At 39.2% G+C, this 288,358-nt stretch overlaps 6 protein-coding genes across 25 annotated transcripts; 5 read left to right on the top strand and 1 right to left on the bottom strand.

The window, feature by feature from the left end:
• Window positions 1-23,877: 23,877 nt before the first annotated feature.
• NWD2 (NACHT and WD repeat domain containing 2) lies at window positions 23,878-49,239 on the top strand. Its single transcript, XM_018906979.3, has 5 exons — window positions 23,878-23,989; window positions 39,376-39,579; window positions 41,110-41,254; window positions 41,557-42,146; window positions 43,654-49,239. The coding sequence occupies exons 1-5, from the start codon at window positions 23,939-23,941 to the stop codon at window positions 47,584-47,586; spliced, it is 4,923 nt and encodes a 1,640-aa protein (XP_018762524.2). The 5' UTR covers window positions 23,878-23,938; the 3' UTR covers window positions 47,587-49,239.
• Window positions 49,240-54,426: 5,187 nt separating this feature from the next.
• Window positions 54,427-93,792, top strand: C4H4orf19 (chromosome 4 C4orf19 homolog). Of its 3 annotated transcripts, XM_009100003.4 has the most exons (6): window positions 54,427-54,563; window positions 72,482-72,531; window positions 74,842-74,928; window positions 77,560-77,614; window positions 90,018-90,065; window positions 91,136-93,791. In XM_009100003.4, exons 5-6 carry the CDS (start codon window positions 90,034-90,036, stop codon window positions 92,076-92,078), a joined length of 975 nt encoding a protein of 324 aa, XP_009098251.1. In that variant the 5' UTR covers window positions 54,427-54,563; window positions 72,482-72,531; window positions 74,842-74,928; window positions 77,560-77,614; window positions 90,018-90,033; the 3' UTR covers window positions 92,079-93,791. The 3 variants fall into 3 exon arrangements, with proteins under 3 accessions (XP_009098251.1, XP_030095500.1, XP_030095498.1); XM_030239640.2 differs by lacking the exon at window positions 72,482-72,531 and having other exon boundaries at window positions 54,429-54,563; XM_030239638.2 differs by lacking the exons at window positions 54,427-54,563; window positions 72,482-72,531; window positions 74,842-74,928; window positions 77,560-77,614 and having other exon boundaries at window positions 88,201-90,065; window positions 91,136-93,792.
• Window positions 93,793-102,821: 9,029 nt separating this feature from the next.
• Window positions 102,822-125,777, bottom strand: RELL1 (RELT like 1). 3 transcript variants are annotated; one of them, XR_001992498.3, is made up of 8 exons: window positions 125,625-125,777; window positions 115,362-115,595; window positions 113,549-113,620; window positions 112,224-112,281; window positions 109,427-109,666; window positions 108,603-108,776; window positions 105,021-105,290; window positions 102,822-104,474 (listed from the first exon to the last, which is right to left on the bottom strand). XR_001992498.3 is itself a non-coding variant. In XM_018925550.3 (8 exons), the coding sequence occupies exons 3-7, from the start codon at window positions 115,537-115,539 to the stop codon at window positions 108,605-108,607; spliced, it is 720 nt and encodes a 239-aa protein (XP_018781095.1). In that variant the 5' UTR covers window positions 115,540-115,595; window positions 119,923-120,043; window positions 125,625-125,771; the 3' UTR covers window positions 102,822-105,290; window positions 108,603-108,604. The 3 variants fall into 3 exon arrangements, 2 of the variants coding, with proteins under 2 accessions (XP_018781095.1, XP_018781088.1); XM_018925550.3 differs by adding an exon at window positions 119,923-120,043 and having other exon boundaries at window positions 102,822-105,290; window positions 125,625-125,771; XM_018925543.3 differs by having other exon boundaries at window positions 102,822-105,290.
• Window positions 125,778-142,405: 16,628 nt separating this feature from the next.
• Window positions 142,406-164,557, top strand: PGM2 (phosphoglucomutase 2). The gene is made up of 14 exons (XM_009100021.4): window positions 142,406-142,573; window positions 147,004-147,171; window positions 148,042-148,148; window positions 148,511-148,595; window positions 149,815-149,898; window positions 150,474-150,667; window positions 151,773-151,962; window positions 152,628-152,725; window positions 155,185-155,365; window positions 155,484-155,577; window positions 156,663-156,792; window positions 159,280-159,469; window positions 160,088-160,221; window positions 160,987-164,557. Exons 1-14 carry the CDS (start codon window positions 142,502-142,504, stop codon window positions 161,087-161,089), a joined length of 1,830 nt encoding a protein of 609 aa, XP_009098269.1. The 5' UTR covers window positions 142,406-142,501; the 3' UTR covers window positions 161,090-164,557.
• A 3,464-nt stretch (window positions 164,558-168,021) lies between these two features.
• Window positions 168,022-267,118, top strand: TBC1D1 (TBC1 domain family member 1). 16 transcript variants are annotated; one of them, XM_050973606.1, is made up of 24 exons: window positions 168,023-168,157; window positions 168,713-168,907; window positions 170,604-170,729; window positions 175,639-176,161; window positions 216,692-217,225; window positions 220,261-220,350; window positions 221,322-221,426; window positions 222,042-222,174; window positions 223,591-223,682; window positions 225,301-225,411; window positions 228,376-228,504; window positions 229,549-229,635; window positions 230,723-231,012; window positions 232,071-232,199; window positions 234,546-234,665; window positions 235,856-235,995; window positions 246,364-246,549; window positions 250,067-250,228; window positions 252,032-252,190; window positions 256,405-256,649; window positions 257,096-257,255; window positions 261,451-261,620; window positions 264,302-264,472; window positions 266,118-267,118. In XM_050973606.1, the coding sequence occupies exons 4-24, from the start codon at window positions 175,745-175,747 to the stop codon at window positions 266,313-266,315; spliced, it is 3,828 nt and encodes a 1,275-aa protein (XP_050829563.1). In that variant the 5' UTR covers window positions 168,023-168,157; window positions 168,713-168,907; window positions 170,604-170,729; window positions 175,639-175,744; the 3' UTR covers window positions 266,316-267,118. The 16 variants fall into 16 exon arrangements, with proteins under 16 accessions (XP_030095082.1, XP_050829563.1, XP_050829562.1 ...); XM_050973605.1 differs by having other exon boundaries at window positions 170,528-170,729; XM_050973604.1 differs by having other exon boundaries at window positions 170,510-170,729.
• Window positions 267,119-277,933: 10,815 nt separating this feature from the next.
• Window positions 277,934-278,726, top strand: LOC127059577 (uncharacterized). The gene is made up of 2 exons (XM_050974077.1): window positions 277,934-278,422; window positions 278,673-278,726. The coding sequence occupies exons 1-2, from the start codon at window positions 277,934-277,936 to the stop codon at window positions 278,724-278,726; spliced, it is 543 nt and encodes a 180-aa protein (XP_050830034.1).
• Window positions 278,727-288,358: the final 9,632 nt, after the last annotated feature.

Raw genomic sequence — 288,358 nt, 5'->3', positions numbered from 1 at the left:
GAAGTGAAAATTGTCTTGGCACAAATACTTACAAGAGTATGAGAAATAGTGCTCACAAGCAAAAAAAAAAAAAAAAAAAAATCTGGGCATAGTGCTGCTTTGAAGAACTCCCACACCTCCAGCACTTCTTACTTGCTTTGAATGCAAGGAAACTCTCTGGTCTCACATTCAACATCCCTGTTTGTTTAAAAAGATGACCTTCTTTAAGGAGGGCATGAAAATGTTTGCTGTTTATTGCTGTACTCCAAGCAAAGGGATATAAAAATAGTGATAATTGAAAAAAAATCTATTTGGCTCTGAAAGAAAATTACTGTGGATTTTTAGAAAAAGTGAAACTCTGAAAGAAAATTACTGTGGATCATTAGAAATGGATTTCTGCCAGCATTGCCTTAGCTGGGAAGCTGCTGATGCCTCTGCATTTGATGTGAATGGCATTTAGGGTAGCTTGATATGTTAGCTAGTTATTTGCTAAAATAGAAAACCCACTAAACTCTTTCTGAAAGTTGAGATTTAAAGCCATATATATCCATTTCCAAGATTTTACCCTGAAATTGTAATTTGAAAATATCAGCTTTAAAAAAAAATCCCAACACTGAAAGAAAACAATTCAAACATTTTAGGATTGTTTACATTATCTTTCTTGTAGTCTCACATGGTCACAATGAATAACACTCCTCGTGCCAAATATTTTATCTGTGACATTGCTCCTGCTTTTAAAAATTATTTTAAAATTTAAAAATTTCAGAGTGGCTACAGGTTTTGTTTTTGAACATTTAAGGACTCCCAATGACAAGAAACAACCATTACTAGTTATTGGTGACAGTACTGTTGTTGAAGTATTACTGACTAAATGTGACTTCTGAAGAAGGAAACATGGATAAACAAGAAATCAGCCTATAATGGGATTTAGACATAATCTAGTAAAGTACTTTGAAATAGAACTGTTGTTGGTAAAACATTTGAAAAATTCACTATGCAAAAATTCTGGATGAAAAGGCTGAAGTATTCCTACTCAGTAAACCTTTTAACACATTCAACTATAATTTATATTTGCATGACTAGGGCCTCTCTTGTTAATTTTCAGCCTATCACTACATTTTATGCCCATTCTTCTTGATGCAGAGCATTCCTGAAAAGGGCAGTGAGCCCCCAGACTCACTGAGGTGGGCTTGAACTGTGGTGTCAGAGAAGCATGTGGATTAATCCTGCTAGCAGCCACAGGAATAATTTATCTACCACTGAAAGTTTACAAACCTAAAAGAAGTTTTCTTGAATTATATTTAGTAAGTGTGTAGGGCAGCACTCTGGTAATCAGTATTTGGTCTGCTCTTTATAAGCATACTTCAGTATGACTGAAATGCATTTTGTTTTCATTATGCAACTAAGAAAGTGGTTATTTGAAAACTTTCTTAACTAGAAGTCCCTGAAAAGAACAACTGGAGATAGTGAGCATGGGTAGTAGAAGCAAGATTGCTTCATTTTGCAGTTTTGTTTCCTAGAGGAAATCTTGTAGATAAATGAAACTGTATTTTCCCCTACTAGTAAGCAGCATTGTCTTGCTCAAGTTGTTGATACCAATTCATCTATCTTCACATCACTGAAAATGACCAGATCTTTAGAAACATGGAAGTTGTTCTATTATTTGAATACAAATAAATCTGCTTTCACATTTCAGTAGATATAAGCAATCAGCTATATTTTGAATATGCATTTAAATAGGCATTTTGGCTAAGAGAGGCTGAAGATTTTTTTTGGTTTTGGTTTTCTCAAGATATTTTCATTACTTCAAAGTGATAAGAAAAGTAAGCCATTTTTTGCCTGATTGTAATGAGTGTTTTGCTGTTCCATGTAGCAATCTGTTAACAGCAAGTCAGTTAATGACAGTTTCTCTGCTACTCAGTAGTGCCTGTGTAGATGCCTGCCGTGAACATACAGTTCATGTGAAAAACAACAGTTATAAACTCCCATAGATGGTGCCTTTACATGGAACTGTGGTGTCAGCCCTATACAGGTTCAGAACAGTCCAATGATTCTTGTCACTACTTCAAACAGAAAATCATTTGCGTTGCAAAGTTGGCTGTTTCGAGAAGTTACGTGGTAGTGTAAGGAAATATAACCAGCTCTCATGGAAACTGGTGCCTAAAATGGAGCTAGGAATTTGTCTTGGAAAAAAAATCCAATGAATTGAAACAAGCAGACAAAACTCTGAACACTTTAAATCCTATTGGTTCTTCTGAAAGTAGGAAAATCAGCTCTTTGCTAGTTTGACTTAAAGTCTTGTTATTGTTTCAATTAGTTAAGACATGGATATTTTTTTTTTACTCTGATCATTTGGAGTTTTAGTTGTGAAGGTGCCTCAGTAGTCAGTAGAAACAAATGAATGCACTGACAAGGGATGTGTATAAAGCCAGATCTTACACACAGGTGGTTCCACTGCAGTCAGGATGGTAATACCTTCATATATAACTTGAGTGTGTCCTGACACAGGTGGTGTTAGCCAGCCTGATCTCAAAGTGTAAATAGGGTGGTACCTATCCCTTCACGCAACAAGGATGATCCCCTTCCCAGCCACTCTTTCAGCTACATGCTGCACTCTGCCTTGAGCAGCACCCTTGCATACTTCCTGAGTTCCAGCACTGGATTGCTGTTACTAGATTTTGATGGTTAGTGGTTTTTAGCCATTTTTAGCCTATTAATTCCCTCTACTGTGCAAACAACCAACTTTGATGAGATCATGAACAAGCTTTGTTTTAACAGCCCTGTTTAATTCCTCATGGTTTCTGTGTCACCAGTACCCATTTTTTAAAACCATTAAACCAATTACTAGTTCTGACATGACTGACAGTCTTAAGTATGAAGTCCTATGTATACATGGAGAAATATAAAATGGAGATCTTATCTATTAGAAGATACTACTGACATTACCACCACTTTAATGATTCCATTGTAATCATTATAAGCACAGTATAAAACTAACCTGTACAGCTGGAACTTCACCAGCTTCCCCATGAATTGCCAGACTGAGGTTTCCTTGTCTTACACTATTGAATGACTTTGAGTTTTCTTGATTTACTATTCAGTTTTTCACCTTAGTTCATTTCCATTGACATGCATCATCCAGAACATTGTATTAATTTAAAAAACACTCTGTTGTCGTGAAGTGTAAGTGTTCAATGCCAAATTTACTTGTATTTTGTGATACCTAAAGCAAAATTGCCACCAGCAGTTAGTTTTGTTACCTGGAGAAGAATTAAATAATGACTGCAGAAACAGGTCTTACCAGTGTTTTCATTTGGACCTGTTGTAGGCTGCTTTGCAGGAATTACATGTGTTTTTATCTATGTTATGTATGTGTGAAAGAAGAAGTCATGTGAATTTGTAGTTTAGAACATGATGGTAGGTAAAACAGATGAAGAATTATGATTGCTTTATTTACAAAGTTTTTGCCATATGTGATAAGAAAAAGGCATAATCTCACATTCTTAGCATGTTCAAGATCTGTTATATTATTTTTACCTGAAATATTATTTTCCTTAAGGAAAATATAATTGAGGAAATGTTAAAGTAAAAAGATATTCAAAAGCCAGAATAATGCTTTGTTAATGATGGTCCGTTGTGACCGGTCCCAAAATACCATATGGTGTCCCCACTTGGATACGTTACATGGAGATCTTTTTATAAAGACAATTTTATATAATCTGAGTGGAATTTATTCCTTAGCTAAAGAAAACCACAGATGTTCAAGTGTATGAAATTGCAAAGGAGGTGTTGCGGAGATGTGGAGACAAATAACTCCAGGACTTGTTTTGTGCTAAGTGTCAGTTCTGGTTACCTAATTTTGTACCTATTTCTGGTTTTGTGTGACGCACATCACTGCAGTGTTCAAGAGTCAAAAACCAAGCTACCACTTGGCGGGGGGCAGATAGGGGTTCAGTAGTTTTAAAGTATCCCAGAGTCTAGGGGAGAAAAATCATTAAAGTACCCAGGTTTGGTGTAAACCTTGACTTGAAATATGTCTTATTTCAGGAGGTCCAGAGGTTAGAGATACCAATAGTTTATTAAGTTGGAAAGATAAACTTGAAAAACTGTAATAATCTGACAATCTGTATGAAAAGAGCTGCTCTTCATGTCCTCCTGTTCTTCATGTGGGTTGTCTGCTTATGTAGCCTGTGGACTGGGCTAAGGATTTCCTCCAAATGTACCAAATATGCAAATGGAAGCACTGAGAACTTTTGTTTAATTTTCCACAAAATTTTAATTCATGTACTCAAAAGGTAGGATGTGCATTTGGCAACAGTACTATAATCAAGAGGTGTTGGTTGGGGGTATTTTAGTGAAAGAGCAAGCTATGTAATTTGTTGGGTTTGGGGCTTCTTCTTGCTATTTAGAAATAAGCAAAGTTACCTGAAACTCCTGGTCATCAGTCATCTTCCTGGCAGCAGCACCTGGAGTTATCAGCTTCAAATGAATTAGGTATTTACATTATCTACTTTAAAATTTTGACCACATGCCCATTATTTTTAAGATTAAAAAAATTAGAATTGTAATTTTATGTATCTACAGTTGTCTCTACACACATATGCATAAATTATGTAAAATACTCTAAACTGTATAGCATGGTATAAATGGATGTGTGACACTCTAGTCACACTGTCATAGACTATATTCAAACTTGCTGGTAGTGCTCAGCTCTCTTGTGAGAACTGAGTTTGCTCAAAGGGTATCACTCAAGGTTGTATTCCTAGCAGTACTGAAGAGCTGCCTAGACTCTGTTGAATGCTGTTGTAAAAGTTAAGGCTTTGCAGAGGAGGATGACTGTTTTTCATAGCATTGAAGAAATAATATTAAAACAAAGCAGAACCTACCTACAATTTTTTTTTTCTTTCTAACTTGGCAAATATTGCTTTATTTCTTCAGATGTATTTGCATGCTAGACTGTGCCTTGTTCTTAGGGGCAGTGGGTTTCTTTCAGTGTCTGGACCCTTGACAGAGTTTCTAAGTAGAGTGAGGGACAATGAAACAAGTGTGCAAATTTCATGTGATGGTAATTTCTCAAATAATGTATTAGAGGATGAACAGCAGTGGAGTTGAATCAGGTCTTTGTTGGGAATTGTTCCCTCAGCAAGGTATGAGACCTTTGAATGAGAGGCAGCACCAAGCAGGCAGAGCCTTCCCCAGTCAAGAGAGGGGAGCTTCTTTTCTGCCTGCCTGCTCAAGGGCACTGGGATGACCTCTCAGCTGAGCAACAGTCTGCTGAGCAGTGAGCTGAAGAGGATTTCCAAGGCTGTGCTTCAAGGAGGCCCCGTGTATTCTGTGGTGGGATTTGTGTAATCACATAAGAGCAGTGTAGTACAAAAGGTACAAAACTGCATAACTCTGCATCCTATCTCTAAGCTTATGCAGCAAAATAATTCCTCTTAAGAAACTTGCATACAATGACTGTGTGGGCATGTGTCCACAGATTTGTGAGCAGGCAAGAGAAAATCCTCCTTTAGACTTTAAGTTTTATTTGGACAATTTTAAAATATATGTCACATAAGTAAACTTGAAGAAGTTACTAAACTTCTAATTCAAGATATGAGGGCAGTGCCCAAGTGGTAATTTTTTCATCTAAAACAAATGAAATTTATTTGAATTTAGCAGCTGAAAGAGTATTTTGTGTGCATCCTTTCAGGCTGCAGTAATAATACATTAGTAGTATCTACCTACAGTAATTTAAGGTTTTAATATATTGAAGGTGGTAGATAAAAATAGAATATCATAAATAGTCATGTGCATGGATTACAAAGAAATCTGGCAGATTTTAATGTAGGCAGCACTGTTCAAGAAAACTGTTTTAGCCCCTTACTGGAATTTTAATTAAAGAAGGATAATAATAGATAGAATTAGAGAACACAGTTTAATAATGGTCGTGTCAGTGCTCCTCTAAAATAAGGCCTGACGCTACTCTTATTAATATGGGGTTTGTATCAGAGAGAAGTTTTTACTTACAAAACCTGTAGTCAGAAGGGGAGTAGGGCTAAATCACAGGTAGCTGAACACAAGCAGTGTAGCAGAGTAAATAGTAAGAAGGCCCAAATCAGTGCAGCCTGCCATGTGCATGGTGCTATGCTGAGTAAGGAGGACATGTGCCAAATGCAACTTTTGTAAGCCACCTCACCACCATCATAATTAAATGGTTCCATCTATCTTTGACCTGTCATCTAATCTCCATCTATCATCTATCTACCTGGCCTTTAGCTCCTTCTATCACCACCTGTTAGTGCCCTCTGTTGGAGATGGGACACTGGGCTGGACAGAGCTCAGGCCTGAGCAGCTACTGTCGTTCTTGTGCAGAATAGGGAAAAAGTCACCTTTAGAGACTAGATTTATCAGACTGTTCAAAATGCACTTCCTGCCAGAAACTGGAAAGACTAGAAAATGGTAGGACTTCCACACTGAACCTAATCCACAGTCATGGTGTTGTATGTATCCATCATTGGGAATGATCAAATAGCTAAACAGCTCAGATTTCAAATTGTCAGAGCCTGTCAGATACTCTTGTTCAGCCTGCTCCTAGCATTTCCTGGGGTAGCAGAGCTGTATTCTTTAGTATAGTAACACTCCTCTGTGGTATGATTAAACCCTTGAAAATATTTATTAATAGAGCCCATTTCACCCCGCTTGCAACTGAGTACCTTCACAGTCTCATCTAGGCTTTATGAATATCCAAACTGAAACAGGTGTTGAGATAGTTATTATAGTATATGGATGATACATAGCAATGTTATTTGTGAAATTCTTATTTAGTCTCTAACAAGTAATGTTTTACAAAACATTAAGATGAAAGGGGAATTAATGACTAAGAGCCCTATCTGGACAGCTTTAGTTTCAAAGTTTAAATTAAGTTTAAAATATTAGGTTAAGTTTACTTTTAAATGATTGAGAACCAATGAGTAACCATGTGGGTTAAATATTTTTAGATGAGAGGAGTTTTCCATACTTGTAGAGATATGCAAATCAGCTGTTACATACAAGATAAATGAGAAGCAAATGCAGTAAGATCGGGCTTAGTGAGTTGGAACAGAGGAACCCAAAACTCCTCTCTGACCCTGTAAATTTCAGCTGTATGATGAAAGAATAATAAATCACGACGGGGACAAAATGATGTCTTTGTGCTTAATAACCTGTGAGGCCCTTTGCTTCCATGAATTTGTCTAGTTGCTTTACTAATTAGTCAATAGTCTTGGTAGTTGTGACAACCTTTCCAAATCTTGAGATGGATTATTGCCCAGTAAAATGCCTACTCCTGCTAACTTTATTGGGAATTTTTTAATGAACAAGACCGCGCTCATTCACCCAAAGAGGAGAACTCAAAAAACAAATGGGAGAGTATCTGTGGAGAAGGGGTATCTAGAAACAGATCTCCCCAAAAGAGTAACTTTATCCAAAACCATCATTGTAGTGATCCATTTTTGTGTATATGTATATAGAAAGAGAGGTTATCTGTGGAGACCTAGGTATCCAAATGTCCCTATTCTTACAAAGTTATTACAATGGAGCCATAATAAGAAATAAATAAGGAAATGAGAGCATTCAACAGTCTAAATGGCATAAGGTGTGAAGTCTGATCCAAAGGAGTGTTATTGTTATGCAGCACTCTAAGGGTTACCTTATTATCAAGAATTTTCCACACCTGATTATGCCAACATGAGAAATCTAGAGGATCTTGCTTTATTGTCATAATTAAACATAAATCTTGCATGACCACTTTATAAGTGATTTTTTGAAATTCAGGAGTTAATTTTTTTTTCCCATACCTACTGCTGTGTAATAAAGGCCCTACAAATTCTAGAAAAGGAGATCAAAAGAAAAATATTTTCTTCCTTGATAATTGTCCTGGTGTCTAGATTCACAGCCTGTATTGTTCTGGCAAGACAAAGCAGTAAGTTCTGAAGAAAGTTTCTATTTTTCACTCTGTAATATTTCTGATAGCTCAGATATCAGTGAGCAGTAAGTGTTGATCTTTTTAGGAGTGGTTAGAAAATTATAGGATCATATTATTTGATAATGGTCTTGTTTTATCTATATATGTATTGTATTACATTTAAAAGTGATGAAGAATTATACAGTGCTCTTGAAACACAAGTTATTGAAGCATTTCTGTTTGTGTGATCTCTAATTTGGTACATGAAAACACTGGCAAAATTTGGATCATAATTTACTTTGAAATGCAGGTAATTTCTGACCTGGGATTATAAAGAACTGAGCCATCTGTGGTGTGCAAAGTTGGTGCCACTGAGTTTGTGACATGGCACCTAAAGCAGGTATGTGTGGCTGTAAGAGAGGTCCAAGGGACCTTAGATATTTCATTAGTCATTTTTTGTTGTGCAAATCACAGACTACAGCGGCTGCAAAGGACCTCTTGAGTCTTTCAGATCTGTCCTCCTGTCTGAGGCAGGAGCAAACTTACCTGTGCCATTCCTGGCAGATTCCATGAGCTGCCTCCAAACCAGTTAAGAAAATACACAGGAAAGCAGACTTTACAGCATACTGCAGTGGTGTGTCTTCAGTAGCACTGTGGTCATGCTTACAAGCAACATACAGGCACAAAATAACCTCATTAGTCAATAAAATTACCAAAAGTTTAAAAATTATTGAAAACTTCCTTGTTTAGAATGAGTTTCAGTAACTTTCAGTAACTGGTGTATGGAATTACTCACAAATTTCTCAAATCCAGTTTCTTCCTCCTCATCCTTTTAGCATGTCAGGAACTCAATCTGAGCATCTGTACAAAAGATAGATAATACAAATCAGTAAACTCCTGTAAGGATAACTTTATCATGGATGTATGTCCTGCAGTGGTCTGCTTGTTTCAGGTAAAGCTTTTTTGGAAATGAGGCATTTATGAAGTGTCTATAATGTTATGGCTGGTGTTACAGCTTTTGCTTTGGTGGGTTATTTATGAATGGGAGACTCATTTACAGGATTTCTCTTATTTACGTGGTGACTTGTTGGTCTGATTTGTTTAATGTCAGTTAATGTGTTAAGAATACTCTTGAAAAGAGAACAGAAGACATGTAGAAAATACGGCTCATCATTTATTCCTCCCTTTTTTTTTTTTTAGAAAACAGATATTAAAATGCAAATAATCTCTTTACACTCTACCTGTTTTAATTATAAATATTCTATTTTACACTTTCTATAATCAGCCATGTATAATATTATATAATTCTATTGAGCAATTCCACTGCTGGTATATTGTTCCAATGTTAATGCCACAGTCAGTTCCTCACAGTCATTATGTAAATTCAAAATAGTTTCAAACAAAATCTCCAGTTATAGATTCAGTTGCCTTTAACTGTGTGTAGGTGTGGCAGATAAAAGATTAATTTTTCTCTGTTCTGTGGTCAAGGGACAAATACCTTTGCAGACACTGAGAAAGACTGATACTGTCTGGCCGTGTAAGAAATGGAAATAAAGTCAAGTCCACCCTTTCAGCCAGGTTCTACACTGCCACTGAGACCACAGCAGCACAGAAGGTCTTTATCTTCCTTTAAAGGTAGTTATAACTCATTGGGTATTATAATCAGGAAAATAAGAGTAAAGAGTTGGGGAGGATGGTTAAAGCAATTCGAAAGTGCTAATCTGGGAAACATTCTGTAGTTCAGTCACCAGTTAATGAAATTGGGATGCCTTTTGGAAGTTTTCTTTAATTATTTTCTATTTCATACTTGTATAAGGTATTTGTGGGAAATTAGACTTACTTGTTTCAATTACATCTGCTTCTCGAAGTGACTAGAACTTGTGTTGTCCTTTTTCAATTGCTAACTCCTCAAGATTGTTAAACTGCAAATTTACTGTTACCTTTACACAGAATCATCAAAATGTGATTAGCAAGCAGAAGAAATTAATAAAATCTAGAGCAAGAAAGCAATAGCTAGGAAAATCAAGGCATCAGAAGAATAACTGATTGATAAAAACAGGTACATTTTAGAATTTATTAAAAATAGCCTTTTCAACTGGATTATATAATCTTCACTAAAAATAAGGCTTAGATGAATCATTAGAATTGGAAGGGTAAGGAAAACAAGGTCTGATAAATCACTCTTCCTTTGCATGTCAGTCACTGTTTGCCTCTCAGACATTACATAAACCATCAAAATGAGCTAGCTTTGTAAATTACTTGGCCATGTTCAATGAGTTTCAGTGCAGGCTCTACTTTGAATTCTCAGTCTAAGAACTGTTGTACCACAGGGCCTGTAAGTGGATGTTAATCCCTAGGTTGAAATTGTCTGTCAGTAAGTGAAGTAGTCCTTAAAAATCAACTGAGATCCTCTTCTTCAGACAAGCTGTAGTCGAGTATCTGGCATCCCTCCCTCATGTAATCCCATTGTCCTGGGCTTAATGCCCTCTTGCAGCTGCTCTCCTTTGCTGGGGTTGTCATTTCATTTATTCATCTTTGATAACAGTTTCTACAACCACCATGAGCTGTTCTGACTGTTCAGTGATGTTATTTAATCCTCTCCATTTAGCATCAAGAAAAAAAATCCATTGCAAAGAAAACTCCTACTGTATTGATGCAAACTTACTGCACTGATAGCAAGCAGCAACTTTTATCCTTATGTGGGAGCTTCTGCACACCCAAAAGTGTCAGGTTCGAGACATTTTCATCTTCTGGCATAGAAGCCTTCACATCTTTCACTTGAAACCCACACGTTTCTCAGTCGTGCTTTTCCAGTTGGCCCAACAGACCTCACCAGTTTTTAGTCATCCAAATTATGGCTGTATTGCACCAAATTTAAGGAAGAGTGCAAGCTGGATTGGAACTCCAGTGCACTTAAAGCAGAAAATTTAGATAAAGGAAGGGCAACTTTACTCAGGAGCCAACAGTGCTTGCAGAGCTCTTCCATTGTTTTGCAGTACTGCCAGGTGAAAAGTCAGATAGGAGTTTTTATTGGAATTTCTTCAGAATGAGGTGTATGTGATGGTCCTGTACCAGGCTGTACCATGAAATAAGTGTGTGCTTTTATGAGACAGACTTTCTTGTGGTTTTGTAGGGCTCTGCTGTGCTTTATGCTTTTTCAAAGCTTACAACATACTACTTCATTCTCTCCCAGCATTTGAACCTGCAGTTAGGATGAAGAATGTCTCTGACATCCTTTTGCTTTTTTGACTGCCACAGCCTCATTACCTTAAGTGCCATAGTAACACACCCTGATGGTTTTCTCTTTGGTCTAGTGAGGTGAGGAAAAAAGTAGCAAAGCTATTGCACTGCTCATAACTTAATTGTTAAAAGCATTTTCCGGTGTTGTAAGCCTTTTTTCTGCTTTCTGGGGAATTCTGTAATTTTTTAAGTGTGAGTTGACACCTCTCAATGAATCATGGGATATTTGCCCATAACTTTTGTACTGCACTGGTCTTTATTTCTGTCATCTGTTATTCATTTTTTCACAGCTCATTCAGAACTCCTCCTTTAGATTTCACAAGAATTTTTTCTTTCACATTCATTTCGATCATAGTAGCGAATTCTTGTCCTAACAGGCCTTGTTGTTTTCCAGTGCTTATTTTTCATAACCTTTGGTGTTCTGAAGAGAGAATTTTCAGACTTAATTTTGGTGTTCTAAATGTGCTGTGTCTTCAGTTTCTCCTGTCACATCATTTAATTGTACCACAACAATGGTTTGCAAATTGTCATGTTTTCAGGAGCTTTACCTGACTTGCTTTATTAAATGAAAGAATTAGACTTTTTTGAATTCTTCCACTTGTGCAGTTTGCAGAGTGCAATAATCTCTCCCCCTGCAGAGATGCTGCCTGCAGCCTGCGGTGGCGCTGGAGCTCCTGCAGTTTGTGGCGTTCCCCAGTGTGCCACAAAGCTCGGTCAGGGGACACCAGGACACCTCTGCACCCAGCAGCAGTCTGGGGGGAAGGAGCAGGTTTGCATATCTGTACCTATGCAGGTTTGGGGAAGGATTCCAGGTCAACCAAGCTCTTCTTGTTCTATTTAGGAGCATCTATCTATAAGGGTGCTCTGTTCCCAAGGGTAATGTGAGGTTCAGTTAATTAGGACACGTTGTGAGATAAAATTTTGCTTCAGAGTTTTCATCCATGTCATCACCACTGGAGTGACACAAGAGTATGTCCTCTTTATTTGCTGGTTGATTGATTGATTTATAGATTGAGAGATTTCATGCAGACTCTGTGGAAGTCCGTAAGGTATCAAAAGATATAAGCTTTCAATACATGCCAAATGTGGAACTTCATTTAAAATCTGCTGAGATTAGCAGATCTTTCCACTAACTTCACCAGCTTTTGCATCCAATTCCAAATTTGCTTCATGTAAGCATGCTGCACACTAAATAGAACTGTCAGAAACCAACATTTGTTTCAAACTGGGAAGAGTATCATGTGAAGACTGAAAATTTGAATCTTGATATTTGGATATAGGAAGCACTTTTTCCCTTCTGTAATATCAGTTTAATACTGATGTTTCCCCTAAATTCTGTGTTTTAACATGGGTCTGGACCCCTCTGATTTTACTAGCCAACCTTTTTTTTTTCTCCAGTTGTTTGGATGTTATTGTTAAACCAATAGGTGGCACTGGTTAAGCATATCAGCAGTCAAGATGCAGGGTATTTTATAAAATGACACTGTGAAATCTGGCCATTATAACTTCAAAAGCATAATTTAAAAAATAAATGTTGCATATCTTCACTTTATGTTATATGTGTTTTTTATACTTGTCATCTTACTGAACTGACAACATGGAACATTTCAGAGAAAACTATGCCTCATTTTAAATCAGGTATTGTTTGATTTGGGGCTAAAAAAGAAAAGGTAATTGCTGAAACTAGAAGTTTTAGGCTTATAATTACACCCTACATTTTTAATCCTGCCTAGTTAGGTCTTTTGTTTTGAAAGTGTGTTTGTTTGAGTGTTCTGGTGTAGATCACAAATTTGTAATCACATCCTGTCATTTCTTCCTGCTTGAGAGACACTTTTCAGAATTACTTACCATCTTAACGTTATTTTTTGTTATTTCTTCTGACTTTCATGACAAGCAGACGTTCCTTTGGGCTGAAATGCTTAGTCCAGTCTTGTATTTATGTCTTATAAGAGCTGAGAAGGTTGAGTCACACAGACTTTGTGCACTTTGGGCAGAGCTCCTGAGAGAGCTCTGACCATCAGGCAGAGTGAGGACACACAGCTCTGTTACATCGCAGTAATGTTGCAGTGGTTTGATAGTCAGGATTTATTTGGATGGTTAGTTATTTTGGGGGTTTAGTTGAATTAATGAATGGTCTTCAGACTGTACAATTTCTTATTTGCCTTCCAGAGAGCCAGTAGAGACCTCAAGGTTGCCATTGTTGTTTGGGGGAGCGACACTGGGAGAGTTGACTCAGACCAGCCTGTTCCCATTCCTGGTCTGCCTAATCTTGGGAAGCTTTGGATGCCTATTCTAATGCTCTCTCCTCACAGAAACTCCAAGGGGAAAAAATGACATCAGTGTCTATGGAGTTCATTTTCTAGGAAGGCAAGGGTAGTAGGGAGCTCAAGTTGTTTTTCCCCTCTCTTACCTGCTACATGATTCAAACTCACTGCTTGCATTTCTGAGATGAAAGGCACTGCAGAAATGAAGATTTCCTATTATTAAGGTATTATTTTCAGAGACAAGTTTTCCATAATATTTAGGAACATGTTACCTCCTAGTATTTGAAGTTTGTATTAGCATGGGTAATACCCAGAGCTGTTGTGTATTATCAGTGAAAAGGGCAGTTTAAAAGGAATAATTCAGTTGAACAGTCTTATGAGTCAAGAACATACTAGCATTAAGAGGCTTGGCAGCCACTTCTTACTTGGCACTGCTGCTAATTTTTAACCTTAGATAATTAAAGCTTAGAAATTCTCACTGCAGTTAACAGACAATGGTTATAAAATACACACATTTTTTTTTAATATTGCAATGCATTTTAAAAAATCCTGTGGTAGGAATCTGTTCTACCCTTCTATCTAATCTAAGCATTTAGAAAACTTAGAGAAAGAAAATAGCTGGGTATCCTAGTGGACATGCATTCAGGAGTAGATCAGAAGTTCATTGTTCATCCAGGGCTTCCACAGTTGCACAGGAGACTCCAACATTATGTGGTAACAAATGTGTGAATTGGGCAGGAGACTTTGGCAGCAGAGCAGTGGGCTGAAAGACATGAGGTGAAACCCTCCAGCAAGTGTCTGTCCTGACCTATGGCAAAGCACGAGATCACCAAGGATGGAGGAGGTGATGCAGGAATTGTTTCTTCTGCATGTACTGGGAGGAGCTGCTCTTTCTTGGGTGACTGCCTGGAGATGACACCTGTAGACAGCTCTGTGACCCCATAGGACATTTGTTTCTGTAGGGCCTTGAACAGCTGCAAGAGCAGCTTTTTTCTTTTTATATATTTTTTTTTTTCTGCCTGGGTTCTTCCAGGTTCAGCTGCCTGCCTCAGCTTGTTATGTCAGTCAGCAATTTTCCTGCTGGCTCTCTCAAGCTGGGTTTTGCAATGTTCATCCGTCAGTCAGAGTGGCAGGGCTAGCACCTTCCCTGCTTAGGATTTTCCTCGGCTTGAGGACCTTAGCTTGCACCATGCATGGGGAGTCACAGGTAACTTTTCCATGACCAGATTGTCAACTTGAATGTGCTGCTCCTGTGAGCGTGGTGAGTGGGGCTCACTGTGCCCACATTGATGCCTCCTTTAGAACACATGATAGGAGGATGGGGCTGAGCAATCTCCTTGTTCTGCTGCATCAAGCCTTGACTGAGTAGAGTCCATGAGTGGCTGCAACCCACGTACATGAAAACAGCCATTCACATCATTGTGGCTGAACTCAGACCAGTACACCACCAGCAAGAAGATAAACTGTTTGGTCTTGGGACAAAATAGCTGGTGCTTGAAAATAGGCAATTTCCATCAGGGCCATGTTAACTCTTTATCTTTACTTGCATGTACATTTTGAAATTTTCTTCAACAGGGCTGTGTTCCATGACTTATTTTATCCCAGAGATGAATGTTCAGCAACTGTTTGTAAATACACATCATCTGTTTACTAATACAAGAGTGAAAAATGTACTTGCTCTATTAAATAAAATAAGTGACTTCAACAGCAGAACAGCTTGTGTTTGAAGGTCAGACTTTGGCATGGGAATAGTTCACGCTGAGAAGCAGCACCTTGGCGTACTCTAATGAAAACTGGCAGTGATTTGACTGAGCTACAAGCCTTCAGAAACCACACTGCACACAAACACTTGTGTTTATTGGACAGGATGGATGTAGATGGATATGTGACTAATTCAGTTCAGTCCTCAGGATTACCCTGGGGAGCAGGAGGAGAAGGACATTCTCTGTCAGTTCACAGTGTAGGGGTGGGCAGGACAGTGTGGCTGTGGAATGGCTTAGGAGGCAGCCATCTGCAGGAGATGGCCCTTGTATGGAAGATGGGCACTCAGCAAGTCCCTGTCTTGTGGGTTTGGGTTTGTTTAAATACTGGAGACAAGTTTAGTGTTGGAGGGTTTTTTAAGTTTTCTCTTACGTTTCTTCAGATGTAGTTTCATTCCCACATTTTATTGTGAACTATTATTTGTATATCTGAGTATCAGAACTAACATTAAGAGGTGTGGTAAGCTCATCTCACAACTACTGTCTCATTTTCACTGCTAGAAGAGTGTAATTTAGTTAATCTGTTCATCTGCAGCAGCCGCCTGGAAGGTGGAATTTGCCTGTGTGACATTGCTAGGAGCTGCCAGCTTCACAGATTTGCCATCACTTTAAATCAAGTTTAGATTATATTTAATTAAACCAGTATATCTGCCATCCATACTAATTACCAGAGTTCTTCTTAACTATATACACTTCTGTTTCCTTAAAGTTTCAAAGCTGATTTCAAATGCAGGAATTCTTAAAATTAATTAATATAAGCACCAGACTCCAATTCCAATTAGATAAGCACACTCCATTAGATATGAAAGTAGGAATAAAAATACAGAATGGGTATGCCAAGTGTCTTATCCAGACCACAGTTCTAGTTGAAGAAAGTAGCACTACTCCTGCAGTGTGTTGTTTCATTTTCTGAACAAGACTCTGCATGTTAAGCTGCAGGGAGAAGCATCATGTTCCAAAACTAGCACCATCAGGCTCCTGCAGTATAAATCCTATGGACATAAGCAAAAACTAGGAGAACATGGAGAATATTTTGCCTGAGGTTTACAACATTTGTCTGTTGTAAACCTCAGGCAAAATATTTCCTATTTATAATTTAAAATTCTGCTTTTTTCCAGTACTTCCTTTTAGTTGTTGCTGTTCCTGCAACTTCGCCTATTTTATATCCCTAAGCCCATTGTGTCTGCTGTCACATTTACGTAACAGCAAACAATAACTGTGGATTGTTGCTTCCTTAATAACCAAGCTGTAGTCATTATTGATTTTCATTTAAAAATGCAAGAATCATTTTGGTTTATCTCAGTAACTGAGTAATAACTCAGTTTTCAACAGAGTTTATTCTACTTGATCATGAAGATATGATGCTATGTGTTTTCATAAACTTGCATGCCAAAATTAACCTGTGTTAATGCAAAACAAAATAGAATACAAATTCTTCTATCGCTGACTGATCTAAGGATTTCAGTTACTGTGAAGATAAAAAAATGAAGTATTTCAAATAAAGCAAACTACACATTTAGCTTTTATCACAAGGTACAGCAACATGTTTGCTTTGGAGCCAAAATAATATTGCTGTGTTGGCATTGTGCAACCCTCTGACTAATTAGCCTTGTTAGCTGTATACTACATTCTGCAAGGAAAAGGATGACTTAGACACTAAAGTATGAGAGAAAATTAATGACTGTGGATCCTAAGGAGGGAGCAGCTCATCCATCCCTTTTATGTACTGACACAGGCAGCTCTAAGCTGGGAGTGCTGGTTTTTTTTATTCCATTCCTAAATATTTGTAGGATGTGTCTGTATTCAGCCAGATCTGCAAGTGAAGTAAATTTCTTGGTCATCACTATCTAGTACACTTTGACTGATGTCATAGGGTGTGTCTTGGTGTGCATGGATTCCTTTTTGATAAAAAACAGGAAGATAACTTCAGGTTGTCACCAAATGCATTTCAAATGTTAGTGGGGTTTGAGCTCAATGTAAAGTAAAGTGCCCTGAAAAATATATGGCATTGACATTGGGTCCTTGGGACCAGCTGCTTTACTCTGCAGCTTTGCTCCCACTAGCCCAGACAGGAGCCAAAGTCTTCCCAGGCAGTGTACAAGCAGCCTGGATAACCAAGCCAAGCCTGCACATTCTCCTGAGGATCTCTGCAGGTTACTGCAAGGGGTCCTCAGGTCAGGTCGTAGGGCTAACCTCCCTCCTGAGGTGCTGTCAGCGGAAACTTGGCCAGCCGTGAACTTGTCTAGTTGAGTCTTGAAGAGCTCCAAGGATGGAGGAGCTTCTCCTGGTGCCCAACCTGAACTTCCAAGATGTAATATGTTATTGTTGTCTTCGTTGTACTCTCTGGCATGAAGAGCTTGGCTCCATCATCTTTGTTAATGCCTTGGAAGTAATTGTAGGCTGCACTGTCTCCCTCTTAGACTCTTCACTGGACTAAACATGCCCAGATCCCTCCATCTCTCTGTGTAAGCCATGTGCTTTTGGCCTCTGTCTCAGAAGCCTCTACTTTCCTCCCCATCCTCCTGATTTGGGGTGCCCAGAGCTGGGCACAGCATTGCTGGTGAAGCCAGGGAGTGCCAGGGAGAGGAGAGTAATGACTGCCCCAGAGAAACTGAGGCTACACTCATCCAAGTGTAGCCCAGAGCAGGGTTTCTTATTAACAGTGCTCAGATTGGATATATGAGATCTACACTCCAGAGATAGATTCTCACTTTGCATGGCATGTGGACTGTCAAATGGAAAGCTTGTGATGTAGCAAGGACTTTAATGCTTCTTGGACTATGGCTATGACACATAAGCATAGTATCTTTTAAAACATTGAAGCATAAATGCATTGTATTACATTATTCCACTTAAAGGGGATGTTTTCTGGTTTTCCCCACATCAAAAGTTTGTAAAGGAATAACTGTGGTAATTCAGATAAATTGAATTAAACCTGACTGTACTTTTGAACCTTTTGTTACAGACTTTTTTACCTTGATGAAGATTTCAGGAGAAATATTTCTCTGGATGTTTCTGGATTGCTTTCTGTTCATGAAAATAAGTGGGAATTATACCACACATTTGTGTAATATTTCAAGGATACACTTAAACAGTGAGAAGGATATTATTCTTTTGGTGTAATAAATTAAATTACAGATTTCACACTTTCCTAGATTTTTTAGATGAAAACCGTATAAGCCTGTGACCACGATTCTATGAACAGACATCTCAGCTGTGGCTCTGATTGTGCCTCTAAAGCTTTGTTAGATTTGCATATATGTCTCTTCTTTGCAACAATATGGGAAGCATGAAGTCAGTTGTAATCTATTGTTTTGTTTCAGGGCAGTTACACAAATAATGCGTTACCTGCAGTAGATGTTCCTCATCATTTATAAGTTAACACTTCATTTTTCATCACATGGCACTCAGAGCTAGTTGTTTACAACAGTTTTGTTCTGTTTTTGGAAATAACTTAGCAACAGTGGTCTCAACTCAGTTACAATGTAGCAAAATCCATCACATATCATAGTCTTGTGAAAGAGAATAAAATGTATTATCTATACAAAATTTCACTACTAACTGAATTTACTTCATATTTGACCATATGTGCAAGTGGTATGTTTTATAGAAATGTGTTGAGATTTACTTGGATGTAATGAACTTAATAATAATTTTGGTGTCATTGTCATGGTACTTCATTATCAAAACATGTCATTTTGCATGGTAAGAATTGCATGATACCAGAACTGGATATTTGGTATTATAGGAGGAATCGCCTGGGCAAAAGACAAATAATGCTAATAATGATGAATTATGGTTTTAATATACTGTTAGATTAAAGATTATGAAGAAAGTGATACATTTGAGACAATGTTGTTAGTTCATGTTATTGATTTGTTTCTAAGTATTGAGATCTCTTTCATCTTTGGAATATCTCTTTTTTCCATGGTGTTTCTTATTTGTAAAATTCAGCTTTTTGGAAACTAAATAGAAGTCAAAACAATAAGGAAATTCTGACTGCTGAATTACAAAATGAATTCAGCTCCACTGAATTGTAATATGCTGGCACATTAAAATGTGTATGAAGCATGATTTTGACACATACAAACACATTTATGTGATTTTACATATATTTACACATGCTAATACTTCCCTGTGTTTGTACAACATACAGTTTGGGGATTAGATCCCAGCACTTGATTTTCATTAGCACTCTGTGTGTGTTAAGGGTTCACTTTTAAGTGAAAAATCTGTATCCCTGACTAAAAGAAGAGTTTATATAAATATTGTTAATAGCATCTTTTTCCACAACACAGATACAATAGCAGAAAGGAGAGCCTTAAGAGAACATGTGTATCCTAAGCTGAGAGAATTCTGCAGAGAAAACTATGGCCTGGAATTTCAGGTGGGTTTTGTTGTGAATGCAAATGAATCTTGCATTCATTTGTCTTGAAATTAACTCTATTTAGAACAGATAACATTTTTAAATATCATTGGTAAAATAGAAAATTACAAAAACTTTTTTCACATAATCACATAATTTAACCAAAACTGATTAGCAAAATGAATGGAACATGGTGAATTTTTATTGTGATTATATACTATGGAACTTGCTTTCTTTACTGTCAACTCTAGCGTTCCCATTGCTTCGGTAAGTTTATGTTTTCTTCTCTTTTTATGACAGCAGTAGACTCATACACTCATCTTTGGCAAGAGGCAGTTGGTATGAAAAGAGTTGTATTTTATTTAAAACAGGTGTGTTAGGATCACTGTTAAAGTCACTGATACTTTAAATCAGGTGTGTCCTAATTCACAGTCCTTTATATGTCACCAGGCCTGGAACCAATTCTATGCTAAGAGAAACAAATATAGCTTGTGATGTTGCAAAAATGTTGTTCAGTCTTCCAAAAATTCTGGCTCTGCATCCACAAGTTTTCCTTGCATACTTAGTGACCCCAAAAATTCATCTCTCCAGAGTGTAGCTTGGAAACAGCTAATGCCTTCTATGCAACATCCTGTTCCTCCCAGTATATTATTCTTGATGCACATGCAGCTGGTTTTTAATCAAAATAACAAGTTCTCTAATTAGGATATTTGGTTTTAATTCCCTGAGTCACAGTGGAGTTGCTGAATCTGCATAATGGTAAATTCCAGAGATTTTTGATTATGGCTATAAAAGAATTTCATCTGAAGGTCCTAGCTCATCAGCTGATTGGGAAGTCCCAGCTGCAGTGGTACATGAAAAGAATAGCAAAAGATATTTAAATAATATTTTTCTTGTATTACTACCATGTGATATTCATTGAAAATATCAATCCCTTATTACTGTTATCTTTGAGGAGACTTCTTGGTGAAGGAAATGTCTCTTCCAAGTAGATCCTAATCCACTGAATTCTCTGTGAGAGGACACATATCTTTCTTCAAACAGATTGTAATGTAGTCTCTAGGGGAGGAACAATTAACTTTACTCTAGTAAAGTAAATTCATGGAAGAAAATTATTTTATTATATAGTTTTAACACCAGCATCTTTATGTGATATGAGGTCTGAAAGCCAGCTCTACTGACACAGTTGAGAAAACTGCTAGAAAGCTATCGCATTTCTGGGGAAGCCAAGTAGGAAGATGTACAAAAATAACCAAGGAAAAGTAGCAAAGCCTTTTGAAAGAGACTCTGAGGCAGACTTTAGTAAGACCTTTTTTGTTTCTTATTCCAATTCTGATACACTAAATTTCTTAGGTTAGCATGAAAAATCAAGACTGCAGTTTTTCTTACAGTGTTAAAATATTATGTCATTTTCAGATACAGGGGTAAATTTATATTTCCCTGTAGAGAGCAGAGCACATACTTTTCATCCTGGTATGTAATCTTCTGTTGACCAAACAAGAACTACCTTGCATGTGACTACCACAAATGCACTATTCAGGACAACCCTCTACCTAATAAATCATGACCCAGATGAAAAGCATTTGAGTACATGCATGACTGCAAGTTTCACTGAGTCACCTGGCTGCTCTCAAAACTGTTTCAGTTGCTGCTGATCTGCATGAGATCTGTGAGGTGTCATCGATCTGGTGGAAGCTCTTACTGAACATAATCACCAAATGAGTGGAAGCAGAACTGACTGTCTTCAATCACACTATGAATTTGTTAGCTTGATGGTCTTTCTTTCATTGTATCAGAAAATATTTCAGAAAAAGACACACTAATTGGCTGAGGCAAATAAGCTGAGGAAAAGACTTCCAGAACTCATGGTGGTTTTGACCTGAAATGCAGTACTTTTACAGGAGAGGATGGACAGGTTAAAGAAAGTAGTTGTAATTGAAAATTTTGGGAGGCTAACCAAACATAGTTCATTAGCAACATACACTTCTGCAAAACAATGAACTGTTTGAAATAATTTGCAACAGGATATATATATGCTAGAATGAAAGTAGAATCCTGTATGAATGGAAATTTTAATTCTTTTTTAAGCTCTTGGAAGCGATAAAAATAAATATTTTTATCTCCTAAGCAAAAGCTGTGAAACTGTAGAATTGGTAGGACAAAAGCTAAAGTAAGCAAAAGGAAACACTGAATTATGAATGAAGAGTGTCTTGTTAGAGGACTAGTGTAGAACTGAACCAGAGCAGTGTCAGTCCACTGTGGGCAAGGAACTCTTGCAGAGGACACTAGTTGTCATATGGCCTTGGCAGCCCTGCTGGAAGCTTGAGTATTTGTCGCACAGTTTTCCAATATAAGTAAAAACATGCTTCAGAATCAGATATAATTGTCTCCTTGTTCCATATCTTTAATTTTGTAAATCCAATTTATTTTAGTTAGCATAATGATCAACTGATGAGACATTTTCTTTGAAATTTTTGGTGTCTTCAGGGGTTTGTTTGGTAAAATATTTACTCTTGCAGGACCAAATTGCATCATGTTAAGATACTATGCACCAAAACTGGTACCCCATAAAATAACAAATAGCCACTGAGCCCCTGCGATTATCTGGTACTCCAGGGAGTTTCTTCTTCATATTTTCAGAATTAATGTGATTTCTGAACAGTTAATTAAAATAGAAATTGCTTTCACATTTTAGAAGAACCTCAGCAGCACAATAAATTCATTCAACAAGTAATTAAAACATTTTTTACTGTATGCTAAGATTGGTATCTGAAGGATTTTGCAATGAAAATATTTAAGTTTTACCATACATCATGCAAGTAATCACAGATTAATAAAGTTCGATAATGAAGTTGTACTAATAAATAACAGAAAGTAGAGAGGAAGAAGGGAACACTTCTTTTCCTAATGAGACTAAAGAGAAAGAAAATAGGAAGGCTATTTGAAATGCAGTTTTTTAGGGCAGAAAATGCATGTTCCTGCAAAATTTTTCAGCAGAGTTTCTGTAAAAAGTGAAGATATTGAGTGTATTTTCTTGGCAGTGTAAGCTACGCTTATGCATTCCATACCTGGGTTTTTTCACTCATCATGAGTCACACAGGACACTGCCTGTCATGTTTAGGAACAGTGTGCCTGCTGCAGCAAACACTGCTATGAGTCACAAACTTTTAAGGCAGAAATAATCAATGAAACTATCGATAGTGCAATTACACATCGGCATAAATAGCTATAAGATTTGGTCTTAAACCTTGGTATTGGTGGGAGAAATTTCCCAAGAAGATTAACCAACTGAAAAACTGCTGAAATTTAGTTTTACATCAACTCATTATTAGTTCTTATATTAAATCTTCAGACTAATTTTATAATCTGTTTGGACAACGGCTAATTCTGTTTCTTGCAGACTGCTTCCACAGAACAAACAACATTAAAATAAACTGTAATTTTGTACTATATTCATGGGTTAACACAATTTTGATTGGTTTTTTTAATCATGCATTTAGACTTTTTTTTTGTTAAAGTTGCATACAAGATGTCAAGAATCAGCAGTAAATGAGAGAGTTTTGCTCCGAAAGTAAATCATACATATGATCACTATCTTTTTTAATTTGATTTCCCACTGTAAGAATTCAGCCTTTAGTTAAAATGAAATCACAGGTCATCACTTAATTTGTTCAAATAAGTATAACATGAATAAGTTTCTTGCAGGAGCTTGTTTGCAACTAATTAGGGTCATAAAACTGAGTCTGTAGCTAAATATGAAAGGCTGGACAGCAAGCTCTCTGTCACTGCATATCTCTACAATCTCTGCTTCCAGAGCACAAGGATCAGCTAACAAAGAAGTATGATAATGTAAAACCATTGCTATTCTTTCTTTTGAGCCATGTGCACAGGATGAGTTTGTATCCACAGGATACAAGTGACACTGGGTGTTATCTCATGGTCTTGACTGTGATCTGCAGTGAGATTCCCATTAATTTTCATGGAGCCAGGACTTTTTTTCAATTCTTTTGTCATTATTCTTACCTACCCATTATATGCAATCTAGTAGCAAATAAAAGGCTACATCAAATCAAGATCTTGTCATGCTAATCTTCATGTGATTTTGAAATGAGAGACTGTCCCAGGAGGGACTGTCTGGGAGGGAAAGTAAGAGGCTGGAATTCTCATTTGTACGAGGAAACCCTGCCAGTCTATGTAAGGACTGGATGTAGAACTGATTGCATTCTACCACACTGAAGAACAAAGCTTAGTGCGCAGGATGTTGTCAAAGCTCATTTTCAATTTGATTGGTAGAAAGAGCATATGCTAAGCAACTATGTTGCATACTGTTTTCCAGGTGATAGACTTGTACTGGGGAGTTGAAGCAGATGAATGGGACAGTCCTGAGTTGCAGAAGACTCGCATGAAGCTGCTTGAAGATTGCTTGAAAAGTTCTGCAGGTCCATGTTTTGTTGTGGGTATAAAAATAATGTTTTACTTTACAAGAAAAATATAATGTTATAACATGCATGATTCAGTAACAAATGCATGAGTTTCTTCTTTCTAAAATACTTTATGCTCATTGCTGTGTATTTGCTATGCAAATATTTCCCTGTGCAGCTCTGTAGATTAGCAGTGATTACTCAGTATTAGCAGAGAGGAAAGAAGGATCTTTAATGATCAGTCCTCATGGCAAGGTGGGTATGACTGTATACTATCACAACAGAATTATTGACAACTTGTTTAAGGAGGCCACAGTTAATAAAATCTTGGTACTTCTCACACATGCATTATCATCTGGCCTTGAAAGACTTACAGAAAAGCAGCAGCAACAGCAAAGAACTATCTGCTCTGATCAGCATTTGCTGTTTCATGTCATAAACTCAGGGCAATATAGTATGGCAGGTATTAGAGACTGAAAAGACTGAAGGTCAGTGACAACCTGAGAAGGCTCTGAGTCTGTGATATCACAGAATCACTAGAATGGACATTCAAGATCATTGAGTCCAACCCATGCCCTAACACCTCAACTAAGCCATGACACCAAGTGCCACATCCAGTTTTTTACACACATCCATGAATGGTGACTCCATCACCTCCTCAGGCAGACCATTCCAGTACTTTATCTCTCTTTGCATAAAACACTTTTTTCCCATCTTCCAAGCCATATTTCCTTGGTGAAGCTTAGGACACAGCAGAACATGACTGTGTCCTCTTGTTCTGTCAGTTGCTGCCTGGAGAAAGAGACCAACCAACCCCACCCGCCTACAACCACCTTTCAGGAAGTTGTAGAGAGTGATAAGGTCTCTTCTGATACACTGATATGCAACTGATTGTTCTCTCCATGGTCTCTTGCTAGACTTCAATGCAAAACAGTCTTAAGACCATGCTTCCACTATCCCAAATTTTCTTTTATATACTATATTTGCCAAGAAAATACTTTACAAAAGGTACAAAGTTTTTCTCATTTGTGTCTAAACGTAGCTAAGTCAACTCGAAGTCTTAGTCTTGTCGTAATAAGGCAGAGAAAAAACTGCAAGTCCTTGATTATTTTTTTAAGTGAAGAATGTTGAAGAGTTTGTGAACTGAATCCAGTGGATGGAAAGGATACAAAACACTGCCTGCTGTGAAGGCTGGAGATCACGTCTCTCCATGCCAAAGATCAGACAAGGAACAACCTGTAGCATGTGTCATTCTGTGCTTCTGTCACACCCTTACAACCATATCCAGATCTTTTTCATTCCTTTTTTTGCCTCACTTCCTTATTTAACTTCAGAGCCCTGGAGAGCAAAGGCTTTACCATAAGAACCCAGCATCTGGAGTACAGAGTCTGGGCTGGGTTTGATGCTGTCATGGCACTGTTTTTCACAAGCACACACTGGCCCAGATCTCTGGAGAGTTGGGGTAGCTTTCATCTTGTGTGACTATATTTAGTTTTCTGGGTTTATTTTTCTACTTTCTATCTTCCCTTTGATGAAAAAACGGGAGTTGGAACAGAAAGGCATAGAGGTTTTCATGTAGCAACACCCAGTGTCCTCAGACATGATTTGTTAAATCTCTGATAGTGAAACAAACCTTGTCACATACTATTGCTGCATATTTTAGCAGCTCAGAGTCTTGAAGCTTTTAAAAACTGCCTGCCTGATATTGTTACTAAAGAAATCAAGCTGAATCAGAATTTTTAAATGGAATGAAACAGCTAGCAACAGTTAGCAACACTGCAAAGAGGTTGCAGTGAGCCAGTGACTTCAATGTTTATTTCAGGTTTTCCAAGTATGGGCCAAAGTAGTAGCACTCCCAGTGACTAGACTGGCAAAACCATAGAAATCTGTTTATGCACATTTATTTTTCTCTCTGTTGTACCATAGTGAGATGGAGTTTATTTCATTTACAACAAAAATTGATGATTCTACTCCAACAAGCATAATTATTTTCAATTTATAGTAGCATAATGAAAAATTGACTTTGGCACTGCAGGCTTTGGGCAGCTTGCCATTTCTTGAGTAAATTCTATAAAATGTGCCACTTCCTTTCAGCTGGTGGGTTTTTATGTTGGGGGTTTTTTGTTGTTGTTTTCTTGGGGGGTTTTTTAGTAGTTATCAATTACCACTTTTTGAATTGAGACACATATCTGGGATTAAATGGAGCTATTCAGAATTAGCTACTTGATATATACTGATTTTAGGAAGTGTTTTTTAATGGCAGTTTTTGCCTGCATTGTAATATCGAATGGAGAGAAAATGAAATTCAGTCCTTAAATTAGTGCAGTGAATAAGTTGGATGTCCAAGCTTTTCTCCAAATATGAAACAATATAATCAAAATTAACTCATACTCATAAGCACAAGGAGGAGAGTGTTCTGAAAAAAATGCAAAACTAATTTCCTGTGAACACTGGCTTTGGGAATGTACAGTTCTTCTCTTAACTGCTGCCTGACCTCTACTAATACTTGATTCAGTTAAGGGAGAGAGACCTTGTTTGGATTTTGGTTAGGCTGGGGTTATTTGTTAGGTTGTGGTTTTTGTTTGGGGTTTTTTCTGCTGTATAAAATCAGTGTCCAGTATATTATCATTTAAATAATTTAAATACTCATAGCTTTTACTCCATGTAACTACATACCATGCTCTTTTTGATCTACAGAATCATTTATGAAGACTAATTTATGAGGGGAAAATAACTTTTCATACAAATTTTATGCAGATATCTTGTTTTTGGAATCTACTTGGAAAGATTGAAATGTAGTGTATTTATTAAATTGTGAACTACTTAAACTCTACATTGTACAACAATACCAAAGAAAAAACAGATGTAGTGCATCACTGGAACATTTACATACATCCTGTAAATTATAACACAGAGGTGTTTCTCCACCTGCCTGAACTGCTGTCCTTGCATGACTATGTCCTGAAAGATTGTAAAATGAAGAAGAGAAATGGAAATTAAATGTCAGTCTGTTACCTGTAAAGGTTTGTTCAATTAATGCTTGGGATTGTACAAACCTTAAAGGTTATTTCCACCTCTCATTTAAAACACCTGGGCCAAAGAGTATTAAAACATTTTCAACTTACTCTGAAGAGCAACTGGAATTTACATTAGCCCTCTCAAATTACCAGCAGCTGTTCTTAATCTGAACCTGTCAATGGCATCCATAACCAGTTCTCTTCCTTGTTTGCTGATGGAGAACAGGTGACCACTCAGAGATACAAAAATCACCAAACATTTTGAACTGGGTCTCACCATGTCCTCAAGAGTTGCCACATCTGAACAATGGTAACCTGAGCTCTTGCTTTGTGTTTTGACTGGTCTGCTGAGGTACCCACAGAGTATTTCTGAAGCTTCTCGTTCCACAAACCTGTTGGGGATGTATAAAAGCTCTTTTCTGCACTTTCAGTTCAGGGCAAGGGCAGGAGGAAGTAACTGACAGGCCTGAATTCAGGAGCAACACATGAATCCCTTCCTGAAAAGTTCCTAGGGAAGCATAACACTCTTTCAACTTCCATAGACCTAAAGAATCTAGCATTACCATTTTGGAATTCCAGTAGTATTTTAAAAGAATATTAGCAATTTACAGTATTTGGCATGTCCTTAAATCATACTGAAATTGAAGAGGAAGTATGGTAAATTATGGACTGGAATGTTTCAACTGTTTGTGTCTTTGTGTTCTTCAGTATAATGCATGCTTTAATTGTTCCATGAAAGATATTGCTGCAGTCTCTCTTCTTAGTACAAATGGTTGATAATTAATTTTGAGTTCAATCCAGCTCAGAGAAAATTGTATTAATACTGTTCTGCTGGATCTCATCAACTCCAGTTTCAGTTCTGGTGTTACTTTAAGGTTTATTCCTAATGTAAAACCTAAATACACACGAGGCCTGGAATGCTTAAGTTATATTTTTCTTTTGCTTTCCTGGGAAATTCTCCACGCACTTTAAGTTAGGGAGGCAAAAGTCAGCCAAATGTATCTATACTAAAACATCCAGTTCAGGGGGAATGCTAAGGACCCAGTGCTTTTGGGGAATTCAGCAGAAATTATCTGTGCTTGGGCATTTCAGCATTTAATTTTCTCCAAGGACACAGCTCTGTTTATTTTTACATATTTGTTTTTAAGTGAATGAAGATAAATACATGGAGCCAGACATGGTAGAACAGTCCCCCTCCTCCAGTAAAGTAAATTTCAAGAAAGAAATATCAAATTATTACTTTTCTTCTCACTCTGCATCTGATTTAAAAACCATCCAAATAAGAATTCCCTCTAGTATAAGTGGGTTTGGGGTCATATCAGGAATGGCTCCATAGGACTTCTGGCATTGAATATGAAGTAAAGTACATGTCTGCAGATATTAATCCTGTTTTAGATAGACTTGGCCAACAGGAAGGATTCTTACGTAAATAATCAAAGTAGAGCTGTGTGTATTTTGAAACCCTTCAAAACAAAGTGATCAATTTTAAAGACAAAGTACACAGCTTTCCCCCTAGCAAACTTTGCTCTTCTTTCACAGCCTCCAGACCAAAAGGCAAAGGATGTCTATCCCTTTCCCTATAGTTTGGCTCTGAACAGCACATATACACAGAAAGTGAAATCAAGCATGAGGTGATATTACGTGATTAAGCTATTGTAAGTGAATTCCTTCATTTGCTTTAGGGATGGCAATGTATTTTCCTGTGAATCATCTCTGATTCTTTAAATCTTAAATACTTACCCTTTTTTTTATACTTACAAGATTGATCAGACAGCTTTTCCTTGTAACACAGAAACTGCATGGGTTTTTATCCAGTCTAAAAATAACTTGTATTTTTCAGTCAGAAGACTGCACATATTTTCTGCTAAGCCACTGTACTTCTTTTCCTTGACATAAATACAATTTCTGGTGCCGTGTTCCAGAAAGGTTAAGTATTATATTTAATATGAATGACCATATTAGCCAGAATACGATTAACATGAAGTCATACTTCCATCATTCTATGTAATGTGTAGAGGAAGAAATAGGCTGCATGAGATTTATGCAATTTATTTTCTCATGACCCTCAAGAACTTTACCAAACCATCTTCTGAGGTAGTACTGTAATCAGTTAACTGTAATGATCTGCCCTGCAAATGAATCTGTAGGTCAAAAAATCCAGCATCAGCTATTCTGCAGAAATGAGAGAGATGGGGGGGATTCTAAACCTTGCAATGCTATTTCTGTGTAAAGAAACTGCATACTTTATAATATTTAGCAGGCAGCTGGTAAGTTCAAAGAGAGATATTAATAGTGCTGCTAGCACCTAGCATATATACCTTCCTTTTTCTCAAATATGGGCATCCAGTTCAGAGAATCTTTGGTTCTCCAATGCAGACCCAGAAAGAAACACCTACCCAAAAAATAACTGGTTCGCTTTTCAGTCTGATTATTCTTAAATCCAGCTAGCAGTAGCTGGGTCTTTCTTTTTTTTTTTTTTTTTCTTTCTTTCTTTCTTTTTTTTTTCCTTTTTTTTTTTTTATTTGAATAATCAGCATGTATCATTTCACAGGATCCCTCCTTATTCAATGAAAGATGCTAATTTACAAAGTAAAATAAAAAAAAGGATCAGTGTGATACATAGTGACACTGTTATGCATCTTTAAGTTGTTGCCTCTTCTCTCTTAAAATATTTGCGTTCAATGCAATGCCCTTTCTTGGAGTTTGTGTCCTGTTAATATGCAATGTAATAAGCTTCTTTCTTTCATAACTGGAGAACCTCACAGAGTAACTTTTTATTTCATTCCACCTTGAAAAAAATGAAGCACAGAAAACTAGGGAGTTTTTGCTTAGAAAACTAGGGAGACTGCAATTATTGGGAGTAAATTACTTGTTAGCTCTTTTGCATAGTACAGAAATTACTTTAATGCTTGAAACCATTGTAAAACACTTTAGTACACCAGTGCTACTCATGGCTGGAAACACAGTTCACCAGCTGGCCACATGCTTTGGCAGACTGTATCCTCTGCCTCTCAGTCATACAAGTGCATGGCCCAGGCAAGACAGTGTTTTCATTCAGGTGAGTGGCATACTGTATTTTTGCTATGTTTTTTTCATTTCCATGGACATCTGCTGCAGAATTTTTCAACTCTTGCCTAATGATCTGACCCATTACCTGCAGGGCAGTACTTAACATTCACTGTTTGTATGCTTACCATTAATTGTAAGACAAATAACCTACTATGTAAAAATTAGTGTTAGAAAAGTCATAAAGATATCCCAAAAAGCACTATTTCACTTTTAGCTTGATCTAAACTCTTTGCCTCACTGTTTAACACATAAATACCATCCCAAAATGGGAACGCAGGAACTAAGCTGCCTTTCTGAGAAACACAAGAGCATATTTCATTGAAAATAAAGATATGGCCCCTTCTTGCATACAAAGTATACCAAAGAGGGCAGTAGGAATGTGGAAGAGTCCCAGCTTGTGATTCCAGGGTTTGGGGCCCAGAAGCCAGTGCCCTGTCCTCGTAGGGACTGCACTGATAGGCTCAGAGTATCTTCCTCCTTTCTGGCTCCATGATACCTGTGTCCCTGGGTACTCAGGAAGGCATCAAACAGCAGTAGGGGGAGAAGCTTTTCCATTTCCCCGTTAGCCACTCTTCGCCTGCGAGATGCAAGACAGGGTTTCAAATCACAATTCTTTCTGGCTTGGATGAGTGTTGTGATTATTTTACAAAGCAGGGAAGGTTACACCACCATGCCTTTCTCTAAAAGACAGTATTGATCTCCTTGCTGTTTCCAGCAAAGGTGCATTTCCCATTCTCTGTAAAGAAGGGCAGTGATTTCCACAGACAAGGTTATTGACTTCAGTCTGGGCTATGTGCTACAGTCTTTTAGTAAACCTAACCCTTTTGATTTGTTTTTCTACCCAGTTCCACTCTTGTCAAGTGTTACAGGACCTGTCAGAGAGTTGACAGAAATCTGAGCTGCGGTAGGAATTACCTGCAAGGTCCCAAACTTTATGTGAAAGGAAAATGTACATGCCTGTCAAGAAATCTCCCATGCAATTTCAAAAATAGAGCAAAGTGAGAATAACACATTTGTTTGAAGGAGAATCAGAGTGAGTGAGCACCTAAGATCTTTAGGCAGAGGTAGGCAAAATCTCCAGTTCTTCCTCTATGCTGTCTTTATTCACTGACCTCTTCCCTAGTTACAACCTTTTTGACTGATTTTCTCACCTGCATCTATGCTCAGGCTGATCAAAGACCCAGCAATAATAAGCAGTGGAAGGAAGCAGAAGGAAGAGGCAACAAAATTAATTTGGTGCTTCATGACCCTGTAGAAGACAGAGAGATTGTGGGGAAAGACCATTAATACTTTCTCAGCCAGAGAGTTCTGATGCAGCAAACTGTATCAAGGAAGTAGGTCATGAATTTCTTCTGAGGAAGCACGTTCATTCTGCATGATAGACTGGTAGCTCCTACACACTGTGTCCTGAGAAATTACTCATCCTTATTTTATACCCACCACTAGGGAAAGCTTTGAGATTTAAACATACTGCACTGTGGGTGAAGTTCAGAGTTGAAGGAATTGGCTCATTTACAGCCAGGTTTTGCCACTCTCTTTAATTTTCTGAAAGACAAGTCAAGCATCAAGAAACTTCACCGTTATTTTCTTCTTTTCTACACCTTTTACATCAGGAACTGTACACACAGCAAAACACTTCAGCACTTGCACCTCATCCTTCCAGTCCCAATTGCAGTCAGTTTTCTTCCAAGGCAGTTCAACAGTCCTTTTTGTTTCTCATGAAACAGAAACCAAGACCTGTCTCCAGTTTCTGAAGCTCATATAGTCCCCCCCAGGGTGCTCCTGCAGTGCCTCCAGGGAAAAAGGGAAAACAGAAATTAGGGCATGGTTCTGTGAAACAACACACTACAGTATTTCTCAAGCTGGGGAACATAAATATATATCTGGGCAGGTGCAAAAACAATTCTTAGTACAGAAACATCTTTATTATGCCTTCAGTTTCCTATTTGCTTCAGCAACTTCAATTAAAAATTGTATTTCTCATGTTTTCTACAGTGAGCTGAAGTTCTAAAATTAATTCTGTTTATTCACGACTTCAACCTATCCCCATAGGTTGAAGCAAATGAAATGAAAAAGCAAATGAAAATGTTTGTACTGCCTGTGGTATCATTTTTCCCTTAAAAACTAAAAAGGACAAACAGTGTAAAATAACAGTTTCATCACTGCTGATGCATAAATACACATATCAAAATAGAAATACTCAAAATAAAAGGCTTATTTTGCAAGCTATCATTAGTCTCATTTTATGGATAGGCAGTCTGAGTCAGTGGCAAAAGTATCAGGAACTTACAAGTTTCCGCACTGAGATGTAATAAAAGTAGGAAAGAGGATTTAAGAGATCTGCAGCTCTAATGTTCTGTCTGATTAGCTGCACTGCCTTACAGCTCTTGGCAGAGAAGAAAAATGCTGCTCTAAAAGACACTTTGACCTGTACATCCCAGAAATCACAGATTATGACATTTTTGTGGTTTTTTTCATATTTTTAATTTCTAGTGGTAGTATTTTTGGGAGATTTAATACCAGTGCAATATAACTTTTCTCCTTTGATAGGCAAGAAAAGCCATCAAATGTATTTATTTATTTGGAGGACTTTCTCCCTGTGTTTCTGTCATGAGGTCCTTACACTGTACCTCATTGCAGCTAGAAGTACAATAAAAAGGAATAGAGGCAGTAATTTTCAGGACTTCTCCTAGGCACCAGCTACTCTAGAACTGCAGCTTCCTAAAACTTGGCTTAGTTTAAGCATAGTATTACAGCTTTCTTCACCTTGGTTTCAGTTTCTGGTACAACAGCTTGGAGTTTGTCCTGACTAGCAATTAACAGGTATATTCCATTGAGATAAATTGAGGTAAACATACTTTTCTGGCTTTAAATCTGATGAGTCACTATTGTTTAGCTATTCACATTTCAACTTTGAATTTTAAATAAGTTGGCCATTGTTCCCTTAACTTATAAAAAAATAATAAAATAGTATATTCTTTTTTGTTTGTTTTTGGTGGTAAATTCTTGGTTTCAAGGCCTGGCCAACTAATCCTGTTATTTTAATTTTCTTTTTTTTTCCCAAAATATGTCTGGCTGGACCTGCACATTTTATGTCACATAAGTGATTTCTACAGGATACTGTTAGAAGAGAGTTATCATATACCTGCAAGAAACCAGAAAGGGCTATAGTTGTACTAAATTTCTTAGGATGGGATGTTAAATAAAAGACCCTTAAAAACTGGTATCCTGGCCATTTGTTTCAGATTTTCTAGATGTGGTTTACTGTATATTTAGTTTTATCAGCTGAGCCCACATTTCTGCAGACAAGGAGGGTAAACATGCCAAGATGTTTCAGTTCTGTGTGCCTTCCTCAGCTTGAATGGCTTCCTGGGCAGGTTGGCACATGCAAATATGCTGTCTGACCACCTCCAAATTCAATATGAAAGACAAGACATGGAATGTAGCCATGCATGTAAAAAGTATGCAAGTAAAAAGTAAGATTTGAAAACTATGAAGCATTTCTTGTAGTGATGCTCAAGTGATTCTGTCTCCATTCATACAAATATAGCAACTGAAAGAAATTGAATGGTTCTCTAAGCTGATTACAGTAAGTATGCTTTTTTAGAAAAAAAATATTTTTATTAAATCTGAGGCCTTTTAAGCCTGGTGTTAAATATAAATGTCAATATTTCATTTACTTTTTTCTTTGTGTGTCTCCTTTGTCTAAAGAAGTCAGATCCACTGCATAGTAATGTATGTTTTATCAACTAACACGTGTGTGAACATCCCAGTAAGTAGTAGAGAAAAAAAACATATTTGTCTGAGAAAAAATGGCTATCTGACTGAATTGTATGGCTTTAAAGAGGAAAAATATATTTTATTTCATAAGAAAGATTTTACTACAAAAGGGAGGAAGCCTGGAAGCAGAGGCTGAGGGAGTTAGGTCTCTAACCCCAGGATAAACAGAAGGCAATGAATGGTAAGTGACCACAGGGGAGAGAGGGATCCAGAGGACTTTGTAGCCCTTGTTAGTCATGCAAACCATGGCAAGATAACATTCATGTTTGTGTTGCAGTCAATATTCAGTTGCTAATATTCAGTGCTATGGGATTGCTTGCACAGAAAGGAGCTGCAGTAGTGTGTGACTGTGACCCCATCATTCAGGCTCTGAGTCCTGATGAGTGGGGTTTATACCTGGTGACCACGGACTTGTCCTTCTCCCAGTTCAGAGGAGGTTTTGAAGCTGGGCTTTTGCACCATGGATATGCTTTGATATTTCGTGCTTTGCCAGGTGGTTGCCCACAAGCTCCACCAGATTTCTGTGCAAGGCTTCCTACTGAGGAATGGCATGATCCAGACTGCAATCCACAGCTCTCCTGGGAATGGTAGAAGGACACCTCTGGGACATCAGTAAGACCAGCCTTTCCCAACCCCTGACAACAGATGAACTTAATAGCCCACAGTGTTTTAAAAGCACTTAAATCCCTCCTAATTTCAGCCCACAGAGTGAAGCAGTGAGCACCTCTTCAATAATGTGAGATACTCATTCTCCTAATGGAGCTGTTCCTCTTTGAATAAGTGATCTTAGTCTAAGCTTATATTAATTTAGCAGGCTGAAATGTGAGTCACTCAGGATGTCATCACAAGGGGTCAGGGCTTTCCTCCTTCAGTAGTGAGCAGTTTCTGTAAGATGGACACAGCTGAGAATTAGGAAAACACAGCTTCCACTATGTGGTTATGACTAACCATTACATACCTGTCCCAGCTCTGAGTCCTGGCCCAGGCTTAATTCCCTGCACTTAATTCCTGTGCTGCATGGGGACAGTAATACTTGTAATTTCTCATGGATCTCACAAAACCAAATTGTTTAAGGAGTGCTTAGGCCTGTACACAAGAAGTATATTAAGTCAAAAAATAAGCTGTGGTTGGATTTGATTCCTTCAAAGATGACTTCTTGAATGCTTATGCTTCAAAAAGCTGGCAATCCAGGACTGCTCTGAGAAGAGACAGAGAGGCCACTTCAGTGTCACATGCCTTCACAAAGACCAAGACAAAGGACTGATTCCAAGCAACTCAGCAAAAGATTGGATCAGATCTCTGTTGGCAAAATAGCAAAAAAAATTGTTGCTCCTAAGTTGACAAGTACCTGAAACCACTCCATAAAACATTACAAATCTGACTTCTCAAATGGCTTCTTTGCTGATGTCAATATATAATTTTGTAAAAAAAAGATTAAATAAACCAAGCAGCAATTAATATAATTTGCTGTTATTTGACAGCTGTTTTTTATTAAAATTACCACCAAATATCTTAGCTGGAATTAAACATATCTAAAATTTCAACTTGTTTTGCCATAAGATAATGCATGGCATCAGAATTCATGAATATTTTAGTGATGGTATCTGAACTAATCATACAACATGCCATGTAAATCCCTCATATCTCAGGATCAAATTTAAATCTTCTTTGTGTCCTCCTTTTGGTCATTATTGTGACTGCACCTATAATTTTAATATCTTTCCACACCAAGAATATTAGAATGAAAAATACTTCCCATCATGCAGACAGTAGTTTTTTAACCTTCATTTATTAGTGATTTCAGCCTCAACAAAGCACTCCTGATGGGAGCAACAATGGATGTGGCTCTAAGCAGCCTTGTCTGTTGGAAGGTGTCCCTGCCCAAGGTTGGGGACTTGGCAGTAGATCATCTTTGAGGTCCCTCCCAACCTAACCCCTTCTGTGATTCTGGCAAAGCTAACAAGGCTACTGCTGAGGCTGCTCTGTGCTAACTCTGTAAAGTTTTGTTAGACACAAATGGTTGCTGAGGGTTTTATACCTTTGTCAGCCTGGTTGTCTTACACAGTTCAATCACCTTCAATCCAACAAGTTTTTAATTTGTTGTTTTACTATTAGAGGAAAATGACTCATCAGGTGGGAGTTTTTGGTTCACGAGCCTGCATATAAAACTGTCTATTGATAGTGAACACAGCGTAAACATTACTGCTCCCTTTAAAAATAATTCCCTATAATAATCATCAAAATGCTGCAATGTTGTTATCACAAATTGAAGTTTTGGGTTCTTACTGTTGAGTACTATAATATATTTCAAAAGGATCTGAAATAGTGGTAATTCTTGTTTACAGACTAAGTATGAAACAACGTGAAGATTGTGAGAAATTATGTTTACTTTCAATCCTGTTGCTTCGTTTTTCTTTATTTTTCTAAGAAGAAATCTGCATTTACTTGAATGTATAGGGAAATGGAGATGGGGCAGATACTTCCAGAGGCTGCTGCAAGCCTCTGACACAGATACAGTTCAGACACTGAAACTCCTGGAGGATAAGTGCAGTTCAGAGCTTCTCATTGAGTTCTCTAAGGTTTGAGAGGTTTTGTGGTACCCTGATAGATTACATTTATACAAATAGATAGGAATTTATACAGAAAGATAGGAATTTAACCAGAATTACACCAAAAGAGTGAAGGGAAGGAGGTACTTCCAAGCCTCACCTCTAACATGGGAAGATGCAGTTTTCACAGCCTGTGCCTGCAAATGCATCCATCCTAAGGCTGTCATGCAGCCTTAGAAACAAATAGTAGATTAAAACTCTAGCAAAGACAAATTGTCTGTTTATACCCCTTAGTCTTTTTTTAAATTTACTAGTGCCACTGCTAATGGAAAACAAGCAGTGCATCTAGAGAAGGTGCATTTGGGAGAAGAACTGTTCCCCAGGAGCCTGGTGTGTTTATGTGGCATAACCCAGCATCTGAGCTTTTGTTCCTCAGTAGAAAACAGCTGCACTTACTCAGCATGCCTCCTGCTCCCAGTCTGGGCTGGGATACCACAGTTCTTCAGGAAACTAGAGCTAGTCACTTTTGTACTCTCCAGTAAAATGAAGAGTTTTGTTTCAGTGCCTCCATGAAAGGGCCAGTGAAGCTGGGCTGTAGGCTGAAGGTTGAAACTGGTCTGAAGTTACCAGAAAGCACAGGAGTGACTCCATTAAGAGTTTTCTACCTCATAAAATTTTCTACCAGAATATTCTTCAAATGATTACACTGAGTCAGGTATTAATACCAGAACCTCATGTAACTTCTGTGGAACACAGCTGCAGTGCAGTGCCTGGGATGACCCTGCTCTAAATGATACAGCTGCTCAGCACTGTATTTAGGGTCTGCTGGATCATGTCAAAGTTCTTTTTTATTGTGTGTTGCTCAAGTAGTCAGGAGGATAATCCCTAATACAGGCTTATTTACAAAATGTCTTTTGCAATGACAGATGAGAGGTATAAAAAAAGTCTTGTCTTTTCATTTTGAAATAAAACCAGTCATTATTCAACTATAGTACAGTGAAGAGAGAACAGCATAACCTGTACCAGAGAAGCAGAAAAGTACACAGAATAATTCCAAAACAAATTTAGTTGATTAAATGCAGTACATTAAAATCAGCCATAATAATGTTGACATTTTAGTATTGTTAATGAAGGGCCCAGTTACTGATCTTTGCTGAGAGAACTGTCTATTGAATCCATTGGACTTACATTTAGAAAAAGTGGAGCCTAATGAATTCTAAGCAATAATTTCTATACAAGGTAAAACCTCCTCTGAGAAAAATTTATGAGATTTCTACATCAACCTGAATGTGAAGAAGCTTTCCAATTCAGCATGATATAAGTTATTAACCTCACTTGAATGAGGAAGGCAAATAATACTATATTTTGTTTAACCTCTGCAGCTTCAGAATTCCAAAATTACAGGGCTCTATGAATAGATCAGACCAGTAAAAGCTTTGAAATTTTCCCCAGCTATCTCATTATGTGAAGCAACATAGCCCTCTCTGAAGGGAACTACTAGCTGGAATGATCACAAATCAAAAAAAAATTTAGATTATAGAAATACTGATCATTTTATTTCATTAAATTAATTGTTATATAATTCTCATTGCTGAACCCATTCATTCTGTTCTCATGACTTCTTGATATGTGCCCTGAATGGAGCTTTGGTGTGATCTGAATGGGCAGCCAAGCAAACTCAACTTTCCCCTAAAGCCTCTCTACTGGAGAAGCTTCCTGAAGGACTAGGGTGCTGTGACTTGTGAGAAAATGGATCCTGGGCTGTATGAACTATCACAATTCCTACATTCCTTTGCTCCTCCTGAGCAGTGGGCAGACACTGACTAGTTCCCGTCCACCAGCTCTTTGCCAGTGCCAGCTGCTTGCCATCAGAGCCAGCATGGTAGTTCATGAGTTCTCCCTAGTCTGCTCCAGGCAAAAATCAGCCAGGTTACTTTACACAATGTCAGGTGTGGTCTGAGCTGACTGGTCCTCCCTGGAAGGATTAGGAAGTGTTGGTGTACTGCTCTGATGCCTGCTCTGGGGCTGAAGCATCTGGCATGGTGAGCACTGGAGTGCTGTGTGCCAGCATGGCTGGGTTCAGCAAAGTGTCCTGCTGCTTCCTGCTTTTATAATTAGTGAAGCAGACTTCATCATCATCATAAGTTACTGATTTTCAGGCTGTTCTTCTGCTGGAAGAGTTTGAAACAGCTTCTCATTATGACAAGTGGTTTAAAAATAAGGAATATTTAGATATTATTTACAAACATGCTCACTTACATTTTTAGGGCACTACTATATTTGCATTAGCATTACTTTACCAAGAGATCTTTCTGGTTCAAATGAGGATTCTGATTTGAACAACCAGCATTTTAATCCTCATTTTTTTGAGGGAAATGTCTTCTGTGTCTTCTGTCTTCAGTTAAGAACTGACTTCCACAAACCTTTACATTTATTCAGCGGTACTGAAATTGGGTTTGATCAATTTCTACTCAGTATTTGCTTCTTCCTTGCCCCACTGTTCGTTCAGTGGACAGCTACTGGGGCAAAGACAACAAGAACAGAAGATAGCAAAGTAGCTTGTGGTTCTGCAACACTGATCCTTACTGGCATAAGCCACAATGTCAATTTGCTTTTGCTTGTGAGGATAATCTCAACCTGTGACTAATGGAACTCAATAATACATGAGTCAACACTGTGCTAAGAATATTGGGTATTTTTTAATTATTTCTTTTGAATGCCTTCTTTTTAGTAGTAAAAATACTAGTAGTATTTTTATTACTAGTTAGTCCTATGAGAGACAATGCATCTACTTGAAATAGTTTCTAAGTCATCCTAGTAAAATATAGCTCGGTACAGTACCCTTAACAGTAATTCCTGTCACACAGGATCTGTTTCCCTTCCTAGTAATTTTAAAGTCATTACACTACTACCAGACTTACTTTTAAGAAATTAAGATCCCGAGGATGCTTTTTGCATAATGAAAAAGAAAAATTTAATCCCTACTTTTCTGTAACTACATAGGGCCTATTGGGAGAGAAGTACGGGAACATCCGAATACCAGGGGAAGTTGAGTCAGCAGAATTTGAAATGATCCTGGATGCTGCTGTCGAGGCCAAGCTAGAGACAAGGGTTTTAGAAGAGTGGTACTGCAGGGATGAGAACGCAGTGCCACCAGCATATTACCTCAGACCAAAATCAGAAATGCTGAAGAACTACCAGAATACGGTAAGTCAAAGTCACCTGCTCACACAGTTTTTCTGTATCTGTTACAGTGGCAGGCAGTCCCCAAGGCCAGGCACTTGCTGTTGTCTTTGAGTTAGGTTCTACAGTCCTGTCCACACCTGAACAACTGCTGCTGTGGTGCTCCTTTCCTGTTCATGGGGAAGGACCTGCTGCAAAACACCAAGGAGCACCACTCCTGCATTGATGTGCTCTCTGATGGCTACAGCAAGTGAACTTGGGTCATCTGTGCCCTGTTAGGGCTAGTGGGACAGTTGTACAGATGTCCCTTTCCCTTCCCTGATGTTGTAACACGGAGAACTCAGGGTCTTCTGCTTGGACTTGCAGAGGAAATACACATTTTCCCTTCTATCCCCATAGAAGAAAACCTGTCAAACAAGTGCTTAGCACTGTCCTGAGTCAGGTATCATATTTTTAACTTATTAACTATTATAAGATTTTTTTCAACACTGTTAATTATCATTTTTTAATCAGGCATTTGTCTTTAATTGATGATGATAAAAACTGTATCTGTTTCTCAGGGCTCAGTTCTACCCTCCTACACATTCAGTATATACCTAAGGTCATATTTTAATGTAAAAAAAAATGAAATCCTTAAAAGAGTTTTCACTTCATTTTGAGTGCATATTATGTTATTGGGAATTTTTTTTCTTAAGCCTTTGTACTTTTCCTGAAGCTACTGACTAACACAGGACTAAATAAAAAGATGTTCATAACTTAGAGCTGTAACATAGATGTAACATTACTTAAAGGTGTAACACAGAGTTACATCTCATAAACTTATAGAAAGTAATAAAAGATAATCAGCTCTGTCAAGAAAGAGTTGCTAGGGAATTTATACTGGAGATTCCACACTCCAAGAAAACTGGAGACCCCTGAAATATTTCACCAGCAGTAAATGAAACCTAGCTGCTTTAGAGAAAGCACCAGCTTGGCATTTGCAAGATACCATCTGAAAGGATTAGTGAATTTATATTAGAGTTCCTCTCTGATGACAGTTAAGATTAGTGTTACTATAGCAATGAATGAGTGATCATAATGTCACATGTAATCCTGTATGTTTAAAATATGGTAGCTAAGAGAAGGCACTTAATTATAGGTACCAGGAACCCCATTTTCAGTTTTGAGATCCAAGTTAAAATTATTATCATTATTACATCTCATTAAAGGAGCAATAATTTTAGCAGTGTTGCTGCTGCTTTATTATTATTTCAGGCTTGGTTCTCAAAACCCTCTTTCTATAAAGGTGTTATTGGCCTTATTCTTGAAAAATATTGCATTAGCTGCCTACACTAGGGATTTGGAAAATACTCCAAGGAGCTAACTCTTAAAATTCTAAAATGGAATACAATATGACCATCTGCAGTATAAAATGTTTATCTTTTATTGATTTTTGTTAGTGTATATGTTTGTCTGTTACCGTGTTATTTTTGGCCTTGAATACTAGACTTCTGCTTTCTGAAGTTGTATGTGTATTCATTGCACCTACTTTTTAACAATGGATATTTTTAAAAGATGGAATCTTCTTCAAATTCAATGAATGAGAACAAATGGCAAGATATATCAGAAGAGATTAAGACGATTTTTAAGACTGCTGTGAAACTGCTGTATGAGAAAGGAAAAATGAAACACAGCCAGGCAAAGAGATATCTTTCCTCTGGTAAGGTTCACATTAACAATTTCTATGTATTCATTTATTGTCTCTTCTGTCAACCTTTGCACAAATATGAAAATATATTTCTGTTGGCATTTCTCATATAATTAAAGGGTGAAAAAAAGGTTTGTTGTGCTTGCTTGAGACTAAAACCCATACAAAAGCACTCTGCAAAATCTCTGTGTTTGTTTTTTCTGTTTTTACAGAGAACAAATGCAATCAAGTCTGCCTGATGTGGGTAGGGCATGTTCTTTAACTGTTTATAAAGAAAAGTTGACAGAGACTCTGTGTTCTCTTTTTATCCCCAGCTATTGAAGATGAACTTGATTTTGCCTTGGGTAAACAAACACCAGCTTTCCTAAAGAAGTGTGTTTGCTACATCCGGAAAATTGCCAACATTGAACGTTTCGTTAAAATTCCAGAGATGGGAAAATACATGGACGTGGTACATAAAGCTGGGAAGTTCCTACGAGATCCTGAAGCCCATGAGAAACTGATCAAGCTCAGGGATGAATTCATTCCTACCATTGTCGCATCGTCCAATCTGAGAGTGTACACCTCCGTCACCCACTGTGACATGAAACTGGGTTACTCCCAAGAAGTGGAGAGCCATTACATTGAAGGACTTGGGAAACAGTTCTATGAAGACATGATTGACATAATCCAAGCTACAGTGCAGCAGAATTTTGACACGGAGACAGACGTGCTGTACGATGAAGTTCTTCAACACTCATCGCTATGTAAAACGTACTCCACTTTTTATGAATATAGATGTGAGGCATTAAACATCGTTCACAAATATGTTTTACCTAGAAAAATAGGACACATTAACCCTCTTATCATATATGGAGGACCATGCACAGGGAAGACTCTTCTATTAGCTGAAGCAGCAAAGAAGGTAAATAAGTGTCTAACATCCTAAGGTCATGTTGAGAGCATTACTGTGTGTAAAGTCCAGCTTAGTTTAATTCTTTCTTTTCTCAACAGATCTATCAGCCTTGATACATAAAATAAAAATAATAACATGTATATTCAGCATATTATTGTACACATGTACAGAAAAAATTACCTTTCGATGATAACATATCTGTATCGTGCTTAGTCAAAACAAATATAGTTTATCAAAGCTCTTTAGAAATCTAATAGGAATCAATATATTTGGAATTAACAATGTATATTTTAGAATTATCTCTTTTCTTCTTGTTCCTCTGAGGCCCTATGAATCCACAACCATTTAAACATCTTATTCTGATTTTAGTCTTAAACACAAATGCAGTACATCTTTCCAAGTCATGCCAACTCATGTTCTCATAAGAAACTATGCCAGAATTATTCTAATACACTGGCTACACATCTATATGTAATAAGCTGCAAAAATACCCATACTTACTTATCTGGAGTATGCTGTTTAAGTCATTGAGCAGAGTACTACAGGGAAATTAATGAAACAATTTGTGCAAGGCCGGACAAGATCCAGAACAAGACAAAGCTGGCATCACCAGACCTAATTCTGCAGCTGACAGTCACAACTTTGAGATCCCGGCAGGGTGGTCAGAGAATTTAGCATAGTGAGCTGGGAAAAAGCCATATCAGCCAGAAGGAAATGAAGGAAGGAACAACACTGTTTAAAATCCCTGTCGCTACTTCCTGTGGAGTCACATTAGCTGCATATATGAAACTGGGAGTTGCAACTCAAGATCTCATTTCATATCTGAGTATGTAAGTCAGCCTAGAGACTCTGGTTCTGCTTTTCTTTTAAAATACTGTAAAATACCATAAAGTGAAGTGAAGAGATGCAGAAGCGAGTGTGTTAGCCTGCAAAGACTGGGAAGATTTAAAGAAGTTACATTCCTCACTGGCTTGGAGTGCTCTAATCAAGAAAACTTCAAGAGATAGACACTTTTTCTTTATTGTGGCAGTGTTTTAGAGTAAAAATCACAGGTACACCAGGACAAAGTGTAGTTCTATGGGCCAGGGATCTGTACTCTGATCCACTCTAGAGATGTGTCTTTATACTCTGTCAGAATCAATGCTAAACAGGTCTAGGTGGTAGGCTGGTGTGGCTGACCAAGGATGACATTGTGTAGTGTCTAAGGAAGTCTATTTATAAGAGACTCTATCTACACACTTTCAGAGGTGAGGCTCAGATTTTTTGATGAGTACCCTGAGATTTATGGAATACATTCTAGTCATGTCCCCTTTGATGTAAGCCTTTTTGTGCTAAACAAAGATGATACACAATTTGAATTTCATTCAGTGCACCTGCCTTGAACGCTGCCAGTGAAAGCATTTCTATTCAACCAGTAATATTTTAAAATCTTTATTCATATATAGACTATCACTATTAATAAACTCTGTTACTGTGCTTCATTGAGATATAAACTAAATTATGCTCTGTATTCTAGGCCTATTCCTGGTTGCAAGAAGAGATGGGACCAGATTCTGACCCCGTGGTAGTTATAAGATTTTTAGGATCTACTGAAACAAGTACAGATCTGAAGAATATACTTCAAAGCATTTGTGAACAACTAGCAGTCAACTATCGCTGCCTCGTACAAAGTTACCCAAAAAAGATTCACGACCTTCGGGACTTGTTCATAAATCTCTTGAATGAATCTTCATTTCATAGGCCACTGGTGATTATATTTGATGCTTTAGAACAGCTAACAGATAGTGATGATGGTAGAAAGCTCTGGTGGCTTCCCATTCACCTTCCACGTTCAGTACGGATAATTTTGTCAACACTGCCAAACAAGCATGGGATCCTGCAAAAACTGAGGTGCCTTATTCATGAAGAAAGCAACTACATTGAGCTGACTGCAAGGGACAGAAAGATGTGTAGTCAAGTCCTGAAACATCAGCTGCTGCGAGTTAAAAGGAAAGTAACATCAGGGCAACAAATCTATGTCAATGAGGCATTCTCCAAGTGCACACTGCCTATGTTTGTGAACTTAACCTTCAGAGAGGTCAGGCACTGGAGATCTCACAAGGATGTGGATGAGTCCTCCCTCTGTGTTACTGTCCATGAAAGCATAGAGCAGTTGTTTTGGTCACTGGAAAACAAGTGTGGGTCAAGACTATTGTCAAGAGCACTTGGCTACATCACCATGTCCAAATCTGGGCTGAGTGAAATGGAACTGGAGGATATTTTAGCCCTTGACAACAGTGTTATGTGTGAACTGAATGAGAGAGTCAGAGAGAGTAACCCATTGAGAATTCCATATATATACATTGCAAGACTTAAGGAGGGCTTACAGGGGTATTTAATAGAGCGACAGGTGAAAAATGTAACGCTGCTTCTTTGGGCAAATAGGCACTTGCAGCTAATTGCCCAGAAATTGTACCTGCACAATGAAGAAGATTTGCGTGAAATGCACACAGTCATGGCAGAGTATTTCCTTGGAGTTTGGTCAGGTGGACGAAGAAAACCGTTTTACAGCAATGACCAATATCTGAGTGGCTGTCCTGACCATGCCAGTAGAGGCCTGAACGAGGATGAAAAGCACTGCGTGGATCAGGCGGCTTTTGACAGGCAGGCTCCAGATCAGCCTTGGGTCTTTCAGTGTAACCCACTGGAACCTGATATCTTTTTTATTAATCACAGAAAAATGACAGAGCTTATTCATCACTTAACAAGATGTGGACGAACTGATGACCTTCTGTACGGAGTGATCATGAACTTCAGCTGGCTGTACACCATGATTAGAATAGGGCAGTTTGATAAAGCACTTTCTGACATAGAATTAGCTTACACTTACTCTCAAGAAAAGGAGCTGAAATTTCTGGCCAGTACCCTCCGCAGTATAAAGTTCAAAGTAGTAAAATACCCAGGTTCACTCTCCGCCGAATTGCAGCAGAGACTTCTCCCAGTGGTAAGTTCATTGCCCAAACTCAGACATCTCCTCCTAGAATGTGACAAGGATGGACCCAAGTACTGCTCGATCGTCCCTTTGCATTCCTCCATGGATGTGACTTACAGCCCCGAGCGTCTGCCGCTGTCATCCAGCTGCATGCATGTCACTGAGATTTTGCCTACGTTTAATCCCAGCACAATTATTGCTGCTTTAGAAAATGGCTCCATTAGCACTTGGGATGTAGAAACCCGCCAATTACTAAGGCAAATTACAACAGCTCCGTCTGTTATCTTAGGGATGAAGCTTACTCGTGATGAAAAGTACCTTGTAGTAGCTACAACAAACAACACTCTTTTGGTATATGATAACATAAATTCCTGTCTTCTTTCTGAGGTGGAAATTAAGGGGTCAAAACACTGTGGAATTGCAGGGGACTCCAGTTTTATAAATGGATTTACATTATCAGTCAACCATGCGCTTGCTTGGCTGGAGGCCAGTAAAGATGTTACTGTAATAGATCTGCTTTACGGTTGGCCTCTCTATCACTTCCACTGCTGGTACGAAGTGACCTGCGTGCAGTGTTCTCCAGATGGAGTTTATGCATTCTGCGGGCAGTATTTGAACACCACAACCATTTTCCACTTGGGCAGTGGAGAGAAGCTGACCACTGTGACCTCTGAATTTTCAAGTGGATTTGTGAAATTCCTTCTCATTTTAGACACAGCCCAAGAAATGGTGATGGTGGACAGCGAGGGCAGCCTCTCTGTTTGGAATACAGAGGAAATCGCAAAACCCCAGCTTACAGATGACTTTGACTGCAGGAGAGAAGACAGCGAAGTTGTCAGCATAGAGCTTTCTGAAGACCAAAGTGCAATTTTAATTTGTAAGGCTCTCAGCATTGAACTTCTTGACACTCGCGTGTGGAAGGTGGCTGAAAAGTTTAGAGCTAAACACAATGAGCGCTTTATATCTGCCGTGTTGTCCAAAAATGGCAACTGTATAATTGCTTCTATGGAAAATACCTCAGCCATTTTTGTTTGGAGAAGAGATACTGGACAGTGTATGGCAAGCTTACAGGAAATCTCAGGAACTATAGTCAGGCTAATTAAATCAAATCATCATAACATGCTGCTATCCTTATCCACCAGTGGTGTCCTTTCTATCTGGGATATAGACATCATAACTGCTATGTCCAATATTGACAAATCTGGCAAACCCATCCAAAGACTGGTGTTGCCAGCCAGAGGTGAATTAATATACACGTTGGATGGATCAGATTCTGTCCATAAGTGGAACTTCAGCACTGGATTTATTGAAGCTGTGTTCAAGCATGAAGGTATTGTTGAAAACTGTGTGCTGACCTCTTCTGGAGAGATAATGGTTACATCAGATGATAAATGCAGCCAGTATGTGTGGCACACGGTTAGCGGTGAAAATATCTTTCGCATTAATGGACAAAAAATCTCAGAGCTAATGATTACTCACAATGATCAGTTTGTAGTCTCTCTCTGCGAGCAAAATGCATCCAGAGTTTGGCGACTGGCTACAGGACACAGGGTTTGCAATATTTTAGTTGCCTTACAAAATGCATTTATAACAACTGCAAACACATTTGTAGTTGGAATGGCAAAGAACAAAGTTTTGGCAGTGAGTCTCTGGACAGGCAGTATAACAAAGAAGTTTTGCTGTGATGATGGTGCAAGCATTGTGGATATTAAGCTGATACCAGACTGCCCAGATATTATAGTATTTATAACATCTACTGAAAGTGTGAACATCTGGAGCCTTACAGAGGAAGTCATCTGCAGACGTGTACAATTGCCTACCAATTTCTTAAAAAAATTGGAAGACTTTGAAATATCTCCAAATGGGAAGCTAGGAATTATAACCCGTGGTGATGAGAACATCAACGTGCTTGACCTACACAGCGGAAAACTTCGTGTGGTTCACGCTCCGGGTGTCGTCTGGCGGCAGAGACTGTCTCGTGATGGCCGCTACCTGGTGTACATTTGCTGTCGTGGCGAAGAAGACGATGACAATGGTGCAGTCTCTAGTTTAATAGTTATGAGGCTAGCAGATGGCAAAAACATCGGTGCCTGTTCTCTTTATAAAACTCCCACTTTCCTTGCACTCTCACAGAGACATTTAAACATTATTATTGGATTTGATGATGGAAGTATAGGTACTTACACTGTAGTGGATCGAGTTGATGCTGCACTGAAAATCAAAATTGCTACTTCAAACAGCCGTCAGATTTTCAACAACGCAACACAAGTGATTAGGCCAAAGTGTCACAATTATAGTTTCAAAGTGACTGCAGACTGCATTTGGAGGGAATCAACAGAAGTGTTTGCAAGGGATAGCCCCATTACAGTTACAGAGGCTGAGGTGAGTGAAGCAACACCAACCAAAAGACACAGCTACTGCTATGAGAAAGTGTGCTCAGCCATAGATTGCAGACACAGTTTTGCCTCTGACAACTGAGTAACCATCTGGGCGAGCTTATCTGAGTAGTACCCGTGCTTAGGTATGTCTTCTGAATTTATGTAAAAATCAGTGCGTTTCTTGGAAGACAGATAGAAACAGCAGAGGGCAGACCAGCTGTTTTTTCCTGTCTTACATTTCTGTAAACATAAAAGCAAACATAAAGCAAATGGGCTGCAGGGTTTTTTTTAATTTCGGAATACAAGGTTTAGTCCAGAATTTCACCAGGGCCTTGATTAAAAATTTCTAGCAATACTATCAAAAATTGTTATGCTATTACAGAAGTTAGGTGATCGTATCTGTGGTTGACAGACTGTTTTAACTAGAGCTAAAGCTCTAAGTGATTGGTGAGAAGTCAGACCACTATTTTATATTCCAAGTCACTTAGATGGGTCTATAGCTAACAGTCAACTTTATACCCACTTGCAAAAATGTGTTTTTGTGCTTGATGGTGCAATGACAAGATGTCACCTGCCAACCTGGAACACTTGATACATTCCATCATCATTTTAAAAATATCTACTTTTAATTTTCTTTTTAATTGGGTTTAATCTTTGGGCTGAAAGGAGTAAGTGCCAGTCAGCTGCTAACATGTCAGCATGTGAGGCAACAAGTATTTGTTCACCTCAATGAACAGAATGAATGCTTTTTTTTTTTTAATTGCATGCAGGGATTTCAGGTTTCTGTATTGTGATAAAAATTATAAAAGTCCTGAGTACTAAGGGAAGTGTAGGGATTGGGGTTTTATTTTTGGTTTGGGGAAATGTTTTGTCTTCATAGTGTGTCGTAATTAGTACAGGTCGTAATGAAAACTTTTCAAAGAGAAGGGGCGTTACTGATGAACACTTAAAGACATTGATTTCTTTATGTTAAAAGGTTGCTGTCCATTTTGTTGTAAGAAAGTCTAAAGTATCTCCTATGTCTCCAAAGTAATCCTGGTAGTTTTCAGACATGCCATGTATTAGTCCTTATAACATTTGCCTTAGTATTGTTTCTCTTCTTTCCCATTATAAATACAGATCAAGTGACCAAACACTCTGAGACTGTTTGTGTACCTACTGAAATATTCTACTAAATGTAAAGGCTGTCAACAGGTCCCTTCTTAGACCAGTTTGTAATGGGTTTTTCTTACTCTCACATGCATACAAGCTTCACTTTCTGCTTTAGAAACTGTTCTGAGCCTTTTGTACAGTTTTACCAGTTTCAAGGCAGAAATTGTGAAATGCTGTAAAAAAAATTTACATTTTCCTAAGTAAAAAAATATACTGGACAACATCTGAAAGCATAAAAAAATTTTCCCCTACTTACATATCTTAAAGATGGCACACCTATGGAAATATTTTCAAATTATTTAAAAAGAATAATCTTATTTTTAAAATCAGAATTCCGTATCACAAATTTCCCAGAAATGAATGCTAAGCTAGAACTTAATGTAGTGTGTGAATGTTCAATGTACAAGCCAATATAGTATATTAAGTGACTTGAATGATTTTTCCTAACTGGTTTGCAACTAATAGATCATATTGAATGTTTTTATGTAAACTTTGTATTGTTGGGAGAACCTACCCAATCAGAGATTTATATTTTCATAAATGTCAAATTTAGTTAAATTTTGTTACAGAGTTGTTAAATTAGAAATATATTGCAGTCTTCAAACAAATATACAGTCTTGTGTATGCATTGTTTGTACTAATAAACTGTGGAAGCAGACTTGAGTGTGTCCCTTAATTTCATGAAAACTCCACTCTGGCAGAGGGACATGTGGCCTTCACAACTTCCTTTGTCCTGTACATAAATAATTTTTAAGGACAGTATTGATAAGGAAAAATTCCAGTATTTCCCCCATTGCAGCTAACCAAATCAAGCATTCGAAACACAATGAGATTTGCCAAAAAAACCCCACCCTTCTTAGATGATGTGTCTGACTGAATTGCATGCTGACAGTATGCAAATCAACAGACTTGAAGGCTTTTGTGACCAACCCACAAAAAAAAGGACCTAAAACCCCACTCCAGTTCAGACCTGTGAAGCTATGGGAAGAGGCACCATCTTTCCCAGGATCCTGTCCCAAAGGTAGGCAGCTTCCACCTCCTTTCAAACACGGTGCATGACTTGTGCATTTTGGCCATGAACTCCCTGTCCATAACCTCTGTAATATTGGAATGTTAGTTCTTTCATTATCTTGGAAGGGTAAAATACATCCTCTGTCTGCCAGGAGAGTGCCTGATTTGGGGTAGTAATGGAGTATAATGTAACCACAGAACCACAGGATATTCTGGGTTGGAAGGGACCCCCAGGGATCATCAAGTCCAACTCTTAGCCTTGCACAGGACACCCCCAAGAATCACACCCTGTGCCTAACCTATCTCATTCAGCTTGCTAGCTTTTTGAATCAATTTCTCAGGGGTCAGACTCCTCACATTGAGCCTATTCAGCAGACACAGGGTTCTGAATGGCTTCAGGCTGCTGATACTTGCTGCTGCAAGTGACTGCTCCACAGCCCTTCACAAATCTGTCCCCAGATTTGGTACTGAGACAAAGTACTTTCTCCAATAATGAGCCATCCAAAGACCAAGTGCTGTTCTACCCCTACATAGGAATAGTGCAAATTACTTTTTGTTAAGAAGTACTGTTTGCATCTCTAGAACAAAGCTTTCATTTACCTTTTAGATAAAGTGCGTCTATAAACAAGCTCAGGTGGAGTCTGTATTGTCTGACACAGAAGATTCTAGCAATAGAATCTGTAGCTGCAAGAAAGCTTTAACAGGGAATTAGCCGGAAATTCTTAGGCAGACAAAGGTAAGCCAGAGGTCAGCTAGAAGAAATATTTTTATCAGTCATTTCCTTTGCACCACAGCTGGGGAATGCATGGCTCGTGACTTCATTTCAAACAGCCTGTGGCCATTTGACTTTTTTTCACATTATTATCAGATAACATCAAAATGTTGGTTAACATGTAGCCTGGAAAAGTTAGCATTCAGAAGGCATTCAGGTTTCAGTGGCTCCCCAGCCCTTATTTTTCCATGATGCACACTCAAGCCCTTTACCTGCTGAAACGAAAGTATTGGCCATTTTGCAATGAGAATATAAAGCAAATATTGATTGCTGAAATGGTGTTTGTATGCAGAGGGGACTGTTTCAGCTTAAAACCCTGAGAGTTTGCTCTTAGTCAAAAACTATGAATGTGTCTGTATAATACGTCATAAAATGGGTCCTCTGGGGCACTTCCATAAAGCTGTTAACAACAATCTGCACTGTTTCATTTTGTTGATTAAAGGTTTAAAAATACCTCTTTCAGTATAAATATTAAGACTGCAAAAGGACAGACTTCTGAAATCTACTTTTATTTCTCCTATGTCTTTAATATAATCATATTTTTTAATATAATCATGAAATTGATCATGCAGTCATCCAAGTGTGGACTAGGGCCTCTGGATAGGTTTCATTAACAAGGGCTTGTTACTAAGAATCATTATAAAGTATTTATGCTACAAATATAACCTATTCTGGTTCTTGTTACCTGTTATGGACATTATTCTTCCTAGATCACCACATGGCTGCAGGGACAGCAGTGAGCTACATTTTTTCCTGTGGTTAACCTTTCCAGCCGGTTACAGAACACCATTCCTTGCACTTTGGGGGTAGTCTCCCGACTTTTATGACGTGAATTGATGCTCTCAGTGCACGCCCAATTCATAATCTCAATTCTCAGTTTCAACAGGAAGGTTAAAGGCTGCAAGAATAGTCATCACTATCCTTCCCTAGGCAGGATTAAGCCTTTTGTCAAGTGTTTCTCCAGAAGCAGCAGTTTGAACCATCACCTTTTGTGGAAAAGTGTCTTTCACTACCAAGGACAAGCTATACAGTGCTCAATCCACTTTAAAACAGAGGCCAATAAGCAGAAGAGTGTGAGGGAATGTTTCCAGAACAGTATAACATGCTCTTGAAATCCCACATTTCCCCAAGTAACTGTTAAAATCTGCCCCTGCCAAGCTCTTCTCCCTGCTTCTGCTGGCCTGTCATCCCAGACCTGTGCTGCCCTGCTGGCCAGCATGGGCGGTTGGGATGGGTGAAGCTCCCATCCCAACTCAGCAGAGCTCCTGATGTGTTCCCAGCCACGGTACACTCTCCATTTGCAGCACCTGCTCTTTTGGTGGTAGTTCACTGGTCTCTCCTCCAGCCTCAGCAGGGAATATACAAAAATGGATTTAAGGCGTGTTCACATGTTCCCACTGCCAGAGCTTTCACCACATAGTACTGTATAAATAAAATCATCTGCCTGCTCTCCTACTATATCTCTGATTACACATGCATTTCAGTGCATGTGAGAAAGCTTCTAGACTAAAATAGATCTAGTTAGCATATTTAAAGTGAAATACACAGAACTGCAAGGTGGGAGATGAAGCAAAAATCCAGATATGCTGTAGCACAGATGAAAACAGAACATCCCCAAAGCAACTGGATATTTTGCTGCCATTTGTCTGCATTTTCCCATTGCCTGCTAGTAAATTGCCCAGCACTTCCCACAGTAATATCACATTGACAATAGCATATGAAGTCATAAAGTTAGCCTTCTAGGCTGCAATTTTTCAAGGCTGCCTTCTATCTCAGCAGGAGCATTCTCCAGAAAACCACAGCCAAAACAGTGGACTAAGGTACAAATGAGATTAGAGGGAAAAGAGAATTTCTGAAGGCTGAACGTCTCAACTACTTTTCCTTTGAAAAAGTGTCACACCCGTGTTATTGAACAAGCACTATGGATTGGTGAGACAAGTCATCATTTCCTGCAGGACACATCCGTGAAAACCTGTCAGGCAATCAACCTCAAAAGATCCCGGCAGTTCTCACATACTCACCGAAAACGATAGGTTTCAGAAGCACAGCAGGGTTGGGATTGCTGGGGCTGGGGCAGAGCTGCTCTCCCACAGGAATACTGGGTGCTGGTTCGAGCAATCTCAAGAATGAACAGTCTGTGGAACAAAAAATACAGCAGCCATGGAAGGGGTCTGAAAAGGGTGCCAAGGAGAAGGGGGGAGGCAGCCTCACAGTGTTTGCTTCGAGTGGCCTCCTGGCTTAAAACGCAGCTTTTGGACTGGACATTTCTCGGCCTGTTAGCCCACCTCATTGGCCCAGCAGCCACAAGAACAATGTAAAATACCACGGAAGGGAAAATACCACGGAGCTGGCCATGGGGTGACCTCCGGCTGGGCAGGACCGTGAGGCCGGTCCGAGCACTCGCCGTGCTCGGGGCTGCTCACAGCTGCAGATCCGCGCTGAGCATCTCCCGCCTCCATCACCTTCCCTCACAACCTGGGGATGTGTTAGCCTGGCAATTCTTTATTCACTGACCAAAAAGCCTTCGGAGAGTTTAGTGAAAGTTTTGTACAAAGAAATTTCCTGGCTCCAGTCCATTTTCAGCTAAAACTAATCGTTTGCAGGAGAAAAATATTTAAAATGTGCCAAAGACCTGTTGCAGCACACTAGCTCCTAGCCTGCAAATGATGCTCGGTCTTCACGTTATGACATAGTTGTCTGCTTAAAATAAGACTGTCCAAAGCAGCTTTTATTGATTTCTTTGCTGGCACATGCCGTTTCGTTTCGGCCCTGTGTGTGCTGGCTCCTGCAGAGCCAGGCTGGGGCCAGGTGGCGCATCCGAGTCCCGGCTCCGGGCAGGGACCTGCGTGCCCCAGCCCGCTGCTGACGGCAGATCGACAGCCTCGGCTTCAGCTCTCTGCCGGGACACGAGGGGAAGCACGGCAGGGCAAACCGAGCCCTTGGTGATCTTCATCCAGCACCCTCCTTCCTCCGGGAAGGCGAGGATGCAATCCCTGCCAGGCAGGGAGGCAACTGTAAATCCGGCATTATTTAGAGGGAGAACAGCACGCCTACTCGATACAGCAAACTTCATTTCAGTGCCTCCATGAGGCTTAACACCAAAAAAAAAAAACAAACAAACAAAAAAAAACCAACAACAGAAAAAAAACCCCAAAAACCAAAAACAAACAAACAAACAAAAAAACCCCACAAAACCAAACAAACAAAAACCACAAAAAAAAAAAAAAAAAAACCCAAAAAAAACCACTACACCAACAACCACACCCTAAGGGATTTAGAGTGTACTAGCGAGAAGGCTTTGTTAGCCCTGCTTAGCACCCCCCAGCTCCAGCTGCGACACAGGCAATCTTAGCGCCAGTTCTTTCCAGGAGGTTGTTTCACAGTTTCCACGTACCTCGACATATGTTAAAGATCACACGCGACCCAGGTGCTTGCCTAACTTAAACCCCTCCTCCTGTACAGGGCAAACTCTCTCAACTGCTCGTGGCAACAGAACATCTTTCATATCACTTCTGGAAACACCACACTCAAAGCAAAATGATGTCAGGAAAGTCAGCATCTTTCAAAGGTAAATGTGACACTATGCCTGCAAATACACCTCAGAGCTGAATTTCTGTTTAGAGAATCATACAAAACAGTAGGGAATAAATGCCATTGCCAGGCAACATGCAACAGATTTCTGCCAAATCTCTCCAGCACTGTTTGTGATATAGAGAGATTTAATTTAAAGAATAAGCAAATGGCAGCCTGAGGACACTGACAGGCTCGGGCTTTGTTGTGGTCGTTGTGACTGTCCCGGAGGAAGGGAATTACGTGGCACGTGTTCTTCCGCTTCTCCTTCTTTGAACCCTGGCCAGAAAACGGTGAGTTCTATCAGGTTTTTATCCAGCTTGCAGGTAAAGGGTTACAGATTCTAGGAAGTATTTAATGCAAACTTTAAAGGATTTTATTTTCATCTACAGTCACATGATGCCTTAATACCCAATGACACTAACCACAGTGTCTCATTAAGAGGTCATGCAAACTCCCAAGCTAAACAAGGCATTCTTACATATTTAACATTCAAATGCAGAAGCCAAGCTAAGCCATGGAAGATTGTAATCAGGAAAAGCTACACTTCCTGATCCACACAAAAGCTACAGGTAGGAAAAATTCTTTTAAACTTTTAACATTGTGCTTTCTAGAGAAACTATTTACAGGGCATATTTTGTATTCTGTTTCTACCTTTCAAAACAGTCCAAGAACATTATACTGAAAATATCTGATCTCACTTGTTCCACCTGTTGTAGAGTCAGGATTGTTTTTACACTCAGAAATAGACTTGGCTCAGTGAATATCCAAAGAAAACAATTTTTAAGCCAAACCTATTTAAAAGCAATGTTTTTAGAGATCTCTTAGTCATTGAAATGGTTGAGTTGGAGTATGTGGGGTAAAGGAGGAGTTAATATGTCTTTGATGTCTGAAATGAAGGGAATTAGAACTCTTCTAACTTCCTTATATCAAGAATTGCACATTGTTTCACCCACACCAATCCTACTGTATTTTGACGGATTTTACTTCCTCAATGAACTTACAAGATTTCTAAATTACCCTCCTAGAATTTGGAATATTTAAAAATTAAATCTTACAAAAGCAAATGAAAGATAGATGGGGGGGAGTTCTACAGTGTTCCATAAAAGAAGAATAAAATAACAAAATGCAGAGTGAGAGGAAAGTCAGTTAAAACCAGTTTATTTTAAATTGAGAAGTTAAATTGCATTAAAGCATGCCAGTTTTCACATGGCATGATAAAGTTTCCCTGAAAATTACTGGCAATATTGCAGGGGTTCATTTTTTTTCAGTTGTAGTGAAGGAGTTTTCCAGGCTACAGTATTAGCATTTTTATCCCAAAGATCTTCTTCTCATCACAATTTTTGTTAAACTGTAATTGTTTTCAGAGTGTGTTCTAAATACTCAGTTTCTTAATACCTCTACAGGAATTTAAAGACTGCATTCTAGATGGTTACACAATCCAAATTTACTAAAGATCTCTAGTGCATCATAGGATTGCCACATCCTGAGGATTCCCACTGCTCAAAAGCAGCAAGTGTTGTTTATTGTTTTCCTCCTACAATGGTTGGGTGTTGATTGCCAGTAATGTCATTTTTCCACAGTTCCTTCTATAAAACACATCTCTTTTTCTAGTTTCCACATAATGATAGGACCTGCTTAAAGAAGTGGAGAATAATAATACCTGAAGCAACTTGTTTCAGATAAGCTCTCAAATTTTTTGGGAAAAGAAAGGGGGTTGTCTTTACCAGTATTTAAAATAAATTTGAGTCCAAACAAATTTACCAGTGGCACTTCAAAAAAGTGTCATTCACTTTCAGGGTGCCCATCTTGAAACATAGTAGGTCTCATGTTGAGGAGGGCTAAGAGGTGAGCACAGCTTAGATCAGCCCGAGCCATGAAGTATCTCTTTATCAAAATCATTGTACCAACATCCTGACAGAGCAGCTCCCAACTGCACCGATGGGAGTGTAGCAATAAACCACTGCACTTTAAAAGAACTGCTCAGAGTTTACTATAACTGACCTCTGAGCCTACATTATTTACAAAAATCTATTTAGAAACTGTTGTAGATAAGGGGCTTATTTGCTAAGCTACAGTTATATCTCAGGAGAGGAACACTGCAGCCCCCAAATCAACAGGCAGCCACAGGCTTTCACTGAGAAGAGCATTGCACCCACAGCATGAAAAGCAGCCTGTCAGCCATGGCCAGTCTCTTCTAAGAAATGTTTGTACAAGTGGCATGTGTCACGGTAAACCAGCTTAGTAGCTCAGCAGTTAAATGTGTTGAACATTAATTACACAAAGTGTCCTTGTAGTATGGAAGGTACAAGGCACACTAAAGTTACTCTGTGACTGAAAAGACAGAGTGGCCATTGAATGAGAGGGAGCCTTCCTTAACTCCTTTCCTAAAGAAAGGAATACAAAGCACCCTAGTAGTTCAGATATTTTTCCATGCCCACAACTTTACTCTTAGTGTGGAAATTCATACTGCTCTAATTATTACTTTTTATTCTTTTCTGAGGAAACAAACAAACCTATTTTCTTGCTTTGTCACATCAGTATAGATCCAAATGTAGTGTGGTTTCACAGGGAAGACACACAAATCAAATGCTTCCTGCTCTTAACCAAAAGAAGAGAGAGGTTCTTCTGTCAGAAAATTAGATAATTAGAAAACTAAGGGAGAATTTTTCTCTAGAATTTTGTGGAAAGCCAAGTAAATATAAAAATCAAAACACTATCAGAAGTTTAGAATAGTAGTCTCTTTACCCCAAAGCTAAGATAAGCATTGATCAAAAGGCCATCCAGATCTTCCAGTTTGCAGATCTCAGGGAGCTTTCACCACATTTAAGGCTAGTACTGAAAATCAACCTGATGATTTTTGCACAGCTCTAGGTAGGTGGGAAGACAGGGCAAATCTTCAAGTGAAGGGAATTGTGACTTCCTTCCTTGAAAATCCTGATTCAAAGTGGTTCACCATGCAAGGCAAACATTTGTGAGTGTTGAGGCCCGTCTCCAACCACACTGTTGTTTGTACCTGACCTCAAGGAAACAAACTTGCTAGAAGTATTTGCTCTCAGACTTAAATGAATGAAAGCTAAGGAAAGCTTTTCTTCACGTCTTTCAGGAAGGGATGGTCTTTTGCTGTGTTTGCACTGTATCCAGTTAAACATGGCCTCAGCATTGTCTACATCTTCCACTGATACTGCTTCACAAAGGACAGGGGAGGGGAAACACTCAATCCACTGAAACGGGATGAAATGTAGTCAGGCAACAAATATTTGTTTGGGACTTAAAATTTCTCCTTCAGACCCTGCCTTTCTGAGGATTATGTATGATCACCTTGCCTTCCACACAACAGTGATGGTGGGGAGGGCATGGCTGACCAGAGCAGGTGGCCAAATCCCACTGCTCCTTAACCAGGAGCTCCTCATTTAGCACCTGATCGTGCTGCAGTCCAAATCCAGCATGATGTCAAAACCTCGTGTCCAAGCAATGATGCACGAAAATTGTTGATTTTTGCTGACCTACAGAACAGGGCTGGCAAGCAGGAGGTATTGCTAAGGAGAACAGGTACAAAACACAATGTAATTTTGCTTATTGAAAGTTTGATATCAAAATGCTGAAAATAATTGAGTTACCGTAGAAAGGTCAAAAGGGATTGCTGGAAAGGGGGGAAAAAAAAGGGAAGTCATTTTCCTGTAAGTTCTCCTCTGGGTCACTTTCCCTTAGTCATATGGAGGAACTTTAAAATTTTATTAAGAACAGAGTACATTGCATGGAGACCAAACATTTAATCACTTACAGCAGGAGGCAGGGTTGGTTTTTTTTGTGTGACTTTTTTTCCTGTCTGCCATTTTTATACAAGTTTATTTAACTCCCTTTTTTTTCACTTTCATCACAGATGTTTGTTGCAAAGGCACAGATGCTTTCTGATTAGAAAAATATTTCTGGTTGAATATTCTATTATTAATTCACACAAGTTATTTTTCCATTTAGGACAGCAAGGAAGAGTAAGCCTTCTCCTTGGGGCTTACTCTTTTTAATGTTACCAGCTTGACCTTGCTCAACTTTGCATCACTTCTAGCTTTTTAATATAGTTATGTATTTCTATTAAAGAGCAGTTATTTGTATGAATTTGTGTAAACAAGGTCCAATGCCTTGCTGTTGCAGGCAATATTCTGAAGGAGCTGAATAACAAGTGTACCCCATATCAAGAATAACACACACCCAATGACTGAAACCTCTTTCAGTATGATGTCCACCCTGGGAACTCTTCTCACTGGTTCCTATAGGATCAGTATCAAATCCTCATGTTGCCAACAGAGGACAGGAGAAAAGAAATCACCTGATGCAGATGGGGCCAGTGCTACCCAGCACAGTGCTGCCAGCAGAAACAGCATGGCATCAGCACGGGTTTGCCTGCGCTGGACAGAAGCTCTCCAGACCATAACAAAACATATTATTTCACATCTGCCCAATCTGCCATGCTCAGAGCAGGTGCATCTGGATGTCAAGGCCCTTTTCCAGGCAGGTTAGCATTGATGTCCTCTTATGATACACTCTGATGCAGAGCATCTGCCAGCAGCCTTCAGGCAGGAGGGGCAGGGAGTGACCCAGATGAGCCATGTGCAGCCACATGTCCACAGTCCTGAGGGCTCACCCAACTGCAGGTCTGCTCCTCCCCTGCTACCTACCCTCCCCACTGAATTTATTGCAATGACTGTATGTGTAGACTGGACTATATTTCTCACAACCACTCTCCCCTTCAACCCACAGCCACTTTGAAACTCTGTTTTATCAGCAGTAGATTTGGGAGTGCCCAGTTTTATCTACTTATTAAGCACCCGAGCTTTGTGCAACAGCCTAGAATGCAGAAGCACCACCCTGGCACAGCCACCCAGCAATTTCCTCCTCTCCCTTCTGGCTGTGTGCTCCCTTCCACAGCTGAGTTGGTGCAGAAATCCCCCCACCAGGACCCAGGCCCACTGTGCAGGGGCAGCTCCCAGTCCTGGCACTGCAGCCCACAGCCAATCCAGGCTCCCTTACCAGCTGTTCCACTTGTCCAGCCAGTGAATCCACGCTGTCCCATTACAGTACAGGCATTTTATTACCTCCAAAAAAACTGTTAGCCACTCTTCCTCTCTCATAGCAAGCAAGCTTGATAAGCAATTGCACTAATATGACTTTAACACTACACATTTCCATGGAGCTATTCTTCTCATCTACTTCTGATCTACTCATAGTAAAAGAAGCCTAAACCTCAGGCTAATTCATGCTTTTGAAATTAGTTGGCAGTCTCATTCACCTATAGCTCAGTGGAAAACAAGCAGTTGCTGTCAGCTGTCAGGAACCTGAATCAAGCTTTGTTAAGGCCTCCTCTGTCTCTATTTCTGGTTTGGGTGGGGCATGGAAAAAACAATATTTACCATCTCAGTAGCTGTGCCCTTTGTGTATTTGTTTTTGTATTCCCTTTCCCCATGTGAATTTAGCAGATGTTGCATGGCTTGGGATCAGCCCTGAATTCTGTTGTCAGAGCACGTGCACGTCTCCACTGAACGTTAGCAGTGAAGAGACAATATCTGCACAGAAAAGATCATACAGATTCAGCTGCCAGGCACCATTTCAGGGGCAAATGTAGATAAAGGCATAAACACCAAGAATACCATAAGATTTCATTTTCAATGTAAATGAAACAAAAACTACAGCCATCAGCCCTGAATGGAAGGCTACCAGGGGCCCGAGGAGCTACCACCACATACCACATCCAATTTTTGTCTTTTTAACATCTCTTTTTAAATTAAAATCACTTGGGAGTGTTCTCCATTGCTTTGGATGAATGCACACAGATTGCTAAAAGGCTAATTTGTATTTACCAATATACTTTAAAAACTAATGCTCAGTGCAATTATCAATATAATTACCTTCTATAAAACATTTCCATTCACTTTTGTTTATATAGAGTAAGAACATAGGGATTTGCTAGAGTTCAGATGATAAAATAACCTCAAAGACAGTTTAAGAAAACAGAGGAAAGCCAAGGGCAAAAAGCTGGATGGCAGGGAAAGGTCAGCTTGCTGTTTTCACAGCCAATTACCAGTACCTGGTATCCATCAAACTACAGCCTCAGCTTTCCTTCATTTCCCTGACATCCTTCCACAATAAAGCTTTACAGTGGCACCACCAAAATCAGTGTGGCTGGACTTTTCTCCTGGAGAGTGAAACTATTTGTCCCAGAGCACATAGCTAGCCAGATTTTCCATGTGGGGGAAAGCCAGGTTTGAGAAGCAAGGAGGTAAATCAGCCCCCATCTCTGGGTAGGAGGCAGAATTGAACCCAAGTCCCCCAAATGCCCTAAGAGCCAAATCTGCCTCTAGAGACTCACACTCATTAAAAATCTAACCAAGTGACTTTCTTGTCACAAGGCAAGGTGTCAGATTGACCAATAAATAAAGTTCCAACACAGGCAGCAGATATTTGCTTTATGACAGTGTGACCTGAGACACACCATTTACAGTCCCTGGAGCAAGGAGTTCTGCTGGAAATGTCAGCCTGGTGTACAGCATCGTGAACAACTCCACAGGCAGAACCTACTCCAGCAAATTAGACCTGATTGTGCAATCTTCATTGATAGTTTTGGTGAATATAGCCCATTCTTTTCCATAGGATTAAAGGAAGAAAAAAAAAATTACTAAGCTGTCTTGATGCCAGACAAACTAAGTCTTTTAAGGCAACTTTCCTATAGTTTTCAAGTATTGTTTTACTGAGAGACTAAAAAATGTTGCAAATGCAATCAAGATCAGCAATTCAATAATACTACAGAAATGCAGCTGTATTTCACTGCTATCTCACCATTATCACATTTTAGCAACATTTGGACCTTTTTCCTGCAGTGGTCAATACTTAGGATCTGCCTTGTTCTGAGAAATAGTTATTGTAATTATAATGTAAGAGCTCTTTGCTCTTGTTCATGGAATTGTTGTGTGCAATCATTCCCTTAGCCACCCATCATCACTCAATGTCTGTGAAGGAAATTGGTTTAAAATAACCAAATGGAAAAGTTCACCTGCACTCTAAAGAGCTCTAGATTAAATTGTCTCCATGCCTTACACTTTAAGTGATGTATTTAAAAGCAAAGAAAAGCCCATTGAATCAAAAAGAATTCATGTAAGAGAAAAAGTCATAAAAAGACCTTTATTGAAGTACTGTATCAGAGTCACTGCTTGAAATTTTTTGAGTGTGAGTTATAATTGTTTTGAGTATTTTTCTGTTTTAAAAGGTTTGTTATCCATTTCCACAGTCTTCTGTAACTATGCTTTTCTACTCTCTGACCAATCTTTATGTCAAATGTTCAGGAACAACGAGGTTTAAAAAAGCATCCTGATATTTTTTCCACACTTGTTATGTAAAAGTAGCCTTGTGTGGGAGAGCATCTTGAGCAGTGAATCTGGGGGAAAAGACACACCCTACTCCACCACCACCACCCCTCCCCGCCAAAAAGGTGAAAGAAAAATAAATGCATAAGGTGTTTTAATATCTTTCAGGCTGTCTGAGAGAAGACACAGATAAAATCTGACAAGGAAGCTGAATTACATAGCTTATACTGTTTTAGAAGGACTGTTAATTTTAGTGCAGATACTTGATTCTTCACAAGCATCCCCACAGGTGTCTAGGTCTAAGCAGTTCTAGATTACAGGCTGCAAGATTGTCTGACAAATACCAGGCACACCCCAGCCTCACCATTCACTGAAACACCTGATCACAAACAATTGCTGCCTCTAACGTGCCAGGCATTTATGTGAACTCTGGACCACCGAGACCTGACATAATTAACAATATTATTATTTTGCTCACAGAATAAACTAAATTTGCTCCCATAACCTGTAAAATTCTTCTTATGAGGAAAGCATCTTCTCCAGGTGTCGCAATGAAAGCTGTATAACGTCTCTGGATTTCATGTTATGATCCAATTAAAAAGTAACAAGAATAAGGAATAATGAAGAAAGTGACAAAATTATTTTTATCACTGTTACCATACAGGACAACTTAGTGAGGTTTGTTTTTTGAAATGAGCAAAATCATTTTGTTCTTTCCAACCTGACTCCTCTGAACCAAGTATATTGTTCTCCAGGTTCTGCTTTCATTTCTCAAAATCCATTATTCTGTGTATGCCTTAGCCCAAACATTGTGCCCTGTGCATATCTGTCTGATTCTCAGACCTGCTAAGAACTATGAATTTGGGCAGGTGGCCAAGCTGTTAATTCTTCATCTTCTGTTTCAGTCTTGCCAGGAAAATATAGGTTTTGTCTGAACAATGAATTTATAGCCTGTGCTTTGTGGGTCATACCTACTCCTTTGTAGGACTCACTTTGGGCTAGCAGAGACAAATCAAGGGTGTAACTCTGCAAACTCGAGCTATTTATAAACAGGTTTTGGTACCTTTTCCTTCTGTGTCCATTCCAATTTGAAAATCCAGTTATAACTTGAACTCTTACAACCACAGAAAATGCAATTTTTTCATGTATCCTCTATTCCTCTATAAATTTTCTTTGAAATAGAGAAACCAACATTGTCTCTTTTCCCTGTGGATTGTATTTGCCATCTAAGAAGTTAAATGTTCATATTTCCCCCAAATATGTTGATTCTTTAGCCTGTTAAACTGCCACATATGTTAAAATTGCCTCTGTCAAACAATTATGATGTTTGTAAACCACTGATTCTTCTTATGTTCTGAAATTCTTTTCCATTCTCTATATCATTCTAGCTTGATGTAAAAAAAAAGAGAAATGTGAAAAAAAAAAAAAAGCTTTACAAGGCCAGTACTTGAGATGAGCCCCAGGAGCATGGCTTATTGCCAGCCTGAGCTTTGCACTGCTGTAACAGCTGCATTAAATGAGTATTTGCTAGCATAAACTTAACCTGACTGAATTTCTCCAAAGTGCATTTAGGACAAAAAAATCCAGCAGTGGTATGCTCTGTGCTGCAGGGCTTGTATCCTTCAGTATCATGCCATGAAAGAGCCTGGATTTGTATGTTCTGCTCTTGACATGAAATGAAGTTAATAACAGACTGAGATGTCTTTGTTCAGTACAACAGAATTTCTTCCTGGCCTGTCCAATTCTATTGCATCTCCCATTCCTGCAGCCTGCACTATTGCTCTGTGCACAGAACTCACTGTGCAGTGCAGGGCTGGCTTGGTTCTGCAGCTCACCCAGAGACTGGCACAAACTCTCTAACCCAAGGACTGAGGCTGTTAAGAGCCTCCTGTTTTCTAGATCTGACCTTCTGCTTCCCAACCTCTACAAGTCTACTGCTACACTGCAGGATTTGTTCTTTATTCAGGTTGGTTTGGTTTTCCTCATCTCCATGGCATTCCCAGTAAGGAGCATAATATTCAAAGATACATTTAAAAAGCCTTTTGTGCTCCATACGGAGTTTCCTGAGTAAGGCTCTGGAAAAAAAAAAGTTCATTGCAAAAGAAACTACATTAGTAAATATACAACTGCCCAGGAAAAGTCATTCTCCTTCTTCCAAACAAAATGGAAAGGTTAACTCCACCAAGGCCTGCAGGTACTGGAGTCCTTCATCCCCAAAGCATCCTCTTCACACAGCTTTTGCAGCTCCTCTGACAGAAGGAAAATCAAGTTTAAATTGGCAAAGACCCTAGGCATTTATGCCAGGAAAATCCCACACAATTTGAAATTAATCAATAGCACAGAAACCCCCTCCCACCTACCACATGGAGCCCAGTCTCCAAAAATCTGCAGCCTCTCTCTAGGGTGGTATTTGAAATAAGCCTGTTTGCAGAACTAGCTTCACCCTCCTCCCATGCCACCTTCCCACACAGAGAGATCTTTTGATACTTTCCTCCCAAGGGAAAAATAGCCCACCTATGTGGAAAACAAAGGCTAGAAATGCCTGATTTGAGAAAATCTTCTCCTTACCGAGCCAATTCACTTTTCCCCCACTGAGAAACAATGTATTTTTAGTCCAGCAAAACACAACACAAATATGATTTATCCTTCATGCCAATAAACCTTTTTGAAAGACCTGGTAAGAAAGGCTTGCCTGAAACAGAGCCTGAGCTCTACCCTGCTTTTTCCAGGCCCTTCCTTTGCTTTCCAGGAGGCCTGAAGGTCTCCTTAAGGAAGCAAGACAGCAACTGATTACCCCAAAGCTTTCCATGAATGGCCTTTTGGAGCATCTGGGTGAGACACCTGCAAGGTATCACCTCCGAGGTGTTTCTTACTCACGGTGTACAATTACCCAGCTCCCACCCTGTTTTGGGGTTTTCCCAAGCAAGGAGGCTCCAGGTGCCTTGTCCCTGAGCTGCCATCAGGGGCTTGCAGCATTTCCTTGTTTGTGTTACAGCAGCATCTACAAGCACCACAAGGAATTAAGGTCTCACTGCTTTCCTTGCCCCAGACACACCTAATAACACACACCATGTTTAAACCATATTTAAACATTTACAGATTACCAGACTGTTCCAGATTGGATCCAGCCTTCCAACACAGCCTTACTTTAGGGAGAATAAGGAGGCACAACCCAATCTCATCTTGCTTATTGCTAAAAAATACATTATCCCTGAGAAATAAATGCTCTGGGTTTTAATCCCTTTGGGTTTAGGAGGCACATAATTGCAGGTATCTGAAATCCCACATGATGGGTGTCATCAGGAGGTTATTGCACAACCTGCGGTGACCCCTGCCTCACGTGGCTTTGGCAGCAGTGGGTTCCAGTTTCTGCATGGGCATGAGGTGGCTCAGAGCTCACCCAGAACAGCAGGGACTCTCCAAAGTCAAGGAAACACCAGGTTTGTGAGCTTTAGGTTGCTTTGAATGATGTAGCTGTCAAACTGCCTTGCTCAGACAGAAGGGATCTGCCAGTGGCACGCTGCTGTCAAGCCCAGTAACAGGACATAAGACAACTAAACAGATTTTGCTAGGCAGTGTCTCATGCATAAAAAAACTAATATCCCATACAGCTAGGCAGGGAATTGTGAATTGTTCTGCCATGAAATGGCACTTGACTGCAGCTGGAGCTGGACCAGAGCTGTGTCCCATGGACCCCTCCTGCAGTGCACACACATCTAGAATAGCACAGGGGACAGGCAAGCAGTGCCAGCAGGAAGCACAACCAGACTGCTGGGAGTTAGTCAGGCCTGTTAATCACAAAGCTGTCCTCCCCAATCATTGCTCCACCCAAAACACACTGCTAATTGCCCTCATATTAATGTTTGCCACCTGTTTCCTTCTTCTTAGGCTTTGTCTATGGAATAATTTCTCAAGTTTCCACACTTCTTTCACATTTGAAAAACTTTCTACTATCTGAAAAGGTAATAAATGAAAAAAATAAAACCAAAACCAAAACCTACCAACCAAACAAAAAACCCCAAACAACAGATCTTTCATTACGGCTTGAACTAGCCAAGCTTTGCTCCTTTTGCACAGCATCACATGCAGAGCGTTCCTTTCTAGAGGTAACAATAGTGAAGGGTTTTCTCCCTCTTCTCCCAGTTCAGGCTTTAGCAGTGCTGGTGCTTTAACTCCCTGTCACAAGTATAGATTTAGCAGATAAAGCCACAGGCTTGTTTTGCAAACTCCCATGTTAGTTTTTGGCTATTAAGCACCACCTGAATAAGGAACTGACTAACAAACACAACCTTTGTTACAGGAAGAAAGAAGGAAATCAGCAGAGAGCTGGCTCTCTGTCTCACCTCTGGGGAAAACCACTCCTCCCTGTTGCCAGGGGCCACTTCAGTGCTGCAGCCAGAGCCAGGGGTCACCTTAGAGACACCCTCAGCTCCAGCTGTCTCAGGGCAATGCAATGGTTTCTGCAGGTGGCAATGCCTCTGACCACAAGCTCTCACCTTATGAACTCAGGTTAAACTCTAGCCACAGCAGACTGCTGTTGTTTTCAGCACTTTTGTTCATTGTGAAGCTTCAAATTCACTTTTTCCTGTTGAATAGGTACAGCACAAGGAATAGGTGAGAGGAGAGCCAACCCTTAGCAGCAGTTCAGCACCACAGACATTTAATTGTGACAAGAAACTTCACAGCAAGTCATTCATAAGTCAATTTTGCAAGAACATTTTGATACAGAGAAAATAAAAGCATACACTTTGATTAAATTAAAGGATTTCAGGAGGTAATATGCCAGATAGCACAGTGTGAAAAGGCCTTCTTTCCTGTAAAGTACAAAAATATCCTATTCCTTCAGACCTCCTTCTCCTCACCTCATCACAATGAGATGGGTTGACTGAAACTTGGTCCGATAGCAGAAGGGTTAGGAGAGCACTGACTACATTTTTGTGCAGGTTTGTCTGTCCATCCCAGATGAAATGAATTCTGATGTCTTTTTGACATGAACGAGGCAGGGTTTGATAAAATCTAGCAGCTATCTGGGTCTCCATTAGTAACTCAACCACTTTCCTGTCTCTTCACCATCTCATCTTCCCAGCACTGTGATCCAAACTGGGACAGCAGCCCAGTTCTTTGGATATCAGACTGGGAAGGAACACAAAAACTAAGCTCTGATATTTTTTCCAGGGGCCCAATCTATTTCTAGATTAAGCTGCTTTAAATGCATAACCAATTCTGCTAACGGTGGGATGCGATGCACACGACTGAGTTTATAGGTGTTTAGTGAGAGCTTGTGCCACTTAGTGTATCACTGTGAGCAGTCAACACAAGGAGAATGATATAAATATAGAAGAGTGGGCTTATAATAATCTCTACTTCTAGTTTAAAAACTACATTTGCCCTGGACAGCAACAATGCTACTTCCCTTCTAAAAACTTTCATCTGCACAAATCAAAAAAGTTCTTTTAAAGTTTTTTTAGCTCAAATGAGCATACAGACTAGGCAAGCTTTAGGGAACATTTCCTGTATTTAAACTCTGTCAATTAACACTGCTGTACCTAAATCCCTTCCAAGCCATAACATGATTTTAACAAAACTAAATTGTATCAGTGTGGAAACCTGTAGCAGAAAGAGAAGAAATAGAAATTAGGTCAATCTAATTGAATTGCAGTAGCTTGTCTGAAAAACACCTTTGCTACCCAGTTTGAAAAGGCATTAGAAACCACATTAGGGAACTGTTTTCATTTTGAAATCTTCTTCATTACTGCCTGCTTTGCTGAAATGACTTTCAAAATCTTCATCTTTGCTACTCCTGCTTTGCTTACAGGACTCACTGCTGATGCCTCCTCCTGAGCTTTAATTTGTCTGGAGGATGAAAATAATGCCAACATTAACGCTAGAAATTTCAAACTGATGAGGAGACTCTAGCTTCAGCAGGATTTTATGTGCTTTTTGGACCCTTATGTGGACATTACATTTTAACAAAAAACTCCTATATTTCTCACCTAGAGGAGGTGCCCCGCCACAGTCTGGTCTCTGCACACACAGAAAGCAGAAGGAGAAAAGGGTAGAGCTATTGACTGCTTTGGCCATGGGGTTTTCTGGCCTTTGGGTACAGATTTACACCTCCCACACATGAGTTGGGGAACTTCGGGAAAGGCAGTAAGCACTGAGTAAGCCTCATATTAACATTTCACCTCACTGACACCTGCTCCAGTCCTGGCTCTCCAGGACCAAGTGCTCCTGCTGCTCTGATGCAGACACCAGAAATTTGTCAGCCAAACTCCCCTGTATGACAAACCCCACCCCACAGATGGAGTGACAGGAGTGCTCACACTGTGGGTGCAAGTATTTCATAACAAATAGTAACCCAAATATATGTGTCACTTTTAGCAAGGGTTGATTACACAAATTACTGATGTAAGGTGAGATAAGTAAATGTATGTCAGCTATAGAATAAGGACCCATCCATTTATTCCACTCTTCATCAGTGGAACAGTATCAGGATCATAATTCTGCAGCAAGACAAAACCTGGTTCCATCCTCTCAAGCCAAACTCACTTGCAAAAGGAGGATGCACTCTCCCAAAAGCAGGAGGAAGAAGCAGCAGCCACTGCAGTTCACTTATCTTTCTAGAGGAAAAAGAACTATTAAACATAGTACATTATTAAAAACTAAATTTGGTAGTGCAGGACTTTCTATACTGTAACTACAGGGAGTACAGGGAGTAGGATTTTATATATATATATATATATATATATATATATATATATATATATGTGTGTGTGTGTGTGTGTGTGTGTGTGTGTTTATATTTACATATTTATATATGTATGAATTTAACAAAAATTATGAGGAGAACCTGCTCCCAAGTCTGTTTCCTAGCACTGAGGGTTCAAAATGTCATCTGAAGCACCTCTGTTTCATATTGGCTCATTCTTAAATTGTGTCAGTATAATATTCACACAATTACAAATTATCATGAACAAGCCCCACTCTGAAATCTGAGCCCTAAAGGCTACATATGTTATCCAAATATATAACCAAACAAATTGAGATTCTTTCAACCACAAATTTAAGTAATTACGATTATTCCTAATGTTGCAACAGAAACATCATGTTCAACTAATTATAGCTCAGAACACTTTTCTACTACATCTTCTGGAAAAGAAATACCATTTTTCAAAGTCACTCAATTCTTATAGCCTTAAGCAAAAGACTTCAGCTAAATTTCTTACCTCTATTAGCACAATCTTTACTATTAAGCCATTTGTGTAAGTTAGTTTCTGACTGACTCTCTAATCTTCTGACTGACAGAATTATAGACATAATGTGTTTCCTCAAGGGATTTTTCTACTTACAGAGTCAATGTGCAAACTTCTCACTGTCTGAATTATAGCCCATGATTTAATGTCATACATTTCCACATCCTTAGAAACACGAAGGAGACCCTTTTTCTAGAGGTGGCTCCCCATGGCTTTTTGCCAACAAAAGTGCTTTTGACGGGGAATGACATTTCAGAAACCTTCCTTATTTTTGTAGCCAAGTTAGACCTTGCTTTGTGACCACTGCCTGGAAACAGTCAGAGATGGGGAGAAGCCTGAGTGATCCTGTTTACAGAAACAGGCCCTAAGCAAGATACCTGCAACCCAGATAAAAGCTGGCAAGACTAGCTAATCATAGGGATATATTTACATCAGGTAGTACGTGCCACATCAGACAGTTTTAATGAAAAAGGCAGAGGAAAGAGGCATCCACAGCACACACATCTCCCCTTCCCCTCCACCAGTAAATACATGATTTGTTTTAAGAATACAGACAACACAAGTTCCTCAGTAAGGGCAAGCGAAGAGAAGATTCCCAGCAGGTCTACAGAGAGGGCCTGAAGGTAGCAGAGCATCAGGGAAACATCAGGTCAGGCTTACAACACACCCTCGGCTCTGCCTAGCTCTAGGTCACCTCTTACTGCTTTACCCCAAGCATTACAGGCAGGCACTGATCCTCAGTGGTTTCCCCTACAGCACAAAGGCTGGAAACAAGCCTTTCCCCCAGGGCATCCCCAGGAAGCTCCTGGCAGATGTAGACACAGGTGAGATTGGCTCAGCTGGATAGAGCATGGTGCTAATACTGCCAGGGCTCCGGCTTCAATCCCTCTATGGGCCAGTCACTTCAAAATTGGACTCAATGAACCTTGGGGATCCCTTTCAACTCAGAATATTCCATGATTCTGTGAACAGCTAAACTCAGGATATGATGGTGGATAAGGCCTTGCCTTTAATTTGTCAGAGGCTTCAGCAGTCAGGTAATAAAACAATACAGAGCCAAGTTTAACACTCAAGTACAAGCAATTCACAGTCCAACCTCACCAAGTTTAAGGACCAAACAAGTTTCTTCCCCTTGAAGGAAGACCCAGTGCCACAGAGAAGACACAGTAGAACGCACAGCAATGATGTCTAGAGAGTAGTAAATTACAGTTCATATTAATACATGCTGCAAACTAGGTAAGAAGGAGTAGAAGAAATGCAGCTTCTTCTATATTCCCTAGACTGAAAACAGCCTTATCCACTAATGCAGATGGGATGATTATTTCCTTTTTCAATCCTCCCTACATAAGACCTCAGGGTGCACAAAACAGCCTTTACACAAAGCTGTGTTTGATGAAATCAGGATGATTAACTCTTTCTGCACTATAAAATCCTGTCAGATATAGCTGTAGTAATAACTTCCAAAAATATCAAAGTCTTCAATTGACCATATTATATATAGAAGAGAAAGGTAAAATATTTGATGCAAAATTAGATGAAAAAGTGTTCTCTTATAACAAACACAAAGACTAGTTGCTCAGTGCCTGGCATTCTTTGCGAGTATTTCCTGGAATTTCTGGTGTCAGTGTCAGTGCAACTATAAATGTATTTCAGTATTTAAAGTAGAAAAGGAAAAGCATTTTTTAATTTAAATTGTTCTTGGATACTTTTGGCAGAAATTTTTAAAAAACAAGGATTGTGGAGGATATGTCACAGGATATGAGCAGCATAGGGAAAGGAAGAGAGATTTGAGGATTTTGCCAGATTGAAATGTTCAGTGTCTTGCACTCCTAAACTTACTCCAAATCTTAACTTCCATGTAAATATTCATAAATGCATTCACCACAGGTCTGGCAATGTTGTTATGAATTTTAGAGGCCCCAGAAACATCCTTGCCTAGAAGACTCTCTGAGCAACAATAAAAACAAGAAAATAGCAAGAACAGATACTTTTAGTACAACATCACATGGTTCCAGCAATCATAGGAGGGTGAATGCCATTCTGCACCTATAGTTTTCAGAATGCTTTCTCACTTGTAGGCAACACAGGGCATAGGGCATATAAACCAACATTCAACCATTTTTTTCAGTATTTTCAAGCTTATTTTTCAGTATTTGAATAAAGAACCACTATTTTCCAACTTACTTGGAGATTATCACCACATCTCAGACGTCCACAATAACCAAAAGTCCCATCCATTTAGAGGAGCTGCAATAATGTTTTTAATAACTCCCTCTTACAAAAAAAAGGCAACTTTTCTTAGTACACATTTTTCAGGTCCTCTAGATACCAATACAGAGAAATCCTACACGTTGCAGACTAAAAGGAAAGTGTTGCCATCTTGTTACATAAGGTCATAAATAAGGGGGAAACATTCAGCCAGGTCAAAAAGGGCACTAGCCCAGGAGCAAACAAAATTCCTCCTGCAGCATATCGAGTCTGGGCAGCTGCCATCCATAAATTTATTACCAAAGGAAAGAGTATAATGAGTTTCTATAGAAAAAACCTAAACACTGTCCAGCATCACAACAGTGAACATGACAAAATCAAATTTAACTTTTAACAAGTTAAATGTTCTAGGAGAATGTAAGTCTTCAGACACAAGAGACTTAAAGCCATGATTGATGTGATGTAAATGTTATGTTATTCCAGCTCCTCAGAATACCAGGGGGGTTTGCACAATTCCTTCTGAGGTACCTGGTGCTGACTACAGCACTGAACTGGGGTCTGATCCAGCCTCACAGTTTCTGTGTCTCTTTGCACTTAATAAGGAAGAACTAAAAATATAATAAAAACCAAACAATGCAGAGACATTCCTGGTGATCCATTGTAGAGACAGCTTTTTAAAGAAAGAGATTATCCTTTTATTTTTTTAACCAGAATGGCAGAATAAATCCACTTGGTACTTTTCTCATATAATAATTAAATTCCCAGCCATGGCAAACAGACAAACTCGCTCTTTCTGTTTTCCCCCGGAGTTTTCTGCAGCAGCCATTACTAATGCCTTTGTGAAGCAGAAGTCGGCTGGAACCAAGAAAACAGGAGCTAACCTGCTGATCCTCTGATCTGGGTGTCCAAAGAATGAGGATTTGTTGCAGTCATTGCTTTGCCACCTGCCTGAGGCATTCAACTGTATCCAGCACAATGATGCTGGAAAGCATTCAGGAGTAAATACACAAGAACATTTGTATGTTTACAGCATCTGTGAAAGGCGAGGGTAGGGTGATTTCTCTACTGTGTGTTTCCAGAGCAAGTCAAACCCATTAATTAAATTCATGCTCTTGTCCTGCTTCAAAAGTAAAAACAGAGATGATTAATGGGCACTGACAGCTGCAGGAACCAGTTTTGCTCACTCCCTCTCATTAATTAATTTTGAAGCATCTGGATAGGTCAATTTCTCAGATTCTAAACATACAAAAGGCTGCACATCCTCACTTTCTGCAAAGAAAGAAAAATACCTGTTCCATGCAGAGAGCTGTCTGTCATGTTTCTCAGGGCTGGCTGAATAGTGTCTACTGAAATTGTGTACCTCAGCATCCCTGTGCCTGCCCAATCAACTTGTAGGATAAAGCTGTAAGAGGTCCCAATCACAAAAAAACATTTCTTATCCAGTAATTATTTTACTTGTCCTAACAACAAAAACTCTAAAATGAGAAAGTAGCACCTGTAAAACAGTGTAATAATCTACAAAACAAAACAAAAAAATTATTTAATAACAGATCCAGGGAAAGTGCCACAAACACTCCCTTCTAGAGGGAATATCGATGTCTCTATATTGCACATAATGATACATGCAAATATAAAAATACAGCACTACACCAAGGTGTTTATTTTTTCTTCTAGGTTCTTTAAACAGGAGGCAGATTGCTAGCATTTGGGGCTGAAAGCTGGAGGTAAGCAATCAGAAGACATTTAACATACAAGCTAGGAACAGGAAATTGTTACAGAAGTGGAAAATTTTGGGTACCGAACTTTCACCCTCAGCTCCTGCAAGATTTTTACTAATAAAGAACTATATAAACATAGACAGATTATATTGGCATTGCATTACCTGCCCAGCAGAGCCATATGCTGCTTCTGCAGATATGGCCAAAAGGATCAAAGCTTCCCATGCATTAATGAGCTAAACCTGGGTGTTGCATGTCTCATATCATGCTGTAGACTTATATTGGCCTATATTGACAGAGTGAAGGGCTGGGCAGAACTCTGGATCTGTCTCTTTCCATCAATTATTTTATGATTCTGTACAACACTTTATAAAACATAAGGCAAATTTATTGTGTTGTGATTCATAGCCCAGACAGCAGAAAGCTGCCAGGAACAAGGATACTGCCCTCTAAAGCAGCTCATGATCACTAGTTACCAGGAAGAAATAAAAAGTATCCAGCATGGACTATAAAAGTGGTGGAGCAAAGAGAGCATAAAACTCTTTCTGCCAGTGACCCAAAGGGGCCTCACTAACAGATGACTGTGACTAAGAATCTCTATCTAGACATGAATGGGCACATGATACTGGGTTACAGAACCAACAGACATCACTACCCCAAGGTGCTTTAGCTAATAGAAAGATAGTAATTCTCCAGAAAACTCTTGTACAACTGGCAAGACCACAGAGCTCTTCCAAATAGCCTATTTTCAGCTGTGGATCAAGATCTCTCCTTTTGTCAGCTCGTTTTTACCACTCAGGAAACAACTTGTGACTTTTCAGTTACTCATGAGGTGCTTCAGGAATCAAGGAGATCTGTCAGATTTCAAAGAATTGTCAAACAGTGTTCACTAAATGTTAACTGGTGCATAGCATCTTACCTGCTTACATTCTTCATGTTGTTGGTGACAGTTTGATATTTACAAGGAGCAATGTGATGACTGAATTCAAGAGCTGACATACTGATATATATAAAAAAATTAAATTCAAGAAAGTTTGACAGAATAAATAACCTCAACATGATTATAATGTATATGTACTTTTTGTAAAGAAAACTGATTATTCACTTCTCTTCCTCCTCAATTCCTTCAGTGAACCAAGACCCAAGACAACTGTAGTTACCTACATTTCCTTCTTCTCATCCCTACAGAGTCCAAGAGAGAAGTGTGCAGTTTGACATAGTGGGAAGAATATTTCTTCACTCCATTCATAGAAACAATTCAGGATTTTCAAATTCAGCTTCAATTTCACAAAACTGCTCCTTTTCCTAAACTTAGAACAGAATCTTAAAGGCTTTGAATCCACTCCTAGCAAGGTTAATCAGAGTTGTACCATCAAAATGCAGTGAGAGCACATTAATACAACCATGCATAAACAATAATAGTGAAACACATGGGCACAATCACAGAGAATGCATGGAAAACAGAGGTTTGTTCCACTGAAAATTAAATTGCAATGAAGAATTGAACTCATCAAAAAGAACTCCCAGAAAAGCTACTGAGCAGACATTGCAGCAGAGAAAATATCTGAATGGTACAAAAAGCACAAGGGCCAAGGTTGTTAGAGAAGGGAAGGAAACTATGAGGGAAATGCAAACCTCAGGGCATTAGAATTAAATGAGCAATTAAAACCACTATAGATAGCTAAGCATTTGGTGAAACTCTTGGGGACAGCATAGAATTCTGACACTTTTTATGGACAAAGGAAAACACCTAGTGCCTACAACCAAGTCATCTTCAGCTCAGCTTGGAAGACCAAGTTATGATTTCCAGAAAGAGTTAAGCCCTGTGCTGTCTGAGTTAAACTATGTTAGTTCTCTTTGATCCTTAGGGTGAGGGAGACCTTTCTTACCAAAAGCACTCATCAACTTCCCACACTGAACGAAGAGAGGCTCTCTGTGGTGCTTGAAAGCTCCAAGGTGGGAGCTCCTAATGGAGCATGACCATAGGTGGATCATAGGACAACTGTCCAGCCTGCTCAGATAATGCAGCACCTCATGCACCTTTCCAGTGGAGGACAAACACAACTTTTAAAACCAAAAGCCTAGAAAGAGATTCAAGAGCAGCACAAGAAGGTGATCAAATAACCTGGGTCAAAAAGGTTAATTTTGTTCAGCATGAAACACACCCAGGATCTGAATTATACCTACGGTCTATGTCAAAGCAGGTTTAAATAATTTCATTTTCATTTTGGTCTTAGACTTTGAGATAGCAACTAAATGAAATGGAAAATAGTAATATGAGCTTCTGAGAGCCTAAAGATTTTGTTTCAATTCCAGGTTATTTTGGAATGTGAAAGCTCCTTGCTGCTTGGATCCATGACAACCATGTAGACACCCTTCACTTTAACAATCTACCCCAGCATGGTAAGCCATATTCCAAAGACTGAGTCTCACTGGTGATTGTGTTTGCAATAGCTGGAGTGACTGGGTGTAGAAGGTTCCATGCTCATGGAGAACCAGAAATATAAAAACTATTAAACAACATAAGCAAGAAGCAAGCAGGATATGGCAACATACCTTGATTTATGAACGCTGTTTTACACACCAGACAAGTATTAAGTTTCCCAGAATATCTCAGAAAGGATGTTGCTAAGCAAAGATGATGGTAAAAAGAGTACTTAAATAAGATGTCTGAATGCAATTTATAGGACTAACTCCAAACTATTACCAGCAAGCAGAAAAGGAAAAAGGTCCAAATACAATGAAAAAAAAAGATACTTCAGACTCAAGTTTAAGAACAAATATAGAACATTTTGTCTACTTTTTGGTCAAGAGCCAATTATACACACATCAGACAGAAGCTGACAACCAAACCAGTTATCAATGGATGTGATATAAGGAGTGTGCTGACAATTTATCAACAGCTGTGACTCCCAGCAGCTCTCCTTTTTGGCATTTTCATTTTACATTTCTACAGAATTATAGGAATTTCCTTGAGGATTCAAAATAAACAAACAAAATCCAATAATAAATTAAAGAAAAATCCTATAGCTAACCTACTACTTCAGAATTTGTTAAACAGACAAAAGGAATTTACAGCAGTTAAGAATGCACTTGAAAGTTTAGTTAAACAAGCTACCTGCATCCTTTCATAACTGGACCATGGATTTTATTTTTCATTTCTTTTCACTGTATGCATAAATGTTTAGGCCATGGCTTACACAAAACAAATAAGGACGTCAAGACAGAATTATACTGCAAGTAAGATTGTTAGAGATCTGAACAAAAATTAAAAGGAGGAATCTTGCAACTAATGAACTAATAATGATACCTATATTTAAAAATAAAATAGAATGCAAAAAGGACATAAAATGACCATAGTAAAAGGTTGCATAAAAACAGGAACACACCATGACTCATTCTTCATAAGCTTTATTATTCACTTCACATAAAGTACTGATCACACCTTCAACAGATGCACAAAAACATTCAACCCTTTGCAAGTGTATAGTAAGATTGAATAGGGCTATAAATCTTCAAAGTGCAGCAGAAACATTAAGCTGTGAGAAGGATATGAAATGGGGACATACAGGACAGCTTAAGTGACTTGCTCTGAGGGCAGCAGAGCAATGCAGTGAACCGAGGCTGAATGAATCCCAGGTTCTCCTTAGCAACGAGCCACATCAGATACCCAGGCTACTTAAATTTGCATTTGGGTTTCAATCATAGTTCAGGCTTTTAATAGAAAGTCTTCTAAATGTCACCTGTGGGTCAAACACCATGCAATGTTGTCCACTTGAATCTGTGGGCAAACAGCAGCCATGAAACCACACATACAGCCAGGGGTGCTTTCAAACCTGGAAGCTAGATATTGACATTTTATAAGAACTTGTAAGAGTTTACCCATAAATTATGAAAACTATAACTGCAAAGAGTATGTATGCAATGAGAGCATAGCAAAGAGGGCAGCAGCAGCAGCAATGACCATGTTGCTGGCACTGTCCTTGTTGCCTTGTACTTTCCCTCCCCAGCCCCATTGCACAGGGGTGCTGAATTCAGGAACAAACTACCCCAGCTTAGATCCTAGGAGTGTTCTGCTGAAAGGGTTCTCAAGGACAACAACAATTTCACTCTCTTACAAGAAAAGCCTTGCAGGTTTCAAGAATGGTGCAAGCATAACTCTGTGTGGATTTGTGGTTTGTAATGTAAGCTACACTGAGATTTTTCAAGTTATCACTCACGCAGGGAGATCCTGAGAATGAAAGAAAGCACATGGCCCTACTTCTAAAACCCACAGCAAAATATATTGCTGTTTCACAGGAATGAACTTGACTTGGTGATTCATGGTCATTATAGGCTTGCATGCAGGCACAAATCCTCATGGGCTTGCATTTGACTCGCTACAAGAAATACTGAAAATATTTGTATTTTTAAAGGAGGAAAAGCATCTGCATTGCAGTATTGTTATACTCTAATTCTACAATTATCCCATTAATTAATTTATCTTTTTAGAAATTCTTAATACAAAACACTATGCTGAGCTTTCCTTTTAGCTGGAGCACATCTGAAAGAACAGATTTACCAATATCTAGAATATTATTGCAATGCCAGAGGCATTTAAGTATCAAAGTTTGTGAAAATCTGAAGGGTGAAATTCTGACAAGCACACATGAAGTTTTAATGGATACTATAAATATCCTGGCTCCCAGAAAGAAAAAAAGAAAACACATAGGAAAGAAAGTTCCATATTACTGCATATTTGAAAGTTTTCTAATTTTACTGTTGTTGTTTAAACACTTCACATGAGTCCTAATCCACTGTAGCAAAGCTCATGCTCACTTTAAGCAGGTTAGCATTCCAGTTCAGCTCAAGGGGATGAGCATACTACTCAAGTGATTTATTTGATCACTGTCTAAATTTAAAATTCACAATGATACCAAGAGGAGGTTGTTCTATTTCCACATTGTTTGCAGTAGACAGTTAATGCCTCAGAGGTTCCTTCTTACTTTTGTGTGCACGTGAAGAAACCACTTGCAAAGTGTTTTACTCTTGCAGGACCAAGACATTTAAAACAAATCTTCCAAGCAGTCAATGGAGTACAATTGGAAAGGTAGGATTTTTTTTTTTTTCTCCTTGTGTATATTTAAAAATTACTGGCCATTCACTGTTGTAACTTCAGCATTCCACAAAATAAACCATCTCTCCCTACAATACCCCAAAGTATTTTCTAATGCCAACACTCAGCTGCTACAAGCACTAGTGACAGAACAGAACTGTGCTTCTTTCCAGCCCGTAAGTTTCCTGATGTAGCAAATAAAAGCTTGTCAATTTCCACTCTGAAGTTTATAAAAAAGACACTGTAAAGAAGAAATACAGGAATAAAAAACTGAACCAAAGACAGTTAACACAGGTGAAAAATGGCAAGAGAAAATGTGAAAATGCAGACAAATGGTATGGAAAGAACACAAAGAATGGAAGGCAAACAGAGGAAGGAGGGGGATTTGGGAAAATAGGACTAATTGGAGAACATAAGGATTAATTTGGTTTGAGAGGGCGAGCACACTGACTTCTAACAGCTTCCCTATAAAAAGCTGCAGGTTATGCCATCAAATGGTCAAAGACAAAAGCACAACTTCCTGACATTTTTAAGAAATCTACTTGGTCAATGTGCTGGATTTTGAGGGGATTTTGTTTTGTTTGGGGATTTTTGGTGCTGGTTTCTTTTTTATGGGGGCAAGAGCATAGTTTTTGCTGGCTTGGGTTTTTTTACTTTTGCTTTTACAAAAGAGAATCATTGACTCATTCTAACTACTTATGGTTTATCCAATTTTCTTGGTATTAAGAGAGGCTGATGTTCTGAGCACAACAACAATACCACCACAATACCTGCCACTAGCAATATTTCATATGATATAAACAAATCAGAAGCATCTGAAATATTCAGGACAAGATGATTTTTGGGCACACGAAGCTACAGCTGAATACCAGAGCTGAGATCACATATCCTGCCTGGCCTAAATCCTGCCCAAACACATATACACAGCACACTCCAATCCTGTATTTGAAGCAATCTCCATGGACATCCAAGTCTATTTTCAGAATATTGCTCCCTGAAGTAAAAATATATGGCACACTTAAAGGATAAAGGCCTGCTAAACTCCAGCAGAGTCTCTTCATACCCTCTTCCAAAGACTCAACCGAGAACAAAACAATCAAATAAAGAAGCACTGAGTCTTTCCATAGAACTGCTGTACAACCAAGAGTTTTTGATAAGATAGAATTGCAGGATTACAGGAGTTAACCTGCTTAGACTTCATTGCTGATTCCTAAGTTTTATTTTCTTATTTTAACCTTCAAGAATTTCACAGTATCTAAAACATATGAGATCTCCACCTCTCTCTCCTTTTCTGTCTTACTCTGTTCACCAAGGTCACCTAAAGATTCAAAGTCTTTCAACAGCGTATTTTAAAGGTTCTTTTATCTTTGGCCCCAAATTTCTGCAGAAGGCCATTAAATTATTTTTGCACAGAACTCACAGGAAAATACAAGAGGCAATAGCTTCCAGCAGATGGGCCAACAAAGAGCTTGGTTTCAGAGTGTACAGCGTGCTGCCATGCTGCTAGTGAGTGGCACTGTCTGGCAATGTCCATGGCACAACCACAGAATCACAGAATAAGCTGAGTAGGAAGGGCCCCACAAGGATCATCGAGGCCAACTCCTGGCCCTGCACAGCACCATCCCCAAGGGTCACACCATGTCCCTGAGAGCACTGTCCAAATGCTTCTTGAAAACTCAGATTGGTGTTGTGACCTCTTCCCCGGGGAGCCCATTCCAGGGCCCAAACACCCTCTGGGTGAAGAACCTTGCCCTAAAATATAACCTAAACCTCCCCTGAAACAACTTCAGACCATTCCCTTGGGTCCTGTCACCACAGATCAGTGTCTGCTCCTCTTCTTCCCCTCACAAGGAAGTTGTAGACTGCAATAAGAGCTCCCCTCAGTCTCCTCCAGGCTGAACAGAACAAATGACTAGAATATACTTAGGAAGCATTTTGACTTGTCAGTTTTTTCTCACAGACTAAATCCTACAGCCGTAATGCTGTAGCTTTCATGCTCACTGTCTGACATTTTCAATTTTTCTAATGTCCCAAGTAGGATTTCTCATTGATAACAGCACCCATAAAACTGCATGGAATTATTCCAGGAGGCTACATATATGTGCAGGTGAGAAGCCATCCGCCTCTAGAAAGTACCTCTGTATTTAAGCAGGCTTAAACCAACTGATTCTGTAAATAGAAATCTAAGAAAAAGTGACTTCCAGGCCAGAAGACAGAACCCACATCAAGTCCCAGTGAAAACCCAGGAGGCGGCAGTGATTGCTTTACACGGTATTCAAAGAGTTAGAGAATTCCATCATAAATTAGGACCCCCAGCTCAGTTTGACCCTCAGTCTCTAAAACACATTCACAGCTATCAAAATCATGTCTTTGGTGGCATGCTCTCAGGCAGGCTGCTCAAGCCTGCCATTGGGAAAAGAGCAAAGTATGAGCAAGGGAACTTTGGAATGGTAGACCCATGGCAGCACCATCTCAAGACCCAATTCTAGAGCTGCTTTTATGCTATGTGTTTTAAAAAGGCTGGATACAACTAAGGATTTTCAGGTGAAGGGCTGGAACCCAAGAATCCACCCTTCAAAGTGCACAGTTGTACAGAATCACATACCTCTCAAGAGAAATGACATTTCAGACACAGTCACTCTGTTGCATAAAAATTGGCTATCATTAATTTGAGCTCCACTTGTGCTGCCAAACACAGACCCCCCACTCAGGCCTAGCCTAACACAATTACTGATTCAAACATAGCTCCTCTGCTGATTGTTTCTCTCACATGTACATGACCATCTGCTTCCCATTTTTGCCCTGTCACACATTTAGACCATGAATCCCTTGGGAAGGAGCACATTTCTATGTCTGCCTCTATACAATATGGGACTAAACAGGACTCAGGGTTTTAGGCCCCACCATTAAACAAGCTATTATATTTTATGGGATTGATAATTTTAAAATACAGGAAACATAAACTTCAGTAATTTAAACACTAGACTATGTAAATTTGGAAAAACCAAATGTAAAAAACAAGCTTAGCTGAAGAGGAAATGAATGGGTTTATGCTACCAGCTATATTTGGTTTTCCTTTATGCAAACTGGCTAATGATTGTGAGAGCTGTACCCTTTTCCCCACTCTTCCTTCTACTCCTTAAAAATAAAACAATCATTTTCTATGGTAAATAATGGGGGTAGGGAAATGTTCCATGACCTAGTGCTGTGAACGATGAGGAACTAGTCAGAGAGAATGTATTTCCTTTTAAGTATCTTATAAATATTTTAAATGAATTGCAAAGAGCATTAGAGGAAAAGAATTATATGTTCAGATCACCTCCAAATTGTAGCCCTTGTATCCTCTAGGACACTTTGCTACAGCAACAACACCTCACAAAAAGGTCCACTTTCCACGTGAGCTGGCCTTACTCTTTCAACTGTTTATAAAAGAGTTGACAACTACCAGAGATAGTGGTCAGTGAACGAAATAATACAAGAATGTCTTCTTAAAAACAAAACAACTAACTAAAAACAGATAACTAACTAACTAACTAACTAAAAACAGAACAAAAACAACAACAAAAATAGCACAAACCCCAAAACTGTCACGGTAGAAATAAGAATCTACTATGAGAATAAAACACAGCACTTCATATGCTGGCCAACACAGTCAGGAAGCCACCAAGGATAGGTGGAAGATCTGGCTGACCTTGCTGGTTTGAAAAGAAGGACATTTTGAGGAGGAGCCTAGCAGGATTTAAGATAGCTATGCATATTACTATCAGCTTACACAATGACCAGCAGTTACAAATCAAAATAGAACACCTTTTGTATAACTGATAGCCTCTACTTGTCATTACCTTCCCCTTCAGCAAACACACCCAGAAACAAGTGCAGGTGTGCTCAAGCAGTACTGGTAACACCCAAACTTCCCTGCCTTGAGACCTGCCCACTGCTGCCTCTTAGTTTGGTGCAAAACAGCTGCATGGAAAAGCAAGAATGTGAAGGGGCAATGTGGGAGCAGGAAACCTCTCAGGATCTGATATAAACACAGCTAGATGCCTGGAGGTATGGGAAGAGAGCAGCTGTAAAGAAATGGAGCAGTTTCTAATGTTGCATTTGCATCAGTCCAGGTGCTCCCCATTCCAGCTGAAGTATTCACACTGGCACATAACAATTAGCAGGTACTGCCATTGCCAACTATACTGGTATAGTTTCATGGCAGTACAACTACACATATGTAAGATAATTAGCATGTATTTCCTTATTATAAACAGAGCAAACTAAATCTGACCTTTCCTCTGCATTTTGAGAAAACAAATGTAGCCAGACACTTCCATTACTCTGACCATCCTGACTGCCAAAGTAGCTTCTCATCAGATCACAGCCAGACATCACACTGGCAGGATGCTCTTCCCCTGTGCTGAGAAATGCCACAGCATGCACCCACAACTGGGGGACATGACTGACCCCTGCACAGTAGATACACCTCTCAGCTAGGAGACTCTCAGCTTGGATGCTGTTCTGAACAATCCAAAGATATAATACACAATTTATTCTGTTATAGTACTACTTCATGCACATGGCAATTAGAGTTGACTGCTGCTGTTGTAATCCTGGAACTGCATATTTTTGTCAACTATTACTATTGTAAATTTCCTGGATAAACAGTTAATACTTGCATACTTTTTCAGATGACACGACACAAATAAAGGTTAAAATCATGATAGCATACTGATTATTTGGTGAGTAGGCCATACTTTGGTGATTAGCTATGCCATATTGATGGTTCATCTGGCAAGTACAGTATATTTTATTTGGGTATTTGATATTGATAGAATCACAGAAAGGCTTGGTTTGGAAGGGACTTTAAGGACTATGTGGTTCCAGCCCCCCTGCCATGGGCAGGGATGCCACCCACTAGACCAGGCTGCTCAGGACTCCATCCAACCTGGCCTTGAACACTGAGGAATGGGGCATCCACAGCTTCTCTGGGCAACCTGTTCCAGTGCCTCAGTACCCTCTGGGTAAAGAATTTCTTCCCAAAATCTCATGTAAATTTCTCCTTTTTCAGTGTAAAACCATTCTGCCTTGTCTCACCACTATTTACGTGTATTAAAAGTTGCTCTCCTTCATTTTTATAAGCCCCCTTTAAGTACTGGAAGGTCACAATAAGGTGTCCCCAGAGCCTTTTCTTTTCCAGGCTGAACAACTCCAGCTTTTGTGGCATGTCTTCAGAGGAGAGGTCCTCCAACCCTTTGAACCTTTAAATCACTTTCTTTTTAATCTCCTGAAAAGTGTGGGATTCTGCTAATTAGAAACAATTCTGCTTAAGTGTCACTTAGCTTGCTTTGCCCCTTGCTATGACTGCTCACATACCTTTGTCATTTAAGGATTCAGTTATTCTGCTATGTGTCACCTTGATGAAGCAAAACCCTTTTGTGATATCAGACCTACTTCCTCCGTAATGAAAAAACTACTCTGTGTTGGAAGACAAAGCATCCAAATTTATGAGGCTGTAACTGCAAGACTTCCTTAATTTTCCAGATAACAAGCAACACATGCTTCTTATCAATGAGACCCTCCAGATTTTGATAACTGGATTGATTAAAGCCACTTTTCTCCTTTGAAAAAACTACAAGTCTAAATCGGTTTCATGGCTTTACTATGAAGCTTAAATTGTACCACTTAATCCCACACACAAAACTAACATCAACTTTCATGTCTTGTATAGCACACAGAACACATCAAATTCTTCCCTCACTGAAATAAATAGCCATTGCCTGTACACAGCATCTGTGGGCAGTATCACCCAGAAGTCTGACACTTTATTCATGAAAATGCAAAATATCAGACCACCTTGTACAATGTACAGTCCATGGGCTTAATTTGGGTCAGGGAGAAAGGGAAAAAATCACCTTAGAAAATACATTGTCAGTCTTAACATCTGATGACATTGTAAGAATTATTTGCATTCAAGCAATGATCATATTTATCTGTAAAAACCAGGAAGTTCACTTTGAAAAGGAACAAGCAAAGGGTGGCAATGGGAGCCAAACATCCAATACTGAGAGCCATAAGTCACCACTGAAGTTAGGTTGTGGCTCAAGAAGTTTTATACAAGTTTTTGAGGAGTCTCAATGTGTCATCTTCTCTTGCCCTCACTGGTAGCTACACTAGAAATACATGCAAGCTGTTCAGTAGGCAGATAATATTCTCAGTGGAGAATAAAAGTGGCTGACAGACCTGTGCAGCTTCTCAGCTCTGTAAAATAAAGAAAAATAGGACAATCAACAATAACCTTGGCAATAACCTTGTGCTGGCTGGATAGCATAAGGCTCTTTCTGTCAGACACTGACACTCCTTATTCCCAAATATAGAGCTTGCCTCCCTCTAAAGAGGAGAGTAAGGTGCACCAGAAAAAGCACTTGCACAGTTTTCTTTTTTGCAGAGCAGCTCAGATAGGAAGGACTGCAGAGTGACTCAAAGTCAATCCACAGGTCATACTCTGTCAGCAGGATGGCACAGCCAGGTGTCTCACTAGGGCTGGACTGCAAGATGGCTGAAGCACAGGAACAACACCTCAGTGCTGCATTTTAAGAAAGTGTGAACAAAAAGCTGGAAGTCAATTCAGCTAGCAAAAAATATACAGACTAAAATAGCCCATGAAGTGGGATCTGCTTCCTGTAAGGGACCATATCACAGTTCCTCAGTTTAGTTCATTTATTTTAAATTATATATGTCAATTGAGTTATTCCCTGAAGTGCATTTAAAATAAATTTCCAGATTAAGATTCAGTCCAAAAAAACTGAAATTAGATTTTGGTCCAGCTCTAAGTATTGGTCTCGGTGAAGATTTGAGCACAGACTGTGCTCTCCACAGACCATGGTATAATAATAGAACAGTTTAGGTCAGAAGAGGTCACCTAGCCCATTCCCTCTGCAATAAGCAGGGACATCTTCAAGTAGATCAGGTTGTTCAGATAATTCTGGGCCCAGGATGGTTTGGGTTCTCCTACTCCCCAAGCCTGCACCTGTTCTGATGCCCTCTGGTCTCAAAACAGGTCAGGAAAAAGCCCACAGGATATGAAGGGTTCTCTGTATTTTAAGTAAGACAGTTCTTAGAGATCATATTCATCCAACAGTAGTGATTAGCCTTCACAGTGTGTGGCTAAGTTATGTTCCTCATCTTTTTTCCTTTACATGGTTTTCCTGTTATTCTCTCTCCCCCTCTAGCACAGGCTGGTAATTTTTTCTACTGTATGTTTACTAGATTTCTAGATATAGTTCTGCTCAACTCTGCCACTCCTCCTTCAGTTTTTCTGTGCCTCTTTTATATTATCTGTCATCCAAATCAATTATTCCTCTGCCTCCACACCTCAGTAACACAGAGACTCATAGAAGGGTTTGGGTTCAAAGGGAGTTTAAAGGTCATCTCATCCACCTGCCCTGCGATGAGCATGGACACTGCACTTCCTTCCTCCAGCCTAGGCACATCTGAGCCTTTGTCAGACCTAGCACATGCTGAGAACAGTCTCTGAAATCTTCTGAGAGGTGTGAGGGCTTACTTAGCACAGAAGGCAAACTGCACCTCCTGTCAGAAGCTTGTCAAGTGCTAGAGCTCTCTCAGGTTATTCCTACCCCACATTCTCTATAGTTCCTCTGCACGTATTTCTATGCAAACACTTTGTCTTCCCACACTTGCTTCTGTGCATATGTCTCCTAGCTGGTTAGAATTTGGCATCTATGTTAGCAAAGAAATACCAACAAAGCCAATTGTGTGTGCATTACTAGTGAGGCCAACAGACTTAATTTTGATGAACAAGATTTCTGCCCGTGGCAAAAAGAGACTGCTACCTCAGGGCAGTATCCTCAGAATGGACAGGTTTTACTGAGGAGTGTGCAAAACACAGCAAACTGACAGGGAAGACACTGGCAGGCTCAAGTCTGAAAGATGCCTCTACTTGAAAAAGTCATCAGAAGGAGGTGTCTCAGGCCCCTGGGAGATTCATCACCCAGGCTCAGCCCAGATAATAACCATGTAGGAAAAATCTCCTTACTTGCTAAGGTAATCTGGAGTGGGAAAGGATGGAGGAGAGTTAAAGGCAAACAATAGAAGCACCAGGGTCTGTGGGATGAAAACTCCAAACAAACTAAAACAAACAAACAAAAAAAGAGACTGGATTAAAAATAATGATCCGAAATCAGAGTTTATCTGTTGAGATCTACTAGAGAAGCTATTTTAATATTGTCTCCCTCAGCTTTCTGCCTCTGGTCCTGGAGGCATCTAAAAGGAATTTAAAAGTAAAAAACAAGACACAAGAAAAAAATCACCATGACCAAAAGTAAGACTGACCTTTTTCTGTTTCCATGTAAACTTCCACAAATATTGAGAAAGGTGCCAAGCCATTTTTATGACTCAAAAATATTTCTTCTTCCCTTTTCATGACATTATCTCTTGTTTGCCTTTTATTTACTCATAACACAGCCACAGTTTAAATAGACAACATGAGTTTGTTATTATGTAATTTAGAGTCAGATACCTTGTGTTTCTCAAATCCGATGAAGAAAAGCAGACTTCTCTTAAAGCACACTGTGGCTTGAAACACAAGGCTGTGGGTTTGGAGTCAGACATTATTCTTGTTCTCTTCACCAAGGTCGCACACTTGAAAGAGAAGTCCCATCTCGTTCTCATAGCCGGCGCCACCATAAATGGTTTTAACCACCTTCCCTTTTTCAGCATTTGTTTTACTGATGGGATTTGTGTCTTGATCTCCTCAAACTAAGACTAATTACTCCCTCCTTCCATTGTTCGAATTTTTTCCAACTTTTTTTAAGAATTTTCTCCTGTGTATCATCTTGCTTTAAAGGAAGAAAGTCAGTCATTCACAACGAGGTCTTCCTTGTCTCTCTGGGAACACTTCTTTAATATATTGCAGCACATTATATCTAGACTATCTTTTGACATGGTCAGCTAAAGGTCTGCTAGGGTGGCTGGTGTAAACACACAAAGCTGGGCCTCTTCCCTCTCCTTCATTGAAGAAAAGAATCATAACTTTAAATGAAACAAGTACAGATGCTGAATATGCAAACCACAAGGCTATTCTACATTGTCACACAGCAAGAATCTGATTATTTTGTAGAACCTGGTACAAGCTCATCCACAGAGACACACTTCAGGACATCCAGCAGCTACTAAATCTGAAAAATTCAAGTTCAACATTTGGGAGAGTAAAGAAAATTAATTCTAGGCCTCCTTCATTCCTTTTACCTCAACAGCTCCATCTTATTCCTGCAAATGCTCCAAGTGGTCCAGTCCACATCAAAAAAACTTCTAAAAAAATCTCTACTTAACATTTTTGCAGAGCTTTAATGCCAGGTGATCTATTAGTGTTCAGGATTAAGTAACTGCATAATAACTAGTGACAGACATTTACAGGCCTTCAGAAATTTCATGGTCATGAAAGAGTAATATCCAGGATTAATGGCAGTTTGATCTCAATTCTGAGAATCTGAATGTTAAAGCCAAGGATTTTACTGCCACTTTAGACAGGCAGCCTTTTTCCACAGGGAAAATATCCCCCAAAGTGTTCTACAAGGCAGCATCCCCCATCATGTCATGTTTTTCTGAAATTCTCTCATCAATTTAGCAGCACAGCATATCTGACAGAGCGAACATTTAATAAGAATGCAATGTTTCTAAATTCAGTATCAGTTAACATCCACCAGTTAACATCATCCATTGTAGAAGTTTCTAACGCTCTTTTGTTTCAAGCCTGTAGCAATTGCTTGACTCAAACTGCTCCAGACAGCAGCTTATTGGTATTATTTATCCATTAGCACAACTATGAGCATCACACAGTACACAAGTCTTTAGAGCTTGGTATCTAAAACAAGATAAGTAGGATTAAAGCATGATTTTTCATGCTATAATAGCAATTTGCTCCCCAGAATTATTTCCAGCTTGACTTGAAAGATTATCATAAATTGAAGGAAAGGGCAAGGGAAAAAAAAAAAAGCCAGTGTTCAGACAGTGACATTGTAAAACTATATTCCTATTTCAGGGATGTGAAATAATTCATAACATAATACAACATACACTATTTTCCATATGCAATAGTTTATTCATGCCACAGGACAGATCCTGTTGTAACTAATCAGTGGAAAAGCATAATGCAGTAGCTGCAGAGATAATTCCAACAGCAGCTGTAATTAAAAAAACCAAACAAAACAAACACGCACCAAAAAACAGGAAAGTGCTTTCTCTGAAAACTTCAACAGTCATTTCAATTTATAATTGCCTTCCATGACGATCACAAACATCTTTACAACAAAATAAAGGCCAGCAATTATGACTTGCCAATGCTTAAAACCTATAAGCAATATTTTTTGCTTAAAAAAAATAAAATTCTAAATAAAATCCCTGAGTAGGAAATCTGTTAGATAAAACTCTAAGCAGAAGCACCCTGACTTCAAGTGCCCATTCTCAGGTAGAAGCAATATCTGTTGTTGGATCTGGTCTACATACAAATCAGAACAGGGTTCACCAAACCTATAAACTTTAAAGCCAAGCCAAAGGCTGTGTGGGCATTTCAGTGGGCAATCCCCTTCAGAGAAAAAGCCCTGTATCAGAATTCCTGCTGTGATATGGCTGAGGTATGTGTGGTGAGCATGCACAGTACACACTCTGCAGAGATGTGGAAGGGAGTCTGCAACCCAGGGAGAGAAGCAGCTGGCTAAAAAGCCATTCCAACAAGCAGTCAGCTCCATCAAGGTGGCTACTCCTGATAGAAATTTCTGTTTCAGAACAGTTCATGTGTATACAAAGACAAAAAGCATAGGTATGAGTAGCTATACCCTAGCATAAAACCAGCTGCTGAATGACTGTAGGCTGTTAGAGGCTCCAAGAATGAGATCTAACACCAGTACTCAGATTTTAGAGGGGAACTGGTTGGATTTACGTTTCTGCTAGCATAATTGCCAGTGTGCAGTTCAAGCTGTGCCTGAGAAGAATAAATCAATGCTACTTTCCTTGGATGTTTTGTAAATAAATTACTCCAGAAAATACCCTGACCTTGCTTCATCAATTTCTGTTTTATGGGAAGTGAGCCACTGTCCTTAGGCATTGGCAAAAGTATGTGAGTTTGTAGAGTATCTCAAGAGAAAAAGAAAGAGCCTGAATAACAATGGACAAAACATACTAAACAATCTGCCCTGACTTAATAACTGGAAACAAGATAGCCACCACCCACAAAGAATATTGGGTGTTTTAGGGGTTTTGGATGTTCAGATCTGGGACATCAGTTTAGGTTCAGATCAGGAATGTTCTCAAGGGTCCAAATTAGCAAACCATTTCTTCTCATCATAGAAGACTTTGGCATAAGAACCACATAATGGAAAGTTCTTAGCTTCTCACTGGGTCAAGCAATGGTATAGGAAAACAGAGACAGTCTGCTAGTTCTAGTGAAACTCTGGAATTTTACTGTAGTGAAATAGAGGTGCAACATATATAAAAAAATTATAACAAAATGCCCATTCCAGGAATTCGTCTGTGCCTCACGAAGAAAGTTCTACAAAAATGTCACCTCGGTGCTCAGTTGATGTCACAGGGTCAGGTGAATGGAAACAAGAAGATATTAGGAAAGAATAAATCTGCTTCTTTGAGGTGTCAAACACCTTGAGAACTCTGCATTTGTAGTTCCCACAGTTAATTTTAATAGGATGCTAAAATGCAAAAAGACTCAGAGAACATCACAAGGACAGTTTATAGGCAGAAAACAATGTCAGTATGAGTAACATTTAAATAGATAAGCTCTGAGGGGACAGTACAGGACCTCTCCTATGGTGACAATTTGACATGATGGTCACTACATCAAATACAAGAACTATGAGGCACCAAATACTGTTAGTAAAAAACAGGTTCAAGTCAAACATAAACAGGTGATTCCTCACACTGGCAAGGCTGGTCTGTGTTAGATGTGTTAGATGCTAGCAGTTTACTGTTTCAAAGAAAAAGCTGGGCAAATTCATGGTAGAGAACTTTACCAGCAGGTGTCAAGTGGGAAAAAATGGAAAAAAAAAGCCCAACCAAACAACAAACCAACAACCCACACCCAATACACTGACTTACAATTCTCCCAGTCATAAAATTGCTTAGGAAACTATTCTGAGAGAACATCACTGTTTAAAAATTGTTAAATTTTTCCCCAGATTTTTCCCCAATTAAAGACCATTGCCAATGCCGACAGCAATCTACAAAGACCTTGAACAGTACTCCATCCATTCTTGTGTAGACATCTTTGTTTATAGCTAACAAACCCTTCTAAACATGAGCATCATTTTCAATGCAATTGCTCATATTTTAATTTCATAATGCTTCACTCACTCTCCTTTGCCCTCCCTTTCTCTCTTTTCAGATTAAGGAAAATCCAGATGGGGTGCAGGTGCTGCAAAATGATACGAAGGTACAATAGAACAAGAGTTTCTTAGACTGAATAAAAGAAAAGCATTAAGCCATGTGTCTGTGCTCCCCCACACCTGTTGCTTTAATCAGCCACTGTAAATGATTGGAATTTTCTCAAAGCTTACAGCATCTTTAGGTATAGGCATACAGATTTCCTATGAAAGTCCTTTTAATTTACTGTAATTAAGATCCACTTCTATAATTCCTATCCCACAAAAGGAATTGTATTGCATTGAAAACTCTTCTTTAGTAAAGTTTTTTTCTAATTTAGGTAGCATGGGCTTCCTCTAATTCAGCAGAACAAGGAGCACACATTATGTCAGATCCTCCCTCTCTCCCAAGCAATAGAAATGACCAACAGTTCCTTGCTTCCATCATAGATGTTAAATGTAGTTGGCTGGGGGATGAATTCCCATATTAAAAGTCTCCCTAGAAAGGAGGACTAGCTAGTTTTACAAAGACCACATTTCAGCCCCACATGAGGAGAACTACTTCCCCTTGGCCACTTCTGTAGAACAGGTAAGGAACTGGGGAGAAAGTGGTGCTATGAGAGAAAAAAGAAAGATAAAGAAAACAGAGAGGCCTTGGAAGAGGTAAGTCAAGGAAACTATAGAGCAAAGGCAGATATTTATTCAGGAGGGGAAAAAAAAAAAAGGACAAAAGGCTTGAAAGAAGAATACCAGAAAAAAATGGAAGATATTTTAGCAACTATATGAACACAAATTAATTACCAATCCATGTCATGACTACTCATTGGCTAATCAGCTCCCCAGAGAAAATAAAAAATAGGGCTGGAAACAAGCAATGAGTAGCACGCAGCTCTCCAACATCCTTCTTATGATCCTGGCGAATCTCAGTACAGGAGTTAGTTATGATCAGTCCCAGGAGACAGCAGCCAACAGCACATTCAGCATTTCCATTTGGTTTAACTCATCCTCAGAACCCAAGGTAAAGTTCAGTGACACTCCTTCCTCAAGACCTTCAGCTTAAAAAGAAAGCTTAATCTTTTTTATCAATTATGTTGATTAACATCATAAGTAACATTTCCCTTACAAATTTTTCTTACTCCAGCTATATTTTTGAACCAGAAGAAGTACCATCATCTGGATGCATTCATGAAGTAAACAGCTATAAACACAATGAACAAGGCAGCAATAAATCAAAATTCAAAGAGAACAGTGAAAATGAAAAACCCAAAAATCAACTCCAGCAGGATGAGGTAAACAAAACAGAAAATAAAAACCCAGTCAACAGTAGAACAGAAACTCTCTGGAATCACAGAGGCAATAATTCTCAAGAGGATGGCCTTGTGAAGTGTGCTGCAAAGCTTGATGTTGCAGTCAATGGTGGCAACTCCTGTGCTCAGCACTCCATGCTCAACCCCAACACAAGCCCAGTGAAAGAAGCCAGTGAAAAGGGAACCTCCAGCCAGTCAGAGGCTTCTCCAGCCAGCAGTCGAGACTTTTACGCCAAGTCAAATAGGTCTGGACAAGAGCTTGACCTAGAGACAGGCAGTCAGAGTAAGGCAGCCAGCAATGTGCCTAACAGTATTCCAGACTCCCAGTCTGCAGGAGACAGCATCTTTCTCAAAGGAAACTCAATAGTGGAAACAGAAAACAACACCATAAGACTGCCAGATATTGATTATGCCCAAAATGGCAATCAAACTGGGAACTATGTTGAAAAAGACAGCTTTTCAGTTAACTGCACACATTCAGACCAAAACACTGGTGCTTCAGCAATACAGGACCAGGACCTTCATGCAATCCCACCTTGGCCTGTGAAAGAGAGCAGTACTGAACCTTTTAAAACTGACTCTGAAAGTTTGAGTGAGAGCCTTACTGGTGGCATCACTGCAGTGGCTGTCACCAAACTCACACAGGCACACACACACACCAACCATAAAGATGTCAATGGAGGAATTGAGGAGGAAGATGCAGAAGTTGCAGCAGCTCTGGCTGCACTGGAAGCTGCAACAGCAGGAGAAGACGTGGAAGATGATGATGAGTACTAGATGGTTTCTTTCTAACATACTGGGTAAGATCTAGATGTTATTTCTGGATCAATATGAACAGATATACAGCACACGTGGAGAGCTGTTATGAACAGCATATATAAAAGGAGTTGGGACTAAACCTGGGTCCCTTCAGCTGTTTTATACAGCCTTCTTATTTCTACTGCCTGAGGTGCAGAAGAGTCCCCTTGACTAATGGTAATACTCTTCTCTGTGGGCCCAAACAGGTGGGCAAAGCATCATTTCTTCCACACATAATATTCAGTTATACACACACCTCATCTGCACTCACGCAAGTGTTTCCTTTTTTTCCTCATGAGGGTCTGTGCACACTGCATGCTCCAGGTTCACAAAACTCCCATTATTTAAAATAGGACTATTGAAGCCATGGAGTTAGAAACCACATATTTTCATCATTAGCAGAAAAAAAACCACATAAATGAGCCAAAGTTCTATGATCTACTGAAACATGAAACAGGGAAGGCAGCTTGGACTGAACTTTACCATGGCTATGGTTCCATTATGGATTAAGCCTAAATCTGTACACGTGCACCTGGCATTGGAATGATAACATCATTTTTCCCCACAAACCTCTCTCTTGACTGTATTTGATACCCCAAGTGTTGCTGCTTCTGTTCCCTAAAACAGCAGAAGCCCAGACAAATCCAAGAGAGTGGGCAACTTTCTGTTGCTTTAATGTGCTAAAGCAGCTTATGTAAGAACTTCACACACACTATCAGGGAGGCCAGAGAGATCAAAACTCATTCCCTACTAGTTTGGATGGATTAAAACTGTTGTAAAATGACAGCCTGAAACCTCCGAACTCCACTAAATTTTCCAGGTGCATGTCACCTGTCTTCACAACACAGTTTTCAAACAGATTGTGTCTCAAACATCCCCAGCAAGTTGTGTTTTGTTTATATGAAAACAGCAAGAGCCAATGTGGACTCCTCCTCAGCTCTGCTGTAGTGCCTAAATTTACATCAGGAAAGGGATCGACCTTCCAAACTGGATTAAGCATAAGATTTGAAAGTAGTTGCATTCTTGGAGGGCTGCATTTCTAATGGCAGAAAAAAAAGGAGTTAGAGACCAATCTGGGGCTGCCAATTCAGCAAAAGTATGGCTGAAATAGAAAGTGCTTAATATTTTATACTGAAATTCTGTGGTTTCCAAGTTTTTTGTTATAAACTCCTAATAAATTTTTTAACCATATAAAAAATAATCTTGTGGTTTTTGTACTTCATGCATTTTCTGAATACGAAAGTTACATTTAAGAAATTCAATAAGATATAGCCCTCATTAGATACACGAAAAGCACCGACAAAGTATTTGCCTACTGTGTATGCTGATATTGATTTCTCAAAACATTAATGAGTAGGATGGGTACCTAGGAGCCCTTATGGTACCCAGGAGTACCTAGGAGCAATTAAAAACAACCTAGTCTCAACTTGTAGAGAACTATATCCAGCTACAGGCAAGAGTCACAACATTGTATCTGTAAAATAAAAAACTTTATATGGTTTTAAAGCATTGTAGTATTCTTGACTTCTCTACCACTTTCCTATTTTAATAGGCCCCTCTAAGCCTCCTCCTAAGTGCACACAAGTTTTACAGATCCGTTTGTCTTCTGAAGACGACTACAGTACCGAGAGTTGGTGAAAGTGGCGGCACATTGCCAATAACGAGTTAGGCTCAGTGTCACCAGTCCTGACTGTCCCTGCCCACCAGCCCAGGGCTCCCCCTGCCCTGCCTGGGCCCAGGACCCCATTCACCCCCCGGGGAGCAGACCTGCCAGCCCAGGCACGGGGCAGCAGGACAGATTCTGGCTGTGGGATCCAGCCCAGGGAACCCCTACTGCTCCCCACATCCCAGCCCCAGGGAGCCAGCAGCTCCTTGCTGCACCATGACATGAACCATGAAAAACAATTCAAGTAAAAAATATGTTAAAGAAAGAAATGCAACAAACATCCCAGAAAACTTACCTGATTTTTTCAATATCCACTCAATTCAATTTTTCTCAGCTCCAGCTCAAACTTCAAGTGCAAATCACAGCAAGTTTCTCACCTTGCTCCCTAAGCATTAAAACCTATTAGAGGAGAGCCCCTGGTCAGACACAGCCCAAACAACTCAAACCAATCAACTCTTCCATGGGAACTGCCTGCAACCCTGTGCCACCCTCGGCATGAGAGCAGCTGAGCCACACACAGTGCATGTCTTGCAGCCCAAGTTCTCATTGTCACAAATACAAGAGACAAATCCCAGCATAAAGCAAGTCTATTCACTGCATTGGAAATAACTGGTCAGGGTTCTCTCACAGAAAAAAATAGAAAAAAAAAAAAAACTTGGGCATCTGCATCTCTCAAACCTACATAATATGGAAAGCTTCCATAAAATAAACCTGGGAGGTAACACCAACATTCAGGCTTCTTTTATCTGCTAAGTTAAAAATCCCAGTTTTTAAATTTGAAAAAACAAAAAAATATTTGTGTGCATTTTATATTTACATAAATGTTTATATACCTTCAACCCTACCATGACACCACTGAGTGTCAGGAATTCTTAGTTTTTTTCAGATTACAGTACAATTTTCACAATAAATATGAAAGAATCACTTATTTAAGAAATCATTTTTAAATGCCACAAGCAATTTCCTCGACAAAAATTAGATTGTAAACAATTACGTGAGAACCAGATCTTACTCAGTCCATCAGATGTTGATTCCAATAAACAGAAACTGCCAGCTTGAAGAATCCATTTTGCTCAGGCAATTGTGAGAGAAAAAAATCAGTAACTTGAGAAAGCAGAAAATCACAGAGAAAAAAATGCTACTAGAAGCAAGAGGAAACTGTATTTTAAGACTTCTGTCAAAAACTACATATTATTTTAAGACACCCAGACACTGTAACTTCAGCTACCAATCAACTCTTTTTCCTACATTCAGAGGGGTCACTTATGAAGTATCATTTAAGTCTTTCAGTTTTACTTTAACACAAAATAAATTAATATGGGAGCTGGTTGGCCAATATCTATCATAATTTATGTTTCTGTACTTGATGTAATCCTTTATAGGTAAGTGTGAAGACATATGTAGCAATAAAGAACAGGTAACAGGATGGGGAACTATTTTAAGAGTTGGTATTTCTATGAAAGCTTTTGCATCTTGGAAGGTCCTGTTTTATTTGTTATTCTTCAAAGTCAGTAACAATTTAAGGGAATTTGCAGTCTTTCAAAAGCAAAGAGACATTGAGGAAGACTAAGTTTAGCACCTTCACATTTGGCAGTAGGTCAATCCTGGATTATTAAAAAAACTTAGATCACTGCAGAGATCTCACATACAACTACAGCAGTGGAAAACAGCCCAGTCCACCCTCAAGGAAGTTATTTCTAGAGAAAAACTTGACACTGCAGAATTCTTCAACTCAGCAAACAAAGTTCTAACAATTAAGCAGGAATCTGGAAATAGATAAATTCCACAAAGATGGAGGTGTTTCCTCCCCTTTTAAAGAACAAAGGTAATTGTTTGGGCAAGTGTTGCTATGGAGACTTCCCATTAAAAATTGAAATTCAGAAACAGAAAATCTTATTTTCTAAAAGATATTCCAGATTTGATTGTTTAAGTAAAATATCACTTTAGCCACCATTTGAAGGATGAAACAAGAAACACTGACTTGGAAATAAAAACTTCATCTTGACCTTTTGTTGTATTTGTAGTTTCAATTTCCTAAATGTGATTTAGTTTTCCAAAAGATTAATTCTTACCAATGTATCTCATTTTGCTAAATGAGAATACAATATCTCAGCATTCACTAAGGTCTGTGTATATGGTATTCCACATATTTATTCAAATGCCTATATTATACATTTTAATTACATTGAAACAATGAATCTTAATAGATTATTTCTCTAGAATTTTGGTATCTCTCCCTGCACACAGATGGAAATTGGAATCCACTACATTGCACAAGAGCACCACTTCAAAATTATATGTATTAAACTTCTTTAACATGCTGAATACACAAAGAAGTTAAATTATGAAAGTCATAGTACGTTAAAAACTAATTAATTTTAAACAATTCTGTTAATAAAACTTTCTTTTCAGACATTGTGTCCTACAGTTTAGAACAGAGATATGGCAAAATGTTAAACAATAATTGTTAGAAGCAGATCAAAATTTTTTCATTGGTTTTTTCAACATGAAACGCCCTTGGCAGAGACTTTTTTCCCTTGCCATCATGAAATCAAAACAGAAACTCCCCAGCTTATTCCCTTGAAAAAGCTTTTGAAATTTCATGCATTCACATGCACTGTTACAGACATTAGTCATAGGACTCCCTTCTCCATTACCAATTTTACTTGGCATCTCCAGGAGGTTTGTTTTTAAGATTTCCTTCACGATCCTAAACTTCAGCTCAGACAATCCTTGAACCAAACTTGTTGAATACACAGAAGGCAGAACCACAGCCTGCCCCTAAAATGGTACTACTGCTGACCACTTCTGCAAATTCTGTCCCACCTCCTTTGGGACTTTTTCTATTTCAAACTATGAAATGTTTAAAGTTTTGAAGAATCTAAATATGCATCTTGGACTCTGTAATAAAAATTGAAATAGATTATAGCAAATTATTGCCTTAACATAAGCAGAAATAACTTTTTAAGTGTTTTTTTTTTGTTAAATGCCATTTTAGCTTTTTAAAAATCATTTAGTCCAATTTCACAACAGAATTTTTACATGTAGCTACTCCCCCACTCCCTACCTATTTCTCCTTCAGTCAGAGAAAATAAATACTCCCTTGTACAACTTAGTCTGGAAAATAGGATTCTCTCAAAGAAGCAGGAAAAACATCATCTCTTTTTGATTTTGTTTCTAATCCCATTGCTGAAGTACACATCCCAAGCAGTTACCTCACAATGATTGTGATCAAAGCTATCAAGGTTACATCATTCTCTGCTCTGAATATTGACTGAAATTATCATAAACAGGATTTACCAGGTCTTTGCTTTAATTCATGGCTCAATTACTATACACTAATAACTCAGAAACATTTCATTCATTAACAAAAAAGCTCAGGAGTCTTTCAGGAAATGCAGCATCCCAATACTATGTCAGGTTGAAGACAAGTACTCAACCAGTGCCACAATAAAACCATGTCACACGAAGACAGCAGTTTAAGTAAATTATTTTTTCATTAAACTCCCTTCTGTTTACTCTGAGCTAGAGATTAGCTTGAATATTATGAGGGTGCAGAAGCAAAGAGGAGAAAGGCAGTGCCTCTCCAAACCTGTCCCACTGCATCACTCTCAGCTATTAATCTTAACCTCAAGCATGGCCAGATTTTCAATAATCTGTGATCACATATTCTATCCCCTCCCTGAGCTTAGTATCTGGAGCCAGTACCAAGTAATTCACCTAGACTTATGCAAAATGAAAGGAAGGTAAGTGACAAAGGCAAGATAACTACAGAACAAAATGAATGAGATTAAAACTCTGTTTAGGTATTTGAGGACAAACCATAGGGATCTGGCCAAGAATTAATAACTTAGGTTGTTTCCAACTCGTATCTCTTTAGTTCTTATTTGAGATCCTCTTCCAAAAATAATGCATTCAATAATTAGAGGCATTCCTCAGATTAGCTTTTTCATAAAATCCTCAGGGGGAAAAAAAAGATCCATGCAAATGTCGTTAATTTCAGTTGTCCTGGTTTCAGCTGGGATACAGTTAATTTCTTCTTAGTAGCTGTTAAGAGTGCTTGGATTCAAAATATAATGGTTTGGATTTAGAATAAGAATGGCATTGACAATACATTGATGTTTTGGTTTTTTGGGAAGTCATGTTTATCCTAAGTCAAGGATTTTTTTTCTTGTCTCATGCTCTGCCAGTTAGGAGGTACACAAAAGAAACTGGGAGGGAGCAGAGCTGGGACAGGTGGCCTGGACTGACCAAAGGGAGATTCCACACCATAGGATATCATTCCACCATAGGATATCTCCCACTGGGGAGACGTTTGGGGTGATGGTGTTTGTCTCCCCAAGTCACTGTTACACGTAATGGGGCCCTGCCCTCCTGGGGGTGGCTGAACACCTGCCTGCCCATGGGAAGCAGTGAATAATTCCCTGGTTTGTTTTGCTTGTGTGCACAGCTTCTGCTTTCCCTGCTAAACTGTCTTCATCTGTCTTCATCTCAACCCACGAGTTCTCCAGTGTTTACCCTTGCAACTCTTTCCACAATCCCACTGGTGCAGGAGTGAGCAAGTGGCTGCCTGGGGCTTGGCTGCTGCCTGGGGTTGAACCATGACGTCAATACACAATGCACTACAGAAAGAGATTTAGCTGTGGCCAGAAGTAGTACAAGTTTCTCTGGAAAAAGTCTCCAGAACAGATGAAATATTACAGATTTTTAATGGCACATTTCAGTTTGGTAGGTAAAAGTGACACGGGTTTATCTAACAAGCAGACATCATACTTAGCGAGAATAATGGTTACCTTTTACTCATTAATCTGCTGCTTAGGTAGACTTACATAAAAAACTCATCCAATTAGCATCTGCAAAATAAACAACCATACTAGAGACCCAGCATTAATCAAAATCAAGACAAATTATCAAAAGCCTTACAAAAGAGTATGCATACTCCACCCTGACTGGGAATTACTTTTCCAGATTCATGCACGAGTGTTAATTACCAGGCGATGCACGCTGCTATTGTTTTGACATACGACACACAGATCCTGTTCCTCCTCATTGCTTTGATTAAAAATTTGGCTCAGAGAGAAGTTTACATTGTTCCTTTTAATAACTGCAGCAGCTACTTCCACACCACTGCAGGGCAGGAGAGGGACTGAGTTGCTGGGTCCTGACTAGCCACAGCTCTGCCCCAGCCCCATGAAGCACTTCAGATCTCCCATTAAATCGGGACATTTTCAAATTTTTTGGCTTAATTCTTTTTTACACTGACCCACTCCGACCTTTTTGAACTATCAATAGAAGTTTCATAGCTCCCTCTGCTGCCAGCAAGTATGAAATTCAGTTATTCTACACAAAATCTGTTCTCACCGGACAGAAAAATTGCATTCCTATCTCTCTAAGCATGTATGTGTGGAGTCCTTTGAAAACAAGACTTGAGAAACTTTATGGGTATTTTATTTTAAGGCTCTCCTAAGATTGCTGATTTTATTGGATAATTATTCTTACTGTAAATCAATATTGAACACCTATAGTTAAATACTATTTTAATATGGTAATTTCAAAATACTATCTTATTTGATATGAAAATCAAACCATATTATCACCTGAGTATTTAGCTGGATATCTAATGACACCCACTAAACAAAAAACAATTATTCAGAACAGTTCAGAGACAAGAGTTCATCTCAACTGCTTCTGCCCTATCACTACTATTTTTTATTTTTCAGTCCATCTTCCCAAGTCTTTCACACTCCCATTGCTGCATCTTCTTGGAACCTGCTGCCCTCCCCAGCAGTGCCTCTCCACACCTGTCCCACTGCATCACGTATCAGCTAGGTTTGATAGTTGTTCTGCTGTTCTGCTCTCCATTCCCCAGGCCCATTTCAAGACCACCACCACAATGGTAGAGTACCAGCACAAGCACCTCCCATCTGCCTCTGCTGCACTTCTAACAACTCTGCAACCCAGAAGAGACAGGACAGGGATGACTGACTGAAAATAGACAAGGGAAGGGGGCATCAGAGGGTTTATACATCTAAGACTGAGGGGTTACACTGGTAGAAAAATGCATTTGCTAATACAACCTCCTTGGTGTTGTAGCTGCAGCTACACTCCACACCATTGCACCTCTACAGTGCTAGAGGCTGCCTAGATATAATTTAAGAGGTGTTTCAGTTTCAACAGGTGTACTGAGCTAAAGACTGACACAGACCCACACAAGGCCTGACATACAGAAACAGATGGCCAAGCACCACCCAGGTAACTGGATCTGCACAAAGTCCATGGACAGGGGACTTGGCTTCATTTATCTAAACTTAGTAGCAAAATACATCACCAACCCACTCCTTTCCTCCAGATAATTTGGGAGCCACAGATAATTTGGAAGCTGCTTACTCTAACAGCATGGAGCTTTCAGATCTTGACACTAATGTCTGTTTGAAGTCTTCTGCCACCTTCTTGCTTCCAGCACTAAAAGCCTGGCATCTCTCCTACCTTTTCTTTGAAAGTTAAAGGAACAGACTCCTACCTTACCAAACTGTTCACTTTCCTTTTCCTTATCCTGCTCCAGCCCTACATATCCCTTATTAGTTTTGCCTCAGCAGATGACAACCTGCCAGGAAGGAAGCTCCAAGGCTGACAGGGTGCTTTCCAGCTCTGCACAATGGTAGCTCCAGAATCAGCCAGCCCCCTCACAGAGAGAAAAGGGAGCATCCAGAACAAGATATAACATCCAATCATGGTTTGAGTAAAAAAACCAGCAGCATCTTAGTGCAGACTCCCTAACACTGGAAAAAAGTATTTAAAATTAAAAAAAAGAAATCAACAAGTGGAAATTTCAGATGCCAGTATTTTGAGCCTAGCCTCCCTTAAGCAAAATCCCAAAATACAGGATTTCACTAAACACTGAGAAAAAAACCGAAATCTAAATCAATTTTTATTTGTCCAAGTCTTACATGCTGTTCATTAATATTAGATAGCCAAGACTTAACCACTCTTTCTTTGTTTACCCATTAGCAGTAGCATTTGTCACTTAGCAGGAGAAAAAAAAGAAAGTGCCCAGAAACCCTAAATTAATAGATACAAATTGATTCACACTTCATACTACAGGTCACAGGTGGAAGTCCTCAATGACCACTAAACAGCCAGGAAACTTAATTTCTTAGGAGAGACAGTTTCACATTTCAACGCGGTCGGCACTTTCAGCATTACCAAGCCAGAACAGACCATATATCTTCCTTTCAGACAAGGAAAATTTCATAAAAAGATTTTTTTTAACCCTCATGATTTTTGTATGAGTATGCAGTTAAGTACAAGCTCAATTCATTTGTAGGGGGAAAAATAACCAAAAAGAAAACAACCAGACAACAAATCTATCTGGCACCTTTTTTCTTTCTGTAATTGCTTATCATGCTTTTAGTGCCTATTTCCCTCTTCTGTGTCTTTCAGTTCAGCTCTGCTCACTGAAAGTGGCAGCCCCATAACTCCAGCAGCCTCAAAAGAGCTCCCCACTTCAAGCTGTGACACACCCTCTGCAGGAATACTGGAGTCTGGGTTCATCTCTAGATAGTGCATAGCTGCAACATCTGCCGACTTAAGCAAACAGGAAAGCACTTGTGCTTCAGCATTCCCCCAGAATGAGACCAGCTGGCTGCAGTAACACTTTCACCAAGTGACACAAAACACATGTGGGAGTACAGGGAACATATAAGGTACCAAGCTTGTCAAAGTTTCTGTATATGTGAAGAACAGGGATATAGTTCAGAAAGAAAATGGCAATGAGAAACCAGGTACAATCTGGCATGCTTTCAACTGAGACTTTTATAAAGAGATTCAGAAGCAAAGGAAATGATTTAATCCTTACCATGTTTCAAAAATACATTGCACATGGGCTCTCTGTTCTTTACTAGTAAAATCAGATTTTATTAAACATAAAAGTAGGACTATTTTGTTACAGCAGCATAAGGTAAGATCCCGAATTTTGGAATAATTCTTTAGTAAAAATGAAGTGCCTGCACTGGGGAAAAGTAATACAAGAATTAATCCATGTGAAGAAAACAAAATCCATTTGAAATAAATTCTTTGTGTTTCTTTTGAGGACTTGTCTATGTTAGTCCAGTTATAACTGACTTTCTCAAATTTTAATAGAGCAATCCTCTTGTATTTCAATATATGTACATTTGTCTAATAAAAACTGTGTACCACACATAATACACAGAATTTTTACATAGAAGAAAAAAAGAACGAAACAAAAATTCCTGAAAATGAGACTCACAGTGTGTTGAATTTCCAGAAGCTTCAGCAGCAGCAGTGTCTCAGTTCTGTCTGAAGATTAAGGCCTGGAAGGACTTTTAAATTTTTTTTTCTTTTTTTAACATTCTCAATATAAAACACATCTGTATAATAACCTCTGAAATTCAAAAACAGAGCTCAAAACAGACCCTACATGACACTGCTAGGAGCACTGAAATAATAAACAACCCCAAACCTGTAAACAGGATCGTACACTGATAATCCCATCTCAGCCAGCCACAACTTGCTTCAAGGCTCCTTCACACTATTCATACAGCAAAACCCATTTCATTTTGAATGCCCTTTACAGATGACAGTCATCTGTGAGAACATAATGTTACAAATTAAGCATTGTAGTATCACAGACGGACACAGGCTCAGAGGAAACAACTGCAAAGAGCTTCCTGTCATTTGTGATTTTTTTCATTCCCTACCTTACAAAAAAATTAGGAATAATATTGAGTATTTTTAAAAGCTCTGTATCAAATATAATAAAAAGTTAAAAGTCTTGATATTTTAAATCAATGATACCAGCTTGGGTTAAAGCACAGATTTCTGTCTTTCTCATTTATATATGAAACTAAAGTAGTATTTGTAATTGTCCTTTCTGAAGAAAATAAAACTGCTCTGAAGTGTATCACACTATAAACTAACCTTCTCACTACCTCCATAAACAAAAACTTCAGAGGCAAAAAGATTGCATTTTACATTTAGATGGTACAAAAATTAAATTTCACTCAATGGGTGAAGGCTAAAGGAAGTCAGAAGCAAGCTTAAGAATCAGTATTTTTTATTTACTGCTTGGTAGTATAAAAGTTGTATATAAACTATTTTGTTAAAAATACATTTGATAAGCAAATTTAAGAAAAGCAGACTAATATGGCAATATGCATACCTCTACAATAGCAGTGTAGTGTTAAAGGCAATGAAACAGGCACAGTTTCTAAATCCTCTCTTACTTAGAAAGCAATGCATAAATTCATTTCTTGCACATATGAGGTCTCATAATACCTTACATAATTACTTTATACAGGTAAACAATATTTTACATACCCAACATCTTTCCATCCCTTTTATTCTATGTATTTTCAATGGAATCAAAATAGAAACTACTTTCAAAACAAGTAAAAAAATACATATTACTGTTTAAACTTTCCTCCATCCTTTTGCCATTTATTTGCCATACTAACCCATCATCCATCAAAATACAGTATCAAGACAAACTGCCCTTTTTTTTAGAAAAAGCTTTTGGGACAAAGTTTTGTAACTTTGTATCTTCTTTCTGAAAATTATTTGAAAACTGCTGTTTTCTCCAATGCTCCCATTTTCCAGTAACACTTTATACTCACAGCTATCAATCTCTTGGAAACTGAAAGCTCATTACTACAACCAATACTAATTAAATCTTCTAGAAATATTCTTCACACAAATAATCATGTGAAGCTTAATGTGTGCCTGTAAAAAGAGGTTGGTGTTTATGTTGTAATTAAATATTGAAGAGGTTTCACAAGCTGATTTTAAATTTATGGGAGCAGGGAGCAGCGCTAAACACTGAAGTTAGAGTCCCAGCCAAACAGTTATTTTGAATTCTCAAGGACAGACAATTATCTCTAAAAATATCCACTTTGAAAAGAACAAAAACACATTAATTATTTTCAAAGTTTGGGTGGGTAGTGGTGGGTTTTTTGGCAAATTCAGCATCACTGAAAAGTACATATTGATAGGACCAATCAGTCATACACACAGAAGGAAGACCATCAGCAGCACATACTTCCAACAAGAGTGAAAAAACTTGATGTTTCCTGACAAGACATGAGAGTAACTAATACACAAGCAAGAAGAGTAATTTTATAGACACTGATTGTTAGCACTGCATACATAAATCAATGAAAAAACACAATTCTCAGATATGAATAAAAAATACAATTTAGAGCTCTTGTTTAAAAAGATTGAAGGCATCAATTTAAAATCCATTTCAAAAACATACACTGATTTTCCTTGAGTTCATAAAGCAGATTAAGTTATAGTTCTCAGAATATAGTGCAATCTCTACTAAAAAGCATTATATTAGAGCTATATTCTTAGGCACTCAGAACAAATGATATAATTTTCTGTTACACAGAAAAGCTTGCTGAAGTATTACAGAGATTTCTCTCCCCAGAATAAGTAATAGGACAAAGATGAGATCATAAGTAGATGCAGAAAATTAATATGAGAATACCATGGTAATTTTAGCATTAAGTCATACATAAAATATGAAAGGAGTAACACTGGCTTAAGATTTTGTTGCCAATGAATACAACTACCCTCAGTCCAATAAAGCCACTCTGAAGCACTTTAGTATATATTCCATAAATTTTTTAATGCCCAATATTCCATATCCTTATCTAAGGCTTGAAATATGTTGCCTTAACTTGATAAGGAACCTGTGGGTAAGAACAAAAAAAGAAAAGCAAAACTATTAGGCACTCTTCAAATATGAGTGAGCAGTTACAAGAGAACAGGAGAACACAAGGCCTTGAGGAAAGTAACCTCACCAAGAGCTCATCTACCCGCACACAAAAAGATGCTCTTCAGCCTCTGTCAAGTAGAAAGGGAGAGATATGTGTCTGGGGAGCAACAATTTAATTTAACATCTGCATATAACTGAACCAGTCTCTACTGTGAGGTACCCTGCACAGAGTTTGAGGACTTATGTACTGAAGGCACACGTGCAGATTTGGCTGACAATTATTTCTTTGTATGTTTTACTTGGCTACAAGCAGCCAGATTGAAAGAATATTTTCATCTTTCAAAGGCTGGCTTTTATCTTCAGCAAACACTTGTCAATTTTGGAGTGGGCAGAACAGAAGAAAAATCCAGATGGACCACTGGGGTGAATGTAGTTTATCCATGAGGTAACTGTATTACTCTTTATATTGAGCTCATAAATGCTTGTCTAAAAAAAGTTTAAGACTTGATAAAGCTTTTACCTTTCCTGTCCAAAAACGTGTATGTATGCTTTCTTTCCAAGATGAAGCCATTTGTTATGATGTCCACACAGCTCAGCAGTATTTCAGTGTCTAAATCTCACTATTTTACTGGTCAAAAACCATTAAGTGTTTAAGCTTGCAGGAATGACATCACAGAACTTTTAAAATGCTACATTGCCATAAATACATTTCTTTAAATAGTATGCATCTCTTGGGAGTTTTCAGTTTTCTCCAAAGTGCTTGCAGACAACCTTCTTCTAAAAGTTCCACCTGTAAGAGAAGAAAACAGTTCTGAAAATAAACCTAAATAGCAAAATCAGTTTTAGGATGGACACACCAATTAAAAAGTTAGCAGGTACTCTGAAATGGAAAAAAAAAGCCACAATTGCATGACATAGTTGCCGTGCATTCCAAGTTTAGCATGTGAAATCATAAAGAGGAACTAAAAATTGAGCTAGTACTCTTGAAATGCATTGACAAACACATGGACCAACTGACAAATCACACCACAGTGTTAAGCACTACAAATGGAAAATGTTACATAGCTTCAGTGTACCAATACCAGTTTCTGTTTACCCAGTAGCTTAAAATGGATATCCAAGAGCTCAACTCAAAAGTTTTGACTTCAATTATCAGCTGTGTATCTACCATTTTTTATGTGCCATTAAACATATTTGAAATAAAATTAACTGATGAAATGGAGTCTGCTGAGAACGTGAACCTTGAAGACATAGAGAAGACATGCCACAACTTTCAATGATACAGCCAGCAAGACACTAGATAAGCTGAAACACTGTAGAGGGTGCTTCAGAACACATCAGTTTAGGGGGAAAAAAACCCTGGACTTGAGAGCAGCAGTGAATACAGGCAATCAGCAATGCTGTTTCATCCAGATACTGTCCAACTCAGGAATTCCACCTCATACAGGAACTCTCAGAAACTGTTTTTAAATTCAGCCACAAATCTGCTGTCTCTGAATGACAGAAAAACCTTTTCTGGAAGCAGTTAAACTCACATTTACGTCTGCCTTCTTCCTCTGCAGCTGAAGATCTGAGTCAAATTTCCCCAAAGTATAAGCTTTCATCAGAAATGTACTGACTGGAGGCACAAAAGTCTTACATGAAGTTTATCTATTCAGTTTCAGCAAACTGGGCAACAATAATTTATTAGAAGTCTGAAATAAGTACCTGAAGTAAAGGTCTAACTCCTACCTGTTTACATGTGAACAGCTTCTCATGACAGTAGACATAGTGATCTAGAACCACGCTAGGGAACAGCATCATACCCTTTTTCAAGCAAGATCTGTTTCTTTTTTGTAGTGCAAATCAAACAGACCTGGCTAGTTTCCCAGATGATTTAGAAAATAGCTCTGTTGGACTAGAGAGACCATTAAAATATTCTGCTGAACCATTTCTCTGCTATTAGAACATTTGTTTTCAGAAGGGGCAAAACTTTAATCCTAAGGGGAGGTTTTACAATAAAAAGCTGCCATAGATGGACAAATTTTTAAAGCTTTACTATCATCTCTCTCTAGAGAACAGCTTATTTTTAAATTTAAGTAGTAATGTTTTAAATTTATAGAACTTGTAGGTAATTACAGGGAACAGCTTTCCTGTTTAGGAGAGGAAAGAACAAATAATAGAGAAAACTGGATTGCAAAACATTTTGAGTGATTTCAAAATGATGTTTTTTTTTTTAATCAAAGTGCATTGGAATTTATTTTCATATATATCCTATTCTTTCTATTTCTCATGCTTAAAGAGAAAATAACTAGCTTGCCTTTAAGTAGAAAAAAAAATCGTATTATGAACGATCTGATGAGATTTCTGTGTCTCCCACTAGAGATACAGAAAAGAAATAAAAATAGTCACAGAACTAACAAAACAATTAGCTGGGCATGGAAATGCCAATCTAGTGAAGGAAGATGTTATCTCCTATTGCATTTAGCTGATATTGATTTTTAAAAAGGAAAGAAATAGAAAGCTCATCAACATAAAAAAACCTTGAGCACAAGGACATTATTCTGAATCAGAAAATAAGAGTACTGTTTCCCTTTCACTGACTTCTCTAGATCCTTCACAGATTTCAGTGCAACAGTGAAACAGCAGCCAGTAGGCACCTGTGATTTGCCAAAATGTGCTACAGATCAAAAAGCGAAACACTGGCATAGACAAGTCTGGTCTTATAAATGTCCAACAATAAAGATGCTTATTCCAATTTCTCAATTTTTGAAACCTGAGCTCCCCCTCCCTGCAATTTAGCCTATCACTGTCTTCTTATTTACTGGGTGGAAAAAAAAAAAACCTCTCCATAACCTTTTTATTATTGGTAAGCACACCACATCTCCAAGGCTGTTTTCCTCTACAGCAATGTTTCCAAAAACCTGGGTATAATTTAGTGATGAGGCATAGAGGCCAAACAAATACATTCTGCTTAGTTCAACAGTCAAACCTGTGCAGCCAGTAAGGGTTGGGAGGAAGTATCCCACTGCATACCAGCTCTCTACTTTAACCTCAAGATACTCAAGGGCATTTGAGTCTTATTGCTTTTCTAAACAGACCAAATTTTATCTTGTGCATTTCCCTCTTCCATTTGAGGTAACCAATAGTTTGATACAACATAATTTTATCTTCTCTCTCACCATACAGAGAGTTTGGCACTGTGCACTTTGCTAACTTTCTTCAAATCCAACACCTTTACTATGTCAGCTCAGAGCCTATCTTATTCAAGGGTCAAGTCTGAATCTTGAATCACATTTGTTTAAAATCACCTTTCCCTTTCATATTCTCCATCAGCATATCATCAAATAGAGGCAAACCATATTATCTGCCAGGGTTTTTTTTCCCCTAACATTCTAAACAGTGAGGGAAAAAAAAAAAAAAAAAAACACAGTGAGGATTGCATTTCAAAACCATGCTGGGCATGTTTTTCACATGCTCAATAGAGTAACTCAAGCAATTCACTGAAGTTTAATGACTCACAAGAAAACCCCAACTGCCAGGCTTAGTTAGATCCCTGTGAGATCAGCAGTTTCATGTGACTCCACTGCTATTAGTCAAAGCTCCACAGATCTATCAGAGAAATATCTAGTAAGCAATCATCTTGTACAAGCATGCAGTACAGAGCAGCAAGCATAAGGAAGCAGCTATAGTTATTGAATAACTGTAGTTATTCCAGTGATACAACTGTCAGCAGTACTTATTTGTTTTGGACAATAAGCACATTGCCACTAAATCTGAGCCATTGCCAAAATTTGTTTATTGCCAAAAAATTAATATGCAGACATTTTATCTGTTGGACTAGTGATGCCACACCCACAAAAGTTATTTCGACACCTACTCTAATTACAAAGTCTGAATAAACAATTAGATAAGAATTTGGTGGATAAAAAAGCGTTTCCTAACTTATCATTAACTGAGTGACCACATGTAATTTTTGCAGACTTGTGTAGAGAATTTTGAAACTGAAAGATGAGTTTTCACACAGAACTGACGCATTTTCAGCTGTACTGATTACCCTCACGTATTTCACAACATAACACCTTCAGTATGAGCTCCAAATGTTCCAATGTTTGACACCTGCCTTTACTGTGAGCTTCTCCTCTCTTGCATGTCCTGTTTGGCAGGCGTGGCGGGTGCTTCGCTCACGTCCTGTTTCGCAGGCATCTCCCCATTGACGCTCTCCACGCCAGTAACGGACATCAGGCTCTTCCGCTCTTTGGAGTTTGATTTGTGATCCACTTTTGTGACTCGAAATCTGAGGGGAGCAAAAGAAACTGCACTTGTATTCCCCCATAGATGAAGAATGAAATTTCCAGGTCCCCAGAACAAAATGACAGAGCAGACATCTACATGGACACTGCTTCACTTCAGAGCATCTTCCTTCCTATCACCTACAGGTCTTTCTCGTACTCACTACTGCTGAATCACACTTTCTCAGGGAACTGTGTTTTGAAGCACAATCCACAGATTGCATATCGCTTCTTAGAATAGTAATTTTCAAAGACAACTACAATATAAGATAGGAATTAAAATTAACAAATAGAATGAAGTGGTTTCTATAGCCTCACACTTACTTGACAAATACCAAATTCAGAAACAGAGAAATTTATTAGCGTGTAATTCTTGTTTCTTTTTAGCCTGTATCAAATGAGCAAGAGCCTTAAATTTACACCCACAGTAAATCTCCATCTTTTTATATAGCTCTTGCCAAAAAAAAAAAAAAAAAAAAAAAAAAAAACCACCACATTTACTTCTTCCAGAAATAACTTCAGTCTAATAGTAACGGGGTTTAAAAAAACAAAATCACCGATCTTATGAACAGAGCAGAGTCAGTGGATATCTGATCCAACACTGGCCACTGTAGCATCCTAAGAGAAGTATACAACAAAATGACCCAAGCCTTACCTTCCCACAGAAAGGACTGTAACTTCTCCAATGCGACTTCTTCTGTTCTCTTTAGATTTTTGAGCTGGCTTTATTAGGTGCCATCGTTTGTGACTACAGCGAGTACAAACATCCTTTTCCACCACTCCTCCAACAGTATGGAAGTGATGGGCTTTGCAGTTGTGTCTGAATGGAACAACACCTGGTGACAAAGGAGTCCCTGGACTCATTGGACTCTCAGGAGAGGTAGGAGATAATGGGCTGTAGGGAAAAAAATAAAGAAAATTTATTGTTTACTAAAAGGATGAAATCCAACTAAAAGGATGAAACCCATCCATCAGCTATGTCTAGTGAATAGCCAGTTTTTACAGGAAATATTTATTTGTATGTCCAGCTTACTGTTCCCTCCAATAGTATAAAGAATCACTTTCACAAACTAATTCAGCTGCAGTCATGAGATTAAGGTAATTAATACAAAAGACAAGAAAATTAAGAGGGAAAAAAATCAGCCTAAATAGAAGAGATTAGGTTACACAAACTTATATTGATGAAGACATTTAATAAGCTGATTACACTCACAAAAAAAACTGCCTTGGAAAACTATAGAAAGTATTTCAGAATTGTTACAGGATCTCAAGGAACTCCAAGAAGAAGAGCACAGAACCACAATATTGAAAAGAGGCAAAACTAAAATGTGTACCTCAATGACAAGAGGAAACATCATTCAGTTTCAAGGGGAAAAAAAAAACCTTTAAGTACCTAGAAAGAAAAAGCAGTACAACCTCCAAAAGGCATTTGAGATTAACTAATCAAATCAATCTGATTTTCCTCAAAAACAGAAAAACAAACAGCAGAGATAGAAACCAGTTTTACTTTTTTTGGACTTCATCATCAGTTTTAACACTGTCTTGTAACACAGCAGCCCAGAGCTCATGAAAGGTGAAATAACTGTACAGTAAGGCAGCACCTTGAAAAAAAAAATTAAAAACACATCCAGAAAGTAATATATCTGTAGTTGCTGTGAAACTGCAAAGTCATACTAAATGTGGTTTCTTTTGGTCCTGGTTATATTCAGTGCTTTAAATAGTTCACTGGGTAACAGAATAGAAGACTAGCTGAAGTAACCATAGACTTTGGGTAACCCATAGCAACTGCAGAGGTCAAGATAAGAAATTAGAATGATGAGAAGAGAACACATATATGAAAGACATTCACACATACACAAATCTTACTAAAAATACTGGATGTATTGCAGTAAGGACAACACAAGTTCTCACTGTTTTAGCAGAAAGCCTTACCCAAACCTAGACTAAAAAGCAACAGGACAGATGACCATTCTTCAGAAAAAGAAGATCATGAGCTGAACATGAATCATTAACAATGTTCTTGCTTAAAAAGGACAAAACAGTGAAAATAACAGAAGTATAACCAGAGAACCTAAATTTACAATACTCAGCATTAATTGTGCCAGATCTGATCCTACCATGCAGGTTTAGAAATGTTATTTCAAGAAATACAAACAAACTGCAGAGACTCCAAAGGAGAACAGAAAGAACAAATTAAAGAAGTAAAACATGCCAGAGAAGACTGGGAGTTACTTGGATGCTCATTTTCAAAATAAAAATATTGGCAAGAAGTATTTCATGGTCTCCATATAAATAAGAAAATGCTATTAAGGAAAATAAAAGCAGTTCAATACCTGAAGCAAAGACAGAACTAATGGCTTCCAGTGAGAGAAGTGTAGATTTTACTCAGCCATAACTATTTCTATAATTAGGAAGTTTCATAGTGCACTGAACTTGCAAAGAAATACAGAGGATTTCTACTTGATTACAAAAGCTTCAGGAGTATTTGTCAGATTCTGAAAGAGCAATCATTTTCTCTCCTCCTCACTCTTCATATTTTAATTCACCACTGAAACTATAGTCTAAAATGCCCAAGATAACATTACACATGCCTATGCAAAAAATTCAAATAAATATCTCTACAGAACCACAGACATTTAAAAATATCTATACTTGAGAAGAAATCCCGTTGGAAATTCAGGGATCTTTTCAATAACCAAGCCTCTCACTAGAACAGGTGTTTAATGGTTCTATACTCAACTCTTTCTATATTCTCCTACTTCTTATATAGGTGACAAAATAATACTTGAACTTTCATCTCCTTTGCCTTGAATATGAACACAGGGTTATATACGAAGAGTATTGAGAGTCTAGATGGAGGTAAAAGTACTCATGTACAAATATAAGCACTTTTACACATATGATGCATCTACAAGTTTTTTTACACATACAATGCATCTAAGGCAGAGATGCTTTCTCTCCATAATTATCTGAACAGGTGTGCAGTGAAAAATCCTAAGAGGCAGGTCAACCAATGTCTAATGCTACAATTATAAAGAAAAAGGTAAACCAAAAGAAGACACAGCAAAATATGCCTCTTTTAAGTTAGCACCCATACAAATGAAATTAGGGCTGTTCTGTTCTTTGAAGCCACAGCAGCTTTGGACTAAGCCACCTTGTACATAACTTCACCCCAAAGTAAACCAGTATTTGCAGCATCTGTAAATTTTAGACCAAAATGCAGAAAAACTGTATCATGCACCTAGAACACATAACCAGAAGAGCCAGTCACTAACCCAGGGTATATGTTAAAATTTAAGGACTCAGACATAATGGAAAATCAAAGTATTATCCTCTTAGCTGGTAACTCAAGCAAGCGATGTAGTCTTAGAAGAGCTCAGGAAACAAAGTCCTTTGAAAGCATATGCTTTTAGTTGCCTCAAGAAACATGCATTAAAATGAGGAGTAATTACCTTTCAGGTTCAAAGACACTGCTATCTGCTACCATGGCCTTTAACACATCAGCATTTGCTGCAATGAGAATAAACAGAACTCTTGAAAAGTGAACGGTTCTAACTTTTGAAAAAAACCAAAACTAAAACTAAAGTTCCTCAAAGAAGTTTCATTTAAAAGAAAGATGACTGCATTATGTATCTCCAAAAAAGCACAAAAGAAAACTGCAGAAAAAAAAGTTAATATAATTCTATGGTTAACCTTAACATGAACTACTAAAACTGCAGTTCATATTGCACTCAAAGCTCCATCCCAATGCAAGCCATGAAACGCAGCCATCTACACAAAACTCTTGAACAAGATCTCTGAATCACATCACACGTTTAACCCAACTTCAGATTAAAATCATCAGTTTAAGTGAGCCCTACAAAATGCAAATTCATTATCAGCCAAGAACTATCAATTGCTCACTTCCTATCAAAACACATGAATTACGTAATCCCAATCTCACGGAAAAATGCACAAGCTCAAAGCACTAATAGTCTAAAAACACCCTGAACAACAGAAAAAAATCCCCAAACAACAAAACCCAGAAATCCCCACATGCAAACTCAAAACCATCGCTTTTCCAGAAGACTAGTCTTCATTCAGAGGTAACTCAAAGCAAGTTCAATGGTCAGAACTCTGATTTATACAAATGTAAAATCAAAAAGCCGACGGCTACTGAGCTATAAAAACATCCAGTCTCCTAAACATTTATTCTATTGGGCAAATACATTCTGAACTACCCAAGCATGCCACGGGGTGCTTAACTATGATTTTGTTTTCTCAGTCACATCTTGCTCTTTATCCTTTACTTTGCAGACACATGCAGATAACACATACAGAATTCAACATTAGTGCTATATACCCAACTGTCTCAGTTATGCACAAGATTCTCATCAGACAAGAGCTGCAAGAATCACTTCAGGACAAGAAGTTAAATCTAGCCAAAACATAAAAGTTTCCACAGGCTTTAAACACTGCCACTAAGAAAGCAACACTGCACTTTTACTTCACAAACAAAGCAAAAGGCTAAACTAAAAAGACCCAAATACCTGAACAGTTAAAATATCTGGAAATGCATGACCTGAATTTACCATACAAAACAAACTTTAAAGTAAGCAAGAAACTTGACGTTACTGCCTTGTAAAGACAATTTCAAAGAGCTAAGAATGAACAAACTGGTTATTAAATGAGAGCACGTGAACATACCATATATCGGACTATCCAAAAAAACATTATTTGTTATAGAACACCACCACAAGGGCTGCTAATTTCAATGGCAGTAACTTCAATACTGTACCTTCATTTTTCATGATGTAGTTAACAATTTGTCCCACAGTGTCACTATTCTCATGTATAGTTTCATTCATTTCTGTGCAAAGAAATAAATATGTTGTCAGTATCTTGGCCTTATGAATCAAGAACTGAACTATTTTAAAAATAAATAATGGTAAGAAAGCCACAACCAAAACTGAACACAAACCAAAAGAAACTACATTTCAAAAAAGAGGTAATATTTTTTTGTCACCATGGAGGCAAAGCTTCGGTAAGACTTTATCGTCCTTATTCAGTAAGTACTATGAACACAAGTTTATCATCTCTACATTAGCCCAAACAAATTCAGCTGAGAACTAATTAAGCTCAGTATTTTCACAAACATACTTCAAAATTCCTTCTCTAGCTAGTAAGGAGGAGACAAATAAGAGAGCAGCATTTCTAATCCTAACAACAGGGAGGGGAAAAAAACCAAAAAAACGGACCAAAACAAAATGTTTAACTGTCTCAAATCACTATTCTGAAACAGGTACTATCGGCTTTTATTATGAGGGAGAGTCAATTTAAGATTTTCACCACACCTTTAAGGACATAACAACTGATCAGTTAAAAAAAAACAACTGAAAACTTTTGTTACAAAATGTACCCATTAACAATACTAAAATCTCCCCTAGAATAATTTGCAAAGACTGAGGAAGATCAATTGGGGAACTAAAACAATGAAGAGGCAAAACTGTGCCCTTCCTTAATAATTGTTATAATGCTTTATTTAAAAAAATGGGGTTGAGGCAAGTTTGATAGGCTAGACTCCTAAATTCTTCTCTTACATAGTAAATTAGAGTCTTCCCCACCTCTGTACCCATCCATCATCTTAATACCTGCAACTTTGCAATGTAACTTAGAGGCAGCTCCTTCCTGCCACTGAGACTAGGGGATGTCCCTGTTTCATTGCCACTCCCCTGTTCCACTCAGTGGAACTAACAGATTAGACAGCTGCACTCACTGCACAGCTGCCCCAGGCAGTTAATGCTTAAGAACACACTGACACATCATTACTGCACCGCATGGGTCTACCCTTACCACAGAGCCACTGTAATTTGCACTCATTATGAACCTACTGAAAGAAATTCATCAGGAGAAAGGAAGAGGAGTATTTACAAGTGACTTTTGTTCTTACTTACATTTTACAAATGCTATACCATGTTATAGCCCTTCCCACCTAGTAACACACTTTTTTCCCCCAAGTAAGAATAGATGGGAATAAGGAAAAATAAAAATAAGGGCACAAATGAACAAATGATAGGATAAAAACAAAGGCAGCTTCAAGGAAAAATCGTAAGTAGCATTATATAAAACAGAATAAAGATATTCAGTCCAAAGGCTTGGTTTTATAAAGAGAGGGGAGAAGTGAGTGACAGTACAACAGGAACAAATTAAGATTGCAAAACATAAAACTAAGATTTTAGGCTTTAAATGGAAGCTTTTTGCCACTTCTCAGCTAGCACTATGTACAACAATACTTTGTTGTTAACAGCATGTAAAATGCAGAAAAATTATATGGTAACTCCATCTGTGGAGTTGCAAACAAATACAGGGGTACTTTGATCCCTCTGTAAGATCTTACTTAATGTTAGCAGACTCGCATGGGAAATGGCAGAACACGCCTGGATTTGACTGGCAGAGATCAAACCCCAAGTGACATGTAATAACAAAAATATTATTCTTAATACTGCTTTGATGTCAAATATAGACACAGAAATTACAGAAGTCTCACAATAAATTATTTCATTGTAGTTGCAATGTACAGAAATAGGAATTTGTTTATTAGATTTGATTACCTATTTTTTCATCAATTTTTTCTTCTTCTAGTTCTTCAGCTTCTGTTGTACAACGGTATCCTTTTTTCTTAAGGATATGGCAGATAAGGATCCCCAAGAGACCCATGATGAAGAAAACAGGAACCAAAGCAAAGGCAATATACTCTAGGTGTTCAGCCTTGCCATCATTGCCATCCATTTTAGTTGTCAAAGTAGTTGTCTGTAAGCCATGGCTTGACAAAACCGACGGAAACTCTATGTAAATCAATAAACAAATGTATCACTATACACCATAAATCGCTTGAAAGAATTCAGAAAATTACAAGCATGACAAAATCCCCACAGTACCTTCTGCAGTGAAGAGGAAAACACATACTCTACTGGTTGATAACTTACTCCAGAAACAGCAAATATTCCATCTTCACCAAACAATTACAACATCTAACACCCAAAAAACCTGTGTGATATTTCTTCAATACAACAGTGAAGAACCAACCATACTGTAGCCTGACAGGCTTGTAATCTCAAATAAAGGGCTCACATATTTTACAGAATAACACTACCATTGCTCCTTGTTCACATCAGCAAGGAAAATGCTATACTGTTCCTCCAGTCTGAAGTTCATGCAAAATTACCAACAAAATGTGGATCCTTCCCTAATATGAGAGTAAATGCAGGATTTAATATTGACCCTTGCATTGAAAAATTATCAGGTGTGAAAGAAATAGCCTTGGTTTTTATTTTTCCTTTGACAGTGGACTCATCAGAATAAGGTGGGCTCATTCTTTGTTTGTCTGAGATCTGGAAATCATTTTGTATTTAAACTTGAAACCGGGCATGAAAGAATTCTTTTTGCTTGCAAAGAATTTAAGTTGAAGCATTCTCACACACTATATCCATAATTAAGCTTTTTTGTTTCATTTAAGTTCTGAATTTCAAAGATGTAAACTCCATGTTAAAACCTGGGATTCTGACCTATCAAAAGTATAGAATAATTACATTAGAAGGGACACTTGAAATTCATCCATCCAAGTGCTGCTAAAAGCAGCACTGATTAGATCAGGTTTTGCACATAAGCTCCATCCAGATGATGAACATTCCACATCTCTGGACAATCTCTTCAATATTAACACACTTTTAGGTCCAATATACGCAAAAAACTCAACAGTTCAGTAAATCCAAAATTACATGCTGCATACTCAAAACCTTTGCAAACTCTTAGAGCTTATACACATTCCCCACCCCATATAATAAAGACTTACATATACTATCCCGAACATGCATTTCTACCTTCTATTCTTCTCCACCACTCCAGCAGTAAACAATTTTTTTTGAGTAGGAAATAATGACAACCAGAAAGTGTTCACTTTTTATTCATCAATTTCAAGATATTTCCCATCTACTTGTATTGAAATGGACAAGGAAATTCACAATTGTTCCATTCATCAAACTTGCTGAAGAATAGAAGAGTCAGCAGAAAACCTTTTACGTGACAGCAACATTTTCACAACACAAATGTCTAGTATAATAATCCTTTCCTTTCAAAAACAAAATCAACAACAAAAAGAAAATAATTGAAGCCTCCAAAATTTTGCGGAAAGAGCATTATTCCACAAACATCTCCTGCACCGACTGCATAACTGCGTTGCATTTGAGAAACACCAGTAAGGTGATAGACAGAAAAGAGAGGTTTGGTATTTACCCTTGTTTTCTTCATTCCTCTAGAAACAGTAAACCTTTTATTTTAAAATATTTCTGAATTTTTCAGAACAGGCTCAAATTGTCAGTTGGGTAGTATGCAATGCACAAAACTTGCTCAAAGTGAAAACAGTGGAAATGACTTAAAAAAACAACTGATAAACCCCAATTAGCAACATAAAAAAAATGTATTAAGCATTTTGCTAAAATAATTTTCTAGGAAATAGAAGAAATGCAGAAAAATGGAAAGAAATGCTAACAAATTACTGAACAGACCTCAAAACTAAATGTTAAAGCAGAATCTCAGGATAGTTGCTATGGACAAAAGCAAATGGTCTAGTTTGTTCCCAAAATCAAAAGAGAAAGCTATTCACTTTTAAGATGGCAGCAATCCTACAGATGACTGTGTGCAGAATTTACAGCATGTAGCTTTCAGAAGCTCCAACTACTTTTCAGTTTTCCTACTCTAGCCTGAGTAGGAAAACTGAAAAATATCTACAATTGAACACTTTAAGGTTGTAGTTGTTTTATACTGCAAGGAAACAAAAGACAGGAAAGGGTAAGGGATACAATCATGTAACTGAGAAGGCTGATCTTACATGCAGTTTACTTGCATTCTAAGAATTTATAATTCATGCTTTAATACACCAAAATATAACTTTTTTTCTAACTCATCAGGTAGCAAAAGCCACAAAGTACCCCAGTTAATCAACTAAAGTAGTTTCATTTACTTTTGAGGCAGGAGAAAAGCCATCACACCAGAGAAGTATTAATTGGATGACAACACCACCTCAGAATCTAGGAAATACAACTGAAACAATATACAACACAAGCTCTTAAGGGTGTTAATAAATAAGCACCTTTCATGTTCAAATCTAAGACAACAACAGGCAGATACTTTAGATTTTGTTGCACTGTATTGATTTTATAAATGAACGGGAAACACCTCCCTTCTATCAGCATCCACTTGCTATTTTGTGAAGGGTCATAAAATTTATCCAACTCAACTTTTTGGGTTTTCTGCCTCTCTTTGTGGCAAGAGTGCCATGGATTGCCCAAGCAAGTATCTATTTTCTCCATAACCATGGCAGGAAATTCCCACCAAACATAGAGAGAAAGGGGGCTTTATAACACGGCTAGAGGTCCATGCCTCTGGCTTTCCATGTCATGGTTCACTGCAATTCCTCCAAATACAAAGTGGTTGTCAGAGGTCCCTTCCCATTCAGTTATCTGCAACCCCACTCACTGTGCTCCTGACATACTGCAACCCTAAAAACAGTTTTAAACTGGATTACTGAGATAACCAGGTTTCAAGAAACAAGGCCACAAAAAATCTTTAGTTTTTAAGCAATCATTTAACTGAATCAGTATAACCTGAGGTTTGGCAAACTCCCCTGTTAGGACAATCCATGGACTGAGTATGCTGAAGTGGGGAAAAAAAAATGAGCAAGGATAGACAAGTACATCTAGTACAAACATCCCAGAGTAATTGTACTAACATGGAGCCACAGTCTCAGAGTATGTTAAAAAAAAAAAAAAAAAAAGGGCAGTAGCATTAATGATGTGCAGAAGATTTTTAAATGTGAGGGCAGTATTCAAGGCCAGGTTGGATAAGGCTATGAGCAACCTGGTCTAGTGGGAGGTTCAAGGAGGGTTGGGACTGAATGATCTTTAAGGTCCCCTCCAACCCTCAGCATTCTATGATTCTATTAAAAGAAAATATAATGTCCAACATAATTATTTTTAAATCATCAACTTGAAACCCTGTCAGCTTGATACAGTTGAAAACACAGATACAATTTAACACCATCACCACCCTCCAAAAGAGAAAACTGTGCCTATCCTTCCTCCAAAAGGAAAACTGTGCCCATACCAGCACTTTTTTTACTGACAGAAGAATGTTGAAAAAATTATAATTTATCAACTGAATACTTGGTAACATAGATTAGTCTATTAATGGGGTTAAGGTTTACAGAGGTTTTGAACTATGAAGAAAAACATACTTAGAAGTATTTTCTTCCTTTAAAAAATTCATTAAATTAACATGGATACTTCAACATACCAGATTATTTACATAGGCCTATGTGACTTTTCTTTGTTTATAATTAGATACCTAAAAATTCAGCATGTAACAAACATTACTAGAAAAACATTTTATCAATAACATTTCTATAAAAACAAGTTATTTACACAAAGTCCAGAAACTGCTCGATGCCATTCATTTTTTGTTCAGACACAAAAATTCACCAAAAGCAAAGCAAAAATATCCTAGAAGAAATGAACTTAGCTGAATCAAGTACTTGGTGCTGTGTAACCTTACAAGCAGAGCAAAGCACTCAGCTTTCATTATCAAACACCCAACACAGTCTGCCCTCAAAACCCTCAGCAATTATGCCATAATGCAAAGCCAAGCCCTGAGGACCTAAACAGGCAATCCATTTAATGTGCCAAGTCACAGCTCCATCATTCACTGTGCATTCCCCATTCCCTTTCCCCAGAGGCACATTACGCCTCTATCGGACTGCTGACAGTTCACCTCAGTCTCGTGATGCATGATGGTGCTTCTTAATAGTTTTAATCAGGCCATAGCAATCTTCCTTGACTTGAGGCAATTCATAAAAGAACTGATTTCTTCCAGTGCTCTGCTGTCCTGGCATTTTTATATACCAGTCATTGTATACCAGTCTACATATGAAACTTACTTGAAGATGTGATCTAAATGAAATTATTTAGAAGCGACATTTAGCACACTTAGTGATGCTTAAGCTGGAAATAATAAATTGCCCTCATGCTTCTAATTCAGATCCCATGTACTCATTTGCTTAAAAAATAATATAGGCCAAGTACTGAAGTTGAATGTTGTCTGCCCTTACTTCATCCTTACCTAAGAAGTAAAATATAAAGATAGTCAACCTCAGACAAGTCTTTTGGTTTTAGTCACTGTTACTCAGATACAATGGTAGTGTTCTTCCACCTCAGCAATTGCTCAAGACAAATTACAGCACCTTCAGGAAACAGAATATAAGAGGAAAAAAGTTAGCAGATAAGTGGAAAAATATTTCATGCTTCATTCAATTGCAATTTTTACATGGCATAGACAAACTTTTCATAAAGCACATGAGAAATTTCTAGAAATATTTAATCTTAATCCTATCTCGCCAATAGTATTACTCAGATCCTTGATCTGAGTCACTTTTAATAACCAAGATCAAAACAGTTTAGTTATTATATTAGCAATATACAACTCAGCATTAAAATAATGCACTGTTTTTCTAAATCTCCTATACTAAATCTAAGTAGAATCTACACCCATCTAATTACTTCAAGCACACACTTGTTTTTGTATTGTTTAATTTAGAGAAAATGGCCCATAAACAAAAATGTGATCTTCTCTCTGCTCTAGTGGTAAAAAATCCAATTTAGTTACTCTGGATTTTGCCCATTATCCCCATGCCATTTACCTTTTATGGCATGCCTTTTAAAAAGGTTTGTTTACATGTTATGAATTTGGTTATTTGAGCAATCTACCTGCTAAAAATAGGTACATATATATTCATTATCTTCTTGTCCATTAAGTTTAAGGAGTTACAGGATCATATTCCCTGCTTTTAGGAATGAAAATGAAACATAGATAACAATCTCACAGTATACAGAAACAAACTATTGTTGGCCTTAATGTTAATTAATATTTAAACAAACTAAATATGATCACACACAACCTATTTAAGTACAACACAAATGAAATATTATGGTATGGCACATGATCTGCTCAAATATCTCAGCTAAGCACAGCTAAAAAAGATGCCTCAGTAGCAATATCAGCTTAGGCATTTCTCCCCCTCCTCACCATTAATGGGCCAGCCTACCCATCTGCAGAAAAAAGGGCCATCACTTAGGGTTCAAAATAATTAAAGAGAATATCGTTTGCATGGTGGGGTGGGGGGTGTTGGTTCTTTTTGGGGCTTTTCTGGTGCTTTGTCTTTTCCTTTCTTTTGTACCTGGATCACCTGTGGATCAATTCACCACACAGACCTACAGACAGCTGCTAAAAGCATTGCTTAAGCTTTCTGTGGCAATGCCACAGGGAGAAATGGTCAGGCAGCCTGTGAACCCAGCTCCTTCTGCAAGGAAAAGATACTTGATGATGGCATGTAGTCATCCTCTCCTGGCTCTACAGGAAGTGTATTTTGAACTACATTAAACACTAACAACACTTCCTACCTCCAGGACAGATATCAAAGGTGGATGGATCATGGAATGATTTGGAAAGGACTTTAAGGACAATGTAATCCAAACCCTGCCACCACTGGCTAGGACACACTAGATCAGATTGCGTCATCTGGATGTGCTCCTTCATTTACAGCATTCATTTTAAGTATCATTTAGCGTAAAATTTCTTTCATGTTAAATTAGATCCTTTTAAATTCAGGCATAAAATTAAAAACTCCTAGTTTATTAGCTAAATTTCCTAAATACACACTAAATACCTCAATCTCAAGAATTTAAGAAAGTAACTTCACTCTTAAAGTTGAGTTTTAGTGAAGTTAATTCAATGCCAGCTTGTACCTCCTAGCATTTCAGAAGTGGTGGATATTTCCTTAAAAGAAAAGAAGTTCTAAATCAGTTGTATAGTTTCATTCAGTACCTTCAGCTTACTCAGAGATACAACATTCTATTAGAGCTGCAGTAGAGGTTTCTATTATCAAGTCACATTTAATTTTTTTAGATTCTTAATTCAGGTGCTTAGCAGGGAAATAATTTCGGTAAATCATTTGCTCTGATGGTAATCATGTATTACCCTGATGGTAATACATGTCTTTAACTACTTTACCGATAGTAAACTTAAAGAGAAGAGTTTAATGCAACTTCAAAATAAATACACTTTTTACAAGTTATCTGATTCAAATAGTATTTATCTATTCTGGACACTACAGTCAAACTGCTTTTGCAAAACTAAGCAGATGAAATTACTAGCAATTTCAATCACAAGACAAAATATACCACTGCCCAAAACACACACACACAAAAAATAACGAGGGAACGTTAGGGATTCTCTGCCTTACTAGTCAGGTGGTAGATACAGTAGAGAGTAGACAAACTAGAAAAGTCAGTAAAGAAGAGGTTAAAAAAAGGTTTCTTTTCTAGAGAAAAAAACTCTCAAGTGAAGAAAACCTATTCCCTACTACTTGCTTTGTCTATTGTTCAAGGAAATTGTACTTCAGGGAATATGCTTAAAGTGAGTAACAAAGGAAAGCCACCTATCATCGAAGAAGAACATTCAACACATTTGTGAATTCCGCTTAACTTCTAGCTTCCTTGTAGTAATCAGAACCTACAACCAGAAGTGAAATAAGCAGGAAGTGAGATGACAAAAAGGAAGCCACATGATGAAGGAACATACTGACAACTAATAACACACTGCCAACTGCCTTAGAGGTTAAGCAGGGCTGATTAAGAATTTTTGTTAAGAGCAGACTTCAAAGCCTTCATCAGATTTGTCAAAAGCAGAATCTCAAGAAAGTGAGCAGAAGGATCAGCCAAGTTTCCTTAAAGCTCATTCTAAATGCACCTACTCAGTGAACACCAACAGTACGAACCAGGCAGCAAGTCTCAGGCATGACATGAGACACCGACCAGCATCCATGGTACCCAACATTGTGCTCACCATAAAACCATAAAACAGAGCTTTTCAGAGTAACTCAGGCCAGAGCCTGCTACGAGTTCTTACATTACAGACAAAATCTCTGGCTCACTGAAGTCACTACAAAAATTTTGACTGTAGGCAAATTTTGTAGGTGGTCTGGAAAGAGAGCTTTCTACACTGAGAGGTAAGTCTCCACCCTGACAAGTTCTTTACTAATGAAAATTTCTTCTGAATTACACATCCTACCAACACATTCAGTAAATTGTCTGCAGAAAGTTTTAGACTGGCTTCTCTGAAAGCCTGAGGGTAGGGTGGGGATTCAGAAAAGAGGTACCTACTATGTAGGGTAGGTCCTACTCACAGAAAAAAAAATATAGCTAAAATTATTACTGTATAATGCATATAAAGCGATGCATATTTCAACGATTTTGAGCACTGAAATAATTGCAATAAGCCTTGCAATTCCCTCACAGCCAGAGAGAGCTTGTTAAGAACCAACATGGAAGACCAAACCTAGTCAATCATCAGTCACCACATCATGAAGGCATCTGACATTATTTAGAATTCTATGGGGGGGGGGGGGGGGGGAAAGTATATAGAGCAGTTTTGTCCTGTTGAGAAAGGGAAGAATTTAAATATAAAGGGAAGTAAGATTTAGCTGGTTCTTTGTGCTACACAGTATGTGATTGATAATGCTGCATTAACACATACAGAGACAAAAAGCTTATGGTTCACTGTTTACCAGTACTAAATTGCAGTGCTTATGGTGTAATTGCTTTGGTCACTACTTGAGCAGCATACAGCTCCTACAGCAAAAATACACAGACCAGGCGCTTTACATTTGCATTTCTGTTGGAAAACTGTTCCTCAAACTTCAGTTTTCAAATATAACACACTCTGCAAACAGCTACAGTACAGTTAATAAAGCTCGCTTCACCAGTATGGCTGTTAAAAAGCAATGAAATAAAATTCTCCCTGGACACGAGCTATTTAGTACTATTGCATATCATTGGTTAAATTCACAAGCACAATCAGCACCTAGTGAGCAGCACTAAATCAATGCCATCAAGCACACTGTATCAATGAATTCATGCATGCTAACAACAATCCTTACTAGTTTACAGAAGTCAAAAATCAATTTTAACCCAAACCAAAGTATCTCCTATGTGAAGAGGTATTCTGTGATCTTGAGATACAGTAATACATTGACAGAAAGCATTTGTAAAACTCTGAGAAGAAAATTCTTTCATAGCTTTTTGCAACTCTTGCAAGATTTGCAAATTTTTAGCCTGCACAAGAACAATCCTCTTTAGCTAGATATACAGCTAAATTGCTGCTGTAGTTATTAAATCCTACAAATGTACATAGAATACCAAGAGTTCTCCATCCACCTTCAAGTTCAATAAAGCAATCCTGAGTATAAACATTTGTAAAAAGTCAGTATAAACCTACATACACACATACTTTCATTTACTAAAACATCTGTTTACAGCCGCTTCAAGATACCACTAGCAGGTAAACTGTATAGTAATTGCAGCATGTATAAACGTGCAGCAATTCCCTGAAGTAACGGCCAAAGAGCAAACTGGTTTTTATCTGGGGGAAAAAAAAAAAAAAAAAAAAAAAAAAATATATATATATATATATATATGGTCATGATCAAGAAAAACATTTCTCTCCTCCTCATAATTTCCATAGAAAACCTCAGGTCCTCAGACAGCAGCTACCAGGCAACATAAATCTGAAACTCAAGGTGCACTGGATGACAAGCCTTCCATTCCTCTTGCTTTCAGAAAATAAACAGCAGTTAGCAGGTATTTCAAACCCTTCTGATCAAGCTTGACTGCACCAATAATATACAAATATACAAAAGGAACGCAAGAAAGACAAGGAACACTTCTATTCTTTGCTAGTAAGTATGACCATCCTAACTGTTTCCACTGAGTTGAAAGTTTACTCTCAAACAAGCTGGTACACTCTTACTTATGTCATGCCACCCGAAGGTAATACAGCTGATCAAGCTGAAAGTAGAAATGAGCATCAATTTTTAATACAAGTGTTTGATCATCACAAACAGTGCACAAAAAACAAACAAAAAAACAAACAAAAAAAACCAAACAAAAAAAACCCCCACTTCAGACTACACCGGTAACAAATTCGGTTTCATTTTGAGATTATTTGTAGCATAACAGTTGTGGTTAGACATAAACAAAGAAAATGTCATTTTAAACTAACTTCCTCTGGTGATGGTATGTGTGCAAGGGCTCTTCAGAGTTCTCAAGGGTTACAGTCAACTCTTCATTTCCAAAACCTAAACACTAAGCCAAGCTTAACCTCACAAGTGAGGATAAAATTCTTTAATGCACTTCTATCTTAAGAGCCATCCGATCCCAGCTGAAGTGAATCGGAGAAGCTGTCAGAGTCGAGCTCGTACAACTCATTATAACTTTTGGTTATTTTTTTTCCCCCCCTCACCACTCCTGGCCATAACCCCCTGGCCATCAGGCCAGGCTGTCGAGACAGTAAGCACCGTGCGATCGCTGAGGGCACTCGCAGCCCGCCCGAGCGGGACCCCGCAGCGCCCGCCCCGAGCGCCCCCGCCGCGCTCCGCTGACAGGCGGGAGAAACTTCAGCCGCTGCCGCCGCGGAGCCTCGACCTCCTCCCAGCCCGCTGCCCCGGGCTAGGGCAGAGAGGGACGCGCCCCTGCCTTGCCGCTCTCCTCCCTCGTTCCCCCCAGGGACGCGAAACCCGGGGACCACCAAGAAACCGCGTCGGGTCCCGGCAGAAGCAGCGGGGTCAGCCTAGACATCCGAGCGGCGAGTGAGGCCGTACTGCCCAGCGAGTTCAGCCCGCGCAGCGGTACAAGGGCCGCCGCCGGGGAAAGAGGGGGTCGCGGCGAAGCGTCCCACCGCGGCGAAGGACCGAGGCCGCAGCGACCCACCAGGAGCGGAGCTGTTGCCCAGCCCGTCAGCCATCAGTCCCAGCGATGGCGTAGTTGGCGGGATCCCGCCGGTCGCTGCCGGAGCCATTCCCGACGCCTTGCCCGCGCTGCTGCGCGTTGGCAGCGGGGCCGCTGCCGCCCTGCCCGGCCCGGCCCAGCAGCGGCGGCGGGACGCGCCCTGCCCGCACCGCGCCTGCGCGGGGCCGCCGGCCCGGGGCGGTGCTGTCCCGCAGCTCCCGCCTTGCCGGAGCTGCTGTGGGGAAGGGCCGAGCCGGGTGGCCGTGGCAGCCTTAACGGGGGGCGAAGGCGTTTGTTGTAAGCTCCTCTGTGGCTTACCCGAAGGCGCCCCACACACAAGTTTAGTGTTACAGCTCCCAGACCTGGTTTCCTGAGCGCGGCAACCGCAACGCTGGGATGCAGCGAGGGGGCAAAATGGGCACGAGGCTTCGTGTCCCAAAGGGCCCGAGGTGACCCCTTCACTCCTTTGCACGGCTTTGGTCGTGTGCCACAATGGATCCCGAGTGCCTGGGGTCAGTGCGGGGCCACCCTCATGGAGTAGCCCACGGGGGAGTCTCTCACCCAGGCAGGTTTGGGTGTGCCTCCCCATGGGTGGTAGCTGTGGCCAGGGAAGGCTTCTCTGCCGCTGCTGCCTCAGGGGCCGTGCTCGCTGTGCTGGCAGCTTCTGTGCTGCTAGGACTGTGTCAGCAGCAATCTGCACCAGCATGGAGCCGGTAACCTGCGTGGAAGATACTTATTGTGAGGGCAGGGCAGTGCACCTGCCCCGAGGAGCCACAGGGCCTTGTGGAAGTTGTTGCCAGCACAGCAGTGTTATCACCAGGACGCGCAAGTGTTCAGAAACTGAATGTGGCCCTGCATTCGCTGTCCCTTAGCATGTGGTGGCATTGCTTCCACTCACTCTGTCACCTCTTCCCATGCACTACGCCTGAAATTCATGCTTTATTCCTTAAATCTTCACTGCTAAACTTAAGCTTAGTTTTATATTCTGGTAAACTAACTCCCATGATTAGAGTTTGGCCCACTTTGTATTTCAGCAGCTGCAGCTGGACTTTCCTACTGACATGGCACGAAACCAAAGACTTACTCTTGTACCAAGGCAGAGGCAACTATAGCTTCCCAGTACTTCCAAATGGAATACTCTAAAATATTCTAACCAAATAATTTATTTACTTGTTATTACTGATTTTGAATACCTAAGGCAAACTCCACTCATTTAAGATATAATTATAAGGACAGATTTTTGAATGCGTTTTTTCACCTGGTACCAACACTGTGTGCTGAAACACCCATATCAGCAACTTTACCCATCCACAGATAGATTCAGAATACCAGACTGCCAGCTTCCTGTTTGGGATAATCACCCTAATTAGTATCTCCTCCCCTCACTACCTCCCAGCCTCCTTTTGTAGAAAAAAAAAAAAAATGCAGAAAACTATGTTCTCAAAAATACTACATCAGTACCATTTCTGCAATAGACAAAAAAAAAAAAAGTGCTCTGGAAATAACAAAAGTTTTAACCCTTTTCCTCTGTACTTGACAGTCAGCTGTATTCATGGTACTAACTGTAGACACTATTTTTTATGCAATTTTTTTTTTTTCAGAAATACAAGTATTAAAAGATTAGGGTGATTCAGTATCTGAGATATTTATAGTTAGAAGTACCTCTTCTCAGACAAGTAGCTGACCAAGAACATGAAAACTCAGATGTTTTCTTACTACTTGGTGCAAGACTCATCTCTTTATTAACTAAACTAATGAGGAACTAGCAGAGCTGTCCTTTTCAACACATTAGGCAGTCAAGCAGCAGGACACAGGAGTTTTTGCACTTTTAAAAACAATTATTTCTTCCTCTTGAGTTTTCTACAGAAAGCCCTGGTGCTTACCTCAGTTGCCTCTGCTCTGCCTCTTACATTTTTATTTACTCTTGTTTTGAGGGTGTGGTTCTCTGTCAGCAGTTCTCAGTGTCACAAAAGCGACAGACTTGGAGAGACATACAAACTTCCTTTTCTTTTGGGTTAAGTGCAGCACTGCAGATCCCAACTCAAAGGAAATGGCAAAGTGCAGCAGGATTACTGAACCATGTCTGCCTACATGGAACAAGTTCTCCAGAGGTAGGCTTTAACTCAATCTCCTTCTGACTTCAGAAAGAAAGACTGTGCTTTTTCTTTTTTTTGTTGTTGTTTTTTTTTTTTTTTCCTTTTAAGACTGGAGAACTAATCTGGATTTACAAGCAGGGAATTGGCACAATTTCTGAGACAGTAACTTCCTGCCCTTCCTCATCCAATGAAACATACACACCTGGGCATGGGGAAACTATCAAATTAGCTTTGTCACTAGAAGATCTGTGAAACCACCTGTCAACTTTCATGAAAAATAATAAATCTCACTGAATACATTACTAAGTTTCCTTAGCTATCTCAAAACTAATTTTCAATGAGGTTTAATTGCCCCAATCTATGTCAGTTATTTCCTCAGGATTTCTAGAATGTATCTTAGTTCCTATTACTATATCATAAATAACTAATATATAATAATGTTCTTATTACTAGAAAATGCAGTCAGTTGGGAAACATGCAAGCAGTTTTTCTATTATAAAGTAGTCAAAGAAATTTTGTTGAAGTTTTGGCTCTACCCACTACTAATTCTTGAAACTTCATCTGCAAACTAAATTCCAGTGTTGATTTTCTTTATTGGAAGACCTTTTCAGGATTTCATTTTTATTAGTAATAATGCCTGAACAAGCCAGACAACTAACTATCCTCATTTGTAGAAGTTGCAGAAAGAATAAGCATTGGCAGAAGTAGAAGACAGGAACCATTGTTTGCACATCTTATTTGTGGTGTTAAACCTCTAAACAAAGAAAGTGATACTGGAAATCTCATGTCATCAAGCCCATTTATGTGACTTAATAAGGTACTTTATACTGAACTAGCAGGATGCTAATTTCACAATTAATTATATCTATATATGTAATTACATATTAAAATCCATCTATTTCAAGTAAGCACAAATACTCAGTGTAAAACCAAACAATGCCAGTGCTAGAGCCATTAGTGATGGAAATGTGGTAAGGAACACTCCCAGCAAACTATATAAAAGCTAAATTCCTAATTAGTTCTTTCCACTTTTCCCGGCAAGCAGCTGTTCCTGATGATGAAAGTAAAAGCATTGCTGAAAGGTATTGCTAATGGGCAACCTGGTCTAGTGGAAGGTGTGTGTTCCCTGCCCATGGCAGAGGGGTTGGAACTATTAAGATCCCTTCCAGCCCAAGCCATTCTGTGATTCTATGATTCTTACACAGAAAAATAAATCCCTAAACCTAACAAAGCTGTAAAGAAGATAGAGTTCTTCATTAAGATTCTGAACTTTATACTCAAAAAATTGCCCAGCTTTACAATATTTTAGTCTTCACGTTGAGGAAATATCAGTAGAGGAACTAAGCTATATGGGTAGTAATATTTCTAGAAGAAATCTCTCTCTCTCCTGCTTACTCTCTTTGCCTCCCTGTATTTTTCATGACATTTCTAATGCAGTAATCAGTTTTGTTACACGACTTTGCAAGCAGGAATTCAGTTTCAGTTTTAGCTGTACATTTGTAAGGTCAGGGGTTAGGTGGCTGACATATTTCAGGGAAAGATGCATCTTTAGTGCATAATTTATGCACTAGATTTTTGGTTTGGGAAGGACTGTCTTCCCTTTGTTTGTAATGAGTTCCACTCATGAGGATAAAATCTGTTTCTCTGGTCCAGAGAGAATTAAAAAAATGGATTTGGTTCTGCTTGCCAGAGAAGAAGAGAGTAAGGTTATTGATGCTGTCCCAAGGACGGAACCAATACTTTACAATCATTTGCATGTGAATTGAAAAAACCTATTGGAAACCAGAACTTGAGCCTAGCACACCCCTCCAGGATGCCAGCCCTTACCATTACAGCGGTTGTGGTAGGGTATAAAGAGGGAAGTGGGGCAATTAGCTTTAATTCTTAAAGCTTAAACCATGCTTAACCATGCTTAGCTTAAACCATGTTGTGGTTGCCATTACGTCTCCTGAGATGCCAGTTCCTGATGGTACTCAAAAGGTGCTCCCCAGGAATGCCTGGTTGACAGAGCTTTCCTCAGGGGACTGAAGAAGAATGTTGATATTCTGGATGCTAGCCAGGTTTAGGCTTGATATACCATTAACTTGGTGCTAGGCTTCAAACCAACCATGTCTTCAATGCCTTGGGAGACTTTATGCTATGGCTCTTAGGAGGCTCAGGTGCTTCCTAAAATAATCAGCAGCTTTGGGCTTTAGTGGAGTATAAGGAGCTGCATGGTATTAGATCAGTTCTTTGGAACATAGAGGAGAGAGAGGATCTTGACAGCTTCTGAGCTTGACAAAGGGATCACAAGAAAACAGCTCCATCCTAGGCTGAAAGGAGTTTTGAAAGAAGATTAGTGGTTTTGTGGAGAACCATATTATGAATAAATAATGTACACAGTGGCTTGCTTGGGGTGGGGTAGAGGCAGAAACTGAAGTAGCACAAAGTAGGTGGAGTCCCTACATATGACAGCTTTTTCCTGGGTTTTATGCTGGCACATTTGTTAAGGAGTTCATCACACAATAGTAAGCAAGTAAAAATTAGCATGTAAATATGATATTAATATTTTATATTGTGATGCTAAGTACATTTAAAATAAAGCAAAAGTCTACAGTACTGAAACCAAAATCCACTGGTTCCTATTCCCCATTCATACATTATTATGAATTAATCTGATGAAGTTTGAATTTTTCATAGCTGGATACTCACTGAGGAATTCAACGATAGTAGTGGGGTTGGAAAACGGAAAGAAGTTCAGTAGTACTGTGTGCAGTGACAAAGCATGGAGGGATTGACTTCATTAGTGGCCTCATTACAAAGAGTACATTCACAGCTCTGCATGCCTAAAGCACTAAGTGTACAGGCGAAAGGAAATCTTGAGGTATTCTATTCAGATTTTAATTAAACTCTAATAATTTTGGCAACATTCATAAATGGAAGTAAGAAAGTAACTGGGGAAGATTGCTTTTGTATTTCAGCTAAGAGGGAAGCAGGAGGGATGCATGGAAATGTGTGGAAACCTGGAACCATTTCTTGGTTCTTCAGTGATTTTGTGTGACTGTGTAAAGCTGGGCAGAAAGTACTTCTGAGTGGAGTCACTCCCCATCTCCTGCCCAGGGCAGAAGATTGCATTACAGATGTTTTTCACTTCCCAGAACTAGTAAAAAAATCAGTACAAATTAAAAATCTTGGATATTCTAATTAACCAAATCCTGTTGTTTTGTTTTATCTAGCCTGTTTGCAGATATTTATTTTCCTCCTTTTCTCTATCCTAGCTCCTAATAAGGTGAACAGAATAATTGAAAGTTGAATTTCAAATTAAAGTATTTTTAATGCTGAAAACTTCAGATAAAATTTGAAGTAAATCTCCTTAGCTTCTGAAATTTGATCATCTATAACAAACTGTTTATCTTGCAAGAAGACAGTAAATTTATTTGAAAAGGAAGTAACAAAAAGTATTTTGTGAAATATAAATATTAATTAAGTTTCCATGTACTAATTCTGGAGTGACTCTAGCCAAATACAACAAAGAGATTTGATCTTTGCTAAAAATGGACTGCTTGGCAGCCTTTTTGTGCTTTTTTTATAGATCAAACCTTATAAAGAAGTCCTCTGCCTCCAGCTGTCTCTAGCACCATATGAGAGATAGCAGCTAAATCATTACAAGAAGTGATTAGTCATGGCAAATATGCTCACCGTGGACTCTAAAAATCAGCTTTGTACTGCTTTTTCTCTCTTATGATTTCATGGAACTGTTTGTCTTGGGGGTGTTTTTTTTAATGTATAAAATGCTAATGTTAAAGCAATTGCATTTTGATTATTTTTCCATACTGGGTCTGATATAAAAGTGAAAAAGGTAGCCAAATAGCAGTAACTTTTGCAGATTATGCCACATCCAGCTTTATTAAATAACCTGCTGAAGACTGTATTCATTGCAGAGATCAGGCAAGGAGAATGCAATGACAGTAAACTAGTAAGGACATATGGCATAAATACATCTGTTTGGCCTTCCCATCTCAAGATTTATGTTCCTAGTCTGTCAGCAGCATTTACACTTAGGTCTACACTGGCTAACCACTTCCTCAATCCTCAGTTCAAAAGCTACTTTCTAGTTCTTCATCACTCATAAGTAATATTCTCCAGAAAATTTAAACTCTACTTCTAGGGAACTACTGAACTGGGAAAAGAAAAAGGATGTAGACCTCCAAGAGACCTCTAGCAGAGGACTTAAGTGCTTCAGTTATTAGGCTGGAGGCTTACTTACTCATGACAAGGCTTGCTTTAATTTGAGCATGCTGGCTGTGCAGGTGGAATAGCACATTCCTTGAAAATAATACTGAGGCTGAAACTATTACAGTAGAATAAAACATTACTGCAGTAACAGTTCCTCATTCATTTGCAGAGAATGAAGGTCAGGAAAGTGATCTGTTAGCCTGATATGATTAAACTTCTCATGTTGGTTGACTGAACTCTTACTTACAAGGTTTAATCTCCTTGAGGAAGAGTACATAATATAGGTAAAAGCCCAGAGCTAAGTACATAATCACTAAATTACAATTGAAAGTCTTAGTAAGGACAGTCTTTATTTCCTCCAGATCTCAGAAGCACACTCTGCTTTAGGCAAATATGACTCACCAAGTTTGCATGCAAGGAGTTTGGTTTAAAACTCAGTGAAGAACAGATCTATCGAGATAAACCTCAAATCTTGTTGGACCTGTTTACTTCTACTGCTTTTGATATGAAACTCTCTAGATAAGAAGCCACAAACTGACTGAAAAGCTGTAGGGAGAAGATTTAATTTGAATTCCAGTTTACTGTTTTCACAACAGTGCTTCTATTTATATTTCCTGGTAGTCCAGGTCACCACTTGTTTAGAGACAGAGAATAAAAGCAGTTGTACACAAATAAATGTAGAAAAATATAAAAGCTTGAATTCAGTAAAATATACAGTGGACATGGCTGTATGGATGCTTAATGTAACATGGTAAGTTCTATTTGGGGATTTCCTAAATTAATGTGAGTATTGGGTATTTCTGCTGCTTCTTATCTTGCCTTCTCTGAGCCTAGTGGTACAGTAATCTTCGTACCAAGGTAGCACCTTGGAGTAGCTCTTCTCTGAAAGAAAATAGTTTACTGACAAGACCTGAAATAATGATTTCACTATCTGAAATTGTGCTGATTTCTCATGCATGTTGGATAAACTACCTGAGAATGTGGATCTGAAGCACAGTTGATTCAGGGGTTGATTCCGTTTTGAAGCCTGAGAGGGAATCAAGGGATAGAGGGGAGCAGGAGAGGCAGGTGGATGAGAGTTTAGGGAAAAATCAGTGGAAGGAGAAGCTTCTTAAATCAGGTCAGGAAATAATATCCCGTGATGGTGAGAACTTATAAGATTTGGACAGACTTTTGTTTTTCATTTAAGGACAAAGCTGAGATCTGAACTATGATGAAATCAGAGTAATTTTTACTTTAACAGTTCATTAACAGCCAGTGTTTGTGATAGCTTTAAAAAGGTAAAATATATAATTCTGAGAAGTTCCAGTTTTCCAAGAAATGTAGTATCTATAGATTATTCTTCTATTTTGTTTACTTTAAATTTATTAGAGTTTTCACTGTGGATAAAAAAAGTCTATAATCGGGAAACAAGTAGTGCCAAAGGCCAGCTGGTATTATGAGAGTCCCTCTGGGGAGAAGGATAAGGCTCCACAAGCAAAATGGACTCTGTTTTTCTGTTACCCTGCTGTTCCTTGTTACCCTGCTGTATCACCTACTCTTGCTGTAGGATTTGAGACAAATACCTTTTACAGGATTTTAATAGGTGTGTGTGATAGTTTAGTTAATATTAAAGTAATCTTGTAGATGAACAGATTTTTTTTGTTAGGATGTGCCCATACATATCAAATCTTAGCAAGTTAGATTTTCTTGCCTAGGGTGATGGGAGGGGAGGGCAAGACTAAATAGTAAATTAATTAAAATATATTATTTCAGATATTCCCAAACTGTATATTAAATGCAGTCAAACTTGTTGCAGTACCATAACAGAATAAACATTGTGCAGGACATGGCAACAGGCTCCCATGTTTGCAGAGGGAGGAGACAGGTTTTAATAAAAATCTCAGTGCTAGCCTTCTTTTCAGGTGTTCACAAGCTGATTGATTTCCTTTTGGAACTAAAAGGACCTAAATCCATATGTTCTGCTTTACTAAACAGAGTCTTAATCAAAGGGTTGTGAAAGCTGAGCATTTCTGCTGTTTCTCAGCTGTGGATTCTATCCTACTCTGTACGACCAGACAAATGTTTAGAGCAGCAGAAACTACAGTCAACAGTACCTTGTGTCCTAATCACGAGGATACAGAGCAATCATCTTTTTTTTGCTGCTACCACAATGATTATTTGAAATTTTTTAATACTTCAAACAGTGTCTAAGTCTCAAAACATTACATAGCTTGATGATTTAACACATTGCCAGAATATATAGTTTCAGTATTCTGGGAGAACATGGCAAATGCTGGATAACTGGGAAAGAAGGCAAGAAAATCCTTCATAGTTTGTTATTCATTCTTCCTTACTAATAGTTTCAAATAAAATATTTAACTTTATGCTAGGTTAAATGTCTCCCATAAACTGTTTTTGCTTTATATTTTCAGGAAAAAACCCAATATGTATATATAGAGGATATAAACAAATCAGTTTCTTCCTGCCAGAGTATTTTCTAATGGAAATGGGGGCAGGAATGAAAATGTTCAAACAGAATTGCATTATAATCAGCCTAGGTTTGCCAAGCATTATCTCAGAATAATGCAAATAATATTAGTACATTAAGATGAGGACAGCATTATGAAGGATATTTTTTGTATGAATCACTATGTACACCAAACACTAACCTGCAATAATCATGACCTTAATAATCATTATTCCAGGAGTAATGTGTAACCCAGACTTCCTCAAGAGAGTTATTGCCTAAACTTATATTAGAATCTAGATTGAGATAATACATCTCTCTAATTATCTGTATGATATATATCTCTATCATATGGATAATGTATAATATAGAGAGATATTTTCTACTAGAATTATGTTAGGTAAAAAGATTATTCAATCTCTTCACAGGGACTATATAGGCAGTATACTGTACAAGAGATTTTTTCCTAAGGATTCATTTGACCTTTATTGAGCCTCCTAAAGTAAACACCCTGAATTATTTCATAGCATCACTCCAGAGTGTTAAGTCAACAAAAGACTTTGTATCTCCAAATATTTGCTTCTCATATGATAGCACAGTACAAACAGGATTCCATAATCAGGAATTTCACCTGATGTTTATAAAATGTAGCCTTGTCTCAGCTATTGAGGTTCTCTGATAAAGGTAAGGTCTTGCTGAATATTTTCACATTCCTTGAGTTCAAAATATTTTGACTGAAAAAATTGCAAAGGTTTTTTTTTTCCAATGGTGTTTGTTCCTACATCACTCTAACAAGAGAGTACAACTCAGATCAAAACAGTGCTGCTGTATAAGGTCAGATCTTGCATTTAATCCTCTACTGCAAGGAACTCTGACAAGAGGATCTTCCTCACCTCTAAAATACCCTTTTTCAAAACACAAATCCAACTCAAATACTATTGAAAGTTCCACTGAGAGAAAAAAAAATCCCATACTAACAGTCTCTACACTTAGTGTAGGTACTTCATGCTGCTCCCCTCCCAGCTGTTCCTTCTGCCTTTCTGCCAGAATGGTTGTCAGAAGGATGCAGGAGGAGGAGCAGCCCCTTGGACAGCTCAGAGAAACTGCTGTATCAGATGAGATGTCAGTGGTTTGGCATTTGCCACAGACTCACATTTGTGGTTAAACACAGTGTAGCTTTTTATTCTGCCTTTCATGCAATTTATAATTGAAAAGCAGAAGTCTAGCAGAAGAATAAGCAGTAGTCTGAATAACAGTTTTTACTTAGGAGACAAATTATACCAATAAATTTTATTGATCATGTGGGACCCATGATAGGGCTGGAAAAAAACACCAGAGATGTGATGAGAACACACAGAATAGGAAGGGGAGCAAGAGCTGGTTAACTGGCACACTGTCATCATTGCTAAAGCTAGTGTGAAAACAACATTGCAGTGTGTTTGAGGGGACCCATGAGAACAGATGAGAACAAAACTTGGGAGTGATTGAATGAAATCAAGGGATTTCCAAAGCACAATATTCTGCTTCAGAAAAGGTGGGGGACATGCTGATTGCCTGCTTGTCTCTTTATTAAATCCCTAACTGGTTTAGCTTTGTGATTTTTGAAAGGGTCAGCCAAAGCTTTGACCCTTTTAGAGGACATCTAACTGATCTACTTTCTAGTCACAAAGTCCACAGCTGCTTCTGGAGTTGGCAGCACATAAATAAGGCTGGCTATCTAGATCAGTTCAGCTGAGCATTGCAGGGCAAGGAGTTCTGTACCTGAAAATAGGAACACAGATCTATTTTAACAGCTGCAAAGGTTACCAGCTCCAATATAGTCACTGTGGTTTAATCATCTGAGGAAACATTGGCATGTGATCCTTGCCTGTCACACAGATTGCTGTTTACAAGTCTTTCCAAGTAAGAAATAGTAGTATTTTCAGGTTTATTTAGTATGGAGGACATGGTGGTGAGAGGGATTACTTCTGCTCTTTTGTGCATTGCTGAGTTATCCCTCCCCTGTTTTACAGATAAGTAAAGCTCATATTGCTGGTTGGTTGTGTCTTCTGAGGGCTGTAATATTTCCAGTGGGTGCCTAACAGGAAACCCATGTATAGTAAATCATTCTGTGGGGAACTGCCCTACTGACATCTGGGATTTTGTGTCATTCAGTCCTTACTTTCTCCCAACTTCTTTTTCAATTTTCTGATTTTGTAGGTTTATATCAGTCTGTCTGGTCAAATGTCTATAACTGGAAATATTCCAAATATAGAATGTTATTATGTTCTCAATATTTCTTTTTATTTCTTGATACTGGAACACTCTGGAAATAGAAATATTGAAGCAGTGTAAGAAAGAGTGCAGATATTTTTTATTCACTGACATTCGTTTTCGATTGTCTAAATCTAAAGACAAGGATAGGAAAGTTCTTCCTTAAATTACAGGAATACTAACACTACATTATCAAACGATTATTATCTGGCAGAAACATGGGGAATTTTTTGTAAAGCGGGACCCGAGGACGCAGCTGCAGCTCATCTTAGAGGAACGGATGACCTCGGTAGCTATTTCTGCTATGACCGCGAGAGGGCAGCCTGTGCCCATTAAATCATTGCCTGAACCCTGAACGCGACTTTGGAAGAACTTGCCCTTTAGGGGGTTTTAATTATTCTGCTTCATTTTAATTAAAACTTTGTGGAGACTAAAAATGAAGCTGTTTAAAAAGCGTACTGTAGTGCAACGTCCAAATTGTTTGAGGCCATTTTAAGACCTACTGTACAAATTTCTCAGTATAGCTTTTCATTTGGTTCTTGTATGGTTTCAGTGGGATATGCTTGTCTCTTCTGCCAAGGGTAAATAATCTGCATTAATAAGATGCTACATCTTTAAAGTCAGTTCCAGATTGCAGATTTTTTAATTTATTCAGGAAAAACAAGGTAGGGAATTTAGTACTGCCTTCTTAGAGTAGCTTTATAATGGAAATGTGCCTCTACTAACTTTCCAAATTTTAGATACTATTTCCTTCATCAATAGGACATCAGATAAATCTTTTGCATGTGAGCTCAGTTTTTCTGTCTGTAAAACAAATATTTCAACTTTGGAGGTGCAAGCTATGGAGTGTAGCTATATATAATAAAAGCATACTGTGCCAGTTTTTTTAAAGCAACCGCCTTTCCCCTTTGATACTGCCATCGTGCCTCTCAGCCATGCATTTACAAGCCTGAGCATTCAATGGGAACGGCTGCAGGTTCAGCACTTTTGAGAAACAGCTTACTTAGAAGTCTAAAGTTGGATTTAGCAGCTTAACATTTTTGGGAAACTTGTTAAGTTTTCATAACAAGTTATGAAAATCCTCATAACTTGTTGTTAAGGCAGACATCTATCCAGTATACTTATGCTGCAACCAGTTTCATTTTTTTTTACTTTTACTCTTATAACTAATCCTGGTTAAGAAAAGCTTTCCTTTACTTAGGGTGAGAGAACTGTCAGAACACCTCTCAACCCCATTTCTGTAACAGACAGGACAATGTTATTCAAGTCAAGTTGTAGACCTGGTAATTCTGCTAGATATCCACAAAATTACCTAGGGAGGGAATAAAGTTTAATTACAACCAAACTGAAGGATATATAAAAATAATGCACCCTACTCACTTCTTTTATAAAGGAATTGGGTCGAAATAAACTGTGCATATTACTCTTGAATTCCATGAAATCATAACATCAAATGTTTCTTTTTTGTCACAGCATAATTTAAATTTCAATCATTTGCACAAGAGGTGAGTTCAAGATCATGTATTTATTAGTCTGACTAATTTTATTTTTCACTTCAGCTTGTATTTTTGATCTTTACCAAAAGAGAAGATGTAAGAGAAGGGCAGCAGTCCAAAATATACTTGAAAAGAACTGGCATTAGCTCTGACTTTGTCCTATGTGTTGAACAAAGATAAGTTAATTTATCCTTGAACCTAGAAACTGAATGCAGTCTAGAACAAGACAGAAAAAGCATGTTTTCATAGTTCTACTGCCACGGGATCCAAGATCTGCCTGACTACCAGAGATCAGGAGTCTATGCCAAACAGTGGAAATTATAAAAGACTTTCAGTTGTGAACAAGAAGCTTACAATAAACAATGGAGAAAAAAATTTCAAAGAGGAAACATAAAATAATCTTGACACATCCTTGAGTTAGCTGGTAGACGACAGAACTGGAGAACAATTACTAAAATTCAAGCCATGAATAAAATAACCACCACATCCTTCCTTTTCTTCCCCTGTTTCCCCCTTCCCTTTCATCAGGTTACAAGAGCAGTGCTTTATTTAAGACAACATCCTCTTCTGAGGCTATATGTTCTTTTGAAATGTGCAATGTGCACCACAGTCTCCCAGTCAATCTGGGCTGTAGAATCAAAGCTTTTTTCCCTCCTGCCCCCAACTAGTATTTCAAGCTAGTGATGAAAGTGAAAACTAATAAAATACCTTTAAATTTTCAGACTGCTTAAAGGAGTGACGTTAAGACAAGTATGTACTCTAAGCTCTGAGAACCTAAAGCTAACTTTAACTTGTCATCAGTAATATTCTATAATCCTTAGTCCTTTTATTTCTGTAGGTGACACAAATAGCAATTGTTATGTCCCAGCTGGCTGTAAATGGAGAATGATCATGCACTAAAAGTGTACTGAAAATAGGGGAACTGAGTAGAAGAGTTTAAATGTAATATCTGTACATAAAACAAGAAAATATCACTGGTTGTGACATTCATTTTCTGTTAGCATTTCACAAATTTTCTCTACAGCTGTATCACAATACTGCAGTCATCAGCAATGAAAAATTTATGTTCCTTGCCAGAACATACATCTCATGAATTACAGAATGCATCAACCTCTCAGATTCACAGAATGGTTGAGGTTGCAGCAGATCTCTGGAGGTCATTTGGTCAAACTTCCCTGCTCAAGACTCACCTGCCCAAAACCATGTCCAGATGGCTTTTACATATTTCTAAGGATGAAGACTCCAAAACCTCCTTAAGTGCTCAGTCATTGTCACAGTGAAAAAGTCTTTCCTAATGTTCACCTGGAACCTCCTCTGTTTCAGTTTGTGCCTCTTGTCCTGTTAGTGAGCACCACTGAAAAAAGCCTGGCTTTTTTTCTTCTTTGCATCCTCCCTTCAGCTATTTATATACTTTGGTAAAATCCCTCTGTATAGTTGCAGGTAACGTAAAATTCAAAACATGACTGAAGATATTGAGCACCATTAACACATTCATTGCTCTTCCTATCTGCAAGCTAAATAAAGCAATTTGCTGCTGTGGTGTTAAGGCTAAAGCCTTACACAGCTTACAGACAAATGCCTTTTAGTTCATACTTGGTGTGAAAAGCCTGTGCAGCTGCAGCCACACTGAGCTCAAGTTATAACATTCAGTGTTCATTGAAAGGTTTCACTTCAGAAAGTGTAGGTCAAGAGGGATGCTTTAGGTACCCCATACTCTGAAATTCTAGCATTAATGTGAATTTAGTAATGATTCCACCTGTTTTGAAGAAGATCTAATTAAAATTAGACACAGTATTTTAAGTTCCAAAAAAAAAAGAGTATAAAGTCAGCAGACTTACTTGGTTTATTGAATGGATTTTTTTAAGTTTTATTTTGTCAATTTCAGCTGGGTTTGGTAAAAGCTGGAGAAAAAAAAAAAAAAAGGAAAAACCCTTCATCCTTTATGTTTCCTTTTTATCTGATTTTTAACATGTAGTCAACCAATTTTTCTCCAGCTCAGTATCTAGGGCTTCTCATGAAATACTGTTGGGTTCTGAATTCTTTATTGGAAATTCACTTTTTGAAAGAATCACTAGGAAGGATCTTATTGTTAAGTTATGTAGTATTTTGAAATAATTTACACTGTATTGTTTTCATGAAAAACTCTTTTCCTCACAGCAGCAACTGCTGGCAGCAGTTGGCTATTCTTTCATTTTCAGCCTCTTCTGCTGTCATTAGATCATAAAGTTTTCCGGACTGTGGCACTTTGCAAGTTGCAAGGTTCTGGCTACCCTGTTCAAAGCACTCCCAAAAGAACTTTAAAAGAGTTTTTCTTTTAAAGCTGGGCCTGTAGTGTAATGGATCCTGATAACCATTTTGGTCCATCCTAAAGAAAACTTGCTTGATTTACAGCCAACTTCAGGCATTCAAGGGAAAGAGGACATGTTCCATGAATCTGTCACCTCCCTTAGCTGAGTCAGTGGCAGTACTTTGTTGTGGTGCTTTACAAAGTCAGTGTTGTAGTGGCTGTATCATTCTTCATGTAAGAAAATCTTACTTTTTTCCTGTGATTACTTCTCTCCTGCCTTTGATCAGCATGTAGAAGTTCAGTGACATTTCCACACAGCCAGCCCCTTCCTTATTTGCCCCATTCTCTAAACTTGGGGAAAAAGGGATGCTCCCATTGCTCCCATTGAAGCACTGTTGGAAAGCACCTGGATAGGATATTCCTTACAAGAGTTCAGATTCAGGACTTGGCACCCATGGCAAATTAATCTGTTCCTCCTGTATGGCACCTTCACAGTGACTTCACATTTCTCAGCAGCCTCAGAACAACTGCAACTCAGCTCTGCATCCACACCACTCTCAGGGGTCTTCCTCTGCCTTGGCCTGTGCTGCAGAGTGAGGGAAATCCCAGTCACTCCTTTTGGCTCTCCCTGCACATTTGCATCACCTGGTCTAGCCCAGCTTCAGATAGAGGCTGATAAAATGTAGGGAAAACCTCCAGAACACCTTGTCCTGAAGCTCCAGAGCACTCAGACTGCTGTTTCCTTTAGTACTTTGGGGAGCTGATGACAGAAATCTTGTTGGGCAAGAAAGATAGTTCAGTGCTCTCTGCACTGTATGTTTGCCAAAAAAAAAAAAAATTGTAAGAAATCAACCAGGATGGAGAGGCTTATCATGGCATCTTCAGGAGATTCCAGTCAAAACACAAGCTTAGCTATAGGAACTATTTAGACAGAGCAGCAGCTTGGCAGCTCAGGCTTCTCTCAAAGCCACCATGCTATAATAATTATTCAATCAAAGCCATATTAATCTGTTCTTTAATTCCAGCAGGAGGAACACAGTCCATTTTTCTGAGTGAAATTCAGTTACTTTTTTTTTTTTTTTCTAATTGTGCAGCTGAGGTCTGATTTGTGTTCAGCCAGAGAGGTGCAGAAGCCAGAGGAGCTGAGTTAAATGACCATTATCAAAATGATAGAGAAAACAGATGATTGGAAAAGCAGCCAAGCAACATTTTTTTTTTTCCTGATTTTCTTATGCTTCAGTTCCTCTGGTGTTTCATCTTAACCGTTTTTCTGTAAGGGTATCATAATTATTTCACTGATCAGTAGTGAATATCAGAAGGATGTGCATTGACATTTTTGCAAGTGATGTGTAGAATTTCTCTTGTTCACATGCATTCTGGTAATGAACTAATGAACTTTAAAAGGTTTTCAAGTATCTGTACAAGTCATTATTTCTATGAAAATTTTAGAATCATAGCCCATTTTGGGTCAGAAAGGACCTTAAAGATCATCTAGTTACAATCTTTGTCCTAAATTTGAGCTCATCCCTCATTTATCTTGACTATAAGAAAAGGAATCTCAGTCGCCTTAGTGCAATGCCCGTGGAATGTGACACTTCTAAGAACAACGCTACTTTCTTCCGTCAGCCATGCTGCGGAGGAGGCGGCTGTGTCCACAGCAGTTTTCCCGCTGTTATTTGGAACGCTCCTCCTCCTCCGTTCGGCGCAGCGCGAGGGCCGGGCCCGGGGGCTGCCCGCGGCTCCTCTCGGGGCTCCGCTGGGCCGGCAGCCCCAGCCCCACCTGACAACATTCAGCGTCCCGAGAAAAGAAAGGATTAAATCCCCGCTCTAAGCGAGGGCCCCGAGCCAGCCGCGGCGGGCAGGACGGAGGCGGGGCTGCCCTGTCCGGCCGTAGCCCCGGCCGTGGCCTCGGCCCCGGCCCTGACCCCAGCCCGGGCCGGCGGGCGGGGCGGAGGTGGGGCCGCCGGGGCCGGCCCGGCGGGCGGAGGGAAGCGGAGCGGAGCGGGGCGGGCGCGCTCCGGAAGAGGGAAGGAGCGGCGCGGCGGCGGCTCGGGCGGAGCGGGATGGCAGCGCGGGGGTCCGCGGGGGACAGCGCGCTGCGCCGCGCGGCCGAGCAGTGGCTGCTCTGGGATAAGGTGAGGGGCGGCGGCTCCGGCCGGGCATGGGCTGGGTGCGGGGCGATGGGGGTGCCGGCTGGAGAGGGGTCAGGAGGCGCGGCGTGACGCCCGGCTGTTGCATTGTGCCTGTTTGGGATGCGGTAAAAGCACCTGTTTGCTCCTTTGGCTCTGCTTTCAGAGCTCTCTGAGAAAGGGGCGCTCTCCCTCCATCCATCCCCTCCCGCTCAGCGGCGGGGCCGGCGCAGGTGGGGCTGCGGGCCCCCCCGGCGCTGCCGCCCCCTCGCCCGGTGCTGCGGCTCCGTCACCTGCCGCAGCAGCCGCCGCTCTCGTTTAGAAACATCCTGGCTGCTCTCTCCATCTGGCTTTTAGCTGTACTGAACGTCTTTTTCAAAAGGGCAGGTATTGTTCCGAGCCGCTTCAGTCGCACGGCAGCTGGTAGACTTAAATTATTAAAGACCAGCATATATTGCCGTGTTACCTGTCTCTCTGTGTTAAAAACTTCCTGGTACCTTCAAATTCTTGTTTACTAAAATATTGATCCCAAAAGACATAGGGGCTCACTTCAGAAATACTCGGAAATTCAGAGGTTGTCAGTCCGGTGTTTTTCAGGTGTTATTTCCCTTCCTCTTGAGACTTATTTTTGGTTTTGGTTTTGACAGCACTATATGCAGAAGTAAAATCTTCTTTGTGTTTCTGTATTCCACATACTTAAAGAAATATCTTGCCGTAGTGGTGTTCTGGAAACTGTCGTGTAGTTGCTTGCTGCTGCAGGTCCCACTGAGATGCAGGCCTCTGTTGGCACCTTTGGTTTGCAATTTACATGTCATGTCACTTTTCATATAATTTGTTCATTTGGCTGTATTGGAACACACTGGCCATTGCCCCTCTTCAGTCACTAATTGACTCCCCCAGGCTGAGCAATCAACAATGCTCTCTGAGTTTTGTGTAGCACACATACCTGTTTGGTAAGGCATCTTCTGCTTATTTCAAAAATATCAGTGGAAACATCCATTGATTCTCTTATTTAGTATTCTTTCCAGGTTCTAAAGGACGTTGTTAGAAGTACCTCGAGCTTGTTGTGATTCTTCATTAAAATCAGTAAACTGTTTAATCGACCAGTTAGCCAGTTCTGGTTTTATTAGTGATCGAGCAGTGCCAAACTAGTCCTCTTTTCAGAAATGCTAATGCATCACAGCAAATGACAATAGGCTTTTGTGCCTTTTTTTCCTAGTTTAGTTAAATTTGAGAAAATAGTTTGGTTTTAGAGCCTCTTATTTACATAGCTTCCCTGACTGGCATTTGTTATATTCCTGTCTTCTGTGTAATAATTTCATTTTCAACTGGTTATTCCGATTATTTTGCTAAACCCTCTGGAAATCTAATGCAGTATCCCTTATAGGATCTTTACTTTTGAAAGTTTAGCCCTCTGTTAGCACTTGCATCTTTGACTTAGTAATGACTGACTAGTGTGCAATACCCATTGCTGATTGCTCAAAAATGATGACATATTTTAATTTCTCAGGGAGCTGTTGCATGTTTCTATTGAGCAACAGGAGAATCAGATGTAACCCTTGTCCATTTACTCTGATATAAAAAAAAGTTCCTTTTTGATATGCCGTGATGGGTTAATATTTAATGATGGTAAGTGCCATGTTTCTTACAAAATAATCGTCTGCAAGAGCAATCCCTTATGGCTGATGGCAGTCCTGCTGACCTAACTGGAAGTGTCTACCTGCATGGCAATTACTGGGCTTGTTACCAGGCTGTTTTCATCACTCTGTTCCTTACAGTAATAGCATATTTTTCATTCTTTCTATTATCAGTCATATAATTATAAATTGAATGTAGCTTTTGGTTTTAGTAAAAATAAAATCTGTTTAGTCAGAAGTTTTGCCTTTCCTGTGAAACCTTGTGGGTTTATCCTCTATTGATGATAACTCTTTGGACCTTCCAGTAGTGTAGATTAAAGTAAATAACTCGAGTGTTACCAGGTGATGCTCAAGCTAATTGCACTAGTGGTTATTATCTTGGTATTAAATCATCTGTCACTATATTCACAGAAAATGGTACTCCCATACTCATATCTGTTTAATTTGAGAGCAGAAAAAGCATAACCTGAGAAGATCAATTAGAAAGGAAAAAGCCAGCATTTCATCCTTCTGATGCAATTTGGTCCTTCTTTGGTAGAGATGCTGTGAAGAGTTTGTTTAGGCAGTAAAAAAAGCCAAAACCAAGATTAGTTTTTTACTTAGCTGTGTACAATGGCATCATAATGTTCTCCACAAAAGAAAAAATAGGCAAATTCTTAGGAAAAAATAGCCATAAACAATTATAACAGTAGTTCTGGAAAAATCTTTCTGCCATATTGAACAGACTTGGCCTGGTTTTTACCATTATTTGGAGGCAGGCAGTGGGGAACAACTAAATTAATGCAATCAAGTTTCTTTTTTCTTTAGAAAATTATGTGGACTGAAACTCTTTAGAGTTGAGCAGCCACCTGGACATGTACATTTAACCAGACTTAAAAACTGGAGGATCCATCTAGTTTCACAGTAGATACCAAACCTGGGAAATTCCACTAAAAACAAACAAAAAACTCCTTGTCTGTGAGAGCTGCAGGATGGTCCTGCTGTCCTTCTGCATTGACATTGCACCTTCTAGTCTGTCAAACACCTGTAGAAATGTGTGTGGTATCTACCTAAAAACATGCTCCTTTCAGTAATAAGAGATGATTTGTGTGCATGAAGCTCACACAGAGAAATTAAAAGGTGATTAGGCAGTGTACAAAAGTGGATGCAAATGGTGTCATCCAGGCTTTACCTTTGAGACATAGGCCTGATGTTAAAGCAAAAACTTGACATCAACTTGTAAACAGCCTAAACTCAGTTATGCTGCCTGTATATTCTAGAACAACATAGAATTATATTTATTCTTACAGAAGGTAATTACTCAATAATTATAGGTAATTGTGTCAAGCTGCCTGCAAGGAAGTGTCAGTTACAACATTCTTGGACTGGTATATTGGTAATTTTTGCACTGGAAATCAGTAATTCTGGGGTACCTAATTGTTTATTGCACTCAAGAAGCTGGATTTTTTTTTTTTTCATTCTTTAGTTTATTCTCCATTATGTAGTTTGTTCATTAGCACTAAAGGCTCTTTAGCTTTTTCAGTATGTATTTAAACTGTGTTGTTTGTCCTGTGGCAGTGGGTGCACAGGTCAGTGGTTAGGACATCCCCATCTGGTCTTCTTTGATGTGCAGAATGTTTATACCTTTGTATGCAAACTTGCTCACATCCCTACTGCTGTGTGTATTTGCAGCATTTTCTGAAGCTGCAGAAGATGCATGGTTTTACATTCAATTCTTTTTGCCTAGAATGATATGCTTTCCCTTGCTGTAAGCATACCTAGGTCATCCAGGAAATAGTGAAGTCTGTGACTTTTATGAGTTCATTTAGTTGCCTAGAAATCAAAGTTTGTGTCTCTTTGGAGATGAGAATCTTTGTACTCCAGAGTAAAGTGTGTGTACTCATGCAGTGAGTAACCTGCTGCCTCTCCAGATAATCATGTTGTCAGGAGTCTACCACCTGCCATCTGTCCTCTTGGCTCCTAAGTTCTCAGGAAATCAAATACTGAATTTCACAAGTCTCACGTTATAACATTGAGAAGTTGAGGCATACAGGGCTTTGCTAATTCCCTAAGTCTGGAAGCAAGAAGAGTAATTAACAATAGAGAATCTGTGGAAGAAATATACCAAAAAAAGCAGTGAAAGTTAGAAACTCCTCACTCTTCCTAAGTGGTCTGACATTGCCTTTTTGTTGCCACTCTCAAGTAATTTTATTTAAGAATTTGGCTGTAGTTTCTAGGCTTTCATCCTGGGGTTATGTTTATTTTTACAAGCATTACCTGCAAACATGTTGGAAATTATCTTCTGCCCAGTCTGCTTAGTTTTGCTGCTACCTCTGGTGCTATCCAGTCTTGGGACAAGGTTATGATTTAATTTGTTTTAAACTCTAGATCTAGTGCTATAGAAATAACAAATATTTCTTAATAATTATCTTACCTTACTTAAATGTTTAGTGTAGTTCTTGTGTTGTGATGAGGAAAAATTCTCTGAATTGTGAAAGTGCTGCTTTTTGTTTGTTTTGTTTTTAAAAACAGAAAACATTAAAATAGACATCTTGGAAGTCTTTTAACACCCCAGATTGTGAGAGATATATACACATACACACACTGCTGTCCAGGTAGCATGTTCAGTTAAGGAGACAAATTTAAAGTAAGTAATACTCAAGGCTGTTCTGATTTAAAATTAAGAAGACAGCGTGAGTTCTGGTGTTCTTGAAATTTTGTGCCATGTTTTGATACTGAAACCCAGAGACTGGGACAGGAAGTCAGTTCTGTTAGAATGAACAAAACCTCATTTAGAATGTCTGAATTTTGTGTCAACAGAATCCAAAAACTTACGCAATTGTGAAACAATTGCTTGCGGAAGGAAATGCCGGAGAACTGCAGAAATACTTTGGCTCGCGGATGGAGTTTGGCACAGCAGGGCTCAGAGCTGCCATGGGAGCAGGGATTTCCCACATGAATGATTTGACTATTATCCAGACAACCCAGGTATTGTGTTCAGCACTTTATCTCACTTAACTGGTTGTATATATATGAAAGGAAGAGCCTGATTTATGGCAAGCAAATGAGTATTCTATGGAAGTACAAATTCTCTCCTATTCGTCCCGTTTTCAGAAGTGATTTAAATTATGATTATTAGCTGAGTGCTGATATCTGAATAGAAGCAGAAAGAAGCTATTAAACCATTAAAAGAAGTTACTTTCCGTATTTGATTTGCAATTTAATTTATACATAGCTGCAGTTAAGCTCAAGTATAACAGTTTATGCTGTTGTAACAACTACAAAAAAACCCAAAGGTAGCCAACATTTGTTTAAGCTTTGTGTGTGCTAGACATGGTTTTACATAGAGGCAGTGAAGGTAAGTATACATACATGGATCCTAAAGTAGATCTGCTTGGGGAAAAAAACCCACAACCTCAAATAACTGCAGCCTGGAGTGGTGATGTATCCTGTGCTAAAGAGATATCATTATTAAGGGTGAGGTTTGGTTAAAAACCTGAAATGCTGGCCAGCTGTTCTCTTCCTTGTATGAGACCTGTGACAGCTGAATCATTTCTCAAAATCTGCAATTCAGACTAATTGTATTACCTGCTGCTTTTTGGAGTTGATTCTGATATTTTAAAAAGTACTTAAATACTGTCCAGGTTTGCAATATTGATTTGAAGGTTTCTGATATTTCTTGGTGTTTATTGGTTTCTGATATTTCTCAATCCTGGACAAGCTGAATCCCAGAGCAGTACAGTGAGATGCTATGTATGCTCAGCTTCCTAAGACATCAGCATCTTAGCAATTATCCTAATGTGATGATAAATTAAACATCAAGATTGGGTTAATGAGGTGATTTGTTGTTGTCTTAAGGGATTTTGCAGATACCTCGAGAAGAATTTCACTGACCTGAAAAAGAGAGGAGTTGTAATTGGGTTTGATGCTCGTGCTCATCTTTCCAGTGGAGGTAGTAGCAAAAGGTAGTTCTTCAGTTTTGCATTTAGTATTTTGTAGATACCTTGTGTGAGTGTGATCCTTGATGGATTTATATCTACTTCAATTGTATTTTCTTTCTCTAAAGTGAATTAATGTGTGGGATTTACAGTATTCTTACATACTGGTAATGCCAAAACAGTTCTTATAGTTGTGCTTTGTCTTTTGGAAATAATGGGGGAACACACTGAAATTGAGTCTGTACAATAATTGAGATATATTTATAAGTGATGGTGCTTTTGTTGGGATTTTGTAATTGCATTAGGGTGGGAGGGAAAGCTGTGAATTCTAGGAAACTAATAGGCAAGAAAATGAGTATATTCCCTAGGTATCTTTTCTTCCTGTTTAGGTTTGCAAGACTTGCTGCCAATACCTTCATCAGTCAGGGAGTTCCAGTTTATCTATTCTCTGATATAATACCAACTCCCTTTGTGGTAGGTTTTTTATTATATGTTTTTATTCCATTATCTGCTTTAAAAGTACACAAATTCTGTCAGATACCTTGCATTACTTAAATTAAGGATAACTACACAAACCAGTTCTTACTTTTTAAGCTCTTCCTGCAGAGATTCTTGTACTTATTTAGCTATGTATAGTTTACAACATAGGAAAAGAAGGAAGAATGTGGAATGTCAGTGGATTCCTGTAGAGTCTGAAGTCTGAAACATATGCTCACATTTGGCTGGATTTTTACCTTTTTTTTTTTTCTTTTTTTTCTTTTTTTTTTTTTTCTTTTGAGGGGAAGAAGGGCAAGGGCAGGTATTGAATCCAAAACCAAAATAGCAGGTTGTTGGAGTGCAGTGATGTTTTGTCAGAAGTGTTGTTGAATTGTGTCCACGATGCCCCCATCAGAGCACCAGGTGTCTCCAGAGCAACACAGAAATCCCTGCTCTTGGCCCTTGTCCTAAAAGCAATAATTTCTCCCTATACCAGTTGCTCCAGTGAGGATTGCAAACACAGTGGTATAAAGACTTTCTACAGAGCATTCTTATACTGATACAATTTTTTGAAGATTTAGGATCAAATTCTTCATAGTGCAGTTTAAAGTGGTGTTGCAAGAACTGCAGTTGGTTGCATTTCAGTATTAAATAAAGAGCCAGGAGTAAACACAAATTGGACCTGTGTTCATGAATAATGCTCCATTTTTAATTCACTCCATCTGTTTTGAGCTAATTGATAAGAGCTCTCTCTGAAACAATTCTCTTCTGAGCCCTGATGGAGTAGCTGCTCCCCAGGCTGCTCCCAAAAGGCAGTGTGGATGAGACTGCTTGAGCTGCAGTTCTCTGCCCTCTGCTGACTTGTGTCATTACCCCAACAGACTTGGCACCCTCTAAGGCCTTGGGTACCTCAGGTCATTCCACAGTAGGGAGCATATGCATCTGGCTTCCTTCTAGAGAGGCGTTAGAGAGTCACAAAGCATCTGGAACAACATTAATAACCCATAAATGGGAAAATGCACAAGGGAAAACAAGTGCTAAAGTTGTGCCACATGGAGTCTGGTGGAACAAGTACTGTTTAGCTTCTGCTTTAGGGAGTCAGTGTGCAGGAATCACATCTTGACTTTATTTTCATACCAAGTATTATATATGCACGAAAAGAAATTATATATATTATGTTGCACATTCTATTTCAAGTAACTTTCTCTTGTTACAGCCATACACAGTAACTCATCTGAAGCTTTGTGCTGGAATTATGGTTACTGCTTCCCATAATCCAAAACAAGACAATGGTTACAAGGTATTCTAATGTGTTCTATTTTATGGCTTTTTTTTTTCCATGTAGAGAAACTAGTGCAATTGAATATGGTTTCTATCATGGTATAGACTTAATCAATTACTAGTCTCACCATCTCTTCTATGTATTTAAAGCTAGTATCATGTTAAACTAATAATATAATTAAAATCTTCACTCTAGAAAGCAGGATGCCATTGTAATCTGCAATGCACTGAAAAAAACACAGCTGAATTGCCTGTGCACCAGTCATTCAGTAGCTGGGCAGTCATATACAGACTGTTTGCAAAATACAAAAATAGAAGTTTTTTCAGTAAGTTTCTGGGCCTTTTGTGTTTCATTATGGATCTTCATATCTTTTGATCAAATTAAACTGCTTCTTTTTAATAGAATAAAAATGGGATGTGAAAAGAAACACTGAGGATATGAAAAGAATACTTTGGGTATATCTAAACCTAGATATACCCTATAATTTACTGTAATACTCTAGTGAATTTACTGCACATTAGCCAACAAAAAACATAACAAAACTATCTTACAAGATTAATGATCAGATACTCACTTGCTATTTTTTTATTTAGGTTTACTGGGAAAATGGTGCTCAGATCATTTCCCCTCATGACAGAGGAATTTCTCAGGCTATTGAGGAGAACCAAGAACCGTGGCCTCAGGCTTGGGATGACAAACTGATTGACAGCAGCCCACTGCTTCATGATCCATATGCCATGGTCAATAAGGAGTATTTCAAAGACATACAGAAACAGTGCTTTTACAGGTGACTGCTGTTAATTCCTTTAAGAATACAGGATATTCCCTCTAATATGTTAGCTGGGCAGTTTAAATTCATGGAAGTGAGGGTGGCCACAATCCTGCCATGACCCAGTTCTGCCTGTGCCTTTTTGTCATCTTTTGGGGTTGCATTGGCAGGTCTGAGGTGGTGTCATAAGCCAGTTCATAAAGCTGTCCTGGCAGAAGTCTAACTCAGCAAAGTGAGCAAATTTCTTATGATAGCTCCCAGTATTTTCATGGCCATGCATCAGGCAAGTGTCCCAGCAAGACTGGGGCTGCTGGAGGTGGACATGACATGGACAACCTACCAGCCTTAAAACAAGATTCTCAGTGAACCAGGTTTTTAAGCCAGTTCTGGACAAGAAGGTCTTGCTCTGTCATTCCAGCCTTGCTTGTGCTCCTGGTAGCCTTGGGTGCCTTACAACAGCCTACTCCTATCACTTGCTCAGTAAAATCTTTACTTAGCAAAATAAAGTGGATGTTTCTCTTGGTGAACAGTTAGAGTGGATTTATGTAGTACAGGAGTATCAGTCTTTTAGATCTGCTTATTTATGTAGAAATTTTAAGCACCAGTAACCATGTTCTTACTCTTGCTAAAAACAGTAAGGAGTTACTAGAAAGCTGGGGCTATTACACTGCTTTTTCAGAATTTGAATTAAATGTCTCCTTAGGAGTTTGCATGATTTCACGTATGCCCAACGTTTTTTACCTCCTAAAAATGAGTGTGCTCAAATTGGGCAGGCTGCTGTTTGCTCACAGTTTTTGGGGGTTTAAATGCTAGAGTTGGGGATGAAGAGTCTCTTTAGTCAGTTGTATTTGTTTTTCACTTGACTTCCTTGGGATGTGTAGACTGTACTGTCTTTCTTACTCCAGTGGTTTGCACATACTAGGATATTGGATGCCAAGAGTGACTCATATTGTTGAAAAATTAGGCTAAGCCAATTTTCAAGCCATTGCTTTTAAAATCTGACCTCCTTTAATTCATTATTTGAACAGTGATATAGAATACTTGTATCTATTTCCAAACATAGTCAGTTTTGTGCAGAACAGTCTTCCATGTCCAAGTTTACTGTTAACCTGTTTTATTTCAGGAATATAAACAAGGAAACAAGCCTGAAATTTGTTCATACTTCTGTGCATGGCGTAGGACATAAATTTGTGCAGTTGGCATTCAAGGCATTTGACCTTAGCCCTCCTTTTGCTGTTCCGGAGCAGAAAGATCCTGATCCAGACTTTCCCACAGTGAAGTATCCAAATCCTGAAGAAGGCAAAGGTGTTCTGGTAAATAGATTTAATTTTTTTTTTTTAATAGTTGTGATGTCTCTCAGTGTTTTCCTTTTTGCCAGAAGTCACAGCTGTAGATATTGGTGGAAGGTCAATTTTTAATCTGTTTCATAGCCTTACATTTAGTGAAGAGTTAGCTGGTATCCTTTCATTGACATAACCCTCTTTGAACCAGTCAGGTAGTAATCAGCTATAACTTTCAGCTACTTTGTACTCTAACAGAATGGGCAGGATCTGCACTTGGGACAAAGTGGTAGTCAATTTTAAAAAATAAAATAATAATAAAAATCCTCTCATTTGTTTTTGGAAAGCTTCTACTCTTTTGTTCTAACACAACACCAGGAGAGGGCAGGAGTAGTCCTGACAGGTGGTTAGAGTTTCTACTGCTATTTCTGTTACACTTTGTTATTGAAGGATCCCATTAAATCTAGGTAGCTTTTAAGGTTGGGCTACAGAAGTAGAATGATGTAGGTAAAGTTAAATGTCCTGGTTATGTTCTTCTGCTGCCAGGCTAGAAGTTTTGGGGTTTTTTGAGAGACACATAATGATTTTGGGTGTTTGAGATTAAATAAATTGCGAAAATTACTTAAAACCTATAAAGAAAGTGAAAATATTATTTGGGAATATTAACACTCATCTGGTCCTGCTTGCCACATTTCCAGACATTGTCTTTTGCTTTGGCCGAAAAAGATGGGGCAAGAATCATTTTAGCAAATGATCCTGATGCTGATCGACTGGCAGTGGCAGAGAAACAAGAGAGGTATGGCAATAAAGTAATGCAAACCATTGACATTTTTTACTCCCAAGGTTAGGCTCATTTGGAGAATTCTTGCTACTTGTGTTGTAGAGGAAGAATAGTCACTGTAATAATTTTTTGGCTTGAAAGACACAGAAATGTGAGAAGACTGTATGAAGCAGACCACAGTAGAGGCAGGATATGAAATAATGATCAATATTAGACAGTGTATAGAAGCCTGAATAAATAGTTGACACTTGCTGTAGTTTAGGCATGCACAGAAGCATGTGAATTGTTGTGCTATTCTTTTTCAAAGTTAAGTTTTCAGTTAGATTTTTTTTCACATAAGACTGATAAACATTTTTTTCATTCTAGGTTTATTAAACAATAACTTGGATTCAGGAGAATCTGTATAGTTCCTTGATAATCTCTTCTTCTTCAATATGAGTATCTTCTTTCTCAAATCCTGTTAAACCAAACATTTCACTAATCATTAGATGATTTGTGCCTCTCTTGCTCAGTTTCCCCACTTCTTTACATAATGTTATGTATTTGCATTTCACCTTAAAGTTTTTCACAGTTTGGTACTTCTCAGTGTAGTCATTTGTACTCTCCCCTTCAAGAACCACATATATGTGCATTATTTATCTTTGCATACCCAGTCAAAGAAGGGGATCACAAAAGGCAGACTTGCTCAGTCAGGGGCTTACCATAAATTGTTCATATTTGTGAAACGTAATCTATAGTTCTGACTCAATACAGCTGTCCTCTTTTTTCCTGACCTCTGATATCCTGTACTTCTACAATTGTTTACTTTTCTGTATTGTGGTTTTATCTGATTAATAAAAGAAAGTGAAGATATGATACCAAGTGCTGAAGTTCAAGCACTTGGTATCATATCTGCAAATAGTGGTGTTTCTCCTTTATCTACCTTGATAAAGCAGAAACTAATTTGAGCAGTTAGTAACCATAAATCATCAGCAAAAATAAGCTTCAAGGTTTCAGCTTAGAGAGGAGCAGAAAAAAAAAATCTGCTGCTGGGCCAGCATATATTAATTCCCAGTGCATGAGAGCCAGAAGAGGGATGTAAAATTATGGCAACAGTCTTTGGTACCCAAGGGATGATATAGGTATCTGCTATATGTCCTCAGTGGTTGGATTAAATAGTTGAATCTGTGTCAGTTAGACAAATTTCAAAAGTCCAGTAAAAGGAGACAGTGCAAATACCCATTTTGCTCAACAGATAACCAAACAGCTAAAGTAGTAGCTTTAAAATGCCAGTATTTTCTTTGGGGTTTTGGGGTACTTTTAAATTCATTAGCCTCACAGCATAAACTAAGGAGGTTTCTCTGCCTTTAGAAGAAGAATGATCTTTTGTGGACACTCTGCTGTATCTTGGACAGTGTTAGTTGGGAGGTTCTTATTTCAATGGTTTTGGTCTCTGCCAGCCTCAGGTGGCAATTCAACATTGAGAAAAAAGTATAAAAAGTTTCAGATGATGCTAGTTATTATGGGTTAAAACAAGAATGCAAAATCACTCATGCTCTTTGTCTGAAAACTTTGAGCTACCAGAATCTTGAAGAGCGGTGTTAGTTTGTTGCATCCACTACCAGTGAGAGTGTGGTCTCTCATTCTGCTGCCTCTACACTCGCTGTTTAGCCAGTCTCAGTTGTCTCCTAACTTCCAGTCCTGTGCCTTCTCAGACTTCTGCCCTAGCTTTTATTACACTAATCAGATATTAATATAGGCTTCTACAGTATCTGTACTTCTTCTTTGACAGAACCTCCTGTAGAGCACACTCTCTCAGCACTCTTACACTAAGTTGCTGCTGTGCATTGCTTTGTGCCTGTTGGCATCAATAAATGCAGGAGACTGAGTCTGCTTCTCTTTCACAACAGGTACTGTTTCTGTAGGTCTTGGTTTTGTCAGTCTGGAAGTGTCTCTGTCCCCTTTTGTGACTGGGAATTTTTTGGGCAATTTTGACATTTGTCTTTCTTTTTTTCTTCATTTTTTCCTGTTCTAGCAACACATCAATATTAATCTTTTATACCCATTTAAGATTTTTTTCCTATCTTCCCAATGACTAATTGATGTATTTGTCACTAGGTCAACTAAAAATACTGATCACTTGAGAACTGTATTTTTGTGTCTATGTGCTTGTCTTAATCACTGCATTTATAATTTGTATGCTGAACATTTTTGTTTTACTTAAAATATGTTCGAAATATCACTGTTTCATCTTTGGATAACTGCAAAAGCTTATGTGTATGATGGAGAAGAAAGGTAAGAGTTTCAGAATACTTTGGAGGAAGAATTGTTTTGTTTGTTCATTAGGAGCACATGATACCTTGTTAGTGTTATGTGGAATTCCAAGGCAGTGGTTTATTTGTTAATATTCATTTATAGAAGAACCAATAGATTCTTTTTTACCCCTGGTATTATCCTTTGATTTCATGTACTTTCTAATATTTTTTTGCCTGTAGTGGTGAATGGAAAGTATTTTCTGGAAATGAACTAGGAGCTCTTTTAGGCTGGTGGATCTTCACTTGCTGGAAAAATAACAGTAGGGATACTCGTGCCATTAAAGATGTCTACATGTTATCCAGTACTGTTTCTTCCAAAATCCTGAGAGCAATTGCACTAAAAGAAGGTTTTCACTTTGAGGTAAGCAACACATTGCACATTATTCCATGTACTTTTAGTATCTTTCCTACAAAGTGTCATGTCTTAAAAAGAAAAGCAATGTTTTATGAATGCCTTGGATTTCTCCTCACTGCTGTAGGAAACACTGACAGGTTTCAAGTGGATGGGCAACCGTGCCAAACAGCTCATGGACCAGGGCAAGGCTGTTCTTTTTGCATTTGAGGAGGCTATAGGTAAGAGACAGAATTGTTTTCATATCTTGCAAAATAGTGAAAATAGTACTATGGCAAAAAGTGACAGAATTGCAGAGTCACGAAATGGGTGAGGTTGGAAGGGACTGTGGGAGGTCATTTGGTCCAACCTTCCTGCCCAAGTAGGGTGTCCTAGTGCATGTTGCGCAGGACTGGACCCAGATGGTTCTTGAATATCTCCAGAGAAGGATATTCTGTAATTTCTCTGGGCAACCTTTGCAAGTGCTCTGTTAGCATCCCAGTAATGAAGTAAAATGGAAAAAAAAAGTAATAATGGCCACATTTTGTGTCCTCAGTACAATGGGTGTATTTCCAGTGAGTAGCAGATAATTATCTATTTTGCTAACTGATACTAGTTTTTAAAACCTTTCTATCTCTGTTTAGCACAAAGTTGTGAGCAGGAGTATGTATCTACAGCATGCCTGTAGCATGGCTATGCAGATTTGGACTGCAAATTCTGCATAAACTTTTTTTTTAAAAAAGAAACAAACACATTTTTTTCAGACATGAACTTGAGGTTTTTTACCTGGCAGATTTAAGCTCAGTGTAAATGAGAATAAAATAAAGTAAAAACTACCCCAAATTACATTTGTGCTGGAAAGCCATGGTTGAAAGCCACAAATGAAAGTTATGAATTCATGAGGAGGAAATTGTAAAGCTCTAATACTTTTTAAGTATCTCAATACCTGAAAACCAGAAAAAATGTGTCTAATTTCACACATAATTATCAGTGTTACCTTACACTACTGTAAAGGTAATAACATTTGAGATAATGCTATACTTGCATTGTTCTTGCATGTGGCATTTCTCTTTCTAGAAAGATCCATGAGGACCTGGGAGCATGTGGCACTGATATGATGCAAATCTGTCTTGAAATTCCATTGAATACCTTGCTTATTAACATTAACACTGATTAGAAGATACATTTTTTCTGCTTTTGGTTTGACTCTAAAATGTCTGTGCTATAGTAATGTGCACTTCTTCTTTCAAAGATGTTTGGCTAACCTTCCCTCCCCTTCCTATTTCCCGTTAAAAGTGTCTAATTATATCTAATGTTCCTTGTTTAGGGTATATGTGCTGTCCTGCTGTTCTAGATAAAGATGGTGTCAGTGCTGCTGTTATAACTGCAGAGATGGCCAGCTTTCTGGCAACCAGGAATTTGTCTTTGTCTCAGCAGCTGAAAGCTGTCTATGATGAGTGAGTTCAATTCTAATTTTTTATTTTTCAGATTTTCTCAATTTCACATGCTGTGGTTAATAGGGACTCAGTAGCAACCTATAGTTTATAAAGAAATAAAATGTGAATTATTGTACTATTAAGACAATTCTGTAATAGTAATCTTCAGGAAGGGTTCCTGCCTTGTGGATATGAATATATTTATGACTTTGTTTTGTTTTAAGGTATTTTAAATACAACTACCTTACTAATTCTCTATTAGTAATGAGATCTTTGTGGTGTTTTTCTTCACTTGCCTGAAAGGTTTTTTCGTTTTGGGAAGTTCTGCACTTGGGTCCTTTTAGAGAAGATTGGGCAGCTGTATTGCTGAGCTGTAGAGATGATAGTGCTTCTTGCTGCTTAAATGAGCCAGACACTCAAAAATGTTGATGACTGAATGGGTCTAAGTAGCCCTGGCTTATTTATTCCATACATAGAAGCCAGCTTCTGTCCTTGCAGGGCTACTTATGATTAAATTAATTCTAGTTGGCTCTAAAGTTAGGCTTTTTATTGTATTAGTCTGTCTTTTTTTTTTTTTTTTTTTTGATAGATTATTGTTGTTGAGTTTTGGTTCTCCTTTTCTCTTTTTGCTCCTGATTAATGAGATTTGAGCTGATTATGCAGAAGTGCTGTGACTGGCCATTACTCTTGGCTATATACAGCTGGGTATCCCTCTGAGGTCTTTTAATATGAGGCACTCCTTTTCTTTTGTTCTTTTTTAATGGGTTCAAAGAAATCAATAGCAAAGATGAATATTGGATTTCATGAGGCAGGGAGTGGTTTTTGTGGAGGTTTTGGGTTGTCTGTTTTAAAGGAGGGTGCAGCCAGGCTGTTTGATACACTCCAGCTCTTCATGTCTCATACACATTAACAAGGGAGTGTGGAACCTGCACAGAGACTGGAAAACTCCAGCCTTTGTGCTGCTTGTTTTGCCAATCCTGAGTTCTCATTTCTGTGCAGCACTAGCTGCACATTGTCTCTCACATTGTTTCATTGTCTCTTTAAGAAGGAATCAAGTGGCAAAGACTTGCTTACACTGCATGGATAAATTGTGAGATATAAAAGCATGAAAGAGGAATTCATACCTCGAGTGGCAAATACAGCATCTGATGTGAAAATTCCTTTAAATGCTACTAGCTGGAAATTCATATTCAAGAATTGAATATTCAGCCTCTAGCTTGAGGGTTTTTTATTATTTTTTTTAAATACTAATACAGTAAACACCTGCTTCAGGTTGACCTCAGAATATTTGAGTGGAATTGAGCTGTGGCACAGTGCTGCTGTGTAAATACCCGCTGAAAAGGACTCAGAGCTGCTTTAGCATAAAAGCAGTCTATAAGATATCACTGCACATAGTCACTCTTTGTGGCAAAGCTACAGATAGAGGGAAGGATACTAATCTGCCCTATTAAACTGTTGCTTGATAACGAGCTGGAAGGAGGGTTCTTGTTTTGTTTTGGGGGGTTGTTCTGCATGTGTTTGATTTTTGTTTGTGACTGATAGAGAGTTGCAGCTTTCTACTTCTTACTACTTTACTTTTTTTGTCAGATTTGCCTTGTGAGTTGAAGCAGAAGAAACTCTGTTCTGTATTTTGGAAATGTAGAAGGGGAATCTGTCTCAAAGTAAAAGCAGATAAGAAAGGACATGGTCCTAGTAGGCTTATCACTTCTTTCAGATACAATCTAGGTTTTGTTAATTCCCTAAATGAATTCTTAAGACTAATTTAACTACTATTAACCTTCAAGATGTCCATTTAGGTATAAACATAACCCTGTTTAAGAAGGCATTCAGATTTCTAGCGTGAACATCCTAGTACTAATGAGGGTTCTGCCCCTCAGATTTTCACTCCCGTCAAGGATATTTATCACATCTTGATCTGTAGCAAGAGCTCACTTGGACAACCAGTCCAGGCTTGTATGTTTCTCAACAACATGATATTTTGAAAAGTCAGTGTTACCGGGTCATTTGTCTTTGCATCACATTACCTGGCAGCAAATAGGTGAGGTAGAGAGACAATGTTCAGAACAGTTTGGTTTAATAAAAACACTTCAATGGGAGAGTAGAAACACTTCAATGAAGTGTAATTGGAAAAACTAGTCTGGAATTTGTTTCACTTAGAAAAGGTCAGCTGGAATCCACTCAAAGAAACTATTAGATGTAATCTCTTCCCTTCCTATGGTGGTTAGAGCACTTCAAGGCAATAGTGATATCCTTTTTTCTTCTGGTGTTGCTGTAAACTTTCTCAGTTTTCATAATTAAAAATAAAATACATCTGCAGAGAAGTTTATTTCAAGTATGTAAAATGGGATAATTAAGCTGTTCAGACCTTTTTAAAATTGTAAGGGCAAGAACTGATGCTTCAGTTGGGTGAGCATGAGTATAGTGTTGCTTTTTGGAAGATTGTATCGTGTCTGGTGTAGAACTCTTAGGACATTGCTTCCTGGATTCACTAATATTGCATCTTCACAGATACGGCTTCCATATTACCAAAGCTTCGTATTTCATCTGCCATGATCCTAAAGTTATCCAACAGCTTTTTGACAACCTTAGAAATTTTGATGGAAAAAACACATACCCAAAATCTTGTGGTAGATTTAAAGTTTCTGGAATAAGGGATCTAACTACTGGGTATGACAGCAGCCAGCCAGATCAAAAGGCTGTAAGTATCTTTCTAAATTACATGTAAATCATATATGATGTTTATACACATACATAAAACATTCTGTGGAGAAACACTAAACATATTTACATACTGAGTCCTAAACCAACTCAGATTGGTGACAATTATTATGCCTTGGTGAGAGGAGGGGAAGTCAAGAGGGTGTTGGGTTTTTTGTTAGGTTTTGTGGTGTGTTTTTCTCTCCAAGATGACACTTTGTGAAGGGCAGTAGGAGGATCTTGCTGCCTTGCTACAGCAATCTGCATTGTTTTCTTGTGAGTGGAAGTTAAACTGTCTATTAAGATGTGGCTTTGGATTCTATGTTTCTCCACAATCTCCATTTCCTTTCCTCCTGGGAAATGCCATGACAGGTCAACTTCAATTAGCAGTAAAAAATTGTCTAGGTTTGAAATGAGCTACCTAGTAGTGATGCAGTTCTACCAGATTCCAGGCTGAGGGCAAGGCTGTCCTTGTGGTCTCAAGACCACAATGTTGAAGAAAACAGAACTAAACTATAATTTTAGCTAATGCTTTTGTCATGCTATTTAACATCAAGTCATGGGTTTATTTATAGTCTCTTTCCAAGTTTTTTTTTAAAAATATTCTTAATATTTCTAGATACTTCCTACTAGTAAAAGCAGCCAAATGATAACATTCACTTTTGCTAATGGAGGAGTGGCCACAATGAGAACCAGTGGGACGGAACCAAAGATCAAATACTATTCTGAACTTTGTGCACCCCCTGGAAACAGGTATTGTCACTAACAGCAGTACATCTCGTGTAACAAAGTCTGTGTGGCTTAATGTTGTTTTTTTTAGAGAAATAAGAGCTCTCCACGGTCTAATAATATTACTAAAGTCATTTTAGTGAATGTATTTGTATAAAGCTTCAACTCTACAAAATTTGTTGACACATTCTTGTCACTGAAATTACTTTGCACTTGGTTTTACATTCAGTGAAAACAGTGTCAGGAAAAACATTCTGCCTTAAATAAATGCAAATATTTTCACCCCTTTTTTACATACATAGTTGCTTTAAAAATATTTAATCAAACATTAAGTGTTCTAATATATTTCAGACCCTTTTATGTTTAGCAATTATATTCTTAACCAGTAGCCTTGGAAATTATACAATCTTAAAGATAATAATTCACTTATATAATGAAAGTAATACTTTTTCACAGATGAAAAGTCATCTAAGAATACTGATACAGGTATAAAAATTACACTTCTAGTCACTTATATTTAGTAATAGAAAATCTTCTGAACTCAGATTGGTCATACTGCTTTAGATTATATTGTGGAGTTATGTGTCTTCATAGTCTTCATGCATATCAGTCAAAAGTGAACATCAGTGCATTGTCATAAGAAATCAAATATATAGATTTCTAGCATTAATATAAAATGTTTGTCTAAAGCAATGCAGCAGATTTAAAAATTCCTCACACTAAAACTATACATTTTAGCATTTCTATAGTTTCACTGTTTTCTGTGTTTGTGTGATTTTTGTTTTCCAGTGATGTTGAACAGCTCAAGAAGGAACTAGATGAATTGGTCAATGCTCTTGAAAAACACTTCTTTCAACCAGAAAAAAACAAACTTCAACGAAAGACTGAGTAAAATAGCAAAATTGCTACCTTGATTGGCTTTTGCAGATTTAGAAGTGCATTATTTAAAGGTTAAGGTTTTTTAGGACCAAACATCTGAGAACTCTGACTATAAAGACTTCTGCTTTTAAGAGTTATTTTGGGTACTCTTGGCTCTAGTATCTTATTTTGGAAGGAAAGTAGTACCTTTACTCTTAATGGACCAAAAAAACCCAATCAGTTGAACTAAAAGCTTTATGAACTAAAAGTTGACTGCAAATTTATTTCAATCAAAACTTGTTTTAATTAAATATAAGTAATATTCTGATATCTGAAAAGCCTGTTTTGTGGTGCCTTATTTGTTTTGTGTGCATATAATCTGATAACACTATGCAAATTTGTCTAGGTTTAGATTTGCAAAGGAAGCTCTTCTGTTAACAGGAAGCATTTAAAGCCTGTGGTGAGACTTTGACAAACTTGGGGCAGATAATTCTGAAGTAGTGATCTTTCTTAGGGATTTTGGCCCAAAGAAACAAGAAACTCACAGCAAATTTGTTCAATATCTATTTGCTATGGGACCATATATAATATTCCAGGCAAGGGATACAAAGTGCACTAAACTGTCTTTGAATACCATGAACCCATTAAGATAGTATATAGACATACAGCATCTTTTTTGCCTCACTGAACTAAGCATAATTAGTTCAATGCATAGCCTAGTTTTGGAGTCTCTCTCGCTGTGCTGCCATGACTTGGTGCCTCTCTAATTTAGAGCAGAAGTTCCAATTTTGTTGCATGCTCTTGTCGGTGCTTGCAAAGCATGAGAGGGTTTTTTGGAGGTTGCCAGTTGACTTTAATATGGGGCTTTTCTGCATTTTCAGTATTTGCTTTGGATATCAGTGTAGCAGTAATTGTCACAACCATTGCTACATCCTTCTTATAAATGTGAAACTTCTAAGCTTGATTATCCTCCCAGAATTCAAATCCTCTGTACTTGTTATTTTCAGTGTAACTTGAAGATTGCAGCAGTTGTGCAGCTGGATACAGGGAGGGAGCCCTGGGGGAAGTGGAAGGAGAGGAAATTTTACACAGTCTGATGTACAACTGCAGATCATGTGCAGTCCTGTGGTGAGAGGCCTCAGAAATTAGTCTGGGGGTGCTTCAGGGTACTTTGGTGGTTTATGACACCTTCTAGGACATGACAGCGGCCTCTCAAGTCAGCCTAGTTGGGTGAATTATGCCCCATCAGAAGGATACCTTCAAGCCTCCATGTGCAAGTCCCAGTACTTTTCTGGAGGGGAGTTTTCATGCCTGAGTTGTGTAAGGGGGGACATTGGCAGGATAAAAAGCACTATCCCACCACAAAGGATCTGCATCTTACTGGCTTCCTCCTTGCTCGAAGGCACAGACAGAGGAATGGCTCTTCAGGAGGCAGGCTGGGGCAGTGCCTTCAATTTGGGCTTTGATGAGCTACACCCAGGGTTGGAGAAGCTTTGTGGGTCTGCACAAGCCTGCAGCCTTGGGCTCTGACAGGAGAGGTGATTCTCTCCCTCCACTCTGCTCTTGTGAAAGCCCTCTTGGAGTACTGCATCCCAGCACAAGAATGATGTGAAGCTGTTAGAGCAGGTCCAGAGGAAGGTCATGAAAACAGAGGGTTAGAATGCCTGTGCTGGGAAAAAAGGCTGAGAGGGCTGGGGTTGCTCAGCCTGTAGAAGAGGCTATGAGATCTTTCAATATATAAAGGGGGCTTATAAGAAATACACTTTTTGCCAGGGACTGTAGTGACAGGACAAAGGGAAACAGTTTTAAAGTGAAAGAGGATAGATTTTATTGGATACAAGGAAAGATTTTTTTTATACTAAGGGGGGTGAGACACGGGAACAAGTTGCCCAACAAAGCTGTTGGATGCCTGAAAACGTTCAAAGGTTGGATGCAGCTTTGAGCAATCTGATCTAGTGGAAGGTGTCCCTGCTTCATGTAGGGAAGTTGAACTAGGTGATTTTTAAAGGGGATCATCAGACCAAAACCATTCTATAATTCCTTTTACTCTCATTTTTATTGGGAGGGCTCACATTTCTTTTGCTGCAGAATATGATAAAGGATGCTTTACTGAATTCATGGGGAAGGCCTGAAGAAGGATTACAGGTCCTGAATTTTTTAATGTATTTATCTTAACATCTCCACAGGCTGGAGAGGCATACTTTACATGTGCCTTTTTATGCCAAACCTGGATTTGGATTTCACTAATGTTAGAAGTTTGGAAGTGAGACCTGAAATGCGCTCATGTATACTGAAGCATCCTGAGGGTGCTTTAGAGCATCCTCAGAAACAGACATAGGATGATGACCTAATCTTTATCACTTTGTCTTCCTAAGGTCAAGGAATTTACTTGCTCTGTTCCTTTCTCTATTCCAGACAGCAGTTTACAACTTCAAAGGGGCAGGGCATGACAAAAAAATAGCCAAACCTACAGTGGTTTATCAAGCTGCTTGAGCAATTACAAGAAACTACAAGATTACAAGAGAAAACTTGTTATTGCTAAAGTGCTTACTAACCTTGTCTTGCATCAGAGAAAGAGGATCTAGAACTGAAATAAAGAATCAAAACAAAGGCAGCAAGAGTATAGCAAAGAGAGAAGTTAGTATTGCAAGTCAGAACGGGTGTTAAGCTACAGTTTCTTCACAGCTGGTCTAATTCTTCCACTAAACTGTTGTGTAAGACAATGAAGCCTACTTAGACATTGTTAGTCCCAAGACAGATATTGAAACACAGACAAATGTAGTTTGTAAAAAAGCAGCCTTGAACTGGGAGCAGGTGCACTAGCATTTTATCCAGAAATGGGAATTGCCATGACTGGAATAAAGAGTGCTTGCAGCCTGGACTGAACTTGGGCGTAAGGGAATTCTTGGCTGTTTCTAGAGAAAGACAAATCCCTACATTACCAAAAAACATGTAAAATTAGCCTGTTTTTTATAACAGATGGAAACACAATTCCAGTGACAGCTATAAATATTGATCCTACAGGGGATCAGACCTATGAGGCTAGAGGGAAAGACTGAAAAGAATTAGGATAGTACTCAAAACTGCCAAAATAAAACCCCAAACCAGTAATGCTTTTAGTGTAGACCAATGGACTTCACTTAAAGGTTATTAGTTTTTTTAAAAGTCCCAGTATCATAAAATTTACTGAATAAATTAAAATTCAGGGATGGATTGGAACAGTTTGGCTGGAAGGAAGTAAATACATTTTGTCTAAGTACTGTGAACTTAGTCCACAGCATATAATGTGAAAGTATTGTTATGATAGTCAAGTATTGAGTTGCAGAAGGATTTATTTGATAATTTTGCTATATACAGCAAATCAAGCAAGGATAACTGGAATTAATTCTAAAAGAAGCTTTATTATATAAGCAATTTTCATTTTGTACAATGTAGGCTTAAATATGTAATTGATTCACCTACAAAGTTCCTGTAAATAAAGTTTTTCTCCTTGCTAACCCTTTTTAAGATTCCAGTGGTCATGGCTTTTATTTTCACACACCACCAACAAGCAAATGTTATGTCCTTGATTAACAATCACTGTGAATAGCAACGTTAAAATGATAATAAATTAACAATTCTTAACCACCAGCATAAGTATTAACAAGTTTGGGGATTTTTAGGATTCTAATGCTGAAGGCATCTGGATGCTATATGTATATCTAGTTAATTGTAAATAAAAATAATCACCAGTAAAACAGTTTCCTGTCTCTAAGTACAAAACTAATCAAAAGTAATTAAGCTGAATTGCTTTACTCCCCAGTACACTTTTGCAGTATATAAGATATACATTCATCATGGTATGAGTATATTCCAAGTAGAAGCCAACATCACTCTGCTGTATAGCAATTGCCAAGTAACTGAAATGAGGTCATGCACCATCAGAACATTGTGAATAATTGGATGAGACTATTAAACTCTCCAATAATATCCTAACACCCACCTAAATAAAGTGTAATATAGATGATTGCATAGAAACAGCAGCTTCCAAACAAAAAGGAGAAGCTTAAAATATTCACATAAACACTGGTAAGTAATTTTCAAAAGTATGTATGGGAATGAAAGAGAGGGGATTAATTATGACATCTGAAATGCTCAAAAATAGAGACAGCAGCAGGCAGGTTCCTGTAACAGGAGCTCAACTCCTTCTTGACTACTCATCAGTGATAATAGAAAGCCTCTTGTCTACAAAGATAATAATTAATTAATGTCAATGGCATGTATTCCTATAGCTTATGCTGTAGGTCATGTGCTATAATAACAGTTATGCAAATTTTGTTTATGAATTAAGGTTATATATATATATATAAATAGCACCTGGAGATACAATGTCATTGGATAAGAATGTAGTACTTCACCCAGAGCTCCCTAAGTCAAATAGTAACATCCCTTAATAATGTACTAAACAAATTTACATGACAGAAGTCACAAAAAAAAAAAGATTGTTCTACATAATAACAATAGAAAATCATCACTATGGGTAACACAGAAGGAAAAGCACAGAATTTTACAAGGCAACTGAAACACAATATAGGTGCCTGCATTCAAATTCACAATCCAAAAGCATGACTGCTCAGGTGCTCAGCTATGGAGCAACTTGAACTCTGAAAGCATCTTGGGTGGAAACTTCCTGTTTGCCTTGTGGTACTTCAAAGGGTACAACACCAAGTTCTGCCCTCGCTCATGGCCTGGCACATTCAGCCTAAATTTATATTACTCTACAATCCTACCTCAGCTGGGACCAAGTGAGTAGATACCTCTGGTCCTTAACCTACAAAAGAATCTTCATTACCCACATGTTCTCACAGAGTGCTCCCCGCAAGCCTGTATATTCAGGTTCTGTGCAAAAGGCAGTGGTGTGGTTTTACTTGCATTTTTTTAGAATGAGACTGGACAAAGAGAAAATGGTTAAACTGGTGTTATTTCCGCATCGTGTATGCAGGATGTGGAAAGCACAGTTTGATTTTCCTCCTCAGTCTGAGGAAGTTAATGTGGTGATATATGCTTTAGTTAATAGGCTACTGTAAAGAAAAATCTAACCTGTGAAGGAAAAAAGGAGATCTACTCTTTCAGAAAACAGAAAATTATTAGAAAGCCTGGTACTCATAGCTTTCACATGAATACTGGGATCCCAGTCCCTGTAACACATAAAAGTGCTTAATTTTTGGGGACTGGAGCATAAAACACTCATTGTGGTTGTTTTTTATTGCCCCTACTTAAATAACAGTTTCACCAGGAAGAAGAGAAGAAATGCTGTCCAAAGTAGCCTGAAAGGTGATGATTAGGTAACATTTATTGCAGGCAGGCAGAACATTCTGAGGCTGATTTCTTTCCCAGTATCAAAGAGGAGAAAGAAGAAAGTATTTCCCATGCTCTAGTATTGACTTCTGTTGTTGTTCAAGGATTTTCCAAAAAGTAAGAAATAGTCTTGTCTCTGTTTCATTACATGTTTTGAAAGGCAACAGTGAAGCAGTAAAAAAAATCTTCCCAAGATCATTGGCTGATAATTTGGGAATGCATGAGCCTCTGCTGAAGAGCCAGAGCTGTCTGGGTGGGAATTGCAGTTCACCTTCTGCTCGAGCATGGTTACCAGAGGCATATAACGCTCAGACAGGCTTAAAATGAGCAAAAGGGCATTCTTGACTCAGGTACTGATATTGAGTAATAACTGGAGTAAGAGCATTGTCCTTAGCTGTGATGTTTTAAAAACTAAGGCACTGATTGCAAGGAAATGGCATTCCTCTTTCCAAGGACCATAAAGATGACACTGAAAATCAAGAGGAACTCGTACCTATTCCCATGTCTGGAGTGGAAGCAGCCAACCATGACCTGAGCACAGACTGGGAACAAGCTTTTTGGATGAACTGCTACTTACATACCTCAATTCACTTTTCAGCAAAGTGGTAATTTACTGTGCCAGGAAGTACACCCAGATGCCAAAGTTCATGGAGACACAATGGATTTTCTATCTACGTGTGTCTACACTTTGCAAGTAGGGGATATCCTTGGATACCAAAACCTGAGTTGTTCTTCAAAATCTGGGGCAACACTTTGCTTGCCTTTAACTACTTGACTGTTTCCCTCACAGCAACAGAGCAGATTTCCTGTAGAAAGCTTTGATTCTACAAATGTGCACAGGATTAAAAGTAAGAAAATCAGTGGTCTTACTGCCAAGAAGTAGCAGTTGAAATTGAAAATTAATTGAGTGCAGAAGTGGTTTGCACAACGGGGATGTAAGATGCCTTAATCTTCTCCACTTACAGAGAAGTATAATTAAGTCTCCGGATCCATTCATGCCTTATCATTTCTGGCAACTGGAAGACCAACTAATACCTACTCTTACAATGATTTTATGCATATGCAAGTGTGGTTTCTTTGAGGAAGCCGTCGAGGTGACTGAGGTAAGCTCTCAAAAGGTTGCCCTGCGGCCAGGGCTGGGCCCGCAGCCGAGTGGGGACTTGACCGCTTCGGAGCTCGCGAGCCGGGCTAGCTCCAGCTTTGTGAGCCAGCTTCGCTCGCCACTTCAGCTGACCCCGCCATCCGGCCAGGCTCACTACCGCAAGGCGACAACGATACGTTTCCCGCGGGAGATCACACTCTGTGCGAGACACACGGGGCAGCGTCGCCGAAATGCTCTTCGTGAGGAACTTCACGGTCGATGGGAGGAGGCTTCAGCTGCCCGCTGTCGCGACATGGGCGCCCCCCTGTCGCCGGCTGCCCGCCGTCTCTGCCGGGCGCCCTTGCCGTCCGCCCCCCGGGGCCGGGACCCGCCGCCTGTTGCTATTTTCGCCCGCGCTGGCGAGCGGCCCGCCGGGTGTGCGGCGTGCACCCCTCCTCGTCTCGGCCCGCCGGCAGGTAGGGGCGGGCCGGGCGGCGGGCAGCGGCAGGAGGCGGCGGGCGGGCAGCGGCGAGCGGCAGGAGGCGGCGGGCAGTCCCTGGCCCGGCCCGGCGCCCGTTACCGGCCCCGCCCGCCTCCCCGCGCGGGAGGTGCCCGGGCGCGCCTGGCAGCCCGCGGCCGCTGCCCGCCGAGGGCACTTCCCTGCGGCGAGCACATCCTGCGGCGGTAAGCGGCGCCCGGGCACCCCCGGCTCCAGGCCTGTCAGGGGGCGGCGGTGGGGCCCGCCATGCCCCCACTGTGGGCCGGCCCGGGGCAGCGGCGCCGGAGGGGCCGAGCAGTGTTTTGGGAGGTAGAGGGGAAGGAGGAAGAGCAGCTCTTGGCGCAGAGGAAGTGAAGAGTTGTGGAGAGGAGCGCGGCACCCGCCGCGGGCGACCCGTGCCTGCACCCGCGCTGTGAGGGGGGAGCAGCCTCCGGCGCCGGGCGGGTCCGGCCGGGGCCCCGCAGCGGGAAGGGCGGGCTGCGCGCTCCCGGCGGGTCCCGCCGTCGCTCCTAACGGGGCTCCCGGCGAAGACGCAGCTCTGGCTGTGGAAACAGCGTTGCTGCCGGACGGGGCGGCCGGGCGGAGCGCAGCGGGGACGGGGGCGCCGGTGCCGCTGTTCTGAGAGAGTTGGCTCCTCGTCAGAATAACCAAAAGACCGGCTCGAATTTAATCTGTCAGTGACCTGAGGTTTAGTTCCTTTTCTCTTGTCTGCTCTTTCCTCGTTCATCTATGCAAAATAGGTGGGTATAACTCCTCCCAGACCCCGCTTCGTCTCAGAGCAGCCAAGGGGCTCTTCCCCGGGGAAAACGGACCTTTCGGACCGCGGCACGGCCGAATGTAACTTTCAGTCTGCCCCCGGCGGCGCGGTGTTCTTATGGCCCTTTAAATTCGCGAACTAAGCCAACAGGGGAATGATCTCTCTGCGTTCACGAGAGGTATGGAACGAATGTGGCTATTTATAGAGCAGTTCGAAAAGATTGAGGCCTTTGTGTGCTGTGTTTTATTTGGGAGAGAGGCAAACATGGCAGATCTGCTGTAGGAACCTTTAGTAGTGCAGATGGTGGGATTTGTGTCTGCGTTAAGCCCAGAGATTGAATGGTAGGTACATCGTGGGTCAAAATTAATAAGTTACACATTTTCTGAATAGCAAATACCTCTGAGCTGATGCATATGACTATACTTTTAACACTTGTAAGTGCTGAAATAGAAATTTGTCACAGGTTGTTATATAGGAATGCTGAAAATCATAGGTAATGCACGGAAGTAGAAATGTTTGCAGGTGAGAAAAACGACAGGATGAAAGGAAAGTGAAACACATTCAGTGATATGTGGATGACTTGACACTTTTTTCACTTGAATTTGGTTAACTACAAAGTTGCATGCAGGCATTTTGGCTGTGGATATGCAGTTGAATAAAAATGAATGGCATTCATAATGTAATTTACCTAGCAAGCTTTCTTTTACAAAATTTTTTTTTTCAGTGCATTACATTCGTAGAATAGCTCAATATTTTGTTCAGGTCTCTATGAGGCTGAGTCAGAAGACTTCAATCATCAGCATATTAATTTCCATGGACTTGATTAAAGAAATAGCAACAGGTGTTAAGGGCAGGAACAGCTAGCTGTTTTCTTCATTTGATAGTTGATTATAAACGTGTATATTTGTAATCAAGAACATACTACCATTTTGTTGCAATTTTTTCATTAATAGCCTATTTATATAACTTACTTGAGGAGTGATATAAATGCTGGCTGTGCTGGTAAATATTTTAGGTGTGTTTATTACTGGAACTAGTACCAGAGTACATGGTTATGTTATTCAGCACCCAGTCTGGAGTTGCTAACAGCATTTAAGCATTAAGTCTTTTAAAAGTCAGCATTTAATGAAAAAATAATGGAAATTAAAACTAGTTTCTGAGGCAGATTGGTTTCTGGACTTATGTATGCTTTTGGCCACAGCAAACCATAGCTTCAGAGGGAAACAGCAGATAATAAGTAGCTATGAGATAAAAAGAATATCCTTGCAATAAGAGGGATGTGTCATGCTTCCAAGTGCCCATTTGAATTAAATAAAAAAACTTTTTGAACACTGTTCTCAGCAGAGACCATGTCATTACATACTTAATATATTTTCTCATTTATGTTTTTCTATATATCCTGCCAGGTGGATAGAGAAAACTGTCAGCTTGAGCAAAGACAATGTAAATTTCAGTTAGGGATCAGAAAGAGAGGGAGACAAGTGGTATTTACTTCTGGCTAGTGTTCCAGAGTTCTGGCTGCAGGCCAGGGCTCCTCATAATCCTTAAGTAGTATGATATTTCTGCTAAAATAATCAGTGGTAAAGTGCAGTCAGTACCAGTGCCTCTGGTTCCATTTGTCAACAGGGTTCAGTGCTAATGCCATGCAGAGAAGAGCTGAACAAATTTGTGCTATTTAAGACCAGCTGTTTTTCATAAGAGCTAGCTGTATGGTTGCATTTTTTGCTTAGCTTCTTGAAGGAGAGGAAAACTGACTTACAGAAACTTACATAAACTAAAGCTGCTGTCATGTCCCGAGCCTGATGTGGAGTAACTGCACAGTTGTGTCTCAGAAGAACTGCAGAGGTCGAGGACGATGGCATCTTTCTCCTCAGCTCCCAGGTCAAACCCCTCATTTATTCCTGGCTGTGTGAAAGCCCTGACTGCTTCCTTGCGTGACGCATCTTCCAAGCTCGTGAGTTCTGCTCTGAGTCCCAGCACTCCAACTGCTACCAAAGCAGGCAAGGAACTGGAGAAGGGTGAAGGGTTGCTTAAGTCTGCAGTTACCAATGTTCTGAACAATAGTTTAAAACTTTTGGCTGCATGTCTGTATTGAATTTAGTCTGATTGAGAAGAAAGGACAAAAGAAGGGTAACACCTCACCACTGTAAATGTTTCTGTTTGTGTTTTTTTTTTGTTTTGTTTTGGTTTTTTGTTTCTTTGTTTTGTTTTTTTAGGGGGTGGTGTTCTTAGAACATTCTCTCTCCTCTCTTTTTTGTGTATTAGTTTGAGTCTATCCAAGATCTGCCTGGTGTTCCCTCAGGTACACAAACCTGATCTTCAGTACCTGACTTTTCCAGGTTACTTACACAATAACCTCACAAGATTCTCCTTCCTAACCTCAAAGCTTACCTGATCCCATCTAACCAACTGGCACCTGGAGCCAATACCTTGTCCTTGTGATATAGTCTTTGCTTTCTTGAGAGAGGGTGAGTTTTGAGGAATGCTGTCCTGCATGATGCAATGCTGCTTAGACATGTACCTTTGCATGGGGTCCAGAATAGCAGAAATAAGAATTTGGGTAGCTCTCCCTTTCATGCTGTCTTGCCATCACCCTCACTTCTATCTGAAGGGGTCCCTTTTAACTTGATGGCATAACATGGTGAGAATGTAACTTGATTTTGGAGAGCAAGAGACTAATGTTTAATTTTTTTTAAATTAGATTAGGGTTTTTAAAAACACACTATCAGATTTTGCTAGAACAGGACCATCAGTGCAGTGTTGCATGCTTTCTAAGCCCCCCCACTTGTGAGAAGTGTCTGGGTTGATCAGAGCAAAAGAGAAGCTGAGCACAAAGAGCACACATACGTTCCCATATGTATCTTCCACATTAATGAGTCAGTGTGGTGTTCCCTAGTATATAAGGCAGGGATAGATATATTAATGTGGTTTGTGTAAGTATCTTATGCATTACAGTTCGTCTGGCTTTTTTTATGCTGATGGAGCAAATACAGCTGAATCAAAGCAGGGTAAATAGTGGGAACAATAATGTTCATGTTCTCTATATCTCTGTAAACTGTGTCTTAGCAGCAAAGCTGTCAGCTGAGGAGTGCCACTCAAGCTGTTCTCAGTTTTGAGTGCAAGGGCGACCAATACCCTTTAAAAGATGCTGGTGGAGAGGAGGAAGAGGAACTGTCCTAGTTATGTTTGTGAGCACTGGGAGAACAACTGGAGACATCCAGTGTGCTAAACACAGCCCAGAGTACTGAAGCTGAATGGTGCTTAGAGCTGCCAAAGGAGCATCAAAGCTAAGGTAGAAGAAAACTAGTGGACAGCTGTATTTATATATCTTTTCTATTCCCTCTTGGGTTAGAGGTGAAATAAACATTTAATAAGCATGAGTTAGTCAGACACTTGGGAGGAACAGGAAACTTGTTTGCGCCTACTGTACTAATGTATATGATAAACTCCCATGGCACCTGCAGAGCCAAATTTCAGAGGGGATGAACTGAAAGGTAGCAACCAGAGATGGGTAAATGTGCTAAAATTCCAAGCAGTGGAGTCAGGGCAGACATGGATGGGCTGAGAGCATGGCTACTCTTTGGCTGTAATGTGTGCTTAATTTTATGGCTGGAAATAAGCCTGTTGAGAAGAACAAAACTATTTTTAGGTCTAAATTAAGTGTGTACATAAATACTTCATGGTCTTGAAGTAAAACCTCATCCTCAGTGGAAACTTGAAGGACATGGACACCAGCAGCTTGAAACTGGCATAATTTCTGGTGGGATTTGTTTACAATAAGTGACAGGAGGGGAAAACAAAGAAAGAATGGCTGGGAAAGGGAAATGGAACATGCAGAACAGTAATATACAGAATGATACGGGTTAGATAAGGAGACTTTCTGATGCTGCTAAATTTGTGCTCTGAGAAACTGCACTTTCAACCTCTCCTAACATTAGGGAAAAAACCTAGCATTTTGACTTCTACTTAACTGGTTTGATTTAGTACTAAGTGCTTTTCTTTGGAAATAACAAATTGGAATATTTATGCTGTTGACTTTGCAAGGTGTTTATTTTTGTTAAAAAGAGATGAATGCCAAGAAGCTTCACATTTATATTAAATACATTCCAGCATTACAATGTTTATTTCAGTATGACAGAGTATCAACCTTGGGTTTTTTATATGCTGTTCAGTCCTCAGACTTAGCATGCAAAATAATGTATTATATTGTGATATTCATTTCTCTTTGAGGCTGCGTTGCCTCATAAATCTAGGGTAAAAGAGCAAAAAGAAATTTGAAAAGTTGCTAGAAACAAGGGTGATTTTGTTGTATTTCTACATGTCTTTGCTTATGTTTTTTTTAAGAAGGGTTCTTAGAAAATACAAATAAGAAATTGGCTACAAGAAGTATGTGGCTAATACATCATTGTCTGTATGGTAGCTCAGTTCTCTTGTTTTCAACTAAGAATGAAGTTTTCTAAGGCTTTCTTATCCTGAGATTATTATCTATGCCACTGAGTGACAAGAGCAGTAGAAGCTAAAACCTTGATTTTAATGTAGTTTAGACTACACAGCATGGTAATTACAAATCAATCCAATCTTCCCTGCAGTTGCTGAACTATTTTTCATTGTTGCAGTTAAGGAGAAAAAGTTTGTAATAGTTTGTGAAAGAAGAGACCATTCCGATTCTTGGCTGAAGGAAAACTACTATAATGGCAACTGTGTTTAGCAGTCTTTGTTGATAAGGTGTAAAAATGCTTCCTTCAGCTGCCATCCCATTTAGAACCACAGAATCATTGATGTTGGGAAAGATCTCCAAGATCATCATGTCCAGCATTTGACTGAACACCACCAGGTGGATTAGATCATAGCGCCAAGTACCACATCCAGTTGTTTCTTGAGCACCCCCAGGAACAGTGACTCCACCACATCCCTGGGCAGCCTCTCCCAATCTTTACCACCCTTTCACCCTTTCCTTTACCACCCTTGAAGAAATTCTTCCTGATGTCCAGCCTGAACCACCCCTGCCACAGCTTAATGCCATTTCATGTAGGATGTAATGCATTTATATTAATCTAAAGGATGCTTTTCTTGCTCATTTGTGAAATAAACAAAAAAACCCTCCAACTATAGTATACTTAAAATGAGGCGTACAAATTCTTGATTTTCATGGCCCTTTTCCGCACACCTCCCATGCCCAGATAGACACACAGAGGTTTGTGAAAAGACTTTTAAAAATTTGATCTATGCATCTGGAATGCTATTTATTAGTAATTCATTGAATGGTATCTTGAAAACTTGCACTCTTAGTAAATTTGCTATTTTTGGAACTGGTAATGCTGGCACAGTGTTCATTTGTCAAAAGATTAAAAAGTTTCAAAAAAGTAAATGTATCCAAAGATGATTTCTGCAGCTCTCTTGTTTTTAGAGTTTGCTAATTAGTGCAGAAACATTTTTCCCTAGTGGGACATTTACAGATTGGTTGCATTTTAAACAGCTCAAAATTAATTTCAATCTTGAAAATTTTGAGGCTTTTTTAATCCTGAAATTTCCTTTCATTTTAAACAAGATGAAGGACTGTTAGAAACTCAGTCTGAAAATGTTATTACAAGAGCAAAAGAAGGACAAAGTTCAGTGGAAACTCATGAGAAAAATAGTGGTGGTTTTGATCATATTTATAGATGAACAAAGACAAGAAATACTGTTACCACAGTAAACAGATGGCACTTATTCAAAACTTGTTCAGATGTAATTAAAATGTTATTTAAAGATATCTTGGTACTATTTATGTTGTTTTTAATATGTCTTATCATGGGAAACTCTCATAAGTCTGATGGTAAACCAGTGTCCTGGTATTTAAACACAGGCAATTACAGGCCTGTCAGCCTTGCATCAGTCTCACACAATATAATGTAACAGCTGAAACTAGGGCCAATTAAAGAGGAATTAAAACAGGGTATATAACAAATGCCAGTCTTTGTGTTTTCATGGACTGCATTTCGTGAAATGGACTTTATGAAGAAATGCAATTATTGGATTTCATTACTAAAAGTACTAATACATAATAAGAGTAGTGGTCATAGATGCTGGGTATACCATGGTTACAGCAGGGTTGTGTGTAAGTTGGTATATTCCATTTGATATTTTAAGAAATGAAAATGATACAATGTCAGGCTAACATTTAAGTATTCCTGTCTGGATGACCAGCGTTAAAATGCAACTGCAAATTGTGATTGTCATCTGGTTCTTCCCAGAATGCTGTAAGGATAGTTGCTTGTGACTGCTATCTGACAGTTTTTCAGTGATCACTCTACAGACTGCTGCTAGCATTTTTACATGACAGTGATTTCTAGGGTGTTATTTATTGAAAAAATCTGTTTGGTTACAACCAGTAATCACTGGGCAAACTACCTAAGTAAACAGCTCCATGTTGGTAGCCAAATTCAAAGTCATCCACCTATGGACAAGAAAGCTGTCAAGCTGACTTTTTTTTTCCCCAGATGTAAAGGTGTCTTAGCAGGCAGTGTTTTCAACTGTCATGAAGGTCAGAATAACTCAGCTGAGTTCTTCCTGTGATAACAGGATTGAGATAGGCCCATGTGATCTACATGTGCCTGCCCCTGAAACAGACACAGGCTAGAAAGAATGTTCGTTGTAATTTAGTTACTCATTAGATAGCTGAGCTATCTAAAGTCATAAAGTCATAAAGCAAAATTTTAAATCAGAACTGTCTCTTTTCCAAGCAATTTATTTATTACAATTATGTTTGTTGGATCTGAAATAGTAAGGCCCAGTGTAAAGAGTGGAACTTGCTAGATGGGCCATGGTAGCTCTCTTCTGATGTTAAGCTATTAATTATTTGTGTTATTGAGAGTTGGTTTTTCATAGAGTTCCAGCACCTACATAACTCTTTCTTTTCCTTCTTTTCAGAACTCTTCTGTTCCTTAATCAAAGGAGCCATCCAGCATCCAGATAATGTCATTCCATGGAACTGAAATATCAGTGAATTAATCCAGGTTCCCTAAAAGACTGTAAAATGGAGCCAATAACTTTCAAAGTTAAAAAGTGTCAAACACCTAGTGATTTCTCAGCAAGTTTCAGTCTCCAGCTCGTGGGTTCTCTCCCGGTGCATTCCCTAACCACTATGTCAATGCTGCCTTGGATTGTGGCCGAGATCCAGTTGCTCAGTGCAAAGTCTTCCAAAGAAGAACCCAGCGTCAGCCAAATTCGACTTTGTGTTTCACCAGCCAGTTTGCGATGTGAGCCAGACACAGGGGAAACCCAGCAGTGGGATCCTTTAATTTGTTCAAGTTTATTTGAATACAAGCCACAGCAGGTCCACAAACTGATTCACAACAGCCATGATCCAAGCTACTTTGCGTGTCTGATAAAGGATGAAGCAGCTAATCAGCAAAGTATCTGCTACGTATTTAAGGCTGATGATCAGACAAAAGTAAGTATAAAGAAAAGAACCAAAGCAAGCATCCCTGGAGTTGCTTTTGTACTGTTTGAATCCTTTCACTACACTATAAAACCTTAAGGTTGTATTTACAATTAGAGACAAGATCTCGTTAAAACTTACTGACTTTATTTGATGTTAATTGCTCGGTGAAATTTGAGCTGCTCAGTATGTGAAATGAAAGGTGTGTACATCTCCTACAGAATCAGGGCCTGAATTTCATCAGCTTAAAAAACACTTTAGTTTGGAATATGGGCTGAAATCTTGACCCTCAAGTCAGTGAGAGCTTTTCTGTTGATGTCACTTGGGCTAGTATTTCACTCTCGAGTCACTGTGAACTTTATCTAATCCTGCTCTCAGACCTCTCAAATTTCTGTTTTCCTGAGTTGAGACCTATGTGACTGGGAAACAGAGATACCTCCTTTCTCAGAAAGAGGAGAGGGTAGTGTGGAGCCTCCATATGTATCATATCTCTAACAACAGGACCCTGTGGAAACCTTTTCCTAGCTCTGTAATTCTCAAAGCCTGGCAGACAGGTTTAAAGAGTTTAAAGAAAGGCACAGTCTTTGCACTTCTGTGACATGCAGGCTTGCTGCTGCATGGTGTGAGACAGAAACTGGGTATGCATGTCTGGCAGTGGATGAGATTTGGCTTAGTCTGCATTTCCTAACCAGTTCCTAACCAGCTGTGTCTTTGCCGGTAAAGTGAAAGCTTTGAAATTGTTGATCTCTTCTCTTTGAGAGTAATATGAGACACTGACTGTCATGAATGAGTAAAATGAGTAAGATTTAACACAAACTTATTGTGAACTACTGAGGACAAAATGGTGACGTATCCTTCACCTCTTGAGTGTCAACTCTGCTCTCCATAATGTTGGAAAACAGCATGCTCACTTGACTCATAGGAGGTGTCCTGCTGAAGAACCGTGGAGGTATTATGTGAATGTACAGCACACATGGGATTTATGCCAACCTGCCCAATAGCAAAACGTTGTACAGTTCTAAATCCATGGTCTCAAGCTTACAACTCAAAACATATGGAAACAGCTTTAGTTAAATCCCCCCAGATAAAACTTCAGTTCCAGTAAATTAAAAGGCAAATACATTGTAAATCATAAGCATTCAAGTGAGAAATCCTGTCAAGTTAAATGTGGAATACCAAGTTTATGTATGTAAGAGCCAGAAATAAGGAATAGTTATTTCAAAACTTGGCATTGGATACCAGCTGGTGAGTGCATTTTTCAGTTTGCTTCTGCATTTACTTGTGCTTGTGATTTTCCAGGATTATGGTGAAAACACAGCACTGATCACCTCCAGTACATTTTCTTAAGCATTTTCTTTTGCAACAAAAGATTCAAGTACTTTTTCTTCATGTTTGATCAAATTCCTGGACGTGTTTGAAATGGTCAAAACCAAACAGTTAAATTTGCAGCTGTGTCTACTTGTTTTTGGAGACAACACCCACTATTTTAGTATGCCTGTTTTAACTACTTAGCTCTAGGTTCACACAGATATCCATCCTTTCAAAAACTGCTTTCCACTTGGTCTCTTAACTTGCCTCGTGTGCAAGAGTTGTTTCTCTTGACTTCTTTGCAGTCATCAGCATTTGTGGACCTATGTTTTAACAAAAGGGTAATGGACATGCCAGGTGTTCTTACCATCTAAAGTGAAACACTGCCTCTTTTAATTAAATTTTGTGCAATCTCCACATTTTAAATAAGTTCTTTGTGCTTTGTAGGATGTTGTTACTTTGCCCTGAATATGATCATATAATGCCTTTTAGCTAATTTATGTTTGTGTATTTATCAGGAGGAGGGAACTGATGTTACCTGTTTTGCAGATGCCCAGCTTGAAAGGATAGGGAGTGCACACATGCTTTCGTTACAAACTGAAGGAGCTGTTTTTTAAAAGCCAATGAGTTGTGATGAAGGATTTAGGATTGTTAGTGCAATTTATGTTCAATTTCAGAAGAAATAAATTTTAGAAACTGGGCTTTTGCAGCCTGTGCAACTCAGCAGATTCTTGTGCTGGCACTCTTGTTTGTAAGAACTCTTTTTTTCCTATTTGCTTCAGGTCTGTAAAAGAACCACAGCAGTTCAGATGCGTTTAGTCGCAGAATTTATATGTTCATTACAATCTTTAGCCAACAATCTTGGACATCCAGACTTTTTTGATAATTACTAATTACAATAATATTTTAAACTGCCACAAGAGCCACAATTTTTTGTGTCTGCATATATAAATGTGTAGTAGGGTTGTATTTGGTGAAGAGTTCTCAAATTAAGTCACGTCTGACTGAGGATTTGAAGTAGAAGGTACTTTGTGGCTTTGTAAATAAGTTCTGTTGTATATCCTCACCTTAAGATAAGTAGAATAAAAGGGAGCAGAAGTATGTCTGTGGGAGAAGTACAGTAGGAAGATTAGAATGTTAAGACAATGGCAGTTGAGTAGAAGACTAAACAATTAAAGCTTTTAAGAGGAGGACAAGAAACTTGAAAGTCCTGCAGACAAGCATAGTGCTGGAGGTGGTACAGAAATCCAGGAATGGTCAGTCTTTTAGCGTCAGCATTGCAGATAGACTGCAGTCCATTAACTGTAGTTTTACTCCTTTATAAATATAAATTGAGCAAGAACATACATCTGATTAGTGAGGGATTATTTTACTGTTTAATATGAGAGTTTTGTTAATGTTTCTGGGTCATACTTAGCTCAGCTCTAGAGTTGATGGAGGTGCATGCAATGCCATGCAATGTTTTTCCTGAATACAAGGCTCTTGGGTTCATTGTTGCTGCAGTTTCAACCTAGCCACTTTAGAGAAGAAATCCATAGACAGGTAATTAACACTAAGTAATGTCAAGATTGTTTGCAAGGAATTCTTTGTTATGCTGCTCTGTAGCAGTGAAAGAAAAGGTAGTGCCCCATTGTGGACTTTGTCTTCCCTCTGTAGAATCTGCTGTAACTGTTTCCATTGTACCATCATGGCAATGTGTGGCTCACTTTCCCTGCTGGATAGCAGTAAGTAGGGAAGGATGAGATGACATTACTTGAAAAGAAGCATGTGAATATGGAGATGATTTCACTCTACTTTGTGCTTAAAAGATGGGTTACTCTGCCTAGAGAGGGCTTCTCTTATGGATTACATTCTTCTTTTCCAAGTCAATTTGTCAGACATGGGATCTGCAGTGTTCCTTCCTTCATATATACCTTCAGTAAGTTTCCACTAGTTACAGATAGTGGAGTTTCTTATCCTTACACCCTCATTCTGCAGACATTCTAATGTGGCCTCATGATTGAGTAATTTCTGCCTGAGGGTGGGGCTGAAGCATTAATGCATGTTCTTTGTAGGTGCTCCAGAATGGAGCTGGATTCAATTATATTGCCTGCAGGGAGCTTTATGAAGGCTGCTTAGAGGTCAGGTGAGTAATGATAGGGAAAGCTGGGGAAAAATTAAATCACCCTTAAATCTCTTTGCAGAATAGTCCCATCTGGATAAGAACACAATCTTGTTGAACACCTTGGTGAGAGTGCTTGGCTACTGTAGGAGTGCAATGGAAATGAAACCATTCACGCTCCACCCTCTGTGTCTCCCAAGTGGCCTGTGGTCTGACATTTGCTTATCACAAGTGTGATGCTATTGATATCACTGTTGTTGTTGAAAACTATATACTTTAAAAATTATTGGCATTTTAGTCCTACGTTTCATATGTGCTTGTTCTAAACTGTTTGGAACTGCAGGTGAGGTGTGCCATTTCCTTCCTGAGCTCATTCTCCCCAGGTTTCCTTCTGTATGATGCCCTGCTTTATCACAGCATTCACTCCAAGAAATGGAAGAGATAAATAGCATGAGGCTAAGGGCATACTGTAGCAGGGATTCCCCCTCTGGCAGATGCAAAGTAGCCAAAACATTACGGAGGAGGAGTAATTTCTGTTCTTATTTTCAGCTTAGAAAAGTAATTCCAGATGTCATTATGTTGATCCTTCTTTGGTGTATCAAATAATTTGTTTTACTTAGGTATGTTTAATCTTACTTGATGGATGTTTGGGCTGGCAAATGGAACATGGGTCACTAGTTTATCTGACTCATGCCCTGAGCTAGTTTAGATTTAAGGCAAGTTAAGGTTGTACCGCTTTTATTATACTTTTATATTTATTGTAAATGAAGATTTACAGTTCTAAATTTAATGGTTTCACAGAGGTCTGAGTAAAAGAGGACATTCAGTATCTCAGCCTTTTCCCATGTCCTGTGCTCCATTCAGCAGCAGGCTCACATTTTCCTAAGCCTGTCTTCTGTCACCTACATAGCTATAAAGACTTTTTTTGTTGCCTTTGCTTCAATTCCAGGTGGACTTCAGCTTTCCTAATCATGTCTCTGTCTTGGGCTGGCAAATTCTTATCGAGGCTCTCTGGAAACTGGCTGGATTGGCTATGCCCTGCTGTGTTTTTCCTGTGGTTTTTTTGAGTGGTTGAAGTTCTTCATCAGGACCAGGGTACGCTAATGTGAGGCTACTCTGAGCTGTCTATAGAGTGCATCATCCACCTATTCTTTCTGATCACAGGGTAAAATAAATTCCTGTATGCGGAGCAGAAATTGGCAGACAGCACTGTCACTTTTTAGTTGTTTTTTTTTTTAGTGAAGCAGATGCTCAGAATGCTTGAAAGTTTCCCCTTTTTTCTTCTGTGATATGAACTGGAGGTTTAGAGAATTTGAGGGAAAGCCTAGAAACTTGAGCCTGATGTCTTGCAAGGAAAATATTTCTGTGACATTACTAATGGAGAACTGGAGTATGAAGAAAGGTAAAAAGTTCATGTCAAATTTTTAAAGGGTTACATTTTGTACTGGTGTTTTTGTTTGTGTGGATTAGGGGTTTTTTTGTCCCCAAGACTCTGGACACAAGTTGTCATAACAGCCTGTAATATATGCTTGTGTTTACCAGAACAGTTAATGCTATGATGGCAAAACACTGCATAGAACTTCTCTGCTTAATAGAAAAATATTGCCTGTGATTAAACAGGATCACAGCTGCACAAAACATGCACAAGTCTATATGGTGCTTCTGAATCTTCTCTCTGTAGTGTCATCAATAGGAGAGCTTTTGGCCCAGGCAGCTGCAGGGTGTTACCATGAGAGTTGCAGTGTCTGTATGGTTGCTGCAGACTGGGACAGCTGCTCGAAATCTGAGCCTGCTGATTGACTTCACCTGTGCCAAATCTGCCCCAAGGCAAACACAGATAGAACCCATCTCCTTACACCGAGGAACTTCTTGAAATGTAGCACCTGGGCTGTTGTGGAGCTTTTTGGTTACAACTGTGATGCCTTCTGTTGTCTGAGATACTCGGGGTTTTGTTCACCCATTGCTTTAACAGTTATTTTGCTTTTAAACAACCTTCACCTACTTTCATGAGTTAAAATAGCTTATGCACTTAAGTAGATCAGGCTGTCTTACCTGGAATGCAGCACTCTGTTACATGTTGTTTATGATCTGATTATGTGCTGAAGAAGCTGGTTTCAGATAATCAACACTTAGCTCTCTGTGAGGCTGCACAGAGCTGAACTTCACATTATTCATCTATAAAAGGAATGGCAGGGGCCCAGTGAACTTCTAAGCAGTTGTTGTGAGGCTTGGCTTCATGACTGTCAATTCTTACACAACTTGTTTTTACTTTAGACTTTAAGGTACAGCCTCACTAAGTATCTCATTTTTAATAGTACCATTTCCCTTTCTTAAAGCAATTCAGGGAAGATAATTTTAAAGGTAGAGGTGATCTTTTTCTTCTGTATTTTACTGCCTGATGAGTCAAGGGAGATTAAAACATGGTTCTTCTTTTGCAAAAAACCATAAAACACAAACAAAATTAAGTAACTGGACTAATGTCAGTGCAAGTGAGAACTTAATTTGGCTGGTTTTGGCCTCCTTATGTACCTTTGGGGTTTTTGATTGAAGATGTGTAATTGCAAACTGCTTTTTGATTTAGGACATCTCCTCTGTCTCCCAAATACTAACTGAAGAAAATGTAAAATACTGAAGGAGAAAAAAAAATGCAGCAGAACAAATGAAAAATCAAATACATATTTGTGATGTGCATATACACAATCCAGTTTATAAAGTAGGTCAAAGTTTAGCTGTGTAAATCCTAGCAGAATATCCTGTATAATGCAAACAACCAGCTGTGCTTTCAGTACTCTCACAATTAATCAAGCTTTACAGGCTTCTTGAGTGTGAGTGTAATGACACCAGTTCTATCCTGGGATCTGTTTGAACAATCCATGTATGTGAGCTCTTCTGTTAGGGAACCTCAGTGGCCAGTGACTCTGTCCCTAGCAGAGTCATTCCAAGCCTTTATGGGGCTCTTGTCAAATCTTTGAGTGACTTTGTGACATGCTGCATCAGCTAAGTGCCCGTGTGTTCACTCTCATTTTATAAAAAAATATTGTGGGATTTCCCTAAACCTTGTTTGATTTGCCACATGGAGGAAGTAATTTGTGCAATGCCAGTGCTGCTGACTTATAGTCAGAGATAATGTCTGATCAAAGAAGATGAAATTAATCACTCTTTGTAAAAAGAGTTGCCTATTCCCACTCTTACGGCAGCAGCAACATAAAAATTATATATTCTTGTGATTTCTTATCCTAGTGTAATAGTTAACTGTATAGTAAACTGCATCAGATGGCATTGTTCGTGTATTTTTCAACCTAAATAATACTGAAAGTCACTATGTTTTACTTATGATGTCACATGAACTTGATTTTAGGGGAAGAGTTCATGTCAAAGCTATTTATTGTTCAAGGCTATTAAGGATCAAGGAACAGTTGTTCCTTCACTTTTCCTGTTGAATTGTAGCAGAAATGCAAAACAGTAGAACTGAGGCAAAAACATAATTAGTGGATTTTTGATGGCCTCTCATCTGATTACTAACCACTCTTTTTGTCTTTTTTGTGGCCTATGATGTCCAGCACAGGTAACTGGAGCCATGAATATCTAAGCATCCTCCATATCTGTAGAAGAGTTTTCTTTAAAAGCTCCTGTTCACACAGAGAAGAGCTTCTGTACATATCTCCAAAGAGAAGCTCACTCTTAACATCATAACCAAGTTAGAGTCAGCTTTCCATGGCCTTGTAATCCTTTGTTTGCTGGTTTGCACATTCCCACCTTTCCCCCTGTTCTTTATACTGTGGTATCACTCAGTGATGTGTTTCAGAGTAATTTGAATATTCCAAAGGAAAAGTGATAAAGTTTCAATGAAATCAGCATCCTAACATGATCACAGAACAGTTTCATGTGCACCTTTGTGAGAGTCAGGGCACAGCCACCTAGAGCCCAGCCTCAGATCCCCAATTCATTCAGTCTTAAATTGTTGTGGGGTTTTCATTCAAGTGTAATTTGTGATGGCACACTGAGAAGATTTTATATCTGTCCTCTGTCAAAAGAGGCAATTCTGTTATTCTTTTCTCCTCTGATCCATCCCTTTATGTACTTCCTTGGTGTTTTCCCTTGTGCTGGCACTGATGTTTGTCCAGCTCTGTGTTGAGCTGCTTTAGGGACTTAGGTAAAAGAAATTAATTTCATTCTGCTCCAAAACCTATTTGGTGCACCTTGCTAGATCACCATAGATGTTTTTTGTCAAATTTCAAGTTGACATAAATTTGGCAACTAAAGTGAGCATTAAATATTTTGGGACAAGGTTTTCATAAGCAGGTGAGGGGAAGAGAGTGCCCCACCAGGAGTACTCCAAAGGGATTGGGCTGTGTAGGATGACATAGATCTTAAAAGTAAGACTATGAGGATGGAGGTGCACAGGTACACTTGCAGGTTTCTTTGGCCTCTGCACACAGAGCCACCTTAGTTGGAGCATGGTGCTTCTACCACCAAGTTTGTGGATTCAATACCCATATGGGACATTCACTGAATAGTTGGACCTAATAGTTGGTGATCCTTGTAGGTTCCTCCCAACTCAGAATATTCTCTGAAAGTGTCACTGACATTGAAGTCTGTCCTGTTAGTGTGAGAAGAAATCGCTGCATTCTTGCCCAATGAGTCCAAAGTAGCCTTGGTCTAAAAAGACAAACGTCACAGGGTGGGTGGTCTTAAATTGGGAAACTGTCTATCCACATATTACCCAAGCACTAATCATTTTAAAAGTCCTCAGCTTCACAACTTGTAACAATAACAAAATATGTAGCAACATATTTTGTTATTGTTATAACATATATTGTTATTTGTTATTAAAGTTATCCTGCTGAAGTTGATTTAAGACTAGAAGAAGTTTGGAAGTTTGAATGCTGTTTTGTTGATCTCTAACTCAAGTCAGAAAGTCTAATCTAGATTCAGTAGATGGTTTTTATTTTTATAAAATTTTTATAATCTAGAGTCACTAGATGGTTTTTATTTTTTGCTTAATTACTTAACACTCTTAAGTAATATGAAGTATGCACAGTTGTGAAGGTCTTAAATTAATTTTGTGGATGCTTGATGCAATAATAGTTGTATGCAATTTAAAGCCAGAAAGTAGCTATATGGGGAGGGAGGGGAAACTGCTTTGAAAATAACAGTTTTTATTTAAAAAAATCAGTCTTACCCTAAACAGTGTTAGTTGTTGTGGTGCACAGTACAATAACATATTGAGGACTGTGTGATTTAGGTAGCAAAACTGAGAAGATAATTTTTGTCAAATACATAAATAAACAAAGGCTGTATCTGTCATATAGGTTAGTACAGACAGACTGTCTACAGACAGACTCAAGAGCGGTTCTGGCTCCTATCTGGTTGATACCAGTTATCTTTCCTCAAGACTAATAAAACCAAAACCTCCTTTTTAATTTGCTTTGCAAGTTTCATTAGGAAGCTTGGGCTTTAGCTCACTTGGAGCTACTTAAACATGGACATTCATGTTCAGGCAGTTGTATTTCTTCTTTTCAGATTTTAAAATGGCTCTAAAAGACAAACACAAACCATCCACATTCAAATATGAAGACACCAAGTCATAAATTATGATACTGATTAAATCATCTTCCTGAAATAGCTCCTTATGTTTCCATGCAGTTGGCTTTTAATTTAAAGTTTTGCCTTTCCTACGCTGACATTTATGCTGTGCCCCAAGGTCATCAGATGGGGGCTCTTTGGCTGTAGTGAAGCAGAAAACCAAAGCAGAGGAGGCATATATAACTGCTGTATTTACTTTAGCAGCACAATCTCCCATCCTGTTACATGTCAAACTGAATAATGGTAGAAAATCATTGTCGTAAAATCAGTGCTTTCCCTTGCCTGGTGTAGACACAGTTGTTCTCTATTTCTGTTTTTTTTACCCTCTCTATGGACGTCAAGTTATGGGAAGGGCTGTGGGAAATATTTTCCTAAAGAATGATTTGTGTGACTGGACAAATACAGGCTTAAATGGATATGTGTGTTTGCCCTAAAGGTTGGTCATGGAGGATCTGATACAAGGATTGAGTGGATAATGCCAGCTTATACTTGGTTTGTCCTTTGTATGAAGCTGCTGGTCAATGTGGACTTCCCCTTTCTTTCCCACCCTCCCCCCAACTTTTTCCAGAGTGACAGTAATTGAGATCTATTGCTAGTCATATAAACAGCTTCACTGATAATGATTCTTCTTGTGTTGGCTTAAGTTTGGTCCTTCTGCATAACTGATTGAACACTTTTCATGTGCAAGCTTCTTTAAAACACCTCCACAAAACTAGCTTCACACAGGCAGATTTTGCTTCAAAATTGTATTTTTAGTAATCATTATGTGGTTTGTTGTGTTGCTTTGTTGCTTATATGCTATGCTTCTACTTACAATGTGAAGAACTTGCACAGAAAGAGGGATTAAAAGCTAGATTTTACAACTCCTCATTTGAGATTTTTGGAAGCTACGTTCAGCACAAAGGTGTAAAGTAGAGCTTGCACTGAATATCTGGTGGTGTATTTGCATCTAAAACTGTGGCTAACTGAAATGGAGATTTTTTTTTTGAGAGTTTTTTGAGAGTCAGAAAGTAAATTGTACATAAATCTTATTTCTGAGCCTTTGAGGCCGAGATCTGTATGCACTTTAACTTCAGGCTAGGTCCTTTGAAGACAACAGACAGACTTGCAGCAATGACTTTGAACATGCTTGTAGATACTTGCTTGGTTAGCACCTATAATATGTAATATATTACTCAGCTTGGTTTTAGCCCTAGATTTTTTTTAATGACAGTTAGGCTGTTCACGTAGAAAAAGAAGGTTTCCAATACCTCCAGTTAGTTCATTTAGAAAGATTTTTAATGAAACAGAAGTACTTTTAAAACCAGACAAGAAAAATTATAATTCAAATACAAGAATATATTGAGGATGATTAATATGGTTGATTCAACACCACTATTACAAAACTTAGGTTTCTTTCCTTATTTAAAATTGCAAATATAAGTATGCCATATGTCTATGAAGCAATAATTTATGAAGGTTTTAAGAAGAGCAAAGCCCCATTCATCACTTTTAATTCTTTACAGACTACAAAAACCATGTATCTTCAAGTACAAATAGTGTTGGTACCTTCAGAGGTCTCTCACTGAAGTTGAATTCAGAGGCATTTCTAGAAGTTGTGTTGGAAGTGCCTTTGTTGGACCAGCTCTCCAGCAGCAATGAGGCACATCATATTCCCTACTTAAGTGCAGATTTCAAAGCGACCCAGTAGTGGGTAATGACACACTGGAACGAGGCACTCTGACTCCCAAATCAGGACTGGGATTTAGAAGAGAAAAGCAGTTGCTTCTGAGGAGCTCCGCAGTATCTCTGCTGCTGTGGAGTGCTGTACAGTGTTCCTGACAGTAGCATTCATAGCCAGGCCGTTAGGAAGCTTTTCTAATTGCAGGAAGAGAACTTCATTGTTCTTGAAAGGGATTATTCCCCAGAGTGCATAACTCCTTTTGTCCCTCCAATCCCTTCACAAGTTTGCAGCTTCATCGCGGTTTAAGATGAGGTGTTTAAGTGCCACTTAGTGGCTGTGCAGAGCAAATGTAAGATCCTGCGATTGCTGTGACAGTTTTCACCTCTTCTGCTTTCCACTAGCAGGAGAATTGCTCACCTTACCGTGGAGATACTGAAGGCTTAATCTAAAACTGGTAGAAATCAATTGAAAGATGCTGGTGGGTTTTCAGTTAGAAAGTTTCAGTAGTGTAATTTTCATTTTACTTTTTTCCCAAATTGTCCTACTGAAGTTCTGCTTGGGTTCTCCTAGTGGGTTTTTAGGGTTTTTTTGTTTTTCTTTGGAGTGTTTTTTCAATATTTTTGCAGTGCCTCTAAAAATATTGGAATGAGTTTGTATTTTACTATGTAACAAGAAGCAGTGCTCTATAAAGTCAGTAGAACAGAAATACTGTTCTACTGTTTCTGGAGTTTATTCTTGTGTGTTAAATTTCACAAAACAAGATGTGCTTAACATTGATTAGTGTTTAACATCAGCCACTGTTCTGGGGTGTTTCAGCTCCCCTCAGCAGACTATCTGATAGATGTGAAACACTTAGCTCTCGGTCATGTTAGGAGCTTGCTATAATAAAGTTTTTATGTGTGCAAGGACAAAAGTTTATATTCTAGAAACTTGCAGGACTTCTGGGTTTTCTTTACACGTATATTATTAGCCAGATACATCCTTAAGACACATAAAGGTACAGTAGCCACTTGATCTGTGATTTAAGTGGGGGCAATTCTCAAATGAATAGCTTTTACATCTCAGACTGCATGCATTGCCTGTATGCAGGCTTCCTCTTTACTGGGAGGAGGTTTTTCAGTGGGGTTTCTGCAGGGAGTTCATGTACTGCAAAATACATGCTTCAAGTTTTTCTTTAGAATAGAGTTGTCTTTTTTCCCTTCTCTTTCAGTTTTTGTGTTTATGCTAGATTTGGAAGAGTCAGAAGAGTTCCCAGGAACCTCAAATAAACAAATAAAGATTTCTGATTACATTTTTTGTTAAAGTTACGGATCAGAAACTGTCAAGGTCTCAAGATAAGCCCCTTTTGCACATGTTGAGACAATGTGCTTCCAGCAAGCCATATAAAACATAGGTATGTGACAAATTTTCCTTAGCCAGATAACCCTCAATGACCTGACTTTAAGTACACATGTTTGCACAGGCATGTCAGCCTGTTCTGGAAGTCTTGAGGCCAGCTGGAAACATCAGCTGAATTAGACTTACAGGTTTTTGTCTTTTGTGGTGAGCAAATTCGAAGCACTTGTATGGGGATGACACTGTGGATCTACAGTGAGAGAAAGTAATATTGATTCTTATTAGGTTCTTGTTGTTTGACTGTGTATTACAGCATTGTGCATGCTAAGAGAAAAAGCTGGGAAGATTGATTAAAATGGGCCTTCATTCGACTCATAAGTTATAATTGAAAGCAATGGGACACTTGAGAATTTAATATACCCTGGATGAAATGTCCTGGTAATTATCTTTATCAATGATCTGGACAAGGGGAACAAGGGCACCCTCAGTAAATTCACAGATGACACCAAAGTGAGTGGGAATGTTGGTCTGCTGAAGGGCACAAAGGTTTTGCAATGGGATCTGGACAGGCTGGATAAATAAGCCAAGGCCAGTTGCAAGAGGTTCAGTATGGCAAAATGCTGATCCTACACTTGGGTCGCAACAATTCCCGTCAGTGCTATAGACTGGGGGCAGAGTGGCTGGAATGTGGCCACAGCTGGCTGAACGTGAGCCAGGGTGTGCCCAGGTGACCAAGAAGGCCAGTGGCATCCTGGCCTCTGTCAGAAGTAGTGTGGCCAGCAGGACCAGGACTCAGCACTGGTGAGGCACACCTTGAGTCCTGTGTCCAGTTCTGGGCTCCTCACAACTGGAAAGACATTGAGGGGCTGGGCCAGAGAAGGGCAAAAGAGCTGGTGAAAGGTCTGGAGCACAGAGCTTATGAGGAGCAGCTGAGGGAGTTGGGATTGTTTGGGCTGGAGAAGGCTCAGGGGAGACTGGATCACTCTTTGCAACAATCTGAAAGGAGGTTGTAGTAAGGTGGGGATCAGCCACTTTTCCCAGGTAACAAGTGACAGGATGAGAGGAAGTGACTTCAGTTGCACCAGGTAAGGTTTAAATTGGATATTAGGGGAAAAAATCCTCAGTAATTGGATTCTCAGGTATTGTATCAGGCTGCTCAGGGAAGTGGTAAAATCACCATCCCTGGAAGCATTCCAAAATGTGTGCATATGACACTTGAGGACATGGTTTAATGGTGAATATGACAGTGCTGGGTTAGTGCTTGGACTTCATGATCTTACAGATCTTTTCCAACCTAAATTGATTCTATGATTCTAAAAGACCTGCTCAGATGACTTCTGAGGTTCACTTACCCATTTGAGTCTTTGCAGCTGTGAACACATTCTCAAATAAGTGAGTTGAGACTTACAAATTATTCAAATATGTGAGCTCAAACTTGCAAGTTGTAGCAGTATCTGAACTTAGCAGATCACTTCAGTGAAGAATTCAACTGTCTAGCCTATCCATCCAGCTTTGTGCAGGTTTCTCCTGGAATGCCAGAGTTCCCTGTTGATACTAAGAATACCCAGAAAGGAGGAAATGGCAAAACTGACCCATGATTAGTTTTGTATTTATTTGTGCATTTCAATAGTGTAATGCATGTCAACGAATATTTCAGACTTTATTCTTGAAAATATGTGCACATTTCCAAATTTGATGAGTCCTACGTGAGATGATGCCGCTCTCTCCCCTTCTTGGTGACAAGATGGTTAACAGAGCCTGTGGTGAGGGGCTGTGTTGGGTCTGTGTGGATCCGTGGGTTTTGGATGGCTGACTCAGCACGCAGAGGCTTCCATTGTTCTGGCACAGGGGCGGAACATGTGGGTGAAATGTGCAGCAGTGACTTACAGTAGTGTATCCTGAGCCCTTTGAAGCAATGTAGCTCTATCAAAACCACAAAAGAGCCATAAGGATAAATCCTGCTGCTGTATTTTAAAGGCCTCTTTATTGTGTGTTATATTTCACAAATGTTTTCCAGTGTGTTTTTTAGGAGTTAAAACAGAATTGTCTTGAAGTAACTAAATGTGGAATGTTGTTTGTAATGAAACCTGGAACTGTAAATTTCTGAATGGAAAGCCAGGTGTATCATGGGGAAAGTGATTTTTCAGATTGGTAAAGACTGAATCTTGGTTTGAAAGATGGTTTATTGCCATTTTGTTGCTTTCATTGTAATTGAAAGACAGTATGATTTAGCCAAAAATACAAAAGCAAAAGAGTCCACATCACTGACAAAAATACACTTGATGGGTTGATAAGCCTGCAGAAGAGGGTAGGAAGGGGAGAGATTAGAAACAGTGAGTTAAAAATGTGTGCAAGGGAACATTGCCAACAAAATTTTCCACTTTCAAGACACCTGAGAAGGAATATAATGAACAGCACAACATAGCCAAATAAAAATCACAGATAATTTAATAAAAAGGCAGGTTGATGTACTCCATACAAAGTTACTGTACATGCAAATTATTATGTTAGTAGGTTCCAGTGGTATTCTCAATTTCACATTACACTGGAACTACCTAGGGAAGGACTGTGCTGCAGCTTGTAATCAAATGGAAGGCTGGTGATGGGAAGTGATGCAGAGCAAGGGTTGGGCAGGCAGCTGAGTGCACTTCTTAATCAACTGCAAGGGGCTGCAGTAGTTCTCAGCTGGCTGCTACAGTTCTTCCACCAGGGTTTTGTCCAAGAGCACCCGAGCAGGGAGGCTTATGGTATGAAGCCAGCCTTACATACATTAAAATTTCTTCAGCTTGATTCTGGAAAAGAGCAGGACAATATATTATTTGTTTCCTCCTTTTGTTATCTCTGCTTAAGATGCATAAGGATATAGTAACAACTTGGTCTGTGATTTTAGTGGGGGCAATTCTCAAATAAATAGTTTTTACACTCAGCTGCTTATCATATCTGAACTGCAATATTACTCTATTGACTGTAGGTAAGTTCTGGACCCTACACTTTCTGAGAGATAAACCTGAACTGACAGTTCTTATTGTTAAGCAATTCCCCGTAAAACCAAGAAATATTTTGGTTTGGCAGTAGAATAGTTAGCACTTAAAGTTATATTTTAACTGTTGGAGTTTTTTCAGTTTACTGAAATGGGGGTTGCTTTCGAGTATGTGAACTACAATTTAAGCCCACTTGAATCTGTGTACTGTCTATGGGGATGGTGGCTGAATTAAATAATGAGAAATTGGTGCTGTTAGAAATAGCTTTATTAAGTAAATTGTGGAGAAGTGAGAAGACTGGCTACTTTCCATGGCTCTCCATTCTATGGAGCTCAGTATACTTCCCATGTCTCCTACTGTTATGACTGAGGTATACAAAATAATATGTCTAGGACAGTGGGACTATTTTTGAATCTATAATTAATTATGTAAACAAAGAGCTAGGCTATAACTCTGTAAAATGATGCATACATTATTCCTTATTTTATATTACTCATTACTAGAGTGTTCTAGTGGGCTACAGTAAACATATATAACATGAAGGCCCATGTTATGGAAATAGACATTCATAATATATATGCCTCCCATAGCATATAGGGAATTGATAAAATTATAATTATGTTTTGATTTTAACCAGTCAAATGAGAGGTGTCATGTTCTGTTCATAGGTTTTCCACAAGATTTTTAGACATTTTTTACTCTATTACTTATCTGTTATTGGAAATAGTAGTGCTTAGTAATTTGGAGGATTTTTTCCACTGTGATGTAATGCTTCTTCACAAAGGAAATGAGATCTATCTTCAAATGAATTGTCTTTTCCCATGTGACTTGAGTTAATCATATAAGCTTCAAGATCAACAAGCACTTTAAGTATAACTTTTAACTAATTGCATTTTGAAAATGCTTTTTAAACTTTTAGATGTTTTTTTATTCGCGTGAGATCTGTGGTGCTCGGCACAAGGAAGTAACAGGAAGCTGATGGAAAAGGGTGCAAAGTCCTTTCAGGGCCATGTGTCTAGTGCAACGGGACATTAATGGCAATTTGATTTTCACATGTTTTACATCCCAGTGCCAGGCGAGTTTTAAAATAAGCAGTCTTGCATAATTAATATTTTATAGTTTATCCAGTTGTGTCAGGGTCTGTGTGTAGGTATATGTCATCCTTGTGACATCTGCTGCTCTCTCCCCAAAGCCACCTCAGCATTCTGGAGAGCTCAGCTAAGTTATCTCTCAGCTTGGTGACACTGAGAAGATCAAAAGTTACTGCCCTTGATTTGGTTCTGCGGTTTCCTCCTTTGTTCTACCTGTTTTCTGCTCTTCCTGCTCATTTCACAGCTTCCAGAAAACCCTCATTACAAAAGAGAATAAAGGTATGGAACCTCTGATGTCTCTTTGTGGCAATTCCCTGCTGTGCTCTGAGTTTCCCCTGTTGCTCATTTGCCATATTGTCCTTGTTAGTTTTTCTGCATCCAACTATTCAGATCAAAGTGATCTCCTCACAAGATATCTTCATAAATCTTGCTTGGACTTAGCTGTAGATTCAGACTGTGTTTTTTCACTCATTTATAGAGATCTGATAATTTAATTACAATTAGATCATTCAGCAGTGTACATTTCATCTTGGTCAAATGCAGACATATGATTATGCTTGAGTAGAATTAGTCAGAGCCCATGGCAAAGTTTCTGACAGCTTTAGGCTTTCTTTTGCTGTCTGTGGGAAGACAAAAAATACACAGTCCAGCGTAAAACTTGCCAATCCAAAGTTTGCTCATCAGTATTTTCAGAAGTGTTTGAAGTGGCACAATGATTTCAGTCCAAATGTGCTCTTTGCATCAGATGCCCCTAATGTTTATGAATGGGCACCAATGGACCCTAAAGCTAGATTGTGTTACCATTAAGCTGATTATCTATAGCCTTGGTTACCTTTACAGGATGATGGGTTCCAGATGCAATGAGTAGTATTTTCTCCAGTCCCTTGTTTGACTAAAGATTTCACCAAAACCCTTCTACTCTCAACTTTCTGGAGCAAATACGGAGAAATTATCCATTCCGTTCAAGGTAACTGACTGATCATCCCAGCATCTGCTATCACCACAACTGCCTTCTAACAGGGCATAAGAAAAGCACAAACTGTTTTCTCTAGATACAACTTTTCAAATAAAAAAAAGAATGCCTAAATACTTTCTGGTCCAAAACAGACCCGTGGGAAAGAATCTGAAGATAATGGTAGCCAATCAGGAAAGCTGCTTCAACCTTATGAGGTGTTTTATCCTCTAATGCTCTCATGACCTCACTCCAGTTGATGTAACCCTGCCTCTAGGATATGACTTGCCCAAGGAAGACTTCAATTCCACTGTCTGCTGAGTGAGCAACATGGCCCGTGTGCTCTTATACTTCACTCCTACAGGTGGGGATCACCTTTCCCTTCACAGATCTTGCTTTCCCTCAGTCCTCTTGCTGAGGTGCAATTGAGCCTCAGCACATGGTAACCCTTTTATGCTCTGACACTGTTGGAGAGAGAAGGGATAGTGGTGGTAGGGAAGAGGACAGATAGCCCATCACCAACATGACTTTTCATTCCTGAGTGGGAAATCCTAATATCACTTGAATTGAAGCATTTTAGCAATTACAAATTTTTTGGTGGAAAATACACTTATATGTAAGTTAACCTACAGGAGAGGTTGGAAAGGACTCTGCTGCTGAATCAGAGCCCAGCAGTCTGGTGAGGAACTGTTCTCTTCTGTCTGCCACACGGGGAGGGAATTGCGAGTTATCTCTGGGCACCGGCCCAATGTCAGCATTTTTCATATTTGCTACAGGTTAGCAAATAGCCAGAAAATTTCACTCCCATTACTAAGAAGATTATCCAAATCTGTGTAGTTTCTGCTTCCACTGAGTGTCTAGAAACCACCAAGAAAGTCATCCCAGGTGCTTTGGAGAAAGCTGGATTTCATCTTTAGCATGGGTGTGCTTCTATGCACTTTAATTCAAAGGGACAGCCACTACGAGCCTGTGGTTAGGTGTTGGGTCTTGCTGTTGTCTTTCATCTGGGGGCTGGTGGAGGTCTGGTTTGGTGAAGTAATTGGTTTTATGATTAATATTTCATTTTGTATTGAGAAAAATGTTAGCTTATAATTTAGTCAAAAGAAGTAACAAAGGTTACTCTTTTCTTCACCATAGTATCTATTCAGAAGCCACTGAGTTAGGCTTGATTGAGTCTTTGGATAGGATGAAATCCAGAGAATTCATTACTCTTTTACATTGATGGATTCAGATAAATAATTTTTGCATCTTGCATTGTGTGAAGGTGCCATAGAAGTCTGGTGTTTCCTTAGACACCTTTGTTTTGGTATGATTTATTACAGCTGCATCTAAGAACCAAAACATTATTACATTTTGAATTCACATCACAAACAGTACTCACAGTAGTTATTTTCTTTCTCTCTTTTTTCTCTGATAAAGTAGAAACCATCACACCTGGAGCTTTCAGAAAAGGATGAGACAGTACTTAGGGAAATCCTAAAGAACAGTGAGAATTAAGTGATAAAGGATAAAAATTGTGGGTGTTTTTAAGCAAAGACTAAATATTGGAAAGTGATAATTAATGGCAGGCATACTTTTTTCTTGTATTTTTTCCACCTGATTTTATCAAGACCTTTTTGTGTACAGGAAGGAAAGAGGTAAGTGAAAGTTGCAAGTGAATGTGGACAGAGGGGATAATTCATGAGAAGAATAACTGCCAAAGTATGTTTAAGTATCATTCAGAAGAAAAAACTTAAAATGGGGATGGGATCTGCTTTAAAATCTCCACAGGTGGTAACACAAGAGCAAAAGGGGAGGCCAGTTCTCAGGTACCACAGTTGTTGGCTATACCCTTAATGGAAGTTCTTGTGAGACATCATTCAGTGATGACACACTGTGAAGATTCACAAAGATATTTATGGTATATGAAGATATTCAATAAACCTAGAGAAACTGAAATCAGAGGAAAATTAAACAGGAATACTCCTCTTTTGAGTTGAAAGGTCAACTGCACCTTCCTTTCTTCTTAATATTTCTGTATGTCTCCCTTCTCTTTTTATATCTCTTTCATTCTACAAATAGCTTCTTTAAATGGAGAAAACTTTGTTGGAGAAAAACTCATGAGAGTATTTGTGTAAATTTATGTAGGACGTCTGTAGAACAGAAAGATCACCTTTCTGACGATGGAAGCTCTAAGTTGTGTCTTTGAAGTATTTTAATTGTTGCTATTTTAAAAACAGCCACAAATATCTTGCTAATACTTTCCATGATAACATGAAACAGCTTATAGGACTGAGGGGTTTGTTTTGATTTTTAAGAGATCATAGACTTGGATAAGATGGTGTCAAGTGCTACTTACTATTTATGCAAAACAGATGTTATTCCCTGACCCTGAATTTTTCCATTTCCCCAAAATGGGTATGTCGTATTTTTGGAGAGACAGTTATCTACACAAGCCAAACTTAAAATACTAAAATACAGAAGTTCTCTTTTTAGAAATTTGAACATTCTGAAAATTGAATCCAGTTATTGTTCCCACTACATGTCTAAATGCATCTTTTTTGGAAGGTAAGCAACAGAGTGACCTTTTCGTTTACACTGAAGAGTTTCAGGCATTACTAAATGTTTTTATAGCTGATCACTTAAGCCTCACTTCCAGCTGTTTCCCAAATGCCAAAGTGTGCCCACTTCTCCTTCCTTCAAGGCCAGCATTAACCATCTTTTTTTTTAACAGGTGAACTAAAGCAGAGAGAGCAGTTATGTAGCATGCCTGGAAGTCATGTTAACAGCAGAAGCTGGAATTCATTCATTGTTATTCTGTCTCCTAATTCAGTATCTTCACCACAAGACCACTCTTCTACCCAATCCTATAGAAGCATGTAGAAATTTTCAGAGTGCATTTAAAATACAAATGTCACTATAACAACTACATGCAACAGGTTTCAAAGTTAAGTAGTGTGAAGTGACACACTGGAAATGGCTGTTTGAGCCAGTTGCAGACAGGGTGAGAAGCCAGATATCCTGACATTAGTGTTTAATCTGGACTCTTGGGCAGGTGTGTGTATTGTTAGTTTAAAATTGTGTAAAGATGTCAGTCAGGAAGGGGGAGCTGGAACAACTCCCAAGCTGGCAGGATCTCCTCGGAGAAAGGGGAAGAAATAATTATTTAGAAGTAGTATTGTTCACCCTCAGCATTAGAGAAATGAGACTCTTGAGACTCTCATGCTACCATCAAATATAGTGGTTATGCTGTACAACTATGAGCACCACATAATGAGGAGCATTCTGCCTTGCTCATGCCCTCAGTTACTTCATGAAATAAAAGTAGAGTTCTTGTCAAGTTCTGAGTTTAAGGCCCTGAGAACAGATGTTATTTTTTCACGTATGAACTCGGTACATCATGAACAGTAGCAGCAGTGAAAATTTCTCCGTCATGCCAGCAAGCCTTTAGAGACTGCTACCAGAATGGGTATCAGTCATATTTAGTGACTTATTGGGCTTATGACTAAGAACATCTGTACAATCAAATGTCCATGGCCACTATCATAATCACAAAGAGAGCCATTGCCATAGTTGTGAATTATCTCTAATCTGTAGAACTATTAGAAAATGGAACTCTATTCTGCTTTTATGAAGATCTGAAATGCATTTGTTAAGGTTTTCATTTCAGAAACTGTAGCTTGGGTACAGGCTGAGAAGAATCACCTTTGAGTTGCCCCCTCATCCATCTGTGGCCCATTGCAGAGATGCAGCAGTGCTCAGGCACTCACCAGCACCAGTGAGGAGGTGACCGAGCTCTCTGGCTGCTTGCTCCCTTGTTTGCTTTGTATGAACCAAACCCAGGGTTTCAGGATCATGTAGTCTGGGGCAGGTGCCAAAACTGCCCCTTTTCTGCCTCAGTGAGCTGTGAGATTGGCTCTGCTTCTCCCCAGCCCACATGCGTGGATGTCACTCTTCCCCTCCTGTTTTCATTTTAATAACTCAAACGACTGGAGCCGTGTCAGCTCTGACCTGGAGATCATTCCATTAGCCATAAGTGTGCAAGTGCATGCACGGCACACTCACAGTGGAGTAGCTGTCTCAGTGAGAGTGTCTTTGGGCATAAAGAGCTGAATTTGGCACTTCATCATCTAAATTTGACCAGTTGAATTTTATTGAGAAGTGCCTAGCAGACCCCTATGCTTTTACTGTTATGATTGTGCAAATCTAGTTCTTCATGTTGTTTCTGAGGTGGTTGAAAATAAAGGGCTTTTTGTTTTGAGTCTAGTGGATTATTTCCTGTGAACTCCCAGCCTTTTTTCCTTTCCTGGTTCTGTACCCTTTCTCCTAACTCAGGAAAATTAGTTGTCGCAGGCAGCCCCACAGCCACTGAGTAGGAGAGGAGGGTGTTCCTAGCCAGCTCAGCCGGAGCAACGTCAGGAATGAGCTTTCCTGGCTGAGTGGCAGGTAACATCCCTGGACCTGCTGGAAACATGTACACTACTTCCTGGCCTTCCAGAACGACAGTCTGATTTCTAGAAGTTGAGCTGCTAGCATGTTATGTCAAATGCCATTAGCTAACACGAATGGCAAGACAGACTGGAAGTGTAACATTTCACAGTGGTTTCAAACGATGCTTTTTCGCTCGATCCTTTAATGTTAGGAATGGCTTCGATGCCGGGATGTTCCCAGAAACTTTTAGTTACGAGCCAATCCTGCGGTCAGCGCTGCATTACGCGGCCGGGCAGCGCGAGGCGGCGGCCGGCGGTTGCCTGCGTTTGCCGGGCGCGCTGCCGGAGGGCGAGCCCGCTCCCTTCCCGCCCGCCGGGAACGGGCGGCCGCAGCCCGGGGGCGAGGAGCCCCGCCGGAGGCGGAGCGCAGCGGGGGCGGGACGCGGCCGCGGCCCTTCCTTTCCCTTCCCTTCCCGCCCCGCAGCCCCGCGGCTGCAGCCGGCGCCGCCACGGGCAGTGTCCCCGGCGCGCAGCGCTCGCGGTGCCGCCGGCCGGCGCTCGGCGGCGGGGGCGCCTCGGGAGTCCGCGCGGGCCCGTCCCTCCCGGCGCGTGAGGCGGTGGGAGCGGCGGGCGGGAGAGGCGGAGAGGAGCGGCCGGAGCCGGGGATCGCCGCGTCGGAGCCCCTAGGATGTCACCATTGTTCAGCTGGGTGGCCAAGGTAGGCGGCGCGGCGCCCTCCGCGCTCGGGAAGTAAAGTCCAGCCTTTGGGTTTGCCGATGTTCGCGTGTAGTTTCCAGGCAAGTCAGTCACCCCTGGGAAGGCAGCAGAGCCCTGCTGTATTGTTCAGCCAGGGAAACGGAGGAGCACTTAAAGTAAAGTCAATGTGCTGTCAGACATGGCTTGGGTTTAGGGGCTAAAAGTGACGCTGCAAGTCTGGCCGACTTGTTCTACGTTGCTGCGGATCTGCCAAAGGGGAGAGCTGAAATTAAAATTGCTCGGAAGGCCCGATCTTAGTGCCTTTTTGAAGTCGAACGCTACTTTTGCACTCTGGGGAATGTGTAACAGCGCTCCCACTGTTTGTTTTGGAGTCTTTTTTTTTTTTTTCCCGATGGTTTTAGTCATGCTCTTGTTGTAAGTAATGATCAAATCGGCAGCCAAATTTATATAAAAAAAAGATTTTATAAATTTATTAGATCGACAACTAGATAGAATATTATAAAACCGCCACAGCCAAGACAGCGTCAACCCTGGACTTTTGACGCTGGGTGAACTTGATTCGGACGAACGTAGTGTCAGCATCTCCCCAGTGTTTCCCACCAACTGCTTCAGGTAGCCAGCTTATATACAGTTTATTCTGCCTGAAGCAGAAATTACATAAGATTTCTGTATGTCCCTTCATATGTAACGGGGTTAGTCCATAGGTTTGGATGGCTGTTTGAGCTCCTCGAAATAGTCTTCTTTTCAATTGTAGCCAGGACGTCACCGGTCCTCGATGTAATCTCTTCCAGGTGTAGTTCCTTGAATGTTCTGGACGTTCTTGGGAAATGGCTGCTTATTGCCCGAGAAGGACTCATTCATTCGTTAATAGGCATGATTTTATCTGGGCGAGTCCGGGAAATCTTTGAATAGAAAGAAGGTCCTGCTTCTGGCCATGGGGGTCAGAGGCATGGTTGGATCTTATAATTTTTATACAGTTACAAAGCATGAATTGTCTCTATCATATACTACACTCTGAATTTATGAAGAACAATAAGTTGGATTTTAGTGGGACACTTACATGTTTTACTATGACAAGGCATGTATCGTGCTGCTTTCTTCATCTGTGTGTCTAGGGCTTCAATAGGATTTTCCACTGTAACTGAAATTACATATGGATACAAAGCAGTAAAGATGGTTATAGATTTCTAGAATATAGCTTTGAACTGATGTTAAAAAAAATTCTAAAGTAGCCGTCATTATGAAGGAGCTGCAAATGATATTGTGTCTCAAGGCACAGTTCAACATGTAGAAGAGGACAAGTGTGTGAAACAGCTGTACGGTAGTCAAGAACTGTAGGTTCCTTGAATAAATTAGCTGGGGGAAAAAACCGTATATCTTGAAATTCAACAGACAGCGTGGGCTGCTAGGCAGACAACATAAAACCTAATTCGCCCTTCTCTGTTGTCAGGTGTAAATGGTCAGTTGCTTAATTACTTCTGCATCCCCGTTCCTGAATTTTTAACAGGTGAAATACCTACCCTCCAAAGATACTAAGAGGGAAGTGCTTGATCTGTGACTGTTGTCTTTTTTCAGATTCTCAGATAGAAGGATTTGCTCTATTCTGTTTTGAAAAGAGACTGCTGACTTTTAGACACACCCTGAAAAATGGAAATGTATCCTTCTGTCTTTCCACTTGCCTTTTTGTCTCTGGCTGAAGACCTGTTGGGTGGAGCACGTGTAGTGACCTCTCCTGTCACTCCTCAGGTTGTCTCAAGCATAACCTTAGACCCTGTTTGCGGTGCAATCTGCAGGAGTGATACCGGCTGATGCCCGTCCCGGCTCTTAAAAATGTGCCGGTCTCCTGTACAGGGGGCTGCTGCCAAGGATGAGTGATGCCATTGAGTACGTACTTCACGGATGCCCCCAAGGCATGGCTCATTTCCTTCCCTCGTTGTTCACTTGCCAGCTGGGCAAGGCAGCTGGTCGCAGAGGAGTTGGTGTCGGAGGAGGTCAGAACTTGTAGCACACGGAGCTCACTGTGTTTTTAGAGAAACAAGCTCTTGCACAAACGCACTTCTGACTGCTTTTAGGGGTACTTTCTGGGCTTTCAAAACTAATTATTTCAATGCTGGTTCCTCGCAACTACTTAGTTTTATTCTTTTGATGGCCATTAATTGTCAGCACTAATTTGGGAGGGAAAGCAAGGCAGTGTACTTAGAAATATAAAATGAGGCTCTTTAATAGACAAAACTTTCCTGCCTGCCAAAATCTGATCAGTTAAAATGTAGGAGCTATTGCTGTGGGCTTTCAGCACAAATGCAAGGCTTTCCAGTATTTATAAGATGATGGCCCATTCCAGAACAGGGAAGGACTGTAGGAGGAAGAAACTGCCCCCTTCAAAGGAAAGCTGTCCCCTTGCATTTCTTACTTAAAAATGAATGACTCCCCCACTTAAGTAAGGTAAGTGTTTAGTCTCACCAGGCAAGTCACCAGGCCTGCAGATACTTACATGTGAAGCAGTTTACTCCCATGTGCTATAAAATTGATTTCCCTGGTGTTTGTATAAACATTACCTTTTAATATATTTTGTTGACACATTTTTACCTGCAGTTTCGCCCAGCTTGTCTCTTACCTACACACAAGTTCCTCAGGGCTGAGTTTTGCAGTGCTGCCAGGCTCAGCTGTGGGGTCTATTCTGGGCTGGAGGATAAAGCCCCACTTGAGTCATATGTGGATTGATGTTGCCCCCATTGGCCATATGGATGCTGGCTGAACCCCTCCCTGTATGATGGTTCTGTGGGTAATGAATTCTAAAGAACTGACTCGTTTTACTCTCATACAATAATTTAAATAAAAAAGAATCGTTATACCTGTTTTTCCTGCATGGTTTGATACAAAGTTAGACAACTGACTTAAAGGAAACCTTTGACCAAGCACCTGAAAACACAGTCTCTTGGAAGTGTAAACTATGTTTGCACTGCTCTGAGTAGGAAATACAGTTTTGTGCTTTGGTAGATACACAAAGACTATTCATATTCAGTTTCGATCACTGAAGTAACTGTTACTAAAAGTAATCATTGTGGTCTTGAAAAATGTCACAAAAAAGACATGCAGAGTTTTAGTGGCAAACTGGCACATTATTAATTCATTAGTAGGAGGTAATAATACAGTGACAAGTATTAGAAATCATTTTATTTCTTTTCCTATAATATTTAATACAGCTTTAGTAAAAAAAAAATTCTCTTCGTTCTTTACAAATTGCCTAATTTTATAATTCAAGTTTCTATTCAGAAGCAGCTTTACAGCAACCAGAATTAAGAGAACTGATTGCTGAAGAAATTGAAACAGTTCTTAGGGCAAGAAACTGTATAAATAGAGAATTTTGAGTAAATGTGTCCTCAGATTCTCAGCTAGCTATGAAATTTATACAGTTTGTCTTTCTAGTTACAAAAAAAACCCGTGCTGTATATGATTTAATAGCTGTGTTCTACTTATTTTGTCTGAAGGATTATAAACCAAGAAGGAGCCAGTAAAGAAAAGAACTAAGATAAAATGTAAAGAAAAGTTACACAATTTAATTCAAGGTTTCTTCTATAATTATTAAGAGATGCTCCCTCCTGAGGGGAGCTGCAAGTGCTGAGGCTTGAGGAACCTCCACTTATGTGCCACCAGCGCTGGAAGAAAAGCGTGGGTTTGCAGTGTAGCTGTCCCCAGCTGGGCTGGCTAATCTTGCACCTTGAGCTGAGAAAGCCAGTTGTTTGGATTCCTTCCCCTATGAAAATCAGATGTATGCACAATAGATGCTCTGAAATTCCCAACAGCAAAACAAGAAGTAAGTTTTAGTTTGGTTTGGGTTTTTTTCCAAGGATTTCTGAGTCGGAAGGGCCTATGAGCTTTCCACAGTTTGGGAAGCTCTCAAGCCGTCAACAAAGAAAGTTTCTGTCCACACAAGTTGTGGTTACTTGGCTTGTGCCATGAAACATTACTGACAAAGTAATCAAAATAATATTGGAAATGCCACTTATATTTCTTGTAATCAAACACAGTTTTTTATTCTGTGTTAGAATTGAACTTGCTGCTGTTTTGCCATCATTCCTACTATTCTCTATATAACAGAGTGCCTAGTAGACCTCTGGAGGAGCATGCATGGGAGTAATGATATACTTCTTAGTTTAGGTCAGAAGCTACAAAAGAAATTAATTTGCCTTCTGCAAAGGAATGAAGAGGAATGAGAGACTGAAAATCATGATGGCCATGAAATCCCCTCCGGCTTTTTTTTTTTTTTTTTTTTTGTCCTTTTTAAGACTGTTTTGAAAGGATGATTTTGGCTTTTTTTGCTGGTCTGTTTTTGGGTATGTCACACTTATTTATGAGGATGTTTTGCATGTCATTTTAACTGACATGTCTCTTTCTTTTATTCCCCACAGCTACCAGCAAAGTTGAGCACCTTTGTCATCTTTAATCCCTCAGTGAATGATTTACATTTTAGCCAAACAAATCAAGTTTTGGTCTCTTCAAGAGCCCTCATAACCAGCTGTTTTAAAACAGTCTAAAGCAAAAAAAATTACACATTTGTTAAACCTGTCTTACTTTTAAGCTCATCTTACTTATGATAAATTATTTGGGTAGGTGAGTAGGTGGTGGTGGTATTCTGTGGGGGGTGCAACTCTTGTTTGTGCTAGTGCATTTATCCCTGATAACCCTAAATGTAAAGGATTTTGAACACTTGCATACTGTATCAAGAATCAAGTAGTTAATAGAGAGCTAGTGCCAGGGAAGAATTGGGAATTGCTGAGGAGGGAAGGCTCAAAAGCCAGAGTTTTGCGTGTGGAAGAATCTCCTTGAAGCCATTGACGCTGTGGGTAGGGCTGAAAGGACAGACCCTCGCTTGTCTCCCAGGCTGGATGCCAGCAGTGTAGCAAAGAGTAAGTGCAGATTTCTGCCAGAGCCGTGTTTTGGTGCCCAAGCTTGCACAATGCCCTTGTCAGAGAACACTACGTTTCTACTCAGTGTGATTCTCCAGGTCAGTTTATGTTGGGGTAAAATGTTGTTGCCAATTGACAGCTTTGGGATAAATGCCGATTATCACAAGCAGTTGAAGTGCGCTGTTCTCTGTATGCCAGTCACTCCCGCCTGCCCCTGCAGGGGCCCGGCTGATGACTGAGGAATATGCGCTCAGCATTGGAAATGAAGTCATTCCTGTGGTGAAACCCTTCAGTTACTCAGCACTTAAGTTCCCTTTGGAATTATTTGTTTTTATTCTTCATCCTTCCATTTCTTTTTCTGCATGCTAGGCTCAAATTGCACCTGCTCTGCTTAGGTGTTCCCCGTTTGATGGGAGTGGGCTGGAATATAGTCGCTCACATGGCTTTTGTGTGGCTGCACAGGTGTAGTAGGGCAGTGTCCTCTGCATTTTCAGCTACATTAGGGGTGCTTAGTAAGGAGCAGAGCTTTCCACAGAGAAATTCCTGGCCATGTAGATTGCAGTTTAGCAGGGTTTTTCTCTTGAATCATTTATGCCTTTCTGAATTAATTTCTCATGAGTATCTTCTTTCAGGTTCATGTTGACCTTCAGATTTAACAAGCCAAGCCTGACAAGGTAGCTGAGCTTGCTCTTTTGTTCAGGTTCTGTCCTCTGCAATTCAAAACACAGTTTGCTTTTCTTTGCTGACGGGCACTCTGAAAGTTGGTGCTAGCTTCATGTGGTTAACACGTTCTGAACCAACCAGTAGAAAACTACTAGTAAATCCTGCAGGATTAGGGAAAACCCCAGGTCATATCAAAAATAGATTATACTAAGGGTTTGTTTGGATTTTTTTCCGTATATACATATGTCTGCAGCATTGCAGTTTAATTTTATTTGCCTTACATTTGATGATTTAAAATACTGTTTCACATGTAGCCTTTTTTTGAAAGGCTACTGTAATGAAGCAGTCTTTTATGTGTACTAAAGGTGTTCATGAGAACACCAAAGCAGCAGTTCCACTCTGGGTCCCATAAACAGAAATATCCTTAGGGAAAAGTCAGGTAAAGAACCTCTTTACAGTCTGTAACTTCCCATCATTCTGCATGTAGAAGCTGCAGCATTTCTGAGAAACCTCTCCTTTAAGAGGTTGGAATTTTTTTACTGGGCTATTTAATAAGAGCCTTTAATACTTTCAAGAAGTCTTCTGAATAATTTCATTTTAAATTTGAAGGAGCTGAGGTTGTAGTGTATGGTGTACAGAGGTTGACTAATGACTTAACAAGTAAATCTTCAATGGAATTATTCAATTATTATTCAATTAATAGAATTACAGCTTGGCTTTTTCTTTTTTTTTTTTTTTTTTTCATTGGAAGCCTTTACAGCTCTACTGTTCAAGCTGAAATACTTGTGGATGGCAATGACTCAGAGGAAAAACATTCTCAGCCTCTGTTTTGGTAGTATTTTACATATCAGTTAAGATACACAAAATATGTCAAGAGATGCTTACTAATTTGTATGGGGAGGTGAGGTAGCAGAGCTGGGAAAAGCAGCCAGGAACTCAAAGAGCAGAAGCTGAGGCAGGGGAATGACTTTAGCTACTGTGTATTGGTTTTGTCACGGAGTTAACTCTACTGAATTGTGCTTGAATTGTTTTCAGTTATTCTTGCATTTGAATCAAGTTACAATAACAAATCATGAGATGCATTAATGCATAAATATAGAATTTTAATGGGAGCGTTTTCGCAGAACCACAGAATAAGCTGAGTTGGAAGGGACCCACTAGGATGAAGCCCAACTTTCTGGCCCTGCACAAGACATCCCCAAGAATCACACCATGTGCATCGTCCAAACGCTTCTTGAACTCTGTCAGGCTTGGTGCTGTGACCACTTCCCTGAAGAGCCTGTTCCAGTGCCCAGCCACCCTCTGAGCAAAGAACCTTTTTTTAATATCCAACCTAAACTTCCCTGTCACAACTGCAGGCCATTCTTTCACATTCTGTCACTGGTCATCATAAAGTAGAGATTGTTGTCCCTCCTCTTCCCCTCATGAGGAAGTTGTAGACTGCAGTGAGGTCTCCCCTCCATCTCCTCTTCTTGAGGCTGAATCAGCCAAGTGCCCTTAGCCACTCCTCATATGGCTTTCCCTCAAGGCCCTTCACCATCCTCATTGCTTTCCTTTGGGCACATTCTAACAGCTTCATATCCTTATTATACTGCAGCACCCAAAACTGCCCCCAGCACTTGAGGTTAGGCCGCCCCAGGCCAGGGCAGGGCAGGACAATCCCCTCCCTTGCCTGGCTGGTGATGCTGTGCCTGATACACCCCAGGACAGGATTGTTCCTCCCGGCTGCCAGGGCACTGCTGGCTCATGTTCAACTTGTCATGGACCATGACCCTCAGGTCCCTTTCCATGGCACTGCTTTCCAGCATCTCATTCCCCAGTCTGTCTGTACATCCAGGTTTGCCCCATTCCAGGTGCAGAATCTGGCACTTTCCCTTGTTAAACTTCTATATTTTGTGATTGTCCAGTCTGCTAGTTTATCAAGCTTGCTCTGCAGGGCCTCCCCACCTTTGACAGAGTCCCAGCTCCTCCCAGTTTTATATCATCTGCAAACTTGCTTAGTAACCATTTTTTAAAGTAAAATCTTTCTGAAAAACATGGTTTTCTTGCTAAGAGGCAAGAGGGAGGTTCAGGCACTTTTACCCTGTTTCAGTGGACTAGAGCATAACAACAGGGTTTCTGCTTCCTCTTTTCCCTTGTGCTTTCAAGTTCCCATAAGGCCAGGCCAGTATTCCTGGATCAGCTGGCCAGGTGCACAAAAGCTGCAGTTCTTAGCCTGGATGAAATAAATCCCCTGTAGGTGATCTCTTTGTTAGTAAGTGCCATACAGCAACATGTTCAAGGGGGGCTGCTGGTGCTGAGGATGGGTTCTATACCTCACTCTGGGAAGTGACTTTCACTTTGAATTGTCCCTCATTTGGTGGTCTGAACCAAATGCCTGTTTGCAGTGAAATGTATCACAAAATGAAGGTTTAGTTCTGTGTAAATGGGTGACAGTTCTGGTGTTTTGAGATATCCCCATAATGTAGTCTGTCACACAAGAAGTGGAATGGGAGAATTCCACTCTCAAACACATTCCTGATTCAAAATAAAATAGTGAAGTAATCACACCAGATTATACTTGAGAGTCCAATTAGAGAATGGCCAAACAGCATACACGTGGCTTTGGCTGTGTGGACACACTGTGGCACAGTGGATGGAGGGAGTAGGGGCTCATCAGGGAATTTTTGTTTTATTGGGATATTGACCTTTTGCCTAGTGCTTAGTGAAAATATCAGGCCTAAAGAGATTATCTGGAATTTCTGTGCCCTAAACTTCTGTCTGTTACTAACTGAAGAACTGTGAAGAGAGTATAAAAACGTTTGTTGCCTTCCATTCTCAGGGCACTGTGTATGTAAGCACACATATTGACGGTCACATTTTCAAACCAAATGTTATTCTGGAGTATCTGGAAGCTTCTTTCCAACTCAAAAAGTTGCTAGCTTTGGACATGTGAATGTTTCTCTTTATACCTTTGCAGCACCATCACTGTAATCAAAAGCATGGGTTTTTTTTCCAGAGAAAACCTTTGATATGCAGCTACCAAACAGGATTTTCAGGTACAGATATTCTGTGAAATTGCAGGTTTGGGGAAAACAGGCTGCTTATGCATAATTGCACAGGCACACTCCCTGCTACTGAAAATGGCAAAGCTGAGCTAAACTAAACAGCTCCTTTCTTTTTCAATGAACCATTTTGGGGGATTTATGTGTTTATTTCAAGGAGCTATATAGCCAAATATCTTACTTTTACCAGATCTTAACAGTTGCCTCACTATATTTACTGAACTGTTGGTCTGTTGCTGTAGTACCAATGAGGTGAGCTCACTGAAGCCGTTGTCATGGAAATTTGGATGGTTGGCACTAAATGTTTCGTGCTGGTTTTGTTTCTGTGGAGCTTTTTATAGCTTCTAATCTCCTCAAATGCAAGTCATGGAAAAGAAAATTTGTAGAAGTGCTTTGGAGCTCTAGACAATTATGTACAAGGAGCCTCTCTTTAATAAAACTGTTGTTACTTACCCACAACCTGAAACAGTAATATGTTTTGGAATTTCAGATTTGGGTATGTCCCATTGGTATGTAACCTACAGAGTTTATCATTCTGTGAAAGCAACATTTCTGCTTGATGTACAGTCATAGAGGGCTGACCATTTTAGACTAAAGCATATTTTTTTGTATGCAAACAGTTCATGCAGCTGATGTGGTTTTGTTTATGAAATTTGGAATCATATAAAAATTATTTATTGTAGCTTGTTATAATTCCATCAGCATTTTTTCTTCTGTTTTTTTTTCTCTCTGTCAGCAGAGAAGGATGAAAACTAGTGAACTAACTGCTCTTTTAAGTGAAAGTCAGAGTAGTTTTCATGGGATGTTAGTCATTACTTTCCCATCCTGCTCTCCTGGGAGCTGACCTGAGGCAGCTGAAATCTGTTACTATATGACAAAGCAGCAAATGTGCTCATCCACAAGCAAATCAGAAGTTTGTACCAATCAGGCAGAATGCTGGGAAAAGCTGATCAGCTTCTTCGCTCCAGTTCCCCTGGGGCCTTTGTAAGTTTAATGTTCAAGTAAGATTCTTTCAATTAAAAACCATCTGTCCCTGTGCTGCCCACCAGCAGCCCTAGGAGGAAGGGCTGTATGGCTGGCTGTTTCCTTTGGAAGTCTGTCAACTCTGTTGTCTGAGTAAGAGATGGTGTTTTACTCTGCTGCAGATAAAACTTACACATCATGTCAACCAAAAGTGTTCATAGGTTTACTTCCCCCCACTACCTTCCTTTGTGAAAACATCAAAATAAATTTTGAGAGGAGGGAGATTTTGATGCATTTGGGTCAGCTGTCAAAAAGGTGATGTCAGAAATAACCTTAGTTGTTGTGAGGATACACATAGTTTTCTTCCTTTCTTGATTGGAGTTGGATATTGATAAGAAGGACAGAAGAATTTCAGGCTTTTTTTAATTTGTAAAGAAATTATATTCACTTCTGTCTGTTATGCTAACCCCTATTTTGGCAGTTGTACCAGTTTTGATAACTGCCAGAAGCCCAGGAGCAAAGGAGACCAGGAGAGAGCCTGGATGTTATTGTAAAAATGAAATTTAATCTGATTAATAATTTATTAAAAAAAAGTTACTACCTAACTTCCATTTTTAAGTCCTGATATTGCTTTTCAGTTATAAAAGACAAATTCTCCACCCTGCCTCAAAAAAAAAAATGAAAACAGAAAAGAACTCTTGTCCTGAAAGCTTTGAAATGCCATTGCTGCCTTTTTCCATTTATAGCTATTTAAGAGTTGGCTTCTTTCTGTTTCCCACCCCACAGCCTCCAGCAAAGTCCCAAACCTGTCTCAGCCCTGTAAAGGGAGCTGCTTGCAGTTCTGTCTTGCACCTCTCCCAAAAAAAAAAAAATTTCATCTCTGTTGATAATGAATGAACACAGATATTTCTAGGCATTGCTTTGCAACAGGTATTGCTTCAATATTGTTGTTCAATACTCACCTTGTAAAATGTGAGCCAGGACCCCTGTAGGTATGACCAGCAACTAGACTAGAAATGCTGTTTTCATTTGTGAAATTGTGTGAAAAGAAACCTCTGAAACAAAATACGGAGAAAATACATCTGAAGATGTTAATAACTTATTTGAAATATCTTTTAATTTATTCCACAATTGTTCCATTTAAGTTTATGGTACTGAATGGAGGAGCTGATAAAGCTGTGCAGGATGAAAAAAAAAAGGTTTTTATTGTAAGGACAGAAAGGACTGGGCAAATATGAATTAGTGAACACCATGTAATAAGCACACCAGGTATATGGCAGAGTATACCTGTATTCTTCCCAAAAGCACAATTTGTAGGAACAACCCCTTCAGAACTAGTCAGATGCTGTTGCATTTGGAGGTATTCTAAACACACATGGGATTTTGCCAACTGCAGTTTGCTTTTGGGTCATGCATTTTCATGGGGAAGGGTCCAAAAGTAAGAAGCAATCTAAGACATGGAGGTTTATTTATGGAGAGTAGCCAGCTTTTTTTTGTATTTCAGGCTTCAAATGAGGTATGTTTTAAAAGCAAGTGTAAGAAACCCTTTTAAGTGTATCAGCAACATGGTTCATCTCTCTTGGGGAGAAAGCACCATCACAAAACTGAACAGTCCAACTTCAATAGAGTACTGAGTACACTTAAGTTCTATTTCTGAGCTTGTTTACCATATCCATGAGCAGATTCTGCAAATACTGGTTTGGGTTTGTTTTTTTTTTTTTTTTTTTTTTTTTTTTCAAGAGGAAAGAAAACCTTTTTTGCCTCTTTAAATTACATGAAGTGCTCTCAAGCTCACATAATTTTTCAAAAAGTGTACTCTTTTCTGTCTGGCTGAGGAATCATGAGGAATGTTCTCAAGCTGAGATTTGCCTGTAATATTAAAAGGAATGCGATAATGTGAGAGTGGCATACAGTACTCATGACATCAATCTGCAGTACTTAAACAGTCTTCTGGAGCTAACACTTAATGTGTGTGGAAAGTCTAGTCCCCTTACAGTTCTTCATGATAATGTGTAAACTGTAAAGAGTGTGTGTTGGCTACATGGAGCTCTATTCTTCAGCTAACTGTGCTTACTGTGTCAGTCATCTGAGACAATGATAGTGGCATTCATCCAGTCATCCAGGTCAAAAAGAACTAGATTTAAACAGAGAACTCTCTTCTGCCCCACACAGAATATCCTCTGAATTTTAGTATAGATTCATCAGCTTTTTAAAGCATCCCTGCAAAATTTGAGTCTTAGCCTTATCACCCTCACTTATCCCTTTTTCTGTATAATGCCCATTCAAACCTTACTAAGGAAACCATGCCCACAGTAAACGTGTATGCTTGTTCTTCATTTCATGGGCCCATGGTGATACTCAGCTGTTGAACTCTCCCTTAGTAAGGCTGAAACAACACCTTTGTCTTGCTTTTGTAGGTTTCACAGCCCTTCTTAAGCAACATACCTCCACTGTGTTTAGTCCTGCTGGCTGTTACCCTGGCTAGCCCTACCAGCCCTCTGGTTCTGCTCCAGCTTGTTCTCCTTTTCAAAGGACATTCATGAGTTCCCTGATTAAGTGAGACACCCAGTGCATCTCATGGACTATAAAGAGAAATGTGCTAGACCAAGGTGTGTGGCTAGTGAAGCTGCTAAGAGTGGCACAGTTTATAACTGTTTTATGAGCAGTGAGGATACAGCAGCTAAATTTTGGTTCATATGTGTTGAGAAGTGAAGTCATGGAGTAAGGGTGGCTTGTCTCTCTGTGCACCTGCCAAGCTGAAGTACTTAGGGAGCTGTAGGTAAGAATGTCACTTTAGTTCTACCCCTGGTGCATTTGCTATGCACAGAAGAACTGATAGGAGCTTGCAAGAACAGTCATCAGCCAGGGACTGGAATTGCTTTGAACTTTGTTGTTCCCTGAATTAAATATGGGTTTGAAAGTGGTTTTGTGGGAGGAATAAAAATCAAATAAATCTGTTTATGTAGGGTCAATGGGTAAAAATGTTTTAAAAAAAGGATTGAGGTTAATGACGGGGAAAGTCAGGGAGGTGTAGGAAACTGTAGACCAGTCTCAAAGCAAGATAACAGAAGAAGAAAAAGCCTATGAAGACACTGAAATAAGATGTGAATATAAAAGACCTTTCACTGAAATAGAAAGGAACCGCAAAGTTTATAACTCATTTCTACTTCGAATTTCTGCTAGTGTCAGAGACTAAGAAAATTTTGTCTTGGTATTCCTATGTTGATTTAGCTGTATGTGACCCCCAGCATCTGATCCAAGTTTGAAGTTGTATCTAACTTGGAAGTTTGCCTTGCTTTATGTGGGAGACTGCACCGTCAGAGGTCACTTCCAAATTAAGTCATTCTGTGATTTTGGAAGAAGAAATTGTGCAGTATCTCAATTTAAAAGAAGAAGAGTATCTGTAAACTATATTAATTAAAATTATTTTGGTTTAAAATTGCCAAACTTTAAATCCTATGAGTGGAGAAAAGTGTTCAAGAAGTCAGTTGACCACTACTATGGGTTAAGGAGTGGTAAGGACAGGAAATGCTGATCTGCATTGATTTCTGAATAGCTATTTTGCCACCAGTGTGCTGAAAACAGAGCAGCTGCTTTTTATTACATATCATGCTACGGAAATAAAAACTTTTATGCAGTCTTTTTAAAAATGCAAGTAAATAATGTACTATATTACCTTTTATCTGTGTTGTATATGTTTAAAAAATTATTTTAATTTCTTCATTCTACTGCTTTTACAAATATTCCATGACTGTAACTTACAGGTGACAAAAATATTGCTATCTCTTCTGATACAAATAGATAGCTTCTCCCATGATATAGCTTCTCCCATAAATAGCTGTGTACCCTGTCTTTTCTGTAGCAATACTCTCTACTAAAATCAAGAAGGAAAGATACTAACAGCAAACAATATTAGATTTCTTGACATATTTTATTGAGCCTGCTCTATTGATCAGGAAAGAAAAGCAAGTAAAAGCACTCAAAAATAATTCCAATGTCCTCTCTAGCTTGAGTAAGCTAGCAAAATTCAAGCAAAACATCTACTTGTTTCAAGAGTTTTGTGAAAGATTTTCAAGGCTTTGTTCTAGCTGGGGTGTTGTGAGACCTTCTGAGGTTCAACCTAAGAATCTGACCCTAATGTTTTTCAGTCTCCAGCAATTTCTGGAGTCAGTTGCATAAGACCAGTTCCTGTCAGCACAGGTCTGGCTTAGGTTAAACAAAACCCCCTATGTCCTTGAAATCGTTAAGCCGGTGCTTGAGCCTTGTGCAGAGACTGGGAGGTATAAACAAATGGATTTGTACTGCAGATATAAACATTGCATAGCATCTAGAATAACAAATTATCCCACTTTTTTCTTTTTTCACCTAGTCCTCCCAGCTGATGTGGGAGGTTTTTAGCAGGTTTTTTTCTGTCTCACATTTTGCTTTTTTAGCTACTCTATATAAAAGAAATCAATCTTTTTTTTAGTCTAGTCTTACATACCAAAAGACAGCTGTTGCATTCAGCTGTTGCTGGGCTCTTTTCATTAAAATAGTTTCTCTAGTAGTAACTCTTTCTTATATCTAGTGACAAGATAAAGACCTTGACCTCTTTATGCTTGCATGTAAACTTTCAGGGTGACTGATAGTTTCAAGGAGTAAAAATGCAACTGCAATTTATGTGACGGGGAAGAGCTGTTCTTTGTTCTTCAGATGCAGCAAACCTGTGCATGCTTAAAAATTACTGCCTTTTTTCATTATTTGGTGCATGGCATAGAAGCTGTAGCTATTTGTCTTGTAACTGAGTAACATGCACTAGGAAGTCCTAGGTGCTGGTTTATATTTTATTTGAATGCCCACAAGCCAAGTCACAAGAATACTCAGCATTTCAGTTCCCTGCTTTGTCTCTGCAAAGTAAACATTCTCATTATGGCAGAAATAATGTGGTCCGTTTTAAAAAAACCCACAAGTCCAGTGTTATTTTTAATGGTTATAGATACATGATCTTTTTCTGTATCTAATTCAGACACTCTAAACACAAAACCTTTCCCTAGTACATTTCAGTGTGTCTTCAGTTCAGCTGGCTTGTTTGGCCTGAAATGATAAGAAGGTAATGCTCTATGTTTGGGAAAGGTTCATTTTTGCTTACACTGATGTTCTGTACACAGTTCTGTGGGTTTAGGAAAATCATTTTAGGTCAGCAGCAGTGGTTTTCTGACTACAGAAATAATCTTTATCCACTAATTATATATTTGTATTAAGAAACAAGTCAGAAAACACTTTGGAATAGAAGTATTCTAGAAAAGAGGATTTCCATGGCAGGAAGAAATCCTAACTGTATGCAACAGTCTTTTCCCACTGTCTTAGCAAGTTCAGGTTAGAAGGCACAATTACCAATAGCTATGTATAAAAGCAGTTGGTATCTAAATCCCCAGGGTGGCATAGGGTGGCTCCTCAGGAGGTCATCAAGTTCAGCCCCCTGCTCAAAGCAGGGTCACCTAGAGCAGGCTTCTCAGCCCATGTCCAGTCAGAGTTTGCATATCCACAAGGATGGAGACTCTGCCATCTCTTTGGGCAACCTATGCCAGCTTGTAATTAAACTACCTTTGTAATTAAACAAAAAAGATAAATATCTTGTGTATATAATATATCTTGTGTAAACATATTGTGTATCTAATTCTTGTGTTCAGAAAGAGCCCACAACCTTTAAAAGACTCCAGGCAACATTAACTTAATTCAGGAGCAATTTCATCCTTGCTACGTTTTGATACAAATTGAAGAGCCATAAAACCTGATTCTGTTTACATCCTAATTAATTTCTGGAGGTTTGCAAGAGATGTGGTTACTGATCATCCAGTGGCATGCTGCTTAATCTGGAAATGTTCCAGCTGTGCTTAATAAACATTTGCCAAGATAGAGCCTACATCTTTATTCTAATGACCTGAAATAATTATATTTATTTTAAACTACTGTTTAGTTCATGTTTATTTACTAAGTATCCAGATCTATTCACTTGGAGAGCCAGTGTCAGAGGATGCAGAGATGCAGAGGGCAAGTGGATTGTTCATTTTCCATCCTTGCATAAAAAGTCTGGAGTGGTACAGGTAGATAAAAAGAGCACAAATCTTGATCGGGCAGAGAGCAGTTTCAGGGAAATAAGTATTTTGGATTTTTTCTTCATTCATCATGGATCTTGTCTTTACTAATGAAAATAAATGTTTAACATACATAAGCATCACAGGAAAGTGAGGTGATGATCTGCTGCTTCTACATTAATTGCCAAATCATAAGGAATAAAATTTTATTAGCAGGCTGAAAATTTTTTTAGGTCTGTAAGTGAGAACAGAAGAGTCTGTGTTTTTTAGTAAGTATAGCACAGAAGCCAGCTGTTACTTATCAATGACATGATTCAAGCCCTAGCATGTGTGAAAATAAATAAATAAATATTTCCCTTGATTTTTCATCAAGAGGTCTCCTTGGTCTCCTCAGACCAAGTTTATTAACTACTGCAAAATCTTTCTTTATGATGTAGTGTCTTTCCCTAAGCACTGTCTGTATATTAGGTAAAACCATTGTTGAATAGCTATTTTGTCAATGTTCAAGGTGTTAACAAAAAACATTGAAGAAGTTAAATTCAGTAAGTGCATAGATGTGCTGGATCCCTAATGCCTTGTCAGGGCTTTAGCTCAGCTGTAACCCTTGCAGCACCTGCACTGCTGGAAACTGTCCTTATAGTCATTGACATGAGTGTAGCTGGGGGAGCTTAACAGTGGTTGAGATAGTGGTCCTCTTTTGAGAGCTTATGTTCCTGGCTTTATCAAAGTAAGCAGAGTTCAGAAAATGCCTCAGTCCTTTGCTGCTGCCTCTGCAGCCTCAGCAAAAGTGGAAGTGGGATTGCTGGTCTCTGCGTGTATCCTGGGCAGCTCAATAGTAAAATTGCCTATGGCTGGTGAGCCCTGCTAGTCCAACAAGAGTAAAACATGTTTATTAAAAATTTCTAAAGCAGTTGCAGCTTCCAGTGTAGGTAGAGTGAAGTTTTATGTTTTATTGTAATTCTCATATGTTATGTCACTCAGAATTGTTTCTTTGAAGGAGTGTCAACTAAATAAAACTGAGGTAGACCTTAAGCTCACTGTAGAGCAAATGCGTATTGTTTGAGGTACTAAGGATTTGTTATACCCTCAATGTTGTTCTTGCATATGATGAAGTTCAGCACAAAGCTGCCTGAGCCCAAGGCTTTCTGACTGGTTTGTGACATACCAGAGAATGGACTAAAAAATTCCTGACCCTGCTTTTCTTGCCCATTCTCCCTATTGTCTTTGCTGGAAGATTAGCTGATGACTCATGCCTTGTGCTGAAGGGTGAAGTAATGCTTCCTGAGTTCCTATTTTGTAATGTGTTACTGTTTTAAATCCACTAGCTATATGTCTGTGAGTATTTATCAATCTACCTACCTACCTGCCTGCCTGCCTGCCTATCTATCCATATCTTTATCTTTGTTTTCTTGTCTATGAAAGGAATCCTATTGAGCTCTTTATGAGCACCCAGAATATTCATTCAGTTTTCACAGTCCAGACTTTTTTTCCAAGTCCTTTGCTGTTTCCTCAGTTGGTTTATGCACATTACTGCATTATGATTAAGCAACAGGTAACCATAAAAATGTCTGAAAAAAACCAGAGGCCAGGTCTCCAAAATATTCTCTAGGTTTAGGGATGCCTTTTCTCATAGGGGAGGTGGTTCTTCTGGGCTACTAATTTAGTCTGCTGCTCTCAGGCTTCCTTCTGTCCTATCTGCAACCAAAAATTTGTAAGTAAAGCGAGTTCCAGTTGATGCTTGCCAGGGGAAATTTGTCAGGAAATTAGCACACTTTGCATGGATTTTTCTCAAAGTAAATTTGGTAAATAAAACTGGCAGAGTTAGCAGTTCTAATCATAGATGGTGGCCTCACATTTTTTGTTACTGCAGGTGCAGCACAGACTGCAGAAGAACCTTAATCTCCTAGGTCAGTCAAAGCAGTGTGATGTAACCAAGCACTGGCCTCGCAGCAGCTTAGCAGAGAGCATATGCCTATCACTACCATCTAACCATATCAGCAGCTGAGACCGTTTACTGTCCCTCAGAATGTGTCACATGGCAGTTTGGGTTTTAATTACAACATCTGTGATCTGTACAGACTGCTGTCTCATACAGATGCCCTGCGAGTCATACTGTATGTGAGGTAATGTTATTTAAGAGCGTCATCTAGGATAGTAGAATAAAAATGAACATCTAAAATAATGAATAGAGTTATTAAAAATTACAGCTATTTACATTTAAAAACAACCCCACCAAACTGCCCTAACAATGTAATATTCTATTATGAAGGGAAAAGCAAATTTGCGAGACTCATTAACCTACGTGACATGAGTGTTTGAGTAAGAGAAGGGAGTGAAAAATAACAGATTAAATAACTTTACCAATTAATTAGTCCATGTCTTCTTATATGCTTTTTGAAGTACTTCTCTCTTTCATTTTGAGCTGGAATATGTCACGTTATAAAGGTTGCTTCAGCAGCAAAAGTTTTACTGAAGATGAAGAACATTGCAAGGGACAAAGTTCTTTTGACAAAGTGTCAATGATGGTGAACTCCTGGCAAGGAGACAACTGAGAAATTCCTCTTCTCAGTGTTTAACTGCTATAATGGGTCTCTTGAATAAATGCAAGATCACTTCAACTGGTCTTTTATTTTTGAAACTAAATCAAAGTATCCTTCCAGGAAAATCACAACAGGGAGCCTCTATAATTTGCAATTTGCTTGTCATAAAGTACCAGATGTTAATGTGTATTTTTTCCCCCTCTTGTAGGTGCCTGAGATTATAAGCTCTATTCGACAAGCTGGAAAAATTGCCCGTCAAGAAGAGTTTCAGAATAATCTCTCAGATGTTGAAGACCCTTTTGCAAAGAAGTTTGAGGTGCTCTTCTGTGGACGGGTAACGGTAGCACATAAAAATGCACCTCCAGCACTCATAGATGAATGCATTGAGAAGTTTAATCGTGCAAGTTGTACAAAAAATTCAGATTTCAGCTCATCATCCCAGCAACATGAAACTGCCAATAACTTTGGAGGTTTCTCTTTCAGCAGCAAATTGCGGTCTGTGTTCCAGCCCTTGGTCAATGAAGAGGAGGAAAAAAGGCCAATTAGGAAATCTTTTTCTCAACCTGGACTTCGTTCCTTTGCTTTTAAGAAGGATTTCCAAGAGGGAAGCCTTAGGAGTAACAGCTTTGTCAGGTCTTTTGAAGAAGATGCAATTTCACTGAACCTAAAAAGTCAACTCATCTATGGACACAGTGTTGTGCAGCCAACTGACATTGCAGAAAACCGGACTATGTTGTTTACGGTAAAGCAAGATTTGCAGCTTCTGGTGGTGTTTTCACATCTTGGAGTTTGGAGTGGCAGACACCAAAGCAGATGTTCTGACAGATGGCAGTTACTTCTTTGATAACTTAATTGCAATTACCAAAGCTTGACTTAAACTTGCCTATATCTCTGGAGAGCATTACTTCTTAGTGCAAATTGGTTTACATATTCTAAATAAGTTTATGTTAAATAGTTTAAAACAGTACTAACTGAAACCTTGGGCTTCTAAAGAAAGTTTTTAGAAAGTTACTGCAAGTTAGTAGGTAGCTGTGCAATTGCAGAATGGTATGTACACTTACACTAACTAGGAACAGCAGAAATAAATTTCCAGGGGAATTAATTATCTGTAACTAGAGCAGAAGGACCAAACCGTGACTGATAGCTAGTAGACTTTGTCCCCTGATAAGCAGTGTAATTGATGAAGGTGCTCCTGCTGCCAGCATGTTTGTGTAATGATGGAGTAGTAGTGGAATAGCTTCCTATGCTACTCCACACGTGGCTCCACTCCTGCCCTGCATGCACGTGGCTAGCAATGCCTTTGCCTTGATAGGTGAGCAGCAAAACTATTTTCTAAGAACTGAGAAGCAAGTAAGGAATGTGATATTTGCTCCTCTTACAATCCTCATGATAGATAAGCTATGTAACATATTTTGCTTAGCTTGTGTCTTCTGAGCATAATACAAACCCAGAGCTGATACTGCAAAGACTGACTCTCCTAAGGTCATCTTGGATCCATCAGCTGCGGTTGGAGCTGGGCATTCTTAAGGCCAGTAATGGAGTGTCTGCAATTACAGGTTTTTTAAAGCAGGGAAAGAGAATCCTTAAGGAGGATTGCTACTGTGTTATAGCTGTAAAAAGTAGCATGCAGAAAATGTCATAGTCAGCTATACCTGAATTAAAGCTTCTGTTTAGTTGTGGCAGGCTGACATCAAATAGTGAGTGCAAGAAGGAGAGATGTTTCTTCCCTAGTAAAGAAAGCCATGTCCGCCTTCTTCCCGAGCATGTATTTCACATAAAAAATACAGTACCCTTTGTAATAATAATGCCTAATTTTAAATAAATCATGACTCCATTATTGATTCATGCCACATATTTTAGAAATAGAGAGATTATAGCTGGTCTGGGTAGGTCCAGATCCTCTTACTCCAGTGAGTGAATTTTTAATTTATATTAAATAGATGCAGCAGTTCTCAAAGACACCTGCAGCTTCAGTCTGAATATCGTGTCAGTCACCTGCTGGCAGCCACATTTCCGAATTGTGAGGCTTTGCTGATCTGGCTTTGTGTCTTGGGTTGCTTTCTGCCTGGGAAAATATTGTTTAGTATGCACAGCTGTATTCTTTTCCTATTCAGCCAGTCTAAATTCAGCTGAATATAAGGAAGTGCCTTCAGTATCCACAGGCAGCAGCTGATGGCAGAGCTAAATTTGTTGGTTACCTTCCCCCATGTTCAGCAGGATCTGAGTCAGGGAATGCAGGCAGCATGTTTGGGCCTCACCAGTTTGTGTGTGGCTACATGAAACGCTTACAAGTAGCTTAGTATCTAGAGGAAAAAAATGGTTGGTATATTCTCATTTAGTTACTTAGATTTTGCCCAAGACTGGAGCAAAGGTTGGTTGATGCATGAGGTGTGAAAAATATTCAGATTAATTATTTCTCACTTGTTTCAGACAGTCCTGATTTTAATATCTTCTTCCTGAAGAACTGCTTTCCTAGCCAGTTTCTTAGGATTTGAGGAGGGAGGAGCGGGTATTTTTAGGTTTTTCTCCTGGCTGTATATTGAGGGTGAGGGGAAGATGTTCCTTGGTCTGGGTTTCTTCCCCTGGTTTAGTTGACTTCAAATGATCACTACTGCCCAAAGGCCAAATGTGGAAGAATTCTGTGGGACTGGGCAATAAGAAGGAGCCTCTTGCTGCAGGGAGGGGAAGACAGCAGCAGTCAGGAGGCTGCTGAGTAGGTGTTGGAAGGAATAGCCCCATGAACAAAGACAAGATCAGCCCCAGAGACAATACTAGGAAACCGGCAGGCATCTGGGGAGAACCATTGTGACTAGTTGAAGTGAAAGAAGAGGTGGAAGGTGATTGCACAGGGCCATTTTTAGACATACAGATGTGGCATGTCTGACTTGATCTATTCACACATGAGATTTGTCCCTTCCCATTTTCTTAAGAAAGTACAGTTATATTGGTGCTGCTGATGGTTTTGTGTGCATCTTTTGGGATTTGGTACTGATTGAAGCAGTTTTCTACAAGTCATGCTCATGAGTGGATCCAAATTCCACCCACCTTCCTAAAATCTGATATGAGACTTATTTTTAGCATTCTCTGACATGCAAAAAATATGAGGAATTTAAATTTTCCTGTCGCTATCTTGCAAAGATGTTGCCAGAAGCTGAAAAAATTAAAATAGTTTCACCTTAAAAATTAAAACAATAGTTTCACCTTAAAAATGCCCTTTGCCCATCAATACTTATCCTCATCTTTTGACTGTACAAGATTAAATTATATTAGAAAATAAACTCCAGTAAATTCATTTGTATAGTTTTTGAGTTAAGTGCTTTAAATGAAATGTTATGTGTGCCATAAATAAATAAATAAAACTCACAGAAATTATTAAGTAGACTACAGGAAGAGGCACATGCTTGGATTTAAATTTTAAAGCAGTCTCATTAAGTAGCTTCTGTGACTGTGGTACAGTCCAAGACTGCAGAAAATAAGAAAAGGAAGGGTAAGTGTGTTTCTCTCGGTGCAAAATAGGTTACTTGTGATACAATATTGCTCTCATCTGTTTGAACATTATTTTCTTGTCTCCTTAAACCTCAGTGCCATAATGTGCAGAGCTCTCAATGCCAAATCAGCGTTGTTTCAGTATTCTTTCTGATAGTAATATGCTAATTGATATAAATATACAGGTAGAAAAAAAATTGAGATCTATATTCAGGAAACATTTTTCTAGTGAGACAAAAGGAAGCATAATGTTACTTTTTAGCATCTTGCAATTTATTTTGTTCTTTTTAGATTGGCCAGTCTGAAGTTTACCTTATCAGTCCTGACACAAAAAAAGTCGCAATTGAGAAAAGCTTTAAAGAAATATCCTTTTGTTCTCAGGTAAGATTGCAGTGTATTCTTTTTATCTTTTTTTTAGCTTTTTAAATATTCTCTACTTGTGACTGCTCATGTAATCCTCTCTCCTTGCACTCCACATGGATTCTCTCAACAGCAGTTTCAGTGATTGCTATTGAAAAGCTGCTAATTAATCAGTAATTTTATAAGACCATAGTACTTTTTTCATGCTTTGCATTGTTTATTTCTGAGATGAAAACTCACTCCTGTATGCAGTGGGTGAATAATATTAGTTAGAAGCAGCACTGGTCAGGAACACGCTCTTGTTTGAGATTGCAGTGAGCATGATTCACGGTTTGCAAGTCTTGGAAACCGTGAGCCATATTTTTCAAGAAGTGAGAATGAAAGGAGAAAAAATACATGGAAGAGTTATCTGAAAAATACCTTAAAAATATGTTCTTTTCAAGAATATAAGTTGTATGAGTTTAACTGAGGACCTGCCATGCAGAGGTAGTATATGTAGGCAGGCATGTATCAGACTCCTCATTCACTCCTAATCCCTGTTCCTTGTGCCAGAGTTTGCTTCTCTGTCCTTCTGCCTGAGTTTTTGTTTGTTTGTTTTGTAGGTTTTGTTTTCCATAAATTACTTTGTTTTTTAATTTGATGATAATAGCTTTCATCACTAAACATACAGGCACATATTCTGAAAATTTCAGAGTAAAATACATTTTGCATAGATTTTATTAATCTCTGGGTCTGCTGTATGGGTCTTTTACACTTCATCCATTAAAAACAAAACAAAAACCAAAACAATGTCTGACTTAATTGAAATTAAAGATTTGGGAAGTATTAGGTTCTATAACAGGCCAGAATTTTAATGGCCAGATGTCTTTAATGTAGCTCTAACAGAGGTAAGTGGCCTATATGTAATGCTATTTTGTTCTTCCTGAAAGAAGTACAGGTACAAAACATTGAAAGTAGGCATGACTGTTTCATTGCTGTTGTTTCTTTCCTAGGGAATTAGACATGTGGATCACTTTGGGTTCATCTGCAGAGAGTCTTCAGAAAATGGAGGTTTCCACTTTGTTTGCTATGTGTTTCAGTGTACAGATGAAGCACTGGTAAGTGAAAGAAAAGAATAGCCAAATAGAATATTCGACCCTGAATGTCTTCTACTGCTTTATGCTCTGTATTTTGCTGAATGTCCTCAAATCCTATTCCACTCAGAAATACAAGTATTCAAAAATGTAACCAATATAGCATCTGCAAGAGACCTTTTCATTTGTTTTGAGGGCAGAAGTTAAAATCCTCTTTGAAATCCACTAAATCTTCATTTCACCAACTAAGTTAGACCTTATGTTTCTTTTCTGGGGAAAGTTTTCTCTTAGGGCACCTGTTCTTAAAATCAGGACTACACTCATGTGCTCTAAGTAAGACCAGTGCATCACAACTGCAGTAAGCTTTTTTGATCAGAGACAAGAAAGGGGTTTGAAGTAGAGGGTAGGATCTTTCATTAAACCACAGTAATAAAATTGGGTGGCCTGGAAGAGACATGAGTTCATTATGAGTTTTATTGTGCTTGTGTGTTTGTGCACAGAGCTGACATAGCAACAGCTTGAGTTTTTAATCATAAGCACATTCCCAAGCAAGGGGCAGTATCGTTCTAAAATACTGTTGTGTTTGTTAAGGAAAACAGTGGAAGAGTGAAATTCTGTTCTACATGCTGTTCTTTTCAGGTTGATGAAATCATGATGACATTGAAACAGGCTTTCACTGTGGCTGCTGTGCAACAAACTTCCAAGGCACAGCCCCAGCTCTGTGAAGGGTGTCCAATGCAAAGTTTGCATAAACTCTGTGAAAGGATAGAAGGTGAGGTTTAAAGAATTTTCCGGTTGAATATTTTTTTGTGGCAGTTTCATCAGGGGACAGTATGTAGAACCCTAAAGAAATTAATTCTTAAAAAGAGCTTGGGACTTGGGGTGGAAAGTTGAGAGCCAGATACTTTTTTTAAGAGGACTGTAATATCAGATTTTCTGTAAAGTAATAAGAATTTTCTAACAAAAGGTAAACTCCTTTATTGTGTTTTAGTCGAGCTTTTGAAGACTGTTTTCAATTGTAAACATTAGTACGTTGCAGCTTGTTTGGTTCTGTTAGCCCTATAAATGCAGAAGACTGTGGATAAGGAACCTCTGAAGGATAGATGCTGCAATAGCTATGACCTGCTGTCCTACTGAGTCCACTTAGAAACTGGCATTATGCTATCACTAAGCAGGAACTGAACAGAATACTTTTAATATGTGTGTTTGTCTGCTCCTTCATGGAAATGCAGAAATTAGAATTGTAGTTGTTGCCCAGGAACAGATGTTCAATTCATAAAAACCCTACTTATGTTTCAGCAAATTTCACTGTTAGATTTTGTTCATTAAAGTGATGTTTGGGGTGAATAAAGGGCAACAGCAGCTTGTCAGATCACGTGGCAGTGGCTTGTTGGACTAAAACCTGCCTAGTGCTAATTTGATGAAACTGGAGAACTTCCAAAACTACTTTCATTCTATTTTGGCTTTTAGCTAGCTGTGATTTTTGGGAGGTTTCTTAAAGGCAAATGTCCCTTAATGCCTTCAATCATGCCATCTTGTTAATTGTATCATCTGCTTCTGAAGGAGATATTCCATGATCAGAAACTGAAGTGCACAATACTGCTGATGGTTTGCTGGTTTTCCACAGAAAATAGAGGAAAGGAATTTAATCCAGGATGAGACCAGAAAAAATAATCTTAATGAAAGGGTAGTCTGCTTTAGACTGTCAATAAATGTTTTCATCAAAAGGCAAAGTAATACCTTCACTAACAAGCAATAAATTTACTTGTTTTCAGAAGGGCCCACAATATAGAAATTGGAGAAAATGAAAGGTAATTCTGTTTATACCATAAACATTATCCAAGCAGCACTGCACAAAACACCCAACAAAACAGTCTGCTAAAATGCAGTCGATTGTGGGTTTATTTTATCTTGTGTCATAATGGAGTCTTCAGCTAAGAGTATAATCCTGGTCTGTTCTCAGTAAATCTCCTCATTGCAGAGTTCATGTCCCTCATTTTAAAGACATGAGTTTAGTAGTAGCTTTAAATTAACCTAGAGTTCTTTCTAATGCCCTCTTATGAAATCATGGAATGGGCCAGCTCGAATAATTGACAAGCTTTGGCTTAAATTGTCAGCATATTTATGTGATTGAATAATTCTGAAAAAATTGACCCTCTAATTTGTTCATTTTTGTTCCTCTTGGTAGGGTTGCACCCTTCTAAGACTAAACTGGAACTACAAAAGCATCTAACCACGCTAAATAACCAGGAACAAGCCTCTGTTTTTGAAGAGGTTCAGGTAAGCTTTGTTCCCTACAAGATTTTAAAGCAGCTGGTGTTTTTTGTTAACATCTGCGTAAAATAGAGAAGTCATTTTCGTTTTTTGTGAATCATTAATTTTTTTACTTAATAGATTGTTAGCCAGCTTGTGCTTTAATTTCAGTTGTTTTTCTATAGCTGTTAAAAACTTATCTTTTGATGAAAATTGCTGTTTTACTAATTTTTCTTCCCCTAATACTCCTTGCTTTCCATGGATATGTTGCCTTCTCACTGAGTAAAACTGAACACATTTTTTATGGCTGAAGGCAATAACTTGTACTGTGAGGACATTCAAACTGTTACTTGGACCAAAACAAATTTCTGTAATATACCCAGATTGAAAATTTCTTGCCTAAAATTTATCCTAGATCTTAATTCTTGTCAAACTAATTAAAGAAGTGAAACTTTCTATCTTCTTAATTAAATGTATTTTAGGACAAAGGAAAGCCTAGCTGGATTTAAAACAGATGATGTGGATTGTAGGAAATGTCACTGGGATTGAAACAGTGTTGATTAAGAAATCTCAGACTTTTTAAAAAGTAACATTTCCTTCCTCTTTTGAGTCATTTCAGTTTCTTTGTGTGTTTCCACGTGGCACTTTATCACTCAGTACCAAATTTGGAAGTTACTCCGTGAAACCAATTCCATGAGCTGAGTAATTTCTTAGTGTAGGGCAGCTAGCATAGGGCAGCTAGCAGCACTGTTGCCTTTTAGTGTTCTGCACACAGTCTAAAGCTTCTTTCTGGTAGTCACAGGAAACTGTTAATTGTTTCTGGTGAGGGTCTGCAAACCATTAACTTGGTAAACCTAAGGGTAAAGTACAAATCTCCTGCCCATTTTATCAATTAAGTTTTTGAGTTGGACAGCCTGGAATGTTGCATTCTTGCAGATCCATTTATTGTTACCATGATTCTCATTTTTAGGTAACTGTCTTCCTGTGGTACTTTTATTACTCTAATGGCTACCTTGGCATTAATTCATACTGTATCCTCTGCATTATATCAACAGGCTTAAGACAGCATGTGTTTTTCAAAAGTTAGGTTTCTGGGATTAAATTCTTTAATAAATTGTTTTAAAATCTGCTCTTAAAATAATTAAGATCAAAATAAAATGCAGTATGGATAAATAGGTTCACCTTGTGTGCTAATTTATAAAAAAACCTATATCATTTCCCAAAAACTAAATGTCCAGTGTAAAGGATTTCTAGGAGAAGTGTTGTGAATCCCGTCTCTAGGACAGTACTCCAGGTGTTTTACAAACTCAGAACTACAGTGGTTCAGTTTTAGAAAGAAAATTTGCAAAAATATTTTTAAAGCCTTTATTTGCTTGGGGCAGTTTGATATCTGTACAGTTGTCCTCTGTCTTACACTTCTTGGTGTAAGTTCTGTCGTGTATGAAGTGAGGGCAAGTGTTTTTGTGGCTGTGTTGGTGCTTTGCCTGGGACACTGGTGTCCTCTGGTGGACTGGAGTAGTAGCATTAACAGACTAAACTTGTTCTGACATTGATGATTTATTACAGTGACAAATGAAAAGTGTAAACATTTGTAAACTGTTACACAAATGTATCATTACTGTGCTTGTGGTGTTTTCAATTACAGAAATTAAGACCACGAAATGAACAAAAAGAGAATGAGCTGGTTATCTCTCTTTTGAGAAACATGTATGAAGAAAAACAGAAGGACCATATTCATGTTGGAGAAGCAAAACAGGTAAGTGATCACTCAGTTTTAGTTCATGTAAAGAGAAGCCATGAAAAAATTTTCCATTTGATTTTTATGTCTTTCCAAAGGCAAATTTGCATCACCTGCAATTTGAAACTTCAGTGTGTAAGCAGTGGTGAATACTGGGTTTACTTATGGTTCATAAACTATTGTCATGTGCCAAAACAAATCTCAAATTTTGAGGTCCCTGGTACAGTCTGATTTCAGGCCTAGGAGAAAGGGGTGTAAGCAAGGTAAACTACTAAATTGTTTATTTGTTCTCTCTTCAAAGAAAATTCAATATATGTGAGAAAATGTATAATGAATATGTGCTCTCAGCTGATCTGTAGCATTTGCCATCTTACTATCAGTGTTGAGTCAGTGTAATGACAGCACATTGGATTTGGTCATTGATAAAGCCTCTTACATTTACTCAGGACTGAAATTTCTTGTGTACAAACAAATTTGAAGCGGCCTTAAGATGAGGAGGATTGCTGCAGAAACAGCAGCAGAGGCTCTTATCCATGTCCAAAGAGATGAGCTACCTTTTATTCTCCATCAGGTTCCATCAGTGCTGTTTAACTGGCATACAGCACAGTTAAGGTTTTTCTGAAGGGATTAGTGGTTTTGGATGCCTTGGTTTGTGAGTGGCTACTTGAGACAACTCAGGGAGGTGATTATTTAAAAAAGGATTCCATCCATTCACTGGAAACTTTCCATACCAATTATTTGGACCCTTTTAAAAGTCTTGACTGTCCCTCTACTGTTGGTTGGTAATTCCACTGTGATGATTGCTGTCAGCTATTTGTGATACAAACTAGGAAATAAATATATGGAGAGTAATTAGACCTGTGAAGAAATTAGGAAAGTAGCAGCAAATCCTCCTTTACTGTATTTTCACTCTGTTAATCTCTTCTCCTTTTATGGCTTACAAGCTAATTATTGACCTCCCCGAGTAAACAGAAGGAAAATTGCATATTTCACTCTCTGATTTATTGTCTTGGGCATCTCACCAGAAATATGCTTTTAAGAATAAAGGATTTCAGTTGTGGGATAAGAGGAAGAAACATTGCCTGAGGTCCTCTGTCATCATGCCTAAAATATTTTTGTTTGGTGCAGTGCTAGCTGATGGTCAGTCACATCCCTTGGAAATAGGGATATACAAAGCGAGATAAGATCTTTAGGTATGAAGAATGAAGCTTTGAAGTATGTCTTCAATGATTTGAAAGTTTATAAGGCCTGCTGCAATCTGTTTGCTCAGTTCCTGAAACCAAATTGCTTAATATGACGCTTGCAAAGATGCCATTGTTCTAAGAAGAGAACCGACTTCCCCATAATCTATCATTTGTCTCAGCATAACATTTTATATTTACTCTGATCATTTATCTCCAGGCCTGTATAATAGCAGATATCTTTGAATACACGCTGTTATTTGTCTCAGGAGTCATTAACCCATGACACCCTGATACCCCTGTTCCCTTCTATTCTGCATATTCACTTTCATGCTTTTCATTGCCTTTTTTAAAAAATATATTTAAATCGGGGAGAAAAAGATGAAGTGTGATACAAGTACATGGATCTTGTTTAACAAAAACACTTTAAAATAATTATCTTTCCATAAGAATAGCAAGCAGCATCTGATTTACCCTTGGAGAATAAAATGAGGGAAGGTGTCAAGGTTTAGGAATTGTACTCTCCATTCAGTGCCCCTACCAAGACTCTCCAAGCCGGGCACCTACTGCAGTGGGATGGAGAGTACAGTTGGAGGTACAAAAGGCAAAGATCACAGGCTGAGATAAGAACAATTTACTGGAAACAGCAATGAGGTAAGAAAATGACCAGTAATAGCAACAGTACTAGTCACAGAGGGTACAAGAAAAGAAATTTTTCACACAGAACCCACCCCCCCAATGATAGAAAGCACTGGAAGTCTCCCTCCTGATACATTTTTTTGACTGGAAAGAGCCCCTTCTCTCTGAAGTGAGACCCCTACCTCCAGCAATGACAGATGGTATAAAATATCCTTCAGGTCCTGGCCATGCCCCTTCCCAGCTACTACAGAAATTAACCTTGGCCTGGCATAACCGGGACAGAACGTAAAAAGAAAATACAGGAGCCTGTAAAGTTGTCATACTGGAAATAGGATGTTTTAAAATTACATCTAGGCAGGACAATTTGGTGATGGTTATAATATGTCATTCACCTGCCCAGTACTAATTGCACAGATCAACCATTCAGATCTCTGAATTTAGGGACAAGTAGAGAGGGCTATGGTGCCTGTCAGCTTCAAGATGAACCTCCCAAAACAGCATTGAAAACTGAGCTCTGGTTTCTACTGCAGATATTGGGTCTGGATGGTAATATTTGTATCATAGTATTGTTTTTATGTTTGCTACATTAGTATTCACCAGCACTAAAAATGGACTGAAATTTTTATTTAAGAAGCAAAACTCTCAACTGACTGTTAGCTTTAAGGTGAAAATATTTCTTCTGGTGAAATATATAGAAAAAGTTAGATTGTTACACATCTTCCTGGCCCTTGGAAAGACCCATTTTACTATAATGGAGAAAGTTGAGAGTTTCTGTTAATAATGAGATTTTGATTAATTTCTTGGTTGAAGAGAAGGGAATCCATAAGAAATCTCTAATCTGTTACACTTAAACATTTAGAATTTGTACAATTCTACATTGGCGTAAATGAAAATTTGTCAATAGAGCTGTAAATCAGTATTAAAATGGCAATTCTTCTGAAGCATGCTAGTTCACTCAACATGTTTTCTGTAAGAGACTTTCTGTCCTTATTTTAGGATAGTTTGTTAGGCTTCAGTACAAGTATCACTAGAGAAAAATGCATGACAAGCTGAGGACACCTGGAAAAACTACCGGTACAGGTTATAAAAGTCTTCAAATCCTTCACTGAGTTTTTCTCCATGTTGTTGAGTATTTTGCATTTCTGTTTCTAAACACTTGCAGGCTTCACAACCTCCTGCTGAGAATGCTGTAAATGAAGGGTCCAGCACTGCTTCGAGATTCAGATTAGACATGCTAAAGAATAAAGCAAAAAGGTCTCTTACAGAATCTTTTGAAAGTATTTTATCACGTGTAAGTATCTTCTTGTTTATTGTCCTTGAACATAATGTCATTGCTTTGTTTATTTGAAAGAAAAGTCTTATTTGTTAGCATTCCAGACCTTAGCCCAAAGGTTATTAAAGTCACAGTGACAAAAATATTTGTTACTTCCCAGACAGTATTTCTAGAATTCACCCCTATAAAATCATACTGCAGCTGTTCTCAGGATATGAAATATAATGTTAGTGTTGTTATATTAGCTGTAGTACTGTTCTAGTTTTTTTCAGTTTGTCCTGACTGGTATAAGCTGCCTATGTAAGCATAGCTGTACACTGGTTGCATTTTCACTGGCATTGCTGTCTTGGTGGAAACTCTTGATTTTGATCAGATCTGGAGCCAGAGGTTTTGGCTGAACTAGACAGATAGTCACTGTTGTGAATAATGACAACATTTTATATTTTACCTGGAATAAAACTTCAAAGAGAACATGAGCTTTAACTTCAGAACATTAAAAAATGATATGATTAAAGATTAGGAAGATACAAGTTCCATAATTGTGTTAGCACATCAGAATTCATCAGATATTTTTCTTAGTTACATAACAACATTACTCAAACAAATTATATAAAAATATTGTTCACAGATTCTACAGAAATAGTTATGCTTTCTGATTTGTAGGTACTGAATGATAATACCAGAAATTATGTTTTCCTGTGTACTAAATTATATGGGTTTAGTCCTTTGTAAAGATATCCTTTTAATATTTCTGTATCTTTGTAAGTACCTAATACAGAAGGTACTTTAACAGCAGTTCTAGTACATGTGAAATATGTGATAATGTACATATCATGGAAAGCACATCATTGCCCATGAGAATTCCTTAATTATACAGGATCCTTCACATTGACAGAGACTATCCTCAATAAAGCTTCTGTTTCCCATAAGGAAAAAGGGTATTTTTAGGCATTTCAGGAAATCAAATTTGATACTGTCTGTGAAAATTACTGTGCTACCGAAATCTCTTTGGTGTGTCCTATATATCGTAATCTTAACTGCTGATGTGCTTTGTTGCTACAGGGCAGTAAAGCCAGAGGTCCACTGGACAGGTCTGGTTCTGTGGATTTGGACAGCTCTATGTCCAGTACCTTAAGCAGCACAAACAAAGTAAGTAAAGCCTGGGATAATTGTACATATTTAGACACTTCAAAAAATATTCCCTGAAACAACTAAGCAAGTATGAAATATGGTCAGATGTGAAATGTTTCAAGTTGCTTTCAAGCTTTTCATTCTATTCCCTGTGTTATAAATCAGAGAAGTGCTATTGAATTAGAAGAGCCTTGTACTGTATATAACATATATTTTGTATAAATATGTGAGTATATGTGAAATAAAATATTATATAACATCATCTGAATTTTACAACAGTGTGCAGCAAAACAAGTGCTATAATGACCATGCTGCTGATCCTAATCTGACTGGTTTTAGTCCTGAAAGTTCATACCATGAATGCAGGACTGTATTAAAAGAAACTTAAAACTAAGACAGGATGTAATTTCCCTGTTTCTGTGGTTAGAAAACTTTTAGTCTGTATAAAACAATACAAATGTGCAGCATGGAAGAAGCCAGTCTCCTTCCCTGGAGGCAGCATAGCAGTCTGCAGGCTTAGCTATACAGCTATTGATTCTGCTGTAATGCCTGCTCACCTGCAGACTCCTGACGCCATGTAAACAAGAGTCTGCTCTTTCTGCTTATGTTTTTGAAAGAATGGCTGATTCTGCAGGAAGAACACAAGGTGAGGAATAAAGAAAATGCATGGCTTGGGATTGAAACAGGCATCTAGTCATAGGCTTAAGTTCTTTTTGTGAATCTGCAGGTAGACAAGTGGAATATTACATGGTTAGACTGGGTTGCTAAAGATACAGCATTCTGCAAGGGTGAATTCTGCATTCACCCTTTTCACTGCTAGCCAAACAGCACCCTTTTGGTCTGACCCTATTTCTTTTGACTTGTATTCAACATACTATTACTCTCAAAATTACTTAAAATTTTCTCTCCAAAGTAAAAACTCTGCTTTATTGGCCTAAGTGATGAATACGGATATAAAACATCAAACATATTTCTTTGACCTAGCTTGATAAAAATGTGTGTGTTTGCAGCAGATGTCTGTGGGATGCGAATAATGACAGGTACTGTAATCTCAAGGATGGATTTTAAGCCCAGATATTGATAACCTTATTTCTTGCACTGCTAGGAGCCACCGTTGTGTGAAAAGGAGAAAGACAGACTTCCTACGCTTCCTGCAGAAAATGCTGTCAAGACCAGTGGATCACTGGATGATCTCTGCAGCAACACAGAGGATTTCTCTCTGGAGCAGTCTGTTCCATTGCCCCAGCAGAGCTTTCGGAGGCGAGCAAACACACTCAGTCATTTACCGACCGAGAGCCAGGAATCTCTGGGGCCTGTCGAAACATCGCCATCTGTTCCTCAGAGGAAACTTATGAGGTATCACTCAGTGAGCACAGAGACTCCTCACAAAAGAAAGTAAGCCTTATTAAAAACAGGCTATGATTTTGTTTGTTGAGGGCATATTTGGGGATGATAATTGCACAACAGGTATGTCCTCTTAATGGATAAGAGATGCAGTGTGCCACTCCTTGGAGGTTTGTAGGTATTCTTTTTAAAAGCACCTTTAGCCCTCTGTGCTTCACAGGGGAAAGAAGACATGAGACGTGTAGTTCCACAGTATATGTCACAAACTACTTGATTCAGTTATATTTGTCCAAGCAATCATTTTTGTTGTTTTGATCTGTGAGCAGTATAAATAAATGCTACTTCTTGTTTTCTATTTACAGAGAAAAATCTGTAAATAGAAAACAAGAAGTAGCATTATTCCTGTGATCCTGAAAACCTTACTAGTTGATGATTTCATGTGTAGCTTTGAAAAAGCACACAAAAGTGACTCAAAGCGCCTAATTATTGGTAGAGGTTGGGCTCCTGTCTAGCTTTTCAATGAGCCTATCTAGATTTTACTCACAAAACAAAATACTACTTGCTTTAATAGGAACATTCTTCAAGCTGTCCTCCTTCAAAGGCCTGCCTCTGCATCTCTAGCCCCCTCCTAACTTTATGGCAGTTTTCTCCCTCCCTTCTATCTGGCTTTTTCCAATTACCGTTGAAATACTTCTGTATTTCACTTCTCATTCATTGTAACTCTTGATCATATGCCTGACTTTCTCGTTGAAATCAAGGGGAAGCTCATATAAGGAAAAAGAAATGGGGGTGTTAGTGCCATTTTTTGGTGAGTTATAATTGGTCATATTCTGAAATGCTTTGCTGAAGCCTGTAAACAGGAATTTGAGACTTTGCTGATCGGGTTAAAAACAGTTCTTGTTCTTACAGTTGCTGCATTAACTGTGAAAAACATAGGAAATGTCTCATTTATATATGCCAGCTCCATTTCAAATATTAGAGAAGGGATTTCATTTTTTTTTCCCTCCTTTCCTTTCTTTCTGTGTTGTTCTCTGTGCTACCTCAACTCCATCGCTCTGGTTGGAATCCGCACTATATGGTGTGAACGAATCTGTCGGCAAATCTAAAAGTTCTTCTGGTCAACTTGCACGTTCTCCTACTCTAGCTCGTCTTAATCCCTCGGCCTCTTCACCCAACTTTTTAAAATATCTAAGGCATAATTCAAGTGGAGAACCAAGTGGGCATTTTGCACAAAAAAGGTGAGCTAGTACCTGCAAATAGTTTGGTGTAGGGTTTGTTTTCCTATGTCATAAATATGGAACTCTATGGCACAAATAATTAAAACAATTTAGTATAGACCAAAGGTAGTAGATTTTTATGGGAGAGGGAGCTCTTTAACTGCTCCACCACTGAATGTAGAGCTGGTACTTACATAATTTGTTGTTTTGATTAAAGTCTTTCAGACACTGGCTCTTTCTTTAGAACCGGTTGTTCCAAAGCAATTTATGGTTATGCAGCAGACAGCAGCACTTCTTAAATTGTGTGAGGGATAAGTTGCCAAGAACCTGAGAGCTCACTCTGTCTGTCCTTCATGAAGCATTTGGTTCTGTTCTTTGTTCATGGTAACACAAAAACATACTACTGTTCTTTTGTGCCTGACATTAAAGGCAAGTTGACCAAGTAGTTACATGGGGCAAGAGGCGTCAGGAATATGGAGAGCTGATAGGAAACAACCCATCCCCACAAAACAAAACCCCAAGAACAAACAAACAAAAACCCCAACCCATCAACCCATCATTTGTCTTGGTTACTTGCAGCAGTTCCAAGTTATACTTTTCCATGCCTTCTTTCTTAAAATTAAAATATATAGAGAGAACATTGAAGAAAAGGACATTAACACTTGTTTCCCTGAGAACCCAAAACTGAGTGGCTCCCTAAAAATCATAAAGTGTGAAACTCTCTTTGAATCCCTTGACCTAAGACTGCTTATTTCAGCTCAAAAGGCTAATGAGACCAAATGTCCTCAGAAGCACTGTCAACAGTCACTGGCCATTGGCAAGCAATTTTTATTGCTGTTGCTGTTTATTTTTTGGTTTTGTTCTCTCGTGTGAAAGTTTCCTGTTTCCCCAAGGTGCTGATTTTTCTAAATCTAAGAAAATAGTCAACTGAGGATGCTGCTTCACCACTTTCTTCAGTTGTACTTGCTAAATACTAACTAGAATCTCTTCATTCAGCTTTATCTCAGGAGTATGACATAGCTCGAGGCAGGAAATGCGATCCTGCAGAATCCTGTTCACTCTTCAATTTAATAAGACTTACTTGAATCCTGGATGTAAAATTCTCAAAGCAATTTTTTCCAAGGGATTTGGTAATGATTCTGTACACACAGTTGCAACTTCTTTCTTTTCTTGTCTCTTAAGGGTGTGCCGTACTGAACATCTTAGCAGCAACACTGAAAATGGAAATTGGTAGGGATGTCAAATGGGTTAATGAATTTAAATTAATACAGTCAAGCTTCCCAATTCTGTAAGTGAAATTACCATGTAATTGCAATGGATTTACAATGTAATTGTAAGTGAGCCCTGTTTGCAGGCACACCATGCAACAGCCTTATCTTCTTTATCTCAATAACAGCTACTAAAGAACCTGCTTCACTTCATGCTGGTGATCATCCCAGAGTATTCTGCCCTCCCCCACCCCATTCCATTCACATCTTCAGGAAACAGTGCTAAATGTCATCCAAATAGAACATTATGGTTTATCAGAAACAATTCTTTCCTAAACTTACGTTTTCAGGAGTAAATTTTCCTACTCATGTGATTTTGTGTACTTGTCTCAAAAAAGATCTTCTACTATCATCAGCCAAGTAATTTTCTATATTTTCACTCCATGCAAAAACTTTTCATTATTTGAGTTGTTCTTATTTCATTCTATTGACCTTCTGAGTGTGTTTCAGACCTGTTATTTTAAAAGACAATTAAATAATTATTTTAAATGAAAATAATTTCTGTTAAAACAATTATGTTGGCCAGAAAACTGTTGATGAAGTTTGATTAGCACTCCTGTCTGCTGCATAAATAGAGCCACAATCCTAAATGATCAGTCAGAAGGCTTAACTTTTAATTTTTGAGTTCCAAGTTTGTCTGAATAAAGCCCTGTTAATGCTTTGCAAAATAGTTTTTGCCAAAGTCTTATTTTTCATTTGCCAGCACAGTGATTATCAGTGTCAACTTTTCCTAACCTTTTCCCCTAAACTTAGTCATTGAAACTCATATTTAAGAAAATGTAATAAAGTTGTCATTGGTTCTTATTAGATTAAAGGAATTTATTTGAAACATGCACTAAAAATCTTGTGATATAGCAAAGAATAATAATTTTACTGGAAGTACATTTATATACATTGGAACATTTTAGTTTGCCCAAACAAATATGTATCTCAAAGTAGGGCTTTGTTAGCAGTTTTAGTTTTGACTTTGGTTTCCTTGATATTCAGACCTTCAGGATTTAGGTGCCTTTTGTTTGAAACTTAGGAATGTGTATTATTTTTATTCTGTGGATTTATACTTCTTTGTTCTAAACTATACTTCTCCCAACTGCACTCTCAGCATCTCCTACCGTACTGCCTTAAGGAAAAAGCTTCATTCTTCCTCTTCTGTGCCAAATTTCTTAAAATTTCTGGCTCCTGTAGATGAAAATAACACCTCTGACTTTAGGAGCACAACAAGGTAGGGTTCTCTCTTAAAGCCTAGAGGTAAAACTGTATTTTCAAAGATTTCTGTGTCTGAAATATTTCAAATGCTTCTTGCACTTGCAAAACCTGATTTGTGCAATGGTTCACCTGCATGTATTCTGCATGTAATTGCTGTCAAAATAATTAAGCTGTCCCAGACTACTCTCCTATTAGGATTGTAGATTTTAGTCATCTTTGATATTGCAATGGTCATGCAGCTTCTATCTATCTATTTCTGTGATTGTTCCTGACATAAGAGAGTTTTTACTTAAGAGAATATATGATTCATCCAAAGCAATGTCAGTGTCTTCAAGTTGGAAGGAGAGGATGACCTGTAAAATGCTCCTGCCTGTTGCTGCCAGAGCTATCTGGATTTCATTTATCCCTTTCAGCTTCTACAAGGGCTCATGTAACCATTTGGCTAATAGCTGGAATAAAGCAATGAATAGTTTTGAGTTAACAGATGAAAGTTATTAGTGGGATTTTTAATAGGAAAACAGCATTGTTCCTCACTATTTCATTTTGTATGCTGAATGAAAACCTCTGTATGGCATGTGTGGATGACATCAAAGGAGTAATATCCAAGGTTCTTGGATTTTGTTCCCAAGTTTTTCTCCCAGGCTTTGTTGGGAGGGGATATATTGCATACCCAGTGCACAGAAGGTTGGGAGTTCAGTTGGTGTTTATAAAGCTTCTTTATGAGTACTGTCAAAAGGCATCTGCAAGTCTTTGTGTCACCTATGAATAATTGCTAAGTTTTGTGGATGGCATATAAATAGTGTGATGCTAAAGCTACATTATTGTGTATGTATCTTTAATACATTCTGATTGATATACTGCTGCAAAGAAAACTGAAAATTAATTAAAACTGGAAAGAGTAGACTGTACAGAGCTGCCAGTCCCTGTTTGTGAACCCCAGTGCTGTTTGCAGCCATGTGTAAGCCTCTGCCACAAAGCAAGTTTCACCTTCCTGACACTGCAAGCTTGGCCCAGCATGTGCACAGCACACTGCATTCCCAAGGCAGTGCCCATGTGTTCCCTAAGGCTGTGGCTGCTCCTGGCAGCCCCAGGTGACCTCCTCACACCCTGTTCTTGTTCTGCCCTTTCAGTTCCCCGGGGCTGTGTGGCTGTTCTGGCAGCCCCAGGTGATCTCCTCACACACTGTTCTGTGTTCTGCCCTTTCAGCGACTACGAGTCCAAGCACGGCCAGCAGGCCCTGGATGCCGACAGCCCTGTGAGGACTCGAAGGCATTCCTGGAGGCAGCAGATATTCCTGAGAGTGGCCACCCCTCAGAAAGCCTGTGATTCTCCCAGCAGATACGATGGTAAAACCTGGGTTTGCTTCTGCGACCTTATTGGTGTATGTAGTGTGTGAAGTGTGAATCACTGTGTCCACCAAGGGGATCTATTTGCTGGTGTTCTCTTTGTACTGTCATTGCAGTTTGCCAGCTGCTTTTTGGTAATACTCAGCTGGTTAGCTGTTGAGTTTTTACATTTCAGCTTCACATGTAAATTGTTCTATTGTCTCATGTTAACTAGCCAGAGAAGAAATTATTTTTATGTGTACTATTTTAATGAGTTCTGGGGAAAAATGCATCACCAAGTATTGTGCTGAAGAAAAGAGGATGCTTCTATTTCATCTTTCTGTGTTGGAGTATAGAACTACAGACTAGAAAAATCCAGGTGTACCAGCAGGAATTACATTTATTTTATGATCTCATTTGTTCTGTAGTGCATGCTTTATCCTCTAGAGCATGCTGCTCTAGACTGTGACATTTGCCACTTGAGTCATAATTATCCACTGTTCCCATAATTATTTTGTGAAATTTTGTAGAGCTGAAGAACCGCAGACTAGAGGAAAACCACTGCACATAAGCATGCATGTGCATCATTTTGTGCATTCACTTTATGTAAGCCAGATAGTACAGGACATGGGGCCAAGAATCCCTGAGAAAACCTCTGGCTCACTAAAGTTTGAATTTCATAGCATGAGCTTTGTAAGCTATAACTTCTGATTTACCTCTAAGGCCATTGTATGAAAAATAATAAAAAGTGTAAGGAAACAGAAAGGAACACTATCTTACAGTAAATGTAGTAAAAAGTAACCATCTTAATGTCACTGAGATGCTTTTCTTGCATCTTAAAGTGAGATCTTGATTAGCTGGGGTAAACCGTAACAGAAGTGTTTCTGTGCACTGCTTGCAATGGAATTTAACTGACAGTGAGGTAAGCTGCATATATGGGCACAGATGCCTCTCAAATTTAGTGTAGTTCAACATGAAGTGATTTCAGGAGCATGTTGTGTGAACATAGATGTGAAATGCTCTGTTGTACTTAAAGGCATGTTATATGAAGGGCTGTTATATGAAACTTCTATTTTTACAAGTGTGATGTCTCTCTTTGTGACTGGAAATGGTCTTAATTGTTTTTGAAAGCCACAAAATCTTCCCCTATTAAATAGGAAAATAAAATCCACCTAAATTGCCTACCCAAGCATTTCCTCTGAGACATAATAGCTGCAAGATACAATCTTAACAACCTACAGCTGGGTAAGCAGAATACTTTGGGAAACAAGTGTGGCCAAAATGGAAAACAGGATGTGCTATTAATAGGAGCAGCAATTTAAAATAGTCGGCCTTTTTTCTTCATTCATTTTCGTTTTTGTTTCACTATACCTACTCAGTTTATTAACAGGAGAAAACTCAGTATCAGCGAGTTTTTTTAATTATTTAAAGCAAATACTGGGTTTTTCTATTTGGGCTTTTATGCATCTCCTGGAACATTTTTGGCAGTGAAAGATACTCACTTGTTATCCAGTCTCTGTAGCCTTAAAGGGAGCTGCTGTACAAGTGGTCTTACATTGGACTCACCACCACAGTTAACTAAGAAACCCCTCTAGTTCCAAAGTAAATGTAACTACCTGTCATTCATCATCTTGTTTTTCTTTCATATTCTGTCTATTTTTAAGTCTTTCTAACCCTTTTATATTGATTTCCTTTAATTTGTACAAACAGCTGATATATCACCAAATGATCAATTTCAGCCAAATTGGACAGAGGGCAAAGAAGGTTTTAAAGATAACATGCTTTGTCATGTTCTGCAGAAGTAAGCATGAAGGGAAGGAAATAAGGGAACATCTGTGATTTATGAGTTCCCCTTTATAGACACAGACTCCACTGACCAATTTCTCCCTTGAGGTGCCATGGTCAACACTCTGCTACAGAGTAATCTGCAGGAGAGGAGTGAGGAAAGAAGCTGGGAAAGGGCTGTGTTTAAAAGCCAGTAAGTCTCTCATCTAAGAGACCCAGATCTCTGTGACTCAGAGATGATACAGTTGTTCAAGTTTAACCTAGGCTGCCTGACTAAACTTTGTGTTAAATGTGAAATTCCCCAGGGTGCCTGAACTGTGCATTGCTTTGACCGCATGTGGGCAGGCGTTGTCAACAAAATGAAACTGCTCTGTGGCTGTTATTTCTCTGGGTTGTAATGAGTAAATTGAATGTGTAAGTTGTCACCAAAACTAGAGACAGCTTTAAGCTTTATATTCACAGAAAAATCTGGGTGCTGACATTTGTGGATTTGGTTGTATAGACAGGTGGTGAGCTGAATCTCAAAGTGCATCATGTTCATTGCTGCTCTCTGTGTGGTTAACACAGCAGGATATGAAGGTGTATTTACTAAAAGTTAAAAGAAAAAGAAACCCCAGAGAACTGGTACATAGCTGTTGCTGAAATTTTGGTCGTACACTTTCGAGGTACTGAGCTTGATAAAAGTCTTGATATCCTGAGTTTCCACTTGAAGCTTGAACACCTTAAACAGCACTGAGTCCCACTGTCTTGAACTTCTGAATCCTTTAACTCTTTAGGAAGTGCTCATTAGTAGTTGGAGCTGAAACTTCATCTTCTGTAGCTCAGGTGGAACAAAATGGTTGCCGGCTGTGCTTTGGGGGCTGCATCACAAATTACCAGGCAGAGAGCAGTTTGTTTTGCAGACACCATCATTTAAAAGGAAGGATTTACTATACATGAAGGAGGGTATTCTGTCCTAAATCAGTAGAAGAAAAATACTGCTCATAGATATGCTAGAAAGCTGTTTTTTCTTGCCACTTGAGATTCCTGCCTTGCCTGATGATTGAACTAAAGTAGCCATGCTCAACAAGGTAAGCACTCTGAGACAACACAAAGTCTTGTAGAGAAACCATTACTTTTGGTTGTTGTGGGAGCAAAGCCCCACATACACACCCTTTTCCAGCCACTTCCTGCTTGTTGGTGCTGCCACTTTCCCCTTCCCCTAGAATTTTTCCCTGCTTCTGTACAAAACTTTACAATTAAGCACATCAGAGAACTATTATGCAATTTGCTGCCTGACAGGAGAGCCAGGTGATCCCTGGTGAGCCTGAAGATGAGGCTGATGTCCAGTTTGAAGACCTAGAAAGGATATTCTCCATGGGTGAAATGATTTTTAGGAGCTGGTAGTTGGAGGATGGAGTGCTGAATGATGCCAGTTCCACAGTAGCAAGCTGCAGTTCAAATTCTCCAGCCTCAGCTCCTGCTGTTGTCGGCTTCCCCTGAATGGTTGTGATTCTGCAAGTGCTGTGGAGCACCAGGGGGCAGCGTTTCTCTCACCGGCACCTTCAGATGAAGTGACTCATCCTTGGAATTCTGCTTTAGTTGTTTATTTGTGGGAGTGTAATGAGTGCTGAATCCCGCAAAGTGGAGAGATGGAAAAAGGGAAGCAGAGTCTCCTTACCAAATGGATCACACTTTGATCTGTTACAGTACTACATTTATCTTGAAAGGTTTTTATTATTCTTTTTCTAAACCTCTGTCTCTCCTACTCATTGTCTTAAACATTCTAAGTAACAAATGTGTTTCCTCAATTATTTGATTTTTACCTTTATACCTCCCCACCCTACTTGCAAGCAGATGTTCCTACTTCTGTAGCATCACTCAAGAGCCACATTTTTTTTGCTATGCAAGTGGTCCAGGACTCTTTAGTTCTCTGTTCACTGGTAAAAAGGTGAAGAGAACAACGACTCAGTGATCATTTTAAACCAGATGAAGTATGGACAAACTCAAATGCCCTAATTTTCAGTTGGGTCTGTTTTCTGTTCCCACTCACAATATTAGACAAGCAATAGAGCAGGCAGGGCAGGTGTCTGGAAGGTAAGGGTGGGTGCCCTTACTCTGCTCAGGAGCAGGACATCCTTAAATCTGAGTAGACTGATAATGAAATTTCACCTTGCACTGCAGTGCAGCAAGATATTCGCTTACATGTATTCAGCATCTATAAATCTCTGTGTAGTGGGCAGTTTTAACTACAGTTTTCACATATTGGCTGTTCAAAATTGGTCATATTAGGAGAATTGTTTTGCAGATTGTCAGAAACTCCCAGCACAGTCAAGTCAATTGCTGGATTTAAGGTGCATGTGAATAGTTTTTGAAGGAAATGGTGAGAAAGTAGTGGTGCTTGTTGGAGCTTTCTTGGTGAGGGAGGTGTCTTGGAAGTACACAACAAGATTTTTGTAACAGCTATGTCAGTTTTAGGTTGGAGAATGGGTGATTTGTTTAAATATGGGCAATGTGTAATGAAGTTACCTGTTGAATAGTGAAAGAAATTGAAATTCAGAGCAATGAGATGCTTGTACCACTTAGCACTACTCAGCAAATAAATTCAGATAAAAAATCAACTACATTTTATTTTAGACCTTGAGTTGCAGAAAAAAAAGTGGTATAGAAAGCACAAGTATCTCTGCACAGGAAAATGAACTCGATTCATTAATTAAAATTAATTAGGTTTCAGCCTCTGTCAGAGGTGTCAAACTGTTAAATCCTATGTGCTGAAAAAAAGTTTAAATTAGAAGAGTTTAAATTAAACCAGCTGTAGTTAACACCTACCTATCTGTTTATGTGCTTTGTGGTGTGGGCTATATCTCTTCATTATTTAAGCAAATTTTTTAAAGATCATTTTGTAGTAGCATTGCAAATACTATAAGCTGTTGCCTTAGCATTCTGTGCTTAAGAGTGTTTATGGGGTGTAAGCTATTTGTAATGTGTTTGCCAATACTGTTTTAGCAGCACAGTTATTATTTATTAAAACCAGTTGGTCACTCAGTTCTGCTCCTTTCAGAGCAAATATGTGCTCTTGATTTCCAGCACAGAAGTTCGGCTACATCCAGTAAGTACATGATTAACGTTTGGATGCTTCTGTGCCTTCTGAAATGTCAGGGCATTCCTTTCTCAGGGATTGATAATATTAGCAAATGAAATTAATTTGGAGGTAGTGAGTACTTTTTAAAAAGTTTTGGCTTTAAAAGAAGATCAAAGTCCAAAGCATCCAAAGCTGATTTTAATCAACAGTGTTAAACAGTTTTTCAAGAATTCCTCATTCAGCCACTGCTTTAAGTTGTATATCAGATTAGAAGAACTTGTTGCTTCTTGTGATTCTGTATCTGAAGCTTTCTGATTACAGAAAGCTCCTGGTCATTTTACCACATCTGGTTATGAAGTTAAATATTCCTGGCAGCTGGGTAAAATAATAGGAATATTATATCTTTGGTTACAGAAGCTTGCACTCCTCTTATTTTCTGTGCCATGTGTGAAAGATTGTGTTGAACTACCTGAATGGAAAATCTGAAGAGAACTAAGGATGTTGTTGATGTCTTTTCTTATGGCAATTGAATCTTAAATGACTTCAAAATTCTCGTTTGTTTGCCAGGCTAAATTTTGTAAAGTTTAAAATGCAACAAAGAAAAATAACATAATGTAGTAAATAAAAGGCTTAATGGATTCTTCTGTCCAAATTCTCACCATATGTTGTCTGACTTTTTAACCCCAGAGAGTGGATGTGACTGGTAAACACTGCCTGTAGAGAGCCATGTGTAAACAATTCCATAGTGAGGTTGGTGGTAATGCATTATTATTGAGCCTCCTCTCTGTCAGCCCTTCCTTTCTACTTGAAGTGTTGAAGTTTCTAGTCAAAGATTCATCTTTTTGTCTTGGTTTTGACAGTTGAGCTTGGTTAGACTAAGTGAACATTCTGAAAATAATGTTTTTTAAATTTAGGCTTTTAGATTGGTTTGTCACTTAAACCTTGTTTAATATTAAGCTGGATTGATTAGGAAAATATTTGATAAACTAATTTTTTCTTAGTGATTTACAAATGAAATATCCTTGTTCATATCATTTCTGATCAGATATTGTCTGTTTTAGTTACTACTGAGGTAATTCACCATCTTTCCATGTACAGACTTTCTTTAGTGTGGGCCCTGGTACTAATATAGCCTGATACTTCCTTCTTAATCTTTTGTACTTTGTTTTTGTGTCGTCTTTCCATGTAAGAGTTTTGTGTAATGTGTTAGTTGATCCTTTTGGAGTGTAGGGATACTCTTCACCTTAGGGTTGAAGCACTGCCATCTGAAGTGAGCAGCTGAGTATAAATGAATAAATGAGCTCTACAAATTCCATCTTAGTCCATTGTTCCTACTGGTCTTGTCCTTTGTTGGGTACTGTATGTAGTGGAAGCATAAGAGGAATGCTTTTGAGGTACTTGTGGATGAGATAGAATATTTGAGCAACATTTCCATCTGGTTCATGAGAAGTGTCATCTGAAATTCAGTATCTTGAAGAAGTTTTCACCAGCTCAGGAAAGATGGTGGTTTTCCCAGTGAAGTGCAATTTCTCAGGGAATCCTTGGGTTTGACCCAAGACTTGTAAAATTCCATTGTACAGAAAAATAGTTCTGAAGTGTAGTCCAAATATGAACCTCAAATGGAAAATTACCATATGATTACCATTGATCAAATATACTAATAGTTTATCGAGTCACCTTGCCAAATCCTGAACCTTAGAGAGCAGAAGTGCTATAGGCTTGTACGAGTAGCATGTATGAAGGTAGAATATTATGTGGAAGCAAAGGAAGTAATATATTTGAAAGGAGTTGGGGCCAGGTCAAACGTGGAATTGGAGTCAACAGAAGCTGACTAAGTTGGCAGATGAACAGGGAAGCAGTCTTTCAGTGTGTGCTGAAGCATTCAGATCCTGCTTAAGTGCACCTACTAATCTCATAAAAGTTCTGAAGGGTGCACATTGCTTTGCTGTTAACACATGGCAGTTTGGTTCAGTGGAATGTGAGCTCCCAGTTAGATGCAGTTAAATTGCTCTAGTGTTTATCTTTGCTTTCTCAGATATCCTCCAAATCCCCAGTGTGTAACAACACAATATTCAGTTCCTTGTCACAGTATTTCTGCTCTTGTCTGTTCTGCATCTGGAAGCTGGGTGGTATGTCTCTCTATCACCTTGCATGTTCATGGGCATGGGTTAGTGCTGACTTACCAAATGTCTGAGTTTTTTATTTTGCTTGGAGGGATTACCTTCACGTTCCACCTTCTTCCCTCCTTTACCAGCCAAACAGCTGATGCAACTCTGTAGACTTCTGACAGGCTACCTGAGCAGTTAAACAGGTTCATTTTGCTTTCTGTAAATCCTGCCAGCATGCAGACAGGAAGGAAGGCAGCTTTTGAATGTCCTGCACTTTATCAGAGTAGACTTTAGACTTTCTGTTAAATGTCCACAAGTGATAAGAAGCGAAAGAAAAAATAGAAAAGGAGCTGCTTTTTGAAAGGCAAAATCAATCCTAGGATTCTTCACAGAAGCATTAGAGGTAGGGTTGATAATCATAATTGTTCAGCTTATAAAATTTTGTAACGTTTTGGTTTTCTTTTATAGCCTTAAGCAGTATTTCTTTTAAGAAGACTGATTTTATCAGATTAGTCAGCAGCAGATGGGAAATTTTCTACCTGAATGGAAGCAGGGCTGTGGTCTTTTAATTAATGCTTTGCAGCAGTTCAGGTGTTGTCACAGTTTGACCACTGGAGAACGGCAAGTGAGTAACATCTCTGATAAACTTGTGAATTTGGTACTTGAAGACCAATCCCTGAAATTTGTCCTGAGGAAGTGGGATGTGTACATTAAAGACAGGAAGATTCTGGATGTTGAATGTGTTTATTCTTGCTTTGAGAATTCAATGTGTTTTATCCGTTTCCTTGCATGTGTTTTGCCAGCCTGGGTTTTTTTGGGTTTAGGGCTTTTTAGCAGCTAGGTAGCCATAAACTGTATCTGGACATAGTCTATTATTTTCTAACATATTAGTGCATATATGCAAACATAAAATCAGAATACACATCTGACGCTAGAAGAGATACATAAACCTCTGGGAGGATGTGTAGAAGAGACTTGCTTTCCCCAGGATGTGCCTGCATTCCATATTGGATGCTTTGAGAATGGAACATGAATGTAAGATGTGAATAGACCACAGACACAGTACAGTAGATAAGGGGTTTCCTATCTAGATCACTTTTACTTTTTTGCATTGGTGTATGGTGAGCATTTCTGTTGATTCTTCTTTCTTATGTTGTCATTATTGTATGCAGCCTTAGAGGAAATTAACAACTTCCCTTGAAGATTGTCTTTTTATTTCTTTTTTATTTTATTCCAAAAAAAAAAAAGTGAATTCTACCAGCATTATCCTTTAGAGCATTTCTCTTTAAATATTTCTTAATATGCACTAAGAAAATTGGGATCAAAGCTACTATATTTAGAAATTCTACATTAAAATATACAGAACATTGTTGACAGTATAGCATGTGCATCAAAACCTACAATTGCATCAAAACCAGCAATCAAATAAAAGTAATTTTCCTTTCATGGTCAATACAAGTTGAAAGTTATTAAGTGTGTGTATCTTCTCTGTGTACTGTCATTTGCCTGTAGCTCTTTCATAATTGCAGATCTTAGCCCATTGAAGTCTTTCCATTTACCTCTAAAGAAAAAAGATTAATGTTTCCCAGTTTTATTTAATGAATATAATAGTCTCTTCATTGATACTTTTCATAACCAGCTGTATTTCTGAGTGCACCTGTCAGTTTTCCTATTTTCTTTGCAAAAATGGTGATTGCCATTAAAGTGTCAGATATTTGACCTTTGCCTAATTCTCATTCCCATGATGTTCATTATTCATTGCAATGCTGTAGATACTAGAAGTCTGGGTATCCACATCTAGACCCAGAGTGCAAGGTTGTAAAGGTTTAAATTGTTCTGATAGCTGAAAATGTTGCACTCTTTTTTATATGTGTATTTTAGCCCTAGACTTTGTGGTGGCAAGCAAATAAATATTGTATAAGGAAATGGGTGGTATTTGGAGCCACTCTACTTCTCTCTGACTCTTTGAGAGGAGAAGATTGAGAGTGGCAAGACTTAGAAAAGCAGAAGTGAACAGCTGTGAACATTTCCATTCTTAGTCATTTGAGCTCAGTTGTGCGAGTGCCTTCGAACAAACAAGGAAAGAATAGCTGCAAATGAACTGCATGACTCAAAGCAGAGTGACAGTCTGGGCAGAACTTGAAGGGGGGAAAACCTTCCTATTTTGTTAGTTTTGAAGAGATGACATGATGTCTGTGTTTAATTCAAAATCTTTACCACCATGCTAGGCAATGATAAAGACGTGTGGCACTGAGCTGCCATCAGAATAATTGCCTCAGGAATATTCCTTCTGCAGGAGCTGTTTGAAATAGCACACAGAGATGTACTTGTCCTTGGCTGGCAAGGCTGTGAATGGATTTTGTTGCACTAACTTTAAAGCACTGTCTTGCATGTATAGCTCAGGGAGCCATTTCATAGCCATTCTGTTTGGGTGAAGAAGTGCTGTTGCTATGGCCTTCTGTTTGAGATTTGGTAGGAAAAGATTGGTTGTTTTGACCATTCATTTTAAAGCTGGTGAATTGAGTAATTTTTATTCTAGATACAGGTTGTGTCAAAGACTACTGAGCCTTCAGAGAAGCTATATAAAACTATAAAATTAAGTGATACTACAGCAGGTATTAAGAAAGTATAACAGCTTGTGCTTCTTAGATTATTACCTATGTAAACAGTGTTATATACCCTTTCCCTAAAAATAAATGATTTTTCAATTTGCCTGAGATTTATTTAATGTTCTCTTCCTTTTGTAATGTTTTCAGTCTTAAAATTGCTTTGCATGCTTGACAAAATGATGTCTTTTGTGGTAGGCCATCTGAAGCCAAGAGAAAAAGTGCAGAAGGTTATGATATGGTTAAAAATGAGAAGTGAAAGCAAGCATGTTTTTAAGTGCCTGTCTCTCTTTCCACCTATTTACTTTAAGAACTGGTAATCATCCCATTGTATGGCCTTAGGTGTGTTTGTGCAGCTAAGGGCGTGTGTTTTCTTTGTTAAACAAGCTTAAGAGATTATTCTTCAAATTATGTGGGTGTTATTTTTGATTTTATCTGCTATTTTAGTCATGCCACGTTTCAGGTGTAGGTTATGTTTTTCTGATTTCTCAAACTTGCCTTTTCCTTTCAGTTCTCTGCGTGTAAAGTTCTTATTAACAAGATGTGATCCTGGCGTGTGGTACAATGTTTTTATCAGGTTATAGAAGAAAATATTCTAGGCTTTAGCCTGTATGATTCTTATTCTGAAGGAGCTTTCTGTTTGAAACTGTCATTTGGGAAACCTAGTTTGGTATTGCTACCTCTTATCTATCTATCTATCTAGATATAGATGGATACATTAATTAGTGTGTGTATCTATAGATTTGTGTATTTATATACATGCAAACTGTCCCTTCATTCACATGTTCGTGACATCCAAGTAGTTAACAACAGCTTCTCTTTTTCAAAGATTACTGTGAATTGGGAGACCTCCCACCCAGATCCCCATTGGAGCCAGTGTGTGAGGATGGCCCCTTTGGGCCAGTGAAAGAAGAAAGGAAGAGGACACCCCATGAGCTTCGTGAGCTGTGGAAGAAAGCCATTATTCAGCAGATACTGCTCCTCAGAATGGAGAAAGAAAACCAGAAGTTACAAGGTTGGTGAAGTTCTTCAGTACTACACCCTACTGCAATACAAATTCACCTTTTGGTTTTCTCTGTGGCCTTGGTAGTGGAGTGCACCAAGCCTTAATGAAGCATTCTAGGAACCCACAGGTTTTTTATTAACTCACCTTGTTATTTACTTGATCTGAAGGGACACTCTCTTTACCATGGCTGGCATTTTTTAGGCTGATGTCTAGAAGCTCTCACAAGGAATTCAGCATGATCATTATCATGAACTGATTCTTTTCTACATTCACATCCACGAGTCCTTGTCTAAGTATTGGTCATTGCAACGTTGTGTTTAGCCAGTCTTGAGGCTCAAAGGATGTTCTTAAAGAGGTTGTTGTGGACATGAAACTATGGGTTCCTGCAGTAGTACCCACACTGTGCAGCCAAGGTTTCTGCAGAGTGGTAATGACTTAGATCAGTCCTTGAGAAACTGTAATTTTCAGTTGTTCTTAACCACAGTTTTTCCGTGAATGACTTAGCTGCTACAAATCCATTTTGGTTGCACTTTTTACACATAAACAACAGGTGTATGCAGAATCACAAGTAATTGCCTTTGAGAACTGCTCCTTTGAAAATATGAATGATGAGGACAGAAATTTTTATCTGGGTGATTTTAGATGTTCAGGGAGGGAGTGGGCACGTGAACCTTCAAAAGGCAAGGTACCTGGCATGAAAACGGCAATATCTCTTTTTCTTTCTCAACTTGAGGAAGGACAGACTTCCACGAAATGTGTAGAGAGAGGGCCCAGCTGTATGGAAAGTTCAGTACATCAAATATGAAGTCTTTCTTTAAACTCAGGCTAAGACACATGGCTGGAAAGACAGACCACCTCTTAGGTATTGGATATGGCCTGCCAAAGCACTTGGCCCACCTGTTGGCTGTTTGCTCCCAGCAGTGTAGCTCTCCTGTTTCAACCCTATCTGAAGAACACCTGACACCTGAGTTTCCTAAGAACCCCACAGGTGACAGGCATGTTCCCAGAATGTACTAGCTAATCCAGTAAAATAAAATATGACCATGGATACCAGATATGCAGTGTCCTTGGCCAGAGGCTGAGGCCATCTAGAGAAGAGGTGCTAAGAGAAATTATTTATACAATCTCTTCAAGCTTAGAGCTGTGCTGTTGTAAATGAGCTTCTGTAACTTTTTTATGGCATTTGGAAATAAATTTTCTTTGTTTTGTGTATTTATACTCCTTTTTTTTTTTTTAATTTATCTGGCGTTCAAATTATCTGAATTTATAGCCTGCAGTCAAATTTTTGCCAAGTACAGGTCATTAATATCTATACATTTTTTAGCAAGTTTAACTAGATGCTGCAATTTTGTCTGCCCAAAAGAAAAAATTGCAAAACTATCACACATATGTTAAGATGAGCATGTCTGAAAAGCCAGTTAGTGAGTGAATGAGGTGGGTGTTGGCAGAACTGAAGGCCCAGCTGTGCTGTATGCCCTGTGGGGTGAGGAAAGTGTCCTAGGTAGCTGCTACATGAAGGTGCTGAGACAATAGTTGGAAACAACAGATGCCTGTGCTGCAGTGAGCGCAGCATCTTTACTAGTAGTGCTTACGTGTGATATTGGGAATTGGGTAGTGTCAGTATCTAAATAAGCTTGTTGAAAAAGGCATATTCTCACCTCAGTCCTCACAAGTCACATTTTTGCACATAGCATAAGAAGACTGAATAAAGCAGAAAAGTCTGAAAAGTTGCCAAGCACCAGAAAACATTTGTTTGCTGAAGATGAAACATTAAAAGATTTCTCCAAGTTTTTTTTCCTATAACCTGAAATACTATGAGTGGATGTATTTCATGTATCTGTAGTTAATTACTTAATTAAAAATTAAATATTCTGAGGTCCAAATCTTGCAAACACTTAGGTAACCTCACAACTCACATGAATAGCCTCACTGAATGAATAAAGTCATTCACATGTGAAAGCATCTACAAGATGAGGAGGTACCCTTCTCAGATATAAACAGTTCTTTTCAGTTTTTAAAATCTAGATGCTTGTGTAATTAGTGGGAGTACAGGACCAGATAACCCTTTGTGACTTTGGAATTCAATAATCTAAAAAACCTGAATTGCAGATACAGATCTCAGAACAAGCTGAGTTTATTGTGTTGATAGTGTCATTTGCAATGCAAATAGGCAATCTTTAACTGTTTATTAAATTTATATAAAGGAGTTGAAAATACAAATAAGGGAGAGTTAAATTATGAAAAGATAATATAATAACATTTCAACATAGATTGTCTCAAGACTGAAATGGATAGGAGTGATTCTGAGTTCATACTGTGAAATCCTCAAAAGTAGCAGCAGGCTTATGATATATGGCAGAATATCCTCAAAACAAAAGTATCTTGTTACCTTTACAGTAATGCATCATCACAACAAAGAAGTGCTGTAAACACATTAGGGCAAATTAATAAAAAACATGTGGTCCCTTCATGATACACTATTTCATAAACATAGTTTCAAATCATATTATTTGTAGGAGAATTACTGTTTCATTTTTATTTGATATTATAGAGTCTTTCCAGACTTTTATGTATTTTGAACTTTTGCTCTGCTTCATTTCCTGCAAGTAGAGAGCTGCTCTTGTCCTGGAATTAGGTGCATTTAGTACTCAGCCACATTTCAGCCTAGTTAAAAATTGGAAACCTATTTTGTTAATTTCTCCATAAATTTCCCACTGTTTCTCTCTCCTCAGTGCTGTCTTTGTAGCTTCATCTTGGTTTTCTTATAGCATTTTCTTTCATTATTTCATCCTTTTAGGAATAGATGACTGACAAATTTGTATCTCATATGAACTACACCTCTTTTTCTCCTCTTCTGTTTTTTCAGTCTTATTACCTGCACAGATCCATCCACTGTCACAAAACATGCTTAATTATTTCATTTACATGTTTAACATTAATAAATCCTGTTTTCCAGGCACATTATAGTACTAAAATGCCCCCACAGGAAAAAAACTTTAAAGCTTTACTGAGACTCCCTTTGAAATTCTCACTCTACTTCTAAACTTTGGAATTACACTCAGCTACAGAATCATTTTCATTTCTGCCATGGTTTTTTGATGCTTTCCCAGCTATTGTTTTTACTTAGTTACCACTATTACGGGGCTGTATGTATAACAAATAGATGACTGAATTGGGTTTGTGTTTTCATTTGCTGAAAGTCTTCTGCACTGAAGAGCTGGGAAAATGAAAATTCCTTTTATGAAAATCATATGTTTATTAGTTTATTATTTCATTAGTCATCATGTCTCACGTTTCTTCATATTTAGGAGTAGGGAAATCATGATTAGGAGTAGGAAATTCAGTTTAACTGGCCAAACACAATTAATATCTTTAAAAAACCAAACAAACCAATCCAACCCCAGAATCATGGAATTTTAGACATTAAATGTTTCAGGTGGTAGCACGAGACAGTTGTAAGTTAAATTAATCCATTTTACAAATAGTAAACAATATTAACTGCTACATTTATTATATCACTTTTTAGCATCTGAAAACAATTTGCAGAACAGACGCCTGAAACTTGACTATGAAGAAATCACACCATGCTTAAAAGATGTAACTTTGATTTGGGAAAAAATGTTGAGTACACCTGGAAGGTCAAAGATTAAATTTGATGTGGAAAAAATACACTCTGCTGTTGGACAAGGTAAACTGGTTTTTGAGTTGTTGAAATGCATGTAGATTGTATCTGAATAGTGTGGCCACTTAACCACTCCTTATAACCATATTCTCTCTAGTTCTGTTCCTCAGGCTGCTGACTAAACAAGTAACAATTTTTGGTACCATCATGGTTATGCAAGTGCAAGTACCAGTCAGTCCCTTTCAGTCGTTGCTGCAGTTGTCTCACTGGAGCTACAGCATACATTTTTTTAATAACATCTGCCCTTACCAGGAGAGTTGTATGCTACCTCAATTCATTACAGTTTTGCAATCTAATTTTATAAATTAAAAGTTCCAATTAAAGAAAAAAAGCCTGGATAATGCCAATAAATGACTGTGTTAATAACTGAAGAAGCCCTCTGCGCTGTTTTCTGGAATTCTCTGTTCCAGGCTGTGTACTATGTCTGTGCACAAACAGTAGACATGGTATCTCTGCAGAACTGCCTTTTCTCTGAGGTCAAGAACTTTCTCTGAGTTCAGGAACTTTTTCCTTGCAAGCACCACTTACAGTCTTCCTCACAGCTGCAGGGCTGACCAGCCACACCTATCTCCACTGCAGCTAAAGTAATATAACCTAAGGATGTTTTTTAAATATTCTAAGAAACTTGGCTATTACTCAATGTTGCATTTGCCATGGTTGGACCCAAAGGCCTTAGGCTGAGTGCTATATGGACTTATTGTGAAGATGGCTACTCCAAGGAGCTTGTTATAGTTCTTTACAAAGCTTTCCAACATGTAAAGGAAGTATCGTGATATAACCACTGTCAGAAGTTTAATATTTTAAATATTGCACCTGACTATGTGCAATTATACAAGCAAGTTAAACCAAATTGCCCATTTAAAATAACTGGGTAAGTCTAGATTTTTAACAATATCAAATTCTAATGTGTTTTGTTATCTTTCCATGTGACTTGTATGCTTGAATAAGTCTTGATTTCTCCTATTGTTATTGTTCTCCATAAGAAAAAAACAGTCCTAAAAACTTCAAGCTGTTATTTCAAACTGTGGTATCTGGTTCCAGTGCATTATGGATTAGACAAGTGAAACTGCATTGATTTCTTGTGTAGCTGATTTAATAGTGAGTGATAATCTTGTGCTGAATTTATTTTATTCTCAGAGCTTTACATACAGTTTAAAAATTAAGGCTGTCATTACTTATGTGAAATAGTTAAGTAACATCTACCCTTTTTAAAAAGAAATAAATTCAAACTTGAAAACGTTTTTATGTGCACCAGTCATTAAGCAAGCCAATAGTAAAACTAGAAATACAATATTTGCTATCTGATTATCTGCCTTGTGTTGTAGTCTCTAGATCACATCTTATTTGTACCTATTGACATTTTTGGTATGTGTGCATCCCACCTTCCTAAAACATACTCATAACATCAGAGTCCATACTATATTAGTGAAAAGTGTGAATTAGTTCTATTGCAGTACTTTATTGTGTACTTTACACAGAAAAATTTGACATAAGCATATTCAGAGACAAGTATTGCAATTCTTGATGCCTCTTCTAGTGCTTCTCAGACTGGATGTAAGCATTAACCTTAGGCAGTTCATAGTATTTCTTTCTGCTTTAAATCACTCCTGCTAAGGTGCTGATGTTTTTATTGGTTCAGAAAGTAAAAGCACTGTAGTTTCATCTACTTCTGTGGTCCACTGGAGGTCGCCAGTAGGGATCTGCCTGACTGTATAGCAAATAGGCATCTTCATTTCCTCAATCCTGTTAACTATAGCAGAACCCTCAGTAGGAGTACAAATTACTGGTTTAATTGCTTTTTCTACTCAGGAGTCCCACGTCACCACCGTGGGGAGATCTGGAAGTTTCTAGCTGAGCAATACCATCTTAAACATCAGTTTCCAAGTAAACAACAACCCAAGGACACACCTTATAAAGAACTCCTAAAACAACTAACTTCCCAACAGCATGCAATTCTTATTGACCTAGGTAAGTACAGTGGTGGTCTGAAATTTAAAAAAGGGTTTGTGATCTCTGTAAGATACTTAAAGAAATTTATGGGAAAAGTTGTACTTAGACTGATCTGAATGATTAATACCCATTGCATTATTTTCTCTTACATCTTTTCTGTAAAGCTGTAGTACAAAATTGTCCCATCATAATTCTGCTCTTTATAAGTACTCAAACAGTATTTAAGCATTTTTCACTGCAAGTGGATCTACCAAGAAAAGGGTTTCTTGCCTGATGAGGAAGGATGACCTTTACCCAGAGCTGTCTGGGAGCCCTCATTTATTATTTTATTAAAAACTCAATGTACTGGCTGTCTTCAGTGGGTACTAAACTGTGAGAACATTTGTCAAGTTTAAATGGTGACCTAAGCTTTAGATAATAAAGAAGCTATTTTCTCCTTTTTTGCAACACTTGGTAAAGTAAGTCAAAATACCAAAGCAGTGCACAGAAAATACATAGGAATGTGAAGGAACAGGTGTTTTTCTGCAGAAAGTGGCGTGAGCAGAGGTGGGAGAGGCTGATGGCTGTCACCTTCACTTTCCCCTACTTGGCAGACCTGCCTGGTTTTGACTTGGCACTGGGAAAGTAACAGTCCAAGGAGCTTTAATGCCAGCTGGGAATGGGCAGTGGCAGGGTGTGTAAATTGCCTCCCTTCAGACTTTGCGCACCAATCTAGGCATTCCCCTGGACTGAGCCGTGCCAGACAACAATCTTTTGTGTTTGAGAGAGACATTTATGTGCAGCCAGAGATCATTTACTAGCAAATACCTGTTGGTCCAGCATACCTGGAGTTGATGGCCCTGGCAGTGAAGGGTGGGACACTGAAGTGGTTCAGTAAGAGGTGAACAGTTTAGTGCTGGATAAATTATTGAACAGCTTAGCAGAGGGATAGTGCTGGGATGACTCCTGGACAGTAGGGAGCACAGTGAGTCTGAGCTTGGTTGTCTCAAATAGCAGACTGGGGCTTACTGGCTCAGCAAGCTGTTCCTATTTTCTACCTGGTTCTGCACTCAAATACTTCTCATCTTAGCCATGTGCTCTTCTTGTAGAAACAAATGACTGCTTGTGTTGGCAAATTGATAAATTCATGGTGGTTTTCATGCAAGCTGTTGTTTCTCCAGGGTGCTGTTTGCCAGCCCACTAGCTGAAAGAGGGCTTGGGCCCTGTCATAACCATAAGGTGAATCAGGAAGCTGAAGACTTCTAGTGATTTACACTGAAATAGTGCTGTGCAGCATGGTAACAGACAGCATAACTGGATAGGCTGCTAGAAGGGATCTGCATGTTCTGACTTGTGTTCCTTCAGGCTATCAGAAGCATTTGCTCTTAAATCTTTAAGAATCCTTCTGAGAGCATGCACTTAGACCTTGAAAGAAAATAGCTATGTTCTCAGAATATAGTGATTGTAATACTTGACAACCTTTCCCAAATTAGGCTAATTAGGTCTCCTTAACTCAGCATGAGCCAAAGCTGTAATAGTATTGCTCACACAAGTTGAATTGCTGCATCCTCAGATGTAAATAGTGCTTCCTGAGGCCAGGAGTGTACATATGGATGCAGAGCTAAGGTATAGCAGCTGTTTTGTTGGCCCAATTTACATGTCACTGTGCTGTCATTGTAGGAAACCATCCATCAGCAGCTGTTTTGTTGGCCCAATTTACATGTCACTGTGCTGTCATTGTAGGAAACCATCCATCACTGGGAGTTTGCTGAACACAGTGGAAAATTAACAAGTAAAAATGTGTTTTATTACATTTTAAAAAGTAAAGTAATAAGTACTTAGCATTCTGGGGCTCTAGTGGTATCACAGTTCATTTAGGCTCTTTTGGGCAGGGCCATTTACTTGCTCCAAAATTAAGGCTAAAATTCTTAGTTAAGCCAATGTCAGAGCACTCAGAAGCACATAAGCTTGTGAGTTTAGCAGTTCTCCTCCTCCATTTACTGGTTTTTTGAACTTCTTAGCGTCTTTATATTCCTGAGCTTGTAACTCTTTTTCATGACATAGCAAGAAATGAGCTTTGCTGCCTGAGTGAGGCAGTGCAGGTCTGCCTTTAGACTGTGCTGTAGTAACTTCTCCTTCAAGCAAAGGAATGCAAGCTCCTTCTCGTTTGAAAGCAAGAAATACTTATTCTGTAGCATTCAACTCTGACACCCTGGCCAGGCAAACCTACTCAGAACTGAATGCCTTGTCCCATGTGACAGGCTAGAGCAGCTACCACATGGCAGAAGGACTCTGCCCCGGGCTTTGTCTTGAAACAGGAGTTCTGATACTATCTGGTAGCTCAGCAGCATTCCAGGAGCTAAAGGGTGGGGTAGTATTTAACAAGTGGGCAACCAGAAAACAAGATCCACTTAATACTAGAACAAAAGAGGTATTCAGATTTCTCGTCTGTTGAGGTATTTCACAGAGGAAGTTTGACTGGGGAGAGTTTTTCCTAAAAGTGAAAAATTTGCCTTTGGAAGTTTTTTAAAAAAATCTGTTAAGGTTTAGTCTTTAATGTCTTTGTTCACAGAATCACAGAGTGGTTGAGATTGGAAAGGAGCTCTTGAGATGATCTAGTCCAAGTCCCCCTTGCTCAAAGCAAGGTCTGCCAGGCTGCCTAGGGTCATGTTTGCTCAGACTTTGAATATGTCCGTAGATGGAGACTTCACAACCTCTTTGGGCAGCCTGTGCCAGTGTCTATCCAACCTTACAATTAAAAAAAAAAAAGGTGGAATTTCCTGTTTTTCATTATATGCCCATTGCCTCTTGTTCTGTCAGTGAGCACTACTGGGAAGAGCCTGGTTCCTTCTTCTTCATTCCCTTCCACTGGGTATTTGTGCCCACTGGTAACATCCTCCTGAGCCTTTCCTTCTCTGGGCTGAACAGTCCCAGTTCTCTCAACCTTTCTTCATGGAAGACATGCTCCAGTCCCTCTGTTATCCTAGTGGCCCTTTGCTGGACTCTCTCCAGTATGGCTGTATCTCTTTTGCAGTGGGAACAGAGAACTGGGCACAGCACTCCAGATGTGGCCTCACCAGTGCTGAGTAGAGGTGAAGGATCAGCTGCCTCCAGCTGCTGGCAGCACTTTTAGTGCATCCCAGGATGCCATCAGCCTTCTTTGCTGGCTCATGTTTGACCTGGTGAGCACCAGGACCCTCAGGTCCTTTTCTGCAAAGCTGCTTTCCAGATGGGTGCCAAATACTGGTGCACAGCTTTGTTCCCTGCAAGTGCAGGAATTTTGCACTTAACTTTGTTGAACTTTATAAAGTTCCTGGCAGCTCATGTGGCCAGCCTGTTTAGGTCCCTCTGAATGCTAACAGGTGTATCTGTCACTCCTCCCAGTTTTGAATTACCTTCAAGTTTGCTGAGGGTGTGCTCTACCCCATTGCCCAAGTCATTAGTGGCCTTCCCTTATAAGGGACCAGCTGGAGCAAAGGCTCCAGGCACCCTGTCATCAAGGGCAACTGACAAGGGTTGGTTAGCATCAACCTTACCAGGCAGCAGCAGTACCCTCTCACTTTCAGGAGCCCCCTGATCCTGGACATAGTCTGCTCAAAGCTCAAGGAAACAAAGCTCAGAAATGGCTGCACAAAATGCTGTGTCTGTTGGCTGCCTCAATTAGCTGTGCTCTCACATAGTATGTATATAGCAAATATCATAGCTTATATACAGGTACTCAAGTCTTGGTATTGTATGGGCTGCAGGAGAAAAAAAGGCAAATGGAGACTGTGAGGGACCAAGGCAAGGAGGGTTGTGACAAGAGACACGTTTACATGAAAAGACAAAAAGAAAAAGTAAAGGGAAGGGGCTTCAGCCTACTTAGATGTTCTAGGTCTGTGCCTCAATCCTAATAGTTGTCCTTATTAGAACACCTTATAATAGTCCTTCTAATAGTTTATTAGCCTTTGATGAAACGTTCAGGAGTCAGTCTTAAGAATCAGGTATTCAGCTGTTCCAAACAACAGGTTTTCCACACCCTGTGACAGTTTCTAAATTAATTTTGCAATAACTGTAACCAAACAGTGGTAAAGCATAACAGTCAATTGTTCTGTATTGTTAACTTTCTTATGGTCTTCCTGTGGGTTGACTCAAAATCTGCTTCTCAAAAGAATCTAAATTTTTGAAAGACTTTAATTTGACAATATGACAAGGTTTGGGGGCTATGTTGTTTATTTTTTAGTTTCAGTCACTAACTTCAGCTCTTTTCACAGGGCGCACATTTCCAACACATCCATACTTCTCAGCACAGCTGGGAGCTGGGCAGCTGTCACTCTACAACATTTTGAAGGCCTATTCACTTCTGGACCAGGAAGTAGGATATTGCCAGGGCCTTAGTTTTGTAGCAGGAGTTTTACTACTTCATATGAGTGAAGAAGATGCATTTAAAATGCTGAAGTTTCTTATGTTTGACATGGGCCTGAGAAAACAATATCGTCCTGACATGACAATTTTGCAGGTATGATTTAATTTTTTTTAAGTAAAGGATGCTAGTGTTAAATAATAATAATAATGCAATACAGCTAGCATTGTCAAAAACTGAATTTTAATTGAATTCTTAAAAATAGGGAAGGATAAGCTAGGAAAAGAGTACATCATCTTAAATGCATGATTTTCAAATCAAAATACTTCTGGGGAAACTGTGGAAACCATAAATAAAAGAAGACTTCTGTTGTGTTCAAATGAGGTTCAAATGACCCTGCAAATGAGCCTGTTATAGGCTCACAGGTGACCCACACTGAGTCTTTTAAGTGGCTTCCAGGTATTTCTTGCTTTCACACAATTTCATCCAAACATCAATTGACAAATACCTTTCTCTGTTTCTGATAAGTATGAAGCATGGACTTTGTTATTATGAATGTTAAAACATGTTGATCTTTAGTCTCTTGTTCTTATTCCATGCAGATCCAGATGTACCAATTGTCTCGACTTCTTCATGACTACCATCGAGATCTCTATAACCATCTAGAGGCACATGAGATTGGCCCCAGCCTCTATGCTGCTCCCTGGTTTCTCACCATGTTTGCCTCCCAGTTTCCCCTTGGATTTGTATCCAGAGTGTTTGGTAATACTTCATAAAACTTCTCTCTGTTCTTTCTGAAGTCTTACTTGTGGAATCTTGGTATTATTATAGCATTACTATCCAAGCAGTTTTAGACATCCAGGAGAAATACTTTGCTTACTGTGAACAGAAGAAAAACAACAGAGGTCATCCTATGGAGTGTGCAGTATATCAGTAAAAGTGGAAGAGAGAGGAGGAAAGTAAACAACAGTCCCTAATATCTTTTCATCCTCATAGTTACCTTTTCCCACTTTGTAACCACTTTTAGAGAGGATGTAAAATTTGATGCCATGAAGGCAGCCATTGTATTATGACAATGACACTTCAACACCAACAATTAGTTATCTTCAAGCTGAAAAGAGATGTAACAAAGGCATCATCTGAGAAGTATATCCATTTACTCCATTATCATAATTTCTGGCAGTGTCAGCAGAAAATTAGCTTGAGCATTATGTTTTAAAACACACAGAGATGGCTTTGCAGTGTAATCGTGGATTCACTCTGAAGAAATACAAGACATTTAAACTAGTGTTTCCTGTCCTGACATTTTTAGTTCCAAAAATGTTTGGAATCATCTGGGTTTTAGTTCCTTAAGTCACTTTTGTTGCCTATTTTTAGCATCTACAGAAGCTTTCTTTTTTAATTAAATTCCAGTTAAGAATTTACCTTGATGCTATCTTCTGGATGTATATTTTGTAGGTTGTTTGGTGTCTGAGAAGAAACTTTGTTTCCTTTTCAGTTGGTTTTTTTTACACTTCATTCTGTGGTACTGAATCGTCCATGATGAGTGCGGTGGATTGAAGCTTTCTCCCCAGTTCTTCTAGTGAGAAGGCAGTTTCATTTTCCTTAGTCATTTAAGAGATGCAATGAAGAAATTGTTTATTAACAGATTAATATTGACACTTTCTTGGCTTTATGGTCCTTAACAATATGGTCCTGCCTACAACAAATAGGAATATAGAGCTCAAGAAGAGCCACCAAGTATTCTGTCTAGTTTCTGTTTAAGGGCATGCTAAAAGTAATGCTAGAAAAATTCACAATGAAAAGTATGCTGTATGGAGTAAAACTATATGTCCCATGATTGCATCCAAACTCCAGGGAAAACAGTGTGTTTTTTTTCCTGGAAGAGTGCAAAGCCGTGTGGTTTTTTTCCTGGAAGAGTGCTGTCAGTATATAGCTGACAGTAATAATCTGTAGGAATCAAATTAGGTGCTATATGCAAGTGTCATATACTAAGTTTATAATCAGCTCATCTTTTTGTTATTCCTAATCTTTCATAGTATTGTACATGGTAAGAAGTGTTTGAATTGGGCAATTGACTGCAGTGAGGTTGTAAAAGTGCCTTGTGTATCCAGTATATTTGGATTTCTGCCTTAATACACAGATTAGTATTTTCTCTGTCATTGAAGGACTGTAGGGCTTTAGAAAACAAAGACTTTGCATTAGAATAGAAGGCTCAGATACATGATCTTCACACATGCACGTGTGACAGAAACTGTTGCCTCTTAGAAAACTCTGTTTATTAGAGAGAAAGTTCAATGTGACCAACGCTTGCAGCTTTGTATTTAGTATTTTCCTTAAATTCAGTATTTCCTTTGTATTTAGTAATTTCCTTAAAACAGTATTTACTGGAGCTATGTTGGTTAGGAAGATTGGTAATTCTCTTACATTAGAAAAGTAAGCCATACTAAAGACTCTGAAACACAACATTAAACAAAAAAGGTTAGAGCTGTCACTCTGCCAGTGTCTGTCAGTAGCAATATGGCAAGTTGAAATCCAATAATTTTTGATCTATATCTTAACACACTTGCAGAACATACATATACAGATTTTCCTTGCTCACTTATTAGAACCCTTGGGAGAAAAGAATGTTGATGCTGAAGTAACTGAATTATAGGTTTCTAACAGTGTGAGATTGCACTGCCATTTTCTAACCTGGTATCTCTGAACTCCTAGTATTTGAAATTAGCTGAGTGATATTTAATTATATAATTGTTACAGACCATTCCTTTGGATTTCCATAGAGCGTGCTTTTTGCAGGCATCTAACAGGCAGTATGTAAAAGAAGTGGGTTAGACTGTTTTATGAATCAAATAGCAAAACTCCTTTTAAGTTTTCGTTTATCTGTCCAAACTTTCAACACTTCTGAGCAGGAGCTGATGAAAGTAACAGTGTTACAAAAGATGCATTCTTTAGTACCCCTGCTTACTTATTCATAGAGGAGATTTGATAGAATAGCGTTTATTTTGTTTCAAGATTGTAGATAAAACTTAATTTTTTTGAATCCTGTAAGCTGCCAGTCATGCTGACATTATTTTGGGTACCTTCACTGTGTTGTTGTTGGCTGGGAGCCCACTTAATATGAAGCATGGGGAGTGGATAACAAACAGGTCTTTGTTAAGTACTTGCTGTTTTAAATGAGAGAGGGATTTCAGCCATGTATTACCAACTCAGTCATACAGACTTTCATTAACAACTTTCAGGTCACCTTGAGTTAATCTGCATGTCATTATGGGGCAGGTGCTGAATCATAAAAACACATTCTTTTCAGCTCTGCTTTTTTCACTTTGTGTTTCTAGCTGTTCCTCAGTATTTCCTGTCCTAATATAGAGCTTTCCCTATGAATCATTTTCCCATACTTTTGAGTTTCAATAGAGAATTGAGGCAGATGCCTTCTCTGTTACCACTTTTTAATCATTTCTGCCACTGGAGTTCACATTCAGCTCAACACAGAGCTGAAAAATGTTACACCCCTTCTAGGACAAATGGCAAGAAAGTGCGAGATTTGTGGTTAGTTTTTACTTGTGCTTTTCTTTCTTGGAGAGAGAGAGTGAAATGAGTTGTGGCCTCAATATTGCAAGCTAAAGAGTGCAAGAGGGAAATTTCATTATGATACAAATTTGGAAATCGAGTTTGGGTTTTACAAAGAAAGGCTGTTGTTGGCCAGTGCTTTCATAGGTTCTTCACTATATCAGAGATAACTGTAGTTTTGCTAGTAGTTGTTTCCCTTACAGCATGGTGGATTTTTTCTGTCTCTGCTTTACACGTTTTTTGGTTGGTTTTTTTTTTTTTGGTGTCAGTGTGCTACTTCTTATGTAAAGTGTTTGTGTATTGAAGTATTGATTGTGGCTGCATTCATAGCTTCAAATACAAAACAGGGAAAGAACAAGAGAGAAGCCCTTTCAAAATAATTTTATATTTAGGAAATATGATAAAAACTCCACAGTATCTTCTATTTCTTTATCACCCCCATCAGTATTGTTTAATTCATTAGATGCTTCTGTCTGTGACAAGGTGAGCCCTTCAATGAAGCCAGGAGCAGATTCTGACAGTAGCAGGAAAGTCAAGTGCAGGACAATGCTGTTTGTACAGACTGGGTTTCTTGTCTGATGCCTTTATTGCAGGCTTCTATTTCTTTACTCTGTAAATACATAGGCACTTTGTAAAAGAAAAGAAAGGAAAGGATATTTCATTGAGAGGTCACTGTATATTGTGGTTTCAGTATGCCAGGTGCTGTCATTGCAGGGCCACCTGCAATATTTACACTTAACCTGTATGACCAAGATTTCAGGGTATTTATTAATATCATTATTAACATATTAACAGAAGTGGTTGAGACACATACTAAAAATAAACACATGCACCTGAAACTTGAGGCTACTGGAAAGTGTGCATTTAGCCTCATGTGCTAAATGTTGTTTTGTGGTTTTGTGGCTTTTTCCACCACATGAGAGAAAAACCGAATTTCAGATCTTCAGTTGTGACTTCAGGTATAGGTGTTTTCCCTGTTGTATTACAGTTTTTAAAGGGCATTTGGATTAGATTTATATTCAAATTTATATTCCTATAAAACATGAAAACAGCCCACTAAACTATTACATGCACAAAAAGTGGCAACATTGATAAACTTGACTACCTAGTTTATTGTAGACTTAGCTTAAACTTGAATTGCTTTTTTTTTTTTGTGAAAACTCACTAAACAAATTAGTAAGTGATTGTGTTAGTCAAGTGTTCTATTCACAGTAATAATCTTGATCCTATAAAACTTCTAAAGCCAAAAGCACATGTCCAGCACAGTGCATCTAACCTCGAGGTCACTCCTATCAGAAGTTGTTTTCCTTGGACTATTTATTGATTTTATATTCTTGTCAAAAGATGTGCTTACTTGATATAACCTGTATTTTCCTTGTTTTTACAGATATGCTTTTTCTTCAAGGATCAGAGGCTATATTTAAAGTGGCTTTAAGCCTTTTGGGAAGCCACAAGCCCTTGATTCTGCAGCATGAGAATCTAGAAACTATTGTTGATTTTATTAAAAGCACTCTCCCCAACTTGGGTTTGGTACAGATGGAGAAGACCATTAGTCAGGTATGAAATAAACTGAACACATGAGAGGTATGCAAAGGAATGCTCTTGTTAAGTTCTTGACAGAAAAAGCAGAACAACTACTACTTCAAGCTGAGAATTCCCTTGTAGTTTGGAAGATGTTGAAAATTCTGGAAGCAGATGACTTATTGGCTTTGTATGGGATTGTAACCATTGGTTATTGTCGCTTTATGAAACCTTTAGTGAACATTAATTCTTTTTTCACTAAAGAAGTTTGCCTTCCAGGTCTCATAACAGAAGCAAAAATTGACTTACAAGAGCCTCACAAATGTTAACCTTACTTAATGAAATTAGAAGCCTTCCCACATCCACTCTGTCTCTACTGGCTTTTATGGTGCTGGCCCAGTACGTAACAACAGCACCTTTCTAATTCTGTCAGGAGTACATGGGGCAGTGCAGACTCTTGCAGTGAGTAGTGACTCTAGACAGCAAAACTTGGAATCCTTGATACAATTATTTCAAACAGCAGACAAGGAAAATGATGCAACATTGCTAATACTCCAGATGATATTTATGGATTATGGACTGGAAATTATGGAAATTATGAATGGAATGGAAAAAATGGAAATAATTTCAATTAAGGCTTGCCTGTTCAAAAACTCTAAGTGTTTTTTTACACTTGCCATCTAAACTGCAGCAGGCAAAGAGAAGATGGGTTTTAGCCAGTTTTTCTGAAGGCCTTTTGTCGTCCAGAACATAGGGGTTGTACTGTGCAGAACTACAGGTGCTGACCCCATACAAGGGCTACCAGAGATCAAAGCCCATGGGTTGATAAAGAGAGCAGCAGCACAGTGCTCTGCAGAGGGCTGGTGAGGGGCTCCCTCTGAGCCCTGGCAGCAAAGCTCCTGGGGGTCACAGCTCACATTAGGGCCAGAAAAAAGGCCCTAGTGCTTACTGTCAAAGGAAGGAGATGAGAGCTAGAAAGTCTGGGCAGGAGGAAGGAAAGCCAGGAGTTTCCAGGGGGCGAAGGGGGTTCTGTGTTACCTGCCAGGCTGAAAAACTTGCAGTGCTTAGGTGACCTGCAGAAAACTCTGTGCTTTGAGCTGAAGGAGGGAGGGGTGCTCTGTTTAGGCAGCCCTGACTGCTCTAAATTAGAAGTGGGTAGGTAGAAGTGAGTAGAAGGAAGAGCAGTTCCCTACTTTGATCAGTGCTGACTGACTCTGAAGAGGGCAGCTGTTTGACCAGGGTTAATACCCATGCTCCTCATCCTTCTGCAGCATGGCCTTTGGTTCTGTGCCTTAACTTGCCTTCACTTTGCTAGGTTTCAAATCAAACTTTTTATTGCCTCATGTTTCCCTTCTTTCAGATTTGATACTCTGGTTATGACAGCAGGGATTTCCCTCCCTCCTCAGGGGCACAGAGGCTAGAAGTGGCAGAGGTCATGAGAGGAACTAAGATTCTGCCTTTCTGAATTGCACTGCTTGTTTTATTGAAATTTCAATAGGGTGTCTTCTCCAGACATGCTCAAATTCACAGAAAATGAAAATTCCCTATGTGTAATCAAAGTTGAATTAAAATTGTATTTCAGCCTTCTGTGCTTAGATGCTCAGTATACATTTCTGCTGCTATTTAACTACGAGATAATTTTTTATTGGACATGTGACAGAAAGCTTTCATAATCTGATGTTTTCTTTAATCAGCAGTTAAAGTTTTGTAGACAGAGCAGATAAATAAAATAGGCAAATGTCCTTGTTACTTTTAATAGGTATTTCAGATCGGATTTGACATTTGACTCATTTTCAAAATGAATAAAGTACAAGAGGTTTAAAAATAAAGAATGACCCTGGAATTTCCCTTCTTGGGTTATTTTTCAAATACATTTTTAAGTCAACTTTTATTTCTTCTATGTTCTGTGATTGGCACATTTGTCCTTTTCATTTACTACCTTCTTCACTGCTTGTAGTGGAAATGGAGTCATATTAATGAATAATTGGAAGGCAGATGTTTGCCAAATCCTAGAAAAAGGAAAAGAAAATAGTAGGTTTTTTTTCCCTTGGGTCACTCTGCATCTCAATTTATTTATCTGATTTTAAAATAAAAGTTTTTGTTAATCTTCACGGATAAGACTGAGCATTCGTTTCAGTGATTTGTAATTAACTAATAGAAATCTATTTTGATGTTACATAATATTTTTGTTAAGTGTGTTTGTGTAAGGATAGAAAATTTCATTTTCTTTCAGTCTGTAATAATACTATAGAGTCATAAATAAAGTTAGCAAAGTCTACTGTTTTTCATTCAAGACTTTTATTTTACTTAGCCTTACACTTGTACATGTGGCAGGAGAGTTTGGATCACACTTTTTCTGAACTGACACCTAATTCTGGGTATAATTAGAAGGGTTTATGCCAAACTGAGATGTATTAAATTTGAAAAGGGTTATACCTACAAAGTCCACACCCTTGAAAACTTTAGTGTAAGTAGTTCTGCTGAAGTCAGGCAGCAAATCAGTAGCAAATTTTTAAAGTAGATTCAATGCCAGTGGATTGCACTCTACTGCCTCAGGCTTGCCATTTCCACAAGAGATATTGTGAATGCCAAAAAGTAATTTTTTGTATGCATTGATTAAATATCTGAGCCTAGATCTAGATCAATAGATTTTAAAGCCTTGAAAGAGCAATGATTTTGATCTGCACAGGACCTAATAATATTTTTGTATACAACAGGTGTTTGAAATGGATATTGCCAAACAGTTGCAAGCTTATGAAGTTGAATATCATGTGCTTCAGGATGAGCTTATAGATTCATCTTTAAATGACAATCAGAGACTGGATAAATTAGAAAAGGCAAACAGCAGCTTGCGCAAACAAAACTTTGAGCTCCTGGAAGAACTGCAGGTACAGTTTATATCCCATATATGATTAACATTCTAATTTTCTAATTTATGCACCTTTTCAGAAGAGCCTGTCCTACTCCACATCACCAGAGGAATTGATGTTTGGTCTAGTGAATTTAAAATGTAGCTATCCAAAGTTTTATTTAGTTTTGCCCTCAAAGTTTACATGGAGAAGAAATCCTGAGAGAGGGGTGGTTGGAGCATATACTTGTAGTTAGTGAAAAGTTGATTCAGCACACTGCCTCTTCTCTTGTAATTAAAATCATATCTGTATAAAATAACTAAAAATAAAGTGCTTCTTCAACTTCATTTTTATGTTTTCAGTCACTGCTTTATTACAGCAGGGATACTACTCTGCCAAAAATGGGTATACTAATTGTAATGTCACAATTACAGATACATTAGAGAAAGGATGCATTGTCTATAAAGGCATACTTTCTATTACAATTTTTTAGCTGTTAACCAGATTATTTAAACATTATGTGAAATAATAATTTCTAATATATATAGTCTGCAGTTTTTTCAGAGGCAGTGCACCTGTTCTTTGTAAGGGGTTATTCTTTGATTATCTGAGCAAGAAGTCAGTTTTCTGGCTGTTTTATAACAGGATGTTTGCTATAAAACTTTTGACAGTGCATTTAGTTTGATGGAGAAAGGGACTTCAAGAGTAAGAAGCAGACATTTCAAACCTCTTGATTATTGTTAGACATAAACTTTGTAAGATAATTGGTGAGGGAAGTTTAGGTTTCTCAGAATTGGTTCTTTTTCCTGACTAAAGCTAGTCAATCATGCAGATTTAGATTGCCCCTCCTAACAAAAATTTGCTTCAGCTGTACATTCTGATCCTGTGGGGACTGATCCTGTTTTAGGTTCTAGGTGGAGCCTTAGAGAAGTCAGAAGGAGAGGCTCTCTTCTGCAAGATATTTTCATAAAGCTTTGGGCAACATGGACAAGGAAATTGTTGAATATAGTAAGGGGAAGATTTCAAGATGTGATATATCAAGGATGTTCAGCTTGGGAAGTGTGGGCTGGACAGTGGACTGTGTGGTGGATTGAAAACTGGCTGAAAGGGTTGTGATCAGTGGCACAGAGTCCAGTTGGAGGCCTGTGACTAGCAGTGTTGCACAAGGTTCAATACTGGGCCCAGTATTATTTGTCTCATTCATCAAGGACTTGGATGAAGGGGCAGAGGCCTCCTCACTGATGACACAAAGCTGGGAGGAGCAGCCAATACCCCAGAGTGCTGTGCAGCCCTTCAGAAGGGCCTCGGCAGGCTGGAGAGATGGGCACAGAAAAACCTTCTGAAATTTAACAAAGGCAACTGCAAGGTCCTGCAGCTGGGCAGGAATAACCCCTGACACCAGCACAGGCTGGGGAGCAGCTCTGTGGAGAAGGACCTGGGAGTCTTTGAGCAGGCTGTCCATGAGCCAACAGAGTGTCCTTGTGGCCAGGAAGGCCAATGGGATTCTGGGGGACATTAGGAACTGCATTGTGGAGGTTTGAGTTTAATTTTTCATAATTTCTTTAGTATTTTATATTTATTCATGTATCTCAAAAAATAGTTTAAAGATGGTTTCTGTCATTAATGAATTTACCCATTTTTCTCTTCCCATCCTTTTTCCCCTCCTATCTTTTTACTTTGATAGGTGGCTAATGGAAAAATCCAAAACCTTGAAGCTACAGTAGAGCTTTTATTGACCAATGAAGGCAAACTGAAGCAGTCCATTCTTGCTCTTGAGCAGGAGCGAGCAGCTCTGCTGAAAGCTGTGGAAGAGATGCAGAAAAAGATGGGTGATACAGATGGAAAGCCTCTTCTAACTAGACAAGAATTGGATGCTGACTGACCTGCACAGTTGTAAGGGAGCAGAGAAGCTGAGCAAGAAACAAAGGGAAGAACTGAGTCATTTTGTCATGATCCGTGGGGATTTGACATTGTCGTGTTTGTTGTACACACCTTACTGTGGCAAAGCAAGATATGGGCATGGTGGCTTTCCATATCAGAGAAGCTGGTTTCCTGGGAAAAGGCTCTTCTCTTCTTAGTATGTAGAAATACTGTGAAGAGTAAGATGCCGCATAAGAAATAGTAAACAGGAGAAAGTTACTAGTGTGTGCACTCATACGCAATGTAAATATGGTATGGATTCTTCAATAAGTGCTTCTAAGCCTAAGTGCTTTAGGTTTGTCACATTTTTGTTTGTGTCTGGATCACCACCAAGTTAAATAGCACATCCTTTAGAAGGCCTTTTGAAGAAATATGTCAGTGTAAAACCTTTGAATGGATGACTGCCTCCTTGCAGCTATGCAGTGGTAACATTTGCAGGTGATTTGTGATTGGACTTGAAATTTTTGTTGGTGTAATTCCCCTACAGCTTGGCTGGGTTCTGTTAATTATGTTGTTTACACCTCAGAAAACGGCTTCCTGATGCTTGAAGGTGTCAGTCCACTGAACTCCAGGAGCTGGACATTATCATATATAACTATGCATAACTGAGGGTTGCCTTCCTTTTTTTTAAGTATGTTGGTTTAGTATATTTCTTCTTTAACTACCATTCATTTAGTGTATTGTTAGTTAGCATTATGTGATAAACATACTGTATATAGTAACTGCATTATTCTTAACAAAATATACTGACCTGAATTTGTTGAAGCCTGTGTCTCTTGCAGCATCATTCAAGGATTTCTATTCAGACTCCTCAAATTTCATCTTATTTATTTCTGATCTGCTGTGTGATGTAAGACATCTTTTTTGCTGGGAAAGAAATGTCCACTGTCATTTTTTCCCCCTGTATTTGCTACTCTATGCCCACCCATCTTCTGAGAAATCTAAAGACTTTTCTGCAGAAGTGGAGTCATTTCAAGAGCTTCATGGTGTGCCAGATATGCTTAAACTGTTTCATAAAGGGTAAAGAAGTTCTAATTAGGACACCATTGTTTTGCAATGCATCTTTCAAATAAGATTACATATCTAAAAGAGTGAGTCTCACTTTCCTTAATGCAAAAGTAGTTTGCAAGCCAGTTAAAGCAACATTGTGCAATAATACCCGTGGTTATGCTGTTGTTGGGGTTTACTTCAGAATTAGGAATATTGCCGTTGTTTTTTTCAGTTGCTGAGCACTGAGTTTATAGCACTGGTGTTTTGTTATAGTGGAGATTCACCCAGGACATGATTTTTATATGTTTGATTTTTGCAAGTCCACTTTGTATTCACTTAGTATTGATATTCCACATACATCAGTTATTAATAATTCATTTACCTCTTAAGCTTGGTTTTTTTAATTTGGAAATCCACAGTGAAGCTTATGCTTCATGTGTAAAATCTTGTCATAATGGACCTCATGCTGTTAGATCACTCAGTAATGTTGCGTTTTTACAGCATAGTGCCGTAGTTCATACACTGACTTTTTAACAAAAGCAATAAAAATAATAATAATCTATGCCTACATCTATGTTGTTACATTTTTTGGTATTCAGAAACAAAACCACAGTTGGTGGGGTGCCAGTTCAGAACCATGTGACTTCCCGTGGTAGTACAGTGCTTTCTAAGTGGTTAATTTCCATTCAGCTCCCTGAAACAGGTACAATGAAACAGTTGCTTCTATATGGTTAGAAAAGCCTAAAGTTGCTTGTTACCTATTTACCAGTCATGCTTTCTGAGAACAGTGACTCTAGTTCTCATCTAAGTGAACTTAGTAATGCACTTAAACAAATTCTCAGTAAAAGGCTTTGGACTAGAAGTTGAAGGGAAGTAATACCACTTACTAAGTTCTGAACTTCATAAAAACTTTGGGGCTTTTCCCTCCAAAGTATGAGAAAGAAGTCGTAGAGCCCAGATACTTGATACTCCAGCTATGCTGCAGCTGAGCATCCTTAAAAATGTGTAAAATTAGGTCTCCTATCTTCTGAGTACCAGAAATTATCATCACATACTGTCTTCTTTATGATCACTAATTTCTGATTCAGAGAATATTTTTTAAAAAGCCACCTGCAAATCCATACCTCAAATCCCTCAGCAGAAATAGCAAATGAACCACTCCCGGAAAATCAAACTTGAAATAATCCACATTTTCTCCATATCACTTCTGCAGATAAAAATCCCCAGCAGTAATATCTAATCTTTGAAGAAGAGAAAAAACAGTGAAGAAGGAAGGGTGCAGTGTAGGTGTGCTAGTGAATTGCATGGATGCAGTAGTCCAGAGAGACAGCCTGAAATGTGGAAAGAACTGATGTTGACATGTGCAACAAGAAAAAGGCAGGATCTCTGAAACCTTTGCAGTGAACAGTGCTGCATGGACAGAGGACTGGCTGCAGTGTGTCGTGGTCACCAGTTCTGGTTTGGTTTTCTTCCAGCAAGTAAATGTGGTAGGTGCCTGGGACTCACCATGCTTCTGGCTGTTTGATGGACTTCTTCCTGCCCTGGTGTCTATTTCCAGAGATCATTATTTAATACAGAATTGGAGAAATGATACAGTGCCTGTCATGGGAAGATCAAAACACTTTCATAAAGGCACAAGTTCTCTTGTTTAGAGTGAGAACTGAGTCACAAAAAAGTGCAATGACTTGCACTAAATATTTCAATTTCTCACTGGTTGCTGGCATCCAGTGCAATCCAGATCTTTTAAGTCATGTCAAACTGTCTTACTGGTTTTCTGAAAGATTGTTCCAGAAGGTCTGTAGCATGTACTTGGTATGTCCAGCAATGCTCTGCCAAAACAATGTAAAATAGGAAATGCAGCCACTGGAACCTTGTTCTTTACTGACAGTTATTGCTCCCTCCCAAAAGTAACTCTGTCAGTCCCACTAAAACATGTTGTGTCTTTGCCAGGTACCTCCTGTGCAGGTACCCAGCACACACCAGCTCTTGGTTGGCACATGCTGGAGTGGAGGCAGTGCCAGCACTTCTGAGCAGCAATGACTGTAGTATAGCAGTCAATAAATATTCTTGGAATTTTTTTCAAACATAATAATCTGATAGGAATTGCATTATTTAGGACTAAGTCACAAAACTGCAGCTGGTAGGATTCTGAATGAAGGACAGTAGTCTCTGCATGGCAAAGAAGACAACAAAGCTGGTGCTTTTTCTCCTTTGGGATCTTCCTCCATCATTCAGTGGAGCAAGACTGAATCCAATTTTTTACTTCAAGCCCTCTACAATAGGTGCTGTAATTCCACTGTAATAAAACAGCCTGGTATGTCAAAATGGCAGAGCATACCACTTGGTAGCCAAGTCAGGTGGGATACTGTCAGTGCCCTCACTGCATTCCCCTCTCTCCTGGAGATTTGGCTACTTAATTAGATAATGCAGACATCTGTCTTAGAGGCATTTCAGCATTGGGCCTCAATGCCCGCTCACCTTGCAACATTCAACAGAAAGCTGGAAGAAGCCAGCTGCTTCCCATACTGCCACCATCTTTTAGGAGATGCATTTAAACTGCATTTCCTGTGCTGGGTCCTTGCCTGAGCTATGTTGCAGCCACACCTGCATCTGGCTATGCCCCCTTGTTGATCCTGACCTATAGGCTTGGCTTTTCTCTTGAGCTCAGCCTTGACTGGTCATCTGAACTGTTGACCTACCTTGCTAGTGTTTTTTGAGTATTGTAGGATATGCCCCTTGTCAGTAAGTTGTTCCCTTTGCCTGCCTGTCACCCTCAGCCCCTGGCTCACTGTCCCCTTCAGAGCAGCCCTTCCCTTGCTGCTCCCCAGCACACAGCTCAGGTTTCATATCTGCACTGCTGCTGTTTCCGGGGCTGGGCTGGTCAGGGCTTGTTTAGGTGTCTCTGCATGCCACTGCTCTTCCCTGAATAAGCCGGCCTGTTCTCTTAGAGCCTGCTTAGGCACCTCCAGCACAATGGTTGCTCTGTGTAACACAGCCCTTTACTAGTCTCCATCCGTTTCAAAACTATGTTCACATTCTATTCCACATCAAACACTGCACCGTATTTGCAAACACAATTTTGGTGTTGATGACACCAGAGAAAATGCCTGAAATGAATACATTTTGACTACAGCTGGATGAATGCCATGGTTGCTTGAGGCACCTAAGATCATTGCACAGCATTTATATGGCGTCACACCCTGTGACATTAAGTAATTTTTCTTCAACAGAGCTTTACTGGAGCAGGTGTGTGGGAGGGAGGGGAGTGCTGGCAGCCAGGCCAGTCATGGGGAGTGCAATCCAGGCACTGCCTTCAGAAGGCACATGTGTAGCTTACAGCCACCAAGTTTTACATAACCTGAGTTAGGGTGGATCGCTAGGCACTCATTTGCTCATATAACTGCCAGAAAACATTCCTTTCATCTAGACAAACCCGAGGCTGCAAGAACTTTCTGTGCCTCAAAGTAGGCCTTTTCAGCATAACCCAAAGCAAATCAAGAAGGACTTAATTATGGGCAAGACTCTAGTTATTCTTTTGTATGAATGTATTTTTCCTTCTGTCTAATTGTATCATATATTTTCATGGTGCTAGAAAAGCATTGGGGCTATAGATGCTAAAAGATGATGAAACTCCTCTTGCAGAGAGAACAGAGATGATTAAAACAGGGCTTCTGGAGAAGCTTGTACTAGCTCCCCATCCCTGACTTTCCTCATTCATCATGTCAGAACCAAAGAGATTTTAGAAAAATTTCGTTACATTTCTTTTTTGATTAGGAACAACTGACAAAAAGCTCTGACAACAGCCATTTATCCTAGGTTCAACCAAATGCCTATTTGTTTCTGTCATTTTCTAACACTCTTCTGTAATACCTTTCCTTTTGTTAATATTTCACACTAGACTGCTTGTCTGCACAGGAGATAGAAATACATTTTTCATTTTCTAGGTAAAAGCAGAATATGATCATTATCTTTTGTATCTGTCTGGTCCTCTGTTACTAGTGAGGCAGTGAGTTTCCATTTCTCAGTAGTTTTGTGCAAGTCATTCTAATCAAGATAGTCCTCAGGAAAAAAGTCGTGCTACAGTTTGGTTCATCCTATTGCCCTATTTCTTTTGGAAGTGGGGGAAGGAGAAGAAGGAGTAGGGGTTGACGGTTTCACCAGCATTAAGAAATTTCAAGTTCAGTTTTCTCAGATTTCTTTTTCAAAAGTTGTTACAGGATGAGTGAATACTAAAAACACTCCTATTTACAGTCTCTTTTTCTGTGTTTCCAGCATTTGGGATGTTGTCAGCTCTGTAGATAGTGACATTTCTTGTAATGTTGCATGTTTGAAATTGCCAAGGCAGTCTTTGTCTTTAAGAGCATTTCTTCCATGTACTAGTTTAGATGAGCTGAGTAGCTTCAAGAGTCAACTGCTGGCTGGGACTTTGAGCTCATGAAGTCATGGATTCTTGGTGGGATTAGTGGTACATGTATGTCTTCCCAGCTCATTATTCACAGTTTTCTCTTAGGGCATATCACAAAAAGTCTGATTGCAAAACAAACAAAACCTGAAATGCGGATGTTGTTTAGTGCTTAATGGCCTGATACACCAATTGTCTCTGGTATTTTTTGATAAGGAATCTTAAATGGTGGTTTTAGTGGTTAGAGACTGAGGTAACAGGCAAATACTGAGGAACAGTGAACCTTGCAAATGGTAAAATAGCAATGCAATTAGTATGTAAGTACAGAATCATTCTTGAGCCTTTGAAGCTCATTCTATACAGGAAAAGTGTCCAGCAAGTTGTTAACAGACATTATGCTCATTTTTGAGAGAAGGAAAAACCAAGATGCTTATTAAAAATGGAGAGAGATGGACTGATAAGAAGGCACGTAGGGCCAGACAGGATAAAGGCATGACATTTTCAAGCCCTGCAGTAGGATGTCTGACGTACCCTAAAGAGATGTGAGTGCAAATACCCATGGGACTGAGAGGCAATACAAATCTGAGCATAGTGAAATAATTGGGATAAGCCTCAGAAAGCCTTCAGATTTTTTTCAGTCCCTGATGGAGCTCATAAAGGCAGGCTTCAGTGTCAGCAGGGATTTTCTGATAAAGAAAGTGTTCTGTTCTTTTCAAGCCATGGAGAAAGTCAAGTAAGACCTGTTTACATAACATTGTCATCTGGTCAGAATGACCTGCTAGAATAGAAAATAAAAGAAGACTTGTTAATACAAAAATATCTTCCATATCTTCCAAGAGCTTCTGGCGTATCCTTGGGATGCACTGACATCTTCATCATGCTGAGAACAAGCTTCCATAATACCTAGAAACCAAATAATTTAAGTAGCAAATTCACCAACAGACACTTAGAACATGTAACTTTTCTGGAGCTTACACCAAGGCAGTCCATGATGCTGATCTATTATTATGCAGCCCCTGCTGGGACCATTTTTTGGTGATACCTGCCACCTTACCTGACGTTTAATGAGAAAGTTATTTGCTCACAAATTTGGGGTTTATTGTTTGACTGTCATGTTTCTGAACTTAACCTTCATTGTTTGGCATTAAACTATTAAACTATGTCAAAGAAGTAGAAATATTGCTTTAATGCCTCACTTTGCAGGAAAACAAGAAAAAGGATGGTGAGACAGAACATATGTAGGTGTTTTACCATGTCTGAACAGAAATTGTAGCTGCAGAGACTCCAGATGGCCCAGTTGGCTCCTGCAGGATTTAATAGGATCAAGTGATGGAGTCATATATAACTGCTGACTTCAGTGTTACTGCATGCTGCCTTAGATACACTGGCTGGCATGAAAGGTGCCACAGCAAGCCATTACCCATACTCTGGTAGCTGCCAAGTTCCATATAGGGTAGGAAAAATAAGTCCGTTTTAGCCTAAATCCAGCAGGCATAAACAGTGTCTTCTATCCTCAGAACATCTTTAGGCATCCAAAATTATTACCATTTGTTTAAAAGGAAAAAAAAACAAAACAAACAAACAAAACCCCAAAAAAACTTTAAAAAAACCAACAAAAACCCAGCATTTCAGATTCTCTCCTTATTTGTTCCAGTATCTCAGTTCCAGAAAGCAATACTCTTTTAACTGGGGATAATGGTTAAAAGACTTGACTAAATAGGTACAAATTAAGGCAATGGTTGCTTAAAATTGTGGACAAATTAAGGAATATATTTGGACATTTGAGTGGATCTGTGTGAATTATTATTTGCTGAGTTTATGTTGCAAGTACAGTAAATTCTTGTTTCCCCTTTTAAAAACCTCATGCCTCAACAAAAGATAAAAACTTCCATTGTCAGCTTTTGCTTAAAAAAGAAATAGGAAGTTCTATGATTAAAGGAACATAAGTGTATGTGAGAGGAGGAAATGAGAGTTTCAGAAGCAAAGAGCTGACAGCAGGGATTTACTCAACCCTTTGTGTGACCTCCAGAGAGATCCCAGCAAAAAACATGCAACAGTTCACTGCTGTGGGCTATGAATTTCAGGAATTTGTAGTTACTGCAGTGACTAAAAATTCTCTCAGAGAGAAGGTTATTATATACTTTCCCTGTTGTGCATTCTCCTCCCACCAGCTATTCTATCTTGCAACATAAAGGTGGGACATGCACACAACGCAGACATAAGCAGAATATCTGCAAGCTCTGTTGTCTGTCACTTGAGCACTCTGTCCTGATGAGCCAAACAGTCAAGAGGAGAAACACCACTGGGGACTAAGGTACTTTTTTTTTGTGAGGTGTGAGGTCCACAAGAGTCACTGGCCCTGTACTAACACCAGTCCTGTGCATTTTGGTGAAGTATCTATTCTGGAAAACCAGCAGCATATGATCCAGCAAGTGTCAAGAGATGATGACTCTTCCACTTTCCATGAGAGTTTGATCTAGAAGGGTTGACCCTTCTTTTGTTCAAACAAGAACAAAACATTGAAGACCCTGCAGAGCCAAAATATTTTGTTGTTGTTGTTGTTGTTGTTGAGGCAGATCAACCATTGGAATGGAGTTCTTGAAAGATTTTATGTTTTCTCCCAGACTTCCTTCATTACCAAGCATAGTTTCTGCCCAGAAATTGTTGGCACTGCCAGCCCTCTTCCCTAAGGAAACTAAGGGCATGGGCAGTCTGGAAGCTTTTATGCATAACAGGATCTGGCTCTTTCAGTCAGAAAAGAAGATTAAGTTAGACCATGTACCTACCACTCCTGATGAATGGTTCCAAATTCAGCTCCTCCCTTCCACTCCTGATTCTTGGCTATCTCCACAATTCCCAAGAAGCAGATCTACAAAAAGCTGTCTGTGATCTGAGATATACTAAGCCTTCCAAAAGAGGTAGTTAATTTTACCCAGAACCTACACCTTACAGCTTTTCTTCCTGCCCAAGTTTGTTAGTTTGAGCTCAGTGCAGTCCCAAACTCAGGACATAATTCCCAGTTTGGAGTTTGCCTGTGCCCAACAAGCTTGGACTATAGAAAGAGTTCACTCATGTCAGCCTACACCATTCCATGTTGACTTGCTTTGAGTGTTTTCAGGTCAACTTTAAGACTTCTCTTCACTAAAGTGCAAGCATTCAGGCAATATGAAGCATTTTACCAGCCCCTGACCATTTACGTTGTGGGCTTCCATATCACCTTTCACCTTTCATAATTATTGGAAGACAGGCACAGAAATTGTATGAGATGGCCCTCTTATGGTCTTCTGCATGCCCCTAGTTAGTCCTTCATTTCCAGGTTTTAGATAGCATTCTTGCTTCAGCACCCACTGGGAACTCATGTTAAATTTGCTGGCAATGGTCGTGGCTCCTAAGGTCTTTTCAGTCATTTTTGATCATCCCAAGATTTATTCTGTAGTTATAGCATAGATTATTCATTCCCAATTATGTAATTTCCACTGTATTAAGGCTTTTTTTTTCCACAGGACACAGTATCATTCTAAGAATCAAGACCAGTCAGAAATCTTCCTAAGCTTGTTCTTCTGAAACATCTGTGCAAAAAATCTTCTATACCTGCATTTCTTTTTCCACTTTGGAGGTTTGCAAGGTTCACTGAAGTTTCCAGTCTGGAATTATGTACATCATGACTCCCCAGCTTCCCAGTATTGTTTCCAGTCCTCATTGTTACATAGATGAGCAAGGCACTGGTCTAAGACCAGATTGTGTTGCATTTTTTAAAGGTAGGAGAACATTTAAAAGCAAGCAACATTTGAAAGCAAGTGCTCACAAGATGTCAGCTGTGTTAGTTTACCAAGCCCCCACACATCCAGTCTAATGTTGTCACTGGATACCAAAGTGGCCTCATTTGGAATTTAGAAAAACCAGTTATGGAGGTTAAATGGAATTGTGAAAAGATGTACTGCATATTCCACAAAGAAAATGCCAAGCTCATTCCCTTGCCTTAATTCATTTGGCCATTTTTCCTATTTTCTGACTGTACTGAAAGAGCTTTTTCCAGGTCTCTCTAACAATCTTTTGCAAAAAGATTATAAAGCTTCAGCCAATTAGCCTGGGTATGTAGCCATTGCTGTTACTGAAGAAGGTTTAAAAATTAAACAGGTCTCAGACCCAGGCCCTTCACAAAAGTCAGGCTGATTTCAATTTACACTGGGCATAGTGTAATGATCTTCTTAATTACAAGTTTTAAGGAATTTCTGTCTCTCAGATCTACTGTGTTCCGTCTATGTAACTGAAGAAACACCAACAATTGTGAAGTATTACCCTGCTGCATCTTATCAGAAAGAAAGAATTTGATTCTAAATGAAAACTCACAAAACTTTTGACTGATATTTTATTGTCTCATTTTATTTTCCTTTTAATGCCTGATATTCAAGTACCCAAATTTATCCCCAGGGAGGAATTTGATCATCGATTCCAACAGGAACAGGATGACACCCTCAGATAACAAACTGCCTCTGGGGGAGGGGCTCTGTTGTTGCTCCTGGTTTATTTTTTAATGTGTTTATTACCTTAGGAGTTTAAGACCTAAGCCTGTAATCTCCAAAGCAAAGCAGCTCCTGTGACCCCAAGCTCAGGAGGTGCTGTAACGCTGTTATTCAGTGTTGTGCAACCCCTGCGGCTGTGCTGCACAGAGCGCTTCCGTCTCCTCCAGACAGCAACTCCCACGAGTGCAGCTTTCCTCAGTGATACCAGGGCTTGGGCAGAGCAGCAGGGAAAGGGGGGGAGATCAACCAAGTTCCCACTATGACTTTCCACACGTGTGCATGTTCCTCTAGGCAACCTTCTACAAGTGAAAGTGTGGCCCTCATCTTGGATGGATTTAAAAGCAGCCATTGGCCTTGATATTTCTGTCAAGCTTTCTCCTTTGACATTTGAGCACTGTATAAAGTTAGTGTCCCAGAGGATTGTGTGTTTTCCTAACAGCTAACTTTCACCTAAATCAGAGGGGTTTAGGCCACAGAGGACTAGCCAAGTCTAGAGCTCAAACTGGTTTCAGCCACAATGCTGAAGTAAATGTGGCAATGGGGGAAGAAGCATGGTAAGTCAGGAATGACACAGATGAGACCAGACAGATTTAGGAGAGTTGTTTCATGTCCTGCATACTCCTAGAGCTGTGCTTCATTGTGGAGGCCCCACTGAATGCTGGCTGTTTTACCAAAGCCTGTGCAGGGGAAATAACTGGTGGGAAACAGCAGAGAAACCCAATAAACAAACTGAGCATCAGAGAGAAAGTGCAGGAAGGGCAGGGTAGAGGTGCAGGAAGTGAAAGCCCTGTAACCAGCTTTTTCAGAATGAATATCAAAGTTTTCTTCTGAAAATCTTAGGGAACTAACTAATCTAGAGATTCTTATACTGATTTCTTGCATTTCTAATATTACTGGTCTACAGTATGACTGAAAGACTCTTTTACTCCTCTGTTAAACCAGTCCGCTAACTCCAAGCATTGATTTTCAAAATGAGTATTTAATTGACTTCCTAATTCAGCATTTAGGAAGTGCTGAACAGCCTTTGTGCAGCAGTCACACAGTGTACATTTCTGCATTAAGGAATTCACATCAGTGCTGGATCATATTCTCCACTAGATGGTAATGTTGTTTCAAATAGTTTGTGTTCAAAGGAGCTTCCTTGCCAAAAACTCTGAAAGAAAGTGGAAGCCATGAGATATGTCCAAGAAATTCTCTTCGGATAACTTGGAAAATAAAAAAGTTTCTAGTTATTATAAATAATTTTTTATTTGAAAAGGTCTTGATGAAAACTTTGTGTATACTGTAATTACTAGGATTGTGGAAGTCTTAGTTCATGAAACAAGTTTGAAAAGGTCTGAAAGCAATGAATCAATTGACAGAGAATGCAGAAGACAAACAGCATGATCCCTACTTTATGCTATCTGATATCCATCGTTGTTACTGAGTGACTCAAAATCCTTCATTTGTTTTTAGCCACAGTTTTTCTGGGGAGTGGAAAAGCGCTCTTCTCCTCCTTTTATGGCAATGGAGACAGAGGAGCAAAAAACCACTTCTGCCATGGTGCTAGAAAACCTCTCTGGTTCCATCGAGGCAAAACAGCAGCTGTGCTGCCCTTCCCCTGCTCCCTGGGGCTGGGTTTGGCAGGCTGCGCATGCAGCGGTGTGCCTGCAGTGCTGGCTGCGCATGCAGCGGTGTGCCTGCAGTGGAGACTGCACATGCAGCGGTGTGTCTGCAGTGGAGACTGCACATGCAGCGGTGTGCCTGCAGTGCTGGCTGCGCATGCAGCGGTGTGCCTGCAGTGCTGGCTGCACATGCAGTGGTGTGCCTGCAGTGGAGACTGCACATGCAGCGGTGTGCCTGCAGTGGAGACTGCACGTGCAGCGGTGTGCCTGCAGTGGAGACTGCACATGCAGCAGTGTGCCTGCAGTGGAGACTGCACATGCAGCGGTGTGCCTGCAGTGCTGGCTGCACATGCAGTGGTGTGCCTGCAGTGGAGACTGCACATGCAGCAGTGTGCCTGCAGTGGAGACTGCACATGCAGCGGTGTGCCTGCAGTGCTGGCTGCACATGCAGCGGTGTGCCTGCAGTGGAGACTGCGCATGCAGCGGTGTGCCTGCAGTGCTGGCTGCACATGCAGCGATGTGCCTGCAGTGGAGTGGCAGCCCTGCAGTGGTGGTGGCAGCCTGGCATGCCAGCACAGCCCCGCTCTCTGCAGCACACAGGCAGGTGCCAGGGCTGCTGGGCAGCTTCAGCAGCGCTGGGAGCAGCAGCAGGAGCAGGAGACAGGTTCCTGAGTGCTCACAGGGAATGCGGCTGCACTCGGGACCAAAGGTCGTGCAAACGCTATTTATTTATTTATTTATTTATTTATTTATTTATTTATTTATTTATTTATTTATTTATTTATTTTATTTGCGTTCAGCAAAATGCAGCCGCCGTGAAACAAAAAGGGGCCAACTTGCCCCCCAGGAAGTAGCACAGTTCCAGCGTGTACTGTAAGCAAACAGCTGCAGGCTCGCTCCCAGGCAATATCTGAGGCCAGTGCAGCTCTGGAAAATGTTTTTTAAAGTCTTTAAATAGCACATAGCATTAAAGCTAAACACTGTTTCCACCTTAGAAACCCAAGGTTTCCAGCTTCTCTGTTAGGATTTGTCATAAAATTCAGTGAAATCCTTAACATAAAATTTTACTGTAATGTGCTGACAGGTCTAAACCGATGTATTAAAAATCCAAATCCAAAATTAGCTTAGTTTGTTTCTTGAGGTGACCCACCAGTGTTACAAATCAAGAGCAGATTTATGCTGTTTGCAAACAATAACCAGCTCTCCACTAGCACTGGCTGAGAATATCATCATTTAACTTACATAAAGTAAGAGAGTCCTTGTCAACACTGGATCCTCTGATCACATGAGACTCAATTACATATACTTCAAAGTTCATCTCTGCTAGTTTTATTTTTAGTAATATAGTGAAGTTTAAAAAAAGACTTTTCACCTATCACTTGGAACAAGAGATTAAGAAAGGTACCTCCTAGGAAAATTCAAAAGAAATTCAATTTAAAAAGCAATTCTGGAATTTGATGGCTCTGCAATGTGATTCCATTAATTGTTACTAATTAATTAATCCAGCCTTGGCTGCAAACATTGTTATGGCTGTTGATATGGTTATGGAAAGGCACCATTGGTTTGGGTGAGAAAAAGGTAATGCCTCTGCTTCAAGTTTGGGATCGTATTCCTTATTCTTTGCTAGATGGAATAATGGATAACTGTCAGTTCTGCTTTAAATCAGAGAAACAGGTTTATCCCTCTCTCAAGGGACATGAGATGAATCTCTCACTCAGGGAAGTCTTTGCAGGCATTTCTAAGGGCACTGCCAGCTGCCTGTGCCTGTGCCTTATCTAGAGAGGAGCATTTACAATGAGAGGTAACAGTTTTAATCAGAGCTAACACATCTGATATCCTTCTGGGCTCAGATTGTATTCGTTTGTCCAGGCAGGAAGCTGCAACATCGGGGGCATCCCAAGCATTCCGCACTGGTTACCCTGGTTGCTTTTGCTGGCTTAACCACCAAAGGCACCTTCTTCTGGCTGTGGCTATTTCAGTCCCCAGCTGAGTAGCAATCACACAAGGTCAGAAAGACTTTAGTTTAAGAAGGCAAAGGTGATGTTATTTCTAAAGCTGCTAAATGGTGCCAAAACTGCCTCTGAAGGCCAAAGACCAGGATGAAGGCTGAGTACATCGTGCTTGCCCAGTCTGCACCACACCACAACATATGTGCTGATTTTATCACAATATTCTGTCACAAACATAACAAGATAATTCAATAATATCATTATATTGTTCGTTTCTTCACATTGTGATTATCTGGATGCATAAAGAGAACAGCACTTCTGACATGCTTTGCAGAACAAACCCTTAAGCAAATCTCTGGGCAGCCCATCTTGTATACACATTACAAATTTCTGTCTGTACTTGGTGACAGCAATCCACAAGGACCAGTCAGCCTTACACAATGCAAGTGTCTGACTGTTGGCAGAGCATCCTAAATGTGTTTTTTCCAGAGAAAATACACAAGAGAGCTGGAAAATCTTCCTTTTTTTTTTTTCCTTTGCTTTTTTTCTTTATTTGCACCTGCTGTTCCATCTAATTCTGGGGCATCGGAATGTCTTGGATGTCAGACTCCCAGAGGTAAGGCAATATTTGACCTCACAATTTTCTTCTGGGTCAGGTGTGAGGGGCAGAACCTGTTTCACATCACTGCCACATGGCAAAGCTGCTGGGTCACTGCTCAGTTTCCAGATACATGTAGAGAAAAAGATCTGAAAATGCAGATTTTTGTTCAAGCTGACATCAGTAAGATGTTTGTGTCATAGTGCATGTTATTATGCTCATAATCCTTCAATATTATGAATTTTAATACTTCCTATTGTAATTTGACAATTTTTTAAAAATCTTACCTAGAAAAAAATTAATGTTTTCAACTTATCACTTCAAATTAGAATCCAGCAATTTTACATCTCTCTGTTCCCAAAGTGCTAGTTAGAAAGCATTATTCCATTTCTCTGCTCTTCTATTGCACTTTTCATCTGCAGATTTTTCAAGTGCCTTGAAGAGGATGTCCCATTTTTCTCTCTTTATAAGCACAGTGGTGGGAACATGAAGAGTTTAATGTTTCTGTTTGGGCTCACCATGCTCTGCAGAAGCAGAGGCAGAATGGAGATGGGTGCTGGGAAGTCCTTTAGCCCCACTCAGGCACTCTTACCCTGAAATAGCCCTGCCTTTCCTGGGCATAAACTCATCAAAGTGAGTGGCACTGAGTGAGTGGCAGAGCATGGTGGCACTGAGCCAGGACAAAGAAGCTCAGCTGTAGAGACAAAAAATGTTGAAAGTTATTGCAGGGCTGGGGGGGCTGTGAGTGGTGCTGGACATTGGGATGGGCAGCAGTCTGCTTGTCTTTAAGGAGAACCTTTCACTTTTGGCTGTGTATTAGATGTCTGAACTATTTTCTTTAAATGGATCATGATTAGACATGTATCTTAACCTTTGGAAAGCTGGAATATTTAGCTGTTCTTCCAAGAGTGGGCCCTAACACTAAATCACCACAGATCTATCTGGCTGCTCGGTTTGCACTGCAGTCATCCCTATTTTTAGCAAAAGGTGATTAACTTCCTCAGTCCAAATTAATGTATTTCTATAAAAAAGCACCCAAGAACAATGAGACTAATGCTTTTTCCCATGCAACAAGAGAAATACATGAAGAACCAATGAGCAATGAGAGCCTGGCCAGGGCCACCCTGGACAGCAAACACCCCTTGCCTGATATAGGGCCACCGTGACTGTCCAGGGATATGTGAACAGGGCAGGGCTTGAGCAAGGCATGGCAGGAGTCCAGTTTTGTTGAGCAGCACCCTCCAAAATTCCCTAGCTTTGTCTTTGGTGTGAGCAGGGGTGGCAGATCCAGAGAATATCTCTTAAGACCAGAGGGGGCCTTGAGAAAAGCATCAACATGTGAGAGCCACTGGGCACCAGTGGGACATGGCTGATACAGATTGGAACAGGCTGTTCTCCCTGATTATTCTCCTGTGTCACTGCCTGTTCATCCTGGAGGGACAGCCCCTTGGAGCACAGCACGACAGCCAGAGTGGGGGATAGGATACATCCTGTCATAGTCTGTGCAGAACAAAACACATGAGGTGAGGTGAAGCAGGAAACACCTCTGGGAAAGGCAGACTGATAGAGCTGAGATCACTTTGCCTGAGAGCAAGTGTGGTGAGACTCTGTGCTGCCTCTCTACAAGCAACCAAGCTGACTTCAGGGAGAGGGTGACACCAACAAAATTTCTTGGGCCATTCATGGAATTGGCAAAGGAGCCATGGCCTAACATAAGCTCATGTCTTGGCTTCCCACAGGCTGAACACCTGTTTCTGGTCAGCTCTGCAGCTGGAGCAGAGCTCCCTGCATTGCTGCCCCTAATAAACCAGCATAGAGGGGTCTATTTGCACTCCCATCACTGGTGTGAGATAGAGAGGCACATTCCAAATCTCCATGGGTCACTGAAGCAGCACAGCTGGCCAGCTGCAAGCTGCACTCCAAGGCAACGGGTTTCTACAAAAGATGCTGAGAAACTGCTCCCTCAGTTCCTATCCCCAGGGAATCCTTGCTTCACCTGTTTTGAGCCTCTTCAGCAAGGGGAGCCCCCAGCAGCAGGTAAAGGATGGGTAGGTGAGCTGAATTCCTCACCCGTAGCATCTGTGTGCTTTGAAATGTGAGCAGCACTGAGGGAAGAAAGCTTGTAGAGGAAAAAGGTGGGCTAATGAAGAGGGCAACACTACTGAAACTGGTGTAGGCCATTGGGGTAAACCTCCTGCAGAAGAACTGGAAGGGGCTAAACCATGTGTGTCATGTGCTAAAAGTTGACTTTTTGATGTCATTAGATGCCAGTCAGTAAGGCTATGAATAAATGATGATTAGGGAAGCAAATGCATACATTTGATGTCCAGAGATTTTTAAGGAAAAACATACTGATGATGAAACAGGTACTCTCCCTCTGATCTTTTTGAGTGTAATATCCAGAACAAGCAGGAAGCATTACAGCAAAACCAGGATTTCCTCCTAGTAAATTTGATTTCCCTTGTTTAAGCTAATTACATTGTACTAAGTGATGTAATGCTTTTTTAAAGTTACAGACTGAGAATTTAAGGAAAAGGAGACAGAAAACCAAAAAAAAGAGATGAGGAAAAGCGAGAGCACATGTAATTGCATTGCCTTTGTGGTGTGAAGTGCAGACAGAAGTGACTTGTGGATAGACTGTGCCCTAGGGCTGTGTACAGCTTGTACCCGTGCCTGGGCTGTCCTTACTGCGCTGGCTCAGAGCAGCTGGTGCACAGTGAGTCTGGATTACTTTCCATGCACACTTGCTTTACTAATGAAAATCAAGCCTAAAATACTGTGTTTCTTCAGCTATGTTTTCTTAATTTTGTCACTGCCAACCACTTGATCCCACTGTGGATTTCACTTCACTCTAGTTGTCTATCCCACTCTAGTTGTTTTATCCCACTCTAATTTTGTGGGTTTTTTTCTTTTTTTTCTGCAGAGCTTCCTATTCATCCAAAGAAATCTCATTTTTTGATGGTCTTTCCCTAATATTTTAGTTATAGAATCAACAAAGTTTTTGTTACCAAGGATCTGAAAGTTAAGTAGGACTTTTTCTTTCCTTTGCTGTCCCCTTTACATTTAGAACAGTAGCTAACACAGACTTTAAAATTATTTTTCTGGATGGCTGACTTGTGCAATGTGCCATTGGGAGAGGGGCGAAGGGAACAGGGAGGGATCACCACGCAGGACTCCTCAAGGCAGCTGCAGAAGGTGCAGTAGGAGGCTGAGGTTTGGGAAGGTTTGCGCTGTGAATTGGGCCACTGTGACCCACCAGCAGGTGCGGCTGGCGCGGGTGGCAGCAGCGCCTTTTCTGTCGGGAGCGCCAGCAGAATGCAAATGCGGAGCAATTGGCAGGAAGGCTGTGCTGGGGGCAAAGCCAAGAAATCATATCCGCCCAGAGCTGCGTGCCCGGGGCCAAGTGACAAACTGTCCCGGAGGGTCAGGCAGCCCCAGCAGCTCCGCATTGCTCCATCAGATTGGCAGTCCCTTGGCAGCATCCCGCATCCCGCACCCCATATCCCGCATCCCGCATCCCGCTCCGGCGGCGCGTCCCGAGGCCGCTCCTCGGGCCGGGCTGCGCACGGGCAGCGCCGAGGGCAGGGGATGGAGCGGGACTGCAAAGGTCACCCCGGAGCTCCCTGTGCGCGTCACAGAAACAAGGCTGGCAGAGGTGCGCGCACGGCAGCAGACCTTGAACCCTTGTGCAAATTTACCAGGGGAAATGGAAAAACAAACACGGAGGAGCCTGGAGAGAGCGGTGGTAGTGGTTAGAGCTACCTCTGAATGGCAGTTTTCAAACAGAGTTCATCATGAATTTTGCAGCCAGATGCTTTTAATTAGATATTGCCTGCTCTGGTCAGGCTTGAGAATCTTTCACTAGGATGTGTATGTATCAAACAAAATCTCTTCTCTTCTCTTCTCTTCTCTTCTCTTTTCCTTCTCTTCTCTTCTCTTCTCTTTTCCTCTTCTCTCTCTCTTCTCTTCCTTCCTTCTCTTCTCTCTCTTCTCTTCTCTTCTCTTCTCTTCTCTTCTCTTCTCTTCTCTTCTCTTCTCTTCTCTTCTCTTCTCTTCTCTTCTCTTCTCTTCTCTTCTCTTCTCTTCTCTTCTCTTCTCTTCTCTTCTCTTCTCTTCTCTTCCCTTCCCTTCCCTTCCCTTCCCTTCCCTTCCCTTCCCTTCCCTTCCCTTCCCTTCCCTTCCCTTCCCTTCCCTTCCCTTCCCTTCCCTTCCCTTCCCTTCCCTTCCCTTCCCTTCCCTTCCCTTCCCTTCCCTTCCCTTCCCTTCCCTTCCCTTCCCTTCCCTTCCCTTCCCTTCCCTTCCCTTCCCTTCCCTTCCCTTCCCTTCCCTTCCCTTCCCTTCCCTTCCCTTCCCTTCCCTTCCCTTCCCTTCCCTTCCCTTCCCTTCCCTTCCCCTTCCCTTCCCCTTCCCTTTCCTTCCCTTCCCTTCCCTTCCCTTCCCTTCCCTTCCCTTCCCTTCCCTTCCCTTCCCTTCCCTTCCCTTCCCTTCCCTTCCTTCCCTGTCCCTTTCCCTTCCCTTCCCTTCCCTTCCCTTTCCCTTCCCTTCCCTTCCCTTCCCTGTCCCTTTCCCTTCCCTTCCCTTCCCTTCCCTTCCCTTCCCTTCCCTTACCTTCCCTTACCTTCCCTTACCTTCCCTTCCCTTCCCTTCTTCCCTTCCCTTCCCTTCCCTTCCCTTATTTTCTCTTTTTATTTTTATTTTTAATTTCTTTTTCTTCATTTTAAGGGAGAGAAAGAGGAGTGTTTCTAGGACAGAACAGGCTATTTGCTCATAACATCCCATTTGGTTGGGATTAGAGCCCTCCCCTGGAATGAGAAAAAAGCCCAAGGCTGGATCCATACCCTGCCAGCTCCAGGCCAAGGGAACAGCACTCACTGTTTTCCTTCCCAAGTGTTTTCCCTGTTGGGGAGTGATAAGGAATGTGTTTTGGTGGTTTCTGTGAAAGGTCCTATGCTTGTTAAAGAAAATTGCTCATTTTGCAGACATAATTGTTTCTTCTCTTTATTGGTGGTTCCTCTCACCTTGGGGCAGGTGGAACAAATGTCTTCTAGCCCAGGGAGAAGGACAGTCAGTGCTGAACACCTCAGACCAGGCTCTTGGCTGGTGAGGCATCTCTTGGTTTCTACAAACTGCTTCAAAAAGTCTTGGGTTTTGTCCAGCTCAGGATAGGAAAGATTTCAAAGTCTTGTAGTTTTGTGGGAGGAAAAACTATTTTCCACCAGATGCTATTCCTCAGAAAACATGTTAGGAAGCAGCCAAGGAAACTGCCAGAACAGCTAAGTGTTCATGTGTCAAGCTTACTTTTAGTGGGGTCAAGGAATGGTTGGGGCTGCTGCACTTCAGGGCTTTTCATATTTTGCCTGCATTGCTGTGTGAGTTTGTAATAGAATAGAGTTCTCTAAAGTGTTTTCAGCCAAAACCCATGATCCCAAAAATTGAGCTGAAGGATATTTCTCTTTGAGACTGGGTTGGGAATCATTTGGACTATGAGTTTAGCAGACAAGGAGATAAAGAGCTTAACTCTCTGTAAGCAACTCTAAGGTAAGAAAACTTACACTTCATAGAAACGTGTTTCCATAATGGTGTGTTTGAAGGAAAAAAGGTTTGCATTAACAAATACTTGTGCCACTGCTGCTCTTTGAGACAAGAACTCTCAACAAGGCCTGAGTGAAGTCGCTGGCAATTAAAGATGAGTGGATATTAGGATAACTAGTTTGAAATGCCACTGAGGAATTTGTGTTCTTAACAATGTATGTTAAGAACTTTGTGAAGTATTTTGATAAATCACTACACAAGAGACACCATCTTTTTCATCACTAGCTGGGAAGCTCCAGCCTCTGTGAACCCCAAGGTAGGAAGTTTAGCAAAAACATTCCTTAGGATTTTTTACTTCACTGCTTTCAATATCCAGAATATTTTTCCCTTCTTTTTAGCTGGAGTTGTCTTTTACTTAGATGAGTTTATACTTTTTGAAAGACTAGGCAGTAAAAGTTTGTTTATGACAGCATTAATTAATTAATAAATAATTCAGTGTGTGCATTATTTATTTTGCACATTACAATAGTCTCTTTGCCTTAGATATTTCCCATTTGTTGGCTGATGCCTGTCTCTGAAAATGAATTTCTAAATGTCAATAATTCTAAATCTGCCTAGTTCCAGTATCCTGCCTGATGGAAGACTGTATTTTGGTTAGATGGATGGTTTCCTGGACTCACAAGCACTAAGCACAGTGCAATCACTCTGCAGAGTTCTTGACACAAAAGCTCTGTGTGTGCTCTATACAGTTCCTTTTGATGTTTTGGTCAGCTCACCCCAACTAATTGCTAGCTAACTTCATGCAATGTGGAATACAAAACATTTCTCTCTCTTTTCCTCTGAGAAAAATTTCTACTGTAGATTCCTAGGAGGGAAGCTTGGCCCCTCCATGAAGGAAAGTGATTTGTATTTTTTACAAAACATGTGTGAAGACACAGGTCTTTGTGTCTGGTCCTCACCTGTGTCTGTTCCTCCCCTCCATATAACTTGAAGTCCACTTTGTGGTTCTTGCTTTTTGGTCATGACTGAATTTATGTAAAGGCAGTGAGGGAAGCCAGTGGCTACAGTAAAGGGGAAACAAGTGACTGAGAAAAAATTTTGGCTAGTGTGGAACAAAGTGAGAAACAAAAGAGTCATTGAAAGGAGAGAAGGGGGAAAGCTAAGTGAGGCCACTGCTGTGACAGGGTAAGAAAAGGTTTAAATGTGTCTCTGTCACAACAATTGCTTTGGACATTGGCAGCCATCAGCCGTGTAGTAGTACAGAGCAAAAAATAAAAACTATCTTTTCTTGAAGTCCTAAATTACAGTTGCCATGTATTTCAACCAGATATTGATTAGGCAGCCCCTGTATCATCAATGCACAGTCAAGGGTCACCCTCATGAGAGCACATGACCCACCTGTTTAACACAGCTCCAGTTCCCAGTGCAGTTCACAGACTTGTCTCAAGGCATACCTGACAAGTCTCCTCCTAATATTACTTATCTAGGAGACACTTAGGGCCTCTGAGATAACTCATAACTCATCTTTTTCTTAGAGTGATGTTTGATATCCTTCCAAGCCAGACAAATATTTAGCACAAACCTTTATGGTCTTTTCTGTCTGTACCCTGCAGACTCCGTCCCATGGCCTGACTGCTAGCTCTGATATCTGATTTCCCCAGACAGTGGCTAATCCATTTCCACTTTCTTTAACAGTAGCTTTGATGTGTCTCCCTTGTACTAACTATGCTGTGCTCTCATTTGTCATCCATCCAACCATCCATTACTGTCTAAAATGTGGAGGCATAGCGATGTTTAGAAGTGTTCTCATCAGTTCCTTTGTGGTCCCCAGTGTCTCTGACCTATTCAATAAAATTTCCTTTACATTCTGTTTAGAACAGAAGTTTATTTCTCCAATAATCTTCATTTACACATCACTATGAAACAGTAAAAGCAACAAGATCCCCTCCAGTCCCAGTACTATTATCTGCTTTAATGTCACAGCATCAATACTCACAAAGTTTTCAGCCTGAATGACTCTACTTCTGCAGTCTGTGTGGTTTGCTACATTATTCAAGATCCTTTTTATCTTCCCTGCTCTATCAGCTTCCTGCTTTGCAAATTTGTGTGTTTCAGTTTCCTCCCATTGTCAATCTCTGCAGTCACATGTCTGGTCAATGATTCAGATATCACCTGAGAAATCTCAGTCTTCCAGGATTTTGATCCATGTTCACCATATCCCTGCCAATGATATTCTTCAGTCAATGAATGGAAGAAGTAGCAAGAGTGTTCAAAAAACCGATTATCTCAAAGTAGTCCATGCTTTGAATGACTTCAATGCTTTCTCAATTTTGCAGCATAAAAACATTCCAAGCTATTAACAAAAGCTCTAACTGTCCAACTCTCCACAGATCAAATGTGTTCTCAG

This window comes from Serinus canaria, chromosome 4 (genome assembly GCF_022539315.1).
Source record: "Serinus canaria isolate serCan28SL12 chromosome 4, serCan2020, whole genome shotgun sequence".
Lineage (NCBI taxonomy): Eukaryota > Metazoa > Chordata > Aves > Passeriformes > Fringillidae > Serinus > Serinus canaria.
Note: the sequence above shows the minus strand (reverse complement) of the source record. Positions and strands in the feature narration are given on the sequence as shown.

Bases quoted from the DNA above. Each gene is read 5' to 3' on its own strand.
- NWD2 (XM_018906979.3), top strand. From the start codon at position 23,939: ATGAAGCTGCTTGAAGATTGCTTGAAAAGTTCTGCAGGTCCATGTTTT. The intron at 41,255-41,556 runs GTAAGGTTCACA...TTTTATCCCCAG, and splicing joins AAAGAGATATCTTTCCTCTG to CTATTGAAGATGAACTTGAT. The intron at 42,147-43,653 runs GTAAATAAGTGT...TCTGTATTCTAG, and splicing joins TAGCTGAAGCAGCAAAGAAG to GCCTATTCCTGGTTGCAAGA.
- C4H4orf19 (XM_030239638.2), top strand. From the start codon at position 89,974: ATGCTTCACTCACTCTCCTTTGCCCTCCCTTTCTCTCTTTTCAGATTA. The intron at 90,066-91,135 runs GTACAATAGAAC...TTCTTACTCCAG, and splicing joins TGCTGCAAAATGATACGAAG to CTATATTTTTGAACCAGAAG.
- RELL1 (XM_018925543.3), bottom strand. From the start codon at position 125,712: ATGGCTCCGGCAGCGACCGGCGGGATCCCGCCAACTACGCCATCGCTG. The intron at 112,282-113,548 runs GTACAGTATTGA...TTCTCATTGCAG, and splicing joins CTACATCATGAAAAATGAAG to CAAATGCTGATGTGTTAAAG. The intron at 108,777-109,426 runs GTAAGGCTTGGG...TGCTCCCCTCAG, and splicing joins ACAGTCCTTTCTGTGGGAAG to ATTTCGAGTCACAAAAGTGG.
- PGM2 (XM_009100021.4), top strand. From the start codon at position 142,502: ATGGCAGCGCGGGGGTCCGCGGGGGACAGCGCGCTGCGCCGCGCGGCC. The intron at 156,793-159,279 runs GTGAGTTCAATT...GCATCTTCACAG, and splicing joins CTGAAAGCTGTCTATGATGA to ATACGGCTTCCATATTACCA. The intron at 159,470-160,087 runs GTAAGTATCTTT...TAATATTTCTAG, and splicing joins GCCAGCCAGATCAAAAGGCT to ATACTTCCTACTAGTAAAAG.
- TBC1D1 (XM_030239222.2), top strand. From the start codon at position 175,745: ATGGAGCCAATAACTTTCAAAGTTAAAAAGTGTCAAACACCTAGTGAT. The intron at 221,427-222,041 runs GTAAGTGAAAGA...TGTTCTTTTCAG, and splicing joins AGTGTACAGATGAAGCACTG to GTTGATGAAATCATGATGAC. The intron at 232,200-234,545 runs GTGAGCTAGTAC...CTGCACTCTCAG, and splicing joins GGGCATTTTGCACAAAAAAG to CATCTCCTACCGTACTGCCT.
- LOC127059577 (XM_050974077.1), top strand. From the start codon at position 277,934: ATGCAGCGGTGTGCCTGCAGTGGAGACTGCACATGCAGCGGTGTGTCT. The intron at 278,423-278,672 runs GTGGTGGCAGCC...ATTTGCGTTCAG, and splicing joins GGAGTGGCAGCCCTGCAGTG to CAAAATGCAGCCGCCGTGAA.